The 282,250-nt window shown below is 35.3% G+C and overlaps 4 protein-coding genes, 1 long non-coding RNA gene and 1 other non-coding gene across 8 annotated transcripts; 4 read left to right on the top strand and 2 right to left on the bottom strand.

Annotated features, from left to right (window-relative positions):
* Positions 1-113,770: 113,770 nt before the first annotated feature.
* On the top strand, positions 113,771-268,317 carry LOC113517951 (dystrophin-like; the record flags this gene model as incomplete). Its single annotated transcript, XM_052894960.1, has 22 exons — positions 113,771-114,214; positions 136,284-136,456; positions 156,425-156,569; positions 159,210-159,333; positions 166,532-166,698; positions 251,626-251,885; positions 252,775-252,933; positions 253,677-253,813; positions 254,817-254,935; positions 256,353-256,522; positions 256,891-256,972; positions 257,524-257,656; positions 258,330-258,552; positions 259,335-259,446; positions 260,215-260,335; positions 260,853-261,009; positions 263,829-263,978; positions 264,431-264,557; positions 264,801-264,929; positions 265,052-265,175; positions 265,451-265,549; positions 266,066-268,317. Coding segments are annotated over 22 exons (3,483 nt in total), but the record flags the coding sequence as incomplete, so codon positions are not given.
* LOC128200706 (uncharacterized) lies at positions 167,398-168,191 on the bottom strand. Its single transcript, XR_008252848.1, has 3 exons — positions 168,009-168,191; positions 167,835-167,883; positions 167,398-167,462 (listed from the first exon to the last, which is right to left on the bottom strand). It is a non-coding gene; the product is annotated as an uncharacterized LOC128200706 (long non-coding RNA).
* Positions 194,187-197,254, top strand: LOC113513217 (uncharacterized). Its single transcript, XM_026897207.3, has 2 exons — positions 194,187-195,031; positions 195,153-197,254. Exons 1-2 carry the CDS (start codon positions 194,234-194,236, stop codon positions 195,603-195,605), a joined length of 1,251 nt encoding a protein of 416 aa, XP_026753008.2. The 5' UTR covers positions 194,187-194,233; the 3' UTR covers positions 195,606-197,254.
* Positions 268,318-269,384: 1,067 nt separating the features above from the next.
* LOC113513426 (cyclin-dependent kinases regulatory subunit-like) lies at positions 269,385-274,401 on the bottom strand. 2 transcript variants are annotated; one of them, XM_052894948.1, is made up of 3 exons: positions 274,350-274,401; positions 273,611-273,732; positions 269,385-272,791 (listed from the first exon to the last, which is right to left on the bottom strand). In XM_052894948.1, exons 2-3 carry the CDS (start codon positions 273,667-273,669, stop codon positions 272,569-272,571), a joined length of 282 nt encoding a protein of 93 aa, XP_052750908.1. In that variant the 5' UTR covers positions 273,670-273,732; positions 274,350-274,401; the 3' UTR covers positions 269,385-272,568. The 2 variants fall into 2 exon arrangements, with proteins under 2 accessions (XP_052750908.1, XP_026753221.1); XM_026897420.3 differs by lacking the exon at positions 274,350-274,401 and having other exon boundaries at positions 273,611-274,025.
* Positions 274,402-275,522: 1,121 nt separating this feature from the next.
* Positions 275,523-281,449, top strand: LOC113513425 (uncharacterized). 2 transcript variants are annotated; one of them, XM_031914618.2, is made up of 6 exons: positions 275,523-275,652; positions 277,169-277,670; positions 278,020-278,273; positions 278,521-278,735; positions 280,047-280,158; positions 280,742-281,449. In XM_031914618.2, exons 1-6 carry the CDS (start codon positions 275,575-275,577, stop codon positions 280,856-280,858), a joined length of 1,278 nt encoding a protein of 425 aa, XP_031770478.1. In that variant the 5' UTR covers positions 275,523-275,574; the 3' UTR covers positions 280,859-281,449. The 2 variants fall into 2 exon arrangements, with proteins under 2 accessions (XP_031770478.1, XP_026753220.1); XM_026897419.3 differs by having other exon boundaries at positions 278,005-278,273.
* Positions 276,148-276,311, top strand: LOC113513427 (U1 spliceosomal RNA). The gene has a single exon (XR_003402157.2). It is a non-coding gene; the product is annotated as a U1 spliceosomal RNA (small nuclear RNA).
* Positions 281,450-282,250: the final 801 nt, after the last annotated feature.

Genomic DNA, 282,250 nt, shown 5'->3' with positions numbered 1-282,250 from the left:
AATGGAGACTTTGTACAAAAAAGTCGATTGCTTGGGTACCTCTGTCCCATTCGTGTTTCTACCGTGAAGCAGTTGTGTTTACATGTCTGTGTTTCGGGTTTGAAGGGTGGGATATGGGTGTGAATTTACTGGGCATAGGAATAACACCTGAGTCCTCAGGAATGGCAACGCATGGGAGTATCATGGACGAAACAGTATACTCTGTTATGTCCATGGTACTGCTCATGTCTATAGGCAACGGTTACCACTTTCCATCAGGTGGACCGTCAGCTTGTTTGCCATTCTAAGTTGTATATAAAAAAAAAGCCTGTGTTCAACAGTGGACAGTCAATGACTTAAATGATGATGATGATGAAATTTGTGTAACAATAAATATAACTATGTGTACACTATTCGCCATTAAACTGCTTAGAACAATAGATAAACGCCTTAATCCGATCAAGATGCAATACAAAACCGTTACACTAATTTATTATGCGGAAGCCATTTATGTGCGGCAAATAGTGCTCAGCTAATACCCCAGAATCGTGGCTCAAAAGCAATCCGGACAAACAAACAAACAGACGCAGAAGGCTTTCACATAGTCAATAGTGTCAAGTGGCGATCGATAAAGTCACTTGTGTGTAGGGTTGGCGATCCGTGGGACAGTTTAACGTTATAAATATTATAGTACTGTACATTTACCTGCGCTAACGGGATACGCTGGCGGAGCACCAGTGAAGTGTGATAGATGAGAATGAAAACAGGCCAGTTAGCCCATCATGATGAATTCATCAGGAATTAACCATGATAGTTTCCAGGGAGAACCGCGAGGAGGTCGACCTGGTTGGATGTATTGCTAGCAATGGGATTCTCAGTCTCCATTACTAACAATCCCTTTCGCTCTAATAGTACTGTACTATATTTAGTGTTTCTTTTTTTTAGATTTTGTATAGTGTAATTTGTTGATTATACTTTTATATATAACTAGCGATCTAGCCCGGTTTCGCACGGATAAATAGATAGAGATGTTATTTGTTAATAATTTAGCTTCCTTCAGATGAAAGCATTTTTAAAATCAGTTGAGTCGTTTTTGAATTTATCCGTTATAAGAAAACAAACAAATAACTTTTTTATAATAATATACATGAACAAGTTCTAATAAGTCAGTATTTAGTTAACAAAAAACCTTTAAAAACTATATTTTTAATTGTGCTGCTAATGACAAATTATGTTTGTAAGCACCGCCATTACTAGGAACTTTAACAGAGGGAGACTTTGTACAAAAGTCGTTTACTTGGGTACCTCTGTTCCATTCGTGTTTCTACCTTGAAGCAGTTGTGTTTGCATGACTGTGTTCCAGTTTGAAGGGTGGGCATATGACAGTGAATTTACAGAGTACAGAGGTATAACACCTGAATCAGAAAACAGATTACTCTGTTATATTGATGGTACTGCTCATATCTATAGGCGACGGTACTCACTTGCCATAAGGTGAGCCGCATGCTCGTTTTCGCCTGTGTTGTAAAAAAAATCACAATAAATTCAATATCTACTCATAATTTCTTTTGAGATAAAATGAATAAAATTCAACAATAGAATGAGACTTGTGTTGTAGATACCAGAGGGAGACTTTGTACAAAAGTCGATTGCTTGGGTACCTCTGTCCCATTCGTGTTTCAACCGTGAAGCGGTTGTGTTTGCATGGCTGTGTTATGATTCGGAGGGTGGAATATGGCAGTGAATTAGGTTACAGGGGAATAACACCTGAGTCCTCAGGAATGGCAACGCATGGGGGGGGGTATCATGAGCGAAACAGTATACTCTATTATGTTCATGGTACTGCTCATGTCTATAGGCGACGGTTACCACTTTCCATCAGGTGGGTCATCAGCTTGTTTGCCATTCTAAGTTGCATAAAAAAACTTGTTAAATAGTATGCATACATTATATAAGTCACACGTGTACCTACAAACCTGCGGGGGCGAGCCTTCCGCCGTCACAAATGTTGACTATAATAGAAAATAGCTATGTGTTAACTGGTGTTATGTCGCACAATAATAACAAATTAGTAACCACGTGTTAATTGACAACCCTATCAATACAGTGCCGGGGCGGCGGCGTGTTAGCCTACATATACATACGTATTTATGTGTGAGTGTCAGTTTGGAATGTGCGAGTTTATGGAGTCTTTGTACTGTATTTACTTTACACAAACTATTTGCCTTTTTTAAACGATTTCCAAATCATTTTAGTTTTTGTTTTGCAATAGATAAATCATCATTACCATCTTGCCTTTATTCCAATTATTTGGGATCGGCATAATATGGTTTTATTCTTTTTACTGGGCGTTTTGAATTTTGATTCTACGACCGGCCACCTGCTTGACGTACACTTGTACGCGTGACGACACCCACGGTTTGGAGGATAGGTTTGGGAAAAAACAGAGGATCAAATTGACGGGTATTACTGATTATTTATTATTGGTTTTATATTAACTTGATTACTTTTAAAATCACGAGGCAATCCATGGTATACTATATAGCTAGTATGCTATAATTTATTTATAAATTTTCTTTTGTTCCAGGTAATGCTCTCGTCTTTGAAATAGCGGGCCAATTAACAGCATATAGAGTGACATCTGGTTCGATACATTCAGGTAATTTAAAATATAGATGTACAAGGGGTTGATAGTACTCGTATATATATATATATATATATATATATATATATATATTTATATATATATATATATATATATATATATATATATATATATATATATATATATATATACATTTAACTCCTTGATACCATCGTAGTTAATTCCAAGCGAAATTGTTACGATGGGCCAGTTAGCCCATCTGACTCCTCTGTTAATTATATTTGCTTCGAAAATAGAACAACATTTTCAATCTTTAAAGAACATACATCTATGAACGACAAGATGTAATCACATTATATTAAAAAAAAAGGCAGGTTCAACCATCACAAAATTAAATGGGGGCCATGGGAAAAACGGATAGATCTAGTTTTATTAAAAAATCAGCCACATAACTTGGGTTATTTTTAGGAGATGACAGTTTATTGCATGAATATCCTAACTTCGGCTGCAGCTGAAAATCAGTGCTTTGCTTTTAAGCAAAACCATCACTGAGCTGTAGCCTATTTGAGTCACTGCGACACACGTGGCGAAACCATATTTTCATATTTTATCTTTTGTTTCTTTGTATTTTAAAAAAGTGTAAATAATTTGATTGTATAAACTCATTTGTAAATTTACGTGTGTCGTAACATGGGTCAAATAAAAAGTTTATCTATCTATCTATGTCTACATATCAAAATCGGCGACGTCGCGTAGTATAGCTTTAAAAAATCTTTCTTTTGGAAGCTACTCAAAATACCATGTCAGAATGTTGATGATCAGTGTAAACCTTGACAGGAGGTCACGGTTACGGGTAATGACACGATCATTGTTGTCCGGCCTCGTACCGCACTGATCTCAGTCACTCATGTGTTGCCAGATGTTATTATTTCCACCCAAATCTGTAATATTATTTTCTCTAAATTTATATAATTGACGGTTTCACTTTTCTCCATGTGAGCAGTCAGTTTGTTTGGCATTCGAAGTAAAGTAAACAAAAATACTTTACTGTTACCCAACCACAAACTTGCATCCATTTTCACTATGTAACATAGTTTTTAACTAGCATGGAAGATAAACACAAATGTTTTTTTTTTAAATGTTTAGGTTAATATATACCAGAGGGAGACTTTGTACAAAAGTCGATTGCTTGGGTAATCCCATTCGTGTTTCAACCGTGAAGCAGTTGTGTTTGCATGACTGTGTTTAGGTTTGAAGGGTGGGATATGGCGTGAATTTACTGGGTACAGAGGAATAACACCTGAGTCCTCAGGAATGGCAACGCATGGGGGTATCATGGGTGAAACAGTATAGTCTGCTATGTCCATGGTACTGCTCATGTCTATAGGCGACGGTTACCACTTTCCATCAGGTGGGCCGTCAGCTTGTTTGCCATTCTAAGTTGCATAAAAAAAAAAAAAAAAATACAAAAATTTATAAAAGTTTAAACTATTCTAGTGTATGTCTTACATTATTATCACTATACGAATAACGACAAGAAAAAAGCCATTTCCTATGCCCACTATTTCTTTCTATATCATTACTGACTACCTTTAGTGTTTATTCAATAAATCTATACAGTATCTAAATACGATTTAGAAATACCAAACCTATAAAAAGAAATTACCTGCACATTTTTCACCGAAGGGCCAAATTAAAAGTACCCGTAACCGGCGAGCGTGTATGAAAAGATTGATGAATGTGGAACAAGCGAAAGAGGTTTGTTTGAATCGAAGCATTTGGCGTTCCATTGTTTCTGCCTACCCTAATGGGAGACAGGCGTGACAGATATGTATGTATGTATATATGTTTTTCACCGCATCTTATTTTTCTCCAAAATATTGCTAATATAATTTTTTTACCCAAAACTGTGAATAGACATCCAATCTGGCAACACTATTATAACTACGGGAAGATATGGCCGCTATGTCTAAGTATAGAAAAACTCGTATGCTGTTACACAAAAAAATATGATGTCACAGTATATTATTTTTAAATTATAAAGATTAAACTCGATTATGTTGTCAGGTGAATCAATTTTACATTTAATGAGGGTTTTTCATGTGATTATTAAATAATACAAGAATAATAATAATAAATAAATAAATACGAATAAATCTTTGTAAAAAATCCCGTCTAATTTTTATATTATACTAACTGTATCCTGCAGCTTTTCCCGCATGAATCAGTACATAAAATATGCTATATGTTAAGTTTGCACATAACCTACTCTTGTACAAAATTTAGTGAATTTTGCATGTACGAGTAACAATTAACCATTCATCCATCCGTACAAACTTTCATATTTATTAAATGAAATAGAATTAAATGGGACTTGTGAGTTTTCAAATATTTTTTTTGACAAAACTTTGACCATTACAAACACAATATAAATAGATACAGTCGTTAATAATTGCTTAAAGACGTTACATCTCTATGCATCTTTTACCGAATTTATCACGGGGAGTGGTCTGAGGAATTGTTCGGATTGATTCCTGCTGCTTATTTTCACCACCGTACAACCCGTCGCAAACTAAAGTTCCATTCCATTCCATCTGGATAAATGGGGGTCCTCCACTGTGCGTTTTTAAAGCCACTTTCTTCCACACACAACCACTCTTTGAAATCAAATTCCAGCAGCAGTATTTCCGAACCGATACGACAACATAACCTTCAAGAAAAGAGCATTTTCCTTTTTGATTTTTTTTTTTATTTCCGGCAGCGCACGTCTAGTGTTGCGGTTGATTATGGGCGGCGGTAGTCACTTACCATCAAATGAGTCGCAAGCTCGTTTGTCCCCTGTGTTATAAAAAATATTGTTTATTGTTGTCAAAAAAGTCAAAGTAATGGATTTTTATTTACATGGATTAAGATTTAAAAAAAATATAGTATCCCATACCTATTGGTGTTTTAGTCGCTTGTTTAATTATAAGACTTAATCAACCTCTCGCCCCAATAACGACGACGTCAAAGCCTATCATTAAAATTAATAGTACTGTATAAACAATGTCCGCGGGCTGCGTCCACGCCGTCATTATCCACTTGTACAATCACCCACACCGTGTCACAGACGAGAAACTCCTCCCGTCACCGCCACGGGGATCTGCAGCGTACTAACCGTCCAGTACCGCACCCTTGTAGAATGTGGCTGTGCAACGACCCACGTGGGCGATTGACTGTAAAATTTTCAAGTTTAAACACATAGATTATGTTGGTGACAGAATGAAATTGTTTCGGCCATTTGTAACACGTTTGTTTTTGGGGGAGAAGACTACATCCAGATAACAATATGTCGAGGGATGTATTAGATTTAATTTTTATTAAAAAAATATTATTAATGATTCCTTAAAAAAGCTTAGTAGTAAGAAAATGATTACTTAAAGAACTATATTTTTAATTAATATTAACAACAAACGTACTTGCCGTTTATTGATGACGCATCGAATCTTACTTACTTAGCTGTTTCACATTCATATAATATAGCAAATTATGTAAATTTTTAAGAGTAAACAATTGTCTTTTAATGAAATTTGTGATAATGGTTTAAATCGAAAAAGGAATGTTGCGTTGGTTTGGTCATTTGGAGAGGATGGATGAAAGAAGAATTACGAAAGAGATTTATCGAGCAAGAATGAATGGAGATGTCGGTAGGGGCCGCCCTAGATGGACGTATGTTGACCAAATAGGCGACGTGCTGAAGAAGGGCCAAATTAAAAGTACCCGTAACCAGCGAGCATGTATGAATCGACTAATGAATGTGGAAGAAGCGAAAGAGGTTTGTTTGAATCGAAGCATTTGGCGTCCCATTGTTTCTGGCTACCCTAATGGGAGACAGGCGTGACAAATATGTATGTATGTATGGTTTAAATTTTAAGTATAAAACAGAAAGGGCACGCCATGTTGGACCGGTAAGAATGTTCAATGTAATTATAAAGAATCAAATATACTTGCATATATAAGTTAGTAGAAGTAATATGTATAAGTATATATGTATAAGTAGTATAAATACAGAGACGGAAGTCGGATTTACTTTTCATGCTTCTCTTTGCATAATAGATCATGTACTACTGAGTGAGGAAGTATGTAGTCTCTAGAAATTTAGGTACATATATTATAATGTATGTATTCGACGAATTATGTAAAACAAAATTCCTTCTTTCAAGCTTTGGAATTTTATTGGTTTATTAACATTAAGGATTCAGCGCGGAGGCAGGCGTCGTTGGAGTTACATGTGATTGATGTACATATTTATCACGCTGTATTCCCAACGATGGATAAGTTTGATGATTTTGAAGAGTAGTTTAAAAATTATCAAACTTAGAAACTTAAACTTGATCTGCGACGTAATTAAATAATCTCCGTTGGATTAATTACTATCTCAGTTATCTTATGTATTTAATTTACAAACTGTTCCATCATAGCCTTTTTTCACATCAGTTGTATGTTTAGTTACAGCAATAACGATCAGAGCAATGATAATAGAAACAAGTAAAACCTCGTTGTTTGTACCATTAGCAAAAAGTTTTGTATTACTTGAACGACGGCTCTGTACAATATCCGAGTTACTCTATGCCCCGTTAGCATTACGCAACGATAGAGCGGGACGCACCGACGGACAAGCGCGCCGTTACTCAGTCAACGTGTTTGCCCCCGCGAGCATTACCGCGTTTATTCTCAAACAATACACGTAAAAAAATAAACAAAAAAAAAAGAGTGAAACCGCTCCCCGGCGAGCGTCTGCGTTTGACAGGAGTGATGCTTGTCAAATTCGAAAATAGAAGACGGATGTAAAATTTTCGCGCGCTTTTTTTTGCTGTGTGCATTCGTGTGTTTCGGTGGGTGATACCGTTGTGTTGTGATCGTGAGTGATTTCTGTGTGCAAAGGTTGCATAAAAGCGTCATTCATAAAGAGATGTGTCAATGGATTTACGCTCGGATGCGTGCGCGCACGCTCTGTAATGCCCATTCATCCGTTGTGTGCGTTAGGTAAGGGTTTTTTTTTTAAATGATATAATGCATACGGATCAGCCAATCAGCTGATATAGTAAGGCGAGGTACGATCATTCTAATAGTGCTAAATGTTCACAATTTAACATAACAATGTTGATTTGACTTGATAAATAAAAAGTCATTGATAAATTATTTTCTCGATACTTCCGCGAAGTATACGGTCTTTCAATTTGTTGACAGACTGAATGATTGATTGACAGACTATCTAATATTATTTTTTATGTAGAGAACAAATACAAATAAATTACTATAATTATACGTGAAACGTTATTTTCCTATCTGTCCGTATAGTTCCAGGATTTGTTTCCCAGCGAAGATTGAATAAAGTTGGGTACTTAGATTATTTATAGACCAGATGGATATACAATCTAGATGAAGCGTAGAGTATCAAAAAAGTCATAAGAAACGGTCATAGTTAATTAGTTATATTTTCATACTGAGTGTAAATTTGTACAAATATTCAATCCCCTGGCAAACTGTACAAAAGTTTAAAAATATAGTATTATATATATAATTAAATAAAATGACGTTTTTTTTTTTTAATAGTAACAGATACACATTACAAGGTTAATACGATTTAAAAGCGCGCCATAAAAATAATGAGATACTATTTGGAAATTTTTTTTTTTTGCAGGATTAGCAACCCTGAATTTTAGCTCTTTAAAATATAAAAATTGTCACGAGATAAAATTTATTCAAGCTTACAATTTATTTATTTTTTTCTTAATAATAGTAGTTAATTTTAAACTATCGCGTTGTTGCCACATATTTTAAATACATTATCGGGACTTAAGCAAGTAGATAGTACCTACCTACAAGTAAATATACCTGATTTATTTATTTATTATTTTTATAAAGATACTCCATCTAAATATTATTGATCTAAGATCCAGACTACTGCTAGTTCTTTGCCGGTACATCATGTTATTGCCCAATCCGCCACGGTTCGTCCATTATTAATTACGATTTTATAATCGAGCGATACATTTATGAACGTTGGTTTAGTTGAAAAAATGTATACGGAAATAATTTGTATTTTAGAGGCTTATTTCAATGTCGAATATTTAGCAAAGGTCATTAGTCTTGAGCGATGACCCTGAGTAAGCGTCGTGTAGGCATTAGACGTCGTCATGTAGATTTTTAAAACGAGACGCTATTATAAGTAGCAAAAAGTTTAATTCGGTTTGTTGATTTTTTTAAGAGAAAAAAATATGTCAGGGATGTGCCTTTGTCTACTGTTAATTTTACATCCTTTTTAGTTTTCACTGGACTGCACTTTTTGTGTGTATTTTGATATGTCGAACCGATTTTTTTACCAGAGGGAGACTATGTACAAAAGTCGATTGCTTGAGTACCTCTGTCCCATTTGTGTTTCAACCGTGAAGCAGATGTGTTTGCATGGCTGTGTTTCGGTTTGAAGAGTGGGATATGGCGTGCATTTACTGGGTACAGAGGAATAACACCTGAGTCCTCAGGAATGGCAACGCATGAGGGGTATCATAGGCGAAACAGTATACTCTGTTATGTCCATGGTACTGCTCATGTCTATAGGCAACGGTTACTATTTTACATCAGGTGGACCGTCAGCTTGTTTGCCATTCTAAATTGTATAATTTTTTTTTTTCAAAATGAGATCATTCTATTTTATTAAAGTACTCATGTCTTATAAACAATAAATTATTTAGAATATCTAAACTTATAAGTTTAGATGGAATTTTCAAAAAGAATATATGTTAGTTATTTTAAAAAATTTGGCTATATATCACATTCTAAGCTATATAAAAGTCACAGGTTTTTTTTTATACCTGTTACCTTATAACTCTGTCAGTTATAAATCGATTTGGAAGATTCTTTTTTATCTGAAAGGATATACTTACAGGTTTGTTCCATAGTAATTTTAACTAAATCCCTTCAGTAGATTAGTTTTTATATCAAAATAGTAGGTTTTGGCACAATTGAAGTAATTTTTTTTGTGGACTCCAATATTTTTTTGTACAATTTTTTTATGCAACTTAGAATTGCAAACAAACTGACGGCCCTGATGGACAGTGGTAACCGTCGCCTATAGACAAGAGCAAGTACCGTTGACATAACAGAGTATACTGTTTCGCCCATGATACCCCCCATGCGTTGCCTTTCCTGAGGACTCAGCTGTTATTCCTCTGTACCCTGTAAATTTTTTTTTTTTTTTTTTTTTACAACACAGGGGGCAAACGAGCATGCGGCTCACCTGATGGTAAGTGACTACCGCCGCCCATGGTCACCCACAACACCTACGGCATTGCAGGTGTGCTGCCGGCCTTTTAAAAAGGAATATGCTCTTTTCTTGAAGGTTATGTTGTCGTATCGGTTCGGAAATACTGCTGCTGGAAGTTGATTCCAAAGAGTGGTTGTGCGAGGAAGAAAGTGCCTTGAAAAACGCACGGTGGAGGACCGCCACTCGTCCTGATGGTTGTAAATACTGTTGAAAATGTTAGATACTTTATCATATATCTATTATATTTGAACAAAAATCTATACTTTTGTCTTTGGGTAATTGGTTAGTATTTGTTGGGATGAAATTTTAGTTTATGGCGGGTTGTACGATGGTGAAAATCTGCAGCAGGTATCAATCCGAACAATTCTTCAGAGCACTCCCCATGATAAATTCGGTAGAAGATGCACAGAGATGCAACATCTCTACGCAGTTTCAGTGGGTCGAGCCGGACAGTAAGACGCCGATCGTCAACAATTCGAGCTGCCCGACTTCTCTGCCATATCCCACACTTCAACCGAAACACATACTTTTGTGATATTGGTAAGGATGTACAAGTCATTGTAGTTAATTATATTGTACACAATGCGTTATAAAGTTAACATAGTTAATGTTTATTCAAATATATGCTAATTCATAATTAGACGAGAAATTAACCGCATAAATTAGTTATTTGATAATTTCAACCTAATTTTTAACTTTACTTTTGAAGTTTTTAATTGACTTTAAAAAGAAAGAGTTTTACAATTTCTCTGTAATTTTTTTTTTTGTAGTTTTTTTTTCTGTGCGACATATTTCCAATTTACGTTACGAATTCTGAAGCAATTTTAATGATTACTTTCCAATGATTAGACATATCTTGGTATCCCGAATTGGCTTTTTTTTTAAATAATAACTGTCTTTATTGAATAATAAATTACATTTAGTTAGATCTACTAGCCATCAAACTAGGCCGAGACTGTATCTTAGTGGACAGTTGAATAACTTCCTTTGACTGGGGGAAAGGGATTGTTAGTAATGGAGACTGAGAATCCCACCAGGTCGACCTCATCGCGGTTCCCCCTGGAAACTATCGTGGTTAATTCCTGATGAATTCGTCATGATGGGCTAACTGACCTGTTTTCATTCTCATCTATCAGCCTTCACTGGTGCTCCGCAAGCATATACCGTTAGCGCAGGCGGGGTTACCATACCATTTTCACTCATCAAAAAAAAAAATTCGTTTGACTTAAATACTTATAAAAGACGTTACAATATCGAATAAAAATACACACAAATTTGCAATGTCCAAGATACTTTTGGTGCAACATAGTTAAATGTGGGTAGTATCGTATTACCTCTCTTACAATTAAAGTTGAATTGTTCGGATTGATACCTGCTGCTGATTTTAACCATCGTACAACCCGTTATAAACTAAAATTTCATCCCAACCATCTGGACGAGTGGCGGTCCTTCACAGTGCGTTTTTCAAGGCACTTTCTTCCACGCACAACCTTTTGAATCGACTTCCAGCAGCAGTATTTCCGAACCGAAACGACAACATAACCTTCAAGAAAAGAGCATATTCCTTTTTAAAAAGGCCGGCAGCACACCGGCAATGTCGTTGGTGTTGCGGGTGATCATGGGCGGCGGTAGTCGCTTACCATCAGGTGAGCCTTTATTTAAAATGCTTTAAATTTCTTTCTAATGTGTCTACGAAACATATCTCTGTCTTTCCTTCCGTCTGTCTGTATCTGTGCCTATTTTATTATCTACATGTATTTGTGTGTTCACTATCAAAACTATGTTATTTGCAAAATTTAAAACTTTGAATTTAAAAATTTAAACACATTTAAATATTAACAAAATGTTCTGAAAAAAAATACTTCAATTCCACTTAATGTCTCCCTTTATCTTTAACAATGTGTATGCACGCTTTTTATCGATAAATCAAGATATTAATGCCATTCATTCAAGAGCATATTCCTTTTTAAAAGGCCGGCAGCACACCTGCAATGCCGCTGGTGTTGTGGGTGATCATGGGCGGCGGTAGTCACTTACCATCAGGTGAGCCGCATGCTCGTTTGCTCCCTGTGTTGTAAAAAAAAAAAAAAAAAAATTCATAGTTAACCCCCGTTCTGCTGCGAGGGTCTGAATATACCAATTGACCGTAAACACGCATGGTTCAAATGACCTGTGGCCGTTGTGGGGTTATAACGACCACCGTGCTACCATAGTATGCGGGCTGGGTCTAATTGCGGTTTTTCGACCCCATCCTTCCAAGAAATTACGTTTGCTTAAAATAATATTGTTTCTATTTAATTTCCAGTCGGTTCTTTGTAGTTGTTAGAAGAGATTTGATATATTAATGATTACATAAGATTATCAAAGAGATTTATCGAGCAAGAATGAATGGAGATGTCGGTAGGGGCCGTCCTAAACGGACCTATGTCGACCAAATAGGCGACGTGCTGAAGAAGGGCCAAATTAAAAGTACCCGTAACCGGCGAGCGTGTATTAAAAGATTGATGAATGTGGAAGAAGCGAAAGAGGTTTGTTTGAATCGAAGCATTTGGCGTTCCATTGTTTCTGCCTACTCTAATGGGAGACAGGCGTGATAGACATGTGTACATCAGATTCTGTACTCATTGATATGTAATGTTACATACATTACATATCAATGAGTACAGAAGGGAAAAAATGTTAGGACACTTGATACGACACGACGAACTTATGAACATTATAATAGAAGGTAAGATAGAAGGAAGGACAGGAAGAGGGAGACCGAGACATAGTTACATCAGGCAGATCAAGGAAAGAGTTGGTGTCGTGTCGTATCAAGAGATGAAGGGACTCGCTGAAAATCGTAGTGAGTGGCAAGAGTTCCACCGACAAGAGCGCAGCTCTTAAATAGGATAGATAGATAGACATAAGATTCATGTAGTGGCTGTGATGATATGATTATAATGATATCAGCCGTTAACTGACTGCTCCTGGACATGGGCCTCTCATAATTAATACATATAGGTTATTTTTCTATAACTTGCGCATTAATTTTTTATCTAGCCATAATACCAGAGGGAGACTTTGTACAAAAGTCGATTGCTTGGGTACCTCTGTCCCATTCGTGTTTCAACTGTGAAACAGTTGTATTTGCATGGCTGTGTTTCGGTTTGAAGGGTGGGATATGGCGTGAATTTACTGAGTACAGAGGAATAACATCCGAGTCCTCAGGAATGGCAACGCATGGGGGGTATCACGGGCGAAACAGTATACTCTGTTATGTTCATGGTACTGCTCATGTCTATAGGCGACGGTTACCACTTTCCATCAGGTGGGCCGTCAGCTTGTTTACCATCCTACGTTGTATAAGAAAAAAGATATATTTTACCAAAAAAAGTATACGCCACTTTAGACAAAATTCCGAATATCTAATCTGACAATTGTAATAATTAAGTCATTAGATTAAAGAATAGTTATTTATATATGATAAATATTTTAAACATACACGTCAGTATAATTTAAGATCGAGTCCTTCAGAAAAAAACAGTAAACTTTGATTTTTTATTGTGGCGAATGTAGTTATTTTGATTTAAAACCAAAATACTGAACCGATTTTGATAAAATTTCTAAGCGACTAAATTGTAAGTATGTATATTCTTTTTGATAAATAAAAATTCCAAATCGATTTATATGTGACATAATTAGGAGGCAACAAACAAAAAAAAATAGTCGAATTGTTAACTTCCTTCTTTTTGAAGTTGGCAAAATAAAATACTTAAAAATACTTCAAAAATGTCATTAAACTAAAAATAATAATACTTTATGGTTTATTGATACAACGACAGAAACGTTAATTTGTCCGATCAAAATTCCTTTGTTATTTCTTGTGTGAGAATTCGAAAAATAAAAAAAAAAACACAATACCATCATTTACTTTCCACCTTTCCCACGCGGCGATATCACAAATACAGACGGACCGCTAAACAATAGCTTATTTAACGTACAAATCGTTATTTACAGTTTTAACACAACGCATTGTTCATTAATGAGTGTCTTCAGTAAATAGCACGTCTAAAACAAAGATACTAGGTCAAAATGTAATATGGCCTTTTTGTAGACACGATGAGCAATTTCACGCTTTTCCAAATATAATTACTTGTTTTACATGTGCTCGGTCGAAAGTGAAATTTAGAAAACTATTGTGCGCGCGAATGTACGTTTGACAGCTGTCAAATAGTTCAAATGTCAAAGAATAATTTTTGAGGTAATGGAAAACAACCTTTCAACAATGAAAGCTACTTACTGGGTTTTAAATCGGGAAGGCAGACACGTGTCACTTCGAATAAAAAATACTTATATTGAATTTATGCAACCATTTTATTGAACCTAAAAATTTTACAGTAAAAAGAGGTTAAATCTTTTATAATACCTATTCATTTCGATATTTTAGACTGAAGCATGTTATAAAATTATTATAAGACACCATTAATGTTTATTTATTTTATTATGTTGTTGTTAGTTCTAGGTAGCATTCATTTATTTTTCAATTTTAATAATACAGGACAGTGCAGACTCTTAATATAAAATAATAGTGTAATACTTACTCTGTTGTATAGTCTTTCTAATCTATGCTCTGTGTGAAAAAGATGTATAGATACAAGTAAGTGGCGTCGGTATTAAAGTTGTACATATAAATAAATAAATTTATATTAAAAAGAATAGAAGTTCGTGTTACTATTACAAATTGAGGTTAATATTGGGCAGAAATATTTTAAGACTTTTTCATGTAATTAAAATTCTTATGATAAATTTTCTGGTCTCGATGGAATGACAATCTCGTTTCGTTTTCTCGGAATCGTCAGTATGTACTGCTTGATTAGGGTTGCTGATTTTAATTATATATATATATATATATATATATATATATATATATATATATATATATATATATATATATATATATATATATATATATATATATATATATATATATATATATATATATATATATATATACACTTATGAAGTATAAAAGATGATCTTATAGCTAAAGGAGAAAAGATGGAAGGCGGATAGCTTGCGCCAAATAGTTACATGTAGTATATCTGATAAAAAAAGTTTATGTTTATAAAATATATATATAAGTAATCATTTGCATACCTTACATACATCTAAGTACTAGTTAGTTAGTTATCTCTGTACCTTAGTTTTTTTCTGTTATAATAAATTCTAAAACAAAATAAAGAAATACAGTACATGTACATATTATCTAAGAACACGTTCCTTTTATTTGAATGATTTTGTATTTTTTTCCCCCAGTACCAAAAAGCCCACTAATCTGCTGCTACGAGCTACATAAGAAAAAACTTTTTTTTTACCAACGCGGCACTATCAAAGTTCAACTTTTTTTGTCCACATTATACTGAGAGCCGCGGTGAAATGTCATGTTTTTTGTTACCCCTTTTTTTATTACCCGCTGACATGGCGCCTTTAATGAGTTATTAGTAGTCGATAGTATTCTGTGTATCCATTTCGCGTCATTCGTACTACAAATACAATGCTATAAAAGGATTTCAGTTTTAGCTTGTACTATTATAAATTGAATTATTCTTTAGTTTGTATAGTACATTATCATCATACCAGCCTTTAACTGTCCATTGTTGAACATAGGTCTCACTCAAAAAGGGGTTTTACTAGTAGTTGCCACGTTTGGCAAGTAAGTTGACAACCACAGTTAGGCTTTTGATGATGTTTTAAGAGGAACGCTGCTGCCCATTCATTTTATAATTTTTTTTTTTTGATAGGAGATAATGGTATGGCAACCCCGCCTGCGCTAACGGGATACGCTGGCGGAGTACCAGTGAAGAGTGATAGATGAGAATGAAAACAGGCCAGTTAGCCCATCATGATGAATTCATCAGGAATTAACCATGATAGTTTCCAGGGGGAACCGCGAGGAGGTCGACCTGGTTGGGTATATTGCTAGCAATGGGATTCTCAGTCTCCATTACTAACAATCCCTTTCCCCCCATTTTATAATATTACATCGTAAAGATATTAACAAATAAATTTAGTAGATTAAGCGAGTAATAAGAATTGACAACCCTAAGTCCAATTTCCGCGGGCCATTCGTCTTGTTCCGTAAAAAATTCGAACAATCGGGGTCGATGCCCTCTACAAAACGCAGTTGCGACAAATTTCACGTTTATTATCATTAAGTAGTATTTGATAAAAAGGCAATTGTGAGTTGCATTCTTTCGCTAGAAATGTTTTCAATAAAGTAAGTTTTTAATAAAATACGTTGGGGGAAAGGGATTGTTAGTAATGGAGACTGAGAATCCCACCAGGTCGACCTCATCGCGGTTCCCCCTAGAAACTATCATGGTTAATTCCTGATGAATTCATCATGATGGGCTAACTGGCCTGTTTTCATTCTCATCTATCACCCTTCACTGGTGCTCCGCCAGCGTATCCCGTCAGCGCAGGCGGGGTTACCATACCATTTTCACCCATAAAAAAAAGTCATTATTTATTAATGTTGTGTTAACAAAAAAAAACTGACTTCAATTGTGTAAAAACCAGTTATTTCGATTTAAACACTAAACCACTGAGCCGATTTTGATAATATTTCTATACAAACAATCTGTAAATATATCCTTTCAGATAAAAAAGGAATTTTCCAAATCGGTTTACAACTGACGTAGTTATGAGCTAACAAACATATTTTTTTTTGTATATCAGGTATTTTTTTTTTATATTAATCTTTTATTATCTGTTCTCGTTTATTTAATGTATAAATTTCCTGTGGAAACTTCACTGATATATGTTGTAATAGGTAATAAGTGATAGTGTACGATACCCTTTAGAGAACTATATTAATCTATGGTTTGTAATTTAGCATAGATACACACATGTAGAGGAGATTAAAGATGGTAGGTATTTCTGTTCACTTTTATATTTTTATTGGCTGGCGTGAATTTACAGGGTACAGAGGAATAACACCTGAGACCTCAGGAATGGCAACGCATGGGGGGTATCATGAGCGAAACAGTATACTCTGTTATGTCCATGCTACTGCTCATGTATATAGGCGACGGTTACCACTTTCCATCAGGTGGGCCGTCAGCTTGTTTGCCATTCTAAGTCGTATAAATATATAATCTAAATAATATATATGTTATTGCTTTACTTATTATTTATATGTTTGAAGAATTGTATGTTTCCCTAATAAAGTCTGAGAAATAAAGAAATAAATAATTTTGCCACTAGAAGACTTCGTACAAAAGTCATTTGCTTAGACACCTCTGTCCCATTAGTGTTTCTACCGTGAAGCAGTTGTGTTTGCATGGCTGTGTTTTGTTTGAAGATATAATGGCGTGAATTTACAGGGTACAGAGTAATATCACCTGAGTCTTCAGGAGTGGTAACGCATGGGGGGTATCATGGGCGAAACAGTATACTCAGTAAGTACTTTAGTAAAAAAAAAAAAATACTCTGGCCACGCAGTCGAGACCGCAGTTAAAAACTAGTCTAAAATGTAAAAGTCCGATCAACTATTCTTCTAAACATATCCGTTCAAAATAAATCGAATGACATAAATTTCAAATGACCATTGAGAAAAAGAAGAATTGATCTCAAATGTCGCAACAATAAGATTGATTTCAGTTTGCCGGATGTATTGTCCAAAAATCTTGTTTTGCTTAGTGAGGTTGACACCATTCCTAGTAACGTTACTTGCTGTACTTTATTATCGTTTAATGTATTTACAATTCTATTCTTTATTTTTATCGTGCATAATGCTCAATTTCCTATGCGTCCTATTTTTCTGATCTTTGTGGTGGATCAATAAATCATACATTGCTATTTAAATCTGTCATTTAACAATTGAATACGTATTTGGAGATATATTTTTCTATTTTCGATATTTTATGTATATATTCTTTATTGCACTAAAACATACAGTAACAACAATAAGTTAATAACAATGTTAGCAAAGGCGAACTTATCTCTAAAAGAGATCTCTTCCAGTCAACCTAACACAGTGGCATAGGAAGTAGTGAGTATTTTATACTACGGCTAAAACAGCCATCTGTAGATACACACTCTCTAGATACAGTAGATACAAATAAAAACTTGCTATTCCAAAGTATCGTTTAGAAAAAGTTAATAAATCTTTTATGGGAATAGGCATTAAATGTTATAATAAAATACCGAAGTATATTCTGGATCTGCCTTTTAATAAATTTAAAACTGTTATTAAAAATACTTAAAGAATATATTTTTTTTATACAACTTAGAATGGCATACAAGCTGACGGCTCACCTGATGGAAAGTGGTAACCGTCGCCTATAGACATGAGCAGTACCATGGACATAACAGAGTGTATTGTTTCACCCATGATACCCCGCATACGTTGCCATTCCTGAGGACTCAGGTGTTATACCTCTGTACCCTGTAAATTCACGCCATATCCCACCCTTCAAACCGAAACACAGCCATGCAAACACAACTGCTTCACGGTAGAAACACGAATGAGACAGAGGTACCCAAGCAATCGACTTTTGTGCAGTCTCCTCTGGTAATATTTTTGTTAACGTGTCCGTTATCTTGTCCCCAATTTGTAACTGATTTTAAGTTTTTTTTTTTTTGTCTAAATACCAATAATAGCTTTTCCCCCCATTTTGTCAGATAATTGTGTATTTTATATTGTGTCAACTTTTGTTAAATTGTCTATAACACATTGTTTATGATTAAGAGCGGCTTTTATATTATTTAGATATTTTGTAATAATAATTTATACTTAATTTTTTTTTTTTTTAATTTTGTTCAATAGACTGCATTGACTAATGTTTTGAAAACCTTTTAAATATTCAATTCCTATTGAAGTCCATAGACGGAAAGCAGTATCATCGTTAATTTCGACTACACGGCAGCGTTGAACCGGTTTTTGCTGCTTTCAACCGGATATATCCGGATTTGGTCCTTTTGATGTAAATGCGCACGATGCGTTATGCAAATGAAAAGTAAATATTAAGGTGCATTATTTTTAATCTGTAATAATGTATTCATGATAATAACTGATATTCGGATAGGATAAAAAAGCTGAATTCAACCCTTTGAATTTCCTACATTCATATTTTGTTTATTTGGTATTGCAGCGTACGTACGGCGCGTCCAACTGTTAACTTAGCAGGTTTAAAATTTTTAGTCCCTTTTTTTATTTTTGACTTACGAAATTTCCAACCTAATATAATATATCCTCTCATGATTAGATTCTTAATTCTTCTCTTCTGATACCTTGGTTTGTAAATAGCAAATTAAATAGGAATAGAATTATATAGTAAAACTAGCTGACTCGGCAAACGTTGTTTTACCATATACATTGCTTCTAGAACTATACATGAAAATTTATTGTACTACAATTATTATATACGATTGCCATCTTGCAAGTCTATTGCGGCATATAAAAATCGCGATTAAAAAACAGGGGTCAAATGTAAAAGTATGAAAATTTTAAATTGTATGTATTTTTCAATGCTAAATCATAATAAAAGAAAAATGAAAAATTGTCAAAAAAATAAAAAAAAAGATTGAGGTAGGTCACTCTTATCATTGAGGAGTATGAAAAGTAGATGTTGACCGATTCTCAGACCTACCCGATATGCACACAAAATTTCATAAAAATCGGTAAAGCCGTTTCGGAGGAGTTTGGTAACAAACACCGCGACACGACAATTTTATATATTAGATTATGTTAATTGTAAAGATCAAATCTGGTCATTATCCATTAAGAAAGTTTGCATAATTAATAAAAAAAAAGAAAATTCACCACATTGCATTGTCTATGGAAAAGTTGAGGATGTGCGATACCTATTGATGAAATGTGATAAGAGTCGAAGGTAAAAGAAAACGTTTTTAAAAACATTTAAAATTAATAAATTTGATATGTGTTTTATTCAGAGCATAATGCATGCTTCTGGACGGAAAGGGATTATTAGTAATGGAGACTGAGAATCCTATTGCTAGCAATATACCCAACCAGGTCGACCTCTTCGCGGTTCCCCCTGAAACTATCATGGTTAATTCCTGATGAATTCATCATGATGGGCTAACTGGCCTGTTTTCATTCTCATCTATCACCCTTCACTGGTGCTCCGCCAGCGTATCCCGTTAGCGCAAGCGGGGTTACCATACCATTTTCAGCCTTCAAAAAAAAATGCATGCTTCTACTGTCAAAATTGCTTTGTGCTTAAGTGAATTAGTAAGTAGTATTGTTTAGTTCTAGTTATAGTAGTAGAACACCTGTTTAGATACTCGTATTATGAGATTGCCATGTAAAAAAAAAAAACAAAAATCCCAAATTAAACGTAGATAAAAAACAAAATCTTATACCCTTATTCATAAAAACATCAAACCTCCCATATACCTATTTTGGCTGTTGAACTGTTTTGTCTCTTTCTTTTACGCTACATTCCCAATTTAAAAGAAAGTGACAAATTAGCGTGATATTTAAAATAGGTTTAGTCATTTGGAGAGGATGGATGAAAGAAGAATTACGAAAGAGATTTATCGAGCAAGAATGAATGGAGGTGTCGGTAGGGGCCGCCCTAGACGGACGTATGTCGACCAAATAGGCTAAGTGCTGAAGAAGGGCCAAATTAAAAGTACCCGTAACCGGCGAGCGTGTATGAAAAGATTGATGAATGTGGAACAAACGAAAGAGGTTTGTTTGAATCGAAGCATTTGGCGTTCCATTGTTTCTGCCTACCCTAATGGGAGACAGGCGTGACAGATATGTATGTATGTATGTAGAACCATTGTAGAACGTTTAGTTTTTTTTTTTTTTTAATAAGGGTATTAGTTTTACGTATCGCTAACTTTGTGTACACCCTATAGTTTGCGCGTTGAACACCTACTTCCCCCGTCCTGACCAATTGAGCATTATGAATTAGAGTGCTCCACTGTCACTATGAATCTCGGATCAATCGTCGTATACAGGATGTTGCCACTGAGCCACTTAATACAGGATGTTGGATCGCTCCGTACTCATAGAATAATTGATAGCAATTTTTATAAGGTCACGTATATAATGGTGATGAAATTGTTGCGATTTTTTCGGATGTCCTGAAGGATATACAGATATATATGTATATAATAATAGTATGAATACTATTTTATACATATATACTTGATTTTCGAATTACTTTTTAATTGGATTATAATATATTGTTTAATTTATCTTTATGTACATAACGAATTTATTTCAATTTACTTTAAATTACCAAAAAATACGTTAGTGTGTAACAGTGTAGAGTGTTATACGATTTTCGCCAATTCTGAACCATTTTTTTTATGATTACTTTAATTGAAGGTAATCTCATGTTAATCTCATAGTAAATTTGTTAAGATTCAGTTAAGTTTCTTTTTGATTTAAACCTTTCAACAACCGTTCATGTTATTACCGTTGAAAATAAAATAATTTAAGTTAATTATTTTCAAATATTGTAATTAAAACTGTAATTTGTTTAATATTATATGTATTATTAACATATTGATACAAATTTAAATCCGTGATACAAAAATATAAAAGTTACAGAAATAAAAACTATAAATTTATTTTATATCTAAACTAGAAACTAAATTCGTTCTTCATAATTAAAATATTTAATACTTCTATAATATAAAAAATAATTTCAAAGATCCTATTATATATTTATATATATATATATATATATATATATATATATATATATATATATATATATATATATATATATATATATATCCTATTTTAGTTATAAATATGTTTTTATTTAATCATCTGTAGTGATTTTATAATCATATTTCTAGTACGAAATCTAGTAAAAACGTAACACAATAGTCGACGAATTTCTAACATTCTTTATGTACACATCCTAACTACGAACCAATTATGGCGGATCTACCGCTCATCTTGTATACGTCTGTCACTCAACATCTCGAGAACCATTGTTTCTATACAATTGATTGGGTTTCTCTGTTACTGTATAGTAGTCGTACGAGGTTTGTCCGGAAAGTACGTATAAAAGTTTTTTAAAAATTTTATTTTACAATTATTCAGGTAAATCAATTTTATCCCCTTCAAAGTACTCCCCCTGTGACATAATGCACTTGTGCCAACGCCGTTTCCACTGTGAGAAGGCTCCTTGAAAGTCCTCTGGTTGTAGGTTTCTCAGCTGCCCCGTCGTAGCTTTTTTTTTTTATCTCATTTATGTCCCCCAAATGCCGCCCCCGAAGTACCAATTTGGTTTTTGGGAACAAGAAGAAGTCACACGGGGCCAAATCCGGCGAATAGGGGGTGTTCGGTCACCGTAATGGAATTTTTACTCAAAAACTCACGGACAACAAGAGAGGTGTGAGCAGGGGCATTGTCGTGGTGAAGAATCCAACGCCCCTCTCGCGCCAATTCTGGACGAACTCGTGCCACACGAGCTTTGAGGCGTCTGAGCACATCGACGTAGAATTTTCCATCAACTGTCTGGCCTGGAGGGACGAATTCTTGATGGACAATCCCCCGAACATCGAACTCTTTCTCGGCCCTCTCTGAATCTTTTAGCCACTTGTGGACGGTTGGTTCCTTCACAGCATCATCCCCATAAACTGTTCTGAGATCGGCAAAAATTTCACGGCCATTCTTGCCGAGTTTCGAGAGAAACTTGATTACGACGCGCTGCTCTTCAACGGAAGCGGGCTCCATGCCGACGGGGTTTCGTTAAGAGGTAACTTCACAGATGGCGTGACAAGCCAGTTCGCACCGCATGTATAATATATATAATAATAAATAATAAAAAAAAAACCACAATACCTATGCCTATTGTGGTTTTTTTTTTATTCGTAACATAGTTATGTAAAAATACACTTCTTAGAAATACAACACCAATGTTACTACGATACTGCCATACGAGTATCTACCTAATAAGGATCATTCTACATTAAAAGAATAGACACGTAAATAGTAGTAATAGTAATAAGTGTAAGAAATTTTTAAAATCTACTATTAGTTGTTTTTGATTTTTTTTTTATTACAAATAAATAAACATACAAAAAATAGAATCTTTCGTCTTTAATAGCATATTAGCAGGTCGTATAATACGACCTTACTGATTTCACTATATCAAGTCATGTATAAGAATAAATTAAATACACAGCAATTATTACCACTTACAATATCGATCTTGCACATTTCATTTATCATTTATAATTATAATATATAGGAAATAGTGAGATTAATCATATAATTCTATTAATTATTAAATATATTCTAAATCAGCATCACGAGTTTGAAGGTATCCAAACTTTTTTTTTATACAACTTAGAATGGCAAACAAGCTGACGGCCCACCTGATGGAAAGTAGTAACCGTCGCCTATAGACATGAGCAGTACCATGGACATAACAGAGTATACTGTTTCGCCCATGATACCCCCCCATGCGTTGCCATTCCTGAGGACTCAGATGTTATTCCTCTGTACCCTGTAAATTCACGCCATATCCCACCCTTCAAACCGAAACACAGCCATGCAAACAGAACTGCTTCACGCTAGAAACACGAATGGAACAGAGGTACCCAAGCAATCGACTTTTGTACAAAATCTCCCTCTGATGAAACTGTTTCGTGTCTCAGATCATACTGTCTTTTTTCGTTCTCAAATGTCTATATGCGAGCGGCTATGTGACACCTCACTATTACATTTTCGGTTGAAATCACCAAAGTAATGGAAGTAACAGTTTTTTCTCACTTATACAAATAAATATAATATATTACAATAACTAGTACCTAATTTTTACATGTGTTGATTATTTACTATATCATTTATCGGATATTTGCAGTTATTGTGAATGATTCCTTAAAATTGACCTGTACCGACTAAATCGGTTACAATCATTGAGATCAAGGAAACGTCAATGCGAAATGATTCACGTCACGACCATTGCCGCACAATGACTAATATGGAATGACGAATTTCGTAAATTGAAGTTAAATTTGTTAATTTTGTTGCAAAGGTCAGTAAAACAGTCGACTGGTTTCTATATTATGTCTTTTTATAACTATATCTCATTATGCTTATCGTCGATTTGACATATACTATAAACTCCGACTGCCATTCCGTCGACGCACATATTGCGACACATAAACACACTTACACTTCTAGTAATAATAACAGTAATAGTAACATATATATATATATATATATATATATATATATATATATATATATATATATATATATATATATATATATATATATATATATATCAAATCAACGATAATCCATATATATTAAAAGTAATGTTTACGTACTACATGTGTATTTCTTATGTACATATTATGTATAATTATTTTAGTATGTTACAATAATTATGTCATATATTTTTCACCACATCTGTCTGCCCTTCATACGCTTTCTGTTTTTACCTAATGGTCAGCTGGTAGAGAATGCCATATGGCATTAATCTCGCCACTTGTACAAAGTTTTATTGTGCAGTATGTTGTAAAAGTTATGGAACTGTGATATATGAATAAACAGTGATAAATAAATACTATTAGATACATTAAACAACGCCATCTAGCCTTAAACGAAGCAAAGCTTGTATACTGGATTGAATACTATGTTATATATTGCAAATACATATATATAAAATACCTAGCAGACATACCTGTGAATACAAATGTTTGTTCTGTACGAGAATCGAACCTACGAACAATTAGAAGATAAAGTATATTAACCCATTAAACCACCAAGGTCATCATCACAATCAGACAGCCGGATATGTTGACGATGTTTATAATCACCGGAAATTGCTACAATTTCAGTCAAAAATGTAAATTAATCCTACAACCTGATCTCTGAGCCGAGATAAGTTAACCTTGAAAATAAGCTTTCTAAGCTTAATAAGAGCTTTAAAGAATCCAATCTCATAAAATAGCTCATAAAAATACATTATGTAGTGAACTATGGGGCCAGTTCATTCGTTTTATGTCATCACTACGATTTTTATGGCTTGTCGTAATTTTCGGCACCTTTTTATATGAAATTAGTTAATTTTACGTACATACATACACACAAACTAATTATAATGTAAACTTATGATTTATAACAATAAATCTTAATTATTTTCGAGACGGAGCAAGGACCCTTACATAAAAACACGATACGACGTTGTGTCGTGCTACGACGCGGCATCGTTTCACGATGGTATCGTGGAAATATACGATAAGCGATGTGCCACGATGCATAGTACGACGTCGTATTATAAAAACTTATGGTACATTCCTGTGTGCATTCAACTTGTTTTTCTATACGAAGTAATCATAAGTAATAATCGTGCCGTGCGATGTCGTGTCGTGCATTTACGTTGCGTTAGTTGCTCATCGTATATTTCCACGACACGACGTCGCATTAATTTTAAACAAACATTTATACACAATAGGAGCCACAGACAGCACTCTATGTCGAGGCTGTTTCGACGCCGAAGAAACGGCTGCTTACGTAATCCTGGAATGTGAGGCTGTGGCCCATCAACGTTTAGAAATCCTCGGAACGGTGAGGTCGCTCCGTGAGGCCTGTGAAGAACCCAGGAAGCTTCTGCGCTTCTGGGCGGAGTTAGGTTGGCTGTACTAGCCACGACTCATACACACAACGGCCCAACTGAGAGGCTAAGCGCGGAAAATAGAGTCTTTCTCACATTCTCTCACATTCCTGTGTGCATTCAACTTGTTTTTCTATACGAAGTAATCATAAGTAATAATCGTGCCGTGCGATGTCGTGTCGTGCATTTACGTTGCGTTAGTTGTTCATCGTATATTTCCACGACACGACGTCGCATCGTGACACGATGCCGCGTCGTAGTACGACGGAACGTCGTATTACGTTTATGTGAAAGAGTCCTAATAAAGCACACAGGGGGAGTATTTGTAAAAAAATAATTTACGAGTATATTGCGTACCTCATGAATCCATTCGTGTATCTGTCGTGGTGCAGCTGTTGGCATGTGTTTAGGTTTGAAGGGTAGAATATTAGAGTGACGATACAGGATGTATATATATATATATATATATATATATATATTGTAACTTAGAATTTTTTTATGTTTGTTGCCTTATAACTCTGTCAGTTGTAAACCGATTTGGAAAATTCTTCTTCTATCTGAAAGGATATACTTACAGATTAGTCTCGTAGAAGTTTTATCAAAATCGGTTCAGTAGTCTTTAAATAAAAATAATTGATTTTCTTACAAACTCTTTAATTATCTACAATGATTTCCCTGATATGGTATCACGTAAATCCCTTCAAAATAAGCTAGCTACGCTATAAAACGTACGACGCATTCGAATCAATCTCTTCAGGAATATTTCATTGCACCGTAAACATGTCGGGAGCTCATAAACGGAGCTAAAGCCACTATTTAATGACTTATTGTTTTATAACTGCAGTCTAGTTAAGATAAGTATGATTTTTTTATATACCATCTTCAAAAGAAGGAGGTTCACGATACAGTGGTCTTTTTTATGCTTGTTTGCTTGCTTACCTCATAACTCTGGCATAAACCGATTTGGTTTTCTTTTTTTTTTATCTGAAAGATATACTTTCAGACTGGGCCTGTAGATATTTTATCAAAAACTATTCGGGGCGTTGCCGACCCTGAAGAAACCTCTTTACCTCCCTTTTGAAGAATTCGATGCTCTGTCTATATAATCTAAGATTGAAATATATTATACGCAGAATATTGGCTATTTTACTAAATTCAACAAAGGAGGCACTGTTTAAATTCCGGCTCATTTTGAAATAAACTGAAAGTTTTATATTCTAACATCAGCAGCGCTAAATTCTGCGATGCACTCTCCTGAAACTAACTCAAACAAAGCTTGATCATTATTACGTTTTACATAAGCAAACTGTTTCTTAAATAGGTATCTATATTATTTTAGTAAATAGTGTCATTAAGTATTTTATTTTAAAGCATGCATCATTTGATCAGCATCATTTCTAATGATAGTAAAATGTTAACCCCGTGTGCGCTACCGTATACGCTGGCGAGGTACCAGTGAAGGATGATGGCTGACGATGAAAGCAGGTCAGTTAGTCCATTGCGACGAATTCCACAAGAATTAACCACTATGGTTTCCAGTTGTGTTGGGCTGTATTGCTGGCCATTGGTTAGTTCGATATATTGAGGGGAAAGGGATGGTTAGCAATGGAGTTTGACAGCCCCATTGCTAGCAATAGACTTTATTAGGTCGACCTCCAAGTGGTTCCTTCTGTAAACCATCGTGAACAATTCTTGTTGAATTCGTCACGATGGGCTAACTGAGCTGTTTCATCCTCACCTATCATCCTTCACTGGTGTCCCGCCGGTGTATACCGATAGCGCGGGTGGGGTTTCCATTCCATTATCATCCATTAAAAAAACCCCATTACTATCAATCCCTTTCCCCCATCACACAAGCATTGCTTTTTTAAAATACTAACTGAACAAATTGAGATACGAAGCGTAGACAATGTTCCGTCAGTGTTTCTTTAAACGGCGAATTAACGGGCGAATTCCCGTCACCTAAAGACGCTGGGGGGCTGCTCAATAATGCAACAGATCAATGGACGGTGGCACTAAAGACGCTGGTCGAAGATACCAGCTTTAGAGAGCTTTCACGATTGCCTTGAGATGTAGTCTAAGGTTGTTACGCTAAACGTCAATTGCTGAATATTGCAATTCTATTCGATTATTATATATATATATATATATATATATATATATATATATATATATATATATATATATATATATATATATATATATATATATATATATATATATATATATATATATATATATAATGTTTAAATGTAAATATTCATTTTAACTTCTGTTTTGCACTACTGCTGCCCACTCACTACTTCCTATGCCACTGTGTTAGGTTGACTGGAAGAAATCTCTTTTAGAGATAAGTTCGCCTTTGCTAACATTGTTATTAACTTATTGTTGTTACTGTATGTTTTAGTGCAATAAAGTATATATGTAATGTTAATGTCATAATCATCATACCAGCCTTTAACTGACCATAGCTGAGTATTGGTTCGCAGTTGACATAAGTATCTCTTAACAAAGTAACAAAAATATATTTAAATAATTTATTTAAATAACTTTGTCTTTTTCCCAAAGGTCCTCTACTCAAAGGTTGTCTGGAAGAGATTGCTTAGCGATAAAGCCGCCTTATGTATCACTTCCCATTAATATTTCGTCATAGTCGTACAATACTGACGGATCTTTATATGTAATCTTTGTCAGATCCGTCAGTATTCTACGACTATGACGATTTACTGTATTTGTTATTTTTCTTTTTACTTGGTGCAATAAAGTGTAAAATAAATAAAAAAAAATAACTTTATTGACGAAAATGAAATAAGATACAAAAGGCTGACTCAATGCTATTAGCATATATTTTATCATTCTTTTAAAAAGTTGAGAGAAACATGAGAAATGTCTAATCGAATAAATTAATGTTTCAAAATTAACTTGCAGTTACTGTTTTTCGCAAGACATCATAAATTACCGAGGCGATACACTAAACAAACTGACCGACAAATTAACCTGTGTTAATAGTCATTACTGTATCGATAATGATGCTGTTAATAAATCATTGCCGAATACATACATCCCATTGTAATTAGAGCTATTTGTAATATATACAGTTGCTCGAGTTTATTTTTTTACAACACATGGGGCAAACGATCATGCGGCTCACCTGATGGTAAGTGACTACCGCCGCCCATGATCACCCACAACACCAACGGCATTGCAGGTGTGCTGCCGACCTTTTAAAAAGGAGTTTCTGAACCTCTAAAAATATATAGTAATATTTTATGTCACATACATAGTTTGGTTGCCATTTCAATTTGTATAAAGATTAAAATGATCCCTCTCTAGAATTACTTTACCAAAACAAAATTAAAACAATGTAATATTCTATATTTACAGAATCTAAAAAATATTGAACATACATACTGTATTAATAAGAAGCAAACCACATTATATTACGTTCCAAAGTTGCGAAAAGCGAAACAAGCAAAAATATTTACGAATATATTAATTACAGTGAGCATTAACACGTTCGCAGTTCAAACCGTGCTCGATTCTTGGCAGTTGGCCAACGAAAGTCGCCTTATCACATAACCTAGAAGCTAACACATATATACAGACAGATTGTAATGGGGACTAAGGGCCCCGATATATCAACTTTCGCATGGTAATATACCCTCTTATATCAACTTTCGCATGGTACCGTGATGGTGATGGTGAAATTATTTTGAAATTCAATATTAATTAATTATCTATCTATATTTATTTGTTCTACCGTGTTTCTACCGTGAAGCAGTTGTGTTTGCATGGCTGTGCTTCGGTTTGAAGGGCAGGATATGGTAGTAAATTTACAGGGTACAGAGGAATAACACCTGAGTCCTCAGGAATGGCAACGCATGGGGGGTATCATGGTATGACTTTATTTTTTTACATAAAGTTAAAACAAACTTTTAAAAGTACGACTTAGCAACTTACGTTTGAAAGTAATTTAGAACTTTAAAAATAACAAATCAACCATTAACGAGCTATCGAATAATGTTTAAAGCGCGTTTCTAAATCGATTTAAAATTTAATATGAATTTTAAGCTTTATTTACATTGCGTAACTCGTGTTGACTCTGGCTGGCTTAATTAATATCTGATTGGTTATTGATGATTATTTAAATGAGACCACCCGAGGGATTTTGGAATGGGTACTGCTGTCTCCATATTTCACCTCCATCTCATTTGCTTTTTCTGCCGCAAAACAGCTATGTGATTGCATCGCTGTGAATCGCTTTGAGATATGACAATGAAATCATTAGCAAAATTTTAAATTATTTGTTTATTGCAATATTCTTAATCATAAATTAACCATATTTAAAGAAAAAAAAGTAAACTATTTTGAGACAAAAAAACATATTGAGAGTAAACAAAAACCTTTCGATAAAAAGAAATACAAGCCGCACGTGACTGATATTTAGGGCATGTATAGACTACTGCACGTTAGACGGATCGTAAGTACGATTGTTTGTTATCACAGTAGTAAAAAAACAAGAAGTACTCTTTCTACTAAATTTTAATGAAGTCACCTATAAGTTACTATCAAAAATAGTGCGCACTTGAAGTGTTTATATTTATTTACTGTGGCCCACTTTATCTTTCAATAGGGCACTTCAGAGAAGCTTTATCAAAGGCACGACAATAAATATCAGCTGCGCGAACGCATGGGGTCCGCGCATTTGGGTCACAAACATTGTGAGTTTTGTAACACAATGGCGTCGTAAAAATCTATTTAACTACGAATAATGTGTGGTGCAAGTCACGAGAGTTGAAACAATTGTATTTTACAGTATTTTTTTACTTGAGCAATTATTTTGAATCATTTTTCTCGAGTCCTTTTATAATTTTTTTTTATGAAATTTAAAAATAGTTCTATTTTTTATAACTTTTTTAAACAAAAAAAAATGCATTGAAGTAATTACTAGAAATACACGCTGAATGTATGGATAAAGACTACAAAATACCTCTATCCGCTTTACTTTATTACGTATATTAGGCATCAAATAAACGTTCAAAATGTAAGTCAAAAATATCGTCTACTTGACGTCTCTACGGGGTTAGGGAGTCAGGAAAAAGTCTTGGTGACATAGGCATGTCCATAATACATGCAAAAATTTTGAACTCTCCATAAATATTGAATCTCCCATACTAACTTAGATGTACGAGAATAGATGTTAGAAGCTAGGCACACCGTAGTAGATGGAGGAGATCAAAAACTTATTATCACTTCAATCCATGTAAAAAAATGACAACACATTTTCAGCCTCCCTCAGTAAATTCCTTTAGTTTCATTTGTATTGTCTTAGGGAATGCTATTTCCCTAAATGTTCGAAGCCAAATTACATTTCGCTAACTGGACACTTTTTTTTTTTTTTATACCACTGAGATGGCAAACAAGCATACGGCCCACCTGATGGTAAGTGGTTACCGTAGCCTATGAACACCTGCAATACCAGAGGTATTACGCGTGCGTTGCCGACCCTGAAGAAACCTCTTTACCCCCCTTTTTAAGAACCCCATGCTGTAGTCTAAAGCGTAATTGTAAATTTGCAGTTCATTCACTTGGTTCAGCCTTCAGTTTTTCTACTGTCATTTAAGTTACGAGTATTTTTATAATATATGATATATTGGATGTACTATATTGATTGCTTACTCAGGTGCCAAAGAAATATGCTAATTATCTGCTCCTCAAGCTAGGATCGTGTTATGAGGAATCAAGCAACGAACACCTTGGAACACAACCCACAGTACAAACCCGAGACAATATTAAAAAAAATTCGTTTCCTAAATTGGCTCAGCCAGGAATAGAATCCGATATAGTATCGTCGTCACATTAGACGTCAACTATCTACTGCTGGGCAAAGTCTTCCCCTTGGGGGGTTTTGCCAGTAGTTACCACGCTTGATAGGCGGGCTGGAAACCGCAGCTATAATTTTGTAATGTTTTAATAGGGACTTTGCTGTCTATCCGTCGACTTTTTTGAATCAACTTCCAGCAACAGTATTTCCGAAACAATACGACATCGTAACCTCCAAAAAGAGTATATTCCTTTTTAAAAGGCAAACAGCACACCAGCAATGCCGTTGGTGTTGTGGGTGATCATTGGCGGCGGTTGTCATTTACCATCAGGTGAATTGCATGCTCGTTTGCCCCCTGTGTTGTATAAAAAAACTATTAAATTCACTTAGTCGCCCCTTACGACACACACGGGGAAAGAAATGGTGTCCCATTTCTTTCCCCGGGATCACACGGCGAATAGTATACTGATATAGTATATTTATATGAAAAAGAATATAATAATATAAATGTTTTTACCCGATGGTTAGCTGGTAGAGAATGCCATATGGCATTAAGCTCGCCATTTGTACAAAATTTTATTGTGTAATAAAGAATAAATAAATAAATAATCTATATTATGTCTAGTGAAGTGCATATTTATCTCGCTGTTTTCTTTTAACTTAATCCACATGTCACTCTTTGAAGTCATCGTAAAAACTATGCAGCCGTATTCACTGGAACAGGTAATTATTTGTTTATGGTAGTTACCTTTTAACTTGCTAATGAATGGGCATAACGTTGTAAACCAAGCACTTTATGGCAATTGGACATTTTTACGTCATACTCGGGAACGGATGACACTTCTTGGGAGTAATTTATTTATTTCTATACAATAACGCTATTTTAATTTAAAATTGGAAATAAGTAAGCTGACAGTCACATGACAGAAAATGTTGTCCATCATTTTTATTTATTTACAGGGTACAGAGGAATAACACCTGAGTCCTCAGGAATGGCAACGCATGGGGGGTATCATGGGCGAAATAATATACTATGTTATGTCCATGGTACTGTTCATGTCTATAGGCGACGGTTACCACTTTTCATCAGATGGGCCGTCAGTTCGTTTGCCATTCTAAGTTGTATAAAAAAAAAACTTACTAAAAATATAATTAAAGTACAGAGAAGAGCAAAATTTTTATAAAGGAAACGTAAGAGGTGCAAACCAACGACTTTTGTACAAAGTCTCCCTCTGGTAAACAACTTAATAAGTACAACTATAACAACAAGTATAGCAACTAGAAGAAAATGTTAGATAAAAAGTCATTGACCCTGTATCATTCTATGATATAAAATCTTCATTAACAAACATACACCCTCGGCAGTTATAATAAGGTATAAATTGTCTTAACACTTTCTACTTCAGTTGTGGCCCCGAAGCTTATGGAATTTTATAAATGACCGCCGTATATGGGATGCGGAGTTGTCAGATGCACGTGCGTTCCATTTGCAGTGCTGGGCCCCTAACGTTTTGTAAGTAGGTATTCGAAGATTGTTAATCATAGACATAGTTTTAAATAGATGTCACAAATGCCAAGTACCTTATGTTCCAATTCTAAAAAGGTCCTTTATTCGTTCGATTTTTTTGTTGTTGCACGATTACATCTCCAATTTTTAAATGATTTTGACTATTCTTTTCACAAACGATAGGGTTTATTTCTGTTTTACCTCCATTTTCAAACTTAGGTACTTAATTCGGGTGTATTTTTTTTATGTTTGTTAACCTCATAACTCCGTCAGTTGTAAACCGATTTGGGATTTTTTTTTATTTAAAACTATATATTTATGGAATAGTTCAATAGATTTTTTTTTCGAAAATTTTATAAATCAATATAATCTCCACAATTGAAGTCAGTTGTTTTGTAAAACATAATCTTATAATGATATGATATCAAATTTTGTGATGATCCCATGGATACGATTTTTGTTTGCAGATCAAAAAGCTTGTTGCGTAGTAAAATGACTTAAACACGTTGTTATGCGTTCCAATTTTTAATATTTGCATTCTAATGTTTCTAAAAATAAGTATATATAAAAATTAAAAAAAAAGTATATATTTTAATTCAGCTAAACTTAACTAATTTTCAAATAGTATTTTTTTATATATAATTTTACCATTTCCTTTCCTCTTATCAAAATTAGAAATAATTTTACTTTTAACCCTATATTGACATTTTTTTATATACAACTTAGAATGGCAAACAAGCTGACGGCCCACCTGATGGAAAGTGGTAACCGTCGCCTATAGACAGGAGCAGTACCATGGACATAACAGAGTATACTGTTTCGCCCATGATACCCCCCATGCGTTGCCATTCCTGAGAACTCAGATGTTATTCCTCTGTACCCTGTAATGTTTATTATTTATAGTTTACGACATTCAGCGATAGCGCGCTTATTACAAAATTTACATTTACAATCTACTGTCTACGCCGTCTATTATTGCAGTCGTGAAAATACTTTCATTTCAATACACTGGCAATGCGATACTTTTTCCGGCTTGTATATTTTTATCATCGTATAAAAATAGTGATATTTGTGTCGCAAAAATGATAGCCCGACATCATGGGGCCGTAAACCCGTTTTATATAACTGTATATCCTAGTTTTGATGTGTACCAAGGATATACTCGCTTCTGGTCATAAAAAGTACTTTAATATCATATCGCATGTATGTATGTATGTATGTATGTTTATTTTAGGCGTCTGTAACTTAACATGGTGTTGTTGGATATGGAAAAAAAGATATTATTTAATCTATACCATGGCAAATTGATGCTCTCGAGATGTGGTGCTGGCGAAGGATGCTGAGAATTCCATGGACAGCAAAGAGCACGAATATATCTATCCTGACGCGACTTCGCATATAAGATAGGCTCTCGACAGTCTGCTATCGGAGGATTCTTCGATACTTCGATCATGTTGCTCGACGACAGTCCGACAATCTGGACAAACTAATGGTTGTAGGCAAGATAGAGGGAAGAAGACCACGCGGACGATCGCCTAATCGATGGTCGGACCAAGTAACCGCCGTTACGGGACTGTCAATTGCAGCTGCCCTGCGAGAGGCTGAAGACCGTGCAAAATGGAATAACATCATAAGAGAGGCAACGGACACCTTTCAAAGACACGACCTTCAGTAATGAAGAGGACGAAGAGAGAGAGACCATGGCAAATAAAAAAAAAATTGTTCAAACTTTGCTGTGTTGCAAGTATTGTATTTTTAACAATCGTATTAATTGTTCCGAGTTATTGTGGACATCGTGGGAGTGTTCCATCGAAAAGTGTATACCTGCTTTTAATTTTTTTTGTATTTACCTTCACGCTAAAACTCTTGTGGAGTAACAAAGGATGGGGTACCAGAGGTAAACCTCTGGTACCCCATCCTTACTTGGTTCTTACTTCGTTCACACAAGAACTTTTACTTATCATCGATTGTATGTTTTACAAGCTGTAATCAAACCGTTTTTAGATAGATAGATACTCTTTATTGTTTCCTCCAAAAGATTACAATAGTAAACTTATTATAAATATTAACAATTACAAGAAATAATCACAATGAGAAAACAATGGGCGACCTTATCGCTAAAAGCGATCTCTTCCAGCCAACCTTTGGATGGAGAGGAGTAATTATAAACAACTTGGTAGGAGGCACGATAAAAAATTTTGTTAGTTCTAGATATGGGAGAGGTTTTTGTTTCAGCTTATCATTTCCTGGGAAATCAAATTAAGGATAGACAGATATTAATTAATTAATCGGAATTTATTATTTATTTTTAGTTCAATTTATTTATTTTTATTTTTTAACGATGTATAACATTTTGCTTCCGAAAATTGGATATTGGTGACCCGCACAAATGCTAAAGTCACTCGTAAATGAGTTAAGGAGTCTCCTTAAAATCGGGACTGTACATATGCATCTTGCTGAAGGTATGCACATATAGCAACAGCTGAGATGGCTCCAATTACCAGCAAAATGTAGTTTTTTTTTTTTTAGTTGTTGGTAATAAAGGATGCATCCATCTATTTACTAAAGGTCATGTATTCGGCAATACATATTTTTATATATCCACTAGCATTTTACCCACAACGTCGCCTGCGTAATCAGGATGACCGGAATAAAAAGTAGCCTATATCCTTATTCATTCCAAATATTACGAATGTGTTCCATATTCATGACCATTGATTACCGTTATGGCATCAAGAGGTAACAAAATAACTCACTTTCACATTTATTATATTAGGAAGGATTTCTTTTTTTTTTTTTTGTATACAACTTAGAATGGCAAAAAAGCTGACAGCCTGTCTAATAGAAAGTGCTAACTGTCATCTATAGACACGAATAGTACCATGGACATTGTTATGTCGATCCTTACAATGAACAGTATCATGGGTGACACAGTATACTCTGTGGAGTATACTGTGTCACCCATGATACTGTTCATTGTAAGAATAGTGTTACGTTTATGACGAGAGGGGCCGTCAGCTCATTTGCACTTGTCTTCTAAAAAAATATAAAGTAAAAATGACGTATTAAGTGGTATAAATATTATCGTATTTATTTCCATAAAAAAAAAAACGCATTATACAACTTTTGGATTAAGGAAAATTTAAGCATAATAACAGTCTCGTAAACTTAAAAATTCCGATAAAAGCTCTTAAAATCAATCATTAATTTTACAACGCCATAAAAGTTCCACGAGAATACACAATGAGATTTTTACGGTGCGATACGTAAAAAATTATAAAATAATCATATATATATATATATATATATATATATTTTTTTATTAAACTCGGAATAGCAAATAAGCTGAGGACCCACCTAATTAAAAGTGGTAACCGGCCTATGGGTATAAACACTACTATGGACTTCAAAAAATAAATTTAGAGATCTATGACCCCCTCAAATATTGCCATTTTTTACTATTGAAGAGCTCCTAACCTAGCCTATTCAAATTGGGGGAAAGGGATTGTTAGTAATGAAGACTGAGAATCCCATTGCTAGCAATATACCCAACCAGGTCGACCTCCTCTCGGTTCTCCCTGGAAACTATCATGGTTAATTCCTGATGAATTCATCATGATGGGCTAACTGGCCTGTTTTCATTCTCATCTATCACCCTTCACTGGTGCTTCGCCAGCGTATCCTGTTAGCGCAGGCGGGGTTACCATACCATTTTCACGCATCAAAAAAAAAAACAAAAACCTATTCAAATTTTCCTTAAATTAGTGCATATTATATTTGAATAGAAAACATAAGCTCAATGCAATGCAATGATGAAGGAACATGCAAAGCACTTCGTGGATATAAATGGTATGACTTCGACGCAAGAGTGAAGGCTTCACTCCAGGAGGAACCAGGTCATGTCATTTTTGAAACATTCTTCAAAGTGTATCAAAACACAGCGAGTCGCGCAATTCTGCTGCGATATACTATTTTTCGAAATTTAGAATCTGCTGGATTCTAAATTTCGAAAAATAGTATATAAATGTCATTCATGAGAGCGTGTTATCGCTTATTAACTAATAACTTTACCACCGTATCCTATCCTTTAAACCATTACTGAATACCAAACATACATAACACCTATATGACAGAGGTTTTCATATATATGTCTTTGTACAAAATAGTCTTACAATAGAATTTCGATTATCCGAACATAGATTATCCAAATGTTCGATTATCCGGACTATTGTTCACGACTCTAATTACCGGTTTATAAATGGTATTTTGTATTAATTGGGTAAATAGGTATTATATGTAACTTATTAGTTTTATAGCTCGTAATTTTTTATATTGTATTGTATGAATGACGTATGTAAAACCCTTTACATAATAAAAAAATATATTATAATTTAATTAAATATTATTTGATTTGACTTTGAAATCGATTATCCGGATTTTCGATTATACGGAATATGGTTATATATAGTGGTTTTATTTAATTCTAATAATCAAAATTCTACTGTACTTTGGGAAATGTATTACCCATGTTGTACCCATCATAAGTCTGTGTAGAATTAAAATTGAGGATCAAATATATGTATAAAGAGGTTTCTTCAGGGTTAGCAATGCGCACATTGCTTTTTGTTTTACAGGCGTCCATAAACTAAGGTTAAAATATTGAAAACATTTACACAAACTCTGTTATGCTCTTATGAAATATTCGGAGTGACATTTCAGTGAATCCATAAAACTGATGTTTCCAGGCTTGTTTGACATGATAACCATATTGCGGGCATGTTAATAATGCCCGTTACTGTTTATTATTGCACGGGATTGTTTCATTTTATCACTTACGTGGAACACAACGGTTTCTGTAACCCATTACAATGTGGGTTGATTTATTTTTATTGAACTATATTTCTAGCTGTAAACCAGTAGATGGTTTTACGTATATTTGCGTTTATATCAGTACAGCAATATCATATAATAATAATAATGATACACAATTACATCAATTGCGTTGTTCTCAGGCTAGAATACGTTGTGTGGTTAAGGGCCGTTGGAGGTGTACGCACATGTCCTCACCAGAGGGAGATTTTATACAAAAGTCGTTTGCTTGGGCATCTCTACCCCATTCATGTTTCTACCGTGAAGCAGTTGTGTTTGCATGGCTGTAGTTCGGCTTGAAGGATGGAATATGGCCGTGATTTTACATGGTACAAAGGAATAACACCTGAGTCCTCAGAAATGGCAATGCATGATGGGTATCATGGGCGAAACAGTATACTCTGTTATGTGTATAGTACTGTTCATGTTTATAGGCGACGGTTACCACTTTCTATCAGATGGTCCGTCAGCTTCTTTGCCATTCTAAGTTGCAATAAAAAATGCTCGTGAACTTCTTGAGAATTTAGGGTGGGAGTCCTAGTCAAATTGAGAGGAGGCTTGCCCTACTCTATCTACAGTGTGGACCTTCATGTCAGGTCTCCAGTAATCTATATTAGGCATCCAGAGATTTAACAAAGCGTCTTATGGTTTTTAATGAGAGACCTACATATCCCTTCTGCCCTTCTTCCGGCAGTTAGTGAAAAGAACGTCTTTTGAAGATTTTCCACACGTAAAAAAAGGATACCCTATGCTGTAAGGAATCAAGCCACGAATATCTGGAGAAAACCCAGAATATCCAGAATATCCAATTAAAAAAATAGTTTGGTAAATTGGCTCGTTCGGGAACTGAAGCCATGATCACATTTAGGCAAGGTGACGTCCCCATCACGGTGCCACAAAGATCATAGGAAGTTATATAGAAGTATTACTGTAATTTAGCACATTGTATATAATTTTACGCTGCAACACATAAGTAGTACATGACGCTATCTAAATAAATACAATGTATAATATAATAGATTTATTCTTTGTTGCAGGTAATGCCGTTTCCAATTGTAATCTACTCACGTCTAAGTGGTAACTATTATTAGGTCCACATCTCATTTCTAAATATATACGTATAGTTCTATATAACTGTATACGTTTGTCATTCATTATTCATTTATTCATCATAATAATGAAACGATCACCAGTTTTTTGTCCGTAGCTCTTAAAATGTGTCAATTCATTTTGTGCTGATAAATTTATTTTTACATCTTTCGACTTACATTTTAGTTATATACAATTTTAAACATTTTAGCAACGTGATATTTACTATCATTATATTTTTATCTAATCAAGTATTTTTCTCTCAAATTTTCTCATGTTTTTTAGGCCAGCTCTAAAAATAGGTAGCTCTAAAATCTTTTTTTTTTAATCCTGCATTATTTTAGTCATACTTGATAAAGCTAGCTGTTTTTTTAAGGCTAAATATTAAATTATATATTTTAATTGTTGTAATCTATACTTGTATCCCCATAGGGGGTAAAGGGATTAGTGATAATGGGATCTAAAAGCCCCATCGCTAGCAATATGCTGTATCAAGTCGAGCTCCCCGCTCTTCCCTCTGGAAACCATCGTGGTTAATACTTAATAAATCCATCACCAACTAGCGTGACTTCACCCTCACACATTATCTTTAAATGGTAATTTGCCTTTGGGGGAAAGTGATTGTTTGTAATGGAGACTGAGAATCCCATTGCTAGCAATATACCCAACCTGGTCGATCTCCTCGCGGTTCCCCCTGGAAACTATCATGGTTAATTCCTGATGTATTCATCATGATGGGCTAACTGGCCTGTTTTCGTTCTCATCTATCGACCTTTACTGGTGCTCCGCCAACGTATCCCGTTAGCGCAGGCGGGGCTACCATACCATTTTCACCCATCAAAAATAAAATGGTACCTTGCCAGTAAATACCGATAACGCACGCAGGGTTACCATACCATTATCATCCATAAAAAGAAACCTATAGATATGAAGCCTTTAAACATAAATAATACCACTTAATCATATAGAATAAAGCGGAATAATGTAAACATTTAGGCGACAAAAAGGGCGAAATCTCGATTATTACTCTTAGCAAACAAGAATTGTAATTTACAAGTTTAGGATTATTACGCTACTGTAAAATGTCCCAGATATTTTGTAACAGCTAATGGTAGAGACTGCAATCACCCTGAACATTCAGGACTATCGCCATAACAGTTAGTGAATACAGATGTCGTTCTGAATACCACTTATATTACATACACAGCCATTCAAACACACAATACAAAACGTTCATCCACAAATATTAAAATGAGTCTCGTCCATTTTCTAAATGGTCGCCCCCGGGGCACGGAGCAAATCTAATTTGGAGCCACAAAGAACACTTTCATTTGCATATAATGCTGTCTAATGGAGACAGTGCCTTGGCCGCTAAAGCATTCGCAATTGTCGTAATATATTAAATTTTATATTTCCCTAAGATTTCTTATAGTTCTCTTTTTAAGTGAATCCTAAAGGGTACCTTCTCGATTTGTCTGTATTTATTTACATCGTCAATTCTGTATCGAATTTGATATGTATATGTGTATATATATATATAATTGTATATAAGTATTTATATATACTTTTATATATACAATTATAATCGATTATATCGATTAGAGATATATATTTTACATTATTACATGTATCATATGTCTATATTCAGAAATAATAGAATTTCATCGTGCCTCCAATCAAACTGTTTGTAATTACTCCTCTCCATCCACAGGTTGCCTGGAAGAGATCGCTTTTAACGATAAGGTCGCCCATTGTTTTCTCATTGTGATTATTTCTTGTAATTGTTCGTATCTATAATAAGTTTACTATTGTAATCTTTTGGAGGAAACAATAAAGAGTATCTATTTATTAGTTTTGTGATATTTAAAATAGCCATTTTTTTATGCGGAGCAAAAAACTTTTTGGGTAGGAAAGATACTTTATATAATTGTCGTCTGAACAAGTACCTTTGTAAAGCATCTATAATATTTCGGTTTAAAAGGCGGAGTCATCATCATCATGCAATCGTTAACCATCCCATACTGATGTAAGCCTCGTCCATAAGAAGCTTTCCCAGTAGATGCCGCGCTTGGCAGGCGCGTTGACCACCGCGGCTAGGTTTTGGGGATGTTTAAAAAAGAACGCCGCTACCAATACCTTAATCGTTAAATTCCTTTACCTCTTACGGCATCCACAGGAAAGGAAGGCGTGACCCATCTTATGCCGGGACCACACGGCTAACTAAATAATTAAAGGGTGGAAGATGCCAGTGAAATTACAAAATACCAAGCCATAATGCCGTAGTCCTCAGGAATGGTAATGCATAAAGGGTATCATGGATATCATCATTCTATCATCATCATCATGCAGTTATTTACCTACCTTGTACAGATATATGTACCTAATAAGTACACCTATGTAGAGAAGTGTCGACTGAAAGACGATGTAGTGACAAAAATCAAAAAGAAAATGTTACTTTTATTTTGAATGGCAAACAAGCTGACGCCTCACCTGATGGAAAGTGGTAACCGTCGCCTATAGACGTGAGCAGTAGACCATGGACATAACAGAGTAAACTTTTTCGCCCATGATACCCCCCATGCGTTGCCATTCCTGAGGACTCAGGTGTTATTCCTCTGTACCCTGTAAATTCACGCCATATCCCACCCTTCAAACCGAAACACAGTCATGCAAACACAACTGCTTCACGGTAGAAACACGAATGGGACAGAGGAACCCAAGCAATCGACTTTTGTACAAAGTCTGCCTCTGAGAATCGATGAAAGAAGAATTACGAAAGAGATTTATCGAGCACGAATGAAAAGAGATATCTGTAGGGGTCGCCTCTAGACGGACGTATGTCGACCAAATAGGCGACGTGCTGAAGAAGGGCCAAATTAAAAGTACCCGTAACCGGCGAGCGGGTATGAATAGATTGACAAGTGTGCAGGAATCGAAAGAGGTCTGTTTGAATCGAAGCATTTGACGTTTTATTGTTTTTGCCTACCTTTGTTTTTATATATATCTATCTATCGGTCAACTGTATGAAGAAATTCTTTTCCATAGAAGAATATAGATTGGAGTACCCGCTTATGTTAATTGTATACAATACCAGGGTGCCAGTAAAGGATGTAAACATAAGGTTGAAGCCAACTCAATTGGTCGATCCTAGACTCCATTACTAACAATCAGTAACTCTATTCAGTCGTCATCCAATCTGCACCATTCTGTATGTATGTTACATCTGCTATACTGTAGACGAGACCTATATTCAGCAGACAATGAATAGCTGCAAATGATAATGATGATAGCTTCACTGTTGATGCTGAACAAACAGACATACATAGAAAACCGCATTCACTTATGGTATTATCAAAGACTTGAGTTAATATATGAAATATTAAATACGTGAAAAATCAATATTGACAATTTTATAATGTAAAAATTTTCATTTACAAAAAGCATGGGTTTAATAGGCGAAACATTACACTACTCTATAGTATTAGTAGTATATATAATACTCTATTGTGCCCATGGTACTGCTCATGTCTATATACCAGAGAGAGAGTCTTTGTACAAAAGTCGTTTGCTTGGGCATCTCTGTTCTATTCGTGTTTCTACCGTGAAACAGTTGTGTTTGCATGGCTGTATTTCGGTTTGAAGGGTGGGATATGGCAGTGAATTTACAGGGTACAGAGGAATAATACCTGAGTCCTCAGGAATGGCAACGCATGGCCCCCCATGTGTTCCTGAGCGAAACAGTATACACTGTTATGTCCATGCTACTGCTCATGTGTATAGGCGACAGTTACCACTTTCCATCAGGTGGGCCGTCAGCTTGTTTGCCATTCTAAGTTGTATAAAAAAAGCATCATGAAAATGGACAAAATTCACGAAGTACAAAGGTGAGCGAATATAAGACATCCTTTTTAAAGTCGATTCAAAAGAAAACCGCCACTATTATATTTCTTATGTACGTACATCCATTTTAGTATTCTGTGTATACGTTCGTAGTTATAACATTAGGGTTGCCCACATCAAAGCGGTATTATATAACGCAATCGACGCTCGCACAAGTGACGCTAGGTACCCTTCTCACAATATTTGAGTTGTCAACCCTCCCGACAGTAAACACAACTTGTCGCGTTTCTTGATGCGCGTATAATGGACACACTTGTGATGTTAGGCCATAGATGTAGTTGTCGAGATGGAACCGCTTTAAGGACGTAGTTGGGATTAAAAATAATTATGTTACTCATCGATAGATACGAATAGTGATAGACACTTCAATTGAAAAAGGAACTAAGCATGTTACAAATAAACTACATATTTGCACTGATGTCACAAAAGTTATTTATTAATAACATTAGCAAATTCTCCTTACGCTAAACCCTTCTAGAAAAAGGGGAAAACGGATTGTTAGCAATGGAGTTTAACAGCCCCATTGCTAGCAATATTAGGTCGACCTCCACGTGGTTGCCTCTGGAAACGATCGTGAACAATTCTTGTTGAATTCGTCACGATGGGCTAACTGACCTACTTCATCCTCATTTATCATACATCACTGGTACCTCGCTAATGTATACCGATAGCACAGGCAGGGTAACCATTCCAATATCACCCATTAAATAAAACCCTTCTAGAAATTTCATTTACAATGTTATTTTTATCAATTCTCTAAACATTCTTTTTGACAAGCTTTATTTACAATCATTTATTACAAAATTATCAATCATTTATCCTATCCTGATTAGTAGAAAATACCAGAGCAGGACTTTAGAAAAGTATTTTGGATGATTTTATTACAATTTCAAGAATGGGACAGCGAAAGTATAGATTACAGTGACGTAGCATTATAGTTCTCAAAAATGGTAACGTACAAAGGACGTTACCATTTTTGAGTTCGCACAATTCGCATAGTGCGAATCACAATGTATTTTGTAATAACCATGGTGTTATTCATAATCAATCGTTATTGCTTTTCGTCAGTAAAACAGTTAGCTCGTTTTACTAGGTAATATTTTTATATCCTTACTAATATTATAAATGTGAAAGTTTGTTTGTAACTAATATACTAAATAAAAATAAAAAAATAATAATAAAGCCTTTATTTGCTGACTACAATTTTAAACTTACATACTACTTATTACTAGCTAGTTTACTAGCAACTATTGTGTTGGTCAGGTTGTCTGTCAACATAGGCCTCCCCCAATTGCTTCCACTTCTCTCTATGCCTGGCTGACTTTCTCCATCCTTTAGGTAAATCGTCCTCCCATCTTTTGATTTGCTCTCTTCGTCGTCTTTTCTCATTTCTAGGATACCATTCTATTACATCCTTCGTCCATTTTTCTTTGTTAGTACTAAAATAAGAAAACTTGGAATTGGACTAGACATATAATGAGCACTAATACTAAGCACTAATAGTTAATTAATCAACTACTATGAAATTTAGTATACACTTACTATATGTGATAGAGAAAGATAGAAGCTATTTTTTATCCCGGTCAGTAAACACATTCCGGATACACAGACAAAGTCGCAGGCAAAAGCTAGTATATTCTAAGTGCTTCACAAGCCTTTGTCAATTACATTAATATACTGCAAACATGTCTCTCCTTTTAAATTTAGATCTGTGGCTTCATTTTCTCACAATACACATCGTAAGCGAGTTTTACATTCACAGCTGTTGAGTCCCACAGTATGTAGATTTTGTTTCTATATGTACTCGTATACTGTAATAGCGGTCTAAGAAACTCACTGTATAATGCAGGGAACTTTATTTAGACGGAATCTAAATGAAAAATTTAATTATATATTTATTCCCCATAATACTAAAGGGGGTTGGGGCTGTGGCCCCTTTACACAGGTTATTATATTATATTAACCTATTTAGGAGCCCAGTTCTAGAACCACAACTATTATACCCAACCAAACTATATCTAATATTAATATTAGTTAAGAAACTACAGTTAGATTTTTTACGAAAAAATCTCATTTAATTTCATTTCATTTCACAGCATAGAATAAGCCACTCCTTCCTTTCCCGCGGGTGTTGTAAGAGGCGACTAAGAGAGAGCGAGGGATGGGCAGCAGGGGCCCTCTTAAAACATCTCCAAAGTCTAACTGCAGTTGCCAATCCGCTTGCTAAGCGTGGCAACTATTAGCAATAACCACGAAGGGCAGGCTTATGTTCAGCAGTGGACAGTTAAAGACTGATATGATATTGATTTTGGTTAAGTGGAACAGATGTTGCCAGCCATGTGATATTTGGAATTTCGAATAGCATTTCATTTATTTTTACCCCCTAATTGATCCCATAGTGATTTAATATTGAAAAAGATGTCAGTTCCAATCTTTCTTTGAACAACCAAGTTCTGTGTAGTGAGTATCAAAGTGTACTTATAGACATACGTTTGCGCGTTCTAAATTTGAATATTTGTCACGTTTGAATACGCGGTTTTCGCAAGCTTTTATTGAACTTGCAGTACATTGCAATGTATGTTAGGTAGTTTGTTTTTTTTTAATGGGTGATAATGGAAGGGTAACCCCGCCTGCACTATCGGTATACGCTGGCGAGGTACCAGTGAGAGATGATTGTTAAGATGAAAGCAGGTCAGTTAGCCCATCGTGATGAATTCCACTAGAATTAACCACGATGGTTTCTAGGGGAACTGCGTGGTGGTCGATCTAACAGGGTGTATTGCTAGCAATGCATCAGTTAGACCGCATTACCAACAATCTCTTTCCCCCAGGTAGTTTGTTTAGGTCAAATCTTGCAAACTGACTTGAACCAATTTTTCCTATCCAATTTTTATAAAGTTTTGCATATTCTTTTAATTTTGGAGACAGTCTAATATGTAGTATAATACTCAATATTTTTATATTTATATTACAAAATAGTCGCAGTCACAAGATGACAGTTAGTCGACCCTGTAGAGCCCATCACAAACGGAGATGATGAAAATGATTGAAGAGCAGGAAACGATAAATTAAATGCCATCATTTTATAATTAAAAGTTGTTTCCAAAAATGTCTTTAAACAGACTTGTTTGCAAAGTAAAATCTACTTGTGATGGACAACAAAATACTCCTAACATGCCCTTCTAACATTGTCTTTATGGGTCTTTCGTAAATATTTGCTTTTCGAATACAAATAAAGTTGATCGACCAGTTAATCGAATTAACCATAATGTAGACGTTACAGCATTATCGGACAATCAGATAGATTTATAAAATCAACATTACTACACGGGGGGACGTGAATTCGGAAGCAATAAAGTCGAGGGGAGACGTAAGTAAACAGAAGGCCTTTTGGTCCGGCTGTTTGATTTGTCCTGCCACTTGTGTAGGTCAATATGGCGGCAGTATAAGTAGAAATCTACAATGTTTCTGTTGTGGAGAAAAGAGCAAAGCAAAGTAGCAATGTAAGTCAAACTGACGTTAAATTATACAATATACAGTTATCTGTGATCCTCTGCCTCTTTCCTTTCCTATGATATCTGCTATACTAGTCGATCGTTATAAAGTTATCGTAGTAGTAAAAGTTAAAAAGGAAATACTGTATTCTTTATTGGCTCTGCAAATTAGCCAACACGATCCCCAAATTTTATCAGTTTCTAATACTTGGCAGTTGAATATAAGTTTTAAGGGGCTTCCAAAATGAGTTCCCAATTCATCTACTTTTTTGGAACTTGGAATGATAAACAAAATGATGAAAAGTGGTGCTGTCGTCTATTGATATAAAAAAATCCATGGAAATCGTAAAGTATAGTCTGAGACTTATGGTGCCCGTTCAGTCTGAGGACTAAAATACCGCTTTGCACTATAATTTAACTGTCATATCAAACCGAAAATACGAGCACAGCTGCTTGCCAACAGGAATCCAATTTTATATTTAGAAACGACATCTTCGATTTTGATAATACTTCCTGAAATCGTTTTACTATTATTGAGTTCCCATTTTTAAAACCAGAGGACGTTATTCTCACACAAGTAATAATAATAAATGCTACACAATCACTCTAATGGCCTGGTCCTCAAGCTAAGATATCCTGTGTTATAAGCAATCAGACAACGTAGATTGAGATGCATAACCCAGAACACCTGGACTCAAATCAAATAAGAAAATTTGTATTTAAAAAAAATGTATTTCTTTCTTTTCCTTCTTATTTTTTGGTTATTTTTATTTTGTAATGCATATTTATTGGATGTCTACATTTTATCTTGATTATTGTTAGTAGTTAAAATACGTCAGTTAAATTCTGGATGTTGTGCTCGCCTTTTATAGGTACTTGTATCAGAACTAAATTTGTACAGATTTTTTTTTAAATATAATTTAATAATACTGAGGTGTGTTTTAATAAATAAATAAATAAGAAAAGTTCGTTTTCTAAATTTGCCTGACCGGAAACTCGGGACATGATTACACAAACTAACATGTCCACTGTCACAGCACGGAATATTAGCACTTATTTTTATGTCCAGCGATAGGAATTAGCATTAAATGAGATTAACCGATACATTTCTAAGTAAAACCGCACTAGTAAACTTATCAAAGTAGTACTGCGCCGGCGCAGCGCGAGCACAACACGTGCGCGCGCGCACGATCCAACCTTCCGCATTTGTACAGCCGCTGAATGAGTAATCACATCGCTCTTATTCGTTAATGCGATGCGTGTGAGTTAAATTGTAAGCTGCAGTTACCATTTGCGTATTCTGTATGTATCTTTAATGTGTAACAAGCTGACGGCCCACCTTATGGGACTGATGCCCATCAATCATATATTGTCATTTCTGAGTATTAAGATGTAATTTCTTCCTATGTGTATTATTATTTACTCTAGCGATCCGGCTCGACTTCGCACGGGTAGATTTTTTTATTTTTTACAACACAGGTGGCAAACGAGCATGCGGCTCAACTGATGGTAAGTGACTACCGCCGCTCATGATCACCCGCAACACCAATGGAATTGCAGGTGTGCTGCCGGCCTTTTAAAAAGGAATATGCTCTTTTCTTGAAGGTTATGTTGTCGTATCGGCTCGGAAATACTGCTGCTGGAAGTTGAATCCAAAGAGTGGTTGTCCGTGGAAGAAATATCCATCGAATTTTCTTTACAAATTTTCATATTAACTTTATGTACTAAGCACTAAATTTAAATTTGGGTAATCTTACCTGAATATAGCCAATCATATACCTATAAACTGAAACTATTTCGATCTGTCTAGACCCAACCGCAACCAGCAACTAGGTCTGATCGATAGTACGCAAATAGAAACGGCGGTTGGTAACCGGACTCATGGTGTCCAGTTACGGGAATCGAACTCATGACCAACTTATACGAGTTCCGTATCAAATTCTAATTATATATATAAAAAAAATATATATTTTTACTATCTAAACTAATATTGTAAAGAGGAAATATTTGACATTTTGCCATAAATAGATTTAAAAAAGTACCTAACTGATTTTAGGATTTTCTTTTTCTATTCGAAATTACACAAAATTCGAAAAATTTGTGTAATTATCATCACTATTTCAGCCATTCTTTGCCAAACATAAGCCTTTCCTCATAGACTATACTAGACTAGACTACTAGGAATGCTCTTGACCCTGGTTTGAGTTTTTTTTTGGGTGATAATAGAATGGTAAACCCACCCGCGCTATCGGTATACACCGGCGGGGCACCAGTGAAGGATGATAGGTGAGGATGAAGCAGGTCAGTTAGCCCATCGTGACCAATTCAACAAAAATTGTTCACGATGGTTTCCAGGTTGGAATCACGTGGTGGTCGACCTAATAGGGCATATTGCTAGCAATGGAGCTGTCAAACTCCATTGCTAACAATGGTACGCGCTACACTACGTTTGTTTGCTCTGTTTGTGATTACAATTATTGATCGTTCAAGTATATCTATGACTAATACGAAAAACACACTTTTTTTATACCACTGAGGTGGCAAACAAGCATACGGTGCACCTGATGGTAAGTGGTTACCGTAGCCTATGAACACCTACAATACCAGAGGTATTACGCGTGCATTTCTGGACCTAAAGAAACCTCTTTACGCCCCTTTTGAAGGACCCCATGCTGTAGTCTCTTGGCAAATCCTCGGCAGGGAGCTCATTCCACACTATACTGTAAATTTATCAACATGTCTGTGTAGACATATCGTATACGAAGATACGAAGGTTGAAATGATAGTGGGGGGACATGTGTACTGAGCTGAGTTGTTGAATTATTGGACGATTTTATGTAGATGTGTAATTTATGGCTCGGAACCAATACAGCGGAGTGGTTTTCGTTCAACATATTTGTACTTACCTATTATATTATACGGCCGGCGGTTTATTGGAGTGAAAACATTAAGTATTTATAACATTCGTTCCTTAAGAGCCCAGTAACGTCGCACAGTTGGACATAGATCAACATATCGTCATAGTCGTAGAATACTGACGGATCCGATAAATATTAAATATAAAGATCCGTCGGTATTCTACGACTATGACGATATGGTTAACAAAAAAGTTATTAGGACTGACTCACCTATCAACTAACGCATTTCCAAGAAAGGTTAATGAGTCAACAGTTGTCAAGTCGTCAGTCACTGTTGAACATAGGCCTCCCCCACAGACCGCCATAAGAAATGGTTCTGAGCCACCTGCATCCACTGACTCTCTGCAATGCATTTTTTTTTTATATATAAGGGTATTTGAAAATCCTAATGCTAGTAGTTTACATCAGGTTTTGTTCTTGTATTTCGCATATAAAGAACATTCAAGCACAACAAGCACTCCATCTAGTGGTGGGTTGGGGGTATCATCATAAACTGCGTTTGTCCATACGGGGTCTCTTAGCTTCTATATATCATTCTCCATCCCATATAGTGTATCCCATCTATGTGTAACTTTCATAGTAATCAGTTAAACGGTTAAGGCACTAACAGTTAACAAACAAACACTTTTGGTATTAATAAGGATGTCCATGGTGCCCATGATGTTGTTCATGACTATCATCATTATCATCATCATATCAGCCTTTAACTGTCCACTGTTGAACGAGCTCCCTCTTGGAGGGTTTTGCCAATAGTTGCCACGCTTGGTAGCTATAAGCAATGGTAATTATTCATAAGCTATCCACCAAATATACCAGAGGGAGATTTTGTACAAAAGTCGATTGCTTGGGTACCTCTGTCCCATTCGTGTTTCAACCGTGAAGCAGTTGTGTTTGCATGGCTGTGTTTCGGTTTGAAGGGTGGGATATGGCGTGAATTTACTGGGTACAGAGGAATAACACCTGAGTCCTCAGGAATGGCATCGCATGGGGGGTATCATGGGCGAAACAGTATACTCTGTTATGTCCATGGTACTGCTCATGTCTATAGGCGACGGTTACCACTTTCCATCAGGTGGGCCGTCAGCTTGTTTGCTATTCTAAGTTGTATACAAAAAAATATCAGTTCGTTTACTCTTCAAGTTTTTTGAAAAAATTAATAAATTTTAACACATAAATTGGCAATCAGTGTTAACAGTTTTCGTCCAGCGTCAAATACAACTCCACCATAGATTTATTGGTGTACAAAACACGCTTTCGCCGGATATATGAAAACATACAATTGTGATAATTCATGCAAGATGAAACAGCTCGGAGCATGGCTCTACCGCAGAGCTACGTACACTTTTTTGTTATTTACATGTGACTTTTGGGTTCCAACTGGAATGCAGTATTGGTTACTGCATTTCGAACAAATGCATATGACAAACATTGGAAATCAATATTGAATTACGATGCTGAGATTTCGAATTATGCTTTTTTAATGTACTTCTGTGTTTATGTGTGCATTTCGACAGTGAAAATAGCCTTTTAATTTATTTACGTGTTGTGTTGTCACATTTACCAGAAGGAGACTTTGTACAAAAATCGTTTGCTTGGACATTTCTCTCTCCATTTGTGTTTCTACCGTAAAGCAGTTGTGTTTGCATGGCTATGTTTCGGTTTGAAGGGTGGGATATCGCAGTGAATTTACAAGGTACAGACGAATAACACCTGAGTCCTCAGGAATGGTGCAACGCATGAGGGGTATCATGGGCTAAACAGTATACTCTGTTATGTCTATGTTACTGCTCATGTCTATAGGCGACGGTTACCACTTTCCATCAGGTGGGCTGTCAACTTGTTTGCCATTCTAAGTTGCATAAAAAAAATAATGTAAACACAATAATGTAAATACATTGCAATCTGTGATGGTCACTACTTTCCCATAAATGATATATTAAGTAGCTTACCATTTACTTATTAATTAACATTTTATTGCATCGATATTGATAAATAAAATATATAAAGTATTATATAAAAAAAAACCTTACTGGATCGAGATTTTGTTATATAAATTCTAAAGTACACAATTGTATCGTTGTGTTTGTAAATTGTCTTGCTTATTTCCTATATTCTATAATGCACATAAAGTATACTCATTCATTCATTCAATTATATCTCTCTTTGAATAAGACAGTACAGTATAACTTTAATGTCAGATAGATTACAATTTTGCAAATTTGTTATATTACTATCCACTACAAAATATATATAGAACGATAAAACAAACAAATACGACTAACAGACAGATGTAATAACTCTCTTTTGACGACCATCCGTCCTAGTTTAACATACAGACATACATGACGGACGTACCAAGTTACCAAACATGGCGTTGGCATCTATAAATGTGATAGACATCCCATTCAGTTAGTGTGATTCGAAACAAGGAGGTAACACGATAAGTACTGCCCCAGTTACAGATCCGAAGGGATCCTGTTACGTTAGAGATAGTGAGATCCATTACGTGATACTCGACCTCAATTACTTTTCCTGTTTTGAACAATCTATGAAAGGCTGTTTACTTAGGTTCAGTTTACAGTTGGACCACTTCAGTGAATGAAGTTTGTAAATTATTTGATTATACAAGCAAAGGTGGCAAAGTCATTCGAGAAAATGATAATCTTACTAACTTATTTATTGTAGCCTTTATACATTGCTTTAAAACAAACATTACATTAAAAAAAAAACATAAAAACTTATTCAAGTAAATGCTTCTTGTTTATTTTCTGTAGATCTGTTTGCCAATCCCCAAAGACCTCCTCCAACCGTTTCCATTTTCGTCTTTCTTGAGCCACACTATCCCACTTTACTTCTGCCACTTGCCTGATATCATCATCTTGTGTGGGGTCTGCCTTCTTTCTTTTTTGCCTTTCCTGGGATACCATCTTGTCACTTTCTTACTCCATTTGTCGTGTAAATATCATTAGAAACATTAAATCTAAAATATACGAGTAATGTTACAGTACTTGATACATGTAAAGCGTTGTGACCTACATTAGTCACGAATGTTTCTGGTTGCTGGATGCATATGGTTCAGGACTATTTTTTATTTATAGAGGAAGTCTACGTTTAGCAATGTACAAATAACGACTGGAATGACGATGACGTTAGAACAATACATTAATTTGAACATGACACAGCAAACTAAGTTATTAGACAACCAAAATGTGGAAACTAAACTAACTAACATCACGTATCGCACTAAGACAATACCCTTAAAGATGTACACATTCAATAAATCCACTGAAACACAACATTAATCAAATTCAATCCAATAACCCTTAGGCACGGAATTCATAAGCAAATTCCTCGCGAGCTTGTCGCACTAATCATTCATCTGGAGACAAAGATAAATAGGCCGTATAGACCCCACTGTCACAGCGTAACCGAAAGGCAGTAGTGCGACGATTTACATACCCAATGTATGCGCAGGCAAGATACATTTCCGTGTGGCGTTAAGTAAGCCTTCTTAGCTTTCTTTCTGCCTTTTTTAGTTGAACTACACGTTTTTCTTATGAAAAACTTTACATTTTTCATAATTTTTAATGTATAATAAATATATATTTTGTCAGTTAGAAGCACGTCATGAGAGATTTGTTGATCGATTAAATACTTTAACTCAAATCTCTTGAAAGTAGTTCCAGTACATTTTATAGTAAAATTAACATTAAAAACTTTTCCTTCATTAATTTATTTAACATGAAAAATATTAATATCTGAACACTTCACAGCTATGAGTAAATATTTAAAAATCATATCTATATTGACATTATTCTGATGTACTGCTTTCTTATTTAGACTGTATGAAAATTTTACTATAGTAATGTGCTATTTATTATAGTGAGGAAATGACAGCGAAAGCTTACATATACTGGCATGCGGAGATATCAGGGAGCTTGGGATCCACGGCACACGGGTTGTGTTCATTCAATGCCTTCATTATGGAAGTGTATTACATTAGCTTTCTATCGGTTCGTGTGTATCATAACATTTACATGCCTAGATAATTTTACTGATAAATGTTTGAATAGAACATAACAATGCTCGATCATTTCTTGCTAGCAATACAGTGGTACCTCGGCATACGAGTGGCCTAATATAGCCGAGTGTTTTGAGATACGAGCCGTAGAGCGAGCGATATTTTGCTTTGAGATGAGAGCAAGATTCGAGATACGGGAAATCGCACACTCCATCGCTGCATACGACCCCAACATGCGGGGTGGACGTTGGTATCTAACAGTTTCTCCCACCTTAGACTATCACTTAACAAAAACAACTGAGGTACGAATTAATGGCATTTCATTTAATTTCAAAAGGGAAAATTGCTTCGAGATACGAACAATTTGCAAATTTGAACGAGCAAGGGTACGGAACGAATTAAACTCGTATGTCGAGGTACCACCGTATTTGAATTTGTTGCCCCGTAATTGTCTATTAATACTACTTAAAAACCAGGAATGTATTCCACATCCCTGGTCTTACAAGCTACGATAACCCTATATACCGGGGGGAAAGGGATTGTTAGTAATGAGATCAAATAGTCCCATTACTAGCAATATACCCTGTCAGGTGGACCTCCACGTGGTTCCTCCTGGAAACCATCATGGCTAATTCTAGTTGAATTCGTCAGGATGGGCAAATTGGCCTGCTCACATCCTCATTAGTCAACTATCACTGGTGCCCCGCCATTGTATACCAATAGCGCAGACGGGGTTACCATACCATTATCACCCATTAAAAAACCCTATATACTATAAGACTCTCGTCTGCTCGTTTGCCACCATAGTAGTATAAAAAAAATTATTTCTTACTAGCAATAATTGATCAATTCTCTTTGTTAAAACTACTACTCTAACGGGTATTATAACTATTCCATCCTATTTTTTTATACCACTGAGGTGGCAAACAAGCATACGGCCCACCTGATGTATGGATGATGGATGGATGAATACCAGAGGAATACAATACAATAATGATCCTATAAGAAACCTCTTTACCCCCTTTTGAAGAACCCCATTGTAGTTCTTGGGAAAACCCCGACAGGGAGCTCATTCTACAACCTGAGTGTTCGTGGGAGGAAACATCTCTGAAACCGCGCAGTACGCAACCATTGAGGCTGTAGGAGTTTTCGTATCGAACATCTTGTGCAACTGTAATGCAAAATTTGTCTGGATCAATTTTTTCGACGATTTTCCGTTACGCTTTGAAACTAGACGGTCCGCAAAAGAGCAATTATTTTTAAAACAGGTTGACGTCAGACTTTTGCTACGTGGTGACAGGCCGCAAGAGTGGTTGGCTAAAATCAACTGTGAAAATACTCCTGTAGATGATATTATCGTGGCTTATACTTTAATGTACAATATATTTTGAAATTCTTTTTGTTCTCAACCTCGAAAATTTAACTAATTGCTTGTGATTTTATTCACATGTATAAGTTATTTATCCCATTAAGAGGGAACTCTTAAATTACAAAAAATCAATGAAGTAAATGAACTTTATGAGGCCATCAACTTGTATTAACTCTTCTTGCTAGCTTTATATGCAAAAAGGCTTTTTATTTCTTCATTAATAATATTTTCTTTTAATAAATTACTATTTACAATTACTTATCTACTATAGTCAAATATTAATTGCCAATTAGAACCATTGTTTCTTAGTATATTCAATTAATTAATTCAATAAGGCTCATTTTTGGTATCACACCCAAAAATTGGTTTTGTTTCATCAACACACAAGTAACATATAATAAATTAAAATTAAATTAAAACTAAATATTTAAAAATTCTATGTTAATATGTTTGGAATGCATAGTGCAGTGCTTGCCTGCAATATTCTCTCCTTTGATTGCAAATAGATATTTAAACTCGTCATTTAATTGTATAACGTCATCAAATTCATATACGAACTTAAAAATTAAATATTGGCAATATGTTACAGAATAGCATCGAATCGGGTCCGAGTTCGCATCAGTCGAACAATAAATTGTGCTATCGGAAATTGAATATGAAATCTGCATGGCGTTTCTTTGCGACAAATCGAAAGTGACAAACAAAAAGCAACCCAACAACCTGTAACGTTAAACACATATTTGGAACGCCAACAGAAAGGCTTTTTTTCGATACGGTCGACAGTGTAACATCGATTTTGGCTTTTTCGTAAAAATTCAGTGCGAGTGTTTGGCCTCAGAAAGTTATGTGTCGCAGGAAGCTGTTTGTTTAGGATGCCTTTCTCCCGTTCTCGGCCAAAATAATCGTCATACTTTTGCGTTCTTATCTTTAAAAGGTTTCTTCAGGTTTCTGTTGTCTTATATGTCAGGGGAGTCTTTATAAATTTGTTTTTGTAGTGAATTTACGTTGACATTTTATAACAATTACAAGGTCCTTTCTTTTTTAACGGTAACGGTCGGATTTTTTGGTGAGGCTTCTTAGTTGGAACCATATTCTGGACTGACCATACGAGTAGAATTAATTTATACCACTGTAGTGTAACTTGCATAAATTGAGATACACAATATTATTGCATTTTTAATGACAACAAAATCTTTCATAAACCTTTCAAGATAACATGCAAAAGCTGTAGTTATCTTAAGAATAACAATAGCTTGCCTTTAACAATCGTACATAATACTGTTTTTAAATTTTTTTTGATTCATTCTAAAATTCAAAATTACTGTTTTTGATTCATTCTAAATTTAAACAGCATTGTCGCGAAGATTGTCTTGCTTCCCAGACTAAGCCTCAATCTTATCTTAAGAATAATGATATGCAATAGATAAAGAATAAGTGCTTGGGATAAATAATTCCTTGATTTTTAGTAAAGCCAATGTCAGTAACTAATTAGTAAATTTACTAACAGTTCCACACATTTTTCTATCGTTACATTGGTCAGAGATATTATAAATCAGTACATACGAGTATTATGTCGTAGTTTCTGCATCGTACTATCAGCCTATAGATTAAATTCTCTTTAACCATAATTGCATTAGTGAACACTGCAAAGAATTTCATCTTGCATTAAACCGTAAATGTATCTTGTAATCCTGACTTTATTAACATCCCGGACATACCTCCTACTGGATCGTCTTAATCTAATATAATATTAATTGTAACGATAACTAAGAATTGATTTATTGTTTTTGGCTAATTTGGTTTGTTTATTTTTATTTTTTTATTTTTATTGTGTACTTATTTTAGGTAAAGCTCAAAGATCATAAGATCAATTTCTTAGTAATAGGATACATTGATATTACAAGCTCTAATAAGTTATAGATTAAACATTTGTTTAAAATTATCAATAATTCTGAATACTTACTGCAATACTAAATTGCATATGGTTCATCAAACACAAATGAAGAGATATGAATGAACAAGACATCTAAAAATACATAAATGTTTATGCATACAAGCGACCCGTCCCCGGCTTCTCATGGGTTAGTAGGTATATAAAATAAAATATAGTCAATGGGACTAGCTTATAATATAGCTTTCTATAGGTGAAAGTAATTTAAAAATCGGTTATGTATTTTTAAAGCAAAAATGTCATTTCCTTCTTATCCTCTTTATGACATTAGATTCTGTAATATAATATCTGTATTTTGGAGCTGCATTAGTTTGGATTTAGTTTTACCGTTCAAAATAATTTCAGCTTTATACTTTATTAGCTTTTACCCGCAACTTCGTTCGCGTGACCTAGAAAAATTCATTAACCGGGATATAAAGAAGCCTACCTTTTTCATCCCATATAATACTCGTACACCCAATTTCATAATGATTGGTTAAACCGTTGAGGCACCAAACAATTAACAAACAAACACACTCACCTTCACATTTATTATATTAGTAAGGATTATATTATATACTCTATAGATTGTTACATCGAATGACCCTAATCTAATCAAACCTGCATCCAATCGGTTTCTTCAAGAGATGATAAAAAATGACCTATGCCATACTTCGTGAACTATAGTAATTGTTTTTAAATTGTCTTGTAATTAAGCAGGCATATGTCCCAATATGTCTACTAATTTCATTAATAAAGAGATCAGGGTCGGTAATCTTTAGTTATCTATGATGAAATGGCAGTTAGCTGGATGTTTGAATTAAGCTTGCGTAATTATTTGGCTAATACAACAGCTAGTAAACAAACGTGTCCTATATGTCAGTTTATATGGCTATAGTTGTATAGAACTTTATGCTCATTTATAACTTAACATGGTGATGTTGGATGTGGAAAAAAGGTATTATTTAATCTATACCATGGCAAATTGATGCTCTCGAGATATGGTGCTGGCGATGGATGCTGAGAATTCCCTGGATAGCAAAGCGCACGAATATGTCTATCCTGACGCGACTCCGCATAAAAGATAGGCTCTCGACAGTCTGCTATCGGAGGATTCTTGGATACTTCGGTCATGTTGCTCGACGACAGTCCGACATGTGGACTAACTAATAGTTGTAGACAAGATAGAGGGTAAAAGACCACGCGGACAATCACCCAATCGATGGTGTGACCAAGTAACCGCCGTTAAGGGACTAACAACTGCAGCTGCACTGCCAGAGGCGGTGACCTGAATCTTCAGGAATGGCAACGTATGGGAGGTATCATAAGCGAAACAGTATACTCTGTTATGTCCATGCTACTGCTCATGTCTATAGGCGACGATTACCACTTTCCATCAGCTGGGCCGTCAGCTTGTTTGTCATTCTAAGTTGCATAAAAAAGACAGTATTTAGGGGATCCCGTCCTAGTTATTGGCACCTCTTATACGGGTGACAGGATACCTGTAATATTAAGTACATAGTGTGTATATTGCAAGACAGTAGAAGATTATGCCTCTCGCAGCTGCGGCCGGCTGCTTTCTAAGCGGCGTAGTTAGTGTATGCAAGGCATACATTGCTCGCATCGCAGAACCGGACAGATTATGCATATTCATGCGTCTAGTATGCAACGGGTGACATATTTAGGATATCACCGCACGGTTGAAGATTGTATTATGAGAAGCTTTGTATGATGCAGTATGAGTTTTTAATTAAATAACTTCAAATAATCATGTAAATGGAAAAAAAAATTAAGTTTCTGTTCGACGCTAAACAAAAAATTTTGTGATTTTTTTATTATTTTGTGGTTGCTTTTGTTTTAGATTTTTTTTTTTATACAACTTAGAATGGCAAACAAGCTGACGGTCCACCTGATGGAAAGTGGTGACCGTCGCCTATAGACATGAGCAGTACCATGGACATAACAGAGTATACTGTTTCGCCATGATACCCCCATGCGTTGCCATTCCCGAGGACTCAGGTGTTATTCCTCTGTACCCATTAAATTCACGCCCTTCAAACCGAAACACAGCCATGAAAACACAACTGCTTCATGGTTGAAACACGAATGGGACAGAGGTACCCAAGCAATCGACACCTGACACATGGGCGGCGGTAGTCACTTACCATCAGGTGAGCCGCGTACTCGTTTGCCCCCTGTGTTGTAAAAAAAGAAAAAAAAATAGAAAGAATATAGTACATACACGAAATATACCCTAAATTAATACAAGATACTGACTTATTCGTAATTAAACCAAATAAAACCATGGAATATAGCTAGTGATAAATAATAGATATAAAAATTGTAAGATTACTTCGTGTGCTCCATTTTTATGACCTGTTTCTTACACTTTTGCAATCGATGCAAGATGCAATAGAGTTAAGAGATCGATATTAATGATCTTTATTAATTAGGTCATGTAAATGTACACCGAAAACGAAATGCGAAATTTAATTAAACAAATTGACCACTTCCCGTCTCGTCTTACGAAACGGTTTCGGCAGCTGAGCTTTTTATGTTTATACGAAACTGGATTACTGCGAACGACGGTTTGATGTGGTCATTACTCTCGAATTTATGTTTTTATGGAATGTTTTAGGGCCTTTTCACAAAGCGGAAGACGCGACACGCGACCCATTTGTCGCGATATCATACGACTATGACTAATTCACGAGTGAATCCAAGTAGTTCTTCCCACACAGAACCAGTTGTCTGCAGCTCTTGTGGAAACTTCTAGAAGCTTATTATTATTGATACCATAATGAAGGTTATCGTTGTGCAAAATAGGTCGTAATGTTTCAGAAATTCATTTCAGTATTCAAGTTACATTATTGAAATTTAATGCTACTAAAATTACTGGTAATTATTAACAACATACATGGTTTTAACTGTCGACGTTTCGACGTGGATTACACCTCATTGTGAACCTGACAGAACAATCTACATTTTAGTTAAGTTCCGATAGTGTATTATACCATGTGTGTATTGTACCAGAGAGAGACTTCGCACAAAAGTCGTTTGCTTGGGCATTTGCATGGGACGGAGGTCCTATTCGTGTTTCAATCGTGAAGCAGTTGTTTGCATGGCTGTGTTTCGGTTTGACGGGTGGGATATGGCAGTGAATTTACAGGGTACAGAGATATAACACCTGAGTCCTCAGGAATAGCAAAGCATGAGGGGTATCATGGGCGAAACAATATACTCCGTTGTGTCCATGGCACTGCTTATCTCTATAGCCGACGGTTATCATTTTCCATCAAGTGGGCCGTCAGCTTGTTTGCCATTTTCAGTTGTATAAAAAAAATGTCAACAACACGATAGTTTAAAATTAATTTTATTAACTAATTTATTTAAGATACTTAAAATAGCAAACAAACTGTTGGCCTACTTGATGGAAAGTAGTAACCGTTGCCTATAGACATAAACAGCAGCATAAATATCCCGGAATGCACAATGATCTCCATATGTTGTAATTCCTGAGGCCCAGTTCTCTGTAATGTCACAGCCAATCCAATCCTTCATACCGAAACACAGGTATGCAAGCACAGCTGCTTCACAGCAGAAACCTAGGTGGTACAGCGGTACCCATGCAGAGGACCTTTGTACAAATTATCCCTCTAGTTTAATAATTACATATATTAAATAATGGAGGCGATTCTCTTCTTCTAGCTCCCTAAAGATATGGAAAATGCACGCATTTCCAATACAGAAATCCATTATTAGTAATGCTTACTTTATTATCTAAACAGTCTTTGTGTATTTATTCTTTAATTCATGAATTGAGTTTAATTTTTATATGTACATATATGGAAAACGTATATGGACCTCGTATTACGACAATTAGTGGAGTCAAACAACAAACAAATAAACAAATTCTCACATACGACTAAACAACACTATCTAGCATATAGCTCGTCTGATGGTATACAGTCACTGTAGCCAATTGGCACCTGCAACACTATAAATGTATCACGTGTATTGCAGACCCTAATGTATCGTTTAAAAAATAAGTTTTTTTTTTAAATTAATGTTGCCAACAGCTATAATTACACACGCATGTCGCGGCGTCGCGTCATTTATTCAGTGTAAACCAACCCGAACAGTTGCTATATTTTATGTAATTCCATCGGTCCATTTTGGAATAACGTCAAACACTCGTAATTTATTCATGCTCAGCTCCCCACTTTATGATAAATGGGATACCACCATACCCACATGTGAATATAGAGCGATTTAATAATCTAGACCGACTGCGCCAATTTATATTCAGTTCATGGGGTTGAGCGTGGAATTGCAGGGTGTTCTCGTTTTGTGAGAAAGTGTTTGCGGATCTCGGTAGGAGACACAATTTCAAAGTCACTGTTAGAACCATGACAATAATTACTACCTTTTTATAATTTTTGAGATATCTCTTTAAATGAGACACTACTGATCGGCACGAGTATTTTATATTGGCTTTAAGAAGCAAATGTTTGATACTTGGCACTATTGAAATTTTCATACTAATCTACTTTTTGAATAATATATGTATTTATTTATTTATTTATTTAAGGCCAACAAACAGCTAAAATAATACATAATTATATACTTAAATAGTAATTTGGTAGCCACTAGAATTTGCACAAAATAACAAGTAAACGAAACACAAAATTAGACAATACTAGAATTAAACAAAATTAAACAAATATAAACAAAATTAAACAAACAAATACTATTGAAAATCACAGCAACATTTCTATATATACAATTAATAATATATAACAAACAATTTGTAATATTTTTTACTCGACTGCCAAGAAGAATCTTTGAAGTACTTTAATTAATTTAATTAAGGATTTCTAAAATGATTATTATTTTAATTGTTAGTTTAAGATACATAAGGATAATATATAATTCACTCCATTTAATAATAGTTTAAATAAAATGTTTTTATATCACATTTTATTCTGTTTTCCATTTTTTTCCAATTGATTATATGGTAATTATGATTGTAAGTACATATAGGAAAATAACGCTGATTTACTTGCTGCTCGAAATCAAATATAAGCTATCAGTAACCAAATAACGAATATTATATACAATCTATTTCATTTTTTACCCTTTTAGTCCATTCATAGTTATGGTATTTTTTTTAATGGGTTATAATGAAATGGTCACCCCGCCTGCCCTAACGGTATATACTGAGGAGGCACCAGTGAGGGATGATAGGTGACGTTGAAAGCAGGTCAGTTAGCCCATCGTGACGAATTGCACTAGAATTAATCACGATGGTTTCCAGGAGGAACCGCGTGAAGGTCAATCTAATAGAGTGTATTGCTAGCAATGGGGCAGTTAGACCCCATTACAAACAGTCCCTTTCCCCCCCTAGTTATGGTATTAACTTTAAAATTAAAGAGGTTTAGTAAATTTATCATATATATCCTCATCGGTCTTTTCTTATCCAGTAAATGACTACCTATCTAATCCAGTAACACTCAGGTTGTGGAATGAGCTCCCTGCCGAGGTTTTTCCAAGAGACTACAGTATGGGGTTCTTCAAAAGGGGGGTAAAGAGGTTTCTTCAGGGTCTGCAACGCACGCGTAATACCTCTGGTATTGCAGGTGTTCGTAGGCTACGGTAACCACTTACCATCAGGTGGGCCGTATACTTGTTTGCCACCTCAGTGGTATAAAAAAATTACTATATGATTAAAATGTGTATCAATCCAATATATTCTTATTTAATACAATACGTGTATGCCAGTCCTCTTTCTCCGGATAACCCGGATTGCTCGGTAATGTGACGTCCAACTGGCATCGCCCGGGCGAATCCTCCCTTTGAAATCACTGCAGCCGTTGTTCAGAATACAATGTGAAATGTAGATTTCCTGTTCAAGTTAAATGTATTAAGTTGAAACCGTTTACCGTTTACTTTATAGCATAAAGTGGCTTTAAAACATCACCCGCCTGAAGGTAAGCGACTGAAGGGGAAGGGATTGTTAGCAATGGAGTTTGACAGCCCCATTGCTAGCAATATGCCCTATTAGGTCGACTTCCACGTGGTTCCCTCGTGAACCATCGTGAACAATTCTTGTTGAATTCGTCACGATGGGCTAACTGACCTGCTTCATCCTCACCTATCATCTCTCACTGGTGCCCCGCCGGTGTATACCGATAGCGCGGGTGGGGTTACCATTCCATTATCACCCATTAAAAAGAAGGTAAGCGACTGAAGGGAAACTGATTGTTAGTAATGCGAACTACCAGTCCCCTTGCTAGTAATATACACTGTCAGGTCGACCTCCCCGTGGTCTCACCTGGAAACTATAGTTTTATTATTATTATTACAGCTGTTAGCTGTCCACTGCTGAACATAAGCCTTCCCCGTAAGGGGAGTTTTGCCAATAGTCGCCACGCTTGGCAGGCGCGTTGGCTGCCTTTTTCATTCTCATGTTAGATGATAATGAAAAAGGCGGGTCAGTTAGCCCATCGTGATGACTACATTTGGATTTGAGCACTATAGTTTCCTTGCAGTGTGGTCCCGGCATAGAATAGGCCAGCACTTCCTTTCCCGTGGGTGTCGTGAGAGACAACTAAGGGAGGGCGAAGGATTTGCAGCAGCATCCCTCTAGAAAACATCGCCAAAAGCCAAACTACGGTTGCCAACCCACCTGCCAAACATGGTAACTATTAACAAAACCCCCCTTTGTAAACATTGCGTAACATTATCATCTCCTATACATGTTATTTTGCAAACCTTTTTCGTAAGCTGCATCAACAAAATTGCGGTGTAATGGCTATTCGAATTTATAATAGGATACCAAAAAAAATAAGAGAATTGCCATTAAATTATTTTAAATTAAAATTGAAAACATGGTTAATAGAAAATAATTTTTACAATATTAATGAGTTTTTGTAAAATATAAATGCTGTGACATTGACTTAGTTGAAATTTAAATTGTAATTTTAATTTTATTTGACATTTTTATCATTTTATTATTTGTAGTAGCTTTATTGACTGTTTGTAATGCATGACCAAAGTGACACTTCGTACTAATAGTGATTTATTGTATATGTAATTGAGAATTAAATATATGATGTACCTGTATAAAATAGAAAATGGATAAATTCAATAATTAATATTTGCATGCCATTTGATGTGGCGAAACATAATGGACATCTTATAAACTTCACAAATGCAACACCTTTTCTACAATGTTTCTAGCAAATAAATTTCATTTCATTTCATTTCATTTCATTTCATTTCATTTCATTTCATTTCATTTCATTTCATTTCATTTCATAAGTGTAACAATATTTAATGAATAAACTATGATTTATTTATTAAAAAAAAAGCAAATGCCTACTTTATCTTATTATATAAGTAAAGATGTTAGAAACTGTAATGTTTCTTATAAATGTATATATATAATATAATATATTAACTTTCTTTTTCTGTTTTGTTCCAGGTGAGTGCAAACTCGAAATATTTTTACGCAATTAATTGATACTGCAAGTACGTAAGTATTTTTTACTGTAATGTACTGTATTTTTTAATAGTAAGTATATATAACAATAATGTATGTATGTATGTATAAAAATAAAGAGTGTAGTCCCTAATAAAGTAGTCAAAGGTGGTTTTTTATAAAAAAAAATAAACGTTAACTCCACCTGCGCTAACGGTGTACGCTGGCGGTGAATCAGTGAGAGAAGATACAGGACGAAAAGCCTGATGACTTCATCAGAATGGGGTAACTGACCATTTTTAAATATCTCCCATGTATGTACAGACATAATGTTATTATAATATTATCAGTAAGTTACATATAAACGTTACAAAATAATTGTACACAAACAATTTAATGCATTTCACGAAGCTCCAATACCCTCGGGTTGTAAATCTGCTAAATACACTGAATCCACTTGATTTAATTTAATTAATTAACGGAAACGTTTACACCAACAAGGTTAAGGTACGAGCCGGTGTCCCGAGTCATGATCGCTAGCGATTTAACTTGAATTAAAAAAAATGCAAAAGTAAAGCAGTTGTGTTTGCATGTGTTTCGGTTTGAGGGGTGGGATATGGCGTGAATTTATAGGGTACAGAGGAATAACACTTAAGTCCTTAAGAATGGCAACGCATGGGGGGTATCATGGGCAAAACAGTATACTCTGTTATGTCCATGATACCGCTCATGTCTATAGGCGACGGTTACCACTTTCCATCAGGTGAGCTGTCAGCTTATTTGCCATTCTAAGTTGTATAAAAAAATTAATGCTAATCGCTAATAAAAAGAAAATTATTCACCTTGTGGTCCCGGCATAGAATAGGCCAACTCTTCCTGTCCCGTGGGTATTGCAAGAGGCGACTAAGGGAACTATTAAATTCCCTTAGTTTATTAAGTTAAACTATTAAGTTGCTGTCCATTACTCTACCATTAGGCAGAGTGATGGACAGCAGCGTCCCTTTCGAAACATCTTTAATAGCCTTACTGCGGTTGCTCACCTGTCTGCCAAGCGTGGTAACTATTGGCAAAACTTCATTTATGGAGGAAAGACTGTAACTAGCTGACTGTAATTTTGAGAGAACATTTCATGGTAGGCCCTCTGATGCATGTGTAGCCGATTTTGTACAAACTCTCTCTCAGTTACCGCTACAATTTTTTTTGTTTATGAAAATTGTATCGCTAGCGTTTACATCTCGCACCACGCGCCAACTAATCTTCAATTTATTATAAGCGCTGTAATGTGTGTTTGTATGTATACTCTGTAACCCCTGTTTAAATTAACTTTAAACGCAAATATTTGACGACAGGCACGAGGCTGTTTAATGGGAGCGTTGTATTAGCAGATAATTTATAATTTCTTGTTGGTTTTGTTTTATTAATCAAGAACCTTATTCTATTTGTTCATATTTTTTTTATCATCTCCTGCGCTATCAACATACACTAATGGGGCACCAGTAAGGAATGATAGGTGAGAATGAAAGCAGGTCAGTTAGCCTACTGAGACAAATTCAACAAAAATTGACCAAGATGGTTTCCAGAGGGATTTTTTTTATGCAACTTAGAATGGCAAACAAGCTGACGGCCCACCTGATGGAAAGTGGTAACCGTTGCCTTTAGACATGAGCAGTAGCATGGACATAACAGAGTATACTGTTTCACCTATGATACCCCCCATGCGTTGGTATTCCTGAGGACTCAGGTGTTATTCCTCTGTACCCAGTAAATTCACATCATATCCCACCCTTCAAACCGAAACACAGCCATACAAACACAACTGCTTCACGGTAGAAACACGAATGGGACAGAGGTACCTAAGCAATCGACTTTTGTACAAAGTCTCCCTCTGGTGAAGGTCGACCTGATAGGGTATATTGCTAGCAATGAGGCTGTTAGATCCTCGTTACTAATAATCCCTTTCCCCCTATTTATTCATATTATAAAAATATGAAGTTTTCGAGACTTTTTAAATGTTTGTTAATCTATTTATATTTACGATTTCCTATGCTCCATAGGGTAGGTAGAAAACTAATAGCAAATGCTCTGTCCCACATTTCTAGTACTGGTGACCTTCCATACATATTATTACAGTGCATCCAGCTATCCGGTTAGTTTAGGAAGTTAAAGTTTTTTTCAATCGACTTCAAGATAAAGAATACCTTTTATTTTAATTCGGTAGTATTTTTTATGTTTGTTACCTCAGAAATTCATCATTTATCATTCGATTTGCAAAGTTGTTTCATTATCTGAAAGGATAAACTTTCAGATTTATAGTTACATAGGTATTTTATGAAAATCGGTATAGCAGTTTAGTTTTACTAGTTTAGTTTTTAAATTAATATAACTTATTTTGCCACAATTGAAGTAGTTTTTTTTTTTGGGAATCTTAATTTTTTTTTATACCACTGAGGTGGCAAACAAGCATACGGCCCACCTGATGGTAAGTGGTTTCCGTAGCCTATGAACACCTGCAATACCAGAGGTATTACGCGTGCGTTGCCGACCCTGGAGAAACCTCTTTACCCCCTTTTTATTATTATTACTCTGTTTTTTTTTGCATGTTCATCTATATTTGTGATTATTTGTATGCTGTAAGTAGTAGAAATAAATTATCTATCTATCTATCTATGGGAATCAATCCCCATTACTACAAAAATCTCTTTCCCACACATCGTTCTGTCAATCAATCAAACGACGACGTAATATAATCGTGTCAGTAATAATCGGGCCGGTTGACAAACGAGCAATTAAACTAAGCTCCGATTAACCTGCATTACAGATCGTTAATATCGCCGGTTAAAATCACACGAGTGGACTTAACGTACGGATTAAAATTGGATTTGCCGGTACTTAGCGGTTGTAACATCGGGGACGCCGGTGAACTGTTGACGTGTTACTGTTCGATTTTGTGTAGTTTAAATTTGTTTTAGAGCAATTTAACACATCGTTCATTGTGATTTTATATATATGTATATTCTTTATTGCACTAAAATATACAGTAACAACAATAAGTTAATAACAATTTTAGCAAAGGCGAACTTATCTCTAAAAGAGATCTCTTCCAGTCAACCTAACGCAGTGGCATAGGAAGCAGTGAATGGGCAGTAGCAGTGCAAGACAGAAATTAAAATAAATATTTACATAATTTTATCAACTGCTATTGCCCCACTACTAGTCATAGGTTTGTCATAGGTCATGGTAGACCATAGACCAGACAATGGGTCGTTCCATACTTTCCTGTGGGTGTCGTAAGAGGTGAATTTACTGATGGCAACGCAATTTAATGTTTTAGCGACGGTAATCAGGTGGGCGTCAGCTTGATTGCCATTCTAAGTTGTATAAAAAAAATAGCAAGATCCCTCCTTATATTCAGCAGTGGATAGTTAACGTCTGATATGATGATGACAGCATAAGCCTAACTGTAACTGTGATATATTATGTTGTATTTTCCATGTTACCTGCTTAATCGTCTCATGTATTTTCCCACTACTAGAAAAAGGTTTCAACTTTTACTATAGAAAGTGGTAACCGGGAAACTTTGTACAAAAGACGATTGTTTGGGTACTATTGATACAAATAAAACTACAAAAAAAAATACTATCATAGAATGACTTTTTTCTTTACGTTTTCCCTAGACCGTATGTAAATAAATTTAAAATATAGATAGATAGATACTCCTTATTGTTTTCTCCAAAAGATTACAATAGTAAACTTATTATAAATAAAAATAATTACAAGAAATAATCACAATGAGAAAACAATGGGCGACCTTATCGCTAAGAGCGATCTCTTCCAGGCAACCTTTGGATGGAGAGGAGTAATTATAAACAATTTGGTGGGAGGCACGATGAAAAACTTTGTTAGTTCTATATAGTTTAGAAACCTGAAGTGAAACTGATCCGTGGTTATTATAAATGATTAAATCATGCTTATCAAGAGTAACACACTCAAATCCCTTTAAATAGAGAGCCTACGAATTATAAATGTGAATTGAAAGAGAGTTGAGATATATTTAAGGATAGCAGCCTCTGCAACTGGCTTACAAGAGATCTGTACCTTTGAATAGTTACAGCAACTATTACAATTTACACATGAAAATAAGTACTAGCATTAAGCTCACTATCGCAACATAATCCACAATTACCAGCAGCTTACCGGTAACAAGGGCTTAATCGCCGAACGGCGCGGTTAAACAGCGATTAGCGAACGGTTGACGCTCGGCCGATTGAATCCGATGGCCTATTACCAGTGATGGACGGCACCGCCGCCGGGGAGTTGGAAAAAGTTAAGGAAACACCGTCTCACTGAGAACATTTGTATCTGTATAGTTCTATAACAAAGTTGCTACGTAATTGCCTGTTACAAGTTTCTATGGCCCTCTTTGTGTTGCCCATAAAGATGACGTGTCGGAGGCTATATTACGAGTATATGTCATAAACTTCACAATAGGATGAATTCTGTGTTACAGTGGATTTCTCTCTAAGTGGATTTCCCTGAAATAGATTTACTCAACGAAGTTTCAAAGTCATCTATAATTAATAATAAAGTTGGTTCATTTTTTTATATATATATGTTTAGAGAATGACGCGGAAAGTATGAATTTTTCAGTATTTAACTTTTTTACTGTATTTTTTGTTTCGTACACTCAAATATCTGCTTAATAGTAAGTTATTAGTATTTTTTTTTATGTTTGTCACCTCATAACTCCGTCAGTTGTAAACTGATTTAGAATTTTTTTTGTAAACTATGATTAAATTTTAATATTTTTTTTTTATTAGAAAGACAGAAAGAAACTTTACAGAAATATGCGACTACACCTACTCAGGAGTTAAAAAAATATTAAGAATTATAACAACGAAACTACACACAAAATATTTGTATATAAATAAAGGATATAAAATAAAATAAAACAATTGGTATTATAATAGCTTCATCCAAAATGACTGTGTTTTCATCTATACAACTTAGAATGGCAAACAAGCTGACGGCCCACCTGATGGAAAGTGGTAATCGTCGCCTATAGACATAACAGAGTATACTGTTTCACCCATGATATCCCCCATGCGTTGCCATTCCTAAGGACTCAGGTGTTATTCCTCTGTACCCTGTAAATTCACGCCACATCCCACCCTTCAAACCGAAACACAGTCATGCAAACACAGCTGCTTCACGGTAGAAACACGAATGGGACAGAGGTACTCAAGCAATCGACTTCTGTACTTCTGAAAGTCTCCTTATGTAAAGTGTTTTACATACGTCATTTAGACAATACGATGTAAAAATAAAATACGAATTGTATTGGGTTAAACAATACTTATTAATAAAAATAATAATTCATATTGGTTTTATTCCAAAGAAGTAAATCACGTATGCGTAAGAATTTACGACGTAAAATTACAATTGTAAAATTTTACACTCTAACTGTTGACTGCTGAAACATAAGCTTCCCTTTTGGGGGGTTTCGCCAGTAGTTGCCGGATTAGTTGGCGGATTGGCAACCATAGTTAGTTGAAGATGTTTTAAGAGGGACGCTGCTGCCCATCCTTCGCCCTACCTTAGTCCCCTCTTATGAGACCCACGGGAAAGGACAGGATGGCCTGTTCTATGCCGGAACCACATGGCGAAATTTTCTATTAATTCATTTTAATTTAGCTTAAAAATTGTTAAATTGTTAAATATTAAAATCAAAGTTAATCGTTTAACCATTATTTATATAATAAATAAATATAATGGAGAACAGATCAGCGAACACGCGGATACAAAGTGGATAATAAATTCTTGTAAATAGACAGGGGTCGGGTGCGGAATAGTTGTTATATTTCGACCGGACGACGCCCGGATTAACCTGTCCGCGTCCCGGATTATCCGGGTTTGACGGCGGCACACCAGGATAAACGTAACAAGTGTACATTGGTGAAAGTTAGTTAAACGGTTACGGTGCTTTTGTATGGTATAATTAGGTCCTTATATTGTTTTTTTTTTTTTAAGTCGTTTGATCTTCATTATTTTAATAAATATGTCGAGAGTTGCGTTCACCGCAACGTCTTTAGCCTATAAACGCCTCTGTCTACCCCATAAAATATATTTGTTAATTATTTTGGGTCATGTATTTGTTATATAATTTACCGAAAGAATTTTTTCGGTAAATTATATAACAAATACATGACCCAAAATAATTAACAAGCTGACGGCCCACCTGATGGATCAGGTGGGCCGTCAGCTTGTTTGCCATTCTAAGTTGTATAAAAAAAAATTATGGTCGATTATTTTCGTAAATTTAATAAAAAAAAAAATATTTGACGATGCTCTTTGAGAGTAGTTGTTCAGTTTTGTGAATAATATCACTGGATTCCAACATCGATATATCCATACATACATACAATAACCCTGTATGTTATTTTTCCTTACTTGAAATTTCTATTATAGACAGAAAATATACTCAACTGCTGTCAACTAATATAGTTATAATTATTTTTATCAAGCATGCGACGAATACGAGTCAAATAGACGTCTCCATAAACGTAGAACGCAATAAGTAGCTCCCTCTACCCACCCACTTCGTCCTCACTTTACAAAGATCAAAATGCAGAGTGCACACTCCGTACAAATGTTGCACACAATCCAACAAACAAAATGTTTACTGCCTAATTCAATTTGGAATTATAGTTTGTATATTTAATTTATTTTTATTTTAGGCCGTGTGTGTCTTGGTATTGAACCCACTTCTTAATTTCCCGTGTGTCGTAAGAGACGACTAAAGGAGGGCGAGGGAGGGGCAACAGCGTCTCTCTTAAAATATCTCTGAAAGCCTAACTGTGGTTGCCAACCCGCCAAGCAACCACTGTCAAAACTGCTTTTATGGGGAAGGCTTATGTCCATCAGTGGACAGTTATCGGTTGAACTAATAATAATAATATATTTAATTTACGAGCGGAAAAATATGTTAATAATATTGTATCATGAAAGGATTTAGTCAAATTTGTCTTTATATGAAATAGACTACTGGATTAACGAATGAAAGTCATCATTCTTTAGTTCTGTATCTTTGATGATAATAATTATCAAAGATATATAATTCAAAAATATTTTAAATCCTTCTTTTCATTTAAGAGTTTCCACTTGTCGGTGCAACTAATTCATGCATCATCTTCCAGCTAGCTCTATCCCAGGCCTTGACCTCTCTATACGACATGACACCTAGTGTTTCTTTTATCTGTTCCATGTAATTATTTTATATTACATATTTTTATAATTTGATTTCATTATACATTTTAGATAATTTAATGGTTAATATCCATAGTATCCTATCGTTGTATATAAATCTTCTTTAAATGAAATGGGACAGTTAGAAATCAAACTCAAAAGCCATACCGTGGCGACGTAAGTATCAAAAGCTATAATAGATTTTTTAAAATACACTAAGCATTTTATGTAAATGAAATGAAAACTCTTTATTGTTCCCTTCAATGACTAATACAGATAATAAAACTTAACAATATGTACACAAACTAAATGAGCACTTAATTATATAAAAATGTAGTGGTTTTGTTCGAGGTGAGCCCTCTGTCTGTTTCATAATCGTTATCCCACCCCTGCGAGGTAGGTTCCCCAGTTATTACCCTCAGTTGCCGCCTCAGCGGGCCAGCCTGAGTAAGATTTAGTAGAATTGTGACAACGTACGTACAGAGATTTTATGTTTCTTACATTAGGTGAGAAAATAGTTTTATATCTCCAACGCATATGGGGATAGCTATTTTCACTATCAACATAAAGGATCGTCTTTTAATTCACCCATTAATATCCCACTACTGGGAAGGAGCCTTCCCATGGGAATTGTATTGTATTGTAAAATCTTTATTGCACATAATTCATACTGAATACATTAAAAGATTTAATATACAATGGCGGACTTATCCCATAAAAGGATCTCTTACAGTCAACCTTTGAGAAGCTGAAAGAAACCTGTAGAATGTACAAGGGTAATAACCGTACAATTAAAGATAAACTAAATAATACCCAGTAAAAACTTGTATTTTTTTTTTATACAACTTAGAATGGCAAACAAGCGGACGGTCCATCTGAGGGAAAGTGGTAACCGTCGCCTATAGATACGAGTATGAGCAGTATCATGGACATAACAGGGTATACTGTTTCGCCCATGATACCCCCCCATGCGTTGCCATTAAAAAATATATCGTGTAATGTACTCTTTACTGTGGTAAACACAGTATGATGGGGGAAATGGGGACAATTTTGACAATTATTTGACAATTTTGACAATGGGGAAAAATAGTAAAAAAATCAAAACTATATTTTTATATATTTATTTTGAAAAAAAAAACATTTGGTAACATGTAAACAGCCAAATATTAAAATAAAATCGATTGTAGGCGCCCAATGCGTTTTATAATTCCGGTATCAAATTTGAAACTTCAGGTATTTAAGGGTTAAAGCTCTAAGTTATGCTATTCTAGAACATTAGTTGTAAGGGTATATATGCCATAATATCCCCAAAAAAACCTTCCTGGTGACTGTTACTATAAGTGATTATATTGAAAATTTCCATAAGATAATCACGTTGGAACCCGGATCGCGCCGCTAGTATACTTTAATCGAGAGCAAACCGTGCTTTATCTTCAATCTACTTTTGCCTCAGGTATCATTGTGTATTTCAGTCTAGACAATTCCCAGCCTTAAGGATAAGTGATGATAATGATAACGCTGATTTATTGGGCGATGTAGACAAATATAGATAGATAGATAGATAGATAGATAGATAGATCGTTTATTTGTTTGTTACTAATCACACACAACATGTACATAACAATAGATAATACATAAAACAACATAAGATTTATAAGATTGTGTTATTATGTGTGATCTGCAGCAATACAAAAAGGTCGAAGCTCAGCGTGTAACATTGTTCAAGGAACAAAACACTGATTTTCAGCTTTAACCCATTTGAGGGTACGTGAAAATAATAATTAAAATAAATATAAAATAAAAAGAGCAATATTTTTGGTGATTGTCTGTGCGGTGTGTGTATAATAAAAATAACGTAAATAGTTCAGAGTATAATTTGATATAATAATGATTAAAGTAGATTGACAGAGCAACATGATCGATGGCATAATTTTATGTAGCAATCAGCATTTTAGAAGACTACTTTTTTTATATACAACTTAGAATGGCAAACAAGCTGACGGCCCACCTGATGGAAAGTGGTAACTGTCGCCTATAGACACGAGCAGTACCATGGACATAACAGAGCATACTGTTTCGCCCATGATACGCCCCATGCGTTGCCATTCCTGAGGACACAGGTGTTATTCCTCTGTGCCCTGTAAATTCACGCCATATCCCACCCTTCAAACCGAAACACAGCCATGCAAACACAACTGCTTCACGGTTGAAACACGAATAGGACAGAGGTACCCAAGCAATCGACTTTTGTACAAAGTCTCCCTCTGGCAGTTATGCAAAGTAAATAGTTGAAATTACACGTTCAAAGATGAACCATCAAAGAACCACTGACTCATCACACGTGTTACGTGAAATATTTGTATGTATAATACAATCCATCGAGGACCTTTCCTTCTTAAAGTTAGTTAATAATTAAACGCGAAAGCAATCTACTGTGGTAAACATACATAAAATAACTTTCCGACCGTACAACAATCATGGCATCTCAGAATGCTTCCACAATCAAGTTTCACCTAATAGAAAATGTTGTTAAATTGTCAAGGGTTGCCGCAGGCCTATTATTGTTAATGTGACAATCAAAATTCCAGCTACGCACAACCCTTATTGGTCGACTCGACTTTGCGCTCACTGCGGAGTCGCAACGGCTTGCCGCTCCTATTGTCAAAGATATAAAAGTCTATTTACATTTAATTGTACTAAAAGAGTCTGTATTTTATATAGTTGGTGGCTAAACCAAACAGCGCCATCTAGTTCCGAAATTAGCAAACTTGTATCTCAACTCTTCAAGTTGAGATTGCGTTTCCCTATCCTTTTTTGGGATTTTACCGCCCTTATTTTAATTATCAGTTCTGTGCAATATCTAAATTAGATTAGATAATCTAATGAAAATCGATAGCATGCTTATATAATAAAAATAACAGATTTTTTTCTGACAGAAATATGGGACAAAATAAAAAAAAAAGTCTAATATAATTATCCCATACCAACACAGCGCATGTAGCTTTTAAGATAGTTTGATATGGTTAAAAAAGTTCTTGTGTTTTCGTAAAATATTCAGTTTTTAGACCAACACTCTTTTAAATAAATGCTAACGACTTGGATTTCACACTTACACTTCCAGCTCTCTAAGTCTTTGGCATAACCTCAAAAGCGGTCACGTGCTGAGTTATGGCTTGCTCTTAGCCGCAAGATGACAATATATGGCCCAGATTCACTGGCCCCACAGTTTTATGCCCTCCAAAAGTTTATGGAGCAATTCCAATTGAAACGAGAAACGTGCGAGATTATGGCGGTGACGTTGCCGGGACGGCCGACTTTGGGACCATGATTATGTAATTATCTAGCCCACTATTGTAGTATCATGTTTTATAGTTCAAGGTCATCGTTCCGGTGATTTATAGGTGCTTCAAATTAACGTTTTAGGAGATTTCTAAAAGACGGTTTGCAATTGGCATGAGTAATATCGATTGGTATCTCTCCGATATTTATATATTGGGTAGCTCTGGATATTGGTTGCTGATAAAAGGGGGTGGGCACATTTTTTTTTATACAACTTGGAATGGCAAACAAGCTGACGGCCCACCTGTTGGAAAGTGGTCACCGTCGCCTATAGACAAGAGTAGTACCATGGACATAACAGAGTATACTGTTTCGTCCATAATACCCCCCATGCGTTATGTTATGTTATAACTTTCCGTTTATCTTTGCAGAGAGAAAAATCTGTATCTACTTCATTTAAACCGACTTGAATATAATGAGATTCTCAATTCGTCTGTTTTTTTTTTATTGTATATTTATTACCTCATAACTCCGTCAGTTCTAAGCCGAATTTGAAAATTCTTTTGTTATCTAAAAGTATACACTTTTAGACACAGGTTGATCCCATAGAAATTGTATCAAAATTAGTTCAGTAAGTTTCGTTTTTAGATCGAAATAAACTATTTTAGCCAAAATTGAAGTAGTTGTTTATTGTGGGATACGATCGTAAATTATCTTTATATTATAATAAGTATTAAATCAACATAATGTTAGATAACAGTATTTATTGTATAAATAATACAGTCCATTTTGGAACGTCCTATTTTTTTTTTTTTGTAATTGGAAAAATGAAAGTAAATCCTTAATAACGGTATTGCTTTTGTACATAAAAACAATAGCAATTCCCTTTATGTTATTACAACCACTAATACAACATTAGTGGCTACACAGACAGTCTGATTGATGGCTCCGAGGGTAGGGTTGTCACACGCGTCCGCTCGCCATATAAATTGTTTGTTTTGATTCCCTTTGAGCGTGTAATGGATTGTGATTGTGTTATTTTATTGCGCTTTGTTAAAATAGAAACAGATTTTTCGTTATTTTCTGTTTTTTTGTTTGTCCACCTTTTTTTTTTGTGTAACACTGTTTTGATTTGTTAAGCCAATAAATTATTTATATTTTTGTGAATCTATATAAATTGTTAATGAAAGAAAACAAATAATATATTTTGGACTAAATATTTATTTTAATATTAACTGAAAGCTATGTCACTACATATAGTAAGACGTAACAAATATTATGAATTTTGATTCCTAAATAGAACTGTTTTTGTTAAAGTTTACTTTAAATTTATTACCCATTTACTTATTTTACTTTTATGCTATTGTTCATTTGATACATTCTAATATATGTGATCTTATAACATCAAAGTTACTTGTATAATTTATTATTAGTTATTCTTATTTAAATATTAAACATCCATGGAGAGGATTCCTATAAATTCTATTTACAGACTTGACACAAATCTTTAATATACGCTAGATCGAAAAATTACCTTCAATTTAAGTATTATCTAATAATTTCAATATTTAATTTTTTTTTTACACTACATAAAAATATTTTAATTGGACATAATATATTAAAAATTTAAGTATTGAAAATTTTGAATTTAAACATTTTTTATGTAGTGTAAAAAAATCCAAAAGTATACAATAAAAATTTAAATATCTTCTATAACAAATGTTTGTAATTGTTTCTCTGTTAAGTACACCTTCTCGTAGTTTTCCCAATAAATAAGATTATATGGAATATACGAAACCTCACATTTGAAACTGGTAATATATTGTGAACCATAAAAAATAGCATCACTTTATCGAGAAAACCAATCGATTTGTGGCAACCCTAATCCACCGCAATAGGAAACAAAGTAAGGAAGCATGTTCGTCTGCTGACTTCTTAATCTTGCGCTCAAGTGCTATCGGTGGTTACAGTGAGGTTGTAAGTCACGAGAGTTAGCGGGTATAGGCTATGTTTATTTTTTATATTCTCCAAGTTGTACTGTAGAACTGATGATAGCTGATATATTGGGGCTTTTTATTGGTAAATAAATATATTTTAGCTGTCAAAATTATACCAATTAATCATATTTTTTTATTCACAATCACACCAATCACCTTAAAGCGAGAATACTCTTGTGTTACGAAAAGCCAGGCAATAACATATAATAATAACACAAGGAACACGACCTGGAACACTCAGACATGTTATTTTAGGGCACAGTATTACATTTTTCTCTGTTTTATAGACATGTACTCGTAAAAATTGGCAGACTCAGTCATTTTTTGTATTAAAAATTGTTTACTATCTTCTGAATATAAGCTACTATCGTAAACAGCGAACACGTGACCCCATCCATTGACATAGTACACTATTACAAGAGAAGAAAAACTTGAATTTCAATATTATTTTTAATTTAAATATTAAATACTTGAATAACATAGTAAAAGTAGACTATAACGCCCTCTTACAGGAGAAAATGCATGCACAGAATTGAAACGTCAATGGAATTTTTAAAAGTATCTATTTCTTAATACTTGCACCACAGCTTTAATCCTAGAATCGCCAGTGAACTTTGTCATCACAGCGGAAGGGTTGTGGTACGTGTGTACGCTCAATAAATAACAGTCATATGAAGTCCCACAGTTGGGAATAAACTATGATGAACTATTATTGATACATATATATTTAAGAATGTCTGTCAGTTATCCCGTAGCTATAGTAGAAGTCCTCTTTATTTTTTGACACTGTTTGATAGTTCAAAGCAGGATTGGGTAATATGAATATTCAATATAAATAAATACCAGATATTTAATTTTTTTTTATACAACTTAGAATGGCAAACAAGCTGATGGCTCACCCGATGGAAAGTGGTAACCGTCGCCTATAGACATGAGCAGTACCATGGACATAACAGAGTATACTGTTTCGCCCATGATACCTCCCATGCGTTGCCATTCCTGAGGACTCAGGTGTTATTCCTCTGTACTCTGTAAATTCACACCATATCCCACCCTTCAAATCGAAACACAGCCATGCAAACACAACTGCTTCACAGTAGAAACACGAATGGAACAGACAAATATACTACTATAGAAATTATGAAATAATTTAATAAATATAGATATCCAATTGGTATTGGTAATATCGAAATGAGTAATGACCTGTCTTTCGCCATCATTGTCCGTAAAAACCCAATACATAGATATCGGATATGGTAACTATATTTCTATGCCCACTTTAGTTTTACTAATTACACTCCCTCCAAATTGTTTATAATTACTCCTCTCCATCCAAAGGTTGCCTGGAAGAGATCGCTCTTAGCGATAAGGCCGCCCATTGTTTTCTCATTGTGATTATTTCTTGTAATTATTTATATTTATAATAAGTTTACTATTGTAATCTTTTGGAGGAAACAATAAAGAGTATCTATCTATCTATATACAGAGATATTAATAGAGAGTACAGGAAAAAGAATATATCATATTATTTTATTAATTCTAAATCAATTAAGTCTACTACTCCAATACACCAAATCACTTGCCAAGCGTGGCAACTACTGACAAAACCCTTCAAGAGAGGGGGGAATGGAATTTTTAGTAATGGGGTCTAATGAACCCATTGCTAGCATAGAATAGAAACATTTATTCCCGGTAAACATACAATTACAATATAAAATATAAATAACATATACAAAAAGTGTCCCATACTGGGCAAAAGGGACCGGCTCAGCTGATGCTGTGAGTGTCCCAGCGCAATGTGAACAGCTGCACAGCGCTGGTTTTCAACCAGTCCCTCTCTTAACAAAATATAACCAAAGTGCAGAGTACCACTGTAAATTCAGGTCGACCTCCACGTGGTTCCCCCTGGAAACTATCGTGAACAATTTTTGTTGAATTCGTCACGATGGGCTTATGGTGCCCCGCCGGTGTATACCTATAGCGCGGGCGGGGTTACCATTCCATTATCACCCATTAAAAAAACTTCCAGGGGTAAAACTTATGTTGAGCAGTAGACGTTTAGAGGCCGATATGACGACGATTCAGTTTTTAAAAGAGTAATTACCATCCAATCTATCCCCACAGACTCTCGCATTTATAATAGGATAGTGTAGTCTAGTCCCAAATAGTGGATGTTACATCCGAGTGAATTAGTCCAGTCCTATAGCATTGCCTTTGAGAATACATTCGAATCCGTTACTGTCCCGTTTCACCGCGCCCGCGCCCCGCCCAGTCTATGTTTTTGTACCACGGACTACGTGTTCTATCCAGATATAGTTTGTAGGTTTTGCTGCTTGATTTGTTAGCTAGAGTGCTTTGAATTCTCATGTAATCCCAACTCGGATCTTACATCTTTATTGATGTCACAGCTCATATACTGTACTTACTATATTTTTATATATATTAGTGTAACTATATTTATATATATATATATATATATATATATATATATATATATATATATATATATATATATCTTATATATAAAATCGTGTCACGGTGTTTGTTACCAAACTCCTCCGAAACGGCTTTACCGATTTTTATGAAATTTTGTGTGCATATTGGGTAGGTCTGAGAATCGGCCAACATCTATTTTTCATACCCCTCAATGATAAGCGTGACCCTCCCCAAAATTTTTTTTTTATTTTTAAACAAAATTTTCCATTTTTAATTTATTATGATTTAGCATTTAAAAATACATACAACTTTAAATTTTCATCGTTTTACGATCAACCCCTGTCTTTTAATCGCGATTTTTATATTTCGCAATAAGTAGTAAAACAACGTTTACGGGGTCAGCTAGTATATTATAAATAGTGCTTGTGTTATATATGTATTTCTTATGTATTATTATGTATAATTATTTCAGTGTGTTGCTATAATTGTGTCACATATTTTTCACCACATCAGCCCTTCATACGCTTTCTGTTTTTACCCAATAGTTAGCTGGTAGAGAATGCTATATGCCATATATCTTATCCTGATTACGCGGACAAAGCCGCGAGTAAATGCTAGTATATATTAATATTATAAAGAGAAGTATTTGATTGATCTTTATAATGGATAAATTTAAAAATCACCATAACCGCGAAGTTCAGTCCAGGATACTCAAACTTCCTTTGTGTAAGACACATTTTATGGGCAACTCTTTCTCGTATCGAGCTGTCCAATTATGGAACAAACTCCCTTCCCACGTACAAGAGAGTCCCTCTATTACCTCTTTCAAGAAAAGGTTGAAATCACATTTTCTTTCCCTTGATTCATCACATTTCACATCACATTTTATTTCTTTTAATTTTTCTAATTGAACTGTCCAATCCTTAAAATCATTAAACGAAATTTCTAATGTAAGTAGTATATTTATTTATTTTAACATTTATTATATAAGTAGGGGTAGGTATTATATGTATTTATAGTGTATGTATTTATGTAATACTTTATTATATATTTGAATTTTTTTTATACAACTTAAAATGGCAAACAATCTGACGGCCCACCTGATGGAAAGTGGTACGCTATTCGTGAGCTCGCAAGCTCCATCTTAGACCGCGTCATGGCTTCCCATCAGCTGAGATCGTGGTCGAACACGGGAAACAAAATTAAAAAAAAGTTTTACATTTTGGAAAAAAATATATAAGTGGCGTAAAATGTAAGTAAAAAAAAAACGGTTTTATAAATGTGCGTGTCCCTTTTTTACAAGTGTTAACATTCCGTTAATCCAGTGATCAGCCCCCTTGATTCATGATCTCCCCTCGAAAGAGTGGGGATCAAGTTGTCGGACGTGGAAATTACTTTTTTATGGTTCCGTACGAGACTCGTTAATTCATACACTTATTTTTTGTTTCATTTGATAAACTATATGTTACTATATATTATTAAATTAATCATTAGCTCGTAGTTAAGTCGTTTGCTTAGGTACTTTTGTCTCATTCGTGTTTCTACCATGAAGCAGTTGTGTTTGCTTGGCAGTGTTTCGATGTGAAGGGTGGGATATGGCAGTGAATTTGCAGGGTACTGAGGAACGATTACCTCAGGAATGGCAATGCATGGAGAATATTATGGGCTATACAGTATGCTCTGTTATGTCCATGCTACTGCTCATGTCTATAGGCGACGATTACCACTTTCCATCAGATGGGCCGTCAGCTTGTTTGCCATTCTAAGTTGCAGCAAAAAAAAGTTGTTTAGCAGTTTTTGTGTTTTACAATAATTTAATACTCACTAGATTAAATTTAATATAGATTAATTAAGCCGTTAAGGCGCCAAGAGGTAACAGATAAACTCACATTCATATATATATATCGTAATATTAACAAAAAACACGCACGTGTCACCCCTAGTATAGCTGGCGTTCATAGCACGTGACACCCCTAGTATTGAAGGTGTCCATAGGCTACCGTTTACCATCAGACGGGCTGCATGCTTGTTTACCACCTTCATGGTATAAAAAGTACTTATATTGCTCTAATACAAGATAAACAGTTACACACACGCACGTGCGCGCACGCAAACATACACGCACACACACGCGTGCACACACGCACACACACTCGCGCACACACGCACACACACACACACGAATGCATGCACGCACGCACACATACACGTACGACAATATGTGTTGCTCCACTTGTCGATAAAATACACTAGACATATCGATAATTGTGCAGAAATAAACAGTAAATCGATTTCGGGAATGTCAAATAGCTTTCGCCTTTCGCGATCCACTGCCGGGCGCGTTAACAAATGTGCCAATTTTGCGCCCACTAAATCACCGTTGGACTGTGTACCCAAAGTATATTGGCCGTAAATTTTAATATAATTCTTTTCATATGGTTGCGGAAACTTACCATAGACTAATGTCTCATAAGTGACTTTGCTAACCTTGGGTATAGTTTTAACAGATTTTCATCCCAATTCCGACGATTGCAAGTTCGATTCCCGCACGGTATTTATATTTTTATTTCTTTGTTTATTTATACATACAAACTGAATTTACCACGCGAAGTCATGTATTTACAAATAAATTTTGCTACGCTATATTCACGTAATCCTTAATAATATTATAAATGTGAAAGTGAGTTTTTTTTTATGGGTGAAAATGGAATGGTAACCCCGCCTGCGCGGGTCGACCTGGTTGGGTATATTGCTAGCAATAGGATTCTTAATCTCCATTACTAACAATCTCTTTCCTCCCGACTTGTGAAAGTGAGTTTGTTTGTTTATTACTTTATAGCGCCTTAACTACTCAACCAATCACTATGAAATCTGGTATAGGTATATAATATGAGATTTAAAAGAGTATAGTTTATTTTATATCCCGGCCAGTAAACATAATCCCGGTCATGAAGACGAAGTCGGGGGTAAAAGCTAGTAGGTATTAATCGACAAATACTTCCACCCAATCAAAAACTAGAGTCGTGAAATATTCAGTTATTTTATAATTTAATTAGTTTAAAACTGTTGTTAAAAAACTCTTATTGAACACTCTAAACGATTACTTAAATGACAGGCGTGCATGGTGTTAGTCGATCATGCACGGGCTTTTAACTACCAAGTCATTTTAGACATACTACATTTAAATACTATACACATAATATTAACAGAGATTTCAAAGAGTAGAGATTTCAAGCTCAAGTGAGGCCACACATGGAATACTGTTCTCACCTGTGGGCAGGAGTGCCACAGTACCAACTCCTTCCGTTAGACCGCATTCAAAGTCGGGCAGCTCGAATTGTTGACGATCGGCGTCTTACTGTCCGGCTCGACCCACTGGAACTGCGTAGAGATGTTGCATCTCTGTGCATTTTCTACCGAATTTATCATGGGGAGTGCTCTGAAGAATTGTTCGGATTGATACCTGCTGCAGATTTTCACCATCGTACAACCCGCCATAAACTAAAATTTCATCCCAACCATCTGGACAAGTGGCGGTCCTCCACCGTGCGTTTTTCAAGGCACTTTCTCCCACGCACAACCACTCTTTGGAATCAACTTCCAGCAGCAGTATTTCCGAACCGATACGACAACATAACCTTCAAGAAAAGAGCATATTCCTTTTTAAAAGGCCGGCAGCACACCTGCAATGCCGTAGGTGTTGTGGGTGATCATGGGCGGCGGTAGTCACTTACCATCAGGTGAGCCGCATGCTCGTTTGCCCCCTGTGTTGTAAAAAAAAAAAAAAAAAAAAAAAAAAAAAAAAAAAAAAAAAAAAAAAAAAAAAAAAAAAAAAAAAAAAAAAAAAAAAAAAAAAAAAAAAAAAAAAAAAAAAAAAAAAAAAAAAAAAAAAAAAAAATAACCCATGAGTTTCTTGCGGGCTCTTCACAACAGATAAAATCTTTCCGAACTTCCGAAAAAATATCAATTTAAAAGTGCTTGTAAACAATTTATTTTGATAAACATGATTTGAATTTGAATGTAAAAGAAAAATTAAATAAAAAAAATGTGTTAATAACTCAGCAGACGTCGAAAATAAACATATCCCTTCACGTGAACAAACAACTTACAAATAATACCGTAATACTAAACACAGATAGACAGATCCAAGAACCGCATCTAATATCTTAATACCCTTAGTGATGTGTAACGTTGTCGATATTTATCCAGGCAGTAGGGGTAATTGCGTTGGAAAGGTGTACTAGCGACCTTGATTGGGATATATCGATATCGATGTACCTCACTTGTGCAAGGTATTTGAAAATAGTCTTATGGTATATATTTAATAGCTTTTTAATGTTTTATTATAGTAATAGTTTATCAGTAAAGAAATAACAGTCTCTAAAAATTAAAATACACAACCACGCTTTGGAATTAATTGAAAACAGCAGCAGTATTTCTGAACCGATACGACATCTTTATTTTCAAGTAAAGAGCATATTTACAGGGTACAGAGGAATAACATCTGAGTCCTCAGAAATGGCAATGCATGAGGGGCGAAACAGTATACTCTATTATGTCCATGGTACTGCTCATGTCTATAGGCGACGGTTACCACTTTTCATCAGGTGGGCCGTCAGCTTGTTTGCCATTCTAAGTTGTATAAAAAAAAATCCTTTTGAAAAGACCGCCAGTACACCTACAATGGTTCTGGTGTTGTGGGTGCTCATGGGTGGCGGTAGGCACTTACTATCTGGTAAGCCGCATGCTCGTTTGCCCCCTGTATTATAAAAAAAATACAACAATAGAGTACATAAGACAATATTGCTTATATAATTTGTATTTCTATATACAATCATAAATGCACTTTTGCTGCTTTAACTGTGGTCGTGTTGTGATATTAAATAGCCTATAATCCTGTCTAGAAATGAACTATCAAATTCAAATAGTTGTATTTAATTTTCAAATCAGAACTATTATTACTATTTCTTGAGATTAGCATATTCAAAGAAACAAACAAATTTTTTAACTTTGTTATAATACCTAATGATGGTTTTTTAAAAAGCATAGTGGAAGAAAAAACAAAGGGCAAAAAAGGAAGGGGAAGACCGAGAAATAACTATATGGGACAAATTAAGGAAAACTAGGTGTCATGTCGTATAGAGAGGTCAAAGATATGACATGAGATAGAGCTGGCTGGAAGAAAATGCTTAAATTAGTTGCACCGACAAAAGGAAACTCTTAATTAAAAAAGAGATAATACTTATATAATTGTAAAAAAAAAAACAATGACATTACATTTCGGAGACTGAATTAATAAAACGAACGTATTGTTAGTGTGGGACCTTTGTTTAATATAAAAAAACAACTTTTCCCCACACACCGAAAATATTTATTATATATTTTTTTTATACACAGCTAATAGTACACTTTCACTAATTTGAAGGTTCACTTTGACTCGCGACGCGCGAGACCCATGGTTCAGGGTTTTATTTAGCCTGGATGAATGTAACTAGTTAGTTTAACTGACCAGATCGGCGGGCAGAAACCAGGTTCGTAGCTGGCCAGTAATTTGGCTAGCTAAATTACGACTGATTGATTTAGAGTTTGTATGAGTTTATATAGGCATAATATTGCTGATTTAAATGCAAATAAACGATATTACTAGTCAGCAAGAATATGTCTATATGCTAGGGTTGTAACAGTACGCTGTTAGATGTTTTATATTAAAATATCGACATATCCGTATTCCATCGATTCCCGTCACTAAATCACAGGTGCGCGTCTGGTCGCGATCAATTAGTCGATAAGCGTTGTGTGCTCACAGTTCCATGTTCCTGCCTTCTGCACGAATACTCGGATATGTAACTAGTACACGGATATGGCGCGGATATACGGGTATTGCGCGGATATAAGCTATTAGGTATAAATGTTAGAGACTGTGAGGATAGATGGATGGTTGTTATTCTTTTATGCAAAACCCATCGAAGGGTTGAGTTATAATATATGTATATTAAATTAAATATATATTAAATATAGTTAAAAATAACATATTGGTATTCTGTACATTATTCTATAAAGCATATTCAAATCTAATGATGAAAATAATGAAATAAGTGGAAATATTATGTGTGGTCCCGGCATAGAATAGACCACCTTTTCCTTTTTCATGGGTGTTGTGAGAGCCGACTAAGGGAGGGCAAGGGATGGGCAGCAGCGTCCCTCTTAAAACATCTCCAAAGCCTAACTGCGGTTGCCAACCCGCCTGCCAAGCTTAGCAACTACTGGCAAAACACTCCAATAGAGAGAGGCCTATGTTCAGCGGTGGACAATTAACGGATAATATAATAATAATAATAAAAGAGAGGGACTGGCTGAAAACCAGCGCTGTGCAGCTGTTCACATTGCGCTGGGACACTCACGGCATCAGCTGAGCCGGTTCCTTTTGCCGAGTATGGGACACTTTTTGTATATGTTATTTATATTTTATATTGTAATTGTATGACAATAAATGTTTCTATTCTATTCTATTCTATTCTAAAATTATTATATTTAAAAATATAATATATTCGTATATGAAAAATATTTGTACCATAAAAATAAATGGAAATTGAAGTATTTCAATTATATATGTAATTTTTCCATTATAAATATAACAACGCAATACGATTTTTAACTATCTTTGTGTAAATGACGTTCTTGCCACCCTTAACCGCACTGGGAGAGAGCATTCACCTTGTGACACTTACGACCTTTACTTTGTTTTTTCGAAGTGAAAATTATATATATATATATATATATATATATATATATATATATATATATATATATATATATATATATATATATATATATATTATGATATATGATAAGCAGGTAATATGACCCATGAGAACACATGAGGCTCACCATCATAGCAATCTGCACTATCTGCACGATGATCGTTATCTTGGCAACCTACTCGTACGAGTACTAAACATCTAAACATTTATGACTAGCGACCTGCCCCGGTCCTGCACGGGTAGATAGCAAGTCAAATTAAAGAAAATACAGCCTATATTACTTGCTTTTAATGGAGCTTGCTGCATATCACCAAATTTTAAATTTTTTTTTCAAGGTTTCATTTCTTTATAATATTTATTTCAACAGAAAACAAAATACAGATAGTAAATTATAAATAATAAAAATTTCAAGGTCTGAACGAGAATCGAACCGGTAACCATCGGAGCTGTGGCCATCAATAATAACATCTTACAGCTTTTCAATAACTGAAATTGTTTCTCTTTTGTCCACCATTCCACTGAGTAAACCACGAAAAAAGACGTCTGGCCTACACAAATTTACTAAGTAAACCAATAAATGCGCGGATAAGCAATTTTATAAACTCACAACCGTCGCCAGATTACTGCCCAGCGAAGTCTCTGGCTTAAGCCGGATTACGGCCCGTCCCTCAACTTTTATTTCCGGTTCCCGTCGCACTTCCGGATGGGTGACACCCTCCGGCGCCATTTTGGAAAATATATCTGAAAAAGTTCCAAACGCTCCCGCACCGGATAGAGTTTGTTTTGTTGAAAAATATCTACAAAATGGAAACACAAAAGTGGCAACTCAATTGTATTTTTTGGGACACTAACGAAATCGAATTAAATTAAACCAAATGGCACGATGACGATCTTGATGGTACAGCGGTTTAATGCACAGCCTCAACTTACGATGGACAGAAGTTCGATCCCTAAATAATACCATACGATACCATACCATGTCAGTCATTAATTGTCTACTTATGAACATGGGTCTCCCCCATAATTAGCGGGATTTTGCCAGTAGTTGCCACGCTTGGCAGGCGGGTTGGCAACCGCAGTTAGGCTTTTAGAGACATTTTAAGAGGGACGCTGCTACCCATCCCTCGACTACAAGTTCCCTTAGTCATAAATAATACGAATATGTCTTATTGTACTTGCTTGGGTGTTTTCTATATTAAAAAAAAGTTTTTAAGTACTTCAATTAAAGTTTAATACTCATAGATTTTTTTATGGATGATAATGGAATGATAGGTGAGAATGAAAAAGCAGGTCAGTTAGCCCACCGTGATGAATACACCTGGAATTCAGCCCGATGATTTCGATGGATCACGTGTCCCATTGCTAGCAATATACTATGTAATAAGGGTATTTTATACGTACAATCTTCAAAAATAAGTAGCACTAATCACTTGAAAGCCACTGTTTATATGCTTAGTATAGTACTCGTGCTAGTGTGTTAGTAATTATAGGTTAGTTTATTAACCTATTCAGGAGCCCAATTCAAAAACCACAAATACTGTACTCTTAGAAAACTATAATATTAATATTAGTTAAGAAACTACAGTAATGTAAACAGGGCCTAGGTTAAACAGGTTAGTGTAAAATTAACGAACCAGAGAGAGGACTTGTATAAAGTTTTCCAACTTTACACCACAAAAAATATTTCTTAATGGATTAGAAGTTGAGTACTCTTTGAAGGAAACTTTGTTTTCTAAATTGACACGACTGAGCATTGACCTTAAAAGTCTTGTCTAAACAAAATGGCGTCCTCACCATAGGGAGACTTTGTACAAAAGTCGATTGCTTGGGTACCTCTGTCCCATTCGTGTTTCAACCGTGAAGCAGTTGTGTTTGCATGGCTGTGTTTCGGTTTGAAGGGTGGGATATGGCATGAATTTACAGGGTACAGAGGAATAACACCTGAGTCCTCAAGAATGGCAACGCATGGGGGGTATCATGGGCGAATCAGTATACTCTGTTATGTCCATGGTACTACTCATGTTTATAGGCGACGGTTACCACTTTCCATCAGGTGGGCCGTCAGCTTGATTGCCATTCTAAGTTGTACAAAGAAAAAAATTCCTTCGAGCAGTCTCTCACTATCCAATACTTTAGTAATGTAAACCAGGTTTTATCGTTTCTTCGTAAACTTCGAAATAACTGCGTATTTGTACCATTGTGCGTAATACTTAAAGATAACGACCAAGTAATACGTTTATAGGATATTATCCATTGATATTATCGAAATTCGCATCTTTCGTAATGCGAATACCGGGAGATTACGGCGGTAATCCAAGGAAATCGGCCCGGGAGACGCGGCTTGGGGGGGGGGGCGCAATGTAAAAAAGATGGCGGATTTGTCATGTGGAATTGAACTGTTTGGTCTTAAATGAGTTTTCGGTTTATCCGACCGAGAGTGGTAAATATTTGTTTTATTTTTAATTAACCACGGATCTTCGTACGCCGTTTCAACGTACTAATAAATGTAAGAGTTTCTGAGTATATTTAGATGTTGAACAGTTTTTCATGTTTGTTAAACAAACATTAAATCTATCTATCCTATTTAAGAGCTGCGCTCCTGTCGGTGGAGCTCTTGCCACTCACTACGATTTTCAGCGAGTCTCTTCACCTCTTGATACGACACGACACCAACTCCTTCCTTGATCTGCCTGATGTAACTATGTCTCGGCCTCCCTCTTCCATTTCTTCCTTCTATCTTACCTTCTATTATAATGTTCATAAGTTCGTCGTGTCGTATCAAGTATTCTAAATTAACACAAACTGGCAACCCCGTTATATAGCTTGGTATTAAACTATAAACTTCCCAAACATAATACATCCCAAATGTTGCTGACGTATAGGCTACAATAACCTAAGTAAGTTCATCATCGGGGGGAAAGGGATTGTTAGTAATGAAGTCTAATGAACCCATTGCCAGCAATACACCCTATCAGGTCGACCTTTACGCGGTTCCCCTGGAAACCAATGTGGTTTTTTTTTATGGGTGAAAATAGTATGGTAACCCCGCCTGCACTAACGAGATACGCTGGCGGAGCATCAGTGAAGGGTGATAGATGAGAATGAAAACAGGCCAGTTAGCCCATCATGATGAATTCATTAGGAATTAACCATGATAGTTTTCAGGGAGAACAGCGAGGAGGTCGACCTGGTTGGGTATATTGCTAGCAATGGGATTCTCAGTCTCCATTACTTTTTCCCCCAAACAATGTGGTTAATTCTAGTGAAATTCGTCACAATGGGCTAACTGACCTGTTTTCATCGCCACCTATCATCCCTCACTGGTGCCCCGCCAGCGTTTACCATTAGCGCAGGCGAAGCTACCATTTCATTATCATCCATTAAAAAGAAAACCTCATCATCAGATCAAAAGTCATCATCAGACTGGATTATACTAGTATACTTGTTTTTTTTTTATACTACTTAGAATGGCAAACAAGCTGACGGCCCACCTGATGGAAAATGGTAACAGTCGCCTATAGACATGAGCAGTACCATGGACATAACAGAGTATACTGTTTCGCCCATGATACCCCCATGCGTTGCCATTCCTGAGGACTCAGGTGTTATTCCTCTGTACCCAGTAAATTTACGCCATATCCCACCCTTCAAACCGAAACACAGCCATGCAAACATAACTGCTTCACGGTTGAAACACGAATAGGACAGAGGTACCCAAGCAATCGACTTTTGTACAAAGTCTCCCTCTGGTAAATTAATGGTTTGCCATCTTTGTGGTATAAAAAATAGAAAAAAAAAATTAAGATAAAATCTAATCACTACTCTGGCCGAAATTATTTTTTTTTATAAAACAAAGATAGGTAAACAAGTTTACACCCTGTAGATGGTAAACGATCACTGAAGCCTATAACCGCCTGCAACACTAGAGGTGTCAAGGGCGCGTTGCCAGCACTGAAAAAAATAAGGTTATTCTTTCTGAAAACAAAATAACATTAATAGTTACTTGAAAATGTTCCCCTATAGAGAGTTAAAACGGAATTGCGCACAAAAACGGACACTGTAACCATTAAACAAACATACAGTTTGACAAATCACGGCCATGTCAGCGAATGTGGGATGGGTGGGGGGAGGCGGCCTGATTGATGTCCTTACCCTTGTCTGTGTAGCCCTTACTGTGTTCTCAAGGTATTTTGGCCCGAAAGAAACGAAGCAAAGCAATTTTTTGTCTACACTCGACGCTAATATACTGTGATTTTATTGCAAGACGTTGGTTTTATTTGAGAATGTAGCTTGTGTATAGTATCTAATATTTTTTTTATGTTTAATCATGTACAAAACTCTGCTTGGGTACCTCTGTCCCATTCGTGTTTTTGCATTGAAATAATTATGTTTGCACGCTTATGTTTCGGTTTAAATGATGGGATATAGCAATGAGATTATAGGGTATATAGATACATAATACATAAGTCCTTAGGCAACGCATGAAGAGTGTCATGGGCGACACAGTATACTGTGATATGGCCATGATACTGTTCATGTCTATAGGCGACGGTGACTTTCCATCAGGTGGGCCGTTAGTTTGTTTGCCATTCTAAGTTGCATAAAAATAATCATTAGCTTCTGCCCGCGACTTCGTCCGCCTGATCGTTCTAAAAAATGGCTGTGTCCTTCTCATTATCAATGTGTATACAAAGTATTAGGATGGTTAAATTTAACAATTATTGGTGGAATTACCAAGGCTATGAGGCAACAAACAAAACGAACCCACTTTGTCGTTATAACTTATTTTATATATAATTAGATTATAGTGTATATATACGTAATATATATATAAATATATATGTAATAGTATATATAATTACGAAATATCAATCATGTTAACATTTTTGTCAATTTAAATAAGTAAAAGTAACAATGCTATATAAGTAGTCAATTTTATTAGAAAGCGCCTGACAAAAGATGCTGAGCAATGATGCTGAAATCCATTTGTTGCTTGAATAAATTTGTTGGAACTGTCAGCACTTCGACACGCTGTTACTTAATATTGGTCTTGAAGACATCATTATGTAACTAGTTGATAAAAAGAAATCTTTTTTAGGTCTTTATTTGTATGTTATACGTCGCATTTATAGATGTTTCTATCGTTCATAATAATGCAATAATAAATAGCTGACGATTATAATTTTAAGAGGGTAGTCGGAGGCATTTATCGACTGTTAGCGTTATGGTGAATATGATACTCGACAAACCCATGTTTGATCAAGTATTTTTAATAATATTAAATAATTAAAACTTTTCTGTAAAAAATCTATCAAAGTCAAGTAAATTAGTAAAAAAAATTATGGGTTGAGAATGCTCCTATTTAAATTAAAACTATACCATTAAATTGTTTAAGCAAATCTATATAAATATGTATTAATTATTATACACAATATGGTCATATTTATAATATAAGCATAAATATAATATATAACACAAATAATACAATATAAATTAATTAATTAATCAATACGTTATAAATTATATATGTATACTAGCTGACCGTGCCAACGTTGTTTTGCCGTATACATTATTATATGTTTTAGTTCAGTCAAAAATAGCTAACACTATAAGTGTGTTAGGATGTAATTATTAGACCCGGCAAACCTTGTTTTCCCATATACATTATCTGTAGAAAATATTTTATACTCTAATAAAAAAATAAAATAAAAAAAATTGTCAAAAAAATAAAAAAATATATTTAGAGGTGGATCACACTTATCATTGAGGGGTATGAAAAATAGATGTTGACCGATTCTCAGACCTACCCAATATGCACACAAAATTTCATAAAAATCCGTCAAGCCGTTTCGGAGGAGTTTGGTAACAAACACCGCGACACGAGAACTTTATATATAAGATAACTATGAAAGCAATTTAAACTAAAAAGCAAATTTATTTATAATATAAAATTATGTATAATATAATATAAAAATTTATAGGGAGACTTTGTACAAAAGTCGATTGCTTGGGTACCTCTGTCCCATTCGTGTTTCAACCGTGAAGCAGTTGTGTTTGCATGGCTGTGTTTCGGTTTGAAGGTTGGGATATGGCGTGAATTTACTGGGTACAGAGGAATAACACCTGAGTCCTCAGGAATGGCAACGCATGGGGAGTATCATGGGCGAAACAGTATACTCTGTTATGTCCATGATACTGCTCATGTCTATAGGCGACGGTTACCACTTTACATCAGGTGGGCCGTCAGCTTGTTTGCGATTCTAAGTTGTATAAAAAAAAATGTTATTTTAGAATATATTTTATATTAATATATTATATTATCATATATTTACCAACAATAATATTATCAAATTATCCTACAACGATACTATAATTCATTACACAAAAAAATATATATATAAATAGATATTGCAGTAAATATAAATATGTATCAAATAAATGTATAATAAAATTAATATACGTGATAATACTATTTAAAAAAAAATCGTTAAATTTACTTCACAATACGTAAAGAGATTTTAATTAAAACAGCGATCTCTTTTAAAAGTATTACTAATATATTTTTTCACAATTACCAGACATTGGACAGAAGACTTCGAAAGAAAGAATCGAGAGAAAAGTAAACTGTTCCAACAAACTACATGAAATTCGTTGAACGGCGACAATCCGGCGGCAAATCGACAATTTGTTGCGTGGAACTTTGCCTTTCACTTGATTTGTTTCAATTCAGATCATATTAAAATTGTTAAATTTAACCTTGTAATGATTTTGAATTTATTTAACACTTCTTTGTACGATTTTTTTTACATACATACATGCATATCTGTCACGCCTGTCTCCCATTAGGGTAGGCAGAAACAATGGAACGCCAAATGCTTCGATTCAAACAAACCTCTTTCGCTTCTTCCACATTCATCAATCTTTTCATACACGCTCGCCGGTTACGGGTACTTTTAATTTGGGCCTTCTTCAGCACGTCGCCTATTTATTATTGATGAAAAAAATCAAGGTGATATAATTCATGTTCAAAATTAAAGAAAAAAATGGTTAAAAAATAAATTTGACAGCTATGTCTTGTTTTTTTTGCAATGGACATTAAAAAGGTATCCGGACACGATCAACTTAAAGTGAACTTGGTGTTTTATATAATTTTTGAGCATTCAATGTTATGATGGAAATTTCCACCATTATGCAAAGAAGGGTTAAGAACATAGGGTTTTATAATTGCTATTGGTGACCGGCCGATACAAACTCTTTAGATATTATTATACTTTTTTATACACATTTACTTTTAGAACGTTCTTATTATTTGTAATATAAATTTTGCCATTAAGAGACTACCGACTAAACCGTCTTTCAAAAAAAGCGTTCACGCTCACTTTTTATTTTTATCCGAGCAATAAGTGCTTTCTATTATTCCCAAATTCGTGTATAATATAGTATATGTCATATATGTGTAAGTATATTTGTTATTCATATATATTTATTCGTTTATATATGTAATTTTAGTATGTATGTATATCAATAATTAGTAGTGCCGCATTCGAGTATTCTGATACTTCCCTATGGTTGACTGGGAGAGAATGCTTTTAGCATTAAGTCCGCCATGTACACATATTTGTACTAATGAATAAATAAAAAAAAAATTTTTTTTTTTTTACACATATTGACTGTTCCTTGCTCGCTGATAATTAAATATATTTTCTCGCTACTAAATTCCATGTCTACACCATTTCATCATCTCATCACAGTTCACCGCTCCGTAATAGTTGCTGTCTATTTTTATTATGTATCGCCGTGTGTGTCCCGGTATAGAATGGGCCGTCCCTTCCTTTCCCGTGGGTGTCGTAAGAGGCAACTAAGAGAGGCTTTTTTATTATACTTTCAAACCACATCATTACACCAGAGGGAGACTTTGTACAAAAGTCGATTGCTTGGGTACCTCTGTCCCATTCGTGTTTCAACCGTGAAGCAGCTGTATTAGCATGGCTGTGTTTCGGTTTGGGATATTGAATTTACACAGAGGAATAACACCTGAGTCCTCAGGAATGGCAACGCATGGGGGGTATCATGGGCGAAACAGTGTTATGTCCATGGTACTGTGTCTATAGGCGACGGTTACCACTTTCCATCAGGTGGGCCGTCAGCTTGTTTGCCATTCTAAGTTGTATAAAAAAAATCAATCATACGCGACTTCGCTTACATGATAGAGATATTGATTGATCTTGTTAACAGTAGCTTAGGTATTTCTCCATTCAAAATTTTATGTCATATCAGTCTTTAACTGTATACTGCTGAACACAAGCCTTCCCCTATGGGGGTTTTGCTAATAGTTGCTACGCTTGGCAAGCGGATTGGCAAGTGCAGTTAGGCTTTGCAGATGTTTTATGAGGGACGCTGCTGCCCATCCCCTACCCACTTACGTCTTCCCTGGAAAGGAAGGGATGGCCCATTCTCTGCCAAGACTATACGAAATTATTTTTATCATTATTTTTTATGACTATGCTTATGTCTGGAAGAAATAATACGTGTTCACTACGTCTGTTGTATGAAACGAAACGCAATTCGCGTTCAAAGAAATTTCGGCATCCCCCAAAGCGATGACAGGCCCCATCTATTCTCTCTTACTCCAGATAATCGATAAAAAAAAAAGACATCAAACGAGTTGGCGTCGATTTCATAATCGCAAGGAATCCGAGTGAACGTCATATGAATATAATTCACAGTCGATCGCCTGTTCAAACTCGATGTTTTCTGAGATTCCCATTTAAACGATACACACGGATGTGTAGATTGTACAAATTTTTACAACACGAGGGGCAAACGAGCATGCAGGCATGCAGCTCACTTGATCGTAAGTGACTACCGCCGCCCATGATCATCCACAACACTAACGGCATTGCAGGTGTGCTGCTGGCCTTTTAAAAAGGAATATACTCTTTTCTTGAAGGTTTTTTTTTTTACACCACAGGGGGCTAACGAGCATGCGGCTCACCTGATCGTAAGTGACTACCGCCGCCCATGATCACTCAAAACACCAAAGGCATTGCAGGTGTGCTGCCGGCCTTTTAAAAAGGAATATGCTCTTTTCTTGAAGGATTTTTTTTTACAACACAGGGGGCAAACGGTGGCAATGTTGCCGGCCTTTTAAAAAGGAATATGCTCTTTTCTTGAAGGTTATGTTGTCGTATCGGTTCGGAAATACTGCTGCTGGAAGTTGATTCCGAAAAGTGGTTGTGCGTGGAAGAAAGTGCCTTCTATGTATTAAAATAATCCATTATAGGTACTATTTAATGTAATTTTATTATTGCTTTTCTTGTCAAAGGATTATTTCTTTTTTTTTCACACAATTATTATTGTAATATAATTTTCATATTTTATTAGTATTTCCAGAACAATTTGCTGTCAGTACAATGGCAAATGTTTATTTATAAATAAATGGTATTATATTCTATACTTTTTTGTTTTTGATTAAGAAGTCTGATGCATTACAGTTACAATTATTGTTTAACTATTGCCTAACTGTTGCCTAATTGCCTAACTGTGTAATATTTACGAGTACTTTACAGATTTCTTATTTCTTCTCTTGCATTACTAAATTGTGCTTTGTTTTTCTAATCGCTTCTACATATACATACTTTTAATTATTTTCGTCACAACTGATTATTAGAAATAACATTTTCGTATGAAATTCTTCGGTACACTGATTGATAGCTTACAATTTTTTTGTTAGGTCAATGACCTACGCTATATCGGTGCTCGACGAACTGAGTGGCCGTGTATCACGTACGCAATGTTGCCTGCACAAGCGACGGCTACGTGTGAAATAGCGTGGAATGGAAATAAGTGCGGGTAAGCGGTTCACGAGCGATTTGCTCGCCGTTCCGCCGGCCTTTTTTGATCTGGGAACGAGCTGCGCTCATCAGAGCAAACGTTCGTTTTATCCGATATCGTTTACGGTCTTATCTTTTCGCAGCTTCTTTTGTCGTTAATCGAGATAGGCTTTAAGTTTGACGAGTGTCTTGGTGTTTCAGATAAAATTATAATACCCCTTTATTCCTAAGTAACTTTAAAAAAAAAGTTGTTTTTATTCGTCTATATTTTAATAGCCTTTTTTACGTAGATACGTCGCTAATTCTGAAATGATTTTAATAAATTAATTCTTTCTACCCAAAGGTTGTCTGGAAGAGATTGCTTAGCAATAAGACCGCCTTTTGTACTACACTATACTTATTGAAAATTCTTTAACAAATCCTGTTATGTTGGTGCGATAAAGTATTAAATAAATAAATCTATTTTTCAGTTTAAAATGTAGGATATGGGATTGAAATTATAATGTACAGAAATATAAAACCATAGTCATAAGAAAGGGAGAAAGAGATTGTTAGTAATGAGAATCTAACAGCTCCGTTACTAGCAACATACTCTATCAGGTCGACCTTCGCCCGGTTCCCTTGAAAATCTTGCTTAGGTCTTCTAAAATTCGTCACGATGGAGTAACTGATCTGCTTTCATCCTCACCTATCTTCTCACTAGTGCCTAGCCAGCGTATACCGATAGCACAGGCGAGGTTAGCATTCCATTATCATCCATTAAAAAAACATATGAGAGGCAAGCGCAAGTATCAAATTGTATTTTATAATATCTACAGTACTATAATTTTGTCTGTAGACGACGGTTATGACTTTCCAAGAAATATACCTTAGCCATTCCGAGTTGCATTAAAAAAAAACTAAAAAAAATTAGCTATAATTTTCAATAGTATAATTTGACACATTCCATATTCAAATTGCGATTGCATTATACAGAAGCATTGCAAATCCGCGAACAAAATCATACGAAACGGGTTAAGATGTGTTGTGTGTAAAGAACGGGGGAGAAATGGCGGAATAGTTGGTGTGGATGGCGTGTCTTCCTGATGGCACTGTCAGAAGGGAAGCGTTTGGTGTGTAGTATAGGGTATAGGCTACAAGCGTTTTTATTTTTTTAACAGTTCATATCTATTATTATTTCAGTTGTAAACTGTCCACCACTAAACATAAGCCTTCCCCATAAAGGGAGTTTTGCCAGTAATTGCAACAACAAGAGTTGGCAAGCGCAGTTAGGCTTTAAAGATTTTTTTTTCCCTTAGTCGCCTCTTATGACATCCATGGGAAAGAAAGGGGCGGCCCATTCTATGACCGGGAACAAAAGGCGTTCGTTTAAAAATAAAAATAGTTCTTATAAAAATATGTAATATATTAAAATAGTAATTTAAATTTATTATAGTCTTCATTCATGTCAGCCGTTAACTGTCCACTATAGGCCTCACCCATAAGGAGGGGTTTACAAGTAGTTGCCACACTTGGCAGGCGGATTGGTAAACGTAATTATTAAACCTCTTAATAAATAGACTATTTTTTTACTACATTGCATGCACATAAATATGACTCCATATCGCGTCTATCTTTGTTTGTGATAATTAGTAGTGGTAATAATCCATATAAAGTTATAATATGTACATACCTATATAATATGAACTAGTTGCCAGAAATACAAAAAATAATTTCAAATTATGTTTTTTAAAATAAAATTATTTTGATTACTAAAAACTTGCTTTTTGCTTGTTTTATCGTAGCTTATTTGCTACGATACAGGGCGACATAATTTTAGAGTTTGGTTACAATAATACCTCGTGGAAAATAAAATAATTTAAATTTCCTTTTTTCAAAACCTTTTATTCAGGTAAACTGAATTATAAGCATTTTTGAATAGTCATTTTGTTTTTATAAACTACCGCCCAGTTCGGAACGCAATTTCAACTGAGAAGAACGGGCGAGAAACACAGCAGTTGCTTTTTTCAATTACAAATTAAGTTTCCAACAAAAAAAAATGAAGAAAATAAATAAAACCAAATGAGCACTCACGTTTATGCCTTGTACCACACGTGATGTGGGAAATAGCCGAGAAGTGGGTGGAAATAAAAGCTAAACGTTACCAAGACAGATTTGTTTTATTCGCCATTCATGGTAGTTGCGCTCGCTGGTTCCGCTCGCGTCGCTCGCACCGGTTCTTGCCGCCACTAGAAGCCTTATAGCATTGGATTGCACTTACATATGCTATTATAAATTATGCTGTTTCAATGTGCCCTTTATTTTTATTGTTCTTTGCTTAAAGGAAATAATTCTTCATCATCATCATGTCAGCCTTTAACTGTCTACTGCTGAACATAGACCTCCCACCTTTAGGGGGGTTTTGCCAGTAGTTGCCACGCTTGGCAGGCGGATTGGCTTTAGATATTTTTTTTATACAACTTAGAATGGAAAACAAGCTGACGGCCCACCTAATGGAAAGTGGTAACCGTCGCCTATAGACACGAGCAGTACCGTGGACATAACAGAATATACTGTTTCGCCCATGATACCACCATGCGTTGCCATTCCTAAGGACTCAGGTGTTATTCCTCTGTACCCAGTAAATTCACACCATATCCCACCCTTCAAACCGAAACACAGCCATGCAAACACAACTGCTTCACGGTTGAAACACGAATGGGACAGAGGTACCCAAACAATGAAGCATGAAGGGTAGGTTATGGCAGTGAATTTACAGGGTACAGAGTAATAACACCTGAGTCCTCAGGAATGGCAACGCACGAGGGGTATCATGGGCGAAACAAAATACTTACTGTTATGTCCATGGTACTGCTCATGTCTATAGGCGACGGTTACCACTTTCCATCAGGTGTGCCGTCAGCTTGTTTGCCATTCTAAATTGCATAAAAAATCTTATTATACCATACAGAAATGGTGTATTTCATTATTTTTCCTACTTGTGTAATCCACTTGTACGAAGTAGCGGGCAATAAGTTAGTTCCGAATGTAATGTCAGAATGCTGCCTGGTATATTAGATAGCCAACTCAACTGGAAGATAAACAACACACAAGATCAGCAGAAGCCAGGTGACTCTGTTGGTTTAGGATCCGTTGGATGTAATAAACTAAGTTTATTATCCGTTAACTGATACACAAACCCCGCACCGTAAACATTAACCGATATCCGTACTAGAATTTATGACTTTAACTGTTTATTTAGGAATATTGATATTCTACCAATACTTACTAATATTATAATGTATTTAAGCAATCCAGTTGTACAAAAGTCGATTGTTTGGGTACCTCTGTCCCATTCGTGTTTCTACCGTGAAGCAGTTGTGTTTGCATGGCTGTGTTTCGGGTTGAAGGGTGGGATATGGCGTGAATTTACTGGGTACAGAGGAATAACATCTGAGTCCTCAGGAATGGCAACGCATGGGGGGTATCATGGGCGAAACAGTATACTCTGTTATGTCCATGGTACTGCTCATGTTTATAGGCGACGGTTACCACTTTCCATCAGGGCCGTCAGCTTGTTTGCCATTCTAAGTTGTATAAAAAAAAGACTTCGTTCGCATGTATAAGGGTACAATATAGACTTTCCGGGGCGGGAGGGGGAGGGGGAGGAATTGTTAATAATGCGGACTACCACTTTTTAAACATTTTATTCTATTACTATATATAATTAATGAATATAAATAATTTCAAAAAAATAATAAATTTTATGATCTTAAATACTGTTTAATAGTTTGAATACACACATATTTATAATATATATATATATATATATTTTTTTTTTATATTTATTTTTTTTTTTTTTTTAAAAAGCAACAGCTGCTTTTCTAGTCCGTTCATCTTGGCTGAAATTGCGTTCTGAATGGGTGGTAATGAAAAAAATGACTATTCAAAAATGCTTAAATCCAAGTTTACTTGAATAAAAATATTTCTTTTTTCATTCAATACGAAAATTCGATGTTTGGATGTATTATAGATTTTTGTTACTCTTTCAGGCAAAAACAACTGAACGAATTTAAATAATATTTGATAACACATCAGTGTTAAAATAAATAATTGCATTTTATTTCAAAAATGAATACGATAAAATGTACACACAAAAGATGCAGGTAAAATTGAGACCGCATTTTATTTTGAAGATGACGTATCCAGTTTTGGTGTTTAGGTTTGGTATTTAGATTAAATAATGTAGCAAAAAAGTCCTCAATTTCTTTATATATTTATTTAGTCACTGGAATAGAAAAGATAGTATCTAACCTATCAAGGTTATATCGTCACCTTTATGGTAAACTTACGAAACTGAAAAAGATACATTTTACAGGGGAACGTTGTGAAACATTAGAATGCAAATAACTTTTTACAGAACACTAATGTAAAAGATCATGCTAACATTTTAGTTTTAAAATCCTGTTTTTTATTGAATGCGCTTAATTAATTATTATTATATTTCAAATATCAGAAATAAATGCATATTCGTCACTTTGCACCTTCATACATGAGAGTTCCTAGGTATTGAGTTATACAACAGCAAATCTACGAAAGTCGCAGTTTCGTATCGTCGCAAACTAACGAAAGTGCCACTTTCGTAAATATACCAAGGTATAAATTACGTGTTTTGGAGAGAACTTCAGTTCAAATAACAACGCTATAGCAATCATTCATGTAAAATAACTAAATTAGGATTGAAAAATTGATAAAATCATTATTGAAATTTTCAAATTGAAGTGTTTATTATAGAAAATACTATAAAAATATGCTAAGTAAGTTTACTTTGGGTATATCACAAAAATATGGAGATTCGAGCTACTCGTTTTCTTTAACCGTTAGAGATAGAAATTTGAAAATATGCCACAATAAGTAGTATGACGCAAACTGTAGATTTTTAAAGGAATGTCAAATTTGAATAAACTGCAGATTCGTAAATTTGCCATAGAGGTGACGATATACTAAATTTGATCACATGATACTTTATTCAACTAATGCGTGTAAATTTACGAGAATTTAAGCTATATATCAGATGCGAGTAATTTAAACATGTTCATTACTTAATTTAACTTGAACCAAGCATCCAATAGTCTGAATTATTTATGGCCCCCTAACGCTGCAGTAAAAAGTTAAGTGATCACGTTTTACAGTCGCGGTTCGATTCCGTCCTAACGACAGTATACACTCATTTTATAATCTGTGCACGATATTGCTACGGTATTTTATGGTTGCTTAATGGTGCACTTCGGCTCGGAATGGGCTCCTTCACTATCTATTGCATATAATTGCATTTACTTCTAAGCTTTTATGTTGTTTCTACATATATTAATGATGGTATAAATTACTAAGTCTGTGGTGTGAATTTTTTTTTGTATTACAACTTTGTTGGAAGGTTTACACTTTTTTAACATTGAATAGCAAACAATTTTTAAATAATAATAATGCCAATTTCAATATATGCTATTTGCATCCCATAACATATATATCTGATATATCATTCGAAAGTGGTAATGAGATCCGTATTAACGCCTTGTAGATATCTATTACTTTACGAATAAGCATATGTACCATGGACATAACAGAGTATACTGTTTCGCCCATGATACCCCCCATGCGCTGCTATTACTGAGGACTCAGGTGTTATTCCTCTGTACCCAGTAAATTCACGCCATATCCCACCCTTCAAACTGAAACACAGCCATGCAAACGCAACTGCTTCACGGTTGAAACACGAATGGGACAGAGGTACCCAAGCAATCGACTTTTGTACAAAGTCTCTCTCTGGTAATCATGTTAACTTAAAAATAATTACTAAAATTGGTGATGCAATCGCGTATTATACATATATCACCATCATCATCATCTCAGCCATTATCTGCCTACAGCTGAACATAGGCTTTTCCCATAGACTGCCATAAAGAACGGTTCTGAGCCACCTGCATCCACGAACTGCCTGCAATACATTTGATGTCGTCGCTCCATCTAGTGGCGCGTTATTATATCTATACTTATAATAAATCTGTAGAATCTTTTCCTAGTATGAGAAGGGAAAATAGAGAGGAAAAGCACTCTTTATAAAATCGTCGAGTCGGTTATTATATTAATTTTATTGCAATAATATTTTTTAAATTAATAAAATTGATAGTAAAGTGTAAGTTATTACTAATATTGTACGGTGAAAGTTAATGTTTGGTTGTATATTATCAATCATACTATAACAGCTGAATGGATATGAATGAAGTCTGGTACAAAGATGGATCATATGCCGGATTAATAAAATGTAGTTTTTATTAAATTTTGTACGGGAAAAGCTAAAAGAAACAGTTAGTCATAAATAATTGTTCAAATATTATTAAATTTCTGCATATCGTTTCTTAAGGTTTACGTCTGAAGTTTATTACTCAATCAATAATAAACGACGGATGGCTTTGAGTGAAAATTCAAATAAAATGGATCCTATATATATATATATATATATATATATATATATATATATATATATATATATATATATATATATATATATATCACCAGTGAAGAATGATAGGTGAGAATGAAGTAGGTCAGTTAGCCCATCGTGACGAATTCAACAAGAATTGTTCACGATGGTTTCCAGGGGAACCACGTGGAGGTCGACCTAATAAGGTATATTGCTAGTAATGGGGCTGTCAAACTCCATTGCTAACAATCCTTTTCCCTCTTGAATCCTACATTAACGTATAAGATGCCTTACAGTGGTAAATGCGAGCAGAACCGCGGGTTACATCTATTCTTATAAGAACAACGTTTAATGTCTTTACAAACATATCTTTCTATAAAATTAAATTAAATTAAATTTATTCATTAAACTAATGATTGGAAAATCTTTTAAAAACCCAAAACGCTGTTTGTTTTTTTTATACATAAATACATGAATATATTCACAACTTCCGAAGTAAATGTATCAAAAGAAATCTCTCATCTTACCCAGATTTCTTACTAAGACCTCGTCTCGGGAGGCTTGCAAATTAAAAGGGGACGCCAAATTTTAAGGAGATCTCCTAGGGAATAGCAGCTAATTTATTGTAAAAGTCGATTTGTGTATTGGGACAGGATTTTGGCGGTGTTGCGCACGAATTTTTGTTATTTATGACAATATTACGTATACGTTATTATACCGGATATGGTATGTTTATACCAGTGGGAGATTTTGTACATAAGTCGTTTGTTTGGGTACTGCTGTCCCATTCGTGTTTCTACAGTGAAGCAGTTGTGTTGCGTGACTGTGTTTTGGTTTGAAAGGTGGAATATGATAGTGGATATGATACGCCCCATGCGTTGCCACTCCTGAGGACTCAGATGTTATTGCTCTGTACCCTGTAAATTCACGCCATGTCCCACCCTTCAAACCTAAACACAGCCATGCAAACACAACTGCTTTACGGTTGAAACACGAATGGAACAGAGGTACCCAAGCAATCGACTTTTGTACAAAGTCTCCCTCTGGTAAGTCTGTGAGCGACTGTTACCATTTAACATCAGGTAGGCCGTCAGCTTGTTTGCCATATAAAGTTGTGTAAAAAAACTATACTATGAGACGTTATCGGTTAGGTAAACATAACACTTTAGTATCGCTGAGTTTCGCTGTGTCGTTTGGTATTACAGCATGAGTATTTTAGTAATAGTTCCAAGTAAATTCTTTCTTTGGCTAACTAACCTGTCGTTTCATTTACACCTATCATTCCTCACTGGTGCCCCGCCAGCGTGTATCAATAGCGGAGGCGATGTTACCATTCCATTATCATACATTAAAAAAAAAAAACTAGTTGAATGTAATAATATAAACAGTTCAACATAATATATAGCAATTGTTTTCTTTGTTCCAGGTACATACGTCGATGATCGGACTTAATCAAGCTCGCCGTGGCGGCTACTGATTGAATCACAAATTGTCCGGGGACCAGAGAGACGAATTAGATTCGGTTTTCGGAATTGACTATATATTTTTAATTAGACGATAAATTTGAAGGGCACAACGAATGCATGGCGACGGTTTCTTAAAGCAGTTTTAACCAGGCATAAATATGATTAATTTGTTAGTTGATTTAAATAATTGAATTCCGCTACCGTTACTATGCGAGCGACTATCAGCACACGAAGCTTGATTACTATATATATTCTTTATTGCACTTGTAAGTTACATATAAAATAATGTATTTATAAATGTTGTGAGCAAGGGTGGACTTATCTCTGACAGAGATCTCTTCCAGTCAACCCAATACAGTGAGAAAGCATTTCGTTAGCGGGCAGCTAAAGTTATTACCAGAAATTCTACAACCTTCCATGTTAGCAAACAATCTCCGACCGTCATTCCGTACACGCACATATTGCGACACACAAACACACTTACACTTCTAGTAATAATAACAGTAATAGTAACATATTAATGGTAGCGGAATGAACAAAATATTTCTTATCAACTAATTACTAATATGGACTTCCGCAATATAACACCTAGCTCAGTAAATATGTTATTAATTTATATATATATATATATATATATATATATATATATATATATATATATATATATATATATATATATATATATATATATATATATATATATATATATATATATATATATATATATATATATATATGAAAAATACCAAATAATTTTTAAACTTTTTAATATTCTTGCTCTATTGGACTCTTTTTTAGACTGTATGTTACATATAAACCTTAATAATTCATTTATTCAATCTGTAAAGTGAGAAATACTCTGGGAATTAAATACATTAATTTACTCCTTTCAATCTAAAAGATTACTTTTAAATCATCGTCCAGAAATACTTCCTAAAAGGTCGGTAATACCCTTTTATTTATTTCGATGTTCTCTGGCAGATTTAGATAGTAATTTAGCAATAAAAGTGATTTTTTTTATACCACTGAGGTGGCAAACAAGCATGCAGTCCATCTGATGGTAAGCGGTTACCGTAGCCTATGAACGCCTACAATACCAGGCGTATTACGCGCGCGTTGCCGACCCTGAAGAAACCTCTTTACCCCTCTTTTGAAGAACCCCATGCTGTAGCCTCTTGGGAAAACCTTGGCAGGGAGCTCATTCTATAACGTGAGTGTTAGTAGTAGAATCATAAAGAATCGTGAATATGTCTTAAATAATTATTGATTGAAATAAACAGAAAAATTTAGGCTTTTCATACTAACTTGACAGCTGTACGGACCGGGCCATATAAGCACAGCAGACACGAGATTTTTTGGGGTTTTTAGTCCCATATTTTTTTAAAAATATTGTTCAGTTTCATAGTCTTTAAAAAGAACATGAATGATTCCGATTTTTCCTATCACGGTTTCGCTATATTTTTATAATGGATGGTAATGAAATGGTAACCCCGCTTGCGCTATCGGGCACCAGTGAAGGATGATAGGTAAAGATGAAATAGGTCAGTTGGCCCATCGTGACGAATTCAACAAGAATTGTTCTCGATGGTTTCCAGAGGGAACCACGTGGAGGTCGACCTAATAGGGCATATTGGTAGCAATAGGGCTGTCAAACTCCATTGCTAACAATCCCTTCCCCCCCCCCCCGGTTTCGCTATTAGAATATTATTAGTTGGTTAGCGGTCGGACTTGATACCTCAAAGCTCTCGAATCGACAGCCCAGTGAGACGTCAAACTTCATCTTATGTTTTCGTCGTCAAACTTTGGACTAGAGCAATTCTCGTTTCGAGCCGAACTTCAGTTGACATTTTATCTCAGCCAGTGTAAGCCGATAAGCCAGCAGGCTTAATCAGGGAACTTTGACGACTCATGTATCCTTGAACTTCTTATGGTATCACAGACAAGTTCTGTATCCGATCGTAGTTACAGCCAACTGGCATGTCTCCGAAATATGATTTAATAATTATAGATATGTCAATTTTATTAGAAAATGTGAAGCATGAAAAACCATGATCCAACAAGTTACTATGAGTAGAAACCTTAATACTAGAGGGCGACACCTTGTAAGTGTAGTAGTGTCAGAAAATATAAAAAAATATCTTAAGAATAAACGAGAAGTGCTATAAAAAAAGGGACTGGAAATAAGTAATATATACTTACGCACATAAATCTTGCTTTATTCCTCATGACTAAAGATCCAGATCTCCCTTATCCAGCAGAATGTATTTCTTAGACGCTACCTCTAACTGAGACCAGCGTTAGACCATCTCGTAAGGGCATATACTTAATTAGCTCCCAATATAAGTAACTTTTCCATATAGTGCCTTGGTGCATGTATAATATAGAAGAAAGTTAGGTAAAACATGAAACATGCACTTAGTATGATAAACTGTATCGACCTTCATACCCATAATAATTAAAATTTATATAATATTATATTATAGTATTATTATTATAATAAATGCGGTTTCAGAGATGTTTTCTCCCACGAACGCTCAAGTTATGGAATGAGCTTCCGAGGTTTTCCGAAGAGACTACAACATGGGGTTCTTCAAAAGGAGGGTAAAGAGGTTTCTTCAGGGTCGGCAACGCGCGCGTAATACCTCTGGTATTGCAGGCGTTCATAGGCTACGGTAGCCACTTACCATCAGGTGGGCCGTATGCTTGTTTGCCACCTCAGTGGTATAAAAAAATTAATTAAATATGCTTAACTTCTCTCTCACTTGTTTACGAATGCATCGCCTTGTTTCTTAAGTAAATTAAGGTTTTTTATGATATTTAAAAAATGTCAAACAATGTTTGTTGGAATTTGACAAATAATGCACTTATTTAGAAGTTTTCACCTCCTAAATTACAATATTGAAATATCGAATCAACGATCTGATTTGCACAGGTTACATGCTCAACTACCACCTTGCCGTCTATCACAACGTAAAGTTTGAATAACTTGGATCCAAGTTGATACTCAGTCGAACATCTCAATCGCAAGTACGTTAATAACTCCAACTGGCGTTCGAACCGCTGAATTTCAGCGGATGCGCTGAATAAACTCTTGGGTACCATTTAAGTCTATATATTCAGGTGTAGGGTAGCCACCTTTAGTTGCAAGTAAATTTGAGACTTCTTTATTTTTACGATTTACTCCTCTCATCCCGGCTATCATAGTAATTATTTCTTCTATACAGTATCGACTTTCAAATCAATACAAATTGTTATATTTTTAATTTTTTACGTTATTTTAAGTTTTTATATGATAAACATTATTAAATTTTTTTTTAGAAAAAAGCATATGGCGGCCAAGACAAATAATCGGGAGAAGGATAGAATGATAATGTGATATTATGTTACCAAATATATACCAAAAATTATGTTAATGATGTGCGTTTGCGTTTTGATGATGAACGGATGATATGATGATGATGATGATGATGAATAAATACACCTAGTATTTGAAGCGATTTAACCAGGGTAAATAAAAATAGATAATAATTTGAAGCGTTGATGTAATATAAATTTGATGTAATGCGTTGAAGGTTGTTTTGATTATGTGATGCATAATTCAAATTCAGTTAGTAGTATGTTCTATAGTTTATCGTATGACGTACTAAAATATTATAGGAATCTAGAAACAGTACAGTATGATTGTTTGGCACTTACTATTAGTGATTTATTACTCATATGTACCATTTTCTATTAAATAGTTTAAAATTCCTCTATGATGTAAATTGAATTATACTTTTTTTTTATACAACTTAGAATGGCAAACAAGCTGACGGCCCACCTGATGGAAAGTGGTAACCGTCGCCTATAGACATGAGCAGTACCATGGACATAACAGGGTATACTGTTTCGCCCCTGATACCCCCCATGCGTTGCCATTCCTGAGGACTCAGGTGTTATTCCTCTGTACCTTGTAAATTCACTGCAATATCTCACCCTTCAAACCGAAACACAGCCATGCAAACACAACTGCTTCACGGTTGAAACACGAATGGGACAGAAGTACTTACATTCGTGATGATTAATATATTAAGGCGTGACAATTTCACACTAAAATCAGCAAACAAATAAATTCGTTTAATAACGTTAGATAAAATAGATATTATTTATACTTAAATAGAATTGCCATATTCAGCAATTGACGTTTAGCGTAACAACCTTAGACTAGATCTCAAGACAATCGTGAAAGCTCTCTAAAGTTGGTATCTTCGACCAGCGTCTTTAGTGCCACCGTTCATTGATCTGTTGCATTATTGAGCAGCCCCTCAGCGTGTTTAGGTGACGGGAACTCGCCCGGTAATTCGCCGTTTAAAGAAACACTGACGGAACATTGTCTCCGCTTCGTATCTAAATTTTTTTCCGATTGCTATTCTAAAAGTGTTTTTAAATTTGATCTCCTTAACTAAGCATGGATATCATGGATATCATCCCATATCTATGTATTGGGTTTCTCTGGACATTGATGGCGAAAAAAAGTTTATCACCCATTTTAATATCGCCCATACCGATCGGATATCTACTCGTATCTTCGGATATGTTAAAAGTCTATTATCCAATATTATTTTTTTGGATAACAAATTTTAACATATTCGTTGTTGGACCAGTATATATTTATTGTAACTAAAAATATAGATATTGCTATATATTACGTACCCGTATTAACTATATGGGCTGATATCAAAAGCGTTAACATACTGTTAAGAAAGAGTTCCGGATGAAATGGAACATTTATCCATTTAAAATTATAATATTATCTTCCAGAAAAGAAAACCAACTTCAGTTGTAGCAAAACCAGTTATTTTGATTTAAAAACTAAACTACTGAACCGATTTTGATAAAATTTCTATGAAATCCATCTGTAAGAACATCAAATTGAACACGGTTATTACAAGTCCGACTTGAAATATGTTGTATGTCTAATCTTAATATGCCATCTAAAAACTCTATATATATATATATATATATATATATATATATATATATATATATATATATATATATATATATATATATATATATATATATATATATATATATATATATATATATATATATATATATATATATATATATATATATATATATATATATATATATATATATATATATATATATATATATATATATATATATATATATATATATATATATATATATATATATATATATTTCTTTATTGCACTTGTAAGTTACATATAAACTATAAAGATACTAAAACTTTCGCGCGCGAATTTGCGAGCAATAGCTAGTATTATATATAAATACAGTTAAAAACTCGCAATTTACTTTTACTACATCATCAACAGCCGTCAAGGGCGCGGAACCTGGCCTCGTTAAGACCAAAAACATGTTTATAACACCCTTAAATCACATTTCGGCATTCGAAATCCCATTTTTCCTCTCGTTAACTGAAGGCGAGCCCGACACAACTACTAAAATATCTACTACCAGGGGCGTCTACCCTCTAGCAGTTTAGTTACCCCCCTCGGAAATGAAGAAATCCGGTCCGAAGGACCAACATTATATTAATGGAATTTTGTTCCAGGCTTCTCGCGATGAAAAATGCCTTCGGTTATAATTTTCGTGGTAAATTCTCTTGAGCAAATAGCTCATGAATTTCTTGAGATTAGGTTCTATTAAACGGGATTTTTTTGCTAGATGAATAAATAATATAGTCGTTTTATTCCAATGTAGATTTCAAATGCCTTTTATATGAAATAATGATCTCCAAATTAAGTTACTTGTTCGGTCTTAATCTACGAAACCCTTTTATATTTTAAAATAACTATTCAAATGTCAGGAAAAGTCTTTGTATAAAAGAAATTAACAAATTAAAAAAAAAATGTACTTTTATTAATATTGCTTAAATTCCAAATAATAAAAGAAATAATTAAATATATTTATTTTTGTAACTGAATATGATTCCAGTTCTCTTTTTATCGCAGTCAGGAAATTTGCTTCGGTCGAATAAGACAGCTTCAGAAACAGATATCATTTCCCCATCTGATTTGAACTGGTTCCATCTGATTAGCTCGTTAGATATTTTTATTGTATTTGGTATTTTCTTATAACATTAAAATTATTATATTTTAAAATTAAGAAAGTTTTCTTCAATTTCTTTTTACTCGTTTATCTTACAAATCATAGCGGGTACTTTGAAAAGACCTAATAAAAATATATTTACCTGTAGAACATTTTTTTTAGTGTCGTAAAACTTTCTGAATGTCCCACGTATATTAGTCTTAGTATCCATATATCCAGGTTGATTGTAGATTCTAGATAAACAGAGGATCATTGTTTAAGAAACAAACTTCTGCACATGTAGCAATTATAAACACTTGTGTTTGGAATTGTATTTCTGCTGTTGAAAGTTCTAAAATATGACAGGATGCTAATTTCTAGTTAGTAGCTAATATTCACTTATCAAGAATAAAATATTCACTTACATATTCAAAAGAGAAATTTTCACAAAGTAGTCTTTTTCTATTTAGTTTTTCTTAAAATCTAAATCCATCAACTATTAGAAATTTTCAAAGACATCTGCTGGTACTTACTAAAATATTATCTATTCAAAATCATAATTAATTTGCTTATTTCTTGGCATTGCCATAGTGCTAGTACAATTTTGTAAAATGGCAAATAGTATTGCCAATTTCAATGAGATAGGTAATTAAAAAAGTGCTCATTATTTCCACTGAAGTGTATATAAATTCTTGCAAGACGCAGTTAAAAGCAAGACTTGGCGATGCTCCAGAAGCATCCTAATTACCCCGGATGCTGTGCTTCCAAATAATTGTACTGTATTTGATTCCTACTTGGCCTACATCAGTATACTTATGTTGCGGTCTGCTTAACATTTTTTTTAATAATAAAGTATTAATAAACCCATAATTTCTATATTTAACACATCATATTTTACTCGACAGAGAAGATTTACTACAAGTTATTATACTCCTATATATGGTATTTATATATTAATATAATTTATTTACCTAATTTAACTTTACTTGGTCATATTATGCAAAGTATGTATTAAGAAAATATTTCTTGTAAATCGATCGACTTGGAATAAAGATTGATATAAACTTTTAGACTTTCACGTTCTATGGTTTATAAAAAACGGGTATTGAGCATTGTATGGAAATTTAGAGTCGAGTAGACTATTACTGACCATAGGCGATGTAACATGGTTGAAACGTCGAGATAAGTCAGGTAGATCATCATAGTTCATTTAAAGGATCTTTAATTCCCGCATCTTATAAACCGTAAAAGATAATGTTGCATGCCAAACTGGCTTAACGTTAAAGCTACCCAAAAATGTATAATATAAACTCAACTTACCACATTATTTGCAATATATTTCTTTTCCTTTCATTTCTTTTCACAAATTTATTACAAATCGAAATAAATTTCTTCAAAGTCAATACAAAATTTACTATAAAACAATATTAAATTTATTGAAAATTAATTATAAAATTCAATGTAAGTTTTTTAAGTCTTTGGTCAAGATATATTTCTGCAGAGTTGTGGCCCAAAGTAAAACTTTGTTGAAAAGCACTGACCTTAACGAATTTCTCTTTGGAATTTTTAATTGGTTGTGTTGCATTCCGTTCTTATTTCCGATTCAAGGGGCGAAGGGAGGACTATGGGCTTTAGTATTCGCGATACCATTAATTTACAAGCTAGCGCAAAATAATGGTATTTTGTTCGTAGACATAATTTCTCTTTTTGTAATTTTTAGACTTAAGTCTAAAACATTACTTAAATAATGTTGAATAATTAAACGAAGCAAAAATAAAGAGAAAATGAAAAATTATGTCAGCATTATCACAAATTGTCCCTCATTTGAGCTGACTATAAATCAGGAACTCGATGTAATTTCATACACAGAAAGCACAATACTTTATACTTCAGAAACGGTACGTAAGAAATGTTATTTTGAGTTTCTTTTTATACAACTTAGAATGGCAAACAAGCTGACGGCCCAACTAATGGAAAGTGATAACCGTCGCCTATAGACATGAGCAGTACCATGGACATAACAGAGTATACTGTTTCGCCCATGATACCCACCATGCGTTGCCATTCCTGAGGACTCAGATGTTATTCCTCTGTACCCTGTAAATTCACGCCATATCTCACCCTTCAAACCGAAACACAGTCATGCAAACACAACTGCTGCATGGCATGCTAAGTATCTATTAAATAAGTTACTTCAAGAATATACTGACATATTAGCTTAGTAGATAACAGAAAATCCTAAGTTTAAACATAGCCAGCAATCCTATCTACATGCAACGTCAACAAGGCCGGATTTTTGTTTGCCACCGTCAGCACACTTTATTTTAATTTTGCACAACTAATTCTGCCAGTAATTTCTCAATGTTTCATATTCCCCGTCAACAATGATGCGATACAATCCTAGTGATTTGTTACAGCTATTGCTCTGAACCCGTCTGTGAGGGCATTAATCGGCTGTGCAGGGATTTCAGTATCAAATTCCTTTCTTATAAATAGGCCCTCCTCGGAACCAAGTTCCAAGATAATCCGATGCGGCATAGGGATTAGTGTAATCAAATTTGAAACATGAATAAACGCGATTAATTTGCGCTAATCTTTGAAAACTTTTCTTATTTTATGTGATGGATTAGGGAGGCAGATTTGTTTCCATTATAGTCGTGAAATCCTTGTTAATAAGAGGCACTGTTGGCTCTGTAGCGACACTATCATCTTATTTTTGCTTTGTTGGTTTACATTGTATTTGGTTTACATTGTTGTTTAAATTGGATGGTAAAATGACCATTACATTCTCTATGAAACATACTAGTAGCTGCTTAGTATCCATTCATGGAGTAAGGGCTAAGTATTATTAGTGTCATTTCTAATTCTTGTTAGTTTATAAATGGGATTATTTGTCAAGATGTTTGGATGTTTGTTACCCAATTATCCTTAAACGAGTGATTAAAATGTGGTACATACATCGACAAATTTTTAACTTGATCAAAGAATCGTGAGTTACAATTCGTAGATTAGATATGCCATCAATTAGTTTATGTGAAATTTTTGTAATAGTGAAAATTCCCTATGCATTCTGGAATCTAAATCTTGGCCGAGAAAATAACTGTAAAAAATTTTAAACCAGTACTTCTACCTGACTATAGTCAGGCATCTATGATGAATTGTCCTTTCCATAAATTTTGAAGCGATGGTATTATGAATCCACTATCAAGTAGGCTTACGAGTATTTTGCCCAACAAATACCTCCTCCAATTGAAAAGTAGATTTTTCCCTTCATCGAACGCCCTCCTTAATTTTGGCGATTTCATCCTAATTGCTGATTTTCTAATTAATCACAAGAGAGTTATTTGATTAATAGGCCTCCAATGCCGAGTTGTGAAGGCAGGGGGGCGAGAACCGGAGGGGGGAGGGGGAGGAGACGATGATTTAGGCATTTCAGTGAAAGACTCCGCTTTCCTTTCAACCGTGCTTCTAATTAATAAGTAGAGTATCAAGTTATAAAAGTTCGCCTGTTTTGTTGCTTATTTTTGTCGAAGTATTGCGGTTTTATTTTAAAGAAAGCCTCTTTTTGTCGTGTAAGCGGTTTTTACTTTTGAAGTTTTCGGGGCTTGTAGGGTTGGACATAGAATAATACTCTGACACTTTATTACTTGTAGTATGTATATAATATATTCCAAACTTTATAATATAAATAATTTTTGACTCAGGGTTCTGTGGTATCAATTCTATTACAATTTATAATATATGATAATATAGCTTCCTACAGGTGAAAAAATGTTTAAAATCGGTTGAGTAATTTTTGAGTTTATACGTTTAAAATTTTAATGAACCTGAATAGAACGTAGCTAACTATAAAGTACACAAATATTATAATACGTAATATAGATACCTAAAATACCTTATAACCAGTAACTCATCCGGAGTGCTATAAGCGTCTCACTTGTCGTTGATGTGCTTAGGCATCACCACTTTACATCATCATCAGTCAGATTATCAGTTTCTATAGCATTCACAATAATATAAATGACAATCACCTGACTACTAGTTGTTCGTTATATTTCCTTACGAGCTTCAGATATATTTAATACTGTTGTAATGAATGCCTTATATGAAATTTATTTGGTTTTAAAAACTTCCTTAGAACCAGTTTGCTGTTCGTTAAAAAGTATTGATTTAGACGTTTGCTATTATTCCGTATATCCATTGACACATCTCTAGCAATGACCCCGGAAAACATCAAGCAAATCACAATAAAAATGATTACAGTCATAAATGCAGCCCAGAAAATACGACGAAAAGTATACAAAAACAATTACACAAATGCGAATGAGGACTAACTGAAAAGAACTCTAAAGAAATCACGAGTGATCTCAAAATGGAGATGGAGGCCGGCAGTTGATACGAGGAGTAACGAAGAGTGGAAGCTGAGAAGGACCCCACCGGGCCTCAGGCCTCAGGAATCCTCAGGCACATGGCCGGGCCGCCCCCGCAGTAGACATGCGGGGGCGGGTATCAAAATCTCGGGCCTAAAACAGTCCACATTTGGATCAACAGGCCACTGGGAATGGGAGAGGTTTCTCACCAAAGGCCTCTGCTACGGTTGCGGAGGTGATTGGGACTTTAAAGGTGCTTTGAAAGTTAACATAGACAATTCGGAATATACGGGTTATAGGTATTATTATAAAAAGCCAGGCTTTAGAATAAAATCGAGGTCCTGCGAAGATGCGAGGTTCATTCATATCAACTTCGTGTTGTTGGCTGAAGTCAAGCATTTCGAGAAGGTGAGTATTTTTGAAAATGTTTTAATGTTATTATAAATATATTTCATTCCCTAAATGAGCGATTTCGTTTCTGAAGGCATATGAATTAGATAGATGTTTTGCAGATACCCCACAATGAAAATATTTCCGTTTATAATTTAGACATTTTGCTTTGCAACGAGCAGTTTAGTTGAATAATAACTATCGTGAGTCAAACTGTATCATAGTTATTTACGTCGTCAATACTCACGACAGCATTGAATTGATTTGTTTTTTATTGATTTTTTAACATACTATTATGATTTTATTATTATTAATCGAATGATATAATTGAATAAATATTTTTTTTTTTGTTCTTATTCCGTTACGTTATAGATTAATAATTAACTATGAATGCGGATACATAATTAATTTCTTATAGCAAAAGTAATTAAATTTAATCCTTTAATTATGTGAATAAATCAGAAAGGGAGGGTTAAATTAATATTGTCATAGGAAATAAGAATTGGATTAAACGGTGACTCACGGAAATTTCTTTTATCTCGTATAATAAAAATTTATTGATGGTCCCCGTATAATATTGCTAGAGAGATATTTGAACTGTATGTGGCTGTGTGAATGGTAACGCATGAGGGGTACCACTGTTTGTTATGTGTTGTCCATGGTTTTCTTCATAAGTATAGGTGACGGTCACCATATTTCGTCTGACATACCGTTGGCTTATTTGCTATTTTATATTTATTATTATTAATATATCAACGAATAATTATCCACTGCTGAACATAGGCCCAAAAGAGGAGTTTTGCGAGTAGTTGCCACGCTTGGCAGGAGGATTGGCAACCGTAGTTAGGCTTTTAGTATTTTAAGAAAAACGCTGCCGCCCATACCTCCACCAAAAACTTCCTTAATCACCTCTTACAAGGGGTTACCACCCAGGGGAAAGGAAAGGGTGGCCTATTCTATGCCGGGACCACACGGCATATTCTATATTGCTTTACTATTACGTGTACTTATTACGTGTTCTATCCAGATATAATTCTAGTTTGTAGGTTTTGCTGTTTGATTTGTTAGCTAGAGTGCTTTGAATTCTCATGTGATCCCAACTCGGATCTTACATCCTTACTGATGTCACAGCTTATATGATACTGTATTTACTATATTTTTGTATATATTTGTATATATATACATACACGAAAGTTTTTGTGAGAATGTTTGTTACTCTGTCACGCAAAAACTATACAACGGATTTATATGAAACACGTATAGGTTATGTCTTTACTTAACATGACATATATACTTTAAATATTGATTTACGCAAGCGAAGCAGCGGGACACGGCTATATATAAAACAATCTGCGTCACCCCTATATTACAGATTGCAAAGCATGGTCCTACGTGGTCCAACCTATATACTTTATCACATGATTTACGCTGCCGTGTGACCGCCTACCTTCACGATAACAGCTAATTGGTATGCCGCTTCACATACACCCACACGATTTATACAAAAGTGTACATTTTACAAAGTGTCAAGTTGTAATTTTTTTATGTTTTTTTTATTTCCTTATCATACTAGCTGTTTACTGAGACCCAAATAGTGAGATAAATTATGTTTTATGGAAATTAAAATATCCCTAAGGGGAACAAATATTTCTAGAATCAGTCTGTACCTTTGGATGTAACCTTACCTACATGGAGAGAAGGGATTGTTAGTAATGTGGAATACCAGTCCCATTGATAGCAATATGTCCTATCAGATCATCCCCCCCCCGTGGTCCCCCTGGAAATTACCGTGCTGAATTCCAGGTATATCTATTACAATGGGCTAACTGACCTGCTTAGGGGGAAAGGGATTGTTAGCAATGGAGTTTGACTGCCCCATTGCTAGCAATATGCCCTATTAGGTTGGCCTCCAGGTGGTTCCCCCTGGAAACCTTCGTGAACAATTCTTGTTGAATTCGTCACGATGGGCCAACTGACCTGCTTTGTCCTCACCTATCATCCTTCACTGATGCCCCGCCAGCGTACCCCGATAGCACAGGCGGTTTACCAATTCATTATCACCCAAAAAAACCCTTCCTACTTCGAATCAGTCAAGCGTTGTCCAATTCATCACTTAATGGTACTTAAAGCAAACGACCCCAAGTAAACACCCATTGAAATCACATCTCGAGTCAAAGTATCCCCAAATCTTTGTTGACTAATTGCTGATCCGTAAATTTACTTTTATGTTAAGATAGATTTTATACAAAAGTCATTTGCTTGGGTACCTCTGTCCCATTCGTGTTTCAAGCGTAAAGCGTGTTTGCATGGCTGTGTTTCGGTTTGAAGGGTGAGATATGGCGTGAATTTACAGGGTACAGAGGAATAACATCTGAGTTCTCAGGAATGACAACGCATTGGGGGGGTATCATGGACGAAACAGTGTACTCTGTTATGTCCATGATACTGTTTATGTCTATAGGCGACGGTTACCACTTTCCATCAGGTAAGCCGTCAGCTTGTTTGCCATTCTAAGATGTATAAAAAAAAGATTCAAGAGTGTTTTCGCTATCATACGGAACCCTAATAAAAAAGATGATGACATAGCAACCCTGCGAGCGATGAATTAAGCGGATTAGTGGCGAACGGAACTCGCCGTAATGTTATTAGGGTTGGCACCGTTGCACGCGACTGGAAATTTTAATCAATTGTTAACTACTCATACTTCACACCATACTCGTCGTCTAATGAATTGAGTGTACAGGGTGTGGCAAAAAGAAGAAAGAAGAATTAGATCAGTCAAAATTTAATTCCAGTGATTCTATAAAAAAAAATTCGAATAAAAAATGAAATAAGGTTTATTAAGAAGGCAATCTTATAATTTCACATTACACTTTTCCTGCATATTAATAACAGAAATACATATGTGTCAAGACTCTTTGGTACTCAGTTCTCTCTGCCTATCCCATAACAGACTCAGCATGAATATTATTTCGATATTATTTTTAAACTATCATTTTTTTATGCAACTTAGAATGGCAAACAAGCTGACGCTCCACATTATGGATATACTGTTTCGTCCATGATACTCCCCATGCGTTGCCATACCTGAGGATTCATGTGTTATTTCCCTATACCCTATAAATTCACTGCCATATCCCATCCTTCAAACCGAAACACAGCCATGCAAACATAACTGCTTTACGGTAGAAACACGAATGGGACAGAGGTGCCGAAGCAAACGAATTTTGTACAAAGTCTCCCTTTGGTAAACTTCCTAAAACCTGCTTGTTGCGAATCAAAATGTATTTAAAAATATATTTTGGTCACAATTTACATGCACAATAATGAGTTACTTGAATCACAAACGTGCGTGACATTCAATCATGCATGGGCTTTTAAATGACCATGTTATTTTAGACATAGTACATTTAATAAATACACATAAAACTTTGTTAAAATTATTTTATTTAATAGAGAAATTGTTAAGTTTCCTGCGGATTCTTCTCAACAGATAACAAAATCCTGAATCCAGCAGTAAAATAATAAAAGATGATTTAAAAGAGCTTGTAATTTAATGTAATTAAGTCTATTTTAATAAAAATGATTTGAATTTAATTACAATTTGTGTGGGAGAAAACCACGGGATTTTATTAGTGACAGTAGTTTGAGAGAACATAACGAGCCGCTTGCAATAATAAAAATGCCGTAATCCATCAAAATAATGTAAACAAAATTCAAATTCTATTAAAATAAAGCAAATACAAATTCGTTATCAGCAAAAAAGCAACAGTATTCATCATGGACAAAAAGTTGTGTTTAAAACATTTGAAATTTTCCAAATGTCTGATGGCCCGAGGTTGATATTGCTGGCGGTGCGGTGGGGCGGCTGAATTGAGCGAATTAGACGCGACCGCAACTCTCGCGATAATGTCGTTACGGTGTACCGCCGCTGTGGGGCGTGACGATCAATTTGTTCTGTCGTCAAATTAACTAACGTACAGTCTGTTACGTACGCGCGCACATACATGATGCTCTGGGATGGTTCTGGTAACTTTTTATGCAACTTAGTACAGCATTTTGACGGCTCACCTGATGAAAAATGATATTTTCAGGGTATATATTTTACTAGAGTTGTCTTATATATACAGAGTTTACAAGTACTAAATCTGTTAATCAAAAATTTTCAAATAAAACCCAAATTTCTTCAAGCTCCTTTTTCACTTTTGTTTAAAAATTTCTCCAAAAATTTAATTGTTCTAAAGTTTTGCATATAAAAAAATATTTACCCAAGATTGCGGAAAAAATACCCAATCTGGCAACACTGTCGTTAGATTACTAGAGCAGAGGAGTATCTACAAGTACCCATTCTCGAGTATGACAGAGAAGGTTGTCATAATTACAATCCAATTAGAATTTTGTACAGTATGAAATGAGCCTACCTACTAATGTCTCCAATTCTAAAACAGAGTTGTGCTCATGGCAATCTGTTTCAAACTGTACATGAAATAACCAGTTTTATCTGGTTACCTCCACCCAGAATTAGTATAATCCGGATAAACAACGTCACGTACCGAGCCGGTTGAACGTGACCGGCTGACGTCAGTCTGTAAGTGCAATCCCAGCCGTTGCATTCAAAACAGAATGTAGAAATTAAGCAAATGCCGATATCAGTGGCAATATTATCTACAAATTATCTTCTGCCCGCAACTTTGTATGCCTGGATTTCCCACCAATGACATACATCACTTTTAGATGGCGTATCAAAATACAAATTAACCCAAATTTTAGCTTAAACCTTCAGAACTTACCTTACCTTACTCCTTACCCAATCCCCTACTTGTCAACCTCCTACCACTCTGGTAAGAGATTGACAAATAGCCTCGTCAGATTCCTTTGTGCATAATTAAGACGAGAACCACCCTCACATAAATAATACAATAGTCGTACTACTATTATGTTCTTCACATCAGTCGTTAATTGTCCACTGCTTAACTTTAGTTTAGTTACCACGTTTGGCAGGCGGGTTGGCAATCGCAGTTAAAATTTGGTGATATTTTAAGAGAGACACTGCTGTTCGTCTTTCAACCATTTTCTTATTCGTCTTAAGACATCCACAAGAAAGAAAGGGACCTTCTCTCAACCCACAATGGACTACCCATTGTGGGTCGAGACCACACGGCGATTATTTGTTTTATAGTACTACAATGAAAATACGAAATTGCATAGACCTGGTTGTTCACTATTCGAAAAGAAGAGAAATAAATGAAGTGAAATTGTTAAAAAATAGGTATCGAGTAGTTGGCTCGTTATCGCAGGTGTTCCGACCGAGTGTATCCGGGTAAATCCTACAAGCCGGTTACGCGGCCGGGATTACCGGCGCGATCCGGTTGTGCATTTCTTTGGAGCTTGATTTATTCACTTCGCGAATTCTAGATTTTATATACTGTAGAGTGGAATGTGTTCGCTTTTATATTTATTATTAACATACAATTATCATCGTCCTCATCATCACACCAGCCTTTAAATGTCCACTGTTCAACATAAGCCTTCTCCTTGGGGGGTTTTGCCAGTAGTTGCTATGCATGGTAGGCAGATTGGCAACCGCAGTCAGGCTTTGGAGATGTTTTAAGAGGGACGCTGCTGCACATCCCTCGCTCTCCCTTAGTCGCCTCTTACGACACCCACGGGAAAGGAAGGGGTGGTCTATTCTATGCCGGGATTAGACGGGTCACAGTTATTATACTTAATATTTTTAGAGTTCCGTAACCAAATCGCTAAAATAAAATTCTTATAATTCTCCTCTCAAATAAATGCTAAAGTTGAGGATGTTCGTTATTCTTTCACACAAAAAGTACCGAACAAATTCGAAATTTGGTACATGGTTTTTTTCTAAGGAGAAAAATATTCTGAACTCTTGGTTAAATAAAAAAATACTAATATATATTTTAAAATTGAATTTAAAAGAAACCGATTTCAATCTAGACAAAGCCAGTTATTTTTTTAAAATAAGTGGTTTAAAAATAAACTACAAAACCGATTTTGTTAACATTTATATACAGCCAATATGAAAGTATATTCTTTTATGTATGTCGGTTGAAAATAGTTTAAGTTTATGAAAACAATAGTATTTTACATTATATTCTAAGCTGGCTGAGTTTGACGGGAAATCTATCCCGTTACATTACGAAGTTACAGTAATAGTCCCTATAATGTAAAATTCAAAAACGCTCTCATCAAATTTTACTAAATCTAGCGAGCAAAACAACGCACCATTGTGTTTCCCAACTAATCCTACTATTATATTTGTCATCAAAATGACAAAATATGATTAACCCGCCAAAAAGTGTCCGCCATTTTGTATTAACCGCGCCTGTACCGGTGTAATCCGGTTTATTACCAATTTCGGTCACGGTACAATCCTTCCCTTGCCGCGGCTAATCCCTCATGTTAATTTTCAACTCCTTAACGTGTTACCATTCTGTCACGTTGACCGGACTTTGTGTTGAATTTACATAATTTTATCGGGACATGTGACATCTTGGAATTTCAATGTGTGTGACGTAGATCATATACGTCTAGATGGGGCATCTAGTATTGAAAAAGTCCCAAAAAAGTCAGCCAAAAGTTAACTGACTTTTTGGGATTTGGCTGAGTTTTCTATACTGGATGTTTGAATGTTCAATCTTTTATAAAACTGTACGAAAGTCTAAACTTATATATCAGTTTATACTATAATGATGGCAAACAAGCATACAGTTCATCTGATGATGACTGCTATGCTCATTGGAAATCATAATAAAACATTTTTGAAATACTTAATACATCATATATTTATATAATACTTATTGATATATATATATATATATATATATATATATATATATATATATATATATATATATATATATGTTTATATATATGTTTGCATATTATGGGAATGAATTTACGTTAACATCTTGGTCCTCAGGAATAGCAATGCATGGAGGGAGCTCCATTCATGTTTGTATCATGAAAACAACGTAGATTGTTTCCAATGTATTTCACATACTTAGTTTATAAATAAATAATACTTTAGTAGTTTCTTTTAATAGAGGAAATCATTGATATAAAAATATAGTGGATTTTGGTGGATACCAGTTTCTATCAGTTAGACCGTCAGCTTGTTTGTCTAAGTTGCATTAAAAAACCTATAAATAAACAAAAGTCGGTTTCTATGATAAAAATCACCACTTATAAGAAGTAACACAATGATTGAAGCGCGCTATTCTGAAACAAAAATTATCTGTTATTGTCTAAGCATTTGTGGAGGGGCACTCTATCTAGATAGTGTTGTTCCATGAACACGCGAAACTCGACAACTTTGCATTTATTTGCGCAAGTTTGGTGATAAGGCACGTTCTTTACACAAATAAGGTCCGAGGTTAGATTTTAACTCAGTTAATAGGCAAAGGAAACATTGTATAAAACTGTAGAAGCCTTAATTTAGCCTATATTCTCTTAATATTTTAAAAGTATGAATATATATCTATCTTATTACTTTGCTATCATCCGTTAACTGTCCACTGCTGAAGATAAACCTTCCCCTATTGAGAGAGTTTGCCAGTAGTTGTCACGCTTAGCAGGTGAGTTGGCAACCACAGTTAGACTTTGGTGATATCGTAAGAAGGATGTCACTACACCCTTGACCATTAAATTTCCTTAGTTGTCCCATGTTTTTTTTTTAATGGGTGAAAATGGTATAGTAACCCCTCCTGCGCTAACGGGATACGCTGGCGGAGCACCAGTGAAGGGTGATTGATGAGAATGAAAACAGGCCAGTTAGCCCATCATGATGAATTCATCAGGAATTAACTATGATAGTTTCCAGGGGGAATTGTAAGGAAGTCGACCTGGTTGGGTATATTGCTAGCAATGAGATTCTCAGTTTCCATTACTATTAACCTTTTCCCCCTTGTCCCATATGTTGCCCACGGGAAAGGAAGGGATGGCCTATTCTATGCTGTGATCATACGGGACTTTACTTACTTAACTACAGATGTTGATAATAAGGCATGTATGCTTGGTATAATAAAATGTGCCTTAGCACTCAGTTATTCTGCTTACCCTTTAAAGAACTGCTCGATGAATCGCCAATTACAATGATATTTTCATGGTTTTTCCAAGAGACTACTACTTGGGGTTCTTCAAAAAAGAGGTAAAGAGCTTTCTTCGGGGTCGGCAACGCGCATGTATGCCTTTAGTATTACAGGCGTTTGTAGACTAACGTGACCGCTTTCCATCAATCGGGCCGCATGCTTGTTTGCCACCTCAGTGGTATAAAAAAAAATGAATGAATGAATGAGTATACTTTATTTGCATTATACAATATAGGGGAAAAAACAAGACAATAAATAAATATAACGATACAATTGTATAAGTTTCAGCTTTACTAATGGACTAATTGTTGTACAAGTTATAATAGTGCTTTATAATTAAAAAAGCATCTTTTGCAGATTAAAAATATATAAAAATTATATACATATATACACACATATATACACAATCGCATACATATACATATCAATCAAACAAAATAAAAAAATATTATGAAAGAGAAAATATTGTCTAATTTCAGCTTTACTAATGCGGTATTTCACGAGGCGCAGCTGCTAGGACAGCAAACATATTATACGAAAACTCACATTTTTTTTATATATGTATACAGTTTTTGTAAAACACACTAAGAGCTTTCCTGGGTTTCATTTGAGTTTACTTAGAGTTAATAACACTGGCCGCATCGCGCCGTGGTATACTTGCGGATTTGCTGAGCGTTTATACTTATATGCAGACAAAATGTATATTGCTTCTTCAGTTATTCTAGCGTTGTAATTTGCCATAGTTCTTTTTAGGGATCCGTTTTTTTACAATACAGGGGTAAACGAGTATGCGTGTCACCTGATGGTAAGTGACTACCGCCGCCCATAATCACCCACAACACCAGCGGCATTGCAGATGTGCTGCCGGCTTTTTATAAAGGAATATGCTCTTTTCTTGAAGGTTATGTTGTCGTATCGGTTCGGAAATACTGCTGCTGGAAATTGATTCCAGAGTGGTTGCGCGTGGAAGAAAGTGCCTTCAAAGGAAAAACGGAATCCTTAAAAGATCAATTCGATGTCCGTCTGTCCATCTGTCCGTCTGTCAAGATCCCTTTTCTTAGAAACGCGTGGAGGTATCAAGTTGAAATTAATATTATATATTTAGGGTTGCAATCTCTTAAGTCAGTGAAAAAATCAAGCTTCTAAATCAAAGCAATCAAAAGATACGGCTGTTTATGTTCCATTTATATCGCATATTTTGACATTCGCGAAGGGAATTAAATACTATAAGGTACTTCCCGTTGACCCAGACTCATCATTTTTATTTTTTTAGGAGGGAAAGCATAAGATTGAAAATTATTCTTAATAACTATTTATTTATATTACTCATTTATGTGAACATTGCGTCTAAGCATCTTCTGGTAAATTAGCAAAATGCTAGGTATATTTTTTGCCTTACCACGAGCGACTGGACTAATAGTCGCGATCGTCCAGTCAATTGCGATTTCTTGTTGGCAACTCTTCTACTATCAACTGTCTTTTTTATATCTTTGAGCTGAAAATTATAGGAACCCGCAGTAAATATACAAAATAACGGAAATAAAGCAGCAATGTTATGGCTAAATTATGATGTGATACCGCAATACAGGAGGCTATAAGCTTCCGAGTTAAGGAAGGCCGTATCAATTTAATACAGGCCCAGGGTTAACGCGCACCTGTGATCGTCCATAGAGTAACTGTTTAATTCAACAGAGGTGCACTTTGAACATCACAATATTGATATAGAGATTCTGGCTTTGCATAAATGTGTTGATTTATTTCAAATCTTTCGTTTCCAATTCAAGATTTTTATTATTTTTTTTATTTTCTTAACATTATTTGCGTCTATCTCTTCGTTTGGAAAATTGACTGTAAGATATTGGAGTATATGTACTCGTATTTTAATGTTTCAGTTTGATAAGTTTAGGAAACAGTTTATATATTTACTCTTTATTACACCATTCAACGAATAATAAGTTTTTGAAGGTCGTCGCTTGTTAAAGAGATTATAGTAAACAAGTTCGATGAAATATACACTCCTCGCAAAAATTAAGGGAACATAAAAATTTTTGAAATTTTTGGGTGATTTTCAACAGGCTGTATTTCAGTGAAAAATAATCGTACAGGAAATTTAAAAAAAGGGTTTTGAAGCTTGAAAACTCTAGTTTTCAGATTTTTTGTTAAAAAAATTTTTTGAGCTCCGGTTTTCATGCAATTCTTAAACAAAGCTGAAAATATTTTTTTTCTAAATTTTCTAGGTTTCGTTTTTCACTCTATGGGCATGGAAAAATTTTTTCGAGCTACTCCATTGTATAGGTCCCTTAGCGTGTTTATTCAGCTTCAAAAATCGCTTTGGATGGCTCAATTACGACCATTTGTCTCCGAGATATCGAACTTTGAATGCAAAAGCATCCTTTTCCATTCAACTGCTAATATCTCTGGAACTACTGGTCGCACAGCAAGCGGGCGCCGAGTTTCTTTATCTGCATAAAATTTTCTAGATTTTTTTCGATTTTTTTTTAATAATGAATTTTTAAAAAACAAAAAATTGAGTAAAAAGTGAAAAACAAATGAAATTATTGATTTTTGAATGGATTAGGGTGAGTTTAAGGGACAAAAATCTTGTTCCCTTATTTTTTCCAAAATTTCAATCAATTGGTCCGGGAAAAACCGTTGAACCGATCGCTCCAGGGATTTAGGGGGTTCTTTAAGGAACAATAGACTGTAAAATTTTCCTCAAACCTTAGCTTTCCCGCCCATATTAGCGAAAATACAGCCAAGTAACCAAAAAAGGAGAAAAAGTCACTTTTTTCCACTTTTTTCAATTCAATGTTAGAGGTGGAAAAAAATTTTTCTTCACTAACTCTTGACTGTGCTTAATTGGAAATTTTATGCAGATAAAGAAACTCGGCGCCCGCTTGCTGTGCGACCAGTAGTTCCAGAGATATTAGCAGTTGAATGGAAAAGGATGCTTTTGCATTCAAAGTTCGATATCTCGGAGACAAATGGTCGTAATTGAGCCATCCAAAGCGATTTTTGAAGCTGAATAAACACGCTAAGAGACCTATACAATGGAGTAGCTCGAAAAAAATTTTCCATGCCCATAGAGTGAAAAACGAAACCTAGAAAATTTAGAAAAAAATTATTTTCAGCTTTGTTTAAGAATTGCATGGAAACCGGAGCTCAAAATATTTTTTTACCAAAAAATCTGAAAACTAGAGTTTTCAAGCTTCAAAACCCTTTTTTTAAATTTCCTGTACGATTATTTTTCACTGAAATACAGCCTGTTGAAAATCACCCAAAATTTTTAAAAATTTTTATGTTCCCTTAATTTTTGCGAGGAGTGTATACCTGTAGTCCTAAAGTCTAACAATTTTTGAAAAATGCTAAACACACATGATTTAGCTGGAAATTGTTTTAACAAAAAAAAACTGCATTCAAATATGTATAAGTTGAAATGATTAATCGAATTGAAGGTTTTAAACTGCTTGCTTATATGCTGTCCTCTCAGATGCATAAGATATATAGGCATTGACAATACAAACAATTATAAATGCTCACACTTCTAATTTGTTCTTTGCCTAAATCGACCTGGATAAAAGTATCCCGGTAAATCTGCTACATAATAAATCTCTTTAAAAGACCATCTTGGACAGGATAAGATAAATTATCCAACGTACTATAATGGAACGTTGTTTTTACAATGTGTGTATGAAACAATGTGATTCTTAGTAGATTACTTGCATGGGTTTTTCTCCATGATCCTAATAGTGGCTTGGGTAGTGGGATAGTTTACCTTGTGAATGCTCTTAAAATAAAGTCAATTGTAGGAATACACGTCGTTTTTAGATGTATCTCTATTTTGACCTTATTTCCTTGTACGTAAACGAGTTATTTAGACTGTGCCTCTATACAGAATTTTCTATTTAACTCGAAACGCCAAAGAAGTTGTAGTTGCAGAAGTAATTCTTGTAATAGTTATTGATTCTCGTCATCTATATGTGTGAACAGGCTCTGGACGTCAAACTACACGTGACCTCCTCAGTCATTACCATCCCCGAGACCTGAAGTGTTATATCTCCGTACCCTGTGATGTGACAGTGGGCTTTTAGATTATTTGTAAATCCCAAAACATGTTCTTGTAACTGCACAATCTCGGTAATTATTAATATCTTATGTCTGGTGGGAAGGGATTATTACTAATGCGGACTACCAGCCTCATTACTAGCAGTATATCCTGTCGGGTAGACCTCCACGTTGTCTACTGGAAACTATGCTGAAGTTCTTTTCATTCTCTCCTATCATCTTTCACTAATGCCCCGCAAGCGTATACAACGCAGGTGGGCTTACCATTCCATTATCATCCATAAAAAAAAAAAGTCTTATTTTTTTATTTCATTGAAAAGTTTCTTTCTTTTATTTACTTGTCTTCTATGAATAGTATCTGGTAAGTGCATTACGTGTAAATAATGAACATCGATTTAGTTTAACATATCACCTCAATTAACGCATCCTTTATGTGGTTAACCTTGTTTGAACCAAAAACCGGTGGCGTGATACATTAATTCAATTTTGTAAAAATTACTCGAAATGATATAATGGAGCACTATTTGTGGTTTCATTGTTAATCTTTTAACTTATACAAAATTTTCAAATAATAGCATTTACAAGTAAATGTCTTATAAATGTCTTTCAATGTTCCGCATCGAGACAGGGTACCCAGGATACTGGCAGTATTACTTGTTTACTTTGCTAAACTTATCTTTTTTTTATACAACTTAGAATGGCAAACAAGCTGACGGCTCACCTGATGGAAAGTGGTAACCGTCGCCTATAGACATGAGCAGGACCATGGACATAACAGAGTATACAGTTTCGTCCATAATACCCCCCATGCGTTGCCATTCCTGAGGACTCGGGTGTTATTCCTCTATACCCAGTAAATTCACGCCATATCCCACCCTTCAAACCGAAACATAGTCATGCAAACACAACTACTTCACGGTTAAAACACGAATGGGACAGAGTTACCCAACAATCGACTTTTGTACAAAGTAACTCTCTGGTAATTTTCTGGTATCTTTTGCGCAAAATAGCTATCAGCTCTTTCGTCACTAGTAACGACGATGAATCCGTGTACTCCCGGCAGAGAATAGGCCACCCCTTCCTTTCCCGTGGGTGTCGTAAGAGGCGATTAAGGGAGGGCGAGGGATGGGCAGCAGCATCCCTCTTAAAACATCCCAAAGCCTAACTGTGGTTGCCAATCCGCCTGCTAAAAGTGTCAACTATTGGCAAACCCCCCCAAGGGGGAGGCTTATGTTCAGCAGTGGACTATTAAAGGTTGATACGATGACGATGATTATGAATCGAAGATAAGGTGCGCTGCGATCGTCCGATAAAAATGGCTCAATTTAATGACAGCAATTTTTTGGACTCAAGAATACTCTTCTGTTAGCTTTCACAAGTTTTTTGATAAATGAAAATGAAATGGTAACCCCGCCTGCGCTAACGGTAAACGCTAGTGGGGTACCAGTGAAGGGTGATCGATGAGAATGGAAACTGGCCAGTCAGCTAATCATGATGAATTAATTTGGAATTAATCATGATAGTTTCCAGAGGAAACCGCGTGGTGCTCGACCTGGTTTTTTTTTAATGGATGATAATGGAATGGTGACCCCACCCGCGCTATCGGTATACACCGGCGGGGCACCAGTGAAGGATGATAGGTGAGGATGAAGTAGGTCAATTAGCCCATCGTGACGAATTCAATAAGAATTGTTCACGATGGTTTCCAGGGAGAACCACGTGGAGGTCGACCTAATAAGGCATATAGCTAGCAATGGGGCTGAGAAGAAACTCCATTGCTAACAATCCTTTTCCCCTCCGCTCAACCTGGTTAGGTATATTACTAGCAATGGGATTCTCAGTCTCCATTAGTAACAATCCCTCTAGACTTCAAATTAGGTCTTCATAAATAGATAACAAAAAGCAAGAAATATAGGCCCTTATCCTTAACTCATCCCACGCCGGTTTCAGAAACACTCAACTCCACAGTCAGCGAATTCAATCGAAACAAATTTTCCAAATCTATACAATTTAAAACAAAACAAGAGCATGCACGGCAAACCCAATACAGTTGTTCAAGTTACACAAACTCAGTTAAGAATGGCGAGCGACCTATGTGCTCAGGGACGAGGGATTACCGCCCCATAGAAACTTGTACGCAACTTTTTAATTAAATCTTGTTAAACGTCCAACCGTTCCGTTTCATAATGTGCCACGTTGTTTATTACTTTAACACTGTGTTAATCTATTTTGACAAGTTTCGTTTCAATTTAACGCTTTTAATAAATAACCGTTATTGTTATCGTTTAAGTTTATTTACCGTTTCGTTATTTAATTAACTGTTATTTTTTGATATACCGTTCAAAGGGTCGGGTTGGTTCGATTAAGGAAATACCTTTAATACTTGAAGATTTTCGTCGACACTTTTTATTTTTCATATTCTATAAAATCATAACAATGCTGGCAATTTATTATGTTTTATATATACTTAGTGCCCGTTTATTAGTTATTTGAATTAATGGAGATATGTAAAAGTATTTTTAATGACTGTAAATTGGTTTAAATTATAATTAAACTCATACATTTATGTGGGATTGGTATGAAACGGAACGTATATTAAAAGTGAATGTTGTATGCATAGATTGGAATACGAGGAAGGATGACTTATGTGGAGTGAAGAGAGGAACGGTTGGAGAGAAAGATTAAGATGGACGACAAATGAACGAGAGTGTGTGTGCTCCTACGAATTATTTCTAAGATTTAGTTTTGCAATTATATAAAAGTTGAATCGCTTGTGTAAAAAAAGGAATTTTATTTTTGGCTCCTTGGACCTACATTTATTTACTAATTTCCTTACTCTCTCACTTACTTTTTTTTTAATAACTATATTAATATAAATTATTGTCTACGTACGTATTATCAATCCAAAAGTGATATAATTATTTTAGGAATATTATTATAAACAAAATATATTTATATAAAGTCAACAATTTAGTACAATTATACATACCGAATTATCAATTTTAAAGATTTGGCATACTGCGGTACTACATAAACGTATCGGTTTGAAGGGTGGGATATGGCAGTAAATTTACAAGGTACAGAGGAATAACACCTGAGTGCTCAAAAATAACAACGCATGGGAGGTATCATGGGCGAAACAGTATACTCTATTATGTCCATGGTACTGCTCATGTCTATAGGCGACGGTTACCACTTCCCATCAGTATATAAAAAAAAACTACAACATAGCTGACATGAAAATGAAAAAAAAAATACCTTAATGTATAAATGCTTAAAAGATTTCCAAGAAGAATACTTCCTTTTAATCAAAAATCCTTACATCGTAAATACTTTAAGGTGTTCAATTGTAATTTAATCAATTTGCAAGAAAAAGTGCCCATTTCAATAACGTACGAGTAGGTTTTTATTAAAAGAAACGTTAATTTAATTAAAACAGTTTTAACGGAATACGCTATCGACAATACCACGAATTGTAACTTAAAATACATCAGTATGATGAAAACCGTTATTGCAAACTGCCTATACCTCACAACGTGATAAAACGTTAATTTTATAGGGGTTTTTGCGCGTGTGCTTGCGATAGCGCTCGCAAACAACATCAATATCAAGGGCTGCTGCCCTGTCGACAGGTTTAGTGACGTTATTCGGCACCGTATAGAATAATAAATCAATTATATTTTGAAATTTCATCCTCATATGCAAAATTTTCCATTTATTCTATACTTCCATTCCATAACCTTCAAGAAAAGAGCATATTCCTTTTTAAAAGGCCGGCAGCACACCTGCAATGCCTTTGGTGTTGTGGGTGATCATGGGCGGCGGTCGTCACATGCCATCAGGTGAGCCACATGTTGTAAAAATAAAACTTATTCATACAAAGAGCATTGCTTTTTCGTTTTTCATCCAAATAGCTTGGAATTGAAATTCTCTCTAGCGTTTGTATCTCCAGATTCGTATAACCTGTCGTCATTCAAGGCTAAAATGCATAGGCAATATTTACAGCTGCGTGTGGTATTTTAGACTTTATCATTGTTTAACATTAAGCTAGACTCTATTTAAACGTATTAAATCGAATAAAGTTATGAATCGAATCGCTTTATGTATGAATAACAAACCGTTTTAATTTCTCTTATAACTGACATTGACAAGTAGTATATGTCAATTATCCTAATTCCAAATATATCTATATCAATACATAAATAGAGAATTATCAAGAATTGAATTACTTAATCAAGCTCTCACTTTTATTGCAAGTAGATACATTACCGTACAGCAGTTGTGTTTGCATAACTGTATTTCGGTTTGAAGGGTGGGATATGGCGTGAATTTACAGGGTACAGAGGAATAACATCTGATTCTTCAGGAATGGCAACGCATGGGGGGGGGGGTACCATGAGCGAAACAATATACTCTGTTATGGCTATGGCACTGCTCATGTCGATAGGCGGCGGTTACCGCTTTCCATCAGGTGGGCCGTCAGCTTTTTGCCATTCTATGTTGTATAAAAAAAAAATATAATTTACTTATTAATTTTAGTCAAATTTAAGTTTATTTCTTGTTAGTACGTATACTTAAAAACTATGTTAATATTATTTGCTAATAATGATCTAGTCTACTGAGTAAGCATTTATACCAGAGGACTATAAAATTTATTTACAAACTTGCTAAGGATACTGTTGCCACTACCGCACATTTTTTTTTCAAGAACGACGCTACTTCTTACGTTTATTTCAATTTTATTTGTTGAATTACTTATTCATTATCTGTATAAATAGTGCATTGTTAGGAAAATAACAGTTATAATGTGTGATAACGCAATAGTTACAAATTAATAACAGTTATATCGACAACGTCCCGTCACTAGTTAACCCCAACTGTGCTGATACGGGCGAGTAAAACAAGCAAAGTAAGCAACACTGCACACACGTATGTGCGTAAAGGGCTTACAAAAGCGGTTATTGACTTAGTACCGCATATATTTTGACCTTAATTAGCAAACTAAATGTTACTTTGTCTATATTATTATACGGTAATTCCTTTGTGCTTTGAAAATTAAAAAAAAAAGTAATATACATTTTTTTTAATGGTGAAAATGGAATGATAACCCCGCCCGCGCTATCGGTATACACCGACGAGGCACCAGTGGACGATGATAGGTGAGAATGAGTGCAGGTCAGTTGGCCCACCATGATGAATTCGACAAGAATTAAACATGATGGTTTCCAGGGGGAACCGCGTGGAGGTCGACCTGAGAGGGTATATTACTAGCACCATTGCTGTGTCATTACTAACAATCCCTTTCTCCCATTATACATTTTAATGCGTATAAAAATAATATTGCGCGCTAGTGATTCAAAGCCATTGTATATAATATTGTCTGATAGTCGATTATATTTTAATGTAATTCTATTATAATTAAGTAGTTATTCATCCTTGCTTAATATATAAATTCTGGGGGAAAAGGGATTGTTAGTAATGACTTGTTAGAAGACTGAGAATCCCATTGCCAGCAATATACTCAACCAGGTCGACCTCCACGCGGTTCCCACTGGAAACTATCATGGTTAATTCCTGATGAATTCATCATGATGGGCTAACTGGCCTGTTTTCATTCTCATCTATCACCCTTTACTGGTGCTCCGCCAGCGTATCCCGTTAATGCAGGCGGGGTTACCATACCATTTTCACCCATCAAAAATATATATATATAAATTCTAAAGTCTACTTGTTTGTTATCTCTTTATTTTCTCCCGTAGACGCTCGGGTTGTGAAATGAGCTCCCTTTTGAGGTTTTCCCAAGAGACTACAGTATGGTGTTTCGCAAATAAATTATATTAAGGAACAACGTTTCGTCAACTAATTGTCAAATTAGCCGACTCGATTTTTTTATCAGTGTCCTATACACTTACGCATAAAATGTATCTTTAGAATAGAATAGAATAGAAACATTTATTGCCATACAATTACAATATAAAATATCAATAACATATACAAAAAGTGTCCCATACTCGGCAAAAGGAACCGGCTCAGCTGATGCTGTCAGTGTCCAAGCGCAATGTGAACAGCTGCACAGCGCTGGTTTTCAGCCAGTCCCTCTCTTAACAAAACAACCAAAGTGCAGGGTGCCACTGTACATTACTTCTTACAAGAATTATTTCTCAAATATACTAACTACAAAAAAAAAAATATATATATATATATATATATATATATATATATATATATATATATATATATATATATATATATATATATATATATATATATCTTGACGTATTATTTAATAAATAAAATAAGTGTCTAATCGTACGCATTAAAAAAATGCAGAAATTATAAGACAAAATAAATATAGAAGTTATAAAAAAAACACACTCATAACTATTTATTACGAAAATTTCTATGAAAATAGTTGAGCCGTTTTTCTCGCAGCTTTTCTATGGGGAAACACTATTTATATAAGCTAAGAATAATACTTTCTATTTGTATCCAAATTTCAATAGACAACTGCTAGTGTGGCATATACAAAGCCGGTCACTACTTACGTACACCCATACATTTTACATGTCCCGCTTGCAAATCTACAAGGGACCCTGGGGTCTGATAGATACGGCCCCATTTGTCTTCGTTAGGCCCCAACATGCCGCTCTCGTCGAGGCAAGAAGTGCCCCGCCTATAAAACATGTAGTGTGTTATTCGAGTACAATAGTCACTCGACTAGTTATATTTTTTTTTTATGGAATGAAAATGGAATGGTGCACTTGTTCTGTTGATATACGCTGGCGATGTACCAGTGAGGGGATGATAATTGAGAATGACGTCATCATCATCGCCATCTCGGCCATTATTTGTCTACTGCTTAACGTAAACTTCCCCTATAGACTGCCACAAGGAACGGTCTTGAGCCACCTGCATCCACTGACTCCCTGCAGTGTATATGAGGTCCTCACTTAATCTAGCGGGGAGTTGTCTTACACTGTCAGCCAGTCAGGGAGTCAATGAATGCAGATGGTTTAGGATAGAACTTAGAATGGCAAACAAGCTGACGGTCCACCTGATGGAAAGTGGTAACCGTCGACTACAGACATGAGCGGTACCATGGACATAACAGAGTATACTGTTTCGCCCATGATACCGCCCATGCGTTACCATTCCTGAGGACTCAGACGGTATTCCTCTGTACTCTGTAAATTCACGCCATATCCCACCCTTCAAACTGAAACACAGCCATGCAAACACAACTGCTTCACGGTTGAAACACGAATGGGACAGAGGTAAATAATATAGAGGTAATAAAAAGCAATCGACTTTAGTACAAAATCTCGAAAAATGCATTTTTAAATCGCCATCGCATATCTCTGCACATCTTAAAGGTTAACTGGTAGAGAACGCCTATAGCATTAAGTTCGCCTTTTGTACTACATTTTATAGGTCAATAAAATTTAAATAAATAAATAAATAAAATAAATTCTTATTCTTCAAACCGAAATACAGCCACGAAAACACATTTTTTTTATATAAAAAAATATAATTACCTGGTGACAGAAATACGAGCGAAACAGGGATACTCATGCTAACTTTGACAGTCCCCCTCTACTATTCGTATATTCAAAATGCTCTTCCATGGAAACCGAGCGGTATCTTATGTATGCATTATTTAAAACAGAACTGTTTCACCGATGAATTCGTGCTGATTTATACTGTTTATATAGAAAGATCGCGGAATACGATCCTTCGTACCGGATTGTTAGGGCGTGACCACAATAAACTATTTTTATTTGCGACCCGCGACAAATCGCAACTATTCGAATTTTCATTGCGATAAAATACGTAAGAGTAAAGACTGAAAGTCGATATCTTGTTTATGTAAATCGAATACTTAAAGACTTCGTTACGGGAGACGTATTTATGCTAAATAGCTAGCTTACAGCAATAGATAGGTTGGTATTGATACTTTTATTTCTTAACAGCTTCTTTATTTAGTTGTGGCTACATCGAATTACAAAATACAAATTGTTAGTTCGAATTTGATTTACTTTTAAACATATCAGTTTTCGACTAGACGATAAATCGTACATATAAGATAAATACATGTAAATTTTATTTCATAAAGAAACACCGACTTCATTTGTGTCAATATCAGTTGTTTTGATTTAAAAATCAAACTACTAAATCAATTTTGATTAAGCTTCTATGGAACCAATCTAAAAGTATATCTTATCAATTAAACAAATAATTTTTCAAATCTGTTTATAAATAAAAGAGTTCTTAGGTAACAAACATAAAAAAATACCTTTTTTTGAAGTCCGTTAAAAATGTATCCTGCTATGAGAACTAAACAAAATAAACAATAAAGTCGAATGTTTCGCTATCAGAACTCTCCTAATAACTTTCACGAACGTGATGTGCATACACAGATATGCACAATTTATAAAAACTACTGTTCATATGCTAATCTCGGATAGTTGGTGGTATTTTACTGACCATTACGTTGTAGTAAGCGCATGAATGTACTATCGTACGTTTTCCGAATATTCAACATGTCTTGCTGTAGCTAGAATAAGCCAACTTATCTTAGATTAATAAAGTTAGTTTCTGATATTTGTTAATGCGAGAATTAGGCAAAGAAAATTTCAAAGTTGTACATTTGAGTTGATTTTGCCCTGAGCTAATTAACCAATTCAACACGATTGCCTCATAAAACATACATATAATTTACATATACATAATTTAAATATTTACAAAAGAATTCATTTATACATATATTTTTATATAATAGCTCGACATGTGATAGTACAATAAATAGACATAGAAGCTAGATATACAAGGCTTTTGCGACTGTGGAGCCTAAAACGATGTCTCCTCTCCTGTTTTGTCCTTTATTTCCTTTACCCTACACGACAGAGGACCTGAATGAAATAACCGATTACACTATGGAAGAAGGAAATTAAATTCTAATCCAAATATATTTAAATTTTAGGGATATTAAATAAGTAATGCATAAATTGATTACTATTTTTGATATCGAAAAATATTACTTATTTTATACAACTTTAAAATATCATTAAAAAAAATCGCATAAACATTCATATTTGATATGAACGCGCCTTTGTCAAAGTTGAAAGAGCGGACATTTGTTACTGGATCCCGGGCTGCGGTAACAAATTGGCCACTTATGTCAGCCAAACAGAAGTTCGCGGAACTTGCGGCCATTTTCGTAAAGAAAACTCTGAGTCGATACTATACGATACATGTACTCAGCCGCTGGATGCTTCTTTCTTCATCTTTGAATGGAAGAATAGAAATGGAAGAATAGTTCTTGAGTACTAATATAATAAAATCGTAACTTGACGATGTCGGTACATGGGAGATATTTAAGAGAAAAATAGACACGAGAAGAAGTCATTAAAAGATATAGAAACAAAAACAATATTTTTATACTTATGCAACTTAGAATGGCAAACAAGCTGACGGCCCACCTGATGGAAAGTGGTAACCGTCGCTTACAGACATGAGCAGTACCAAGAACATAACAGTGTACGAGTATACTGTTTCGCCCATGATACCCCCCATGCGTTGCCATTCCTGAAGACTCAGGTGTTATTCCTCTGTACCCAGTTGATTCACTCCATATCCCACCCTTCAAATCGAAACACAGCCATGCAAACACAACTGCTTCACGGTAGAAACACGAATAGGACAGAGATACCTAAACAAACAAATTTTGTTCAAAGTCTCCTTCTGGTAAAATATTAAATTTGGTTTAATTAAAAAGTTAGCGTAAACCGATAGCAAACAGCTTTCTTACATGTAAATCATAAGCGATAATTTAAAAAGAAGTCTACATATTTTTAATCTAAGATTTTCAAAAGTCACTTTTGAACTGTAAATGTGTTTGTCCCCAGGACCTACAGTCGGAGATCGAGACCCACCGCGATGTGTACGCGTCGCTCACGGGCACGGGCCGGCGGCTGCTCGGCTCGCTGTCGTCGCAAGAGGACGCTGTCATGCTGCAGAGGCGGCTCGACGAGATGAACCAGCGGTGGCACCACTTGAAGGCCAAGAGTATGGCTATAAGGTCAGTCTATTATAGTATTTGATTACATCATCATCATCATATAAGCCGTTGACTGTCCACTGCTGAACTGCTGGAGGAAGTCTATCCTCGTAAAGCAGGTAATGGAATGGTAACCCCAACTACACTAACGATATACGCTGGCGAAGCGCCAGTGAGTGATGATAGACAGATAATGAAAAGGCAGGTCAGTCAGCTCATCGTGATGAATAAATCTGGAATTTAGCACAATGTTTTCAGGGGAACCACGTGAAGGTCGACCTGATAGGATATTTTTTTTTAATGGGTGATAATGAAATGGTACCTAACCCCACCCGCGCTATCGGTATACACCAGCAGGGCACCAGTGAAGGATGATAGATGAGGATGAAGCAGGTCAGTTAGTCCATCGTGATGAATTGAACAAGAATTGTTCACGATGGTTTCCAGGAGGAACCACGTAGAGGTCGACCTATTATTATATATATTGCTAGCAATCGGACTGTCAAACTCCATTGTTAACAATCCCTTTCCCCCCGATAGGATATATTGCTAGTAACGAGACTGGTAGTACTACTTAGTAACAACAGCGATTGCGTCAGGACCATAACTAGACCTAAATTTAAGGTAGGGTAAAAGAACATTTTAGTAGAGCACAAGCTATGATTAAGTAACTTCGAAAAAGTGAATCTATCTAATTTTTTTGGGAACTTTCATTTTAAGGTAGGGCATTCGGCCTTTTAAAGTAGGGCATTGAGCCTTTTAAGGTAGAGCATTCGGCCTTTTTAGGTAGGGCATTGCCCTCCAATGCTCCTCCCTAGCTACAGCCATGAATTGCGCCTATGTCGATTACTATCGACCGCACCTGTTCGGTTTGAAGGGTGGGATATGGCGTGAATTTACAGAGTACAGAGGAATAACACCTGAGTCCTCAGGAATGGCAACGCATAGGGGGTATCATGGGCGAAACAGTACTGCTCATGTCTATAGGCGACGGTTACCACTTTCCATCAGGTGGGCCATCAGCTTGTTTGCCATTCTAAGTTGTATAAAAAAAACCTGTATTGCTCAGTTTGCTCCCACTAATGAGGCTATATCCTTGCTTGCCAATTCTTTGATTGTTCAGCAGCCAGATATTGATATTTTTAATGGCAAATCAGATAGATTTTCTAAATGTTAGTTAAAATACGTAAGTTTGTAAAATGAACTAGGCACACTACATGTTTTGCGAAACTGTGAGTGAGTAAGCAATTTATAAAATAACAAAATTTCTATATTGGAAGAAAATCTTAAAGATTACAACAATTGTATAAAACGGTGCAGAATAGGCGACATAATTGTATGAGATAGTCACAAAAAAAAATCAAAAGATTAGAAATTCTATTTTGAAATGAGAAACAACCGTATCTGATTGTTTTCAGGGTGTTTTTGGAAAACTGCGTTCCTTCTAGATATTACGATCTATGTTCAGAATATCTATGCTTACTAGGTGTATATATATATATATATATCGTGTAAGGCAGTCTGTGCAAATCGATTCAAATTAGTTAACTGCAGTGACGGTAAACGGTAATGCAATTACGGTCACCGTCCTGCTACACCTACCAACGTAATTGCCGATCTTGGGGTAAGTCTGTTAATCGGTTAATCGACTGTTAGTCATTTTAACTATTGTAATAGATACGTATATTTGAACTGAACTGGAAAAATGTATACATTTTATTCCATATAATATACGGATATATATGGAATATAGAAACATCCTTTTTTGAATTCGGTTAAAAACTATGAAGTAACCTAAGTACTATTGGTAAACGATGCGATGTTATATAGACGCAACTACATAATAATTTGTGTATTATGTTATTGTTAAAATGTGGCTATGGTAACCGCTTACCATCAGGTTGGTCGTATGCTTGTTTGTTACCTCAGTAGTATAAAAAATGTAGACGAATAAATAATGGAGCAAATAGATAATTAAATTAGCATTTATGTATAAAAATAATAACAATAATGTAACAAAAATTAAAATTAAATACCAAACGTTTGCGTGCAAATGTTACATCTTGTGTCTTATGTTTCCAATTATAATATAAATAAACAAACAAACGAACGAACGGACTAACATACAAATAAATACATACATTGAAAATATTTGAATTTACAACGTGAAGTCATATGTCTAAAATTAGAGTTTACTTCCAAACAAGCAATTTTACTTATATATATATTCTTTATTGTACTTGTAAGTTACATATAAAAATTTTTACTCCACAAAAAAAAACAGCAACTTCAATATTGTCAGTATAATATAATATGATGTTTGAATGATTTTATAGTTTGTGTGTCACTTACTGCAATATGTAATGATAGCTATAAATAAAACTAGCAATATTTAACTGTTATTTTGTTATTCATGTTTTAACAAAGTAAATTGCTGCATGTATCGGAACGTACATTTTTAAACGTCGCTCCCGTATGACGGATGGTCGGTTGGCGGGAAAAAAATATTGGGATAAACCGTTTCTGCATGATTGCAATTTTTACTAACAAGGATGGATGACATTGTTTCTAGTTCACTTATTAATATTGGTTGTACCTCACGGCTGTTCCCGCGAGCATATGCGATAACTATCTATACATAATAATAATAATATCACATATATAATCTATATTAATCTAGAATTATCAAGTTCATGTATAAATGCTCTGAGGAATTGTTCGGATTGATACCTGCTGCTGATTTTCACCATCGTACTACCTGCCATAAACTAAAATTTCATCCCAACCATCTAGACGAGTGGCGGTCCTCCACCGTGCGTTTTTCAAGGCAACCACTCTTCGGAATCAACTTCCAGCAGCAGTATTTTCGAATCGATACGACAACATAACCTTCAACATAAGAGCATATTCCTTTATAAAAGGCCGGCAGCACACCTGCAATGCCTTTAGTGTTGTGAGTGATCATAGGCGGCGGTAGTCACTTACCACCAGGTGAGCCGCAAGCTCGTTTCCCCCTGTGTCGTAAAAAAAATAGGGCTGTCATCCGTCCGGGTTTCCCCGGATTTGTCCTAGTTTGGAAGACGTCCGGGGAATAAACGAGGGGAGTACGTAAACTGTAGTCCGAGTGCAACCCGAACTACAATAAAAGTCCGAGTTTTCGATCAGATCCGTTCCCATAATTTCTGTAAATAAAAACTAGGTGTTCCACTGCACGCGCTGCCGACGCTATTTTATTACGTGTATTTAAAAACGCGTTAGTAAATTTAACAATAAGCTGACAAAAAATTGGCCCGTTTTTGAGGCTCGATACTCTCTCTATCTATATAATCTAAGTAAATAAATAAATAAATAAACATATATCAGTAAAAACCAATATATGTGCCAGTGGATCTACTATGAAATCGAATTCTGAATTTTTGGACCCAAATTTCGTAAGTATTGTGAACTACCAGAGGGAGACTTTGTACAAAAGTCGATTGCTTGGATACCTCTGTCTCATTCGTGTTTGCATGACTGTGTTTCGGTTTGAAGAGTGAGATATGGCGTGAATTTACTGGGTACAGAGGAATAACACCTGAGTCCTCAGGAATGGCAACGCATGGGGGGTATCATGGGCGAAACAGTATACTCTGTTATGCCCATGGTACTGCTCATGTCTATAGGCGACGGTTACCACTTTCCATCAGGTGCGCCGTCAGCTTGTTTGCCATTCTAAGTTGTATAAAAAAAAACTACGTTCCTATCGAAGTTAATATCATATTAGTGACCATCATTCTTATAAATTGTATGAGCCAACAAAATTTTAGGTACAATTTTGACGGTTTTAATTCCATTATTCGTCATCATCATACCAGCCTTTAACTATCCACTGCTGAACAGCCTCCACCTTGGGGGAGTTTTGCCAGTAGTTGCCACGCTTGGCAGGCGGATTGGCAATCGCAGTCAGACTTTAGAGATGTTTTAAGAAGGACGCTACTGCCCATCCCTCGCCCTCCCTTAGTCGGCTCTTACGACACCTACAGGAAAGGAAGGGGTGGCCAATTCTATGCCGGGACCACACGGCACTAGTTCCATTATTTTTAACATCAAATTCGTTCGTTTTTCTATTTTTGAAATAACTTACATGATAGGCAAACTCATAGATCTTAATTTTTTTCTATTTAATTTCTCAAATCAAATTTTTTTGCAAAAACATGGATAGACAAATTACATAGTTGTTAATCGCATACAATTTTTAGTTACAACTATGTTTTGCCTCTCATGGCATACATGCTTATTGTTGAGAAAGCAATCCACACATTTCTTAATATGGCAACTTTATTAGTTTACGTTTGATGTATGTAGAGTGATGCTCTCTGGTTGCTGTCTGGTAATTGTAACAAAAGAAATCTATTGCCTCTAATACATTGTGTAACTTAAAAATATTAATAAATATATAAATATGCATAATGTGTTTAAATATAACAATAAATATTCTGCTAAATTACTTCAAAATAATACTTATACATCTAAACCCGTACATTATTAAAGAGATTCCTTGCTAATCGATTGTGGACGCTTCAATTTTGAGCATAGCGTTTTCTACACAACAATTTGAGCATGTTGTTACTCAGGAAACGTATTTATCCTGAAGGCATGAAATAAAACACGGCTGTTAAGCGTAATTTATAGGTAAGTACATATAAAAACGCGCACTCCACCGTGAAGCGTCCGTGAATTTATTGTGTAGAACCAATGTATTGAGAAATAATTTAGTTTCGACCACTGTTTTAAATAGTAGTTATATTCATTTATTTTAACATTTATTATATAACTAGGTAGGTATTATTTGTATTTATAGTGTATGTATTTATGTAATATTTTATTATATATTTTAATATTTTATTTAACTGTATATTTGTTTATGTATTAATAGTTGTAGCACTTCAGCTGCCCGCTAACGAAATGCTTTCTCACTGTACTGGGTTGACTGGAAGAGATCTCTGTCAGAGATAAGTCCAGCCTTGCTCACAACATTTATAAATAGATTATTTTATATGTAACTTACAAGTGCAATAAAGAATATGTATAAATTGAACGCCATTTTTATAATTAGATTTCGAATAACTTTATTTTATTAAAATTTATTAGTGGTATTACTTCTCGACTACTCGTAGAAACAAATTTGACATATTATGCTTAAAAGTTTAAAAGTGCTATCCAAAATTTGTGTTGACTTTTGACAAATGTGTAGTAAAAACATATTTCTACATCATGACAAAATTATGTAAAATATTGTAAGTTAAAATATTCAAAATACTCGCCGTGTATGCCCCGGTATAGAATGGGCCGCACCTTCCTTTCCCGCGGGTGTCGTAAGAGGCGACTAAAAGAGGGCGAGGGATGGGCAGCAATATCCCATTTAAAACATCTCTAAAAGCCTAACTGCGGTTGTCAACTCGCCTGCCAAGCGTGGTAACTACTGGCAAACCTCCCCTTATGGGGAAGGTTCAGCAGTGGACAGTTAACGGCTAAAACAATAAAAATAAAAATATTTAATACGAATATCATTAGTAAACTTTTTTTTATTATATCTTCACTTTATTAGATATAAAATGATTTTGAAAATTATAGTTATAATGAAGCGAACACAAAGTTAAACCTTATGATTTGATGGAAACCTAATGGTGTTTTTTTTTTCTCTGCATAGCAAATTTTTATTAAATGTTGAGCAAAATCAATCTACTCGTAGAATTCATTTCCTTTATTCATAAACAATAATGGCGATTTCACACATTGTCTATGAAACATTTCGTCGATTTTTGGCGCGTTTTATTCTTCTTATAGTAAGACTAGTGAAATTTACTAATCAATATTAATTTTTTCATAATTGAAATCGCCGTTTTCTTTTCTTATCAATTTCTACTTGTTCATCCAAAAATACTCTGTTCTGCTTCGCTCATTCATTGAGATATTTATACATAACCTTTAAATGCGAGTGGGTATTTCAATTGAGAGCATTACTTCGTAATTGACAGTACAAAATGTTACCCTATTAGATCCTTTTATATAAAAGGGATAAACCCGCCCCGAGCTTTCATAATTACACGATCGCTTTGAACGCCAAAGTCTGAGAATTATCCTAAAATCACTGTTAAGGCAAATCCGAAATTAAATAAGGAAATTGCTACTACAGAAGGGAATGAAAATTCTACTATTTTCTACTAAACAGTAGAAATTCAATTATAAACGTTATTGAAGCAAGGACTCTCGGCGTGCTTCCGTCGCCTTTAAGACTGCTTTGGGGTATATACCTATTGTTGGTTTAATTTCCCATCTGGAAAGGTCACAGTTGGAGAAAATGTCTTAGGTATTTTCTTAATAGGTCTTATAGTAGCGGCTGCAGATAACATGTGCGTGAAATTTAAATGTGTAAATATTGTTACATCTACTACCAGTGACCCACCCGGTTTTGCATTTTTTTTTTATGCAAGTTAGAATGACAAACGAGCTGACGGCCCACCTGATGGAAAGTGGTAACCGTCGCCTATAGACATGAGCAGTACCATTGACATAACAAAGTATACTGTTTTGCTCATGATACCCCCCATGCGTTGTCATTCCTGAGGACTCAGGTGTTATTCCTCCGTACCCAGTAAATTCACGCCATATCCTCCCCTTCAAACCGAAACAGCTATGCAAACACAACTGCTTCACGGTTGAAACACGAATGGGACAGAGGTACCCAAGCAGTCGACTTTTGTACAAAGTCTCCTTCTGGTAAATAGTGGTGTTGAAGTAACTTGCCAATTTTCATTAAAATAAACCTATTTCTGTACTGAACTTAGTAGCTTAGTAAACTCGAGTATACAAATTAATAAATTAATTTTCGTATTTGTAATGAGAGATTAGTACTTTAACACTTTTTTTTAATAATTATTTTTTTTTTATAATTTTTGTAATTTTAAATTTTTAAAATGTATCACGTCAATAAGTTAAACATGTTGACAATTATACCGACAGATTTCAAAGTCGTATCTCTTAACTATCATGTCCATTTATTAAATTAATATTAGTTTAAAATATTTTATTTATGTGAACCAATTTTTATTTATTTATTATTTATTTATTTATTTAACACTTTATTGCATCAACATAACAGAATTTGTTGAACAATTTTCAATAAGTATAGTGTAAGTACAAAAGGTTGTCTTATTGCTAAGCAATCTCTTCCAGACAACCTTTGGGTAGAAGGAATTAAAGAATAAATAGGTAGGCGGCTAATAAGCTACTTACTGCGAAGCAATCTACTTTGTAGGCAATTCCGTGAAAATATCTTGACGTCCATAAATGTGTATGTGAGAATGTGCGAGTGTTCGAGCCACACTTAATTGAGTATTCCCTGGTCTCCACCACCCTAATGATTTCCATTTCACCCTGTATCAAGATGGTAACGACATAATCATAGTAAAAATACGATATATCTCTTTCATCTACCTGAATCGTGTCGCGGTAAGTGGTTTAAACAAGGACGGATCAAAGCTGACCCCGCGTCGAGTGCGCTTTGATACGACGCGACGCCACGCTGCCCACCGACGCTGAGGGGCTCTTTACCAGACTATTCGGTTCGGAATATTCTATTACATTTATGATGGCAAATTAAAAAAATATATATATATAAATAATTTTATGCAATTTGAAATGGAAAACTAGCGGTCCACTAGCTGAAAGAAGATTACCATCGCGTATAGACTTCTACAGTATCACGGATACTACAGAATACGGAATATATATATATATATATATATATATATATATATATATATGTATGTATATGAAGGATGATAGGTGAGGATGAAGTAGGTCAGTTAGCCCATCGTGACGAATTCAACAAAAATTGTTCACGATGGTTTCCAGGGGGAACCACGTGGAGGTCGACCTAATAAGGCATATTGCTAGCAATGGGGCTGTCAAACTCCATTGCTAACAATTCCTATCCCCCATACGGAATATATTGTAACGGTAATCCCCCATCCGTTACCATTTCTAGGATGTTATGACTTTGTACCGTGTGATTTCACTGCCATATTTCACCCTTCAAACTGAAACACAAGAGGGTAGGGATTGCTAGTAATGCGAACCAGTCCCATTGCTAGCAATATATCTGGTCGGGTCGCCCTCTACGTGGTTCCCCCAGGAAACCGTCCTGTTGAATTCCGGGTGTATTCATCACGATGGGCTAACTGACCTGCCCTTTCATTCTCACCTATCATCTCTCACTGGCGCCCCGCCAGCGTATACTATTAGCGCAGGCAAGGTTATCACTACATTGTCATCCATTAAAAACAACTAAAACACAACCATGCGAGCACAACTACTTCACGGTGAGACAGAGCACGAGTGGGACAGAGGTACCCACTCTTGTTTAAAAAAATTCTCCTATACTCTCTGTCTTCAGTCGTACACTCTTAACAGAATGGTTCGTGGTTTTCATTATACATTACTAGCAAAATTAATTTTATCAATATTAAAGTTATTGTTTTTTCGGAGCAAAATCCGCTTGTGGCTACGGAGCAAAAGTGACCGATTGCAGTTTTAACAAAATCAGTAGAACCAACGATTTCTCATTTATATTTTTTTATATCAGTTATATATATTGGAGGAATAGAAACTAAGCTGATAGCTCACCTGATGAAAAATCGTCACAGTCGTAGAATACTGACGGATCTATATATGTAATATTTGTCAGATCCGTCAGTATTCTACGACTATGACGAAATGGCAACCGACTTACCAATAGACTTGAACAGCTCTATGGACTGAACATAATAAACTATTACACCCATGGTATATCTCCCTCATACACTTCTGAGGACTATGGCGTTATGCCTCCATACTCTATAATTTAATAACACTGCTCGGTTTATTATTTTTATTTAACACTTTATTGTACACATTAGTTATAAAAATATGACAGAGGTAAACAAAAGTACAAAGGCGAGCTTAACTCTGATAGAGTTTTCTTCCAGCAACACCCAAAGTGGAAAGGAGTATCAATGTCAGCGGATACAGCAGTGTACAATTTTGTTGAATTAAGTCATTAAATGCCATCATTTATAACGTAGCGGCACTCAGGAGCTATCGACAGGTGGACGGATGTCCACGCAAATTTTAATTTTCTCCCCGTAACGACGATTCTTAATACTGGTCGTTCATTTGCTGTGTTGTAGCCATGAAATAAGCGTGAAAGCGGACGCGCCGTAGCCGCGTCAGATTAAAATTTGAAGTTTTTTTTTTGATGGGTGAAAATGGTATGGTAACCCCGCCTGCGCTTACGGAATACGCTGGCGGAGCACCAGTGAAGGGTGATAGATGAGAATGAAAACAGACCAGTTAGCCCATCATGATAAATTCATCACCATGATAGTTTCCAGAGGGAACCGCGAGGAAGTCGACCTGGTTGGGTATATTGCTAGCAATAGGATTCTCAGTCTCCATTACTAACAATCCCTTTCCCCCCTAAAATTTGTACTATTAGCGATAAAAAGTTTTAAATAAAAAAAAACGTTTAACAAATTTGTGTAGAACGGAAAGATTGGGTCAAGTTCAAAGCCCTTTTCCTTACATACATCTCTTACTGCATCCTCTTTAATAACTCGTCTCATACATGCAAGCCATTCCGCACTTCCTGATTCTCTCTATCAAGGACCGCCATTCTTGTTTGTGTTTTTATACAACTTAGAACGACAAACAAGCTGACGGTCCACCTGATGGAAAGTGGTAACCGTCGCCTATAGACATGAGCAGTACCATGGACATAACAGAGTATACCGTTTCGCCCATGATACCCCCATGCGTTGCTATTTCTGAGGACTCAGGTGTTATTCCTCTGTACCCTGTAAATTCACTGATTTCGCTCTTAGATATTATTTCATTATCATATCATATCAGCCGTTACTTGTCCATTGCTGAATATAGGCTTCCCCCAAAAGGGAAGGTTTTGGCAGTAGCTTGGCAAGCGGGTTGGCAACCGCAATTACGCTTTGGTGATATTTTAAAAGGGATGCTGTAGCTCATCCCTCGACAATTAACATCCCTTAATCGCTCCTTGCGAAACCCACAGGAAAGGAAGGGGTGACTCATCCTATGCCGGAACCACACAGCGAGTTTGTTCACAAAAGATGAACTCAAAAACTACTAAACCGATTTTTAAAAAAATTTCATCCATAGAAAAATAAATTTATCAGCGAGTAATATAGGAAAGAAAGAAAGAAGTAAGAAAGATGTAAATATAGGCTATATTTTATTTTCAAAAACACCATGCCAAGCCGGATAGGCCGCTAGTGTTTAGTCGTTTTCTAATGTCTCTTTTCTTTGGTAACAATTAATGGATATTTTTTTATATAAATAGTAATTATAATATAATATAATAATCTTATTACTGAGTCACCATAGAAATGTACTAAATTGTGTTTACCCAATATTCGATCGCTTTAGTGTCAGATCGCTCGAAGTACGCCTATTGAGAGATTAGATGAATCATTGTTTACGAAGAATTTATTACAATAACCTCACAATTCAATTGTTTTTTTCAATATTTCTATCTACCTTCATAGCTGTCTTCGATTACCTTAAGAGATAGAGAAAACTGAATAGCTCAAGGTTCCTTATATCTTTTGCTTCATTCACTTCCAATTTTATTAAAAAAAAATTCAGAAAAATTTGAAAGAAGTGTTACATTTACACAATTGATGAATGTCTCTGACTACCCTATAAGGGTACTTGACTGTCCACTGCTGAACATAAGTCTTAGAGGGGTTATGCCAGTAGTTGCCACCCTTAGCAGGCAAATTAGTAACTGCAGTTAGACTTTGGAGACGTTTTAAGAGGAACGATGCTACCCATCCATCGTTCTCCCTTAGTCGCCTCTTATGACACCCACGGAAAAGGAAGGGGTGGCCTATTCTATGCCAGGAGCACACGGGAATTATACTTTTATATAACAAATCCTTTCTTCCACAATTAAGTAAAAATAAGTGTGAAGTTAAAAATATTTACTCGTTCACACAATTTTCCTGGCTCCATCGCGCAGTGAATTAATCATTCGAACTTAACGATGTGTCATAAATCTCTTCCCCTTCCGAGTCATTTGAAATTGAACCCTGGAAAAAGTGTACACAGCCCCAATTCGCCTATCAGTTCGATCTGCCTAATATTTGCTCATTCTATTAATCCATCAATCTTTTTTTCAACGGTTTTCCATGTTTGCAGCCGACCCTCGATTTCACAAAAGAATATCGTTTTGAAATGATTTATTTTTTAATTTGTTGTTTTTTCGTTATTGGTTTGACGTTAGTTAACCGACATGGAAAATGAGCTTCTCTATTCAAATTGTAAAGCGATTTTACTTAATTGTTTCCTCTAATCAAAGAGGTTGTTATTCCTATTCTAATTTTATTACGATTACGACCAGAGTTTTTTTCTTTCTGGAAGTAAATTTGCCATGTGGTCCCGACATAGAATGGTCCACCCCTTCCTTACGAGTATCGTAAGAGTCGACTAAGGGAACTTAATGGTCAAAGGATTGCTAACAGCGGCCCTCTTTAAACATCACCAAATATTAGCTGCGGTTGCCAATCTGCCTGCTAAGCGTGGCAACTACTGGCGAAACCCCCGATAGGAGGAGATGTATGAAGGAGGTGTATGTCTAAAATTACATGGTCGTTAAAAGTCTGTGCATGATCGACTAACACCATGTACATTTGTCATTATATATATATATATATATATATATATATATATATATATATATATATATATATATATATATATATATATATATATATATATATATATATATATATATATATATATCGTTTCCGGTTGATAAAATCGTCAAAAAGTTATTAAAACCTTTGGCATAGTTAAAGTTGACCTCGAAAAATCGCAAATTTATCATCACGAACACTGTAGATTTTTATGTTTCAAAATTGCCATTCAAAATTGTAAAAAAAAAATTTGCCAGCATAATGGATACACCATTAAAAAATTAAGGTTTCTATTATTAATAAGGGTTTAATTCTATTTTGGGTAATTGCCTACGGTATTCCAAAAACCCTCCCTCGAAATGCCTTCCAGCGATTTTATTAACAAGCCATGCAATGCGGGGTCAAATGCATTCCCCCTTTGAGCGCATATTTGAAATGCCAGCGCGAGTCCTTTGTTGCACATTCAGGTGTACCATGGACCGTCCAACGTGTAACTGTGATCTACACATACTTCGTTACAATCTTTATTATATATATATACATCTATCTATCCATTTATTATATATATACCTACATTTCATCTTCCTGTCTACCTGTCTACATTTAATCTAACATTACTACTACACGTATATAAGGGCAGTGAATTTATTAAATTGATTATTTCAAACTATTATTGGTGTTTTTCATATCTATTATTATTGTTTTTTTTTTATATTTTTTAAATAATATTTATCATTTGTAGTTTAACCTTAATTTGTATATTTTTTTTATACCACTGAGGTGGCAAACAAGCATACGGCCCACCTGATGATAAGTGGTTACCGTAGCCTATGAACACCTGCAATACCAGAGGTATTACGCATGCGTTGCCGACCCTGAAGAAACCTCTTTACCCCCCTTTTGAAGAACCCCATGCTATAGTCTCTTGGGAAAACCTCGACAGGGGGAGCTCATTCCACAACCTTAGTGTTCGTGGGAGCAAAAAATCTTTGAAACCGCGCAGTACGCGACCATTGAGGCTGTAGGACATGAGGATGAACTCCCTGTCGATGGCGAGCCGTACGATGGTAGAAAGTGGCTGTGGGCATCATATAGAACAATTCCTCTGAGCACAGTCCATTGTACAGGCGGTAGAACACAAAAAGTGAGGCAAAATCTCTAAGACTTAAGGGTTCGATACCGCCTGTGAGCTTGGGATCATCGACAATTCTCATAGCTCGTCATTGCAACGAGTCGAAAGGTTCAAGCTAATATTTAGGTGCTCCGGCCCATAAGTGACAGCAATACTCCATGTAAAGTACTGTAGCCTGACCTTCATAACACAGGATTTTCCTAGCATGAAGGTTAGAAACACTTACTGTGAATCCATATGTAATCTGTACATATCGTGTATATTGTATCTGTATATTTTTGTTGAATAAGTTATTATTATTATTATACTTATTATCCTACCTGGAATTCTTGAATTACAGGAACCTTAATTTAACCTTAATTATGGCAAATATCACAAGAATCCAACCAAAAAGGTAAAATATACTCATGAGACGTTAAATAATTAAACTTCATTAATATGTTGACGTATTTTGCTTTATTCCTCTAAATTATTTAACTTTAAAATGACCTTTTTGAAATGACTTCAAATAACGGGCAGGGTTCTTAATGTATGATAATGAAATGGTAACCCCGCTTGCGCTATCGGTATACACTGGCGGGGTACCAGTGAACGGTGACAGGTGAGGATAAAGCAGGTCAGTTAGACCACCATGACGAATCTAACAATAAATCAATCACGATAAACCAGGGGGACTCACGAGGAGGTCGACCTGATAGGCTCATGTCGCGTGTGCAGCCTTAATGGCCACTTTTTAAAATGTAAAAATGTCCACCCGTGCGACGCCGGGACGGGCCGCTAGTAATACATCTATCTATCCATTTAAGAGCTGCGCTCTTGTCGGTGGAGCTCTTGCCACTCACTACGATTTTCAGCGAGTCTCTTCACCTCTTGATACGACACGACACCAACTCCTTCCTTGATCTGCCTGATGTAACTATGTCTCGGTCTCCCTCTCCCCCTTCTTCCTCCTATCTTACCTAGTAATACATATAATATTAAAATTAATAATCATATTTATGTCTGTACGTGAAAGTTATAATTTTTTATTTAGTACGCAGTGAGCATCAAAGAAACACAGTGTCAACAAATAGATACATGCATCTAACAGAGATAACCAATGTAAGCTTCGAATGTGGACGGCAAACGATAAAACTCTATCTGCATACGTGGCAACATAAAACGGTATTAAAGGCAGCGTCAAATAAAACAGCGGTTTAGAATCACTTTATCGTTGCTTTTATATCCGTGGCTGATGTAAAATAGCAACCACTATCGCTTGACTGAAGACTATTGTTGGCTGTAAAGTATCCGTTTCAACGCTCTCTATTTAACGTACTTCAAATATTTATTTATATAAGTTTTGATAAACTGTATCATCCACATCATCATATCAGCTGTTACCAGAGGGAGACTTTGTACAAAAGTCGATTGCTTGGGTACCTCTGTCCCATTCGTGTTTCTACCGTGAAGCAGTTGTGTTTGCATGGCTGTGTTTCGGTTTGAAGGGCGGGATATGGCGTGAATTTACAGGGTACAGAGGAATAACACCTGAGTCCTCAGGAATGACAACGTATGGGAGGTATCATGGGCGAAACGTATACTCTATTACGACACCCATGAGAAAGGAAGAGGTGGTCCTTCTATGCCAGGACCATACGGCATAGTAAAATAATTTATGCTCGGCAAATTAAAAAAAAAAACAATTGTCATGCAAAAAAATTCATAACGTTTAATATATAAATAACATGTAATGTATTTACCAGAGGGAGACTTTGTACAAAAGTCGATTGCTTGGGTACCTCTGTCCCAGGCAACGCATGGGGGGTATCATGGGCGAAACAGTATACTCTGTTATGTCCATGGTACTGCTCACGTCTATAGGCGACGGTTACCACTTTCCATCAGGTGGGTCGTCAGCTTGTTTGCCATTCTAAATTGTATAAAACAAATATATAAAAAAAAAATATCGGTCTAATTCCAGATTATATAATTGTTGATATCTATTGACTACGATTACCACTTCCCATCAGGTGTTGTTTACCATTCTTATTTGTTTAAAAAACCTACCATTGTAAAGTTAATCATAATTTTAAATTGACATCATATTTTTATAGACATAGATTTTTTATGATATAGATTTAATATCTTTCATCAGAATACTATTGGGTTTAGGAAGTCGTTGTATAGTTTTGGGATAGAATAAGTTTGGTTCATAACTGTAATCAGTAATGTAATATACATCTATAAAAATGTTAGCGAAAGAGGTTTGTTTGAATCGAAGCATTTGGCGTTCCATTGTTTCTGCCTACCCTAATGGGAGACAGGTGTGAACGATATGTATGTATGTATGTATGTAAAAATGTTATAACGCTTACCTCAAACTTACTGTTAAATGGTGTTTACAATGTAAGGTTGGCAAACTGCGTATTGATAAATTTTTGTGTTGTTTTCTTTTTAATGGTTCATTTCTGTTTGCAAACTGTTATTGTAATTTATAACAAATAAATAAATAGTGAGCCAGATTCGAACACACGACCTTTGCGGTCCATAAGTGGAGGTAGTACACCGTCAAACCACAACACTCTTCATTCCAAATAACAAACATAATACGGGAAATGTTAACAAAAAGTCAACACGTACCCATCAGTAGCGGTCATACAAATATTCGGCACAAAACATGAACTTTGTGCGAACAAAGGGCCGACCGCGGCGCACCTGATTTCTACGCAAATACGAACAAAACAAATCCTTTGCCATCCTGAAGTAAAAAGCCACAAAACGAACTCAACAATTGAACAGAGGTTGAGATATATGACGTATCGTTTACAGCATTTTTATCAACGATCTTATAATAATATTAGAAGCCTGACGTGTTACAAACTTACTATATTTAAGATTGTGTTCCAAAAAAAAAAGACTTCAGTTGAAGCAAAATTAGTTATTTTGACTTAAAAACTAAACGAATTTAGATCCGTCACTACTTTTAAAAAAATATTTTTCTCAAACATGCTTGGAAATGTGAGCATTATTTTGACAATCTTCTTCGAGATAAATCACAATTGCCGTACTGGCCAGATACATGCGGGCAGCGGCCGGCAAAAGTTGTATGAAAATCCATATCTGTCGTGTTTTGCGGCCAGATAAATTACTATGTAAACTCATATCTGTCCTGTAATTTAAAAATGGAATGACCTTTTACTTGGAAACATGGCTACCAAGGAGATAAATAATACAAGATTTTATTTAAATTTCGAACTGGCTTGCAAATAGAAAGCTGTTTATTGAAAAAAAAAAACAAGGAACTTGTTCGTTATTCATCATTGAACTTAAAAACTAAAATTGTAATTTTGACTTCCGCGCATTGTTTGATAAAAGTACTATACAAGCCTTGGCCACAACTAGGCATTGATGGACTCACGTATGTGTACCTCGGCTACGCCTCGGCCCACATTTGTACGTTCGTCCATCAATGCCTCAGTTGCTGGCCGCTGCAGTAATGTACTATTAAAAACAAATATATGCTTTATAACCGCTAAAATGATGGTACATTTTAGCGGTTCTTGGCAAAGCGTACATTGTATTCATCGCAGCGTCTTTAAATGCATGCTCTCTATAGAACCACAGAGGTAGCCTAATTAATTAAAGGCAGACTTTGAATACATTTTTGTTATTAGAGCAAAGCAATTCTTACACCAAAAACATAAGGTTGATACTAGTTTGTCGGCACAATTTTGTATAATTTAAATAACATTAAGTGAGACGGTAAAGTATAAAACTCAGTGCAATTGCCTCTGTAGAACGGGGATTTGTGAAAAACGTGTGCGGTAATATTATATTGGTTTTATCGATGTCGATAAAAGCTTTTTGTATGACGAAATGTGGCTACTTTTTTTTTACAACACAGGGGCATGCGACTCACCTGATGGTAAGTGACTACCGCCGCCCATGATCACCCACAACACCAACGGCATTGCAGGTGTGCTACCGGCCTTTTAAAAGGGAATATGCCCTTTTCTTGAAGGTTATGTTGTCGTATCGGTTCAGAATTACTGCTGCTGGAATTTGATTCTAAAGAGTGGTTGTACGTGAAAGAAAGTGCCTTGAAAAACACACGGTGGAGGACCGCCACTCGTCCTGATGGTTGTAAATACTGTTGAAAATGTTAGATACTTTATCATATACCAATATATTTGAACAAAAAATCTATACCTTTGTCCTTGGATAATTGGTTAGTATTAAATAAACAATAAACGTAACAATAACAATTATGTAACATTAAGTAATATAGTTATTACTTGACAATACTGCTTAATAATTATTAACTATTACTCTTGTTATTACTAGAGTTTCATATTACATATAAGTAAAGACGTATTTCATACCGTAAATCATGCTTTCCGATGATTGATTTAGGAAAAGAAATTACATATAGATTCAAGAGAAAAAATGTTATATCTGGATTCACGTGTGAATCGAAGCATGCAGAGGCATTTAATCGATAGTCTCAGCTCCGAGCTCACCCCACCACTAGTCTTATCCACGGCTTAAACATATTAGAGTTCTGTGCCTCGGCCAAAATTTCAACAATCGCGCTTATTTCGCTTACACACGAGCCAAGTTTTTGAATTATCGTCTGCAGGGAAGCCTTTTATGTTTCTTGATTTAATGAAGATAATCTTGGTACAGTGACTTGCGCCTGGCTGTACTCTATTAAGGCTACGAGTACAGTGAAGTCGTCATTTCGCCAAAGATCCTTATCTTGTTTCGGGGAGTTTTACACTCGTTTTATTTGGATAATCGCTGCAATTATTTTTGCTGCAATTTGGGGTAAAACATCCGCCAAATTTTATTTCAAATTACAACAGAAATATTAAAGACTTTAAGCATAGAGTACTATATATTTTATATTTAACAGCAACTTCAATCGTGACTGAATTAATACTGGCTGTTCTTATTTTTGTTCACGGAGTTTATCTTTCCGATAAATTCGGATACGCACCCGCTGAGAACGCAGCTATCAATCACTATCGTATCCCATATCTTTCCATATAGTGAAATCCTATCCCTTCCCCTAAACTTGTTTAACAATCTTAAAAAATCCTTCCAAAATCTCCAGTTACCAATCCACTTGACCAGCGTGGTGACTTATAAACTCTCCAATGAAAAAGGACCAATATAGTCCGACCCTCAGTGCGAAAAGCGGAGATTCACACATGTTGGAAGATATTGGGGAGGGCCTAAATTCAGCAGTGGATAGACAAACTGTAAGGACGATGATGATGAGTCTTATTTAAGTCTTATTAAAATGAATTGAGATTTATAGCGTAAATATATTTAATATATTTGTATTAATACCACGGACGTAAACAGTATATTTTGCAAAAAAATAAACAATTCAAAATTTTCAAAAATTACAGATGAAATATTTCTTTGTTTATAACAAAATATTATCTTGGTCAATCGGTATATTGTACAATTTATAATTCATATTCCTCTGTATTTCTGAAAAAAAAAATGAGAGGATGCTTTGTTACTATTTACTTATGCAAGCATTCATAGACTACAGTACACTGCTTACCATCAGGTAAGCCGTGTGCTTGGTTTATCACCTCAGTGGTGTAAAAAAATATATTCCGGTGATAAAAAGGTACGGTAACATGCTCCGTCAACACACCTTGATTAATATTCATTCATTGAAATGTATTAATTGAAGTTTATTCTCAATACATCAAGTGCTTTCACACCAATTCCTCTTACGAAGCAATTTAAATCTTAATTATTGAGGAAATTGAACTCGCTTTGTTCTAATACATGACTCTAACAGCTTTTATTACACATTATTTGCATTCCACTATGTGCTTTAGCAAAGCCAGTACTTATTTGTTTAAACTCTCGCTTGTATACTGTATTCTGATTTAAAGCAGTAGCAGTGAAATTAAAGATTATTCTTAAAATATTTTCACGAGGAACAGCAATACACGTGTGATCCCAGTGTTGTAGGTCTTCAGTAGGCTACAGTAATCTCTCGCCGTCAAGCAGGTCGTATGCTTGTTTGCTGCATTGTTTGTAAAAATAATTAATATGTAATATAGCTCAAGCTGCGAGTTTATGCCGCCATGTTTTGGCTGTATTAGATTTTTGTTAACTATGTTTTTTATCACTGGACCAAGCCGAAAATCCAAGACACTAAACCGTGCGGTTTATGTAAAAAAATATTTTGCTGTTTTAACTTTCCTCGTTGGGACAAATTTTTCATTTGACTTTCAGCTTGTTAACTTGGGTATTTCTTAGGTCTGGAGTTCATATCAGACCATCAATAAAATTTAGATCAAAACTTTGGTTGTGGATTTTGAGAGAGATTTTTAAGAACCCAACAAGAAACAACCGCATCTAATTTTAATGCAGAAGTTATTGCCGCATATTTAAGCTGCAAATAAAAACAAAGACTAACTGACAGTCGGACAAAATTTCTAAGAAATATTGTTTTGGCTCCTACTGCTCTTATTAAGACCCCTTATATCAATTTTTCTCAAATATTTCTCATGTATAAATATCGTTTAATTACAATTTTATTATATTAGTAATGCATGTGCAACCAGTTCATTTGTATCTCATACATCTAGCTTGTGAAATGAGCTCCTGTCCTCAGTCTTCTCCTTACAATGTGATATGGGGGAATTCAAAAAACGTCCCTACAAACATTTTAAAAGGCCGGCAACGCACAAGCAAATTCTCTCGTGTTTCAGGTGTTCATGGGCGACGGAAGCCGCTTTCCAACTTTTCCAAACATTTCTCTTCACTGCTCTGCTCCTATTGATCGTAGCGTGATGAAAAGTATACTATAACCTGCCCAGCAGTATGAAGAATAATTGTACCAAGTTTCGTTAAAATCCGTCGAGTAGTTTTTGTTTCTATATTACTAACAGGTGGACCATCTGCTCGTTTGCCTCTCTAATAACAAAAAAATAAATAGATCTAAGAAACCACTGGCTATAATAAAAGATGTTATGCTTTGCTATGCCTAATTATGCCCTAAATATAAAAACTCATACTTATTGTTAATATCTATACACTTATCGTGTTTCTTTTAAAATAAATAAGACTCAAAAAGTAAATGGACTGTTTCAGAAATCGTCTGGAGAGCAACGCGGAACACTGGTCGGCACTGCTTCTGTCACTCCGCGAGCTCACCGAGTGGGTGATCAGAAAGGAGACTGAACTGAACGCGCTGGCGCCACCTCGCGGCGATTTGCAGGCGTTGCTCAAACAACAGGTAATGAGGATCATATTCAATTAATTTACTCTTCAGGATACCATGGACGAATGCAACAAACCCAGAGTGTAACCCTGTATGACCTGATTAATATACAGAAATGAAATTTTATTATAACGATACATACGAATACATTTATTAATAATGCCTAAATAATATATTTGTTTAATAAAGTAAATATAAAATATAAATAATTCACCTTAATAATTATTGTATTTTGAAAGCGACCACTGTTCACGTCCACAGGTGACGTTTACCGCTTTCAATAAGGTTTTATCATTGTAAGTTTCGTAAATAATACTGACAAAGTCAGTGATAAGACAATTATAAAATTAACCCTTTACACTCCAGCCTAGTAACTCAGGGGGAAGGGATTGTTAGTAATGGGGTCTAATGAACCCATTGCTAGCAATATACTATCAGGTCGACCTCCACGTGGTTCCCCCTGGAAACCATCGTGAACAATTCTTGTTGAATTCGTCACAATGGGCTAACTGACCTGCTTCATCCTCACCTATCATCCTTCACTGGTGCCCCGCCAGTGTATACCGAAAGCACGGGCGGGGTTACCATTCCATTATCACCCATTAAAAAAAAAAAAGCCTAGTAACTCATAGAGCTTACCAATAACTCAATAACTTATTATAATGTAAACATAATTAACACATCATGAACACTATAAGATAAATACAGACGATTTTGCTTACCTAAGTGTTAAGGGCGTCGAGTCAGTGAAACAACCGTGTCGCCATAGCCGCGACACTGGATTTAATGTTAGCATTTTAATGTCGCAAAAACGGTGACACCAGAGAGCAAAAGGTTAAACAATATCGAACAAATAACGAGTCAGCAATGAATAATTTGCCCGCGTGTGGACACTGTACATTCGCTACGCCAACGCGGTGGCATGGTCGAGCCCACTTTGCGTACGTCAGTTAACACACCGCAAATTTGTGCGTGAATTCAACTGTTGAATCGGAATATTATAATACAGACTGGTATTAGTAATCATTTTTAAGACTAACTATATCCTATTGCTTCTATCATGGTCGTATGAAAATGTTGCATAACTTTCCTCGAGATTTTAGAACTTCTTCAGAAATTAGCGTATACAATTATAAAAAAAATCGCTATTTCTGACAGTCTGTCTGTTTAGTTCTTCTAAACTACAATAAATAAAGCCTATTTCTGTTTTATCGCATGAAACAGTTTTCGTAACGTACTATTTTGGTGTTTTCGTTAAATTTTAAAGAAGTTGAACCAATTTTAATTATAATTTCTTTAGTTTTTTTTTTTTTGGAATCGATTGCAAAATTTTACATTGCATTGACTTGACTTGATCAAGGAGATCTTGACCCATAGTTAAAAATGCCTATGTCTATTGATAATTCTTGTGTTACATTAAGTAACAATTGATTCGAGCAAATTTTGCTTCGCAATCAAAAACAGCAGCTTCGATCATCTCAAAATCAATACGGGACCGGCACAGTAATAATTTTTTGCAAAAAGAATTATCAAAATCGTTCCAGAATTATTCAAGATATCCTGTAACATACGCATGAAGAAATGTACACTAATTGAAACCCCTCTCTTTTTAGAAGTCACTTAAAAACACAAAGTTCCCTCTAACAAACATAATTCGGGATCCAAAAGTTCAATGAACGAAAGCAAAAAAAGAAATACTAGTAACCTTTTTACTGTAAGGACAAAAGGTAATTGCATACAATATTTTACTTGTTGGCTCGTTGAACACAATAAATTCCTACAGAGAAAGTGGAAAATCAAAAACAACGGCCGCTTTTAGCAACAAGCGATCCGATAGCGCGTAATATTTTATGATCCCGTTGTATAATTTATATGGAATACTTAATACATAATACACCTAAAGATCATCCCTTTCAAAGTATTTTGCATTTATATCGAAATCTAAAATTGATTGTTCTTTTGTACCGACAAATTCTAATCTTGAATTTGAATTATTATAATGAGTTCCACGCACACTTTTATGATCAAAGTGACATTGTATTTTGGATACATTTTCAATCAGTGCCGCCATATTGTTTTTAAGGAACTTCCAACACGGGATGTTCTCATTCGTCCAATTTTTTCGTGTCTTTATTAGGCGATTCTCTATAGCGTTTTTCAGAATTATTCATTCCATGTTAAACATAGACCTCTTCCTAAGTGGAGTTTTTTAATTAGCCAGTAATTGTCACGCTTGGCAGGCGGATCGGCAACCGCAGTTAGGCTTTGAAGATGTTTTAAGAGGCTGCTGCCCATCCTTCGCCCTTTCTTAATCGGCTCTTACGACACCCACGGGAAAGGAAGAGGTGGCCTGTTCTATGCCGGGACCACACGGGAAACACATTATTTATTTGCAATTCATAGAATTTACTCCTGTACTTTGGTCACATATTTATTTAGTATTAATTGAAGCTGCCACTTCTTTAGTGGATCAAAAAATGCTTGTTGCGAAATTTCCTTGTAAACACGTGACCGCATAATTTCAATCTAATGTGTCTACAAAATATCTCGTCATTTGTCTGCGTATGTTATTAAAACTAAAGTAGCCGTTTTTATTTTTCAAAGCATAATATTGTGTCTGGACGTTTTGGATAATTGCTTTTTTTATATTCTCAGGATGATCACCGGGCCTTCAGAAGACAGTTGGAGGACAAACGGCCGGTGGTGGAAAGCAACCTGCTCAGTGGTAGACAGTATATAGCCAACGAACCACCGCTGTCCGATACCAGTGATACTGAACGTAAGTATATATATATATATTTACATAAAAATATTAAAAAGAAAAATATATGTGAATTGTTGACCATTTTAGGTAAAGAAGGGTTTTCTAAGTCCGCCTTTTGTACCACACATTTTTCTTGTAATGTGATCAATAAAGAATCAATAAATAATGTGAAAGATTTCATAATATGGTGTACTGGGTACAGAGGAATAACACCTGAGTCCTCAGGAATGGCAACGCATGGAGGGTATCATGGGCGAAACAATACACTCTGTTATGTCCATGGTACTGCTCATCTCTATAGGCGACGGTTACCACTTTCCATCAGGTGGGCCGTCGGCTTGTTTGCCATTCTAAGTTGTATAAAAAAATATAACGATACACTGGCCTACAACGTAAACAGCAGGTAGCATAATTTTGATATTGCCCATATGATAAAAAAAATTGTACCTAAATATCAGCTATAGACTTGAAATGCATCTTAGGCGCACACACTACTCTGTGACGTCCAAATTTTGCTGTGAACCACTCCTGAAGACTATGGTGTTATCTGTAATAACTGTTCTAACTAGAAGCACCATTTATACTTTAGACGAATAAATCCTTCGTTTACGTAAGCATATATCGACAATTCGGCCGAAAATCTCTGTTATTTTGGATGCGTACTAATATGCATATGTTTTCCTATAGGGTTGTCTCTAACGTTTAGTTTACTAATTGTAGAAATTCAGTTTAACATTTTTAAAAGAAGAAAGCTCTTGATTTATATTTCTTTTTATAAATATGTATTTACGTCACTAATACTAAATAATTTTTGATGTTTATTGCTGCAATCAATAAGGATTTTATTCTGTTTTCATCCTATTTTAATTATGATATGATTTAAGATTTTCTACATGGAATAAAAATAAAAAAACTGACACTCGCTTTGAAAATTTTTCAGTTACTTAATAATTATCATAATATAATTTTCATTTTAATAATGTGTTTACATCAATTCGCAATTAGCGAATTACCAAGTATATGATTGGATATATATATATATATATATATATATATATATATATATATATATATATATATATATATATATATATATATATTAAAAACTAAAACTATAAAAACCAAAGTAACATATTTTTAATTCGATATATGTACGAAAAATCACGTTGTTAATAGTAGGTTTCAGTAAAATGAAAATTATTTGTTTTCGGAACCTTTCCTCCTTTTTTTTTTTTATACAACTTATAATGACAAACAAGCTGACGGCCCACCTTATGGAAAGTGGTAACCGTCGCCTATAAACAATAGCAGTATCATGCACATAACAAAGTATACTATTTCGCCCATGATACACCCCATGCGTTGCCATTCCTGAGGACTCAGGTGTCACTCCTCTGTACCCTTTAAATTCGCTGCCATATCCCACCCTTCAAGCCGAAACACAACCATGCAAACACAACTGCTTCACGGTAGAAATACGAATGAGACAGAGGTTCCCAAGCAAACGACTTTTGTACACAGTCTCTCTCTGGTGATACTTTTTCTATTTTAATAAGTACAGGTGGCAACATACAGCTTGTAACAAACAATTATTGAAGTATTATAGCTATCTAGAGGATTCTGATATTTTTTCTTCTTTCCTTTGTATATTGCCTGACGGTAATTCAAGTTATAGACAATTGGCAGCCCTACAATCTCGGTCACGTTCTGCTGCAATCAACGTCCGAAACGCAACTCAGGTGGAAGATATGCCTGCGCCGATAACACTCGAATGATTGCAATTATTGATCAAATCTATGATTAATTTGTGCTTTACCAGTGTTATATGTGTGCGTGTACAATTCAAATTTGGAATTCTGTAAATGATTCATTTATACATCATCATCATCATAGCAGCCTTTAGCTGTCCACTGCTGGTCATAAGCCTCTTTTATTAGGGGGTTTAGTCTGTAGTTGCTACACTTGGCCAGCGGGTTAGCAAACGCAGTTATTACGTTTTAAAAGAGACGCAATTGCCTCCCTGCATCATCTGCCGTCCCTCAACCTTTTATTTCTTTTAATCACCTCTTACGACACCCGCGGTAAACGAAAGGGTGGCTCGTTCTATGCCACGAGCATTCGGCAACTAAAAACTTCCAACTCTCAGAATCTACCAGAGGGAGACTTTGTTCAAAAGTCGTTTGCTTGGGTACCTCTATCCCATTCGTGTTTCGACCGTAAAGCAGTTATGTTCGCATGGCTGTGTTTCGGTTTGAAGGGTGGGATACGGCGTGAGTTTACAGGGTACAGAGGAATAACACCTGAGTCCTCAGGAATGGCAACGCATGGAGGATATCATGAGCGAAACAGTATACTCTGTTATGTCCATGGTCCATACTGCTCATGTTTATAGGCGACGGTTACCACTTTCCATCAGGTTGGCCGTCAGCCTGTTTAACATTCTAAGTTGTATAAAAAAAACCTTTCTTACGAAATGAAATTCTCACAATGAAGAATTCTCTGCTGCAAAATTATCGTATAAAAAAAACCAATCGTCAATTGATTGGACGCCGCGCCCATTACCATCTCCTTGTGAATATCAACGAGTTTGATTGCGAGCCATCAGCAATCCGATTTCACAATTAGTGCAATCAGGCTCGCCGTAATTGCACTCAGCAAGTCGCAGCTTTGTTTCAACTGACCTGTGTCTACTTGTACGATCGCCTAGTTCTATACAGCTCGATTGATTAGGACTTTAAAATTGAACTGCTGTTAAGTTCACAACACTATAAAGCAGTGTTGCCAGATCGGGAATTTATTTCGCAGTATTGGGTAAAATATTTTTGTGTTAGAAAAATGGAATTGTTGATAAAAAATAAAATCGGTATGAACAGAGTTTTTCAGTTGTAAAGACAAAACGAAGAGTAAGTTTTAAATATATATCAAAATTATACATTATATAATTTCTAGTTTTGTATAATTATTGATATGAAATTTTAATTTATATTGTACAGAGTGTAATTTTATCATTTCTGTATATTTTATCATGTAATTTACTATATCAGTGTACGATTAATAAGTATATATGTAATTTGCAACACCCTAGCAGGGTAGAGGACAACAAATTAATGTTTTAACATCTTTATAACCTCATGATACATTAACTAATTTAACATATTTGAGTAATTTTTTTAGAGTTTTGGCACTTGTTAATTACATAAAGTCATATCGAAACATAGAATGTAATAAAATGAAGTTAAGTTGAACGTTAATATGTCAGCAATTTTTTTGTTCGTTGTTAGTTCGTAAGAAACGTAATGAAAACAGACATAGGTTTGTGATTAGGTAAAAATTAGGGAAGTCATAACAATTTGTAGAAAAAATGCTACACAAAATGTATAATATCCAAACTTACCATATTCATTGCAATAAATTTAATTGAATTTCGTTTCATTTCATTTAAAAAAAAAATTCTGAATTTGGGAGAAATACAAAATTGCAAATTGGCAACTATTACTCTGAGTACTATATATATTAGACATATTTTAATATTTTACGAAACAAATAAACAATAAATAGGAATCGAATTTAAGTTCTAATTCTTCTTTAGACCTTAAAAATGTAGAGAGTTTAATAATACCGAAGTTGTTATAATAAGAGTACCTTCATTATAACAGCCAGCTTTCCACCAATCCGTGATTGGATCAATTGCTGCGAACAAAGTCATAAATTCGACGACGAGACGCCCCGTCCCCAAATGCCACAGCGGGTGACAATTTGAAAAACTGTTTAGATGTCTATAAATGATAGGGTTATCAACAGATTACTAAGATACGCACGCAAAATAATTTTATTTAGAGGCTGCAATAGTATTATTATTATTAAAACACTAATTAATAACAATTTCCATTCTATTTCAATCAATAACGATTCTACATCTATTTTATTTATTTATTTATTTATTCTTTATTGACCATATTATAAAAAAATATCTGGTACAAAAGGCGGACTTAATACTATATAGCATACTCTCCCAGTCAAGTTTTGGAAAAACAGAAAATTTTATTATGCGGTGAAAAAAATTACAACACATACAATAGAGAACTACTGCACATTGTGATTATATAAATACACATACATGAATACATTAAACAAATATTACATAAATATACAAATATGTAATACAAATACATACATACAAATATAAATATATAAATATACCTACATACTTGTAGATTATATACGATAACACAAAAGTTTTTATCAGTTTTTCGTTTTGTATTGTTAAAAATATAATATGTGAATGTTGTACAAGAAATAATAAGCAAGAAAGTATTCTCTCTTGTTTATTGACAAATAAAACCTTATTATTTTCATGGCCACAGATGCCAACCCTAATCAGGACCGCCATTTCGTCGATGAACGTCGAATATCGACGCACTACGAGTCGCGACCCACTGATGGCCTTCATTTTTACTTGTCGGGTTATTGCCTATTGTTTGTTATTTACTGAGAAATAATATAGAAACATGATAATAATATTTACTTATTTATTAAGCCTTCTAGAAAATTCTAGTTACCAACTTGTGGGTGCCAAGTGTAATCTTTGAAAATTAATTATATATTTTTATTATATAATATATATATATATATATATATATATATATATATATATATATATATATATATATATATATATATATATATATATATATATTATTTTTATTATATACTGGGCCATGACATTTTCTAACTCACGACGCAAATAATTAATTTTCAAAGATTACACATTATATATATATATATATATATATATATATATATATATATATATATATAATACCAAAATATAACAGAAATCTTCTTTGTTCAAATAGACTTATTACAAGTTCTTTTAAATCGTATTTTTTATTTTAGATTCTACCTCTATATATATATAGAGGTTAGTTCTTACAGACCTCAAAGGTCGTCGTTTCCATCAGGTGGACCGTCAGCTTGTTTGACATTCTAAGTTGTATAAAAAAAAACATATAACAAAATTATACTTAAAATATATCATCGTTATATCAGCCTTTAACTGTCCATTGCTAAACAAAAGCCTCCCCCATGGAGGGTTTTGCCAGTAGTTGCCATGCTGCTGCCCATCCCTCGCCCTCCCTAGTCGCATCTTACGACACCTACGAGAAAAGAAAGGATGGCTCATTCTATGCCGGGACTTCAGAGCAATTATATACGGACACACTTAAAATATATGTCTTAATTAAAAAAAAAAACTATTAAACTAAACTGTCCGCTTGTCTGAAGGCACCTAAATTCTTCCGTGCGGAAGTAACGACGTAATTAAAATTCCGTCCTTTTTAGCGACCGCTCGACTCTCAAGTGGGTACATGTGTTATTAAAACCGCACGTACTTTATACGAGTACAAATTGTTGCAAGTAAATTTTGGCGGTGGTTATTAATTTTTTCTCAAACACGCTTGGAAATGTGAGCATTATTTTGACAATCTTCTTAGAGATAAATCAAAATTGCCGTACTGGCCAGATACATGCGGGCAGCGGCCGGCAAAAGTTGTATGAAAATGCATATCTGTCGTGTATTGTATTATTTGTAATAAAACATTTATATGTTAATACAAATTAACAAAAAAAAATAAAAATGTCCATGGACAGACAAAAAAATAAAATAAAAAGGGTCCCTACAACTTTTTATTTTTATGTATTTTACAATCTTTGAAGATTAAATAAATACATAAAAATAAAAAGCATAGTGTTGGGGGTCGCAAATTATTTTTTCATGCTAGATTGTGTCATGAAAAGGTTGGAAAACATTGGATATATCAAATTTTAATATTTAATGCAACAAATTCAATGAAATCTCCAAGCCAGCTTCACAGGCGTGCTTCGAATAGCAAAGATTCTGGTAATGCTAGACTATTCAGGCAATAATTTAAAAGTTGGCAAGCTGTTTCCTCACAATCTATGCTGGTTAAAACAACTTTGCATATTACTGTTTGTATTACATGTACATACCCGTACATGTTTAGATGTGTTTTGTTTATTTGTGTGAATTTACCGGGTACAGAGGTATAACACCTCAGTCCTCAGGAATGGCAATACATGGGGGTATTATGGGCGAAACAGTATACTCTGTTATGAACATGGTACTGCTCATGTCTATAAGTGACGGTTACCACTTTCCATCAGGTGTTCTCTTTTTTTTCTCAATGTCCTCTACCCAAAGGAAGAGAAGTCTCTAGAGTAGAAGAGATTGTTTAGCGACAAGGCCGCCTTTTGTTTCATTTCTCATTAAAATTAACTGTATTTAATATTTCATAAATGGTGTAATAAAGTGTAAAATAAATAAATAAATATATCCGCGTGGAGGTAACCTGATCTGATCTTACTATTTTGATGGCAATAAGAACTAACTTCTTTGTTGATTTTAGTGATTGTTGGTAATGAGGACGTTGATCTTCATTGCTAGCATATATTCTCTCAGGTCGACCTCCATGGGGTTGTCCCTAGAAAGCATTATGATTTTTTTTTCATAAAAAAAAATATATTTATCTGTTTTAGTTTGACTTTAAATAGATATATTATAATAAGATTTACAGAGCAACAATAAGACAGTCTTGTAGTAGTATAGTGTCACACAGAGGGCGTCTCAACCGCGCGATGAATATAGCAGGGTAGTGTGGTGACCATTGCGCTATAATTGTTTGCACAGCCTACTCACTACTTTTATTTATATTTTATTTATTAAACTCTTTATTGCACCATAAATAAAAATATACAATGACAAGTGAATAATTCAAGTGAAATACAGTAACATAAATACAGATTGAAATATACACATAAAGGTACAAAAGGCGGTCTTATCGCTAGGGCAATCTCTTACAGACAACCTTATATGTCGGTCCACCATTTATTTTTTTAATGGGTGATAATGGAATGGTAGCCCCACCCGCGCTATCGGTATACACCGGTAGGGCACTAGTGAAGGATGATAGGAGAGGATGAAGCAGATCAGTTAGCCCATCGTGACGAATTCAACAAGCATTGTTCACGATGGCTTCCAGGGGGAACCACGTGGAGGTCGACCTAATAGGGCATAATGCTAGCAATGGGGCTGTCAAACTCCATTGCTAACAATCCCTTTCCCCCCTGTCGGTTCACCATTGTCTAGGCGTGTATTATTGTAAACAACTTTATTAATTTTCCTTTTATTCCTCAGCGAGCCGTGAAAGCGAAGGTGACTCGCGTGGCTACCGCTCTGCAGAGGAACAAGCTCGCGAACTTGCTCGTTCGATCCGCCGCGAAGTGGCCAAGTTGGCGGACAAGTGGAACTCCCTGGTGGACAGAAGTGACGCGTGGGGGAGGTGTCTGGATGACGCCGTTCAGGTGAGTTTTCTATTGCCTATTATTTATTTTGATATAAATCTGATAGACTATGTTTTTTAAATATGACCATAGAAGGTAAATATAGTACTGTCTACGATAACACGGCACGCTCTTCCAAAATCCAAAGACTTTTTGGGTCAAGGAGTATAATACTCCTCTGTCTGGACCGCTACTGAAGACGTTTCCTCACAAACACAAACAGAGTACCACATTTGTATATGGTCACACACACTAAAGTAAAAGTTAGATGAGCATTTCTTTACAGTATTCACCATTGGGGGGTTTTGCCAGTAGTTGCCACGCTTGACAGGCGATTTGGCAACCGCAGTTAGACTTTAGTAATGCTTTAAGTGGGACGCTGTTGTTTATCCCTCGACAATTAAGTTACTTTAGTCACCTCTTACGACATCCACGGGAAAGGAAGGGGTCGCCCATTCCATAGAATGGGCGACCCGTTCTTATGTGACCCCGGCATACCGGGGCCACATGGCAATGTGACTGCGATAATCCTCTTTATATATTAGTATATCTTTATTAATTGAAAACGGTTTAAGTTACAAACACACGTACCTATTATTATTTTGTGGATACCTATGGATGGTAAGGACACACGTCAAATTAATGTCTTAAATTAATTGCGATAATATAGAAAAAAACGATAGTCAGATATTACAATTTTATTTAAATTTTGTAAAATTTCTCCTAATGTCATTTATAACCACATTTAAAGTAGTAAACTGTGAACAGCGCCATCTATACAATATCTGAAACAATAATAGACATCGATAAACTGAATGATATAATTTGTTGATATAAATAATAGATGGCTCGACCTGTATCATTGATTTGTTTTAATTAGATCATCTTTATCTCTATATGTGTGAATAAGTAAATATGTATAATAAATAATTAAACCCCATTATAATTAAAATATTTATTAATTGAGAGGAATATAGTGAACGATTTATGTAACTATTTTTTATTTCCCATCCAATAATTTGAGATGACTATATAGTTAATTAAATCTCCATCAAACAATTTTATTATTACAAATATTAAGTAGGTATAAAATTTAATATTAATCTAAAAAATTTGATTTCATTTTTATTTAAAAACTTTTATAGAAAAATAATTACAATATTCCGAAAATCAAATACTCAGCTAGAGCTGTAGCTGCTGCTAGTTCTGAAACATAATAACGATTTCACAGAAGACAAACAATATCCCATTAAATTTTCATCCAAAAACTTATAAGGAAATATTCAACTTTTAGTTGTTTAGTTTATTCAAAAGGAAAGAAATATACTCACGTGATCTCTGACATATTCCTTATAATTTATTTAAGACTTACTGGAATATAATAAGTTGAATTCAAGATTGGTTTAAGAATATCAGGATATCCGTCGTCAATATAAAGACACGAAGGAGGTGTAAATATCAAACACATCAATACTTGATTTATTCCTCAGCAATAGTGCGTGATCACGCGCAAAGACTCTCCTTTGATTAAATGTCAAAGAATAAACACTACAGACGTGAAAGATTATTATTTCACATTTTATCTCTTGCTTCCTGCCTTTTTCCTATATTTATTTAGAGTCGGCGTAATATGTCGACTTCTATTGCTCTTGTGTATAAACCTCATATCAATTATTTATACTAGACGTGGGTTATAACAGGACAAATATAATAACTGTTATTACTGTTACTGTTACGCAATAATAACAGGTACCAATATCAGTTATTAAATAACAGGTGTTATTTTTTTCAACCACGGCCCATTAGGAAGGAAATAACATACAAATATGAGTTTAACTATAATACTAGGTGCATCTCGTTTTAGCAACAGTCTATCAAATGGGTGTGAGCGAGCTAGATTAATCAACGAAATAACAGATAATACGATACAATTAAGAATTCGCTTTTCAAAGGGGACTTCTTCTTATGAAACGACTTACTATAATTTTGGTTTATTTCAAATAAATACTAGGTATGTCTCGTTTTAGCTTATGACAATATTATACAAAATATGAAGACAAGAATAGTTGTTTCATTTTTTTATTGGCTGTTCTGTTATTTCAAACAATATTATTGACCGACTGTTATCGAATACTGAAAATGTTGTATCTTGATAGTGGTTGAATAACTTGAGTATGAATTATAATTAATATTTTTTAACAGTTATGATGACATCGCAAGAACAACTGTTATCTGTTCTGTATCTTCGAATAGTTGTGATTTATATCTGTTATGATAAATACGCCTCACTCCTAATTTATACAGATTAAATACAATTACAATTGTGTTATATATATATATATATATATACATATACAGATAATTAAATATTATTTATTGTCTTATCTTGTATTTATCTTAGAATAACGAATTAATCTTAGATTACTAACCTTGGTCATGTAAGTATTTTACACACACCTCATGCTTATATACACAATTTTTTCTCACAACTTTGTTCACGTGACTGGGACTGTGTGAACTGCTAGTAACAAAAATTTGCCAATCCAATATTGTAAGTGTATGTTAAATTTCGTGACGAATAATTGAGCCATTCAAATTCTAAAATGATATTTATAATACTATTAGAAAAAAATAATAATTTCAAAACATTATTCATCAATACCGGGTACTCTAAACATTTACAATAAACCAAAATACCGGTTAGTGATGTTTGAACAAACGCAATAAAATATTCACTGAGTTTCCAGTTTGGACATTTTCTTTATAAGTTATATCTGACGGTGGTGAGACAGAGCGTGAATATTTGAAAACAGTCTGCGAAAGGAAAATCAATGGATATTATATTAGGTAGATAATATTTGTGACATAAGAGAACAGATCTGTCTGAAACATTTAACTTGTTATATGTACATACTATATAGACAAGGTAAATTACGCTGTCAGATACCTACAAAGGCATTTCTCTAGTAATTCTAAGAGTAACCTTTTATTGACTGAGCGGTTAAAATGCTTAAAAATAACAAACAAACTCACTTCTAGTTTAAATTAATATTAATATGTTCGAAAATACCACTGAATATGCTTTTTTTTTTTTAATGAATGAATAATGTAATGGTGACTCCGCCTGCGCTAACGGTATACGCTGGCGAGACACCAGTGAGGGATGATGGGTGAGAATGAAAAGGCAGATTAAGTTTGCCCATCGTGATGAATACACCTGGAATTCAGCATAGTGGTTTCCACGTGGACGTCAACCTAACAGGGTATATTGCTAGCAATGGGACTGGTACGGATTGTTGGTAATGTGCACACCAACAATCCGTTCCCCCACACTGAATATGCTAGAAGGATAAACGCTATATATGACAACTTTTACTGTCAAACTATATTTGCCCTCCTTTAGTCGCCTCTTACGGTATCTACGGGTAAGAAAAGAATGGCGTATTATATATTCCACACGGCCTATAATATGTTAATTAACCAGTATAAAATACATTAAATTGTTTTCTCACTGTGATTATTTCTTGTAATTGTTTATATTTATAATAAGTTTACTATTGTAATCTTTTGAAGGAAACAATAAAGAGTATATATCTATCTAGCTAAATATTTTCAAAAAATTTCGTAACAGTTAGTAGTTAGTAAAAAAGTTAGTACTTAATAACTCATTAGGGCCCCGAGAGGTAACAAATAAACTCACTATCACATTTACAATATTAGTAAAAATATCTGTTTCCGTACGCATATACTGGTAAATTTCAACAGCGGCGCTTGCCAAGCAACGAGAGAAACAAAATATAGATTTGGACAGTCCGTTTCATATTAATCTATGACAGAATAAGCAGGAAGCATGCGCGATGTATAATTCTCATCACCGAGTTGTAGATCACGCACGATTCTAAATATGCAGTATGTATACCTACGCGAAACGTTGGAACTACCTACTTAATGTAGTAGATAGGTGTCACACGTACGTAATTAAGAGCGTTTAAACTCCCTAACCCCCCCCCCCATTTATGGGGGTGACCCAAGTCCAGCAATGGACAATTAATGGCCAAAATGATGATGATGATGATAATTTAGTATGTATGTATATCAATAATTACTAGTTGCGGTACTAGTTCGAGTATTCTGACACTTGCCTATGGTTGACTGGAAGAGAATGCTTTTAGCACTAAGTCCGCCATGTACACATATATGTGCTAATAAATAAATAAATAAATACTTTACTATACACAACACTTCGATTAGCTGAAGTTATGATCGTTTTTAACATATTCTAATAGTGTGGAAGTATTCATGACAATTACCAGACAATTTACCAGGGGAGACTTTGTACAAAAGTCAATTGCTTGGCTACCTCTGTCCTATTCGTATTTCTACCGTGAAGCAGTTGTGTTTGCATGGCTGTGTTTCGGTTTGAAGGGTGGGATATGGCGTGAATTTACAGGGTACAGAGGAATAACATCTGAGTCCTCAGGAATGGCAACGCATGGGGGGTATCATGGGCGAAACAGTATATTCTGTTATGTCCATGCTACTGCTCATGTCTATAGGCGACGATTACTACTTTCCATCAGGTGGGTCGTCAGCTTGTTTGCCATTCTAAGTTGTATAAAAAAAAAAACATGACAAATAATCATAGCTTTTAATTTAATTCTTCAACGACTGCATGCTTGCCAAATTGATTTTTTTTTTATAACAACTGTCTTTATTGAATAATAAATTACATTTAGTTAAATCTACTAGCCACCGAACTAGGTCGAGACTGTATCTCAGTGGATATTACCGTGAAAACTTTGAGTATGCGAATCCAGAGAGTAGTAGGTACGTAGTCGGATTCTGACCACCGTTTCTCAAGTTGTTGCAAGTGGACGCGGCTAATTAAAATAGTTTACTGGTATATTTCACTGCGACCCTTCCTGTATACCCTGATACGTTTATTTTGAACAATATTAATTGCGTCAGCTACCACACTGGCATGAATATAGAAATAACATAGAATTAAGATTTACATCGTCTCCTTACCGCTGTTATTTATTTATTTTACTTATTTATTTTATTTATTTATTTATAAATCGCTCACTACACTTAGAGTTTCCCAAAATGTATGAAGTGAACGACAAGTCCGTTTTACAAAAACGAAAAATTTCAAACAACACTTAGAAAATCAGACTTGTCATTAAAAACAATATCTGGCTGCTGAGCATTCAGCAGGCGCAGTCGCAAACTGAGCAGTAATCGACATATATATATATATATATATATATATATATATATATATATATATATATATATATATATATATATATATATATATGCGTTTCTTTGAGTAATAGAATCCGAAACGAGGATATCCACAATAGAACCAAAGTAACCGACATATCCCAAAGAATAAGCGAGTTAAAATGTCAATGGGCTGGTCATATAACTCGAAGAACCGACAATCGGTGGCCAAAAAAGGTTCTTGAATGGCAGCCCCGTACAGGCAAACACAGTAGAACGACCCATTACTAGTTAGAGGACGACCTCAAATGCATTGCAGGGAGTCAGTGGATGCGGGTGGCTCAGGACCGTTCCTTATGGCAATCTATGGGGAAGACATGTTCAGAAGTGGACGGATAACGGCTAAGATGATTATAAAAATGTATATAAATTTGATAAAACTGTCTTTGTCTTTGCTGGTTAAATTTATAAATTTATAAGGTTTAAATTCAATTTTTCTTCATCTTCTTATAATGAATAAAGAAATCACAAGAGGAACTATGGAAACTGTAAGTCTATATCGTCGCTAGTCCCACCACGAGAGCATTAACAGATGGATTGCATAATATTTGAGTCAGCGCCGAGCTCCACTCTATCGATACGATTGCTTTGCATTTTATCGATAACAATGCACCGCGGTTCGTTATCGAGGTCGTTATGCGACCACTCGCGATGAGTGTGACTAGTGATGGGATTTTTTTCCAAAATACATATCGATAATATTTAAAAACATCAATATGTAAATATGGTAAATTATTTTATTTAATAAACTTACTATTAACTTTATCCGGCGGCTTTGCTTGCGTGTACTAGTATATAAAGTATCCTAGATGCGAAATAAGGATATAACCGTCCGGTGTAACAAATGTCATTCAAATCCGTACAGCTTTCGCGCGAATAGTAACAATAACAAACATATATCCAGAATTGAAGAAAGAAAGAAATATTTTTATTGAAGTAAACTTAGATTTGAGCATTTCTGAATAGTAATTTTTTTCATTATCGCCTATTTGGAAGGCAAATTCAGCCAATAACAACGGGCGAGAAACTCAGCTGCTGCTTTTTTTTTTCAAAAAGATAGATAAGATAAATACCTTACATACTTTAACTTTTATCGACATGAAAATAGGATTATCGATATTTTCATTTACATCAAGCACATCCCTTCAAAATGGATTCTCAGCGGTTAGAATCCGAGCTTGTTAGCTGGTTACAGATGGGCAAAGCACCGGGTTTAAACCCGGTGCTTTGGTAAAAACCCAATAAACACCCATAAACTCCCATAATCACCCAAAAAAATAGGTTTTTACGTATTTTTTTGAAAATATGTAAGTAATACCAATAAATTATTTTTATAAATTGTATTGATCAATTCTACAATATTAAATAAAACGTTAACTAATAATATTTCAGGAAATTTTAAAAATCTATATATAATAAAATGAAAGTAATTAATTTTCAGTGTTTTCATGTTGCAGTTGATCAACATGTTGGCCTTTTGCTTCCCGTAGATACTTTAAAATTTCTTCATAACACCTCGTTCGCACACATGGCCGTATATATTTAAATTCTTGAGCCACTAACAGTCCGAAATACTCATTTCTTTTATCCTCTTCTCCATAAATTAAGCATTTAGAACAGTTTGTTTCTTCTTTCAGTAAATTTTCTTTTACTTTATCCTCGTTTTTTTCTTTGTTGCGACGACGCTGGGTAAATCATCTGGACACTGGGTCTCACTATCGCCAAATATATTTGGAGATCGGCTTCGGCTACGGCTTGGCAGACATTTTTTTCTTTCTACAATTTTAAATTAAATTTATTAGAATAAATGCTTCGAACACACGCGATCTAAGTACCTTTTGTGTTTATTATACCTTACCTACCTAGGTATAAAAAGAGTACTTACGTAGATTTTCTTTTATTAACTGTTTTATACGAAGATCTTGATCTCTCAAATTAGCATCCATTTTACTTCCAGTGATTATCAACTAAATTAATAATCCACAAAGTATTAAATAACGTTTTTATGAAATATTTAGCACAAAAACAATACCCTTTAAATATCGATCGTCAGTAACTGTGGCTGACTTACCTATATTCTAGCAAGCAGGACTGCCAGATGTGAAGGGGAAATCCCCAATAAATTGTTGCATGTGACTGATGATGTGAGCATGTTCGTTTCATAATAAAAATGTTGCCAGGTAACCAAAAAGTCGTATGTTTTTGTGCGAATTACGATCATAATCTTTACGATCGTACATTAAAAAATAGACAAATAATAGTATGAGTACGATTTAAATCGTATATCTGTCAACCCTGCTAGCAAGACAGCGACAAAATCACGTTGCATAACAATGTAGCCCAAGCTTATATCTTATGAAATATACGGAAGAGATACGGACTTAGAAAAAACAGAAATGTTGTTCTTTGTGGAAGTCATTGATGAAATTCTATGTATTTTAGCCCGCAAACTTTCTTCAAACAAAAACAGCGCCATCTAGTATCGAGTTCTGTAATTATCTCTTTGTTTATGGATTTGAAGTAAGACCGCCACGCTTGCAATACATTATGACTGGGGATTCCCCTATTCGTCGACGCTGAATATGAGGCGACGACAATCACTGTCAAACGTGTTCACTATTACTCTGACTCTGGTAACGTGACTTCCTGGTAACGTGTTAGGTAGGAAAAGCAGTAAAAAAGTGCATATTAAGGGAGCAGATTTGAAATAATATTTATACTTAACAAGAAATAATTAAAGGTAAGTGGATTTTTGAATGATACAATTATATCATGATCACTTAACAATTTTAACTTAAAATTAGATGTATTATTACAAGCTTTTATTTAGCTTGCGTTATGTAAATAAAAGTATGTAGGTATGTTCGTATGTTGATGCAATTATCCTCAATCCTCAACCGACTGGGATAAAATTTTCCATACACGTTTATTTTGGATGATAGTGCATAGTTAGCTGAGAGTCGTCATTGGATAATAATGGTGGATAGCCTAAGATGTGTACTAGATATTTATTTTTAACATAATATGCGTAAGTACCTAATCGAATTAAAGAAGTTGCTGAGAAAAATACAGAACAATACGATAATAAACTAGCGTCTGCGTTTAATCCTCCGAGGAGATGTAATTTTACAAAGGTTTTTTGTATTTATTTTATTATTTTTTTTAATAAATTTATTGTAAATAACAAGAAATAATCATTGTAAAAAAATAGGCACTCTATTGTTGAATTTTCGTCAGACCAACTAATCATCGTTCATTTTTTTAGGTTCAATGGGGAGACCTAAAGATTTACGCATATGGGAGCACTACCGTACTTTACCAAACAAGTCTGTTTCTTGCAAGCTTTGTAATAAGGTCTACAAATTCAGTAATGCTGCCAAAATGCTTCAACATCTTATCACTTGTCCAAAATCTCCAGAAACATTAAAAGACTCTATGAAACTTATAAAAGATAGCTCGTCCAAAAATAAAATGTCTGGACTGTCAGAGATAGAGACAAATGATTCTTTTATAAGCCCCTCGTCGTCTGCTAACACTACAATAAATGCTGAGTTTCAAGACACCGATGATCATATAAAAACAGAATTAGCGAGAGCTATATTTGTAACAGGGACGCCATTATCGATGGTGCAACATCCTTTATGGATACAATTTTTCGAAAAATTGCAACCAAAATTTAAAATACCTTCACGTAAAGCTTTAGCGACAAAATACTTAGATAAAATATATAGAGAAATGCGTTTTGAGTTAAATGAGGAACTAAATGCTTGTAGTTACTTACACCTTCAGTGCGATGGCTGGTCTAATTTAAGAAATGAAGGAATAATAAACTTTCTTATATCAAAACCTCAACCTGCATACGTTAAAAGTTTGAATACAGAAAGTAATCCTCACACTAGTGAATACCTTAGCCAAGAAGTTGAAAAAGTAATGAAAGTGTATGGAGCAAATAAGTTTCTTGTACTTATTGGCGATAACGCTAGAAATATACAAAAGGCATTCGAATTAACAAAACTCAAATATCCACATGTTGTTCCTCTCGGTTGCTGTGCACATATCCTTAACTTGTTGTGCCAAGATATTGTAAAGATACAAGAAGTAACTGTGTTTATTATGCAAGCCATAAATATAATAAAAACTGTTAAAAGGAGTCAACGATTAAGTTCCTTGTTGATAAAATCAAGGCAGGGTGAAGATTCTACACAAACACTAAAATTGCCTTGTGCTACAAGATGGGGAAGTCATGTTACTTCGTTAAAAAGTTTGAAAGCAAATAAGATAGCTTTGCAAATATTAACAGTTAGAGAAGATGTGGTAATTTCAAGAGATATTAAAGATTTAATTCTAAGTGATGATTTCTGGACGAAGACAGGGGAATGTATAAGTATTTTGGAACCAGTCACTGAAAGCATATTTTACTTAGAGAGCGACCAGAATCGTTTGCATCGCACATACATTACATTTAGAGATGTACAAGCTAAGATACGTTTTGCATTAAATGAGATTTCGACATTGAGCGAAGAAAGCAAACAGCAGATTCTAACATCAGTATCTTCAAGATGCAATATGGCAATGAGGCCAATACATTTTGCAGCATATATTCTAGACCCCAGGACTCTAGGAGTCGAACTTACTCAAGAGGAAGAACTTAAGGGTATGGAGTTTATCTACAATTTAAGCCAACACTTAAGTTTGTCAAATGTAATGGCAGATTTGGCGTGTTATAAAGCTAAAGAAAACTTTTGGGCCAGAGGATTTGTATGGAGCTCATTAGATAGCATTGAGCCCCTAATATGGTGGAAAGGTATTTGTGGTTCCACTGAGTTAAGCAAAGTAGCGATTCGTATTCTATCAGCTCCTGTACTTCGGCAGCCACTGAGCGTTCCTTTAGTATCCAAGGCTACATACATAATAACAAAAGAAATCGACTTACAACTGAAAGAACTGAAAAAATTTCATTCATTTGTTATAACTGGAATCTTAAACATAAAGCTGAATGCGAGGACATTCAGTTTAATGAAGAAAATACCTTAGAAGCTTTCATTGAGCAAGTAAATGAACATAACAGTTTAGACGAAATAGAGCCTATCGAACCTATACAATTCATCGCTTGTAATAACTCTGAATCTGACAGTGATTGACTGTAGTTTTACATTTTACTTTCATCTCTTTCTTAATAAACTCAAAATCAAATTAAAAGTTTTTTATTCTGTAGGCTGCATAATAATATTGTCTATGTCCAGTATAGTGGACGTCTTGCGGCTGAGATGACGATGATGAAGTACAAAATCATAAACACCCAAAAATTTGGGTGTTTATGGGGTTTAAACCCAATAAACCCAAAACACCCGGTTTTTACCCACCAGACTTTAAACCCACCCAGGTGGATTGCCCATCTCTATAGCTGGTTCGTATTTCGTTTCGGCTCTTTCAAGGCACACGACTCCGTTATCTATTTCTTTATATTTTTTATTAATCGATATTCGATAATATTGCCACCACAGCGGCACGTTGTGCGTTTGATACATTCACCGCAGCTATCCTGTGACATCCACAGCAGCGGTTTCACTGACTTGCTTTTATACGAATACATTTTTGCAATTAAAACGTGTTGTTTTACGCATTCCTATTGTATTTCGAATAACATTTTTAATTTTTTTTTTTTAAGATACTTAGCATAGCAAATGAACTGTCGACTGTAGATATGAATAGTGCCAAGGACGTTATTGAGTATACTGTGTCACCCATGATACCCTTCATGCGTTGCCATTCCTGAGGACTGAGGTGTTATGTCTCTGTACCCCGTAATTTCATTGCTATATCGCACCCTTCAAAGCGAAACACAGCCATGCAAACACAATTACTTCACGATGGAGACACGAATGGAACAGAGAAGCGCAAGTAGACGATTTTTTAAAGTCTCCCTCTGGTATACTTCACGAGTGTTTATATTATTTAAATGATTTCACAATACAATAAGTTTTAACAGATATCTATTTAAAAATGGTATATATTGCATAAAATAGTGAAAAAGTAGGGAAACTAGTGTAAACAGAATGAAACGCCAAATGCTCCAATTCGAATCTAAACTTAGTCGTACTGAAATAATTGAAATGGCAAATAAAACAATTCGAAAGTTGGTTAATTCTTGCGCTGTATGCACTGCACGTTTGAGCGGAACAAAAATGCGACTAAAAACATAGCCAGAATTATGAAGCTCCGTAAAACATCCACATACTTTAATGAAGCGAATGTAACATTTTAAAAAGCTTTTCCTACAGTTTGCACAAACGTAGCGTCGGCAAAATAGGTGCGCGATACATGAAAACAACGAGATAATAATAACAATGTATACAGACACAGGAATAGGACGGGCCCGAGGGTTGACGTACGGACAGACGCGAGCGGAGACGTGTATGCGCATACATTATGTGGAGGGTTGCTGACAATTTTGGTCCTGCGACGCCGGATAGGCTGTATGGATCACAGTCTGCTACGAGATAGAACTGAAGTTCTTTTTTTTATTTACTTCATTTATTGTAGCTCTAACCTGCAATTACAGATACAAATACAGATCTTGCAGATTATACTAGATTAAACCGCGACATCGATCGACCGGAATATGTTATTTAATTAGGGTAAAAAGTATCTTATGTACTTCTGCATTCCAAATATTACGCGTATACCAAATTACATGGCATTAAAATTCGAATAGGTAAGAAATATATAGATGAACAAACATAATTTATTATATTAGTAAAGATTTTACCCTATAGGAGGAAGATAAGCTATCTACCACACCGGCCAGACGGCCTGGCATAGTATTTTATTTTTCCTTCCGTCGTCACTATATTAGCCGTTAACTGTCAATTGCTGAACAATGACCTTCCCCAAAAGGAAGGCTTTGCCAGTAGTCGCCACTCTTGGCAGGCGGGTTGGCAACTACAGTTAAGCTTTGATGATGTTTTAAGAGGGACGCTGTCGCTCCTCCCTCGATTATTAAGATCCCTTAGTTAGTGCCCATCCCTCGGCTGTTAAGTTCTCTAAATCGCCTTTTAAGACTCCGACAGGAAAGAAAGGGGGTGACCAATTCTATACCGGGATCATACAGCATTTTCCTTCTTTAGTACTCGCGTATTTTGCATTGTCTAGAGACGAAAATAAATAGTGGCACGTATTTTTACACCGTCGCCTGGAATGTACATAATTTTATTAATAATTTAATTAATTAATTAATTAATACAATATATTATTTATGCATCATTTATATAAGTATGTATCTATATAATACAATTTTATCTTTGGCTGTTACACAGGTTACACTCTGGGTTTGTTGTACGCGTCCGTGTAGCCTAACTTCAGGCTGCAGCTAAAAATCATTGCTTTGCTTTTAAGCAAAACCATCACTGAGCTGTAGCCTATTTGGGTCACTGCGACACACATGGCGAAACCATATTTTCATATTTTATCTTTTGTTGTATATTTTGAAAGGTGTTAATAATTTGATTGTATAAACTCATTTGTAAATTTTACGTGTGTCATAACATGGATCAAATAAAAAGTTTATCTATCTACATACATGATTTAATACTTCTACATTTATATATTAAAATTTTACATATACTTCGACATTATGTCAATATGATGTACCAATATTAATAAACGTAATACATGCAAGCATATCGGCGGGCGGTGATAATGAATTTCGACGGAAATATGCAAAGTTCGCCGATTGAACGATGCGTGATTGAATTTTCGGAATACCTTTCGAAGCTCGCACTGCCGTGGTATGGACGGCATCCATTTTGATATAATTTGATTAGGTATTTGAAAATGTTGAATAAAAAATTCAAAATTCTTTTAGACTGAGGGAGACTTTGTACAAAAGTCTTGTACCTAAAGCTTGGGTACCTCTGTCCCATTCGTGTTTCAACCGTAAAGCAGTTGTGTTTGCATGTCTTTGTTTTGGTATGAAGGGTGGGATATGGCGTGAATTTACAGGGTACAGAGGAATAACACCTGAGTCCTCAGGAATGGCAACGCATGGGGGGTATCATGGGCGAAACAGTATACTCTGTTATGTCCATGGTATTGCTCATGTCTATAGGCGACAGTTACCACTTTCCATCAGGTGGGCCGTCAGCTTGTTTGCCATTCTAAGTTGTATAAAAAAAAAGACTACGCTACCCTTTTAATTGACTCCAAAATAAGTAAAATTCTCAATTTTACTCTATTTTTAACCGACTTTAAAAAGAAAGTGATTCTCGATTCAGCTGTATATAGTATGAGTCCTCAGGAATGGCATCGCATGGAAGGTGTCATGGGTGAAACAGTATACTCAGTTATGTCCATGGTACTGCTCATGTCTATAGGCGACGGTTACCACTTTACATCAGGTGGGCCGTCAGCTTGTTTGCCATTCTAAATTGTATAAAAAAATATAACGATACAGAGGTCTACAACGTAAACAGCAGGTAGCATAATTTTAATATTGCCCATATGATAAAAAAAATTGTACCTAAATATCAGCTATAGACTTGAACTGCATCTTAGGAGGTCAGCTTATTTGCCATTCTAAGTTGCATAAAAAACCAAGCATGATTTTCTGTCTCTTACAATATTGTATTGTTTTTCCTTTCATATAAGTAGACCACACGATACTACACAAAGATCAATGAATTTTAATATCAGTAATTAATTCGAATATTAATAAATTTGCAAATTTTGCGGTCTGTGGTCCATTCACAGAAATTGTGCTCCGGTTTTGGATGCGGCGGCATATTATATTTCGACCGTATGTGTACGTGTCAAAGTTCACATTTGTCTGTACACATTTGTTAGTACGTTTCCGTTGATTGCACAAAACATTGGATGCGTTATTAAAATAAATTATTTGTGGTCGGGCTTCACTGTCTCCCTGTGTGTACATATGTACGTAAAAATATTCAGTTATCAAATTTTATATTTGGTAGAAATGCAGACATAGACTTTTTTTGGTATCATATAGATAGATGGCGCAAATGTATATATATAATTACATATAAAAATTTTTCGTCCTAACTCTTGTGTCCCGCTGAATCCCTAGTATTCTTATCGCAGTGGTATAAAAAAATAACAATGGAGATTTTGTTTTAAAATTAACTGCATGGGTACCTTTGTCCCACTCGTGTTTCTGTTGCCAAGTAGCTGTTTCAGTATTGCTGAGCAGTTATAGGATACGAATACACATGTAACGTTCTATTATGTAGGAATGGCAACGAATAAGGGTTACCATAAGATTTTCAATGTAGGGATAAGCATACGGCCAACCTGATGGTAAACGGTTACCGTAGACTATGAACGCCTACAATGCCAGGGACATTACGCGTGCGTTGCCAACGCTGAAGGAACCTCTTTATCCCTTATTTTAAAGAACCCCATTTTGTATTCTTTTAAAAAAAAAACATAAAAATACATAATTTTGATAATGTGTATAACATTTAAATTGCTTTTTTTGTATTCTAAAAACGCACGAATATTTATTTTTTTAATTCGAGCAGTGAACAATGTCGCGTCTCGCATAATAATAAGTATTACGTGCTACAATAATTATTAACTTAACTAAACTAAGTTTCTAATTTATTAAACTCTAGTTTTTACCCACGACTTCGTTCACGTGACCGGAATATATTGATTGGCCGGGACAAACATGGCTAACAAGCTGACGGCCCAATTGGTGGAAAGTGCTAACAGTCGCCTCTAGACATGAGCAGTACCATGGACATAACAGAGTATACTGTTTCGCCCAAGATACCACCCATGCGTTGCCATTCCTAAGGACTCGGGTATTATTCCTCTGTAATCTATAAATTCACGCTATATCCCACCCTTCAAACCGAAACACAGCCATGCAAACATAACTGCTTCACGGTTGAAACACGAATGGGAAAGAGGTACCCAAGCAAACGACTTTTGTGCAAAGTCTCCCTCTAGTAAAATAATTAATAGTACGATATTGTAAATATTTTAATGGAAACATGATAATAAAATATGTTTGTTTAATTTCATAGTAGGTATGCTAGTACTGATGTTAATAAACCATATTAATCCAATGTCCAATCAGCGGTAATACTATTAAATTTTGGGATTATCAATGTGGCCTTCCAATTCAGTAATTAATTGTGTTGACATTGGTTTCTCATTGGTTTACATAAATTTTATTGTTGACCGTTTTCCGGTATTATGCTCATACGAATCCGTTATCTCCCATTTCAAATGGGAATTTCATAATTTTTTTTTATGAAATGAAATGAAATAAAATCAATTTATTTTGTTACAATGTAGGTAGTTTTAGGCGGAAGTGGTTTACATTTCCCATATACATTCTGCTTCTATGTCGGCGTAAAAATTATTAACAATACGAGAAATGTACTTATATTCTATATAACATTTATTTAGTTAATTTAATATTATTTTTTTAAGTACAAATGAAATATAATTTAAAATTACCAGAGGGAGACTTTGTACAAAAGTCGTTTGCTTGAATACCTCTGTCCCATTCGTGTTTTAACCGTAAAGCAGTTGTGTTTGCATGGCTGTGTTTCGGTTTGAAGGGTGGGATATGGCGTGAATTTACTGAGTACAGAGGAATAACACCTGAGTCCTCAGGAATGGCAACGCATGGGAGGTATCATGGACGAAACAGTGTACTCTGTTATGTCCATGATACTGCTCATGTCTATAGGCGACGGTCACCACTTTCCATCAGGTGAGGCGTCAGCGTGTTTGCCATTCTAAGTTGTATATATATTAAAAAAATTGTTTCCTACAAAAGCATCAACTTCAAATGTAGCAAAACCAGTTACTTTGATTTAAAATGAAACTACTGAACAGATTTTGATGAAATTTCTATGGCAGCAATTTGAAAGTATATTCTTTCAGATGAAAAAAGATTTTTCCAAAGCAATTTATAAATGACGAAGTTATAAGGTAGTAAAAATAAAAAAATCTAATTGAAACCCTCTTTCTATTTTCAAGTCTGTTGAAAAGTTAGCAGTGGAAAGTTTTGTACAAAAGTCTTCTGCTTGGGCACTTCTGTCCCATATGTGTTTGTTTCGTGAAGCAGTGTGTTAACTTAGGTGTGTTTTGGTTTGAAATGTGGGACATAGCAATGCTATATGCTTCTTTAATGCCAACGTTTCGGCAATAAAGGAGTAGGTACATATGTAGGTACGATTTACCTGCAAAGGTTCTTTCATTGCGTTAAATACCAATTGTGTATTTAAAACTGTAATGCATAATTACAGTTTATAAGCAAAATAGCACCCTGTATACAAATAGTACTATGTAACAATATATCAACAAATGCATCACTCCGCAACCATACACTTATCTTCTGTATACGATCTCTAACAAATTAAACTTGTCAAGATGCGCCGGCGCAAGTGACAGATATACGGGGCCGGCGGCGCCACGCCATTTGTTGCATTCGCACGATTAAATTGGATATTGATAGAAACAGATAAATGTTTATGAATATGGTGAAAAAGCTATTGAAATATACTTTTTTTTTTTGCTTGGCGTAAGACTTTGTACTACAGAGAGACTGCACAAAAATCGTCTGCATAGGTGACTGTCCATCTGTTTTTGTCGCCAAGCAGTTGTAGCAGTTATTACATCAGGTATTACCTGTCCACTGCTGAACACAGCGTCCGCCACAAGCGGGGCTTTGCCAGTAGTCGCCAGGCTTGGCAAGCGGGTTATTAACTGCAGTTTTACTTTTGGGGATGTTTTAAGAGGGACGCTGCTGTCCATTCTTACAAGGTACAGAGAAATAACACCTGAGTCCTCTGAGGAATGGCAACGCATGGACGGTATCATGGGCGAAACAGTATATATTGTTATGTCCATGGTACTACTCATGTTTATAGGCGACGGTTACCACTTTCCGTCAGGTGGGCCGTTAGCTTGTATGCCATTCTAAGTTGTATAAAAAAAAAAAACAAAATAAAAGCTCCCTTAGTCTTGCGACACCCATGGGAAAAAAGTGGTGGCCTATTCTATGCCAAGATCTACATGCTAAACAGTTGCATTTGTGTGAAACCATAATTTTAATTTCAGGGAACAAGAATGATAACATAATAATAACAAAAATACTCCCTTTTCTCTCCCTGGGTCCCTGAACCCCGGCCGACTATGCTTCTGTCGGGGTTTAGTTGCCATCTGAATTTTGTAAACAAAAATACAATTAGTGCATATCTATAGATGACGATTACCAATTTTCATCAGGCGGGCCGTCAGCTTATCTGCTATTTCATGTTGCATAAGAAAATACATATTTTAAACACTAATTTAAAGACGTTATTCGTCTTTAAACGAAAAAGAAAGCTGTATAATGTAATTTAATAGTCTGCCATTGATTTTAAATAAAAAAAAAATTGCTAATAATTGTTTTCTATTTTGCAGGTAAGCCACAACGCAGCCATTTATAAAAATACGTTGGCGGTGAGTTGTAAACGTCACTAATGAGTCCGAACTGTTTTCACCAACACACGGCGACCAAATTAATACTATCCACCGTGATTTATGAATGTCGACGAAGCAATATGTCGGAATAGCATTAGATAGACTTTAAACTATTTTTAAAATTGGCTTTTTTACGTAACTTCGTCTGTGTGCCGGGGTTTATTGACCAGGATAAAATGCACCCCATGTTCGTTTCCATTCTTTACAGTATGTTTATACCAAAATTCATAGTAACTTTCTCTCTCTCTCTTTTCATTTAAGAGTTTCCTCCTGTCGGTGCAACTAATTCATGCATCTTCTTCCAGCCAGCTCTATCCCGGGCCATATCCTTGATCTCCCTATATGACATGACACCTAGTGTTTCTGTTATCTGTCCCATGTAGTTATTCCTCGGTCTTCCTCTTCCTCTTTTGCCTTCAATTTTTCCTTCTACTATGCTCTTAAAAATCGTCATGTCGATGGCCGGTCGGTTAAGATGGCCTGTTATTTTGCCTCTTCTAGTCTCTATTGTTTTAATTAATGTTCGTAACTATTTAACTTTCATAGTAACTGATTAACCTAAAATGAGCGTAAGTTACATTTTATCCCAGCATTGCAGCAGTTAATTTACAGGGTACAAAGGAACAACACCTGAGTCCAGTTGGAAGGGGTTGTACGTAATGAGGAGGTTGGCCCTCATTGCTATCAATGTGCCCCATCAAGTCGATCCCCACGTGGTTCTTCCTAGTAACCACCGTGACTAATTTATCGTCAAATTCGTCACGATGGGCTATCTGACCTACCTTTTCATCTTTACCATCCATCCCTTACTGGTCCCCGTCAGTGTATACCGAAAGCGCAGGCGGGATTACTATTTCATTAGAGTCTATTAAAAAAAAAACACCTGAGACCTCAGGAATAGCAACGCATAGGGGGTATTATGAGCGAAACACTATACTCTGTTATGTCAATGGTTACTGCTCATGTCTGTTGGCGACGGTTACCACTTTCCATCAGGTGGGCCGTCAGCTTGTTTGCCATTTTAAGTTGCATAAAAATATGTACGGAAAATTATAAAAACTCATTTTATTTTAGAATCTAAATATCTCATATTGTTGTCAAAATATTTGTTGTTATATTTTTGAAAATCAGAGTTTCACTAGCATTGAATTTGTAGAATGCAATTTAGCATCAAAAAATTAACTGATCTAAGCATTTCAATATTCATATTTCTTTCTATTCTATTGCTGGTATATAAAAAAATATATTTACTCGAACCCATCTATTAAATTCTTAAAGAAGATTAATACTGTGCATTAAAATTATAATTAGGGAACTGCAGTTAAATATAATTGAGTTATTAAACCGTGCACGGTGGCACAGAATAGCGTATCCACAGATAAAACGCGCTAGTACCATACAGTAGTTAAATGAAGTATTATTTGACTGTGTAAAGGCGGAATGTTACTACATGGATAACTGGCTACAGCAATCTAATACTCTACAGTACGATAGAAAGTATCATCATGGCGTAAAATTAACGATATAACAGTTTTTTTTTTTTTTGATGGGTGAAAATGGAATGGTAACCCTGCCTGCGCTAACAGGATACGCTGGCGGAGCACCAGTGAAGGGTGATAGATGAGAATGAAAACAAGCCAGTTATCCCATCATGATGAATTCATCAGTAATTAACCATGATAGTTTCCAGGGAGAACCGCGAGGAGGTCGACCTGGTTGGGTATGTTGCTAGCAATGGGATTCTCAGTCTCCATTGCTAACAATCCCTTTCCCCCCAATTATAATAGTTGTTTAGGCTTTTTGTTTTAAATGGAATGGTAGACCTGCGTCCGTTAACAGTATATGCTGGCGAGGCACCAGTGAGGAGTGATAGGTGAAATGAAAGGGCAAGTCAGTTAGCCTACCGTGGTAAATATATCTGGAATTCAGCACAGTGATCTCCAAGGGGGGACCACGTAGAGGTTAACTTGACGGTGTATATTACTAACTGGTAGTCCGCATTACTAACAATGCTGATGTGTTAAATGGGATACTGCTGCCCATCCTTCGACCATTTACTATACATATATAGAAAAAAAAATTAATAATAGAAAAAATTCAATTAACAGATGTCGCTTTGACAAACTTGTCCGCTATTCGCATTCATTTTAGGAGTGGCATGATACCAAACGTCGTCGTTCGGACCTTCAAAAATGCAATTTCAATTTTGGCCAGAGTCCAACAGACAGACGCCCCGTGCGAGAGCCGTTATTAACATATTAATATTTGTCATATTAGTCTTTAAAACTAGTGTTGTGCCCTAAAACTAGTGAGTCACCCTGACTCGAATACATGCGGTATTCGAATGCTTGTCACTTATTTAAAATTTTATTTTCTCTGTTTGAATCAAAGATGATAAATTACTCGAAACTCGGTTCGACAAAATTCGAATTTTCATCAATTCGTATCCACAGAATTTCCTGTTCATCATGTTTTTTCTTAATGGGTAAATCACACAAATGTAATTATAAATATACATACTTTACCATACTTTACCAGAGGGAGACTTTGTATAAAAGTCGCTTGAGTACCTCTGTCCCATTCATATTTCTACCGTGAAGCAGTTGTGTTTGCATGGCTGTGTTTCGGTTTGAAGGGTAGGATATGGCGTGAATTTACAGGGTACAGAGGAATAACATTTGAGTCCTCAGGAATAGCAACGCATGGGGTGTATCATGGGCGAAACAGTATACTCTGCTATGTCCATGGTACTGCTCATGTCTATAGGCGACTTTCTTTTAATGGGTAAGCATAAAATGATAACACTGCCTGCGCTGTTGTTATACACAGGCGAGGTACCAGTGAGGGATCGTAGGTGATAATAAAAAGGCAGTGATAATTTTCCAGTAAAGACCACGTGGAAGTCGAACTGGTTAGGTATATTGCTAGCAATGGGGCCCTTAGTCTCCATTACTAACAATCCCTTTCCCCCCAATAGAATATATTGTGTCCCCTTGGTACACTTCATGCGTTGCCATTGCTAAGGACTAAGTGTAAACCTCTGTACCTTGTAATGTAAAAAACCTAAATGTCCAATATGTCCGAATACTCTCACTCGATTAATAATCGATTCTTTTTACCGAGCGCCAGAGTACTCTGTAAGACAAATAGTCAATTTAGGCCATCACTATATAACCGATTAGCGAATTAGATGCGTAGCGATTAAGTTATCAATGATACAGTTAAGCAATTGTAGCTTGTTCATTGTACATTTTAAGTAATGACCCAAATTACACTGAAATCTTATAAATAATATCAAAGATATTTTTTTTTTCATTTTACTAACTAATATACTAAACTAGCGGCCCGTCTCGGCTTCGCACGGATGGACATTTTTACAACATTTTAAAAAGTGGTTATTATGACATAACGATACTAGTTGGACATATAGTATCGCGAAGTTTTTTGTAGTTATTGATATTTTCTCCAATATTGTAGAACATACTTTTGTTCTATCACCAATAGTTTCCGCAGCGCACGCGACGAAAGATATTTTATAGCATTTTTTTACACCTTGAGTTACGTTACTAAAGTTTTAGTAAGGATCCCTAATCTTTTCTAGTAATAAATATAGCCTATGTTACTCAGAGTGAATGTAGCTTTCTAATGGTGAAAAATTTTTTGAAATCGGCAAAGTAGTTTTTTAAGTTTATTAATTACAAAAATACAAACCTTTCCTCTTTATAATATTAATACTAAGAACTAAATGTATTAAATGGCCGAGGATTGAGCAGCAGTGTCCCTCTTAAAAGACCACCAAAACTTCAGTTCTCAGGCCGTCTGTCAAGTGTCACATAGACTCTGATTAGTTTGGGATTGAATCATCATTTTTTATTATTTATTTATGTAATGCTGCTGCGCTATTGGTATACTTCGGTGAGGCACCAGTGATGAATTCATGAGTTACCAAGGTAGTTTTCAGGGAGTACCTACCGTGTGGAGATCGACCTGATAGATATTGTTAGAAAGAGGACTGTTTTTTTTTTTTGATGAGTGAAAATGGTATGGCAACCCCGCCTGCGCTAACGGGATACGCTGGCGGAGCACCAGTGAAGGGTGATAGATGAGAATGAAAACAGGCCAGTTGGCCCATCATGATGAATTCATCAGGAATTAACCATGATAGTTTCCAGGGGGAACCGCGAGGAGGTCGACCTGGTTGGGTATATTGCTAGCAATGGGATTCTCAGTTTCCATTACTAACAATCCCTTTCCCCCCGAAAGAGGACTGTAAGATCCTCATTATTAACAATTCCTCACCCCTAGTTCGTCTATCCATCTTCACGCCAAGTCCCCTATGGAGTAAACAGAAAGATCTGACTGCCAAAGCCTTGTATCTTCATATATATAGTCCAGCTTTATCCACTTTTGTAACACATCCCACGCCTCACCAATTCCAGTGAATCTGACTTTTTCCATATACTCGTATATATTACGGAGCCTATCTGATTATTATAGATTATTACGCCTTTCCCGTAACCTATAACCTTCTATTTTCACGTTGTATATCAATCATTCGCATTGTATATTGATACAGGAAACTGACCCTAAATACAAGGATTTTAGAGTCAGTTTCCTGTATCAATATACTAATTCTTTTTAATACAAGGTCGTTATAGGATTTTTGGACAAAAATATTATACAATACAGTAATTCAAAGGCAAATTATAATCATCGTCATCATGTCAGCCGTTATTTGTCCACTGCTGGACATAAACCTCCCTAGTAAATTGATTGGAATGGGCCCGAGCAACCTACTTCGAGTAATAAGGCCCACTACATAGTATCGTCATACAAACTCTGATAAGTTTGGGATTGAATCACCATTTTTTTAAATATTTATTTATATAATTGACTTTATTAGTGGATACAGGTAAGATCTATAAGCGAGGCCTATGTCCAGCAGTGGACGGTACGTCCACTATGTATACTAGATAACTGATAGAAATATTTAAATACTTTTTTTTGCAAATACCTACATACGTAGAAAACATCTAGACTAATACAACCAGATATACATTTTTTATATTGTGCGAGGATCAAACATGCAGCCATTGGAAGGTGTCACTCAAACGAAAAAATCCTTACACCACTAAGGTGGCTAGATTAGAAATATTTCATCATCATCATCATTATTATCATCATATCAGCTGTTATCTGTTCACTATTGAACGTAGGCCTCCTCCATAGACAGCCATAAGAAACACGACTATTCCTTATGGCAGTTTACTAATGGGGAATTTTGTCAGTAGATACAGTACTTGGCAGGCGGATTGGCAAACGCAGTTTGGATTTTGGAGATGTTATAAGAGAGACGCTGCTGCCTATCCCGTGCCATCCCTTAGTCGCCTCTCATGACACCTGCGAGAAAGGAAGGGGTGACCCATTCTATACCGGGATAACACAGCATTTCGACAATTACCAGAGGGAGACTTTGTACAAAAGTCGATTGCTTGGGTTCCTCTGTCCTATTCGTGTTTCTACCGTGAAGCAGTTGTGTTTGCATAGCTGTGTTTCAGTTTGAAGGGTGAGATATGGCGTGAATTTACAGGGTACAGAGGAATAACATCTGAATCCTCAGGAATAGCAACGCATGGAGGGTATTATGGGCGAAACAGTATACTCTGTTATATCCATGGTACTGCTCATGTCTATAGGCGACGGTTACCACTTTCCATCAGGTGGGCCGTCAGCTTGTTTGCCATTCTAAGTTGTATAAAAAAAAATTACAAACGTTTAAATAAACAACTCAACTATGAGTATGTCAATAGACAAGCGAAATAACAATTTGGATAACAATTGGTTACAGATATAGGTCACAAACAAAGCAGAGACAATAATGTGTACCAACATGTGTATTAATAGTACCGTGCTACATGGCTCTGTAGTCCCCAATGAACCGGAAATATTCGAATTAGTACATAAATATAGATGGTACTAAACGGTTATAATTGAAATAAAATCAATGAGTTAATACTATAGTCTATTTCAATACTATCAATAGCATTTATTGAAAATATAAACACGTATTTTTTTTTAATGGGTGATAATGGAATGGTAACCCCACCCGCGCTAACGGTATACACCAACGGGGCACCAGTGAAGGATGATAAGTGAGGATGAAGCAGGTCAGTTAGCCCATCGTGACGAATTCAACAAGAATTGTTCACGATGGTTTCCAGAGGGAACCACGTGGAGGTCGACCTAATAGGGCATATTGCTAGCAATGGGGCAGTCAAACTCCATTGTTAACAATCCCTTTCTCCCCTATAAACACGTATTGGACCAGACCAATAAGATCAATTTGACGTCCACTAATTTAGTAGTGCAAACAATAAATTGTTTAATTGATTAATTGTTTCGACGTATTAGTAAATCATTTGGATAGTGTAATAATTTTAAAATTAAAAAAGAAATTACCAAATCGGTTTAGAATTGACACAGTAATGTGGTAACAAATAAAAAATACAACTTTATCAAGAATCTTCTTCATTTTTAAGTCGGTTGTAAAGTAGCCTATATTTGTAAGGATTTATATAGCACGTTTGTGAGGATTTATATAGCACGGTTTGTGAGGATTTATATAGCACGGTTTATGAGGATTTATATAGCACGGTTTGTGAGGATTTATATAGCACGGTTTGTGAGGATTTATATAGCACGATTTGTTATTCTATGATTTTATCGTTATGATAAAATAAGTTAAAAAAAATCGTTTCAGATATTCGAAATCGTAATTTATTGCAATTTAGAATGATATTCATTATTTTTATACATATACAGTTATTATCAATAAACCCGTAGTATCACTGATACGACGAGATAATTCCTTTCTTAAAAACAAAACAACTGTTAATTTTAGAGTGATCGACATAAAATATCACTCTACTCGTCTTTCCATCCACTTACATACATGTTCCAAACACGACTGCCATTTCCAAAAGGATGCCGCCATTTTTATATTAATTGATTACTACCATCGAATCGTTGAATGACTAGTACATAATTAATTTTGTAAATTCATTAATTACTATGAAAATAAATCTGATAATATTTAAAAATGGAAATAAAAATTATTAAACACGAAAATATAATATTCATAACGTAATTTAGGCTCACAAATTGATATCTTTTTTAACATATTAAAAAAAAACACTGATTTGATATAGGTAGACAAAAGAATCACTGACAAAATGGCGGTTCATATTAGACACAAAATTGATTAAATCTTACATTCATACATGGTTAAATTCGGAAAACCGTTCAATCCAATTTCTTGCTAAAAAGGAAGGATAAAACAGAATATGTTAGAGAAGGAAAGTTCGAAATATACAGGGTGGCCCATAAGTCCTTAGTAATGAAAAAATTAATTAAAATAAAACTAATTACACCATGAATAATATTTTTATTTGTAAATATAGCTAGAAAAACGGGAATTATTTTTTGTAAATAACGTCGTCCAAATGTAATCCGTTACAGTCACGGCACTCTTGCAAACGCCTTCTGAAATTGTCGATGACTGCGCGGCACGTCACTGCTGAAATGCTTGCCATTTCTCTGCGGATGTTTTCTTTTAGGTCATTAATTGACCGCGGGTTAGACACACTTTAGCCTTAAGGTAGCCCCACAAAAAAATCCATTGGAGTCAGATCCGGGCTACGTGGTGGCCAGGAAATGTCTCTTCTATTGTTTGGAAAAAGTTGACGGATAACGGGCATAGCAGTATTGGAGGTGTGGGAAGTTGCTCCATCCTGTTGAAACCATGTTCGGGCATTAAAGCCTGGAAAGTTTTGCAATTTTTGTGTGAAAAACTCCTCGATCATGGCCACATATCGCTCCGAAGTAACAGTAACAGCACGCCCTCTGCCGTCCTCAAAAAAGTAAGGCCCTATGATGCCATGGGCTGACATAGCGGCCCAAACTGTAACTTTAGGGCTATGTAAGGGCTTCTGGTGCTTAAATTTTGGATTAATCGGGCTCCGATAGCGGCAATTTTGTTTACTAACATGTCCGTTAATGTGGAAGTGTGCCTCATCAGAGAACATTATGTTATTGAACGAAGTAAACCGATTAAACATTTCATTAGCATAATTCACTCTCTGAATAGCATCAGTCTCTTTTAATTCTTGCACCAACTGAATTTTGTAAGGGTGCATAAGTAAATATTTCTTCAAAATCCGTTGTAACGATGTCCTGGATACGTTTAATGCACTGGAACGCTTACAAGTTGACTGTGTAGGATTTTCACGAATAGATTGTGCCACTGTGTCGATGTTTTGTTCCGTACGTGATGTCCTTGGGCGACCCAACCGCGGTTTATCTAACGTCGAACCGGTCTTCTCGATCTTAGCAACCCAATTCTTAATCGTTTGGAGAGCTGGGGTGTCATCAAAGTTGTGTAAACCTTTGTGTTCTCGAAATTTACGCCTCGCAACGGTTGCCGAATTGTTGTTTTGATAAAACTCGCGCACACAAAACGCACGGTCCGCTCCGGTGAAACGCTCCATCGCGACTAAATTCCCAGAAACCGAAGTTACTGCCCCGGCTTCCCCTGCACCGCTCACGCGCGCCGTTTTCGTTTAATTCAAATTTTACTTTTCTAAGGACTTTTGGGTCACCCTGTACCATACCAAGCCCCACCCTGCTAACAAAGAAATGAGAGATAAGGACTTCTTCGCAACATAAGTGTTCAATTGTTTATTATTAGAATAACTGGATCAAATAAACAAATATAAATATTACTTACGTGTCCTTATTTTTACAATAATATTAGATAAACAACTCAGTAGATACTTATTTTGATAAGATAAAACTCCCTACTAAGAAAACCAATGTGAAAGTGTGTTTGTTACCTCTTTGCGACTTAACGGCATGTAGTTTGATGCGTAAATGACTTATACCTGCACACGTAGGCTATTTTTATTCCAGTCACACATTAAATTTGCACTCCATTAACTGCTCTGCATAACATTCGATGTTATATACATTAAAAGAATGACGGCTATAAATTTAAAGTAACAAATTGGCAGCCTTAATGTAACATTGCAAGGATTGTTGGAAGATATTAAGCTCCTTGCATACGTTGTTATATTTTCTGCACACGCGGATAATTGGATTGTGATACGATACATTATTATTACAAATCGGTATATAAAATAATTTTTGTATTCTTTTATTACCTGTACGAAATGAAACAAGGCACAACAATGTGCTACTGTCTCATTTATAATTTATTATTTTATAAAGAGTAATAAAATCAGACATAGATCTTCTATTTAAAAGAGAATTAATGTTAAAATGATTAAGTCTTAATTCATACGAATGAAGTTTCCTTCTCAGACCAAACTTAGTGCTCAAGAATCTAACAAAGCGTTTTTGAATTGCTTCTATTCTATCATTTGTATGTATTTATATGTATTTATGATCATCAAATGACTCAAAATAAAAATAAATATCTATTATTTCTGTTAATTTTTTAATCGCGACATGTCATATAAAAATTAAGATTCATTACCTAACAAAATATAAAAAGTAAATATGCAAGATATAAAGTAACTTGTGAAAATCAACTTAGTTATTGTTTATTGTAATCGATAAATTAAGTAAGCGTGAACGTGTGTATTATCTAGTTTGTGATAAAAGATTAGAAGAAGTATAAATAGCCAATAATAAAGTATATCATTAAGTTTTCTTTATTCTTAACTAATTAATAATAGCTCGTGCAAATATGACAATTTTGAAATATAATGGTGAAATCAGTGATATCAGTGCTGATACAATTGAATTCATAGATAATGTACTTACAAAGAAATTTGGATTTGAAAATAAAAAAGTACGAATAGAACCTGTGGGTAAAATAGGTGATAATTTCGCATCGCAAGTTAAAAGAATAATAGTAGAAGATGATTCAGAACCATTCGGTATGCTACTAAAATCGTTACCTGTCATTGAAGATACAGCTGAGGCGGTATTTGATGTACAATTATTATTTAACAATGAAATCTTAATGTACGAAATTTTATCCAAGTTTAAAGATTTTCAAACCAATGCAGGAATTCCTAAAACAGATCAATTTAAATTTCCTCAATGTTATGGTTTTGGAATTAACAAAGATTTTATTCTCCTCGAAGACTTAAAAATATCAAATTTTACTATGCTCGACAAATTTGAACCTCTATCAAATGATTGTGTGAATATTGTTCTGAAGAAATTTGCAATGTTTCATGGTTTATCTTATGTATTAAAGTACCAGGAACCAGAGAAGTACAAAGATTTAAAGGAGGGCCTAGTGGATCCATTTAACAGTAAGGAACATTTTATCTCACAGTTTCAAATGACACTTGAACTGATTGAAAAAGATACGATAAATATAGTTGATCAAGAGAAATATAAAAATGTTTTAAAAAACTCCCTGTCGCAAATGATTTCTTATACTGCGGTGCTTGATAAGAATGCAGAGATGTCACAATATTCTGTAATCACTCATGGAGATTGTTGGACGAACAATATACTGTTTCAAATAAAGGTAAAGATTGCACAATTATAATGATAAGTAATAATTTTAATCGAAGCAGTAATGTAATTTATCTATATATTATGCAATACATTAATTTTAATTCGTTTAATATTTAAATAACAATTTTTAGGAAGGAAAACCCGTGGAGTGTATTTTAATTGACTATCAGCTTTCAAAACATCGCAGTCCTGCTTGGGACCTTCTACATATGATTTTCAACTGCACAAACTCTGCAAGCAGGCATGACTATTACCTAGAATGGATTGATTACTATCATTCTGAATTAGATAAATCCTTATCTTATTTCGGGCTTAAATCAGAAATCGTCTATCCAAGATACGAACTTGACGCTGACCTAAAAAAATATGCGAAAATTTTATTCTCTCATTCTGTTTTCGCAACAATGATGGTAATGAGAAAACCTGAAGATTCACTTATCTTGAAAGAAGCTATGGATGAACAAGATGTAGATAAATTTACTGAAGCTATGAAAGCGTCAAACTTAGACGAGGACTCTAAAAAGAGGACAAAGAATATCATCGAAGGCTTAATAGACACAGTTTTGGAATTTAATCTTATGTAAATAATATTAGATAAACAAAACAAATTTACAAGTATATTATTGTAATATATAATTATTAGGTACTATTTTTTAAGAAAATCTGTTAGTTCCCTTTCGAAAGATTCTGTGCTAGCTTCTTGAGACTTTAGACCGAAATACAGTAGTCATACTCAATCTACTCTAATTTTAAGACTGCATCAGCTTTCCATGTCTTTATTCATATAATATTATGAAAATTAAGTACTTAACTACTGTATTTATCACTTGTTACTCAAAAAAGAAATATTATCTTTTCATTTCTCAATTTTCAATAACAATATCTAATTATTATAAGAAAGACTTATTATCTACATTTTATTCTGTACAATTTCATAATATTGCTCAATGTCAAGGAATGTTGCGTTGGTTTGGTCATTTGGAGAGGATGGATGAAAGAAGAATTACGAAAGAGATTTATCGAGCAAGAATGAATGGAGATGTCGGTAGGGGCCGCCTTAGATGGACGTATGTCGACCAAATAGGCGACGTGCTGAAGAAGGGCCAAATTAAAAGTACCCGTAACCGGCGAGCGTGTATGAAAAGATTGATGAATGTGGAAGAAGCGAAAGAGGTTAGTTTGAATCGAAGCATTTGGCGTTCCATTGTTTCTGCCTACCCTAATGGGAGACAGGCGTGACAGATATGTATGTATGTATGTATGCTCAATGTCAAAGACTTTGTCCATATACTTTCTATAAATCACTTCAATGTATTCATAGAAGACGTTTAAGAAAATTTTCTGCTAGTAAATCTAAATATTTTCCACAAAAGTCTGTATCGTTGTCACGTCATAAATCTAAGCAAGAAATGTCTTTAAAATGTAGATTTTAATTCAGCCGTTTATACTCAATTTCGTAGCCAAAGTAGATAAATCTTATATAAGAAATCAGTATAGGATCGGATAAGACACTTAAAAATTTTAATATAAAAAAAAATCCGAAACTCTTTATAAACATTTACATTTTAATAATTGGTACTATTATTAGTCAAATTATAATCACCAAGTTTATTCAATGAGAAATGAAAAGTAATAGGTACATCGTACTCGATGTCGTAATTAAACAGCGGATCCTATAGCACGCTCCGACGCCCGAACACAAACGCACCCATAAACATACCTTCAACGCACTCATGCACAAATTGACCTAAAAACAGTACTTTTTATTGTACACCAACGTTCTAGACACCGGATATCTGAAGATACAAATCTAGAAGAAATTAGAAAACACCATGGATAAAAATTAGGGCAACTGAGAATAAAACTGGTTACTTAAACCAAATCTGTTACTTACAATCTTGTGGTAGCTCGCAATGTGAATACTTGAATTTGAAAAATGTGTTCTTTCTGTTCTGATATCACATTTAATTTAAATTTTATATATTTATTTATTATTTATTTATTCTTTATTGCACAATAAAATTATGTACAAATGGCGAGCTTAATGCCATATGGCATTCTCTACCAGCTAACCATTGGATAAAAACAGAAAGCGTATGAAGGGCAGATGTGGTGAAAAATATGTGACAATTATAGTAACACATTAAGGCAATACACAATATAAATATAATATATGATCATTATTGTATTGTAAGTGTAAATATATAATTTATCAAGTGTAAAAGACATAGAATATACCACCCCATCCTTTCTATCCTTTCCCGTAAGTGTCGTAAGAGGTGACTAAGAGAGGGTATAATTGGATAGCAGCATTCTTCTTAAAACATCTCTAAAACTTAATTGCGGTCACCAAACTACCCTCCAAGCGTGGCAACTACTGGTAAAAGTCGGTATAAGTACGGCAGTAGACAATTAAAGACAGTTATAGATGGACAGAAATATGGACTATATTCTGATTTTTTCTATACAACTGAAAAATGCTATAGTAAAAAAGCTGACTGTCTGGCTAATGAAAAATGTCAACGATCCATCATAGAATCCACTGTTACGCTACGCCCATAGTGCCTCTCAAGCGTTGCCATTCCAGAAGACTAAACAATTCAATATCACTGCCATATCTCAATGCTGCAATTCTTTTTTCATATCTGTTTTTATAATCAATCAATATTTTTTCTCTTTTTTTTTTTTATTAACATGAAGTACGCTATTCAAAATCTAAGACTAAGACTATATTTTTCTTTCATGTTACGAATAAAGTTTTTGTCTGCCAATAGCCCGTACAAGAGAACCCCTGAATCTGAGACCCGAACAGCTAACCCAACCTATTATTTATTTAGTTCGCAGTAAGTGCCACTCAAAACAGTGTCTTAATTAACTAGAAACTGAGAGGAGCTGCAGCGGTTACACTGAGAATAAGTTTATAAGCGCTAGCGAAGATTTCCAAACGACTGCCAGAATGATAAAGGCGCCATTTACATTAGAAACACACACATATTGCTTCGCAAACAAAGGGTGACTTCAGTCGTGATGAATTCTACAGACTGACAAAATGTTTTGTACAAATATTGTATTTTATTAATATTATAAAATAATAGGTTGTTGTTACTCTTTCACGCAAAAACTACTGAAATTATTTTAATGAAGTTTGGTACACTAGTCGTTTATATTCTAACTTAGCATATAGGATACTCTTTATACTGATTCACACGAAGCCACAGAACATAGTTAGTTGAATATATTTTAATTCAATACGTAGTTGTGAAGTTACAAGTAATTTTTGTCTTATAATAAACAGTTTCTTTGTTTCGCAAAATAAAAGCAGCATCTTCGTCGAATTGTCATAAGGAACAAAGCAACTCCTGTCAATTTTAAAAATAATCACTAAACGGTTTCAAAGAAATAAATAAAATTGGCGAGGTAATAGTTTAATGATCATTCCCTTGCCTTTTCTCATTTGTTTGGAGTCGGCACAGTATGAATATCTCTTCCACAGGTCTCTATCAATCATCGTACCAATTATTGATATACACTATCTAAAATTACATATATAAACGAATAAATATATATTTTTATACTATATATCTATATACTATATTTATATCCATTCACTTTTATCTCTAAAAAAAAATACACTTCTTTAAAACACATTTCAATTCTCCGCATGACGTAACTATAGCACATACATATACATATATGGCAACAAAAATATACTTGTTATTACGAATTAATGAGTACCACTCTTTGGGAATCTTTCAAAAATACTGCCCTAACTGATCCGATTATAAATTTTCGCGACCGCTTCTGCCCCGCTTCATTCGTATACATGCGATGCCCCTAACATTTTCAGGTTTGCATTTCCCAGCTGCTCATAAATTCATAATTAAATAACGTACTACAGGCTTTGTTAGTTATGCATCTCGAATTTTATTTAATTTTTCTCGCCCGCCTGTTCTATTAGCTGGCCGGCTTTATTAACTGCTAAATATGGATCAGATGTAGTATTTTATATAGTCTGTAGGAATAAAATATATAAATGGAGCCAGGGTTAGAAATGTTAGAAGTTAGGCCTAGATTTATGTTAGTCATATTGCAGAATCTACGACCATTTGAACGTAAAAAAGTCTGTTAAGTCGCAAACAATCGACCAACAAAATCGTTAAAGTATATTATATGAACATCCCTGTCTTAGTATATTTTTACCGAGAAGAGGTTGCGCTCGCATGGTTGTGTTTCGGTTCGCTTTGAAGGGTAGAATATGATAGTGAAATCACAGAGTCTATAAGTGTAACATTATAGTCCTCGGGCATGGCAACGCGTCATATCAGCTTTTAACTGTCCGCTGCTGAACATAAGTCTCCCCCTTTGTGGGATTTGCTGACAACTGCCACGCTTGACAGGCGGATTGGCAACCGCAGTTAGGCTTTGGAGATATTTTAAGAGGGATGCTGCTGCCCATCCCTCGGCCTCCCTTAGTCGCTTTTTACGACACCCACGAAAAAGAAAGTAGTAGCCTATTCTATGCCGGCATCACACGGGCATAAGGAGTACCATGGCTATAATAATGGACTCTGTGTTCACTAGATGATTATTGCCTTTTTTCATCAGGTAAACCATCAGCTTCCATATCTAAGTATCATAAAAATAATATTGAATAACGCAGTTCATTTAGGCATACCTCTACCTAATCATATGTATGCTTGTTAAAGATTTCGAAGGTGTACAAAAAATGGATCCGAACACTGTTAGTGTTCTAGCGAAAATTGGCCATAACAACTGCTCCAACTGTAGAAATAAACCTTAATTAAGTTATTGGTCTCGTAAGAAAGTTGGGCGTTCATTTGACTTGTAAAGTGACGACAATTGGATCAGACGCGCAAACCATTGTTGCCAACTGTTGGATAATTAAGTTTATGTATATATAATCAATATACGTGCCTACACACATATTTGTGTCTACGCCTAGATTATGAAGGATGAGAATGTGATAGAAGATTTTGGAGGCGTGATTTCTTTTATAATTGCAGATTGTTTAATTCAACCTGTATATAATATTGGCTTAACTCTATTTAATATTGATGAACATATTTTTTTACTTGATGAACTTGCAGTGATAACTCTGTAGGCTATTGGCATACGTTGGTGATATATCAGTGATGATGATAGACGAGAATGAAGTCAAGTCAATTGGCCCATTATAGTGAATTTAGAAGGAATTAACCACGATGATTTTTATGGAATGCCGCCTGGAGGTAGATCTAATAGGATCTTTTACTAGTTATATAGCGTTTAGTTTCCGTTACTGATAATCCTTACTTCTATATTTTACTTATGCACAAATGACGCTTCTAGTAGTGTGTTGCTGTAACCATTTACTATCAGACGAACCTTGTGCTTAGTAGTCCCACAAGTCTACAAAATACGGATGAATTTTGGATTTTAAAATATACCTCTTCCGGTAATCACTTCTAGATGGCTTATCAAAACATAACATACCATACCATGGCATACCCTACATTAGAAGTGAGACCTTCAAGAACTCGACTGTGAAAACCGTTTCCAATTTTGATGCAACATTTCCTGTGTGGTTTTGGAACAAACATACAGTTTTGACTTTTAATGCCCATAATAAGACCTCTTATACAGAGTTCATTTACATACAATTTTATTATATTAATAACGTAATATACTGTTAAAATTATAACCATAACTACTTGTAAGTATCTGGAATCTTCAGCAAATTGCGATATATCAAACCTTTTAGAAAAATCAGTTCGCGTTCATCGTACATACTTTGCAGAAGTAAATCTAATACACGTAGCTTCAAGAAATGGCCGTCACGGGCAGACATCCACCGGAGACCGCCTCTTATGATATGTTTAGAGATCCTAGATGAAAGTACCAACAGTGAAATCCTTTTAGCGCATTATTCAAACTTTAATTTAAAAGTTTCTTTATGAAAATATATCCTGAATAAAGTCTGTTTACTCAGAGAGGGAAATAACTGACGTCTGACTTTAGTTCTGCTAAGGTAACCAGGCGTTTTTAGTTTATTCCCATATTATACTCGTACACTTTGCAATTATCAAAATTATGATAATAATTTTAAATTAGAGGGAGACTTTGTACAAAAGTCGTTTGCTTGGGTACCTCTGTACCATTCGTGTTTCTACCGTTTGTGTTTGCATGGCTGTGTTTCGGTTTGATTATCAAAATTAAACGCATCGATAATAATTGTTATGTCCATGGTACTGCTTATGTCTATAGGCGACGTTACCACTTTCCATCAGTACAAATGATAAAAAACTTTCTACTGAACCATCGACATCATCATCATCTAGTGATTATTAGAAAATAATACGGGAAAGGAAGGGATGGCCTAGCCTATGTATGCCGGGACCACACGGAACATGAACTACTGATCCGGTTTTGATAAAATTTCTACGGGACTAAACTGTGATTACAGAAAATAATAATTTCTTTTCCTTTCACATAAATATAAGAGTTTTCCAAATTGCTTAATAACTGATGGAGTTATGAGGTAACGATTATAAAAAAAATACATCCTAAATTAGAAGTTCCTTTTTTTTAAGTTAGTAGAATAGCTAACTTGAGTAATTTTAGAAAACTTCGATTCCTAAACTGACCCGACCAAAATTCGAACTCAGATGCTCATTCGCACAAAAACGTGCCCGCCACTGAGCCACGGAGATCAAATTAATGTTATAACATTAATTTACATAACTGACTCGACTAGACACGGAAGCTCTGCCCCGGGAGACGCATTGTGCCTCCGATCTATTTAGTAACATCCTGTACCGCGCCTTGCGGTCGATAACCCTATTGATATATTGGATATGTGAAATTCAAATTGGCACTATTAATTATACATGTTTAAATATATTACTGGTTTGAAAATAAAATATCTTAAAAATACAAATCCGGTATGATACTGCTGTGAACGTGAACCACACGTCAAACTCCGGAATGGCTGCACCAATTTTAATGTAATTCTGTAAGCGTGTATTGTTTAATATAACATGAGAGAAATGATAGTTTTTGTTCCAATAAGAAAAAAATAGACCCGGTAGATGGTGATAGTGGTTAAAACAATGTTTACTAAGTTTGTAAATGTAATAAACAAGAAAGAGCATCTCAGTGTATGTAGAAAGAAGAATGGATCAAAATTTGACGAAAACATGTAGATATAATTAAGATTGTTTTACACAAAGAAAAAAAAAACATTAATTTGTAAGTATATCCTGTTAGATAGATAGATAGATAGATAATTTATTTGCATTACTTACAGCACACAAACAACAATAGACATAAATGCACTGTGGAAAAAGATACAAAAAAGATGAAGATCTACAACAAAATAAAGATAAAAAAAAAAACCAAAATGCATAAAATTTGTAACATTTTATTTTTCCTTTCATGTGTGTAACAAAATGATCACAACTCAGCTTATTGCCTTGCCCCGAAAAGAGCAAAACACTGATATTCTGTTGTGACCAAAAGTGAGCTGTGAAATTGTGATTGGGGAGTTTTTATGTTTGTCCATCCACAAACAATCAAATCTCTCTTTATAATGTGACTAGAGATACTTTATATTTTTTTTATAATTCACAAATAAAACTCATTCCTTAATTTCATTTTAACAAAAGATTTGGCAGCAAAAATAATCTCTTATGTTTGTGTTAGTTTAATTTTAGTTTTCCAGTTGTATGTAACTTGGTTTTATTTAAACTTTGCATTTGTTTTAATGAATTCCCTCTGATGTGGCAATCCTTGATCCGGTTTAAGTGGGCAGCTCGCTAGCTCTTTGATTATGATTCATAGTGGAAATATTTTTTGCAAGGAAAAATCTCAAAGCCAAAATCCTTCAATGTTGTTTTAAATTATATGAAATAAATGTATTCATTTCTTTCATTGGACCGAGTATTATTTTAATGAAATTATTTAAATGAATTCTCGTATATTTCGTGAATATATTTCTAGGGAATTTGTTTAGAAAACATTTACTAGAGTCCCACTCGTATTTCTGTAGTGAATCAACTGTTCTTACAAGGCTATGTTTATGATATGAAGGCTTGGATATGGCAGTGAAATTACTGGCAGAGGCATAACATTTTAACCATTATAAATGGCAATACATGAAGAGAGTAACACCATGAATATTTATACATATATGTGATACTCCTGAGTACTGTTCATAAGTATTCCTTTAGATGACTATTACCAGTTTACATCAGGCAGGCCGTCAGCTTATTTGCCATTCCAAGTTGTATAAAAAACCAAAAAATGTTTATGTACCATGATATATTTTAACAATTTAATAAAAAAACACTTGTAAAAACACAACCATTTACTAAAATTTTCAACCATCTATTCAAATGGCAATTGAATCTAATTCCTTTGCTTAAAAAAATACCCCATAAGCATTATAAAAAAGAAAGGCACGCGATCGTATTCTATAGTGGGAATTCTCTGTGTCTCGGTGTGTGTACCACTTCTATACCAGGCTCGGCAGGACCTATAGCTTAGTAATTATGTAAATACATGAACATGCGCCGGCGCAGGGCATTTTGACGCGGCCAGTGTCATGGCGGGCGGCTGGCTGGCGCACGCGCGTTCGCGCCCTGCGCCTTAAAAAAGTGTCGGCATTTTTTTTTTTATTAAAAACGCCCGCGCAGGGACTTGTTTTTTTAAAGAGATATTATTTGTTTGTTTACAAAATATGTGACGTGATTTTAGTGCAATGTGATTTGATTAATCTGTGCAATTGTTTTTTTTTTTTTAACTTTTTCATTACTCAGCTAGTATGCAAACTTTTTTACTTTTTCTCTATTAATTTAAAGTGTCTGTGTGCTTTCCGTTTCGCGCTGTTTTCATCTTGTTTTGCTCTGTTGAACGTCTATTTCTATTGGCAGGAATAGAATTGGTTTGGATCACATCGCGTACGCCTGTCCGACTGATTTTCTAATGAGCTTATCGTGTTACAATGCAGCTGTTATCTATAGTCCATGATTTGACAGTGACGTTTCTTTTTTTTTATTGTTGACAATACACAGTCATGCATGATGAATTTCGATGGGTTTTTTTTTTTATGGGTGAAAATGGTATGGTAACCCCGCCTGCGCTAACGGGATACGCTGGCGGAGCACCAGTGAAAGGTGATAGATGTGAATGAAAACATGCCAGTTAGCCCATCATGATGAATTCATCAGGAATTAACCATGATAGTTTCCAGGGAGAACCGCGAGTAGGTCGACCTGGTTGGGTATATTGCTAGCAATGGGATTCTCAGTCTCCATTCCTAACAATCCCTTTCCCCCTGAATTTCGACGGGTGACTAATCATTGACTTTTGTAACTCGAGCCATTTTGGACCGATATTAAAAAAAAATGCTTACGGCTGTAATCCTTTATGGGATAATCGAATGCATCTCTAGACTGTTCTCGTAGTGGTGAATGTAATACTCAATATGTCTACATTTTTTTCAAGCATTAGAGTAGAATTCATTATAGTTTACTTCATACTTAATTCAATCAATATTTTTACTTTTTAAGCTTCAAATGTTATATACCTAAATATTGCACAATTTGTAGACTTATACTTATTGTTAACGTGTATATACTTAGCATGTCTCTTGTAAATAAGTATTTATTCAATCTAAGGTGGGGAATCGGCCTCTAGCGCGCTACATTACCCCTTTAGAGATTTAAGTCTTTAATATATTTATTTACATTTATATTAAGTAAGTATATAGCAATACTCCCACCATTATACAATATAAACGTTGCGGGGGAAAGGGATTGTTAGTAATGGGGTCTAACTGACCCATTGTTAGCAATATTAGGTCGACCTCCACGTTCCCCCTTGAAATCATCGTGGTTATTTCTAGTGGAAGTCGCCACGATGGACCTGTTTTCATCGTCACCCTCACTAGTGCCTTGACAGAGTATACCAATAACGCGGCCGGGGTTACCATTCCATTATCATCCGTCAAATATATATATATATATATATATATATATATATATATATATATATATATATATATATATATATATATATATATATATATATATATATATATATATATATATATATATATATATATATATATATATATATAAATGTTGCGCGTAAAACACATTACCCCCAATTAGTAGACGCGGTCAGTCAGAAATGATGTATTTAGAACGGCCGATAAGCAAATTCCGACACAGCGGCGATTATAAATGATCTTTCAATAACAGTTTAGTCACGGACACTGATTATTTAACATAACATCATGTACGGGGACGTGATTGACCGGACATAATCATCATTGTGCATCAACCATAGTACGGAGAATGTGGCCAAGGGAATATAGCATTAATTGTTTCAAATTTATGATACAATTTTCAATAAACAATCTCGCCCATAGCAGCCCTCAAGTGTTGCCACGCCTAAGAACTAAAGTGTAAGGCTATAAGCGAGTTCCCAAGAAATTCTTTCTTTCTTTATTCCTAATATAAATTGGTACAAATGTAGTGGCTAAGAGCGAGCATTATTAACAATTCACGCTTCTCAAGAAGTAATTTGTTATGTCTCTTGTATCAAGAATTACATAAAATTAGGCTTCATCATATATATATATATATATATATATATATATATATATATATATATATATATACATATAAAAGATTAACTATATATATATATATATATATATATATATATATATATATATATATATATATATATATATATATATTGGGTATATAGCTGTGTTTCTCAGTCTTGGCCATTTCAATGTGCTTACTTTCAAGTTTGTCCTATAGTAAATAATTACAGTACAATACATTTTTATATTAATATAGTCGGTCAAAGGGCATACTTAATGAACAAAAGTGATATCTAAATTAATCCTTCTAAAGTACCTACGTATTTCTTAATTATAAAATGCATACCGTATCAGTATGTTTATATAGTAACTGGTATACATGTAGTGGAAATTTTATAATCCATTTTGTGAATCACCACCGTTTTATCCAATTGTCGATGAGAAGAAGGGTAATGTTTTTCTGTTAAGTTATAATATGCACCAGTTCACCAGAGGGAGACTTTGTACAAAAGTCGATTGCTTGGGTACCTCTGTCCCATTCGTGTTTCAACCGTGAAGCAGTTGTGTTTGCATGGCTGTGTTTCGGTTTGAAGGGTGGGATATGGCGTGAATTTACTGGGTACGGAGGAATAACACTTGAGTCCTCAGGAATGGCAACGCATGGGGGTATTATGGGCGAAACAGTATACTCTGTTATGTTCATGGTACTGCTCATGTCTATAGGCGACGGTTACCACTTTCCATCAGGTGGGCCGTCAGCTTGTTTGACATTCTAAGTTGTATAAAAAAAAATTTTAATGTACTTCCTATAAGATTTCTAATAACGAAATTCTTTTTTTTTTTGTTTTTATCCAAAAATTAAAAATACTTTGCCATAATTGAAGTTTTTGTTTTTTTTTTTTGGTAATTACAATTTAATTATAACAATTAAATTGTGTTCCACGGCTATTGCACCATTTCACGATTTTATCTTTCATTTAAAACGCGGAAACGCGTGTCTATTTACAAATGGATTTTGCTCTTGCGGAGCATTTAAAAGAAAGACAAAATTATGGGCAAATGAACTTAACAGTTGAGACATAGGCAGCAGCGTCTCTCTTTAAACATCACCAAAGCCTAACTGCGGTTGTCAGTCCGTCTGCCAAGAATGGCAACTACTGGCAAAACCCTTTAACAGAAGGAGGTTTATGTTCAGCAGTGGACAGTTGACGACTAATACGATGATTAATGATGACGATTATGTCTAAATAGATTTAAAGGACTTTTAAAGTTTTTAGAATAGAAGCGAGTCTACAAATTACAGTTGTAGACAGTTCGTGAACTCCAATTACAATTTACACCATTCGAGTACATTGTAACAAAAGTGTAACTGATTCATGGTACTCACGGCTTGCACTTCCGTTGCGTGGCGTTATGGCGAAAACAATGGTGTTAGGGTGGCGCCCCGTCACACGGGAACTGACTACAGGTCACTGCTTCTATTAATAGTGTTTTTCTTTACCCATAATTACAATTTGATGGTATTTTTTAAATTTTACAAAAATTCTCATCTCCCCTCTTAAGAAGAGGAGATGGCAACTAACCCACGGCAGAAGCACAGTCGGCCGGGGTTCAGGGGCCCAGAAAGCGAAACCGGCGAACAATGCGGGCAGTGTCTAAGAGCACCGCTTTCTGCATCTTTCCCGACAGTGAGCTGCCTCGGGATTCCAACCGTCTGAGATGTTGTTCCAGACTGGTTGGGATAAGACCGCTCACCGACATAACGATTGGATTATTATTATTATTATATCAGTCTTTAATTGTCCACTGCTAAACATAGACCTCTCTATTGGGGGCTGTTGCCAGTAGTTGCCACGCTTGGCAACCGCAGTTAGGCTTTGGTGATGTTTTAAGAGAGATCCTGCTACCCATTTGTCGACCATTAAGTTCCTTTAGTCATCTCTTACAATACCCATGGGGAAGAGTGGCATATTCTATGCTAGGACCTCACAGCGTATAAATGGTATACTCATTGTAAAAATAATCAAAAATAATTATTATATTATTTCTCAATATTATTCATTTAACTTAACAAAGATAGATAGATAGATAAACACTTTATTTGAGCCATTTATGACACACGTAAATTAACAAATGAGTTAATACAATCAAATTATTTACACTTATTTTAAATATAAAACAAAAGATAAAATATGAAAACATGTTTTCGCCATGTGTGTCGCAGTGACCCAAATAGGCTACAGCTCAGTGATGGTTTTGCTTAAAAGCAAAGCAATGATTTCTAACATTCACCATAAAACTTAACATTTCTCATGTCATTCTTCATGTCATTCTATTCCTAAATACTATAATTTGATAACATTTACGACTTTAGTGATTCGATAGTTGCGGGTTCAATTCCTAGGTCTGAAAGATGTTTTAAAAGTCATGGACTCATTTTCTTCGTTAGCACACACGTACGAAGACGAGGTGGGAAACTAGTTTATAACACTAATGTGATATAGAACTATATCATACACTTGTATATGGTAATTATACTTTTACAGTGGTCCCGCTATTTATATAAGGCTTATTAAAAGGAGCTGGGAACTGTTAGTGTGAACGACTCACACGAGTTAAGTCTGTATGCATGTTTTAGGGATCTAGGTATCACGAGTGATAACCATTGCCATGCTAGGGATATACTCTGTTTTTTTTTATGGGTGATAATGGAATGGTAACCCCACCCGCGCTATTGGTATACACCGGCGGGGCACCAGTGAAAGATGATAGATGAGGATGAAGCAGGTCAGTTAGCCCATCGTGACGAATTCAACAACAATTGTTCACGATGGTTTCCAGGGGAACCACGTGGAGGTCGACCTGATAGGGCATATTGCTAGCAATGTCGAGCTCCATTACTAACAATCCTTTCCCTGGAATATACTCTGTTAACTCGACCTTCTCGCGGTTCCCCCTGGAAACCATCGTGATTTATATACATATCGTCCATTAAAAAAATGCTATGACAGTGAATTATTTACATTACTCATTAAAAATGACAATTATGGTTAGTACATAAAAATTAATAAAATTAAAAAAGAATTGAAATAAAAAAAAAACTACAATATCCGATTTGAAAATTACTATAATTATTGATAATAATAAAATAAATACATACCCTTTGAAAATATAACCAATTTCAAAGTTTAAAATACTCTACAAATTAATTTTACTTTTTTATTTTTTTATTGTTATTGATACGAAATAGATACCTAATAACGCACTAGTCTAATAATAATTATGAGACTAAAAATGGCTAAATTATCTAATCTGAGACCTCACTTAACATTAAAATATAATTTAATTTCTATCCTAGTACACCAGGTTAACGCGTTTCACCGTTTTCCCGCGCAAATCAACATGGTATTGCCACACGCATCGCATACTAACTACCCACAACCGGACGCCATTTTGATTCAGAGCATGGCGTGTCTCAAATGTCAAACGATTTATTTTCACTCTTTTCAGTGAAATTCACTTTCTGCTCCGTTTACTCGGAACATTGTCCTATTTTTTTCTCGAGTAATGCCCAAGGAAAAACAGATTTGCGTCTCTTTTCATAATGGAGGACGTTTCATAAAAATGTGTTTTTTTTATTTGACAATTTTATTTTTTCCATGCCTATGTTAGTGACGTTAGGTTAAATATTAATTATTTTATACAAAATATACTTTATAATTTTTCATTAGTCTAATTTAGTGTTTTTTTTTTTATTCCATTTAACAGCTAACTTATAAGAAATATATTTAGAAAAAAAGTCAAATTCAACAAGCAGAAACCATTTTAATGATGTAAACACCATTGCGACTTCGGGTACGTCTGCGACGGTGGCGCCACATATAACTTACTTTTGTTTCCGTTAATTGTTTTTGTCTATCACTATGTGTATTTTTAGAACACTTATTTAAACAGGCAGGTACTTTCCTCTTGTACAATATATTATTGTGAAGCAAAAACGTATTCGTCATTTAGTCTGAACGGCAATAAAGATATATTATTTCAAAATCAAAATGTGTTATACTATACACCATAAGTCTTTATGATAATTTGCCTGTCTGTGCATTGATTACTTCTTTCCATTAATTGGACTGCCGGATACTTTGTCATCTACACTAATATAAAGAAATAACAGTTCATTATTATTATCAGAATACAGCATCGTCCCACTACTGGGCATTGGTCTCTCTTCATCCAAAAAAAAAATTATTGTACTCTTACCATGCTGGCATAGATAGAATAATCTCATATTAGTCATTAACTGTCCACTGCTAAACATAAACCTTCCCTATGGGGGTTTTACTTATAGTTGCCACGCTTGACAAGCGGGTTGACAACCGTAGTTAGGTTTTGGTAATGTTTTAAAAGGGACACCCCAGCTCATCCCTCGACTACTAAGTTACCTTAGACGCCTCTTACAATATCCACAGAAGAAGAAGAGGTAACCCATTCTACGCCGGGACCATATGGTGAAAAAATAATATTTTTCTTTTTTCTACGGTGCGGTCTAGTTAATTTAGTAAAAAGTTTCATCCAGAATTTCTCACCTGTAACGTAGGCATTATGCTTTATTTTCTTAAACTGTCTTACGTTATTCTTAGGAATGAAACAATCCATATATTTTGTCAATTGCACATTACTTTAATGCCAACCCGTTCTGAAGCATACAAATTATCGTTTTCTCCGCAATAATCATTAATCACGTGCTCAAAAAGTTATACATATATCATATTTAAGTCGGACAACACTGCGCGTCTGAATGTTGCCAGCACGAATAAAACTAAAATTACCATTCCACCCTTAATTATGCTGAGGGCTTAATTTTTTCTTCAGATCGTTGAACTCTATAAAAAAGACATTAGAGCAAACCATTTAGACGTGGATTTTTATGTCTGTAAGTACGTAAAGATATGAAGTAACTATAAATATATTTCCAATTTGTATTTGTTGAAAAAATTAATGAAACACACTTCAAATTTGAGAAGATTAATAATTTTTTTACACCACTGAGGTGGCAAGCATATGGCCCACCTGATTAGTAAGCGGTTACCGTAGCTTACGAACGCCTGTACTACCAGGGACATTACGTACGTGTTGCTAACCCTGAAGAAACCTCTTTCTGTCTCTTAGTATGAGATTTACGCCAAAGTTAACTGTTTAGAATGAAAAATAATTATAAAAATCGGTTTACAGCTAACGTGAAATCTAACATATGTTATCACACACAAAAATACAGTCAGATTGATTGAACCTTATCTATTTTTAACATTACATTTAATTAACCAATTTGTTAAAAATGCATATTTATTTGTATTTCTCAATCTCTTTTCAATGCCTCTTTAAAAATACTGAAACCAAAGTACCAAGCCGCAACGTTGGCAGTTTTGTTTCGCTCGCAGATCTAGAAATAGTTCTAATTACCTGGAAGCGGGTTGCGAGCGGCCGGCACAGCGACAATTCAAGTTTGTTTATCACACATTGCTTTGTTGAATAAGCAAGCTTGAATGTGCTACTAAATAAGGAATCATCGGATTTAGAACTGCTTCCTCATTCGTAATTTCCTACTTAACTATATATTCTGTACTTACGAGATTACTAAGCGAAGAATATTCACAGTTATATGTACATTTTCCACAAACAAATCTACAAGTTTGCTTGTCATAAAACTGTGAACGGCGAGATGTTTTGTAAATACTTTCAATTTATTTTAACGGGTGATAATAGAATGGTAACCCCACTTAAGCTCATACGTATACGCTGTCAGGGTACCAGGGAATCAAAAACAAACATTTTTGAAAATTTTGTACGTCTGCCTACTTGTATGTTTATTCCAATATCACGCAAAAACTACTGCATTAAATAGGATGCGGTTTTCACAGTTGTATCACTGATTATGTAACGTAAAATATGGTGTATATTTCATTTTAATAAACTGTTTAAAAGAGACTTATTTCTTATGATTATCCTACTTATAAAATTCACGTGTATGAAGTAGCGAGTAAAAAATAGAGATGAATAGAATAGAAATGGTCTTTGTTCAGGTGGACTCCTCGATTCTACTGCTGGGTTTAGGATGTTATCTGCTGAGAAGAACATGCAAGAAACTCGGCAATGTCTATTTTCAATTTACCTATATACATATACGAGAGAATTTTGTAAATATTTATATCGTCATAGCCGTAGAATACTGACGGATCTATATATGTAATATTTGTCAGATCCGTCAGTATTCTACGAATATGACGATATGTTTATTTTTTTTAATGGGTGTAAATGAAACATTGACCCCGCGTACATTATCAGTATGCACTGGCAGAGCACCAGTGAGAAATGAGGGTGATGATAAATGATAATAATGATGATGTGGATGAGGATGAGGCAGACCAGTTGGTCCATCGTGACGAATTCAACAAATATTAACTACAATTATTTTCGGTGGGAACCGCGTGGAGGTCGACCTGATAGAATAAATCTCTGGCAAATAGTATATTAAATTTCATTACTAATAATCTCTTTTCGCTTCAACACTTATGTATTATATATTTTAATTATTAATTCACTCTTGCGCCACCTACCCACTTCTATATGTTTTCCTTTAACCAAAGGTTGTCTGTAAGAGATTGCCCTAGCGATAAGACCGCCTTTTGTACCTTTATTTGTATATTTCAATCTGTATTTATGTTACTGTATTTCACTTGCATTATTCACTTGTCATTGTATATTTTTGTTTATGGTGCAATAAAAAGTTAAATAAATTAAACTAAAATAAATATTATATTAAATAATCCAATATTCACCGAATAAACATCTTGGTGTTTCCCATTTGTGGTACGAAACCTCATAACCGTGTCTAAGTATCGTTTACAGTACACAATTCGCGCAAGTGGTCTCGAATCAAGTTTGTACCGTACTCAGTAACTTGGCATTCCGTCCAATCTAAATTAGTCCCTCGACTCGTCTCCTCACAAAATGTGCAAAAAGATAACTGTAGTAGTTATTTCTTACCTAACTTATTCATTGTTAGTAATGCGGACTACCAGTCCCATTACTAGCAATATATCTTGTCAGGTCGACCTCCACGTGGTCCCCCTTGGTGCTGAATTCCAGGTGTGTTCATCACAATGGGCTAACTGATCTGCCTTTTCATACTCGCCTATCACCCCTCACTAGTGCCCCCTATATTTTTTTTTACAACTTAGAATGGCAAACAAGCTGACGGCCCACCTAATGGAAAGTGATAACTGTCGCCTATAGACATGAGCAGTATCAGTACCTTTAAACCGAAACACAGCCATGCAAACACAACTGCTTCACGGTTGAAACACAAATGAGACAGAGGTACCCAAGCAATCAATTTTGTACAAAGTCTCCCTCTGGTGAACTGGTGCATATTATAACTTAACAGAAAAACATTACCCTTCTTCTCATCGACAATTGGATAAAACGTTTTAATTGCATTTTTAACTCATCTGCATATCGCAACTCAACAGTGCCGTCTGCTGAAGGATGACGAATTAATTTATTTACGGCGTCCGTTATTAGCCCGCCGTGCCAACTGAATTGATGTGCTCGCAGTCCACTCGCCAGGATAACGACAGGTTATTGGTATACACATCTGTGTATTGTACATGTGTATCATTATTATTTTTTATTTATTTATTCATTAGTACATATATCGTCATAGTCGTAGAATACTGACGGATCTTTATGTGTAATCTTTGTCAGATCCGTCAGTATTCTACGACTATGACGATGTGTATATATATGTAAAATTCTCTCCCAGTCAACCATAGGGAAGTGTCAGAATACATTATAGTAATTATTGATATACATACATACTAAAATTACATATATAAACGAATAAACATATATAAATAACAAATATACTTACACATATATGACATATACTGTATTATACATGAAATTGAGAATAATATAAAGCACTTACTGCTCGGATAAAGTAAAAGAGTGAGCATTAATGTTTTTTTTAAGGCCGTTTAGTCGGTAGTCTTTTAATGGCAATAGGAAGCGCGTTCCAGAGTCGTTCACACACAGAGTGTTCACGGAAAATTTAAAAATATAAAAAAAAAAGAAAAGTTATATCTCTAGCCACTTGACTACTTACTCGTAAAATGTATCGAATTAAAATTTAAAATAAATATTTAATTTTGACACAAATCTATTGTAATTTTATTTCGTAATAGCATAAGAAAGATATAATAGTGCAAGAGACATATCGTCATAGTCGTAGAATACTGACGGATCTGACAAAGATTACATATATAGATCCGTCAGTATTCTACGACTATGGCGATATACCTATATTCAAAAGTTAAGTCCACAATTATAGATAATACAAGACTACTTATGTATATTATTTACCTATATCTATTGACTATTATACATACAATATTATCTATCTATCTGTCTTTACCTATATTGACTCGGTTCAAGGTCGGGCTAAGAAAATTGTTGACAATTCCCTTTATGTGTTTTACCGCTTGTATAACAGATTGTGTTCTGAGCAATGATTTGAAATGATGCCCACAGCCACCTTTTATCTCACTGCTCGCCATCGACAGGGCGTCATTCTCACACGCTTGAACCTAAATGGTCGCATACAGAGTGCGGTTTCAAAGAAATTGATCCACGAGAGCTAAATGGTCGCGTACACAGTGCGGTTCTTCAAAGAAAATATCTTCCCACAAACGCGCACTGACACCCCTTTTTTTTGTTTAACGTGTGGAAAATCTTCAGAAGACCGTCCCATCTGCCGGAGGTTGTGTGGGATTCAAAAAAAAACCACACGACGCACCTCGAGGCGCTTATGTTGGATCCCGGGTTCCCGTTTGTACGACTACCGAGTATCCAACGCGACGGTCCGCCCTGTAGGTGGTGTAGGGCAGGTCTCCTTAGTTGCACGTGACACCCTTAGTATTTCAGGCGTCCATAGGCTATAGTGACCGTTTACGAACAGATGGGCTGTATGCTTGTTTACCACCTTTGTAATACAAAGAAACAAAATTAACAAGAATATTAGGACCCTGTTAAAATATGTAAAACTGCACCAATAGTTAGTAAGTAGTTCATCGTAAAATCATAAAAAAAGTAAAGCAAAATGAGAGCAAGCACGATACGAGCGTACGGAAATTATACATGTTGCAGTCAAAACTCTTAACCAGTCAAAAGTACTATTGACTAGCAAAATCAGTCAAAAGTACTTTTGACTGAACAGGTTGGTCAAAAGTGGTTTTATCTGAACAGTTTGGTCAAAAGTGGTTTTAACTGAAAATTATTGGTTATTAGTACTTTTGACTGCAAATTTATGGTTTTTTTTTATGGGTGAAAATGGAATAGTAACCCCTACGCTAACGGGATACGCTGGCGGGGTACCAGTCAAGGGTGATCGATGAGGATGAAAACAGGCCAGTTAGCCCATCATGATGAATTCATCAGGAATTAACCATGATAGTTACCGGGGGGAACCGCGAGGAGGTCGACCTGGTTGGGTATATTGCTAGCAATGGGATTCTCAGTCTCCATTACTAACAATCCCTTTCCCCCCGCAAATTTGCGATTAGGTTAGGTTAGGTTACTTAGGCACTTTTGACTGATTTCGCTAGTCAGTAGTACTTTCGACTGGTTAAGAGTTTTGAATGCAAAATACACAATTAGAAAGACTATCATCATAAATAAAATTTAACCATCTAATTGCAGATTTAATAGTTGTATTAAAAAAAATTTTGCCATACTCGTAATATAAATACCAAAGAAACTGTGAGACGTGTAAGAGAAGTCATTGCTTAGTGATAAAATAGTGTTAATATTGAAAATGCATCTGCAAACGGATTTGGCTGGTGAATTACCATACAACAGTTGCGAAATGGAGAAAGTGCAGATATCCAAGGAAGCTGAGATGCTGTACTATGAACTGATCTCGGCTTTGGAGGAAGAAGAATCGGTAAGATTGTCTAGCAATAAGACCGCCTTTTGTACTACACTATATGTATTGAAAATTGTTCAACAAACCCTATAATCTTGGTGCAATAAAGTGTTAAATCTATACTTATAATAAATCTGTAGAGAGGTCAATTCTGTACATAAATATATTTCCAAAATAACTATCGGGGGGTGATTAGTGATCGATACTGACGCCAAAAATGTAATCAGTAAAATTTTTGTCTCTATGTCTGTATGTTCGTTATAGAAACAAAAACTACTCGACGGATTTTATCGAAACTTGTTACAATTATTCTTCATACTCCTGGGTAGGTTCTGGTAGTATAATTTCATCACGCTACGATCAATAGGAGCAGAGCAGTGAAGGGAAATGTTGGGAAAACGGGAGAAGTTACTCCATTTTTAAGTTTCCGTCGCGTGTGCCGCCTTAATGGCCGCTTTTTAAAATGTAAAAATGTCCACCCGTGCGACGCCGGGACGGGCCACTAGTAAATAAACAAGAATAGAATAGAAGTAAAATATTATGTAGAGTTATACCTTCTTTAAACTTTTACAAATCTACTTTAACTATTACACCGTTTTGTCACTTTCTTTCTAATTGGGAACTTAGTGTAAAAGAAAACAAAACAGAGGGCCTACCATGAAGTGTTTTCCGAAATTTCGGAGCCAAACGAAACACAAATTTGATGTTAAAATTGCATAATAAATGCCGTTTGGAAATATTAAAAATGTTAAAATATTGTTTCTTTGGATTTTTATGATAGGAAGTACGATAAACGAAATGTTGAATTCCATTTATTGATCCGATTTTGATATAAACAAAAACACGAAATTGAGTCCGAAATTTCGGAATTTCATTTCATGGTAGACCCGCAGTTCTTTAGCTAAAATCGGCCGCCTGAAAATCAGCGCTATATAGGTACATCTCGCTGGAGCTGTACATATATAGCAACAGCTGAGGCGGCTCCTATTACCAGCAATTTTAATTGTTTTTTTTTTTTTTTCACTTTGTTGTTTTAATTTTTTATTTTCTTGTGTTACACTGGTAATAAAGGTTATCTATCTATCTATCTACTGACGTTTTTGGTAAGTAAGAGTGTAAATCTTCTGTAAAGTTAAGTTTAAATGTAAATGTAAATATGTATGTGTAAATATGTTTATGTATATAAACATATTTATGTAAATTTACAAGTATTACATTTTAAATTTTATATTTAAATTTTATAAAGATCTTAATTACTAGTTTCAGTTTAGAATTAGAATTCAGATGCGCTACGTTTTCAGTTATTTTGCAGTCGCGTAATGAAATTAGTAATTACTAATTATTCGATTAATGAAAATATTCGGATTCATGCACCGCTACCAAGAACACAGAGGAACTTAAATGACAGACTCGTTGTTTACTTCCATATTACGTCATCGTACATTCCGGATCGTTTTCAATTGTGTGGTGCCAGGTAAAAATATAGTAATATTTGGAGGGTTTTATGTATAATTAATAATATATTTTTGTCACGATTAATGCGTACCGCTTTTAAAACCCATAGTCTATACGAGTAACAAATACGAAATCAAGTAACGAATGAGGAAGTCCTGAAAAGAGTGAACGAGAAAAGAACATTAATTAAAATAATAGAGAATAGAAGAGGCAAAATGCTGGGACACCTTATACGACATGACGATTTTTCTAAGAGCATAGTAGAAAGAAAAATAGAGGGCAAGAGAGGAAGAGGAAGACCGAGGAATAACTACATGGGACAGATAAAAGAAACACTAGGCGTCATGTCGTATAGGGAGGTAAAGGATATGGCCTGGGATAGAGCTGGCTGGAGGAAGATGCATGAATTAGTTGCACCGACAAGAGGAAACTCTTAAATGAAAAAAAAGACTATACGAATGGCATGAAATAAAACATTATTTTTTTATAATGACAAATAGCCTATTGTTGTTGCGTATGTCGTACCAAACTCAGATCTCATGAAATCTCCAAAGTGCTTACATTAAACTGCCAATTTTTGAAGATAAATTATTGTAATAATGTTCAAATGTCTCCGTCTAAAAATGTAACTTATTATTTATTTATAAAGCTACAAATAATATATTCATATTACGTGTGCATTTATAAATACAAGAAACCTTTTATCGATCCAGTCGAAATACTACATATAACGGGATTCCATAACGCGGCGAGTGGCGACAGTGACACATAACTGAACGTTTATGCATAAATTAATATTAAATTACTTCGCGAAAAACACCAAGTTCGTTCACTCGCCTATAATACGTTGTGCGTTATTGAAGCGTGAAAGAGACAGAGCGACCGAACGGCGCGACTGTTTGTTCCGATCCGTGCAACTTTGGGAATAATTCCCAACAGTTTATTATGTTTGCGTAACATATTTGCTCTTGTTTATTATTACAATGGCAACTCTTCCAAATTGGGTGAATATTAAGCCGAACATAAAGCAGTGTTTACGCTCCACTCGTGGTGAATTAAACGGAAACCTATGTAACCAATTATTTACTCACTCATTTATTATGATTATTATTTACTAGTTTATTATATACAAGGTTTTCCCAAGAGACTACGGCATGGAGTTCTTCAAAAGGGGTATGAAGAGGTTTCTTCAGGGTCGGCAACGCGCGCGTAATACCTTTAGTATTGCAGGTGTTCATAGGCTACAGTAACCACTTACCATCAGATGGGCCGTATGCTTGTTTGCCACCTCAGTGGTATAAAAAAAAAGGTACAGGTTGGTGTGGTCCTGGCATAGGCCCTTCCTTTCCCGTGGACATCGTAAGAGGCGACTAACGGAGTGCGAGGGATGGGCAGCAGCGTCCCTCTTAAAACATCTCTAAAGCCTAACTACGGTTGCCAACCCGGCTGCCAAACATGGCAACTACTGGCAAAGCCCCCAAGGGGGAGGCTTATGTTCAGCAGTGTACAGTTAAACCCTGACATGATGATGATGATGCAAGTACAAAATGAAAAAATCGCAAAATCAACACTTACGTTAATATCCACAAATGTAAACCTTACAAGTACTCGCATTTACGTTCGAAATTTTGAAGCCGATCGAGAAATTGTGGAGTCAATTCTGAGAATTATCATTTACTAAATATATAATTAAAATATTAATTAATTAATAATTTAAAATATTAATTAGTGAAAATATTATGTAGCAAATTATCGAAAACTAAATTTAAATTACAATAGGTTAAACTGATATAATTTCGTTCGTTCGGATACTTGTGTGTGTGTGCGTGTGTATATATGTATATATATTGTTATAGTAAGTAGTTTAATAAATTATATGTATTTGATATTTTCGTGCATTACATGTTTTTGTATTTTATGCACGAAAATTATAAATTCACTCTTGCGCCACCTACCCTTTTCTATCTGTTCTCCGTTAACTAAAGGTTGTCTGTAAGAGATTGCCCTAGCGATAAGACCGCCTTTTGTACCTTCATGTGTATATTTCAATCTGTATTTATGTTACTGTATTTCATTTGAATTATTCACTTGTCATTGTATATTTTTATTTATGGTGCAATAAAGATTTAAATAAATAAATAAATACTTCAATTTTAATGAACGTCACTCTTGGTTTTATTTCGTTATGTGTTTCATAGTACGTACAAAATTTCGTTCCAATATATATAATATATATATATATATATAAATATATATATATAATATATATATATATATATATATATATATATATATATATATATATATATATATATATATATATATATTTATATTTATATAACTTGCCATTCCTGAACTCAGGTGTTATTCCTCTGCATAAATTCACGCAAACTTTTAATAATAAAATATATCAATTGCACAATTAAATGTCACAATAATTTCATTTCTGTCTGACCATTCTGCTGATTGACGCAAAAGATTGAAGAATAAAAAAAAAAGCTGTAAAGTACCAATATTTGTACGCATATATCAGGTCTCACCACTTATTTTCCCCATGAAAGGGCATCCGCTGTTATCGAATGTCTTCATTTATTCACACGCTTGCAGATTCTAGTAGGTTTTGTAAAAAAAAACACGCACACACACGCACAAAAGGAGCTTCTTGTAATTTCCGTAATATAATATCGCAATTTTACCATCACGATAAAATAGGTAACCCTGCTGCCTAACCCTCGACCATTGGGGGGAAAGTTGCCATTCCTGACCTCCACGGACTCATGGTTAATTCCTGATGAATTCATCATGATAGGCCTCTGTTTTCATTCCATCTATAAATTCACGCAGCCTAATTTAAAAAAAATAAAAATCCCTTATTTTTTAATAATAATAAAAAAAAAAAAGTAATTTGATGAGATTTTTTGCGAAGATTCATTAAAATCAAAAATAAATACAGTTTCGGTACTTGAGACCTAGAAATTATGAGAATGGAGACCTAAGGCCCTCGAGATCTCAACCGGTAAAATAATAAAACCAATTAACTTAATGTAATCTTAATAATTTTTAAAATATATCAATTGCACATATATAATTATGTCACAATAATTTCATTTCTGTCTGACCATTCTGCTGATTGACGCAAAAGATTGAAGAATAAAAAAAAAAAGCTGTATACTGTCCCACGGTGTATCTTGTTACCAATATTTGTACGCATATATCAGGTCTCACCACTTATTTTCCCCATGAAAGGGCATCCGCTGTTATCGAATGTCTTCATTTATTCACACGCTTGCAGATTCTAGTAGGTTTTGTAAAAAAAAACACGCACACACACGCACAAAAGGAGCTTCTTGTAATTTCCGTAATATAATATCGTACAATTTTACCATCACGATAAAATAGGTAACCCTGCTGCCTAACCCTCGACCATTGGGGGGAAAGGGATTGTTAGTAATGGAGACTAAAAATCCTATTGCTAGCCACATACCTAACCAGGTCGACCTCCACGCGGTTCCCCCTGGACACTATCATGGTTAATTCCTGATGAATTCATCATGATAGGCTAACTGGCCTGTTTTCATTCTCATCTATCACCCTTCACTGGTGCTCCGCCAGCGTATCCCGTTAGCGCAGGCGGCGTTACGTGAATTTAATGTCAGGCATAGAGCTCCTACAACACGTGATGGTCGGTGGTGGTTTCTCCCCGTCATCCAATGTCCATTATCATCCATTAAAAAATAAAAATCCCTTATAGACAAGATCAAGCGCAAATACATCTCTAATAATAATAAAAAAAAAAAGTAATTTGATGAGATTTTTTGCGAAGATTCATTAAAATCAAAAATAAATACAGTTTCGGTACTTGAGACCTAGAAATTATGAGAATGGAGACCTAAGGCCCTCGAGATCTCAACCGGTACTCCAGCCTTTAATAATAAAACCAATTAACTTAATGTAATCTTCATAGCTAACTTTTTAATTAACTTTACTAATTGAATGATTAAATATTTTAATACCTACTCTTTTTTTTCGCTGTATTTATATATTATATTATTATACAGTTACCAGATACCGGTTTTTTTTTTTTAATTCAATTAACTTCCACAGTACTGCGATGAGGGAGACTTTGTACAAAATTCGATTGCTTGGATACCTCTGTCCCATTCGTGTTTCAACTGTGAAGCAGTTGTGTTTGCATGGCTGTGTTTCGGTTTGAAGGGTGGGATATGGCGTGAATTTACTGGGTACAGAGGAATAACACCTGAGTGCTCAGGAATGGCAACACATGGGGTGTATCATGGGCGAAATAGTATACTCTGTTATGTCCATGGTACTGCTCATGTGTAAAGGCGACGGTTACCACTTTCCATCAGGTGGGTCGTCAGCTTGTTTGCCATTCTAAGTTGTATAAAAAAAATATAATTTCAACAAAACATAGCAAAACTTTTATTAAATTTCTATTAAAATAAACTATAGACATTATGGTATATATGAATCCTGACATGCGTTGCAGGGAGTCAATGGATGCAAGACTCAGGACCGTTCTTTATGGCAGTCTATGGGGGAAGCCTATGTCCAGCAGTGGACGGATAATGGCTGAAATGACGATGATGATTATGGCATAAGCATATCCAATTGACCAGGCAACCCTAACGGAGTCGATGACGGCGGTACCGGTATCACACGATACCGGTATCGAGAGCGATAAATAAACGATACCAATACATTACGTCTCGAGTCAGCCGAGTATATTTAAAGCCACCACTCACGCGATACCGCGATCGCATTTTATTTTTGTTTCACTCATAACTGTGCTCGTAAGGTTTAAATTTACCGTTGTAAGTGATAAGCGCGAGCGGTAATTTTTTTTTATACAACTTAGAATGGCAAACAAGCTGACGGCCCACCTGATGGAAAGTGGTAACCGTCGCCTATAGACATGAGCAGTACCATGGACATAACAGAGTATACTGTTTCGCCCATGATACCCCCATGCGTTGCCATGCTGCTGTGTGTGACAATTGTGGAAATTAAAAATTAAAATTAATAATTGTCAACAAACATAATATGTGTGTTGTACATGTGAACGTGTGTGAGCGTACATTTGTGTATATATTTTTTTTTGATGCATGAAAATGGTATGGTAACCCCGTCTGCGCTAACGGGATATACTGGCGAAGCACCAGTGAAGGATGATAGATGAGAATGAAAACAGGCCAGTTAGCCCATCATGATGAATTCACCAGGAATGAACCATGATAGTTTCCAGGGGGAACCGCTAGGAGGTCGACCTGGTTGGGTATATTGCTAGCAATGGGATTCTCAGTCTCCATTACTAACAATCCCTTTCCCCCCTGTGTATATATTACATGACATACTTGCCGTCTAATTTCAATAAATTTTATTAGTTCTTTTTGCAATCAGTACAGTAATAAGGTCCCGGCATAGAATCGACCTCCACGTGGTCCGTGGAAACCATCGTGCTGAATTCCAGGTGTATTTATCACGATAGACTAACTGACCTGCTCTTTCATTTTCACTTGTTATCCCTCACTGGTGCCCCGCTGGCGTATACCGATAGCGCAGGCAGGGTTACTATTCCATTATCATCCATTAAAAAAAAATCTTAATGATCGCATTAATTCCTGTCTTTTATAAATTAATTATAATTATTAGCCCTTTGGGTGCCGACGAGCGCCATCACGCTCGTGCGCATTGCGACTAAAAGTGCCACGAGCGTCATAGCGCTCGTGAAATCAGTCGCTGTTTAGCTTGCTGTAAAAAAAAATATTAAAATTGGATAATTTTTGGAGGAGATACAGTTTTTTTAGAGACAAGGGTAGATGACATCAACACGACAAAGATTTTTTTGGCTTTTTTAAGTAGATATGAATAAAAATCAATGGCACTAAAAGGGTTAAGTTAGTGTTATTTTTCGAAATCTTCTGAATAACTTCAGTTTTATTTTTCTAAACAAAGCTATACTCTCTTGTGACTTGCACCACGGGCCAATGAAAGCAATTTAATGTAATTTTCCGTAATACAGGGATTACGCGAATATGAAGTACATACATATGAGTTATTACGACATTGAAGAGTGTGGAAGTTGGACGAAAATAAATATTCAATATTAATTCACTATGTATTTTATTGGTTATTTTTTTATACAACATAGAATGGCAAACAAGCTGACGGCCCACCTGATGGAAAATGGTAACCGACGCCTATAGACATGAGCAGTACCATGGACATAACAGAGTATACTGTTTCGCCCATGATACCCCCCATGCGTTGCCATTCCTGAGGACTCAGGTGTTATTCCTGCAATTCTCTTTTACAAAAAAATAAATAAATAAACAGTGGCAATAACCGAAGCGAAATTTAATTTTAGATGCTCGATCCAATACGTTCTAAATTCAAATATTTCCAATTCCAATTTGTTTACGAAACATATCGTCGTTTATCGGTGTGTGTTTTTTAATCGAAAGTACTTGTTTGTAAAGAAAAATGTACTCCACTTTTAAATACACGATTCCGCATTCCAAATTCAAATATTTTCTATCTAATATATCTTACGAAGTGAAGTAGGCGTTGTTTATTTATTTTTTTTTTTGCAGTAAAATGTATTCTCCCGTCTCTCAACTCCCACAATAAAACTTCACGCGTACAAAGACGCACATTTATTGGTCCTTTAACCTTTACTTAACTAACGTCTCGCTATCCATAAGTGATTCATCATTGCAAGAGAGCCCAGCATTGTTCTCGACACATTCGAAATTCAAATTTGACGTTTCCTACCAGCACGGCGACACTGACAAATTGAGTCGCCATCTTGGATGTTCGAATTTTAAATGTTTACAATTGACGTGTTTTAGTGGTTGACAAAGAGAACTCTCAGCTGTCACAGCATCTCACTTTATGGGCAATATGCTTAACTAATTATGTTTTTTTTTTAATGGATGACAATGGAGTGATGATCTCGCCTGCGTTAACGGTATACGCTGGCGGGGCACCAGTGAATAATAATAATAATAGGTGAGATAAAAAGGCAGGTCAGTTAGCCCATCGTGGTGAATACACCAGGTACCTAACACGATGGTTTCCAGGGGAACCACGTGGAAGTCGACCTGACAGGGTATATTGCTAGCAATGTGGCTGGTAGTCCGCATTACTAACAAACCCTTCCCCCCACTAATTATGATTAGATTGATTTATGATCATCTAATCCATAATTTAAGTTTAAATAAAAATATTAAACTAATTCTAAACTTAATAGTTTAGAATTAGTTTAATATATCGGGGGGAAAGGGATTGTTAGTGATGGAGACAGAATCCCATTGCTAGCAATATACTCAACCAGGTCGACCTCCTCGCGGTTCCCCCTGGAAACTATCATGGTTAATTCCTGATGAATTCATCATGATGGGCTAACTGACCTGTTTTACTCATCTATCACCCTTCACTGGTGCTCCGCCAGCGTATCCCGTTAGCGCAGGCGGGGTGACCATACCATTTTCACCCATCAAAACAAAAAAAAACTATTATTATATCATGACTACACCTAAGCAAATGTTATTTTCTGATTTAAATTGTTTTTAATTTTGACATCTCCATAGATATTAATATGTATATATAAAACAAAAGCAGTATTTAAAAAAAAATATATGAGTAAACTTAGCATTGCTTTTAACTACTTTAATTTTTTTTCAAATACTTTAGACATTTTTTTTATTTATTTTTGAAAATAATCTAAGTTACTCAAGAAACTTTTATAATACGTAAATCTTTGTATGTACTCAAAATATTCATTATGACGCCATTGACATGTTTCCAATTGTACTTATAAATGTAACGTTATTTTGTCTTTCACAAACAAACTTACATACGTGCGGAGAAATATCAACTTAATTGGATACCATTAAATGCTTAAAAATGTTAAAAAAAAAAAAACCGAAAAAAACCGGAAAAAATGAACAAGTTGCACAAAAAAGGTTTTACAGATTAGATTAGCAAATAGTTATTTAGCAGTCGGTTCCCACGAAAGAGGGAATGTAAATTGTGCAAAACCAAGTTCATAAAATACTAAAGTAATCTATCGTATAATGAGCGTAACGCGCACGGCAGCGTGTGTACAGGTAGAGCCAAGTTCCTAACGCGACCAATGAGATAACGGGCCAGAGCTAATGGGCCAATTACACGAAGTTAGTTTACAAATACGGCAGCACAAGATTAAGCTATGATTAAGTATCAAACAAGCCGTTTAACTTTTTTAATTGGTGCAATCATCCAATTGGGACCAATAAGGTAACCTTTATTTAGTCTCCGAGAACATAAAACGTGTAGAGTAAAAGAGAAAGAATGTACTATATGGTATAACAGGTCTCTTAGCTGATCAAATAATTTATAACTGGGTTAAAATAAATATAAACCTATGGATGCATAGGTCGCTGGTTCATATCCGGCTCGAAGGACCACAAAGATGTTGGAATTTGCACTTTATATTGCAAAACCACCTTTTAATTTCACAATATATTTATTTTAATTATATTTTTACAAAGACTTGCACATTGGACGATTGTTGTAACGGAAGAGAGCGAAGACAATTTTAGAGTTGCCATAGTATAATAATAAATTTAGTGTTTCCAACTATGTTGGTGATCCTATAAATAAATAAATAATTAATACCGGGATCAAGGACAAATTCTATATTAATTTTTGGAGTTAACGTTATTAGTTACAAGAGCAAGAGGGAATAAGAGATGTGACTAAAATAATTCGACATATGTTTAATTTCTCTTTTACTTTGTTTTGTTACAGGTAAGAAATGTTACTGAACTCTGCATCAACACTGAATATGTTATTATGTAAGTACAAATACTATAGAAAAAGATGTTGGTTGCATACCTTTACGAGAAAAGAGTATTTTTTTTAAATACACACAAAACAATGAACTTGTTAGATCGTTTACAAAATCACAAAAGATTGACATATAAGATTTAATACCGTTATTTACAAGAAAAAAAAAACAGATGTTGACAAAACATTACGTTCATACAAAACGTTAAAATATTATAATCACGGTCGCCATAAATAAAAACAATGAAAGTCATACTTGCATAATAAGTTGTGCAGTTTACTCAACGAGTTAATTAAAGTGCCGGTTTCTTAAAACGCGACGGTTTACCTTTCGCAATTTCAAATTATCTACAAAAACAGATAACTTACGCATAATTTAAATCGGTAACTTTCACAATAACAGCAAAGTCAATTTTGCATAATATTTATCCATAACTTTCGTAATATGCCGATATTTCTCGTCATTAAAAATATCGTTTTACTAATGCCATAGTAATTTCTAACTACATTAATATATTAAATTCTAGCTTTTAACAACTAAAGATTTCGATACTAAATGTAACATTTATTTTGTAACATAAGCATGAAATTATTTTTATTAAAAAAAAAAAGAAACTAGCTACAATCTAGTTTCTAAAACTTGTAAATGAAATTTAAAATTAACTACCTATTATTTTGCCATATAAACCGTCTCCTAAAGTGTTTATTGCTTAATTTTTTGACCAATACTCGTGTAAATTTCTTTCAAGTTAAATCTAAACCTTTGTTGTTAGTTTCTAATGTAAAGTCAAAATATGCGCGTAGATTAAGAAGTAGAAGATGACTAGTTATTCTAGTAGTTAAATTATATACCTCAAGCCAGTCTATAGTTAGCGAATAGATTCTCAAAATTTTTTTTTTTGGTAAAATAAAAAAATTAATAAAATTAATAAAGCTCCATTAAATCTCAATATAAATAGAAGCAAAGCGTCTTATTATTTTTGTAAAAAATAAATGAACAAACGAATGAGTATTTGCATTATACAATATAGGGGAAAAACAAGACAATAAATAAATATAATGATACAATTGTATAAGTACAGTAAGGCGGTCTTATTGCTGAGAGCAATGCTTTCAAGACAACCTTAGGGTAATGGACTAATTGTTGTACAAGTAGGTATTGTATAAATTAAAATGTATACATTAAACCAAGGAAGAAGTAACAGTATCATTCCTAGACAAAGTTTAAAACTGACATTTGGACAGACAGTAACTAATTGTGTTATATGTAGTTGTAGTAAAAGTTCTTAAAGTAGTGATATTAAATAACAGCTACAACAATAACCTGTTATTTATATATTTTTACTTTGAAAAACTGAATACGTGGAGGTCGACCTGATAGGGCATATTGCTAGCAATGGGGCTGTCAAACTCCATTGCTAACAATCCCTTTCCCCCCATCAGTTATATATTTGTACTGATAACGAATAGGATCTTTAGTTCGGTCTGTTATTTGTAATCGCTTCCTAATTTTACTTAAATAACTAGTATAGAATCAAAATAACCTTTATTTAAATAGAACAGTTTACAAATACTCTGTAATGGTATTTATTATTTTACCGTCGAGTTAGGAATGTTATCTATCGAATCAAGAGATTTTACACTCTTTTCGAATAACTTTACAAAATAATTTTTAGAAATTTATTTAAATATCTAGTCTAGTTATCGTTATTAGCTCAATAAACGTCATTCTATCAAAAAATTTGATTAAAATGTATAAATTGGCAGCTACAAATTAATCTTTTATAAAAAATCTTTATTCTCTTTACAAGAATCTTTTACAGATTTTAACAAATATTTGAAGAAAAAGTTGGCAAATTGGTGCAGCTGTTCTCCAATTGCGCTTAACAACATATTTATTGATTCATTATTTTCATTATATATATATATATATATATATATATATATATATATATATATATATATATAATACACTTTTTCATTTATGTATGTAAATAACCGCATATAAGTGCGACCGGCCACGCAGCCGCCGGCGTCACAATCTGCAATCGCGACTAGTCGCAGACCCGTTCTAAACTTATCGCGCTCCGACCAACGTGTAATTTGATGATATCATTCTAGTACCTAATAATACGTATAAAGTTTCCCTCTAAAATAATGTTTCATATCGTACAATTTTACTACCCTGGTTATCTTAGACTGGTTCAGTTTACGTCACAAGATGGCGGTTGATACAATATGACATACATCTCGTATATACAATTTCATTTCATATACCCAAATCATCATCATCATCATGCCAGCCCTTAACTGTCCACTGCTGAACATAAGCCTCTCTCATGAGAGGGGGGGTTGCCAGTAGTTGCCACGCTTGGCAGGCGGATAAGCAACCGCAGTTAGCACGTATCCCAAAGAGGGTTGACGTCAGGCAGGCGGCCGGTCGTAAAACTAAAAACCAAATCTTTTTGTAATATGGATAAAATCATATTGCGCCGACCCCAAATGATTGGGATAAGGGTAGGAAGATGATGATGTATTGCACATAATAATAATAGCAATCGGAAGCCTTGCTATTTAGTTTATCTGTAGCCTAGCTTACAAAATTTGAATTTAAAGTTGCCATCACATTGTGCAGTCACTGTTGCTTAATCTGCCATTTATTAAAATGTCATACGAAGGTCACCATTTTAAATGTATTCGCGTAATCTTCTTTAATGCTATTGTTGTTGTCACAATCATTGATGGCATTTCGATTTAAGTCATACCTGTTTAAATGCTCTTAAAATATAAAAAAAGGCATATTGTTAAGTAGAAAGTATTTTGTTATTCGTATACTAACAACGCTTGGTCCCGACTTAGAGGGGTCACCCCTTTCTTTCTATGGGTGTTGTAAGAGGTCAATAAGGCGAAACTCCCCTTATGGGAAAATCTTATGTTCCACAACGGATAGTTAACGGCTGAAACGATAGTGATGACGATATCAACAAAATTGTTGCCACCACTAGCTTAAATAACTAATGTTATTGCAATAAAAAAAAAAAACAAAAGGAGTAGGAAGACATTTTTTACCCATACCTATTTATTATTCCATAAAATTCGCTAAAGTTCACCAAATGAAAAGAATGACAAACAAAAAGATCGAATCTGCAGTCCTTACTATATAAAAAAAAAACAACGAAAGATATGGAAACAAAAACCAAACGCACATACATAAAAACTACTATTTGCTACGCAGACCTACGGTTATGCGCCCCTGACGTTTGGCCAAAGTAATTAGTTTCGTCAATCCAAATTAATCTCTATTGTACAATAGATTAAAGATCAAATTTCCTCCGTACTAACAATCCACTTAGGACATTTCATCACAAACGCGTTGTGCAATCTCGCAAGAATTCCAACAGTTCACATTTATCAGTTATCCAACCTTATTTTTATGCTGTTAAGGAATGTATTTGTTTGCACATCGCATTTCCATTCACAGGCGCCATGTGTCCATAATGAGTCAGAGCTTTGTATGAAGTTGGATGCTGTTTTATGTGTTTGGTATTTCATTGTGCAAATAACTTACGTTCCACTAGCTTTTTCAATAATAGTTCTTTACGTATATCAATTAAAATCGCATTTATTATAAAAGTAAATCTCTCTTTTCATTTAAGAGTTTCCTTTTGTCGGTGCAACTAATTCATGCATCTTCTTCCCACCAGCCACCTCTATCCCAGGCTATATCCTTGACCTCCCTATACGACATGACACCTAATATTTCTTTTATCTGTCCCATGTAATTATTCCTCGGTCTTCCTCTTCCTCTTTTGCCCTCTATTTTTCCATCTACTATGTTCTTTAAAAATGTCGTATAAGGTGGCCCAGCATTTTGCCTCTTCTATTCTCTATTATTTTAATTAATATTCTTTTCTCGTTCACTCTTTTCAGGACTTCCTCATTCGTTAGTTTTTCTGTCCAGCTTATCCTTTCCATTCTCTCCCATTTCCACATTTAAAGTAAATACAAATTTGAATAATTTCTTTCAAAAAATGTTAATAAACGAATTGTCCCAATCATAAAACGGTCTGCTAACGTCCAATTGTGGAAGGAAAGGGATTGTTAGCAATGCAATTTGACAGCCCCATTGCTAACAATATGTTATATCCCATTAGGTCGACTTCCACGTGGTTCCCCCTGGAAACCATCGTGAACAATTCTTGTTGAATTCGTCACGATGAGCTTACTGACCTACTTCATTTTCACCTATCATCTCTCACTGGTGCCCCGCCGGTGTATACAGATAGTGCGGGTGGGGTTACCATTCCCTTATCACTCATAAAAAAACATTCAATTGTACTTAGTACAAATCAAAAGTTGATCAATTGATAAGCTTATTCGTTTGCTTGCGTACCTCTGTCCAATTCGTGTTTCAACCGTAAAACAGTTGTGTTTAAATGGCTGTGTTTCAGTTTGAAGGGATATGGCGTGAATTTACAGGGTACAGACGAATAACACCTGAGTCCTCAGGAATGGCAACGCATGGTTATCATGGGCGAAACAATATACTCTGTTATGTCCATGGTACTGCTCATGTCTATAGGCGACGGTTACCACTTTCCATCAGGTGGGCCGCCAGCTTGTTTGCCATTCTAAGTTGTATAAAAAAAAGGCTATTTTGATTGATGTCATTAATTTAATTTTGTTATTATTTTTATGATCAGTTTAAAAAGGCTTTAGACTCAGAAGTTTGTACACTATTTCTTACTATAATATTTAATGAATAATATAAATTTTTTTATATACAAAATATCTTATACGCCGTGTAGTCCTCGCATAGGATGGGCTAGTCCTTCCTTTCTCGTGAATGTTATAAGAACAAAGGAACTTGATGATCGAGGGATAAGTAGCAGCGATCCTCTTAAAACTTCACCAGAATTTAACTGCAGTTGCCAACCCACCTACGTGTGGCAACTAATGGGAATACCCCCTCTAATGGCAAAGGTATTCTATAGGGGAAACCAACGTTCAGTAGAGGACGATTAATAGCTATTTAAATTAAAAATTAATGTGCAAACGATCCCATCGAGTCACCGTTTCTGGACAGTTCTTTAAACGACTTACTTTCAGCTGGCTCTGTGGGACAGACTTGGCGCATTTTTACGAGTATGTTTTATGGCGTTTCACTTGCGTCCGCCGGTACATGGTTTCTCATATTACAAAGAGTTTGCGAGGTCTTTCCTACATTGTCTGTGTAATGGTTTGTCCTGTGATATCTTTTTTAATGGCCGTAAATGGAATAGTAAATCCATGTATCCTGTTTATTTTCGAATATTATTCTGAATATTAACGAACTACCAATGATATTGGAAGTTCGTACACGATTTCGGTAGCATTTTTGTCAATTTTGTAGTTAGAGTTTTTTCCACTGAACTATATATATATATATATATATATATATATATATATATATATATATATATATATATATATATATATATATATATATATAGTTAATCTTTTATATGTATATATATATATAAAAGATTTTAAAGATTATGTAAAACGACTTTAATTGTGACAAAAACAGTTACTTTGATCTAATTAATTGAACTAAATTAATTTTCACAAAATTTCTACGGGTCTAATCTGTAAGTATATTATTTCAGATAAAAAATAATTGTCCAAATCGGTTTACATATGACAGAGTTATGAGGTGACAAACATAAAAAGAAGAAAGAAAGAAAGAAACTATATTTTACAGTAATATGTGATTACACCCACACAGGGGTTAAAAAACAATTATTAAGAATTATAATAACGAATATAATAAAAAAAGAAATGGGAAAGAATGGAGAGTTTTATTTTCGGAATCGATTGAAAATCATAGATATTAAAAAAAAAACTATGTAAGTTTTTTTTTTATTTTAATTATTTTGGGCTAATAGTAAAATAATTTTTCATAACTGTATGTCCTCTAAAAAGCCCAATATTCAATTTAATGTGACATTACATGCCACTTATCCCATAATTAGCGGGCGATCAAAAGCTTTCCCATTATACTTCATTTATCAAATTTTGATAGATTTAGAAGTTATGACAGAACAGATGAACATACATGATAGAATTTACGTATTGATTTAAGCGAGTTTAGCCACAGGATAGAGCTAGTGAGAAATAAATAAATAGACGTAAATGTTCACTTCTATTACGTTTTGGCGTAGACCTTTCAGATCTCGCAGTTGGCGGGACCTCATAAATGGAACATCAGCCGGATATAAACCGGGTATTGCCGGTCGTAGTCGGATTTGTTCGTAAAGTGAAACGATACGACTGACAAAGTTGTGACTTTGCTTCATATATTTTATTTATTTATTTATTTATACTTTTACACACATTAGAAAATATCTACAGGGCGGACTTAATGCCTGATGGCATTCTCTATCAGTCAACCGTTACGCTAAACAGAGATAGTAAATATATGCACATACATATAAAAAAAATGCATACGCCTCATATACAGGTAATGGCGTTATAGGTAATAAAAAAAAATTCATACCGCATTCGTCACATAATTCAGATAGGACCAATACGGAAGTAAACCTCATTGATTGCAAAAAGTATGATCGAAATCGGTTCGTATTGTACACAAAATAAACACAGAATTCCTCCGCCATTTGCAAGTCTCTTAAAAAATAATAATATATAAATATATTATGTGGGTCGCTGGTTCGAACCCCGCACAATACAAACATTTATATTCATGAGTGTGTTTGTTTATATTGGTCGGGGTGTTTTGTATTTAAATAACATATATATTTACAAAAAAAAGTCTTTTAAATATATTTTTTTTTGATGGGTGAAAATGGTATGGTAAACCCGCCCGCGCCAACGGGATACGCTGGCGAGGCACCAGTAAAGGGTGATAGATGAGAATGAAAACAGGCCAGTTAGCCCATCATGATGAATCCATCAGGAATTAACCATGATAGTTTCCAGGGGGAACCGCGAGGAGGTCGACCTGGATGGGTATATTGCTAGCAATGGGACTCCCAGTCTCCATTACTAACAATCCCTTTCCCCCCTCTTTTAAATATTTATATTATATAGGATGCTGGAGAAAGATGGAGAAAATTAGCTGGAAAGATCGAATTAGTAATAAGGAGGTTTAATTTAGGGTTGAGGAAAAAAGACATTATTAGAACTATTGAGGTCAGAAGGGAGAAAATGTTGGGACACTTGATACGATAGGACGAACTTATGAACATTATAATAGAAGGTAGGATAGAAGGAAGGAGGGATAGGGGGAGGGGAAGAAAAAAGTTGACGGCGTTATCAAGAGGTGAGAGACTCGTTGAAAATCGTAGTGAGTGGCGAGAGCTCCACCGACAAGAGGGCAGCACTTAAATAGGAAATTAAATAAATGAAGTCATATACATACACATACACGCGCGCATGCACGCACGCACTCGCACGCACACTCACACACACGCACACACACACACACACGCACACATGCTCACATTCATATACATCCACACGCACTGACTCGCATTACTTGCGTATTGTGAATAATTAACTGCTTAATAAGAAATATGTAAAATATTGTTAATCCGTAATTGGCAATAAATACAAATAAAAATAGTGTTACACAAAAAAAACCGACTTTAGTTGTTTTGATTTCAAAATGGTGGTCCGATTTTAATTAAATTTCTTCGAAAACAATTTGTAAGTGTGTCCTTTCAGATAAAGTCAGAATTTTCCAAATCGGTTTGGAACTAATGTAGATATAAGGTAACAAATATAAAACAACCGAATTGAGAACGATTTTGAAGTCGATTGACTTCAAAAAGGAGGATCGTTTGATCTCGATGTTTTTGAACACATTAATGTTATTGTTTTTAAGAGCTATAGATTATGTAATAAATAAATAAATTAACCAGTCGTCTAATACCCATAAACTGAGCTTTGCTTAGTTTGAACTAGATGGCGGTGTGTGCATAAAAAAAAACTATTCAAAAACGCTTAACTCAACGTTTACTTGAATTTCTTTCTTTTATTATTATCGCCCATTCGTAACGTCATTTCAACCAAGAAGAACGGGCAAGAAACTCGGATGTTGCTTTTTTTATACCACTGAGGTGGCAAACAAGCATACGGCCCACCTGATAGTAAGCGGTTACCGTAGCCTATGAACGCCTGCAATACCAGAGGTATTACGCGCGCGATGCCGACCCCGAAGAAACCTCTTTACCCCCCTTTTGAAGAACCCCATGCTGTAGTGTCTTGGGAAAACCTCGGCAGGGAGCTCATTCCATAACCTGAGTGTTCGTGGGAGGAAACATCTCTGAAACCGCGTTGTACGCGACCATTTAGACCTTTTTCGATAAACTTTAACTATATAAATAATGAATTTGTGTGAATATAAACGACTAAGCAGTATGAAATCATAATATATCCATATACCTATTATATATATATATATATATATATATATATATATATATATATATATATATATATATATATATATATATATATATATATATATATATATATATATATATATAGATACCTATACCTATTTAAAACTAAAATTCCTACACAATGCAAAAGGCTTCTCACTAGAAAAGGAGCAATTGGACATACAACTCGTCTACCCGGCTTCCCACGCGCGGCTGCAAGTATGTGAGTCGAAAACTGGATGTACGCCAATTAGTGTGGCAACCTGGCGACCAACTGGCGCAGATTCGAGTCTTGGGCGTGATATGCTTCTATTATTAACAATGCAGTTGCAAATATTTGCAAACGATTCATTTTTGAACACCTTCGAAAAAGTTTGCAATTTGGCTTTTGGCCACAATAGAATAACTATTTTGCTCTTTTGAAGGCAAAGCAATACGCTGAGTTGTGATCATTTTGTGTTACTATGGCACACGCATGAAAAATTATGTTACCTCTTTTATGTATTTTTTTTTTTTAGAATGTACCAATATCTGCACTCTGATTGATCCAATAGAAATTACATCGAAATCACTTCAATAACTTGGTTTCCTAAACCAGAATGATTGGACACGATTGATGTCAGCGTTTTATTTAGTGGAGCAAAATGTGCCTGCGGAGCGACATCTACCTGTCATAATTACGTGATTTTTTTTACCAGTTTTGAACCGATTTTGATTATTATTTTTACAAGCAATAGACTTTTTTCCCCCGCGTTGATGCCGTATTAATTTTGTTGATAATTGAAGTTACTGCTTGCGATGCGTTATCTTAAATTGTAATGTACCATATTTGAATTACTCGTTTATTACAAAGTTAATTATGTCGACCCTGTATACACTGAGATATGACCAAATAAGTAAAACTACAAACCCAACACAGCTGTCCGAGCGAGTTTTTACCGGTTTAATTTCTATTCAGGGCACTTTTAATTAAATAATGATATCATTTCGAGTTGTAAATAGAAAAAAAAAACAAATATAAAAGCGAATAAAAAAAAAAGTATATTTCCTATGAATGTTTAAGACCCTTCAACCGTAAGATTTGATATGAAGTGGACACCCTCCTGTCACAAACGTCTCCCGCCAGTTTCTGATACGCGGCGGTGAAGTGAAATAATAAACTTCATTCGATTTTTAGGGTTCCGCACCGAAATGGTGAATAGGGATCCTCACAACGCCATTTTTTTTTAATGGGTAATAATGGAATGGTAACCCCACCCGCGCTAACGGTATACACCAGCGGAGTACCAGTGAAGGATGATAGATGAGGATGAAGCAGGTCAGTTAGCCCATCGTGACGAATTCAATAAGAATTGTTCACGATGGTTTCGAGGGGGAACCGCGTGGAGGTCGACCTAATAGGGCAAATTGCTAACAATGGGGCTGTCAAACTCCATTGCTAACAATCCCTTTCCCCCCAACGCCATTTGTTACAGCGCTACATCTTAGCTTCTACTAATGCTATTGATTTGTAATACTTGTCACAATTTTATTAATTATTAATTCAATGTTATTTTGAAATCATCGTCATCAGCTCAGCCGTCCACTCATCACTGCTAAATATAGCCCTCTCCCATAAAAAGGGTTTTGTCAGTAAATACCACGCTTGGGTGTCAAATTGGCGGCTGTAGTTAGACCTTGGTTATGTTTTAAGAAGGACGCTGCTGCCCATTTCGCGACTGTTAAATTATTTCAAAATAAATAATTGAAAAATATCTTTTTTTTTTGCTATAAGCTCCGAAATGGATGAAAGTTTTTAAATATATATGTATATATATATATAATATAATAAATTTAATTTAGAACAACATTAATCATTAATATTAATAAGTTGTTATTTCGTACAATAAACTCAGTAAATACATTTGTTTATTTAGGAAAGGAAAACATATTTTTAGATTCATTTATGTACAGATTAAATTAATATAAGGACTTGTATAACCGACATAGAGGCAAAATGTTAGGGAGCATGCCCCTCTTTTTATCTATTTATCTAAAAGTTACCTACATTTATTTATTTATTTATTCTTTATTTCACAATAAAACTTTATACAAGTGGCGAGCTTAATGCCATATGGCATTCTCTGCCAGCTAACCATTAGGTAAAAACGGAAAGCGTATGAAGAGCAGAAGTGGTGAGAAATATGTGACATAATTATAGTAACATACTGAAATAATTATACATAATAATACATAAGAAATACACATACAACACATAAACACTACTTATAATATGTATGGTTATATAGTAACTATTGAGTAATCTGTAACTAAAGCTGGTTTTATACATTCTAGGAAAATAAAATAAATTCGTTTCATTTCATTACGGAACCCTCTGTGAGTTTTATTTGGAACTGGCATGATCGCAACCTACATCGGTGGTACCTTTTTATAGACAGTTATCAATTTAAAGCTGTCCGTGTTAATTTTACGAAGAACGGTAAAAAAAAAGTACGATATTCATGAATGGTTAACTTTATCAGACTTCATAGCTTACTAGCTTACTACCCGCGACTTCGTCCATGTGCCCGGGATATATTTATTGGTATATAGCCTTCTCCATCTATCGAAATTCAAGAGTGATTTGTTAACTGACGAATTCAACAAGAATTAACCACAATAGTTCCCAAGGTAATCGCGTGGAGGTCGACCCAATAGCCTATATTGCTAGCACTAAGGCTGTTAGATTCTATTACTGAAAATCCCTCCCCCCAAAAATCTGAAATTTATATAAGGTAATTTGTTCCTTTTCATCATGGAATTAGCAAAAAATACTCATTTCAATATAAGCATATGGGGTTCCTTTGTTACTGTCTACCCCAATAGGAGACAGGCGTGACGAATATGTATAATTATTAATTCACACTTGTGCCACCTGCCCACTTCTATCTATTCTCCTTTAACCAAAGGTTGTTTGTAAGAGATTGCCCTAGCGATAAGACCGCCTTTTGTACCTTTATGTGTATATTTCAATCTGTATTTTATGTTTTTTATACAACTTAATAAGGCAAATAAGCTGACATCCCACCTGATGGAAAGTGGTAACAGTCGCCTATAGACATGAGCAGTACCATGGACATAACAGAGTGTACTGTTTCGCTCATGATACCCCCCACGCCTTGCCATTCCTGAGGACTCAGATGTTATTCCTCTGTACCCTGTAAATTCACGCCATATCCCACCCTACAAATCGAAACACATCCATGCAAACACAACTGCTTCACGGTAGAAACACGAATGGGACAGAGGTGCCCAAGCAAACGACTTTTGTACAAAGTTTGTATTTCACTTGTATTATTCAATTGCCATTGTATGTTTGTCTTTTGTGTTTCTGGTGCAATAAAAAGTTAAATAAATATGTCTGTATGTATGTACTTTACTAAGATAATGTTAACAGGACTGTAAACCGTTGTAATCACATCCTGATCTCAATAAAAACTCATCAAGTGGTAGGGCAGTGACCACTGCCGTTACCAGCACACTACAAGTAGTTAGTGGACACTTCTATCTCTTTATGTAAATCATTTTTAAAAATGCACCGCATCGAACCACTCCATATTTGCCATTTAATATGAATGACTTGTATTTTTTTATTGATTCATCATTAATCATTGTGCATTGAAACACTAGTCATTTGGAAAAAGTTTGACATAAAAACTGGCATTTATAAATCGTACTAATATTATGAACTAGCTTCTGCCCATTGTAAATAATGGAGACTAAGGATCCCATTGCTAGCATTATACCCAACCAGGTCGACCTCCACGTAGTCCCCACTGGAAACCATCGTGCTGAATTCCAAGTGTATTCATCACGATGGGCTAGCTGACCTGCCTTTTTTTATACCACTGAGGTGACAAACAAGCATACGGCCCACCTGATGGTAAGCGGTTACCGTAGCCTATGATTACCTGCAATACCAGAGGTATTGCAGGCGCGTAATACCTCTGGTATTGCAGGCGCAAACTCCAGGTACATTCATCACGATGGGCTAACTGATCTGCCTTTTTATCCTCACCTATCATCCCTGAATGGTGCCCCGCCAGCGTATACCGTTAGCGCCAGCGGGATGACCATTCCATCATCACCCATTAAAAAAAATAGCGTTACACATGTCCATAGATTTATTTATTTAAATAACTCTATTGAGCGAATTAAAATATGGTACAGAAAGCGGGTTTAATGCTAAATTACCATTTTCCATTACGTACACTGTCAAATTGTTTGCCAATTTAAAAAAAAAAGTAAACAAATACAAATTTAATCTACGTCTTAAAATCTAATACTAGGGAGTCGTTTCAAAGCATTTATTTTATTGAATGTACAACAATACAAGTACAGTTTCATATCCTAGCCACTACCGAAGAATTGCAGGTAGCTAAGATTTCCCCAGACACTTTTCAGATATTGCTGTAACATGTTTAAAAAAAAAGGTGTTAGTATATATATGTTTGTGTGTATGTTATGCAATGCCTTCGATTCTAAACCGATTTCAGCAATTCTTTTATTATTCGACTAGGTTTATATATTACTTTGTGACCATTGAGGTCGCTGTTTTTTGATACAATATCTTAAAATTTTATAATTAAGGTTGTGTTTCAGAAAAAACCGACTTTGTTTGTGAGAAAACTAAATATTTTAACTAAAGATTTTAAAAGTAAAGTACTAAACCGATTTTGATAAAATTTCTATGGAACTAAGATAAAGAAAGAATTTAACGAATTGATTTATAACTGACAGAGTTATGAGGTAAACGAACGTAAAAAAATACATCCGAATTGAATGCCTCCTTCTTTTTAAAGTCGGTTGAAAGCAAAAAATATATATTTATAAATTATTAAATAAATTATATTTATTTTTCCATTTATTTTCTCATCACGCTTCACCGTCAATTATATTTTCCCGTCAATTCGTCACCGTGCGTTTTTCAAGGCACTTTTTCCCACGCACAACCACTCTTTGGAATCAACTTCCAGCAGTAGTATTTCCGAACCGATACGACAACATAACCTTCAAGATAAGAGCATATTCCTTTTTAAAAGGCCGGCAGCACACCTGCAATGCCGTTGGTGTCGTGGGTGATCGTGGACGGCGGTAGTCACTTACCATCAGGTGAGCCGCATAATCGTTTGCCCGTTATATATATATATATATATATATATATATATATATATATATATATATATATATATATATATATATATATATATATATATATATATATAAAACTTATATTCCAATGACTATTCCTATAGCTTGAAGAGCAAGCACAGCAAATGGTGTAATTGTGTGGCGCTTATTATTATTACCAGGTGTTACAGTCTAGGCACGTGCGCCTGCGCAATTGGCCATAGACTTTAATAATTACTCGATAAACCTTATCTTTGTTTCCTTATTGTTGTATCGATTCATACAATATTACGTTTCCCACTATATATTTAATGATTTCCGTTTTATCGAAATGAGAATTTAATTTTTATAAAAACCCCCCCAAGGGGGAGTCCTATATGGTGGTGTAATAGTAAACAGTTAAAAGCTGATATGGTGATCCCAAACTTAGGCACGTAAGCATAGCTGCTTTAATAAACAAATGTATGATACCTTGACTATTCTTTACCAAAGGGAGACTTTGTACAAAAGTCGATTGGTTGGGTACCTCTGTCCCATTCGTGTTTCTACTGTGAAGCAGTTGTGTTTGCATAACTGTGTTTCGGTTTGAAGGGTGGAATATGGCGTGAATTTACAGGGTACAGAGGAATAACATCTGAGTCCTCAGGAATGCTAACGCATGGGGGGTCTCATGAGCGAAACAGTATCCTCTGTTATGTCCATAGTACTGCTCATGTCTATAGGCGACAATTACCGTTTTCCATCAGGTGGCCCGTCAGCTTGTTTGCCATTCTAAGTCGTATAAAAAAATATTTATCAAGTAAATTTTGTTTCATAACAACAAAAAATTGTCTCTCTAAAAACCATTTTAAGCTCAAAATAAAAATCACCTCATTCATTCTACGAATTGCTTGCCCAAGTTAATTGCAGTTCACATGTTACGGTCAAAGTTCAATAACCCCGTCTGATAATATGAATCGTATACAATGTATAAATGGACTAGCTTTGTGCCGCGACCTTGCCTCCGTTTTTATTTATAACCGTATGTTTACTATTGCATTAATGCTGTTTGTACAGCTGTCTGTTTGATCTTTGATCTGAAAGGTAATGAGACAAAGGTTAGTTATTTTTATTGCTATTTTTTTTAAATACATAAGTGCATTTTGTATGGTATTATGTACAGTGAAGTGATTTTTTGAGCATTTTGTGACCTAAAAAGTAACGTGTCCTATTCGATGTCTTTATATAATTCATGTACATAGTCCAGTCATAATTTCTGTTACAAATGAAAATGCTTTTTTTTATAAACTGAAGTAATATTACTAAAATGTATACCTCCATATTTAAAACACGAAAACATATGTGAAATGGCGCGAAATCGAAAGAAGTTTTTAAAATAATAAACGTGTTCCAAATTCAAAATAATTAAAGAGTTGAAAAAAAGACAAGTTTTTATGTAACAGTATTTATGGCCAGACTAGTTTTGATGGGTGAAAATGGTATGGTAACCCCGCCTGCGCTAACGGGATACGCTGGCGGAGCACCAGTGAAGGGTGATAGATGAGAATGAAAACAGGCCAGTTAGCCCATCATGATGAATTCATCAGGAATTAACCATGATAGTTTCCAGGGGGAACCGCGAGGAGATCGACCTGGTTGGGTATATTGCTAGCAATGGGATTCTCAATCTCCATTACTAACAATCCCTTTCCCCCTGGCCAGACTAGTTAGAATAAGTCACGGCTCGTAGTAAAATATTTTTTAAACTGCCTCCAATTTTAATAAAATGCATGCTAAGGAATAATTTTTTTTCTTTCGTAACTTAATAGTTAAAATCTTATAGTTTCATAGTTTTTACCAGAAGGAGACTTTGTACAAAAGTCGATTGCTTACATACCTCTGTCCCATTCGTGTTTCTACTGTGAAGCAATTGTGTTTGCATGGCTGTGTTTCGGTTTGAAGGGTGGGATATGGGGTGAATTTACTGGGTACAAAGGAATAACACCTGAGTCCTCAGGGATGGCAACGCATGGGGGATATCATGGGCGAAACAGTATGTGTGTGTACTGTTATGTCCATGGTACTGCTCATGTCTATAGGCGACGGTTACCACTTTCCATCAGGTAGGCCGTCAGCTTGTTTGCCATTCTAAGCTGTATAAAAGAAATCATTTTATTGATCTTTCGGTCTGTATGTCACAGTATCGTAATATCTGTTATTATAGTCCAGGAAGTAGCACCAAGAAATATAATGCATATTTTCTTTTGTACTAAAACCAGTTATGCATTAGCATTGCAATTTATGTCGAATAAACCGGGTGCGGCCGGGTGGCGTGTCTTGTAGTGTGGTGGCAGTTGACAATTTGTGATTTGTAATGCCTAAGCATAGAAATAAATTACTGAATAAATTTAATTCTGAATTACTTAACCAAGTCACGCCGAAATGTTTCAAATAGATTAATTTACTATTCTATATCAAATATACACAACCTGCCTAGACCCTTTGTAATTTTATAATTCCCGGAAAGTCGCAGGTACACGCTGAAAATCAACGCTGTGGTAATTATAAATTACCACAACTGATTCTGAGCTTGTACCCTTTCTCAATCTATGCTTTTAGTGTTTTATTATCTGTGGCTGTGGTAAAAGTATGTTTTGCTTTGCAAAAAAGTGATTTAAATCTTTGTGTACATACAAACACGTACACACGTTGGGGGGAAAGGGATTGTTAGTAATGGAGACTAAGAATCCCATTGCTAGCAATATACCCAACCAGGCCGACCTCCTCGCGGTTCTCCGTGGAAACTATCATGGTTAATTCCTGATGAATTCATCATGATGGGCTAACTGGCCTGTTTTCATTCTCATCTATCACCCTTCACTGGTGCTCCGCCAGCGTATCCCGTTAGCGCAGGCGGGGTTACCATACCATTTTCACCCATCAAAAAAAAACACGCACACTTACACACACAGAGAGAGAGAGAGAAATATCTATGAACAATGAAATATTTCATACATTTCAACATAGATCTATTCATTATTGATAAATATTTGAATTTAGAACGCTTGTTCATTAGTTGATTTTGCTACATATAAATTAGTTTTTTTAAAAAAAAAAAAAAGAAAAACTGTAACTTCAGTTAATACAAATAATAATACATACAAGTCCAACAATAGACGAGACTTTATCTATTGCACATTGCAAAGTAATTGAACAATACATTCAGAAAGATGACGTATCCGAAATCGTATGATAGTCACAAAAAAAAAAACTAATTGACTATTTTAGTAAAAAAATATTAATTTAAACTAGATAATTCAAATTAGTGCTAAATAATAAACCGTTATTTGAAACTCGTTTAATTAAAACTAATACCCAAACAATAAACCGTGCATACAAAATGTCAGCTTACCGATAAGCGAACTGTCCCGTCAAGGATTATAACAAAAGCCTATTTACTACAAATATAGGAATCACGGAGGCCTCCCCCGGGGCACGCACACATCTCGAAACGTACGAGATAAGAGAATATAACATAGCAGCCCCTTATAATATCAAAACGAAAATAAAGTCCGGTAATACGGCGGCGTCCCCTGTGGACACGACCACAACTATCTTTATTTTTGCTAAAAACGCTCCTCATAATAACACGGCTCGGTAACTTAGGCCGGGAACACAATGTTTTCGCGGCCGAAGGGATAACTGAATAATGTTAGTTTTCATTGAAATAAAAATATACCGTTTTACCACAAACAGGTTAAAATTACTATATACAACTGTTAAATACATGTTTAAGAGCGTTTGAGAACGTTCTCAAACATGCTTAATCATGTATTGTTACTCGAACATGCTTAAACATGTGTTGTTACTCAAACGCGCTTAAATATGTATTATTACTCAAACATGCTTAAACATGTGTTGTTACTCAAACATGCTTAAACATGTGTTGTTACTCAACCATGTGTTGTTACTCAACCATGCTTAAACATGTGTTGTTACTCAAACATGCTGAAACATGTATTGTTACTCAAACATGCTGAAACATGTATTGTTACTCAAACATGCTTAAACATGTATTGTTACTCAAACATGCTTAAAGATGTATTCTTACTCAAACACGCTTAAACATGTATGTCTAGATAACAGAAAGTCTGCTTTGCTTGAGTAGCTTTTTACTCACTACTTCGTACGCGTGGACTTCAGAAATAGAAAAATCCAACGATCACTTTTTTATGACGTATTAAGAAAAATCAAAGACCAGTTTTTAAGTTAAAACTTCAGGAATACAACCGTGAAAACCTCATCCGTTCTTGTATAATATCGAAACAGACAGACATAAAATTTCTAGAAATTATTGTTTTAGCACCTTATTGTTCTTATTAAGACCCCTCACATTAATTTTTCTTAAATATCACCCAAATACAGTGTTCGGTGCAGTACGAAGTGAACACGGACAGGATATATAAGCGTATAGAATGATTATACATTGTCACATACAGTCTGTATGTACCCACCCTTAAATCTGATGCGGGTAAATGCGGGATATTATCAACATGGGGGATCTGGTTCGACCGCGGCCGATACCCGGCCATGTTCTCACTATCCGGATGAAAAATCTCACATGATACGAGCGACGAATTAACATGCACGTTGTTTTGTATATTATAGCAAATACTAGCTTTTTCCGCAGCGATACCCACGTGTCTCAGAATATACAAGTGCTATATGACATACCAGAGGGAGAATGTACAAAAGTCGATTGCTTGGGTACCTCTGTCCCATTCGTGTTTCAACTGTAAAGTAGTTGTGTTTACATGGCTGTATTTCGGTTTGAAGGGTGGGCGTAAATTTACTGGTTACGGAGGAATAACACCTGAGTCCTCAAAAATGGCAATGCATGGAGGGTATCATGAGCGAAACAGTATACTCTGTTATATCCATGGTACTGCTCATGTCTACAGGCGACTATAGGTTTGCCATTCTAAGTTGTATAAAAAAATAAGTGTTTTACCAGTGTGAGACTTTGTACAAAAGTCGATAGCTTAGGTACCTCTGTCTTCCGCGTGGAGGTTCACCTGACAGGGTGTATTGCTAGCAATGGGTCAATTAGACCCCATTACTAACAATCCCCTCCCCCAGCTTAATGACTGTTAGGTATAGCTGTGTACCTACACGGGATAGAATGGGCCATCTATAATGTTGTAAAAGGTGACTAAGGCGATAAGGGCAGTAGCGTCCCTCTTAAAACGTCACCAAAGCCTAACTGCGGTTGTCAATCCGACTATTAAACGTGGCAACTACTGGCAAAACCTCCCAAGAGAGAGGCTTTTTTTTTAATGGGTGATAAAGGAATGGTAACCCCGCCTGCGCTATCGGGATACGCTGGCGGAGCACCAGTGAAGAATGATAGGTGAGGATGAAGCAGGTTAGTTGGCCCATCGTGACAAATTCAACAAAAATTGTACACGATGGTTTCCAGGGGGAACCACATGGAGGTCGACCTAATAGGGCATATTGCTAGCAATGGGGCTGTCAAACTCCATTGCTAATAATCCCTTTCCCCCAAGGGAGAGGCTTATGTTCAACAGTGGACAGTTAAAGGCTGGTACGATGATAATCATATTAATTGATATCGTGAATAAGTTTTATTCTCTTAGGTTAAAATAAAATAGTTGCACTGTACTATATCGTATACAGTACAGTAGATATTTAGATATGTACACTACACAACACGCTGTATATAATCGAGTAGGAGCTATCTCGCGACCGATCTGGATCTGAGTCTCTGAGGTTTGCGGCGCATGTTAATAACGTAATGGACCTAGTGCCGGCCCCCGGGTATGTCTGCGATAGTGACGTATGTGGAAAACATAAATACAGCGTGTCATCAGAGGGAGACTTTGTACAAAAGTCGTTTGCTTAGGCCCCTCTGTCCCATTCGTGTTTCAACCGTAAAGCAGTTGTGTTTGCATGGCTGTGTTTCGGTTTCAAGGGTGGGATGTGGCGTGAATTTACAAGGTACGAAGAAATAACACCTGAGTCCTCAGGAATGGCAACGCATGGGGAGTATCATGGGCGAAAGAGTATACTCTGTTATGTCCATGGTACTGCTCATGTTTATATGCGACGGTTACCACTTTCCATCAGGTAGGTCGTCAGCCTGTCTGCCTTTCTAAGTTACATGAAAAAAACAGACCTATCTCCCACAAATAGTCACCGCTCACGAGTATAACGGATGAGCCAGCCATCTACTATGGCGTTACTATGCCTTCGTGCGCTGTAATTTCTATGGTTTTATCTATGTTCAACATACTTGTGAGGAACAAAAGTGTGAGATTGTACGGGTATTGTAAACAGTTCTCAGTACGTCGACCAGTCGTGACTGTGGCAGTGTGTGGTCTATATAACTGGCACATTTATCTCACGACCTGGACGCCACTAAAATGACTTGTTCCGTTGAGTTATTATTAAAATAGCACGACAGTTTCTAAATTTAGACATTGTCTCGAGGAATTTACTTTTATAGTGCTACTTTCAAAATTTGTAAGAGTCATAATTCGCCAGTTTTTTTAGATTTTTGATTAAAAGAGATGCTCAGTTACTCTGTTTTTTTTTTTTTTATTTTTATTTATATTTACAGCAGGCACACATTTGAAGTTATAAACAAAACATAAAATACATAAACGGCCTTGTGTGTCGTAATATAGAATGAAAAAGTAACCAAATCAGAATCAATCCGCGGATTACTCAAAGCACTGCTGTAGTTTATTGCCTTTATCTTATTCGGGGTCGACGTAATACGTTTTCATTCATATTAGACAGGGTTTTTGGTTTTTATTTAAAAATACCTGCTTGTATCGAATATAAATCTTTATTTTACGTTCAAAATTTAAATATTTTCTGTCTGCAGAACATCTCGACTTTAGGTGTTCTATATGTTATAATATCTATAGGCGACAGTTACCACTTTCCATCAGGTGGGACGTCATCTTGTTTGCCATTCTGAGTTGTATAAAAAATTATTTTACAAAGATAGTGTTTACTCTCGTGTTGGACGCATATTCATTTTGTTACTATGGAAACCGTTGTTTTTGTTTGTTATTTTTTTTTTTATACAACTTAGAATGGCAAACAAGCTGACGGCCCACCTGATGGAAAGTGGTAACCGTCGCCTATAGACATGAGCAGTGCCATGCACATAACAGAGTATACTGTTTCGCCCATGATACCCCCCATGCGTTGCCATATTTAAGCCTTCAAAAATCAAATGCCGACTTTTGTATTTTTAAAAAAATTCTACATGCTCATGATTGAATTTTGACAAAACGACTACAAAATCACGCCGCAGGCTTTACGTTGTTCAAATGGAATAAATTTTTCCAAAAGGGAAAAACCTTAAAGGGCTCTCAGGTAAGAAAGAACTACCCATCAACCGGGCATGAAGCTCACGAGACGAATGTTAACATTACTGTTGCCGTCGGCTAAAACGCCAAGGGAGCGGCAAAGGGCTAAATTCACTGGAAGAACTTCAATTTAAGATTTCATTTAACGACTAGGCGTGGGTATAATGAATACCCATCCGATATCTACTAATATATTTTTTTTTATACAACTTAGAATGGCAAATAAGCTGACGGCGCACCTGATGGAAAGTGGTAACCGTCGCCTATAGACATGCGCAGTGCCATAGACATAACAGAGTATACTGTTTCGCCCATGATACCCCCCATGCATTGCCATTCCTGAGGACTCAGGTGTTATTCCTCTGTACCCTGTAAATTCACGCCATATCCCACCCTTCAAACCGAAACACAGCCATGCAAACACAACTGCTTCACGGTTGAAACACGAATGGGACAGAGGTACTCAAGCAATCGACTTTTTTCGATAAGCACACTCGTTTGTCGATTCCATTACAACTCTATATCCGTGTGGGCTGTTTAAAATTCAAGATACGACGCTCGTGATGGATCGGGAGTGTACAGGAGAACCAATACGAGCCTAATATTGTTAGGGGAGTTGTCAATACGTATTATTTGCATATTTATTTATTTATTAAACTTTAATGTACCTATATAATGTAAATGGCGGACTTAACACCATAATATTGCATATGTTAGTAATTTTTTTTATTGGATGAAAATGGAATGGTAACCCCGCCTGCGCTAACGGGATACGCTGGCGGGGCACCAGTGAAGGGTGATAGATGAGAATGAAAACAGGCCAGTTAGCCCATCATGATGAATTCATCAGTGTCAATCATGATAGTTTTCAGGGGGAACCGTGAGGAGGTCGACCTGGTTGGGTATATTGCTAGCAATAGGATTCTCAGTCTCCATTGCTAACAATCCCTTTCCCCCTCATATGTTAGCAATTTAGATTATATAGATAGAGTGTTTTTTTTACAACACAGAGAGCAAACGAGCATGCGGCTCACTTGATGGTAAGTCACTTACCGCCGCCCATGATCACCCACAACACCAACGGCATTGCAGGTGTGCTGCCGGCCTTTTAAAAAGGAATATGCTCTTTTCTTGAAGGTTATGTTGTCGTATCGGTTCGGAAATACTGCAGCTGGAAGGCTACTTCTATGTCTCCATAGAAAAGCTTCGAGAGAAACGGATCGACTTGTTCATACAATTTTGCGTGATAAATAGTTATGTGTGATTTCTTTATTACTTCTATATTTAATTTTTTTCTTATAAATTCTACGTCTTTTTAATGCGTAAACGTTCATTTATATGCGTAAGCATTCATGTTTATTAAATAAATACGTCAAGGTACATTTTATGCGTAATTATTTTTTTATTTTTTGAATTTTTTAATTGAATTCACTTATAATCGTATTTACTGATATTGCTCACAACTCAGGTTACATGTATATTTCTATAACTAATAACGCAACTTTGAAAATATTTGTAGTCTAGTGTTATTTAATTCATTATAATTGTTACTTCATTGTCTCGCACTGTATAATTATGTTAAAGCAAACGCTGTGAATACCTATAATAGGCGTGTGCATTAATATTGTATTATATTTAATGTTTGTTATATGTGTTATAATGCAATATGCTGTTGGTGTTCCTTTAAATAAATAAATAGAACACTGATAAAAAAACGAGTCAGCTAATTTGACAATTAGCTGACAAAAAGTTGACTCGGTTTTGAGGCTCGATACTGTATCTATATAATTTGAGGTTGGTAAGTATATAATGTACACTGGATGGAATTTACCGTGAATTGTTTTTTTTTTTTTAATGAAACATAAAAATGATTATTGCTTAAATTATTTTCTACTAACTTTTACCCGCGGCTTCGCCCACGTAGCCGTGATATGTTTACTGATTACAATAACAAGTACCCTGTATCCTTCTCTATCCCATATAGTACATATATACTAAATTTTATAATGATTAATTTAAAACTAAACTACTCAAATGATTTTGATAAAATCTCTAAAACACAAGTCTATAAGTATATCCTTTCGATTTACAACTGACGAACTTGTGAGATAACGAACTTAAAAAAAAATACAGTCAAATCGAGAATTCCTTTGACGTCAGTTAGCAACTACGCTCTAGTAGCATTACCAGCCACTTTTATATCTTCAATCTGTTTATAATTCACGTAACACCCTGACGGTATACTAAAGTGAACTATGCCCACATAATATCAATGGGGGAACGGAATGGAATTATTAAATTTCTACCCAAGTAACTATCGATTTTGAATGAGCTACGCATTTATACCATACAAATCAGTTTCTTAAACAGATTTTTTTTAATGGGTTTTTTTTTGATGGGTGAAAATGGTATGGTAACTCCGCCTGCGCTAACGGGATACGCTGGCGGTGCACCAGTGAAGGGTGATAGATGAGAATGAAAACAGGCCAGTTAGCCCATCATGATGAATTTATCAGGAATTAACCATGATAGTTTCCAGGGAGAACCGCGAGGAGGTCGACCTGGTTGGGTATATTGCTAGCAATGGGATTCTCAGTTTCCATTACTAACAATCCCTTTCCCCCCTTTTTTAATGGGTGAAAATGGCAATCCCACCTGCGCTATCGGTATACACTGGCGGGGTACCAGTGAGAAGTGATAGGTGAGGAGGAAAAGGTAGGTCAGTTAGCCTATCAACGATAAATTTGTCACGATAGTTTCCAGGGGATACCGCGTAGAGGTCGACCTGATAGGGTGCATTGATAGCAACGAGGACTTATCTCCCCATTACTAATAATCCCTTCCCCCCTTTTAAACAGAATTATAACGTTTTCTTACAAAAAAGTTCAACTTACGATAAACAACTGTTCAATACATGTTTATATGTTTTCCTACTCAAGCTGGATTAATATCTATTAATGTTTAAACAAAAAATCTTATTAAAACTAAAAAGTATTTAAAATAACACCAGAGGGAGACTTTGTACAAAAGTTGTTTGCTTGGTCACCTCTGTCCGTGCTGTGTTTCGGTTTGAAGGGTGGGATCTGGCAGTGAATTTACAGGGTACAGAGGAATAACACCTGAGTCCTCAGGAATGGCAACGCATGGGAGGTATCATGAGCGAAACAGTATACTCTGTTATGTCCGTAGTACTGCTCATGTCTATAGGCGACGGTTACCACTTTCCATCAGATGGGCCGTCAGCTTGTCATTCTATGTTGCATAAATAACATTTCATAAAAATTTTTTACACATAGAATTAGGAAGAAATATTATTACACCGAGTAAACACTATTTAAGATCTTAGACAAAGTTTTATTAAACTGTATTTAAATAAATTCTAAATTATTATATATATAAATGCTTAAAAAAAAAACGGGTCAACTTTTTCATACAATTCTACGTGATAAATAGTTATGAGTGATTCCTTTATAACTTCTATATTTATTTTGTCTTATAATTTGTGCATCTTTTTGCGTTAATACATAAACACTCGTTTTATTTATTAAATAATACGTCAAGATACATTTTATGCGTAAGTATATAGAACATTGATAAAAAAATCAGAGTCAGCTAATTTGACAATTAGCTGACAAAAAGTTGACCCGTTTTTGAGTCTCGATGCTCTATCTATATAATCTAAGGGCTTCATATAGTATATAATAAAAAAAAAAAACATTCACTTGCATTAAAAATGTTTTGTACAGTATGTTACACCAGATAATACTGTAACTATGGATGGTACATGCTCTATATACCTACTAATAATGCTCTTGTAAAAGGTACGAAATGCACATTTCATCTGAGGCCTGTGGTTAGGCGTGTAACATAATCCAGAAAGGCAAGGTTAGCGGCGCGCCCTTGCAAGGTTATATATCCAGACCTAACGTTTTACAATCCGGCTAAACCGGACTTGGGACCGTTAATATTTTAAATCTCTCACTCATTTTATATTCGGATGTCGAGTAACTACTTAGAAATGACAGCAATTATTTTAATATGCATAAAAAAAAAACAATAAGTTAATAAATAATATAGAAGAAAGAAAGAAATATTTTTATTTAAGTAAATTTAGAATTACTTAAAAACAACTTACATGCTAAGTCTCTTATGAATACAGCCAATAACGGATTTTATTTATACAAATAAAAATTATAATTCCAAAGCGAGGCAGTCAAGTTAGAGTGGGTGCATGCAAGTAATATAAACACATGTATGAAAGAAACCATATAGTATATATACATATCTGTCACGCCTGTCTCCCATTAGGGTAGGCAGAAACAATGGAACGCCAAATGCTTCGGTTCAAATAAGCCTCCTTCGCTTCCTCCACATTCATCAATCTCTTCATACACGATCGCCGGTTACGGGTACATTTAATTTGGGCCTTCCTCAGCACGTCGCACGTCGAAAAGGCGTATCTGTAATGGAGATTAGTTAGTAGCCCCGTTAGTAGCTAGTAATATACCCTGTCAGGTCAACCTTTACGTGATTCCCAATAGAAACCATCGTGGTTGCATCATGATGAGCCAACTGACCTGTTTTCTTTCTTTTGTTACTTAGGCCAGCGCGGGTGGATTTACTATTCCATTACTATTTATTTAGAAACAAAAACTACAATTTAATATTTAGGACGGAAATCTAATGAAAGTGTTTTTCTTCCAGCGCGTGCGCTCGTTCACGTCGTCCCTGGACGAGCTCGCGGGCCGCGTGCAGGCGGCCGAGGCGGCGCGGTCGTCGTGGCGCGGGCCGGGCGACGCGAGGGATGCGCGCGCGCAGCTCGACGCCGTGTCCCGCGCGCGCGCCCAGCTGCCGCCCCTCCGGCGGCTGGCGGACGAACTGCACCAACAAGCTCAAACACTTACTAGGGATAAGATACAATTACCAGAACATTTGTTGGCGAGACTGGATGATTTGAATACAAGGTTAGCAATGTGTATTGGCGACCCGCACGTATGTTTAAGTTAAATGAGTTAAGGGCCCACCTGAAAATCAGCGCTATATAGTTACATCTCTCTGGAGGTGTGCATATATAGAAACAGCTGAGGCGGCTCCAGTAACCAGCCAAATGAATTGTTTTTTTTTTTCTTTTTTATTGTTGTTTTTTTAACTATTATTGGTGGTAATAAAGACTCTATTTATCTTAATTCACACACATATAACGTATATACATATAAATCAAGATGATGATATAGCTATGTGTGAGCCATCTCTTTGGGTATTACCACACCTAGGACATTTCATACAGTAACATCAAAATCCATAGCTATTACTGCTACAGTTTGCCTATGTTCAAAGTGATGGAAATATGGACGCTTGCGCAAAGTTCACAATCTGTATCAATAGGATTAGGTTCTCTCTCTCTCTCTTTCCTCTCTCTCTCTCTATAGTTTATTTATTAAATATATCAGTTTTAATATTAAAACTATTGCCTTGCTTTATATCATCACCAAGTTTGGTGTATTTCTTTTTCTTGTGGTCATATTGAGATCTCAGAGAAGAGGTGAGGTCTATTCGAAAGAAAGGCAAGAAGTGCCCTTGCTGTTTGGGGTATCACGTTTACTGTGGCTAGCAAGATAATCGTTTTACCTATTTCTACGGTGAAACTGTTCATAATTGCGTTTTTATCTGAAAAGTTCTTGTGAAACCACGAAAATCAAAGAGAATATTAACTAACTCATAAACATCTATTATATATAGTTAATCAGGTCATGTACCTTACAAGTGGTTTTAAATATCTTACGTTCTATATATTTAGTTAAACTTTACGCATTTAGAGACACAAACGAATGGTTCTCCTATTTCAACTTTCAGAGTGGGAGCCCTCTGCGCAGGCGGCGAGGAGCGCGCGCGACAACTGGCCGGAGTCGCTCGGGACGGCGGCGCGGGCGCAGCGCAAGGCTTCTTAGCTGGATCAGTTGATGCCCCTTGGGAACGAGCCGTAACGCCTGCTAATGTACCGTACTATATCAAGTGAGTGATTTCATCATCAATAACGCCACGACTCTGGACTGTACACTTGATATGAACTCGTCTTCTCGCCATTTCGAAGTTGAAAGGAATACTGATTGTTTATATACCAAATAACAAGGTGGCAAAACAAATAAACGAGACCAGACTTTGTACAAAAGTCGATTGCTTGGGTACCTCTGTCCTATTCGTGTTTCAACCGTAAAGCAGTTGTGTTTGCATGGCTGTGTTTCAGTTTGAAGGGTGGGATATGGCGTGAATTTACTGGGTATAGAGGAATAACACCTGAGTCTTCAGGAATGGCAACGCATGGGGGGTAGGTATCATGGGCGAAATATAAGCCACGGTTACCACTTTCCATCAGGTGGGCCGTCAGCTTATTTGCCACTCTAAGTTGTATAAAAAAAGACGCGATAGTGGATGGATGTAGCTACCAGGGGAGATCTAAACCTCTTACAATCATATAGACCGTGTTCTGTCTTAAGGATTCGTCAGATGTCTCCAAAACTGGCATTCTTACATGAGACGCATTATGAAGGTGTATGAAACAAGATATGTGCCACAGAGGCAAGAAAAGACTTGTTGCAAAAATAATTAGATATAATTCATCCAATATCGTATTATCTGTCGTTTCATATAAATGGCATAACACAGACGCAAAATGAAATATTCGAATATGTTTCGATTATAAAACAAATATTAAAGTTTAATAAAATGTATTTAAATATCACATTTATGATTCACAGCCATGAATCTGAGACTACACACTGGGACCACCCAAAGATGATCGACCTGATGAACTCCCTCGCAGACCTGAACGAGGTCCGTTTCTCAGCCTACAGGACTGCGCTCAAGTTAAGAACCGTACAGAAGGCATTGTGCAGTGAGTACTTATAATTTTATCTTCTTATACCTTTTGGAAGGAAATGGGGAGCAGTCGGACATTATGGATTAATAATAGAATAAAATATTTTTTCTCAAATATGCTTGGAGATGTAAGCATTATTTTGACAATCTTCTTCGAGATAAATCAAAATTGCCGTACTGACCAGATACATGCGGGCAGCGGCCGGCAAAAGTTGTATGAAAATCCAAATCTATCGTGTTTTGCGGCCAGATAAATTACTATGTAAAATCATATCTGTCCTGTAATTTAAAAATGAAACGACCTTTTACTTCGAAACATGGCTACCAAGGATGTAACTAATAAAAGGTTTTATTTAAATTTCGAACTGGTTTGCAAATAGAAAGCTGTTTATTGAAAAAAAAAAAACAAAGGAACATTGAGGCGCGTGAAAAATTATTATTGTTCGTTATTCCTCATTGAACTTAAAAAGTAAAATTGTATTTTTGATTTCCGCGCATTGTTTGAGAAAAGTACTATACAAGCCTTGGCCACAACTAGGCATTGATGGACTCACGTATGTGTGCCTCCGCTACGCCTCGGCCCACATTTGTACATTCGTCCATCAATGCCTCAGTTGCTGGCCGCTGCAGTAATGTACTAATATTGCCATCCTTATCATTATAACCCAAAATAATCTCGCTCACATTTGACCATAGAGTTTCCGTCTCGTGCCTCTTGCATGATTCCAATTCCTGCAATACCTTAAAATTATCCATCTCGTAGAGAGTCCTTATTAATTTATAATGATATAAATTACTAAATAAATAAATAAAATAAATATCCGTAATAAGCATGGAAGTAGCCCTCACTCCTCAAGACTGGCAATGCATGAAGGGCAAAATCGAACTATTGGCATCAAAGTGGCATCTATGGTATGATATGATCTTGTCTATAACTTTGGAAGTCATCTTGTTTGCCATTTTATATTGTATAAAAACGAAAATAAAAATTAAAAACTATTATATTTTGTGTATTCCAGTGCACATGCTGCAGCTCCCGGCCGCGCTAGAAGCATTCGACTCGCACGGTCTGCGCGCGCAGAACGACCGGCTCATCGACATACCGGACATGATTACTGTCCTCACATCGCTGTATGAGGTATGGGAATTCATGCAACTAGGAACTACAATCTTCAAATTACCAAAACCAGTCTTAGCCTATTTGATGCCCTTAAACAAAATTTTTGATGATATCGTAAAAAAGGTCACCGATCCAAATGCCAACTGAGCTACGGAAATAATATCTGATGAAAAGATGACAAAATCTAATATATAAAATTCTCGTGTCACGGTGTTTGTTACCAAACTCCTCCGAAACGGCTTTACCGATTTTCATGAAATTTTGTGTGCATATCGGGTAGGTCTGAAAATCGGCCAACATCTATTTTTCATATCCCTCAATGATAAGGGTGACCTACCCCTAAATATTTTTTCTTTTATTATTTGACGAAACTTTTTATTTATATTTTATTATGATTTAGCATTGAAAAATACATACAAATTCAAATTTTCACACTTTTTCGATCAACCCCTGTTTTTTAATCGCGATTTTTATATAGCAATAGGGTTGCAAGATGGCAATCGAATATAATAATTGTAGTACAATAAATTTTCATGTATAATTCTCGAAATAACGTATATGGTAAAATGGTCTGCTAGTGTACATATAAAAAGTGCGAAACTAGAAATATACAATTATCGACCTAGATTAATCTATTATGAAAACATATATTGTTTATATCTCAGAGAAATCATTTAAAACAGGGTGATACATGCGAGTAAAGTAATCAGTCTAGTGGTATTGGATAGTTTATCTTGGCATACGCATAGTATTCCAAATTTTATGACGATTCGTAGACATGTCCAAGAAGTAACAAACAAATGTTCAAATATCAGATGCTACTCAGAGGTGCAATGGTACAAGAAGTGCCAGGAGTTATTAAATTCAACGTTGATAGTATTGATTAACCAAAAGGACTGTGTTGCTAAAAGTATTTGTGACATCTACTTGGTATTTGTCATCTTGGTCAATCGACATTGTTACTGCATAATCTATGGTCTCTGCAAGGATCGTGAAGTGTGAAGCAAATTGCGACGACCTACTGATCAGCAGCTACATTCACGTCATTCGTTATACTTTACTTATATTATATACCGTCACCTCTTCTTTTCATATATACAAAAATATTGTAAATTTATATATTTCATTTGTTTGGCGAAACATAATGGACATCTTATAAACTTCACAAATGCAACACCTTTTCTACAATGTTTCTAGCAAATAAATTTCATTCCATTTCATTTCATTTCATTTCATTTCATTTACATATCCAAATCAAGAACAAATTCGTTATTACTGCAAACCCAGTAAAGTAAACTTGGAACTACCCAACCTGCAAGGGCAAACTAACACCACATGCCCAAATAGACATATCCAGCTAATATCCGGACATAATGCGGCTAAAGTCGCTGGTTGTAACTTAACACTGAAATAAATAATAATTATTTATTTTCAGGTGATAGCAGCGGAGAACCCCAGCCTGGTGAATGTACCACTGTGCCTGGATCTCTCCATCAACTGGTTGCTGAACGTGTACGACAGCCAGCGGACCGGACAGATCCGGGTGCTGAGCTTCAAGGTCGGCCTGGTCTTACTGTGCAAGGGGCATCTGGAAGAGAAATACAGGTATCTATTGTCCATCCTTACTAACGACGGAGAGAGCAGATTGTTAAAAAACAAAAACTAGCCCCGTTGTTAGAAATATACCCTGTAAGATCGAGCTCCATGGAGACCACCTATAAGCAGACTTCACAAATATACTACGAGTAAATGCTGTGCGTAAAAATGGAATGGTAACCCTACGTACGCTATTAGTATACGCTGGTGGAGCATCAGAGATGATACGTGAGGATGAAAGCAGGTCAGTTGCTTTAACATGACGAACTCATCAAGAATTAACTATGATGAGCAAAATTAAATCATCCATTGATCCATTTTAGATAACATATAAATGTAAGCTCTTTAGTATCTATATTATACTTTAATTTTTCCAGATATTTATTCCGGCTAATAGCTGACCCATCGTGCCGAGCTGATCAAAGGAAACTTGGTCTTCTTCTTCACGACTGTATACAGGTTGGTGCTTGTTTACTTAATAATAATAAAAGCAAAGATAGATTGACTGATGCCAGTCCTAATAAAAGAAGGAAAGGAAAGAAGAAATTACTACAGTGCGTGAATTTACAGAGTACAGAGGAATAACACCTGAGTCCTCAGGAATGGCGACGCATGGGAGGTATCATGGGCGAAACAGTATACTCTGTTATGTCCATGGTACTGCTCTTGTGTATAGGCGACGGTTACCACTTTCCATCAGGTGGACCGTCAGCTTGCTTGCCATTGTAAGTTGTATAAAAAAAAGTTTCCTTACAACCTCAAATCATCAATTTGGCATAAAGTTACATTCCCTTCTCTTGTACTAATATTATTGTTCTGGGTTCCCTTAACTGGTTCTTACGGCAGACTGCCAATTCTATATGACATATTCACCGCATAGTTTTAATTTATTTTTTCCTTTTTAATTTATGAGAACTATTATTCTTCTCAAGAGTTTTAATTCTTTCTTTCGTGTTCTCGACGTGAGAAAATTTTGCTTAAAAATCTAATGTTTGTAATATTGTTTCCAGGTTCCCCGTCAACTAGGAGAAGTTGCAGCGTTCGGTGGATCTAACATCGAGCCATCGGTGAGGAGCTGCTTCGAGCAAGCCTCCGCCGCCACTAAGGAAGGCAATAAAGGCGGCACTCTCGACAGAAAATCTGGTATGTGATCCTCGTGAAACTCTTCTATTTCGAATTCATCTAGTTCATTATATTATTATTTAAAATCATCAATGAAGTCTTGATTATAAGAGGGAACTTTAAAAATATGCAAAACTACGTGATAATAATAAGCGTTTATTTTTTTAGGTTTATTTGATGATTTTCTATTTCTTATATCAAAAATCCGAAATCAAAGATGAAAGTCACAAAACTTGAAAGGAGTATTCCATAGGTCTTTGGGTAATTGTAACGGATTCACTGATTTAAAAAAGGGAATAGATTTTTGAAATTGAAAAAAGTACCAGAGGGAGACTTTGTACAAAAGTCGATTGCTTGGGTACCTCTGTCCAATTCGTGTTTCTACCGTGAAGCAGTTGTGTTTGCATGGCTGTGTTTCGATTTGAAGGATGGGATATAGCGTGACTTTACAGGGTACAGAGGAATAACACCTGAGTCCTCATGAATGGCAACGCATGGGGGGTATCATGGGCGAAACAGTATACTCTGTTATGTCCATAGTACTGCTCGTGTCTATAGGCGACGGTTACCACTTTCCATCAGGTGGGCCGTCAGCTTGTTTGCCATTCTAAGTTGTATAAAAAAATACTTTCATTTCGATCTAATACTATTATAATCAAGATACCAGTGAACTTACACGTGGAACACATTGCAGTGGACAAAGAGAAAGAAAAAGAAGATACAAAGGAGAAGACTCTGGAGCGCGACGCGGATGGCCAGCTGCAGTATATAGAAGCATTCCATTTCCTACAATGGCTGCAGAAGGAGCCCCAGTCGATGGTGTGGTTGCCGGTGTTGCATCGGTTGGCGGCGGCCGAGTCTGCCAAGCACCAGGCTAAATGCAATATATGTAAAGAATACCCCATTATTGGATTCAGGTAAGGACCGTCAAACGCACAAAGCCACATTCCGAAATGGCAAAATATTTAATTGCTATATTTTTGTATCAATGATTCCCCCTATTAAAATAGAATGTATTAAGTATGTGAAATACTTTTTAAGATTAAGGTATTATAGGACTGACATATCCTTATAGGATAGAAAAGAAAAAAAAAAGAAATCTCATGGTATCTATCACGTGTAGCTACTCCTGAGTATCAGAGGTATCAGAAATTCCTCTAGCTTTATTTTTATTAGTACATCTCATTTTTATTGTTGACCATCTGATAATCAATTGTTATTTATTTTTAATAATAATAATATAGCCTTTATTCAGAACAACTTAGTACATTAAAAATAAACATAAAATAAAATAAAAAAAAAAATCTTAAAAAAATAAGCAAGAAACAATTATTAGAATAAGTTATTTATTTTTACTATTTAAAATATTTAACTGAATAAATATAATTGTATTGCATTCTTTAATATTTTAATTAATGTTATTTTATTATTATATAATTTCGTAATATTTAAATGCTACAAAATTTTTTAAACTTAAATCATTGTAATTTTTGTTTTCAATATTTACACGTATGACCTAAGTAGATTTTGTAAGGTACTTTCAATTTATAAGATCGAATGTTTTATACCCATAATCATTGCAAATAATTAAAATAAAAAAAAACAATTAGCAAATATTGCTGCCTCACGCTAAGTTAGTTCTATAGGACCAGTTGAACTAATGCTATTAACTCCTGTTAATAATTTGTCGTCCTTTCAGATATCGCTGCTTGAAATGCTTCAACTTCGACATGTGCCAGAAGTGCTTCTTCAGCGGACGGAAAGCGAAGAACCACAAGTTGACACATCCCATGCAGGAGTACTGCACTACTGTTAGTATTGACATTTTTTTTTTTAATAAATTCGGTATATAATATTCGATATATAAATACATACATACATATCTGTCTCCCATTAGGGTAGGCAGAAACAATGGAACGCCAAATGCTTCGAAAATATATTCAAAAATATATAATTTTTTTAATAAATTAATAATTAATTCAGTAAATAAGCTTAACTTGCTTAAATAAATGTAAACCGCTATTTAGGAGGTCGGAGAAACAAATTACCTACGGTATTTTTTTAAATTGCCTAAAATGGCTAGTATACAAGTTTAAAATCTGAACGCCTCTAACTCTGATCTCTTCATTTCCAAAAGTTCTGACAACTTTAATAATCACAAAAAAATTACCAAAATGTTATTAAATTTATATAAATTTACATTAGGCGGAGTTTTTTTTATAAACTTTTGTACAAGAAGGCTATATATTTGTCGTATCTTTGCCTAGATAGTTAGCAATGAAAAATTCACGCCTCACAATTCACAAATGAGTTTTGTACCTTTGCCTTTCCCATTGTTGATAAACGTATTAGAGAAATAATTATTTGTCATTTCCTTTCTATGATAAATTTACTACTTTTTCATTTACTCAACTGATTGTCATGTCCTTTCTATGATAAATTTACTACTTTTTCATTTACTCAATCAGAATAAGTAAACGAAAAAATACATTTTAAATGCCATTCTACTTATTATTTAAATATATCGAAATAAGTATTACGAATTCTTATTAATTCGATTAATATACGACATATTTCAGACAACATCGGGAGAGGACGTGCGTGATTTCACACGAGCACTTCGCAACAAATTCAAGTCGGCGAGATACTTCAAGAAGCATCCCAGAGTCGGCTACTTACCCGTCCAGACTGTTCTTGAAGGTAAGTTTATGTTATTCAGTGGACTTATTTAATTATAGCGAGACAAAATTAATATAATGGCGCCATTTCTGAAAGTCAATGAAGGAGAGATATTTCTGTATTTATAGATAATAAAGAAATAATACAGTGTAATACTTTTGTTTATAAGCAATATATGTATTAACAAAAAGCAAGTCAATTGTTTTGCCGTGTGCTCCCGGCACAGAATAGGCCACTCCTTCCTTTTTCATGGGTGTCGTAAGAGTCGACTAAGGGAAGACGAGGGACAGGCAGCAACGTCCCTCTTAAATCATTTCTAAAGCCTAACTGCGGTTGCCAATCTGTTAGCCAAGCGTTGCAACTACTGGCAAAACCCTCCAAGGGTCCCTATGTTCAGCAGTGGACAGTTAAAGACTGATGATGAAATTAATAGTTTGGTACCCATAAATCCCATAATACAAACTTTGCTACTTCGTATTATTATAAACCTAGCATGATATTTCGTGAAGTTTATGTGAATGTTCGTTGGTCTGTGCAGGCGATGCACTAGAGTCGCCGGCACCGTCCCCGCAGCACGGCGGCGGCGGCGGCGGCGGCGGCGCGGGCGGCGACGACATGCACTCGCGCCTCGAGCTGTACGCCACGCGCCTCGCGCAGGTCGAGCGCGGCGCGCGCCCGCCGGACACGCCCGACAGGTACGCAACACCCCGCGCCACTCTGCGCCATTTGCGCCACTACGCGCCACTCCGCGCCACCCCGCGCCACTCCGCGCCACTCCGCGCCACTCCGCGCCACTCCGCGCCACTCCGCGCCACTCCGCGCCACCCCGCGCCACTCCGCGCCACTCATAGCCATTCCGCGCCACTCCGCGCCACTCCGCGCCAATCCTAGCCATTCCGCGCCACTCCTAGCCGCGCCACTCCTAGCCATTCCGCGCCACTACGCGCCACTCCGCGCCACTCCGCGCCACTTCGCGCCAATCCTAGCCTCTCCGCGTCACTCCGCATCACTCCGCGCCACTCCACGTCACTCCGCGCCACTCCGCGCCACTCCTCGCCACTCCCCGACACTCCGCATCACTCCGCGCCACTACGCAGCAATCCTAATCATTCCGCGCCAATACGCGCCATTCCGCGCCACACCGCGCCACACCGCGCCACTCCGCGCCACTCTCGCGCCACCCCGCGCCACTCCGCGCCACTCATAGCCATTCCGCGCCACTCCTAGCCATTTGGCGCCACTCCGCGCCAATCCTAGCCATTCCGCGCCACTCCGCGCCACTCTGCGCCACTCCGCGCCACACCACGCTACTCCGCGCCAATCCTAGCCATTCCGCGCCATTCCGCGCCACTCCGCGCGCGCGGCGCCATTCGCGCGCCCCATTCCGCGACACCGCCCGACAGCCACGCAACACCCGCGCCACTCTGCGCCATTTGGCGCCACTACGCGCCACTCCGCGCCACTCCGCGCCACTCCGCGCCACTCCGCGCCACCCCGCGCCACTCCGCGCCACTCCGCGACACTCCGCGCCACTCCGCGCCACTCCGCGCCACTCCGCGCCATTCCGCGCCACCCCGCGCCACTCCGCGCCACTCATAGCCATTCCGCGCCACTCCTAGCCATTTGGCGCCACTCCGCGCCACCTAGCCGCGCCACTCCGCGCCACTCCGCGCCACTCCGCGCCACTCCGCGCCACTCCGCGCCACTCATAGCCATTCCGCGCCACTACGCGCCACTCCGCGCCACTCCGCGCCACTTCGCGCCAATTCTAGCCTCTCCGCGTCACTCCGCATCACTCCGCGCCACTCCACGTCACTCCGCGCCACTCCGCGCCACACCGCGCCACTCCGCGCCTCTCCTCGCCTCTCCGCGTCACTCCGCATCACTCCGCGCCACTACGCAGCAATCCTAATCATTCCGCGCCACTACGCGCCACTCCGCGCCACTCCGCGCCACACCGCGCCACTCTTAGCCATTCCGCGCCACTCCGCGCCACTCTACGCCACTCCGCGCCACTCCGCGCCACACCACGCTACTCCGCGCCAATCCTAGCCATTCCGCGCCACACCGCGCCACTCCGCGCCAATCCTAGCCATACCGCGCCACTCCGCGCCACTCCTAGCCATTCCGCGCCACACCGCCACTCCGCGCCAATCCTAGCCACTCCTAGCCACACCGCGCCACTCCTAGCCATACCGCGCCACTCCTAGCCATTTGGCGCCACTCCTAGCCATTTGGCGCCACTCCTAGCCATTTGGCGCCACTCCGCGCCAATTCTAGCCACTCCGCGCCACTACGCGCCACTCCGCGCCACTCCGCGCCAATCCTAGCCTCTCCGCGTCACTCCGCATCACTCCGCGCCACTCCACGTCACTCCGCGCCATTCCGCGCCTCTCCTCGCCTATCCTCGCCTCTCCGCGTCACTCCGCATCATTCCGCGCCACTACGCAGCAATCCGCCATTTCGCGCCACTACGCGCCACTCCGCGCCACTACGCGCCACTCCGCGCCACTCCGCGCCACTCCATCCGCCAATCCTAGCCACTCCGCGTCACTCCGCCTCACTCCGCGCCACTCCGCGCCATTCCGCGCCTCTCCTCGCCTCTCCTCGCCTCTCCGCGTCACTCCGCATCACTCCGCGCCACTACGCAGCAATCCTAACCATTCCGTGCCACTACGCGCCACTCCGCGACACTCCGCGCCACTCCGCGCCACTACGCGCCACTCCGCGCCACTCCGCGCCACACCGCGCCACTCTTAGCCATTCCGCGCCACTCCGCGCCAATCCTAGCCTCTCCGCGTCACTCCGCATCACTCCGCGCCACTCCGCGCCAATCCTAGCCATTCCGCGCCACTCCGCGCCACTCCGCACCACACCGCGCCACTCCGCGCCACTCATAGCCATTCCTAGTAATCCTTGGTAATCCCACCCACGCTATCGGTATACACTGGCAGTGCACCACTGAAGGATAATAAGTGAGGATGAAGCAGGTCAATTAGCCCGTCGTGACGAATTCAACGAGAATTGTTCTCGATGGTTTCCAGGGGGAACCACGTGGAGATTGACCTAATAGAGCATAATGCTAGCAATGGCGCTGTCAAACTCCTAGTTGAATACGCGTTCTAATATCAATCGCAGTCAAAAATGTTTAATTGCCCAGTGCGAGAGTCTCAATTATGTTGGATTTGCAACAATAAGTGTGTGCAACAATAGAAGTGACACTTTCCTTTATGAATCCACCAAAGCTGCCAAAATGCACCCTTTTCCACCTTAAGCCTGATATAGGTCAGGAAAACTATTACAAATTTATTCTTATTTAACAATAATTAATATAATATACGACCGTAAACCTTTTCCTTTTATCCTTTATTCCTATTCCTAATCCTTTTCGAAAAACTCCTGACGCTTGAAGGCAAGATAAAAATATATATCCAATCAAACAACTGAAACTCTCTCAAAAACAAAGATTATATAAGTATTTAACAACACCTACTAACGATAATGAACCTTCCAGTGACGAAGAACACCAGCTGATAGCCCAATACTGCCTGTCGTTGAACGGCAGTGGCGGAGGCGGCGAGGGCGAGGAAGCACCTCGTTCACCCGTGCAGGTCGTCTCCATCATACATCGAGAGCAGAGACACGAACTCGAAGCTATGATTAGGTTAGAAAACATTAGCTGTTTTAAAATCAGATTAAAGTGACCACTACAGCTCATGTAATGCCAGTCCAATGCCAAAATCATTTAGTTGTATAGGAATCTGTTGTTGTCACTTTATGTGCGTAAATTTATGCCTTATCGTAATTACTCGGTATCTATTCTTACGTCGCGAAAATCTAGAGTAATTATAATGCCCTAAACTCATTCTCCAAACCAAAACATACCCTGCAAACAAGTTGCTGTATGGCAATAGTATATAGTACAAACTATATAGTGATATAGAGATATCCATGCAGATAAGTTTGAAAATCTGAAATCATAAACTACCTGCAAAAAAATTAGTGTACAAATGTAAATTTAATAACAAACATTTAGATGACCCAAATAATGAAATGTAACTTATTACTTTTATAATTTGTGTAAAAGCTTTTCTAAATAAAAATTCATAATTCCAGAGAACTGGAAGAAGAGAACGCCAGTCTTCAAGCAGAATATGAGCGGTTGAAAGCAAAGCAAACACCCGGCTCTACACCCGAAGAACAACTGAATATCAGCGAAAACCGAAATGCTCCAGTTGACCAAGTAAGTGCCTATAGTAATTCGAATTTACATTACATTCCAATAGAAGTCTTAAAGCACACAAAGCTGTCATCTGATAAATCATGTAAGTGGCTTTCGTTTATAAATAACGTAACCTAGAAGGAACCATTTTTATGCAAGTAGTAGTTGTTAAAGTTAAGTATATAACCTAGGAAAAAATATAAAGTTCTTAAAAGTAATGACAATATGAAAATAATACGATTAAAATTAATATTATCCCAACAGGACATGATGGCGGAGGCTCGCTTGTTGAGGCAGCATAAAGGTCGTTTAGAAGCTCGGATGCAAATTCTCGAAGAACATAATAGACAACTAGAAGCTCAGCTGCAAAGACTTAGGAGATTGCTTGATGAGGTATTTATATTTATGCTATATCAATGTTTAATTATTATATATGTAAACTCATGCAAATAACAATTTAAATGTCGTCAATATTAATTAATTGATATTAATACGACGCTCTCTCACGTTTCTAGCCCGCTCAAGGGTCTCCCCCAGCTCGCACTGGCACTCTGCAAACTCGCTCCGTGACTGCTTCCCAGCTCGCTACCGACTCACCCGCCAAAATGCACAATGGACTCTACCACGAGTCTCAAACCAGTAAGTAACATTACTCTCTTTTTGTACTAACAATATTTTTGACTTTAGGGAAGCTATCGACTGTGTCACGACGACATTACTATAGCAGACTAGCAGTCAAGATTTCTATTATATATGCGGTGTTACATTTTCAGCATATTCTGAACAGAGATGTAAAAACTTCACAATACATTCGTAAAGGCAGCCCGGTTTTATAGGGTGTTTCTCAAGGCATAATACTAGGTCCCGATCTTTTAGATTTAGTAACAACTTTTAAATGTGACTTTTGCGTGAAGATGGCGGCGGAAGATGGGGCGGCGCGGGGGCGGAGCGCGAGCCGCTGGAGCGGCCCCCGCCGCCGCCGCACTCCGTGCACTCGCTCATGCACTGCGCAGGTTAGATGGACCGACGACATGTGTGTTTTGGTTTTAGTTGATTTGTTTTTACAGTAACATAGTTTGTATTTCACGACGTTGTTATTTATTTTTTGTTTGGCGATTCAAGGTTGCTGTTTTGCACGGTTTTTGCATGTCACAATTATTGTCTTCGTTGTCCTCCGACATTCTCACTAATGTTCACGTGTTTTCTTTTTTTTTGCAAACATAACAGGACGTATACCGTGAGGTAAATATATACCAATGTTTAGTTTAGGATAAACTACTGTATGTAGTAAGAACCCTAACCCCTAGATAATATGAGCATATCAATTCAAAAGTATCTACTTCCTCAAACGAGAAAAGATTTACACCACTTCTTGTGAAGGTCAAAGTATTAGTGTGGTGATAAAAAGAATAAAGTCCTCAGAAGTAGTAATGCTTGAGGATTTTGTTGACGTTTAATAGACTTTACTAAAAACAAAATATTTGCGTAAATATATAACAACTGTTTATGTTTTACAATTTTGTTCTCAGATGACTTGGGACGCGCTGTCGAAGAACTAGTGTCAGTTATGACGGAGGATCAACAAAATCAAACGGCGAACGCGCCTCCACAGTATACCAACGGCAAACCAGGCAACAAGAATAACGAAACGCCGTAATACAAAATAAACAACGCGCGTACGGTGGTGCTTTTGGCGGGGAAAACTGCATTGCCATATATAAAAATGGCGAAGTAGTCCGCTTTCATATAAATGATTTTCGCTCTAGCAACACTGTCGAGACCAAAGAATATAACAACACTGCTTATAATAAACCTATTATAGCGTTGTAAATGTATTTTGAAAAACGCTTTAAGACATCATATGTTTCTATACTAATTTTCGACTCATCACTAACATATCTGCACGCTGTACTTTCTACCTTATTATACAAAAGCTCTAACATTTCATTTATCATTTTCTAATCATTATGAGGCTTCTCTAAACTGGTTCGGGCATGGGGATATACTCTTACATAATTGGAAGCCTGAAAAGGACCAGCTAAATAGAACTACCCATGTACATCTCGGTTTAGTTCATGCTAGCTGTCGGTAAAAGACGATTATCGTATGCAACGCTTATTGTATAAATAAGGGGGTGCCAATGTTGCAGTACGTATCGTGATTGAGTCATTCTATTTTTCTACTATATTTTTATTGGGCAACATCACTTTTTCTTCTAATTATTTTCCGGTCTCAGGCAGTGTTGCCAGGACGACACTATCCAACGAAAAAGACAACTAACGAGCATTTATATTTATAAATTGTACCAAATACGTCGTTAAACGTGTTAAATACCTTACATTTATTAACCATTTAAGTACATATCTTATTAGTACAATCTCCATTATCTATCATATCACTTCTTGTAAATTTTCATATCATTTTACGCTGTGTGTAAAAATACTGGCACGTGTATAAAATAATCACGAAAAAACGCAACGTCGACAAATTGTTTCAGTTGAAACAAACAGTTGGAGACGACCAAAATTGTAAGACAGCTTAAACGAACAAGGAGCAGAAAGCTTTAATAGTATCACAATTAGCTTTAAAAACCATGTTTTGAGACATTTTTGCAACTGGTAATGCAGCCTTGGATATTTGCTACGAAACAAACGGTGGGAGCCTACGTTCTAGTGGAAAATTTACTGTTATATTAGTGATCTACAATCTTCAATACGATATATGCCATCTTCACGTATGGCCGTAGATAAAGGATGCGTTAACCGTTTCGCGAGTAGTGTAGATGTAGCCAAATCAATATCAAGCATGTTTATCACGTGCATGTTCGTGTATGTTACATATTATCGAGTTATCAAAATATGTATTGTTAGAATCTATATTACTAATTGAGCTGCTTCTACGCAAGTTAGTGACCGTTTCATTTCCCTCTGTCTCCGTGTTTCGGACTGTCAGAAATCGGGGTTGCCAGATTGTTTTAGTAGAAATGGTAGATATTGAGGACCATTAAAACAATTTTTGACTTTTTTATTAACAAACGGATTACAGTGACAGAGCAAATATTTTATTTTTATTATTAGTGAATTATCCAGATAGTTCTGGAGATCTGGCAACACTGAATTAGTAGGAACTCTTCTTAGACTAAAAACATGTATCCACAACTTTTTCACTATTACAACGGCATGAGGACACATTTTTACTTAGGATAATGTTGGATGCGTCAATTTTTATGTCGCATTCTGATATTTCGACATTTTGTAACGTGTGTCTAGTAAGATGCTGCCTACCTTTTAGATAAGAATATATTGGAGAGATGACTTTTATACGAATGTTAAGTAATCTGTTGAAGCTAACTTTACGATAAGGACTTCCGATTTAACCATATCATGGTTTTTTATATTTTTTAGTCGTTGATTCGTATTGGAATTTTGACTGTGTTGTAACAAAACAGAACTTTTTTACTGGCAACACCTTTTGAAATTTCGCGGGAATCGCGACTTTATACTTAATATTTTATTATTAATTTGGCTAATATAGAATATAAGGAAAAAAAAGCACAATTATATTATTTTAACGAAAGAATAATTAAATTTACACTAATATATTGTTAATAATTTTATTGTATTTGTTTATTGACTAGTATGGGTAGTTTCGTTTAAAAATCATTTATTATTTTCTTTATTGGCAACTATGAAATATACTACTACAGCATTTATTTGTATATTTTACTGTGTTTATAATGTTTTAGAAGTTAATAAAATCCAAATAAACATTCAACATAGTATTGCTTGGTTTTATTGGTTATATTCCTGTAGCATTTTTTAAGAAAATAAATTTTTTGTTTATTCATAGGAAATCCTTGAAGGCTTACAATTTACGTGAATTGAAGAACCAGACAATAACAATATTAGCAAGAACTAATCCATTCATTACTTTAAATAAGTTGTTTATACATAGGTACCTGAATAAAATACCTGGATATTTTAATGAGTAACTAAAACACAAAAAGAAAAAACAATGAATGACCATATTATCCTATCTAGATTTACACAGTTTATTTGAATTTACGGGGTACAGAGGAATAACACCTGAGTCCTCAGAAAATGCATAGGGTGTATCATGGGCGAAACAGTATATTCTATTATATTAGTGGTACCGCTCATGTCTATAGGCGACGGTTACTACTTTCTAACAGGTGGGCCGTCAGCTTGTTTGCCATTCTAAGTTACATAAAAAAATATTACCAACTTTATTTAGAATAATAATAGTATTATATTATCTGTGTGAAAACAATTTTTTTCGCCTAATTAGCAAAGGACACAATTTTAATTCAAATACAAGCATACAACCCGTCTGATGGTAAACGGTCACTGTAGCCTATGGACGCTTGCAACACTAGGAGTGTCACGTGGGGACAATTAATGTCAATAAACTGTGTGGAAAGAGGAGTTAAGGAAATAAAACAATAGTGAACTTTCATTAAATTTTATATTAACAAGCTATAACATATTGTAACTTAATACATATCGCCATATGACAAAATAAAAATACTGTACTTAGATCATCTCTGTAAAAATTTTTAAAAGTACGCAATAGTGCCCTCGAGTCAAACCTCCAATGTTTTCAACAATATTATCTCTAATGCTTGATTGATTTATATAACTACACTGTGGCTCAAACAGGTCAATGTCTAACCACACACCACATTGGGGGGAAAGGGATTGTTAGTAATGGAAATTGAGAATCCCATTGCTAGCAATATACCCAATCAGGTCTAGCCATGGTTAATTCATGAATTCATCATGATGGGCTAACTGGCCTGTTTTCATTCTCATCTATCACCCTTCACTGGTGCCCCGCCAACGTATCCCGTTAGCGCAGGTGGGGTTACTATTCCATTATATACCAATAAAAAAAACCACACACCACAGTGTAAGGATCAACCAGTAGTCCAATGATACGTCATTGGACTACTGGTTGATCAAGCATGTACCGAACGATTACATCATAATTTGGGACAAATTACTGTCTAGATGTGTTTATAAGACGACTGGCAGAATAGTTCTTTAAACTACATCTGTACACAAGCCTATTTTAGCTATTGAAGTATTTTACCACTTTTTTTCAAATCGGAAATTCAATGCAAAATTATTATGAGGCGTTTAACATTTATATGAACAAGGAAGTTAATATAAAAAACCTGAAGACAAGACGTTATGCCGGAACAGCAAGTTATAGAACAAAATATTTGGAAAAAGAGCAAATCTGAGTACAATAAAATTCTCCATAAAAACATACTAAATTTAAAATTTAAAATCGATAAGAATTTACTAAATTAAATGAGTTAAAATAATTTTATTATGGTAATTTAAACTAGAGAATCCAATACAATTACCACACTAAGAGGCAACCGTTATTAATATTATGCATCTTGTAAAAAGGCACAATATTCAGTCGTGAGTTTTATAATTTTTTTACTTCAGTAAAATAGGTGCTTATTTAGCATAAGTGCACGTTTACACTGGATTAGTTACAGACTCCGAATTCGAAGCAGATAATTTACTGCTATCACTATCAAGTCACCAGTAACTCGAATATATGAATATTCTAGTTTAGTAGGAAAGAAATTATATTGCAGTAGAAATATTATTAAAATACTAGCTGACCCCGTAAACGTTGTTTTACCACTTATTGCAAAATATAAAAATCGCGATTAAAATACAGGGGTTGATCGTAAAACGATGAAAATTTAAAGTTGTGTGTATTTTTCAATGCTTAAAACACAATTAAAAATTTTGTCAAAAAAATATAAAAAAAAATTTTAGGGGTGGGTCACCCTTATCATTGAGGGGTATAAAAAATAGATGTTGGCCGATTTTCAGACCTACCGAATATGCACACAAAATTTCATGAAAATCGGTAAAGCCGTTTCGGAGGAGTTTGGTAACAAACACCGCGACACGAGAATTTTATGTATTAGAATATAAAAAAATATATATTAAGTAACAATTATTCGAATCCTTACTAATACTTATACTATTATAAAAATGAAAGTTTATAAAGGGTGGATGTATGGATAGCTATTATACTTTCATACACTGAACAGATTTGAAGGAAATTACATAAAGGAATAGGTTACATCCAACATAAAACATACAGTATTTTATATACTCATTCATGAGGGCAAAAACGCGGGATACAGCTAGTACCTATTAGAAATCCGAAAATGTGTTCGTTTGTTACCTCTTCGCGCCTTAATGACTTAACCAGTCATTGATATACACATCTTAAACAGGATAGAAGAGATAGACTGCTTTTTACCCAGGTCATTAAACAGATCCCAGTTACGCAGACGAAGTCGCAGGTAAAAGTTAGTTTGAGATATTTTAATAATATTTCTATTAGGGTACTACAGTGAACGCTCTATATAAGCAACTCATTTGGACCAATTTCAATAAAAAAAAAATTATTAGGAAAAAAAGAGTATAAAAATACTTAGCTTTTGAAAAATATTTTTACTTATTTCTTTTACTAACTAAGCTGAGTACAATAAATAAAATATAAAGAATTTTGCTTATATAGAGCGTTCACTGTATTTACATTTTCAATACATAATATTTTACTTTGTCGGAGCAAGTTACTAAATAAATAATATTATGACAAACTAATGGGAGTGTCAAATTGATTACGCACCTTATGGGAAGTGGGTCATCATCATATATCATGGCATCCCTTATTGCTGCCACTTATGAGGACTGACATTGTTCTTTTGGCATTAGAAATACTAGACTATATAATTTTACGTATGTACCACATACTCCCCACTATATGTAGATACAATACCATGGACAAAATTTGACAACTGTCACCGAATATATGCTAAATCTGAATTTAATTCAAAGAAGATGAAACCAATAATTGGTTTTAATATAAATTTTATCATATCTTTTTTTAACATAATTTAAATAGTATAAATTATGTTAATGTAAAAATAATTTATCTATGTAACATGGAAAAGCAGACAAGTATGTTAGAAAAAGTACCAGCAAATCATTACTAATTTTATAAATGTGAAAGTATGTTTGTTTGTTACTTTTTTGATGCTGTAACAGCTTAACCAATTTGTATGAAATTTGATATATACATACTCATATTGTAAGTGGAGACGGATAGAAGTAACTTTTTATAGTAGTCAGCAAACATATCCTAGTCATATTGGATCAAGGTGCAGGTAAAAGTTAGTATTTTATATATATATATATCAGTTAAGAGGTATTGGTAGTTAACCATTGGTAAATGGGAACAACCTAAGAGAGCTATACTTCACTCAACAAATGATCAGCAAGTGCTAATAATAAATTAGATAAAAGCAAATAAAATTATTTAACTCACACTTCTTTCGACTAGGTTACACTAACTGTAGTCACATTATGAGAATATGTACTAAATATGAGAGCTTAAAAATAAAACTTTAATTCTTTATGCCATATACAGCTGTAAAAATAAAGTGAAACTTCATACTTCTTTCCTTGTCAACAGTGTATCAGTACATTAATGCTGAGAAAAACTTAAACAACCAATTGGACAAATAATTCAAATATTATTTAGGATTCTATAAAAATAACTATAGGAAGCAAAGGTTCCATTGACTATCTGTTTATACCATACATATAACTAGGTATCTTTAAACATTTTGTAAACAAATTTTAAATTAACCTAAGCTGCTAATCTTAGAATGCTACAGACAAATTGTTTACTGTTTTAATGCCATTTTTTACTTTAATGCCCAAGTCATACATGCTATAATAAATTGGTACAATATACCTGCATAGTTAAAATTTAACCTATCTCTATGAAAAAGTGTTTAAATTTATTACATTCAATTGTGTTCAAATTGATGGGAGTGAGTATAGTCAGGAACAAACCTTTACCATCAGACAGGCTGTATGCTCGTTTGCCACCTTCATGGTACAAAAAAAAAACTTGCTTTAAATTAACTTATTAATAACAATTAAATATCTAAGTATCACCAGAATCACACTTGTACAGTTGAATTGGTCTTACTATCCAATCCATTCACAGCGGTTGGAATATCAGTTCGTGGCCTCCTGAAGAGAAGAACATGGGGCTCAGGGTTGTGGACCATGAAGTGGAGCCAGCCAGGACTCTGCTGAACACCAAGGTTCCTCCATTCTGTTTCTGTCATGAGGTGAGACTTGGGCACGTGACGGGCAACATCAGGTGGAAGGAGTACATGTCTAAAACAAAACAGAGGTATAACGCCAGAATTCTAAGGAATGGCAACGCATGAAGATTATTACGAGTCGCTCTCATCGAGTGGACTTGTTTGTAATTTTAAATTACATAAAGGAAATTGTGATAATCAATCTCTATTGTCAGTTAATAATTTAATTTACTAATATATAATTAGTGTTGTTGTATCAGCCGTTAACTGTCCACTGCTGAACTTAGCCTCCCCCATAAGGGGAGTTTTGCCAATAGTTGCCACGCTTGGCAGGCAGGTTGGCAACTGCAGGTTACTTTAGCTTTTGGTCATGTTTTAAGAGCGACACTGCTGCCCATCCCTCTATAATAAGCTCCCTTAGTCGCCTCTTACAACACCCACGAAGGAAGAGGTGGCCTATTCTATGCCAGGACTTACACAGCAAATTAAAATGTATATTTGTAAAAAACATTAACAAAGAATGTAATATTCAAGAACATGTTTAACTCATTATATTTGTAACATTCCCTGTACATATACTCCAGTTAATATACTTATCTAAATTTTCAATCAAACATCAATTTAAACATTAAATATTACTCTAATACTTTCAATCAAAATAAAAGTGGGTAGTGGCTAGAAAAATTAAAATGTTGAAAATAAAATTTCGGTCAATGTGTACCTCTAAAATTTCTAACACTTTATTACACTAATAGAAAAGTTATAGAGTGGAAAACCGATATGGATTTTAAATTTTCAAGAAATACGCTTGAGACATTATGAAGTCATATAAAATGACTATCAAACTGGACATACATGAAAAATAAGAAAAATCAAGATACAATTTGCTCACCTATATTCATAAACGTCATCAGTATATCTTTCAGAGTACTGTATTTGATCGACGGGCATTTTTCCTTTTAAATGAACCCTTACAGCAAAGTTATAAAATTACAACAGCATCAAAAACAGAATCTACAAATTGCAAAATAAATGAAAACTCAAAACAGTTAAAAAATTCGAATACAAAACAAAAATCGAACAGACGAAAAACATAATGTGAAGCTCGTTCCAAACATTCAAATTGAATTTTATATATATATTATTTAAACCACCACTTTAATATTTTGGTAATTTAATAAATTAGAGCCATACAAATTTCATACAGTAATAGAAAATATGTAAAGCTATTATGTTTTTATGAAACTAATAACAATATATATTTTTTTATTTAAATTCAATTAGTTTATCAATAGAAATATTTTATTTTCGAACATAGTTTGGTACAACTTTGGAGGGAATGTCAAGATGTCAAAAAATGACATTGACAGTCTCCGGAAACATTTTGCGTTCCGTTTCAATTCGTGCTTTACAGTTTGTTACTTTGTAGAAGTTCAGTACGAAAATAAAAAAAATATTATACATTTACAGTTCTTTTTTTGTCCTTTAATATATCACTACTACTATTTATATTAGCAAGGTTTTATAATGTGGTACTTTATATATCGTTTAAAGTTTCTTTATCATAAATACAGTTTAATACCAATCAGAAAGAAACCACAAGGAATCGCCAAAAACCTGAATGTACATACCGCACTACTCGTACCTAATTGTATTGGGAACTAGCTTACGCAAGTGGGAAGGCGAAACAACTGTAAGTACCGTCACCGTCACCATTAAATGGTGACGACCGGCGGCAACATTATTCAATCATAGCGACCCCAACACGGTAACAATTCAATAATACGACTGCAATTTATAGGTAGGACATGATTTAGATTTTTTTCAGGAAATTGAATTTTCTTTATTGTAGATACCAATGTAGCATTGTAACATATGTACGCAATTTTATTTATGTTATAGGTATTTATAGGTGTAAGGAAAATTATCACAAATGAACATAATAGACAAAATATTTGATATATTTTCTTAGATGGCACTTCTCTTTAATTTATTCGTGTTTTTCACTCTTTCTTTCTCTCTACAAATTCGTAGAAGTAAAAAAGAGCTCCTTCAATTTATAATCAGAGGGCCTACCATGAAGTATTTTCCGAAGTTTCGGGGACGAACGAAACAGAAATTTGATGTTAAAATTGCATAATACATGCTGTTTAAAATTATTAAAAAGGTTAAAATATCGTTCCTTTGGACTATTAGAATAGAATTTGTGATGAACGAAATGTTAAGCTCCATTTACTGGGTCGATTTTGATACGAACAAAAACACGAAATTGAGCCCGAAATTTCGGAATTTCATTTCATGGTAGACCATCAGTTTTGTCGTCGACCTTTGCTTGACAAGTATGTGTGCTTATTTTAATATGCAAATGAACGATTAAGTTTGATGTTGGTAAACGCCTTTTACAAGAAACCTAAAAAATAACATTATGGCTACGTTGTCGATGCAAAACAAAATTGTTATAGGTAATAAAATAAGAATGCTTTATTTAAAATGAAATTCGTTAAAACATTTTTTTTCGGTCCCTTGCCTCCTTCCAAATTGAAATGTATATTTTTAATCACAATCCTCAATTATTTAATAAAATGAATTGAAAAAAGTTATTGTTGGGAAATTTCTAGATTTTTCTCAGCTAAAAACAATATTATAAACCAAACGTTAAAATATAAACAGTTACTACTTACCTATTTTCACTAGGTATATTTTGACAAAATTATTCTAGAGACTTTATCCCGATTTCGGCCAAAATCATGTTTAACCTAATTGTGACAGTCGACTAACACACAAGAGACCCCTCAACCGATATTTCAGGTACTTATTTCGACTCTCCGGGTGATAGCAAGCAGCTGCCTGTTGAAAATGACTGAAATCACTCTTGAATTCTTACAGGATCTTATTAAGGACGATTATCCTGATGTAACACTACACAGCTTTGAGGTATGTTGTATTTTAAATTTTATATTTATAAAAAAAAAGTAAGAAGAGAACGCACTGATTCTAAACTTAGATGAGATAAAATAAATACACATGGATTTTGTGTCATCCCATAGGTAATAAGAAGATTCAAAACGCAGTTTTTCAAAGTTGCTCAAACACGCAAATATTTTAAATAAATGTTTTTAAAAAATAATCATACACTGTAATGTAATAATGAATGTTCTCCGAAGAAAATTTGTATTGGATTTATTATAAATATTCGTTAAAATATCTAAAAACATATATTTCTTAAAATATTGTTTGTGATATAATCGCAAAAATTTGCATGAAAAAATGCCGAGTTGATTTGTAAAATGCGTTCCGTTTCACAAAGTATATTTAGTGAATACAAATAATGCTCACTAGATGGCGCAACAAAATTAGTCTCTAAAGCTACAACACGATATAAAGATTTTTTCTTCAAGAATGACCTCGAAATTTAGAACTCATAGACTCATACTTACCTGGCTCAGAGGCAACCATGATCACTAGGGTGGTTCCTCCAGGGTGAGGCCCTACCATTGCACTTCGGATGGGCTGACCCTTGCGATTAATCCAAATGCGATTAACTCGGGAGTACAATTTTTGGTAGTGGGGGGCTGCGTTCGCGCTGTCCCCTGGATCAAGAAATAAATTTTAAATTTTGCTTTGAATGAACGACAATTACTGCTTAAATCGTTTATTAATTCTTCTGAACTATGTTGAAAAGGAAACAAAATTTGCTTGTTTTTTTGGATGCATTCTTACATATTCAAAAAAATAAATAATCAATTTTAAAAAATCTTTCACCTAAATCGGCGACTAAACGAGTTGTATTTTATTTAAAAATTCTGTCTAATCACCCGTGCGAAGCCGGGGCGCGGATGTTAGTTTTATGGTCAGTCTATGTTGCAGAAAAAAACATCTCTCGACCTTGCAAACATTTATACTCACGAGTACCCCTGTTTGTATTTGTTTTATATCTGTTTGTATTGGTTTGTTAAAGAAAATTAGCGTTGTGTACAATACGAATTTACATATAAAATATTTATATATTAATAATAATAAAGATTTATTGCACATAAAAATATACAGTCATGGGCTTACAGAAATTTTAAAGTGAATTATATGTGTATAAAGTGTAGCATTATGCGCAACACATTAGTGTCTAAACTAGGCCTAGCCTGTATCTTAGACACCAATGCCTTCAATTAGATACATATTTTCGTGCAGTTTCGCTATATTAAAATAGTACAAGAATCAGTAAACATGTTTTATACTACTAAAATAGGCAGGTGTCCATAGACTACAGTAGCTGTTTACCATCAGACGGTTTCTAAACTTGATTGCCATCTTCGTGGTGTAAAAAAAAATATATATCCGTTTACATTGTCATTAATTTTCAGTGCGAAACACTATTGTTACTGTTTTTTTTTTTTTTTTTTTTTTTTAAAGATAAAACCTACTAGTATGTTTGTAATTAGGATGTATGTTGCAGGGCGCACCGGGCTCCAAAAGGGGGGATAATTACACTTCAATGGTGTACCGTATATCTATGAAAGGCACTCGAAAACACATAGAACCGGACGGCTCCAGCGAAAACGAAGAGCCATGGAACACGTCCATCATTTACAAACGTCTCCCCGAAAGTATTTTGATGAAGGAGGCATTCAAAAGCGACGAATTGTTTTGCAATGAGGTCGCATTTTACAATAAAATATGGCCGGCGCTGTCGAGCTTTCAAGAATTGTGGGAGAAAGTGAAGAGTCCTTTTAAATCTATACCGAAATGTTATTTGGCGCAGTCCGATTCGGTTATTCTTAAAGATTTAAAACAATTAGGCTTTGTGATGCCAGATAGGAGGCAGGGTCTCACCACGGAGCAATGCTACTTCGTGCTGAAACACCTTTCGCATTTCCACGCATTGTCTTTGGCGATGAAATGCCATAATCCTGAGGGGTTTTATGAATTGTTGAATGACAAAGATGGCATATCTGAAGGTGAGTCGTTATTATTTTCGTTAATCTATTAATTTATCTGCTTTTTTGTTTGTTTGTACTAATTGTAATATTTGTAAAGATTTAATTTTTTAATTATTTATAATGGAGATAAACTCAAAAACTAATCGATCGATTTTAAAATATCATTTACTTGTTAAATTGTTACTTGTTTTAAATATATTGCTTTTTTGTGGCACAGGACCGTTCTTTATGGCAGTCCATGGGGGAGGCTTATGTCCAGCAGTGGACGGATGATGACTGAGATGATGATGATGATGATGAATGAACGCGAAAGTTTAAAATTAATAATTAACTTGTCGGTCACTTTTTCTAGTATTTTTCGTATCAGAAAATGAGGAGTATTATAAGAATTACTACCGTGAGGCGTCAGAGAATGCAATAGCTATGGTGGCTCAGGAGTTGAAGGACTCGGAAGACAAGGAGCTGTATTTGGGCAAGCTGCAGCAGTTCTGCAGCGAGGACACCTTCTTCCAGAGCATGGTGGAGCTGGTCACGCCCAAAGAACCGCTGGCCGTCATCTGCCACGGAGATTGTTGGACCAACAACTTTTTGTTTCGATATGTTGACGGGGATATTGCTGAGGTGAATAATTTATTGTTACTTTTTAAATTAATGAATTAAATTTTATGGCATTTTATTGTGTCTATTCATTAATGATAACATTTCTTAAAAGCTAAGTTAGGCTTGGGAAGGTTGTGGCATAGAATAGGCCACAACCTTCCCAAGCCTAACTTAGCTTTTTTTGCCACTTGTGGTATAAAAAAAAACTGCAATTCAGAATCTGGCCCCTATTTATTTAAAAGTATCCAATAGTTTTCGTTCTTCACAGATGTACCTCGTTGATTTCCAACTAGCCCGCTACGCGTCTCCGGCCATGGACTTGGCGTACCTCATGTACCTCTGCCTGGACCGTCAGCAGCGCTCCGAGCACCTCTCCTCGTTGCTGGAGTACTACGTGGACGAGCTTCACAGGCGGCTCGTTGAAATGAGTGATGACGATTCCATCTTCAATACCAGTTTGAATCGGGATGCTATATATGAATTGTGAGTTGGCAATTATTAAAACAATGGCCGTGTGGTCCGGCATAGAATGGGCCTCTTTTCCATGAGAGGCGACTGAAGGTACTTAATGGTCGAATGATGGGTAGCAGCGTTCCTTCTAAAACATTATCAGGGCCTAATTATGATTGCCAAATCCTTCTACCAAGCGTTGCAACTATTGGCAAAAGCCCCTCAGTTCAGCAGTAAGACAGTTATTTATTATTTATTTTATTTAACTCTTTATTGCACCATAAATAAAAGTATACAATGACAAGTGAATAATTCAAGTGAAATACAGTAACATAAATACAGATTGAAATATACACATAAAGGTACAAAAGGCGGTCTTATCGCTAGGGCAATCTCTTACAGACAACCTTTGGTTAAAGGAGAACAGATAGAATGATAAATAGAGACAGTTAATAGATAATATGATGATGATGATGATGATATGATAGTAATATAGAGTCATTTATTCTTTTACTCACATAACCTGTACAGAGCGGACAGTCTACCGTTACGCCAAACAGAGAGTTTAGATGACGGTGCATCAGACTAATAATATTAATTGGTAAATAAAATAATTTTTTTTGACAAATTTCACATCTCCCCTCTTAAGGAGAGGAGATGGCAAACTAACTCTCGGTAACACAGTCAGCTACGGTTCAGGACCCCAAGGAAAGAAACCGGCGTATAATGCGGGCAGTATCTAAGAGCACCGCTCACTGCATCTTTCCCGGTAGTGAGCCGCCTCGCAATCTCAGCCGTCTGAGATGTTGTTCCAGTCTGGTTGGGATAAGACCGTTCACCGAGAGAATGATTGGGATGATTTCTATGGATGTTATCCTTCAGATTTCGGTCACCTCGTGTGCCAAGTCTAGATATTTCCCCTTCTTCTTTTAGCATTATTATTTAACTTTGTTATTTTTTATATCTATCTATTTTTAAATACACATGAACAAGATTTTTATAAATAAATAGTACCTACATACCTGCTTCCTTTTGCCGATGTTTCAATGTGGATTTTACCACGTCGTAACCACGACTATTTCCTACAGGTAAAAAAGCTTTTTCAACGCATTAAGTCCCTATTGTGTATTTAAAAATGTGTGTAAATAAAATAAAACAAAGTGTTTCGTACAAAACCATGGAAGAAGTAATTTATTGACAGATAAAAAAAAAATATAAAAGTAAGTTTACAATCGCAAACCATAGATGGCACTAGTTGTACCACTAATTATTTTGACATAACAACAGTAACAAACAAACAAGGCGGAAGTTTAAAATTAACTGTTGTATTAATTTTGTTCACAGGTTAGAAGGGGAATTTAAACGCAGTAGTCTTTTCGGTCTCGGCATGGCTCTGGATATGTACCCGATAATGACTTGCGACAGTAACGAGGCGCCCAACCTTTATCAGGCCAAGGCAAGACTTTAGTTTAAACGTAGTTCTAAAAAAATGCAAAGTACAAAAAAAAAAGATGTACGATTTTATTTCATTATTATTTATATTTACTTATCTGATAATGATCAGAGGGCCTACCATGAAATAGTTTCCGAAATTTCGGAGTACAACGAAACACTAATTTCATGTTAAAATTATATAATGTACGTATTATGTAAATTTACCATGAAAACCTTTCAAAATATTGAAAATACTAAAATATTGTTTTTTTTTTAACATGCGTGATAGGATTTATTACGAATGAAATGTTAAGCTCCAATTACATTTCATTGTAGATCTCTGATTTCAGAATATTTTTTCAAATTAATATAATTACGTCAAAATCTTTATTCATATATATATGTTTATATATGCATTACAAATTATACATAAAAGTACTAAAAATATTTATTTATTATATTAATAAGGATGAAAACTGATTTTTTATTTAGCAATGATATTGATCAATCTTCTAATGTTTCACATTATTTTCCTGTGCCCTTTTTTATTTCCTATTTCTACTTATAAATGACATCCTTTTTAACCATAAAAAAAAATATTTCAGGAGAGCGAAGTGGTGCCTTCCCGCGAGTGTGTGAAGCCGGTGTGGACCTCGAACGAGAAGTGTCGACGGAAGATGACCGAACTCATACAGGAAATCGTCGACGGCGGACTGTTATAGGACGGACGATATTCCTGTTAGAGCTTTAATTATCCTTTAACAATTGATATGAGAAAATTTATGATCAAATTCTAGTTATTAAGTTATTTAGCAATAGTTTATTTAATATGTAAATTGTTGACAAAGTCATAATAAACTCAGTGAAGAATTAAATAGTTAATGTTTTATAGATTGGAAATAATAAGTAAAAACTCAAAAATTTAAGATTTATCGACAGTAAAATATTTAAATTTAATTATTTAATTTTTCTATAAATTATATGCGGGCTAATATACATTAAAAAGATGAAAGCCCTTAAAATAAAAAGAACATTGTATGCACCAAATGAAAAATGATGAAATTATAAGAACAATATGAAAAGTAAATCTGGATAAACCGGAAAGAACAAAAAATGAGTTATAAATTCACGTTATTGATTGGATATTTTCATTTAGCACACCAAAAACCTATAAATATTATGCATACGTATATATTTAAAGATATATGTGTGAAATAAACATATAGCTAATTGCAAAAACATCTAAAATTAAACTTAGAATCGAAGTACTAGAAAAGCATTTTAAATTAAGTAGCCTAGTCACTTTTTGGATCTATATACCGAACTGGACGGTAGGGAAAATATAAAATTATAATGTAAAAATTTGACGTTCATAAGCGGCTAAAATGTCCTACATGAATAAATGATTTTTGAATTTTGAATTTTGAATTTTTTGAATTTTGAGTCTGTGTAAACGAATACCTTTGATATTAGACAAGATTATGGCTATTTGAGGGAGAAGACAAGTTTTAACAAATTACATGTACGTTTGTATGTAATTAGTTATTAAAATAGGACGAAGTAATTTATATGTTTGATAAAAGGCTGTGGCTATACACAGAATAATGATTTTACAATATACTTGAAATAAAAATCAGCTCTCTTACGAATGTAATAAAGTACAATTCGCTTAATGTTTTTGGGAATCCAGCGGATCGTATTAGTACCACTGTTATGGGGCAGCATATGACCAAATATTATAACGTACCGATTTAAATTAAGAGAAATTAAAATGGCCGCGTTGCGGCCAGCACCATTAGTTTAATTTGGCGAGGTAGCATAAGGGATGTTGGGTGATGATGCAACTAGAGGGCCTACCACGAAATGTTTTCCAAAATTTCGGGATCGAACAAAACACAAAGTTGATATTAAAATTACACAATACATACCGTTTAAAAATATTAAAATATCGTTCCTGTGGACTTTAAAGGTGAGATTTAAAATAAACGAAATGTTAAACTCCATTTACTGGACCGATTTCGGTATGAACAAAAACACGAAATTGAGTTCGAAAACTCGGAAAATATTTCATGGTAGATTCTCAAATTAGTTCGACCATTTATCAACATGTGTGA

This window comes from Galleria mellonella, unplaced genomic scaffold (assembly GCF_026898425.1).
Source record: "Galleria mellonella isolate WM207_F2 unplaced genomic scaffold, CSIRO_AGI_GalMel_v1 utg257, whole genome shotgun sequence".
NCBI classification, from domain to species: domain Eukaryota; kingdom Metazoa; phylum Arthropoda; class Insecta; order Lepidoptera; family Pyralidae; genus Galleria; species Galleria mellonella.
Note: the sequence above shows the minus strand (reverse complement) of the source record. Positions and strands in the feature narration are given on the sequence as shown.

Coding starts and splice junctions, on each gene's coding strand:
- LOC113513217 (XM_026897207.3), top strand. CDS start 194,234: ATGACAATTTTGAAATATAATGGTGAAATCAGTGATATCAGTGCTGAT. Junction 195,032..195,152: donor ATATACTGTTTCAAATAAAG/GTAAAGATTGCA, acceptor AACAATTTTTAG/GAAGGAAAACCCGTGGAGTG.
- LOC113513426 (XM_052894948.1), bottom strand. CDS start 273,669: ATGCCCGTCGATCAAATACAGTACTCTGAAAGATATACTGATGACGTT. Junction 272,792..273,610: donor GATGACGTTTATGAATATAG/GTGAGCAAATTG, acceptor GTTTTGTTTTAG/ACATGTACTCCTTCCACCTG.
- LOC113513425 (XM_026897419.3), top strand. CDS start 275,575: ATGACTGAAATCACTCTTGAATTCTTACAGGATCTTATTAAGGACGAT. Junction 275,653..277,168: donor TAACACTACACAGCTTTGAG/GTATGTTGTATT, acceptor TGTATGTTGCAG/GGCGCACCGGGCTCCAAAAG. Junction 278,274..278,520: donor TTGACGGGGATATTGCTGAG/GTGAATAATTTA, acceptor CGTTCTTCACAG/ATGTACCTCGTTGATTTCCA.